General features: G+C 42.3%; 2 protein-coding genes and 1 non-coding gene across 3 annotated transcripts; 1 reads left to right on the top strand and 2 right to left on the bottom strand.

Moving 5' to 3' along the window:
• Positions 1-39504: 39504 nt before the first annotated feature.
• RELCH (RAB11 binding and LisH domain, coiled-coil and HEAT repeat containing) lies at positions 39505-146038 on the bottom strand. The gene is made up of 30 exons (XM_052660270.1): positions 145378-146038; positions 120674-120763; positions 115163-115234; positions 114997-115052; positions 114780-114893; positions 109752-109955; positions 109560-109651; positions 108654-108947; positions 103472-103547; positions 102371-102466; positions 102201-102224; positions 93324-93436; positions 88945-89035; positions 85803-85874; positions 81771-81911; positions 81180-81344; positions 78983-79130; positions 76525-76681; positions 75785-75908; positions 73724-73772; positions 71660-71739; positions 68182-68288; positions 65877-65976; positions 61654-61736; positions 60794-60857; positions 59261-59399; positions 55397-55513; positions 52081-52169; positions 48626-48696; positions 39505-39848 (listed from the first exon to the last, which is right to left on the bottom strand). Exons 1-30 carry the CDS (start codon positions 145889-145891, stop codon positions 39728-39730), a joined length of 3663 nt encoding a protein of 1220 aa, XP_052516230.1. The 5' UTR covers positions 145892-146038; the 3' UTR covers positions 39505-39727.
• LOC128067602 (small nucleolar RNA SNORD36) lies at positions 87593-87660 on the bottom strand. Its single transcript, XR_008201412.1, has one exon. It is a non-coding gene; the product is annotated as a small nucleolar RNA SNORD36 (small nucleolar RNA).
• A 365-nt stretch (positions 146039-146403) lies between the features above and the next one.
• On the top strand, positions 146404-246755 carry PIGN (phosphatidylinositol glycan anchor biosynthesis class N). The gene is made up of 30 exons (XM_052660290.1): positions 146404-146518; positions 149779-149932; positions 155086-155334; positions 158664-158785; positions 159260-159358; positions 162003-162109; positions 166180-166304; positions 167389-167519; positions 168666-168782; positions 170860-170900; positions 174300-174359; positions 175519-175611; positions 176270-176325; positions 186939-187017; positions 188375-188557; positions 192558-192697; positions 194797-194896; positions 195001-195093; positions 196684-196775; positions 198060-198168; positions 200528-200636; positions 202988-203090; positions 210547-210649; positions 212151-212237; positions 215131-215186; positions 215744-215819; positions 217565-217638; positions 223078-223120; positions 225445-225497; positions 245265-246755. The coding sequence occupies exons 3-30, from the start codon at positions 155114-155116 to the stop codon at positions 245386-245388; spliced, it is 2796 nt and encodes a 931-aa protein (XP_052516250.1). The 5' UTR covers positions 146404-146518; positions 149779-149932; positions 155086-155113; the 3' UTR covers positions 245389-246755.
• The last annotated feature ends 17916 nt before the right edge of the window (positions 246756-264671 follow it).

Here is a 264671-nt window from a genome sequence, read left to right as displayed (position 1 = left end):
CTGCGATGGTGATGACAAAGCAAGCCGGAGAAAGCTTCGGTTGGACTGTATTTCAGATGATCAAGGCCGATTGCTTCTGACCGGTAAGAAAACTGCATGCCTAAGACAGGCACGGGCTTTGTCTGGGTCATGTACACAGGTTCTTTTTAGGGGAATTTGCTAAAAGGGCTCCTCCTGAAACAGCGGCCGGAAGCTCTGTCACGTGCCACTGTGGGCTGGGCGCTGGGCTCCAAACCCTGGCCTCTGGTAAGCATCAGCGGCCCGAATATGTGGACAGTTTGTTTACACGTTTAGGCGCATGGCTGTGATTCATTCCGTCCATTCGCCCTCTAGCCCAAGAGTGTAACCCTGGCAAAAACAGGGAAGCTGTGATTCCAGAGGTGACCAGATGTCCTAACTCTTAAACAGATTCTCACAGATTATTCCTTAATATTTATCTCTGTCTCCTAAGCTAATTGTGACTTTACACCTGGACATGTCTTCTTTTTAAAGTACTGAGAGATAATTCACATACCATGAAATTTCCCCTTTCAAAGGTTATGATTCAGTGGGCTTTTTTTTTTTTTTTTGTATATTCAAAAAGTTATGCAACCAGCACTGCTGTCTAATTCCAGAATATCTTCATCACTGAGAACTGACATGTTTGTTTCACATGCTATAGGATTACCAATCTTTCAAGTTACATCAGTAATTCTGCTACTGGGAAAACTGACTGTGGTGAGGCAGACAATTTTGGTATTAATCTAATTTAAGGTAGAACTTAGACTGATCCCTACTTCATTCCTGAGTTACATTAGATACTTGGCAGTACACCTTCAAACTTTCAAAATGACAGTCAACATACAACTTATAAGGCAACATACGTACATAGATATGGTTAATGAAATACGTGTGTGTGTGAGTCTCTCTGTGATGTCTGAGTCTTTACGACCCCAAGGACTGTAGCCCACCAGGCTCTTCTGTCCATGAGGTTCTCCAGGCAAGAATACTGGAGTGGGTAGCCTATCCCTTCTCCAGGGGATCTTCCCGACCGAGGGATCAAACCCGGGTCTCCCACATTGCAGGCGGGTTCTTTACCATCTGAGCCACCAGGGAAGCCCCAAGGAAACGTGCTTTGAGGGCAAATAAAAAGAATCTAGAAACCTCTCCTGAGGAGGCCCGCACCTTCCGGAGAAGACCAGATATACGTTGTCATTGTTGTTTTTCCCTCCCTTGTTCTTTTTTCCCTCCCTTGCTAGTGGAGGTGACGGAATTCCAGCTGAGCTGTTTCTTATCCTAAAAGATGATGCTGTGAAAATGCTGCACTCAAGATGCCAGCAAACTTGGAACACTCAGCAGTGGCCACAGGACTGGAAAAGGTCAGTTTTCATTCTGATCCCAAAGAAAGGCAATGCCAAAGAATACTCAAACTACCGCACAATTGCACTCATCTCACTAGCAAAGTAAAGCTTAAAATTCTCCAAGCCAGGCTTTAACAGTACGTGAACTGTGAACTTCCAGATGTTCAAGCTGGATTTAGAAAAGGCAGAGGAACCAGAGATCAAATTGCCAACATCTGTTGCATCATCAAAAAAGCAAGAGAGTTCCAGAAAAACATCTACTTCTGTTTTATTGACTATGCCAAAGCCTTTGACTGTGTGGATCACAACAAACTGTGGAAAATTCTTCAAGACACGGGAATACCGGACCACCTGACCTGTCTCCTGAGAAATCTATAGCAGGTCCAGTTAGAACTGGACATGGAACAACAGACTGGTTCCAAATCGGGAAAGGAGCATGTCAACACTGCTTATTTAACTTCTATGCAGAGTACCTCATGAGAAATGCTGGGCTGGATGAAGAACAAGCTGGAATCAAGATTGCCAGGAGAAATATCAACAACCTCAGATATGCAGATGACACCACCCTTATGGCAGAAAGTGAAGAGGAACTAAAAATCCTCTTGATGAAAGTGAAAGAGGAGAGTGAAAAAGTTGGCTTAAAGCTCAACATTCAGAAAACGAAGATCATGGCATCTGGTCCCATCACTTCATGGGAAATAGACGGGAAACAATGGAAACAGTGACAGACTTTATTTTCTTGGGCTCCAAAATCACTGCAGATGGTGACTGCAGCCTTGAAATTAAAAGACGCTTGCTCCTTGAAAGAAAAGGTATGACCAACCTAGAAAGCATATTACAAAGCAGAGACATTACTTTGCCAAAAAAGGTCTGTCTAGTCAAGGCTATGGTTTCTCCAGTGGTCATGTGTGGATGTGAGAGTTGGCCTGTGAAGAAAGCTGAGCACTGAAGAATTGATGCTTTTGAATTTTGGTGTTGTGCCGGAAGCCAGTGTGAGGAATCCCGCCCGTGACAAGGTCATGAGGAAGGAAGCTGACATACGCAAGGTCGTGATCAGACTTCAGGGGTCCCCCTGGAATTTCCTGACCATCCACCCCCCCAAAAAATAAGAATCTGCCTGCTTTTCCACTCTTCTAATATTCTCTGGAAAAAGTCAACTCAGGGCTTTAGCCTTCTGCATTTGAAAGGGATGTTTCAGTTAAACCCCCTCTGAAAACTCTCTAGCTTACCTAACAGGTTCCCCCGGACCTCTTACAGCTTGTGAATTGCTTACAGCCCCCCAACTGCGAGAGGCACAAAGCTTAAAAGCATCTTAAAGATACAGAGCCTTTTCGAAAGAGTTAAAAATTATATTGGTAGAGGGTTTTCACTGTTGACTCAATGACTGCTGCCAGGTCTCCATATTCTTTATCTTTTAGGCACCTGGGAGGATGTTAATCAATGTAAACGGGATATGGAAAAAGATATATAGAAGTTTTGATGTTAGCAACACTAGACTTTTGAGTTAAGTACTTTTCTCTTTGTTATATATCACTGCACTCCTCTTGTGTCCTTGCTATGTGAGAATGTAACTTTATTTAGTGCTTTCTGAGAGTGGCACCAGACCTTGGGAAGATCAACACAAATAAGTCTTCTGGTTGACAAACCCTTATCAGAAAAAAGGCTGTAAAATGTTAATTGGCCCTTTTTGGCCAGAAGATGATGTAAATCACCTAAGACTTGCGTATACAATTAGGTATACAGAGAGAAAAGCCTGGTTTTGATAAGAGTCTGGACTGCTAACGCTGCATAACTTTGTGTTACCCATTGATCTCCATGTTTTATCAAAAGTATAAAAGGCCTTCTGAACAATAGAGGACGGAGCCAGTCGCTGGACTGGTTTCCCCCGTGTCTCTCTCTCCTTTTCTCCCTTTCCCTCCCTCTCCTCTTTACTTTAATTTCAGGCTGAATTCCTATCTGGGGTGCGGAGGCTCGCCAAGTCTACTTACTTGCCCTGGCTGTTAAGACCCGCGCGAAAGGGAGCCTAAGGCGAGGCACCCTTAGATATTCAAGCGAGCGCTGGTGGCCCAACGTAGATGGTGCAAATTCCTTGTCTGGAATTTTATCGGTCTTCCACGTAATCCAAGTTATTCAGCCCTCTTTCTCCACTTAATTTTCCTACTACACTATTTCTTCCTAATCTAATCTAATCTTATATTAATAAAGAAATAAGTTTTTTCCTCGCCGACTCCATCCACCCTTCGAATTCCCTGGATCCACCGGGGCTGGACCCCGGCAGTGTTGGAGAAGACTCTTGAGAGTCCCTTGGACTGCAAGGAGATCCAACCAGTCCATTCTGAAGGAGATCAGTCCTGAATATTCATTGGAAGGACTGATGCTGAAACTGAAACTCCAATACTTGGGCCACCTGATGGAAGAACTGACTCATTGGAAAAGACCCTAATGCTGGGAAAGATTGAGGGCTGGAGAAGGGGACGACAGAGGATGAGATGGTTGGATGACATCACTGCCTCGATGGACATGGGTTTGGGTAAGCTCCAGGAGTTGGAGATGGACAGGCAGGCCTGGGGTGCTGCCGTCCACGGGGACGCACTGAGTCGGACACGACTGAGCCACTGAACTGACTTGACCCTTGCTCTTTGCTCCTTGCCTCCAAGAAGCTCTGCTTCTTTTCCTCCACTTGCAGCTCTAGGATGCACCTTCTTAGTTGAGGATTTGCGGCTCCCTGGGGCTCGCACAGCACGTAAAACTCGCTTCATTTTGTGCGGGCCTCACTCCGATCCCGCGCTCCATGTCCGGGACCCCTTGGCTCTCCCTCTGCCCTGCAGTCCCCGCGTTTGTAACCAGTGGGGAATCTAGACCTTGGACGCCCTGGCCTGTCGCTCTCGCTGACCCCCTGGGGACCTGTCCCTTGATGCTGCAGGCCAGGCCAGCTCTGCCTCTGGCCTCCCTGCTCCCACGTCCCCAAACCCCACCTTCTTCGGCTTGGTTTCCGGTGAGCCAGAGCTGGATCTTTTGGATACCAGCCTCTGTCCTGATGGCCCACATCCACAGAAGGGCATTTCTGGTGTGAATGAGTGGATGCTCTCAGCCCCTCCCAGTCCAACCCCTCCTTTTTCCTTTGGGTTCTAGTTCTGACATCCCTCATCTCACCAGCGCTGGGAGAGCCCTCAGGCCTCTCAAGCTCCTTCTGGTCCTTGGGCCCTTTCCTCCCGCTGCTCAGAATGTGGGCCTGATGCTGAAGCTCCAGTACTTTGGCCACCTGATTGGAGTGGACTCAGTGGGAAAGACCCTGATGCTGGGAAAGAATGAAGGCAGAAGGAGAAGGAAGCAGCAAGGGATGACATGGTTAGACAGCACCACCAACTCAACGGACGTGAGTTTGAGCAAGCTCAGGGAGACAGGGAAGGACAGGGGAGCCTGGTGTGCTGCAGTCCACGGGGTCACAAAGAGTCAGACACAGCGACTAGAAAACAATCTTCCCCTGGAACCAAAGATGGCATCATTGGTAGCAGTCCTCGGAAGGCAGGAATTAGATGAAAACACGCTCCTGGTTAAGTATTTCAGAAGCAGTCTCCCAAGGAATGTGGGGGGGGGGGGGGTGGGGGCGGGTGGCAAGCAGTGGGAGCCGGGATTCAGCATAAGGCTGCAGGTTTTCAGTAAATGGGGTGATTTTCTCAACCACCTCCAGTCTCGTCTCTTTGCCCAAAACGGAGTGACAGGAGGCCTTTGGTAACTTGAGCAGTACAGACGTCTAGTTATCTACATTTTATCTCATTTGCCTTCAGAATCGACTTGTTTCCCTCTAAAACAACAGGGCTTTTGACCCCTCCTTGTTTTCATTAAACAAATAAAGCAGAGCGACTTCTAAACTATTTATGGAATAAAAGGTGTGGTCACATAAATCCAGCCTCAGGTCTGGTGCAGCACTTGTGTTTTGGGAAATACGCTTTGATTCAGGGTACTTAGAAGTCTTGTAAAAACCACTCATGTGCTGACAGGGCCCTACTACAGGTTTTGATAAATAAACTACAGAAGTAACATCTGGCCCGCAGAGTTTACATCGACTAACTTTTGGTTTCTAACAGACAGCTCCTGAGCGCAGAAGGAGCGCTGCTGCTGCTGCGTCGCATCAGTCGTGTCCGACTCTGTGCGACCCCAGAGACGGCAGCCCACCAGGCTCCGCCGTCCCTGGGAATCTCCAGCCAAGAACACTGGAGTGGGTGGCCATTTCCTTCCCCAGTGCACGAAAGTGAAGTGAAAGGAAGTCACTCAGTCGAATCTGACTCTTAGCGCCCCCATGGACTGTAGCCCACCAGGCTCCTCCGTCCATGGGATTTTCCAGACAAGAGGACTGGAGTGGGGCGCCATCGCCTTCTCCGAGAAGGAACCCTAGGGTCTGTTTACAGCAAATACCTTTTCTGTTTCCCCCTTTCTTCTCCCCTGCCCATATATATTCCTTGGACAGTCTTAAAAAAAAGAAGTTAAAATTAAAATTAAAAAAGAAGTTAAGACAAACACCTAACGTATTGGCCATCTGCTGCCTCACTTTCTTCTGTGTTTTGTGTCATGTCGATTTTTGTTTCAGGGCATACAAGCTGGTATTTAATTTTAATGGCTGACAGACTCTTCTGGAATAAGCATGTCTACAGTCTATGCAAGGCTTTGGGAGATAATAAATTATAAATCAAAATTGTCTTTAAAAGCTCTGTGGAGTTATTGGATTTGTTTCCCAATGCAATGCCATGTTGGGTCTAATCCTGAAAAACTCCAAGCTGAAGAAACAAAACATTTCTCTGAGCAGAGTGGCAGAGATTGGAGGATCTGTATTTGGAATCCTGCAGGGAAGATTGACTTAAATATTTATTTTTTGTGCAGTTAAATCAACCCAATTGTACCAAAAGGCATTATGAATCCTAAAATTACTTTTCTGCTCTACTAAAAATTCATGCTGACATGTAACAAAACAGAAAGAAGCTCGGCTCCTTCTGTCAAGTCAAGAAGAAAAGCACTCAACCTAGAAGAACAAATGAGGGATTTTCCACAGGTTTTATTTTATAAAATCTCGTCCATGACTGTACTCGAGAATCTGGCTGTAAATTAAGCAAAGATCGTATCACATTTCTGATTGTTACAGTCGAACTGAAAGAGGTGGTTTTTCTTGAGAGGGAACTACTGAATGTGAACAGCCCTTGAGAAAAATATGCTTAAAGAAAGTCAAAATTGAAAGTGCTCTCACCCAGAAATCAACTACTAGAGAGCCCTGTTCCCCAGAACATCAAGAAAATGGCTTTACTATGAGGATTTCACGCCAGGGAATTTTTTTCCTCTGAAGCCTTTAGGAGAGAAGCTTTTCGTTTTCAGAGACCAATAAACAGCCAACACAGAAGAGGCTCAGCCACAGACCTGCAGACAAAGGCGCCTTCTTGTCCACTTCTTCGCTCCACTGGTTGGGAAGTCAGGCCAGAGACAAGGCCTAAGTCTTCCCCTCTAAACATTTCAATTGGTGAGTCCAAACACAGACCCTTGAAACTGAGATGTTCTGGGGGACCTCTTCAGTTTGGCCCCTTTCTTATCCCTTTTTCTCTAGAAGCTTCCAGCCCCCCTCTCTTTGATCCAGCTTTATCTTCTCGAATTTGGCCCAGTTATATGCCTGTTACCGGAAAGAAAGCATCCAGCATCAGACTTCTTGGTGGCCACTTCAGACCTGGGAGTGGATGCACAGAGGAGTCATTTTAAGCTTGCCAGTCAGATAAGGCAGGTTTCCCTAGAAAAATGAAACACTAGCTGAAGTCGAGTCTGAGGAGCCAGAATGTAAGGATTTAGCAGAGCAGAGGCTCGGGCGGGGAGAGCCCCTGAGACGGAAGGGCAGTGGTACCAGGGCGCCGGTGAGGACAGGGGCGCCGCCTGGCCAGGTGGCTGCGCCGGCCAGGAAGGGCGGGGCGGGCTTCCCCTTCCGGCTCTTCCCTCCAGGGCAGCTCTCAGAACTGAACGTCCAGGCGGGTCTACATTTCTTTAATAAGGCTGTCTGCTTTTCTACAACCTGAGGACAAGTGGGGATAGGCCACTTCTGAGTCGCTGTCTCCTCGCCTGTAAAACGGGGCGAATCGCAGTGAAGACGCGATGGGGCAGCTTGTGCACAGTGAGGGCGCGGTGGGGCAGCTTGTGCACAGTGAGGGCGCGATGGGGCAGCTTGTGCACAGTGAGGGCGCGGTGGGGCAGCTTGTGCAAGTGAGGGCGCGATGGGGCAGCTTGTGCAAGTGAGGGCGCGGTGGGGCAGCTTGTGCACAGTGAGGTAGCTGTGTGCTGGTTCAGTTGCTCAGTCGTGTCCGGCTCTTTGCAACCCCGCGGACTGTAGCCTGCCAGGCTCCTCTGTCCCTGGGACTTCCCCAGGCCAGCATGCTGGAGTGGGTGGCCATTTCCTTCTCCGGGGGGTCTTCCAGACTCAGGGATTGAACTCAGGTCTCCTATGTTGCAGGCAGATTCTTTACCAACTGAGCCACCAGGGAAGCCTGGCAAGGCAGCAATGGCAAGTGAGAACGAAGCCTGTGCTTCTTCCCGCTGAGGCCAAGGACCTTTCCAGCCAGTCACTGGGGGACTGAGGTGGGGCAGTTACTGTCAGTGACTGCGCACCCTGGCTGGCGGCCGCTGGAGGGAGGGTTAACCGCGCCCCTGGGCGGAATCAGGGAGCCTGGGTTCCTTCTATCAGATCATGCCCTGATGGGGGAACGGAGGGGAAGGAGTGTTGGCAGGAAAAGGAAAGAGGGTGCAGAAGGGTAGGGATTTGCAGGAACATCCAGAAGCCCTGCCAGCTTCTGGACGCACCTTTCTGTTTAGTTTTAACCTGCCTGTGATCACAAAAGCTGACATCAGAGTGTTTCTGGTGACTGGGAAACGGGGGGGGGGGGGGGGGGGGGGGGAGGGGGGGGTTGTTTGGCCTTTTTGCAAGACATGCAGGACCTTAGTTCCCTCACTAGGACTCGAACTTGCGCCCCCTGCAGTGGGAGGTGCAGAGACCTAACCACTGGACAGCCAGGGAATTCCCAGAAAAAAACATGTTTTTAATTGAAAAGGTTCATTTTTTAAAAGCCTGTTTGACTTCACATAAAGCAGTGCTTTCTCGTGGGCCTGAGATCGTGGCAGGAGGCCAGAGTCACCGCTGTGGTTTCTGTCTGGGGCTTCAGTCGGTGACGGCGGTGGAAGCTGGGTGCAGGGTGAGCTGACTCCAAGCTTCTGCTGAGAAAGGGGCTGCGAGATCCTGCAGGGATTGCTGTCAACCAGGACAGAATCGAGGGATGTCCAAACGCCCTGCTAGACGTTTCCACTTTAAAAAACTTAACAGACAGCACTTCAGGCTCACGGTTTACAGAGGAAAACTCACACTTTTTCTTTGCACAAACCCAAGCTTCACATTTCATACTTCAGAACATTACACAGGAACCTATGAAGATGGTATGTTACCGATGAAAGAGACGAAGAAAATAAACAGGCAGCCTTTGGGGATCTCCTGGGCACCCCAGTGCTTTGGCCACCTGATGTGAAGAGCTGACTCATTTGAAAAGACCCTGATGCTGGGAAAGATTGAAGGCGGGAGAGAAGGGGACGACAGAGGATGAGATGGTTGGATGGCATCACTGACTCGATGGATGTGAGTTTGAGTAAACTCAGGGAGTTGGTGATGGACAGGGAAGCCTGGCGTGCTGCAGTCCATGAGGTTGCAAAGAGTCGGACACAACTGAACTGAGCGACTGAACTGAACCGTGCACCCCAACAGATCACCCTAAGCACTCCCTGGAAGACCACTGAATTGTGTGAAGACCCCGCGCTGTACAAGCCAGGTGCATGGTCCAAGTTGTGAAGCAACGCAGAGAATCAGGGGGTTCAAGCAGAAAGCTCCCTGACGTCTAGAATACTCCAGTTCCCTTTGCTGTTGTCGTTTAATGGCTAAGTGGTGTCCGACTCTTTGAGACCCTGTGCCCTCCAGGCTCCTCTGTCCAGGGGATTTCCCAGGCAAGAAGATGGGGGTGTGTAGTCACTCCCTTCTCCAAGGGATATTCCCAGCTTGGGGACTGAACCCACGTCTCCTGCATTGGCAGGTGGATTCTTTACCGAAGGGTCACCAGGGAGGCCACAGTTGCCTTTACAGAAACATATTTTACATACGACTCTTGAAAAAAAAAAATTCTGCTGCTAAAATTGAGGCTCAACTATTCTCTGATTGGTACAACATGAAAAGATGTGTCTAGTTTGAAAAGAAGGTGAAGAAAAGGATGATATCGTGACTACCATTGATAATGTATTAATAACTGAGCTGCTACTGAGGGATTTAGGACATTCTAAAATGTGTTTTATGAATGTGTTTCCAGCGGTAAAGAGTATTCAAAACTCCAGCTTGAAAGCATTCATCAGGGCTGGTCAACTACTAGGCTCACTGAAAACCACTAATAGGAATCCACCCCCTCCCGATACAGACCACTCCCCATAAACGGGTTGGGAGCTGACCTCTTCACTTGCAGACAGCAGAGCAAGGCCAGTCACTTCTCTGCCTGAGTCATCTGCCTTACCTTGTAAAGTGACTTTTCATGTGGTATGACCAGAAGGCGAATTTCAGCTTGGTCCAGGGTTTAATGACAGAAAGCACCCATCTCTTAAAAAGCACTGCTATCATCACACCTTCAAGGACACCTTTCCTGAGCTCTCACATGCCCGAGCAAGGGACAGGCTTGTGTAGGACAAGGCCGTGGGCCCATCCCACCGTCTCAAAGCATGTAGCGCCAGACCCCACAGGCACCAAGGAGAGAACACTAGCAGGTGGGGACCCTGCAATGGCGCAGGGCCTGGTCTGCCGAAGATCAAGTTCCAGGAAGTGCCTGGACACAGCCCTCACTGGTCACAGGAACAGGAAGGGGAGGGCACCCGGCCTGGGATACAGGGAAAGGGATCTCAGCAGGAGGACCCCAAGGCTGGGGGGCAGGGGCGAGGGGCAGAGGAGCCAAGGATGTTTGGGCAGGAGGAGGAGAGGAGGAGGGAGACCCTAAGGGGTGCGGGCCCCGGGGCTGGGGGGCCAGGGAGTGGACCGGGAGGACGTAGCAGCTGTGGAAGCAAGGGGGCCTTTTTAGCAGCACCCTGGGGCTTCCCTGGTGGCTCAGATGGTAAAGAATCTGCCTGCCAGTGCAAGAGACAAGGGTTTGATCCCTGGTCGGGAAGATCCCCTGGAGGAGGAAGAGGCAACCCACTCCAGTATTCTGGCCTGGAGAATCTCATGGACGGAGGAGCCTGGTGGGCTGCCATCCACGGGGGCACAAAGAGTCAGACACGCCTGAGCAGCTCACACTTGGAGCACACTGCAGAGAGTGGTGGCGTGAGAAAGGCCGAGAAGAAGGCACACGCTCCTTCTGACGATGCACAGTGTCCGATGGGGGGATGACCAGCGTCTCAGGGACAGAACGGCCAGGCCAAGAGCGGTGTGAGCGCATGAGGCAGGGACTCTCAGTCGTGGAGGGGGGCAAAGAAAGAGGCTCTTTTTAGGGAGGGGAGAAAGGGCTGTCTCCATCTGGAAACACTGAATTTGGCTCTTTCACGTCAGCCCTTTGAAAAGTAAAAATTTTATGTATATGTTTTAAAAAGCATGTATATATACACATAATTTGCCATCTGAGCCGTTTCTTAGTGTATACGGTTAGTGGCATTCATTAGACTCATGATGTCGTACAGCCATCACTACGGCCTCACCAGAACATTCTTATCACCCCAGACAGAAACTCTCTTAAGCACTACACAGTAACTCTTTCTCGGCGCTGTCTGGGAACCCTGGAGTTACAGAACAGTGCCGTGCTTCCTCCAGCACCTGGCAGCCTCTTTCTGCCTCCTGTCTCTGTGAGCCTGACTATTCTAGGCGCCCCGAGAAGGTGGGGTCATACAGGGCTTGTCTCTGCGTCTGGCTTATCTCACTTGGCATGGTCTTAAGGTTCGTCCATGTTGTTGCGCACGTGGGGACTTCGTTCCTCCTGACGGCAGAATGACGCCCGGCTGTATGAGCGCGTCAGTTCGCTCAGCCGTCCGTCTGTGGGTGGACGTGTGGGTTGCTTCCGCCGTCCCCCTGCTGGGAACCGGGCTGCTGTGAGCGGCAGTGAATACTGGCGCACAAGAAGCTGCTGAGGCTCCTGTTCCCAGTTCTCCGGAGTCCACACCTGAGTCACGCAGTCACTCTGTGTTCAGCTCTTGGAGGAGCCACCAGACATTCCCCCGTGGTTGCTGCACCACCTTAATCCACTCCCACCGGAAACGCACCAGAGCTTCCCTGGTGGCTCAGCTGGTAGAGAATCTGCCTGCAGCGCAGGAAACACAGGGTTCGATCCCTGGGTCGGGGAGACCCCCGGAGAAGGGAGTGGACCCACTGCAGTATCCTTGCCTGGAGAGCTCCTTGGACGGAGGGGCCTGCTGGGCTACAGTCCATGGGGTCAAAACGGAGATGGACTCCACTGAGCGACTAGCACTCTCACCGGAAACGCATGAGGCTTCCAGTTTCTCCCTGTCTTTGCCAACACTTGTTATTTTTCCTTTCTTTTGGTAATAGTGATCCTAACAAGTGTGGCTTTTTATAATTAATTAACTTGGGTATCTGCAGCACCAGCTGTCAGTAGCGGCATGCGGGATCTAGTTCCCTGACCAGGGACCGAACCTGGAACCCCAGCATCGGGAGCACCGAGCCTTAGCCACCGGCCACTCCGCATGCCTGTGGCTGCATTTCCCTAACGACGAGTGACGCTGAATCTCTACTTTATGCGCCTATCGGCCACTTTTAGAGAAATGTCTGCCCAAGTCCTTTATCCATTCTTACGGGGTGATTTCATTTTGCCCAGACTTGTGCACAGGACTAGACTTAGCTGTCAACAGCACTGACTCTTTATATAGGACCAGGATGGTTACCAGAGGGCTGTAGGACCCTTGGATTCATTTTCTCCATCTTGAAAGAAATCCTTGATTTTCCTATTGTAGAAAAACTTTCCCAATCTCAACAGTATCACTGCATGGTTCTCCAGAAAATAATCAAGGAGGTTTAGCATTTAAGTAAGACGTGCTTGGCCAGTTTACAACCTAAAAGTGGAACGAATTAAAATTGCATTCATTTACTCCCCAAATGTTAAGTGAACACACCCTATGTGCCAGAGACAATTTTAAGTTTTGTGGACACGGTAGATGTTAGCCAGAGAGTCCTTGCTGACAGTCCTTGGGAGGAGAATGACAGGAAGCAAACATGTAATGGAATCTGGCTGGAATGATCACGATGAAAAAAATAAAACAGGATAAGGTGATGGAATTATGAGGGGAGCCTCACTGATAAGGTGACTTTTGAGTGGAGACCTGCATGAAGTGAGGGAACAAGTCAGGCTAACGGGAAGTCTAAACTCACACAACTGGTGGCGTAATTTATCCACATCCTGAGTTAAGAAGTCCCTGCAGCTTCAGGGCTCTGTGACACTGACTGTAGGTTTACAGTGGACGCAACACTTTAAATAATTAGCACTTCATGCTGTTTTTATCATCAGGGAGGAAATAATTTGTCATAAGATTTTTTTAATTTTAAAGTTTAAACGAGATAAAGTACTCATAACAAAATTTACTATCTTAACCATTTTGCTATGAGATTTTTAAAAAATAGATACTGCACACAGAAACAAAAATCTGACTCAGGTCAAATTTAATTGGGGAAAAAAAACCCCGGAAAAATGTAGAGTAACTGTGGCCTTTCAGAAGTCTTGGCATAGTCACCACTGCGACCTAGCAGACAGCACAGGCAACTTCATGAGCTGTCTTGAAACTTGGCTTTTATGGCCTCATCAGCATTTCTTTCCCCCTGATCACCTTGATTCCAGATAAGCTCATTAGAAAAAAAGTCTTATTCAGACAAGAGCATATCAAAGGCCTATTGATTTCTGCTCATCTCTCTTACTCTGCTCACAATGCATGTATTATCTCTGCTCCTAGAAAACATATGGCCCAAGGGAAAATGAAGAAATAACCTTGCGTTTCAAAACTTTAATTGCAAGTGTCTTTGTCTTCTGGGAGATGAGGGGTGAAGCAAGTCTGCAGCTGTGCGCTACCTGAAACAGCGGGAAGGGCTGTTTCCTAAACAGCGCGACTAGGACCGTGACTTGTCCTCACGCCCAGGCTCCTGTGAATGCCCCCTTTATCCTCCCAGTGTGGAGGGGTTTTTTTTTCTTTGCCATTCTTGAATTTTTTGTTTTAACTTTTATTCATTTGAGAGGAGAGCTCCTTTCCCCTCTTCCCTGCAGTAGCCGTTACTGACCCCTGTGCTGCTCAGCGCTGCTCTGCTCTGCTGGGCGCCCAGGGCCGGGCGCGGCTCCACCCTGCTCTTCGAGGGAAGTGATGTGTCGGTCCTCAGTCACGTCTGACTCTTTGTGACCGCGTGGACTGCAGCCTCTGTCCATGGGATTCTCCCAGAAGGAGCACTGGAGTGGTAGCCATTCCCTTCTCCAGGGGATCTTCCTGAACCAGGGGTCGAACCTGGGCCTCCCACATTGCAGGCGGATTCTTTACCAGCTGAGCCGCCAGGGAAGCCCATGGTGGGAGTGCACCTGGCTAATAGGGCCTTTAGCTCCCAAAGGGGCCAGGGAAGGGGCCAGACTGCCCAGGCCTGCTTCCTTTTCAAAAAAAAATTCCTGGTTTACATTTTTTTTTTTTTTGATGTGGACAGATTTTAAAGTGTTTTTTGAGCTTGTTGCAATGTGGTTTCTGCCTTCCGTTTTGGGTTTTCCACCACAGGGTGCAGGATCTTAGCCCCCTGACCAGGGGTCAGCCTGCACCCCCTGCACGGGGAGGTGAAGTCCCCACTGGACCGCCAGGGAAGCTCCCCGGCCTGCTGCTTAAATGTGCACAGCATCACCTGGAAAATGGATTCAAAGGCGCCCCTCAGTGGGTGGGTCTGGGGTGGGGTCTGCACTTCTAACAGGCTCTTGGGTGATGCCAACACTGCTGGGTGTCGACCGGCAAGGTCAGAGATGGGTCGGACCGAGATGAAGGCCCCTCAGGGCTCCCCAGGCCCCCACACCTGCCCCAGCCCGCCCGCATCCACTCCTGCCATCTCCCCAGCGGCCCTGCCCAGGACCAAGGCCAGAAGCGCACCGCGGCCCCTCGCCCCGGCCCTTCCAGCCTCGCGATCCAGCTCCACCCTCAGCCCGGGTCAGCGGGGCTGATCAGTGAACTGCCCACTCGGGCCACTGTCCTTTAAGCGAAGGTCTCACACCTGGACTCCTCAGCCCCCGTGCTGGAAGCTCTTAGCCACCTGGACTGTCTCCTCCTGCAATCCCGCTGAGGATCACTGGCGGTTTTGCTTTTTTCAACTTTCTCTTTTGTAGTGGGGTACAGCCGATGACCAAACAATGGTGTGAGAGTCTGGGGTGAACAGTGAACTCAGCCATACACGCACCAGCCTCCCGCGCCCCGTTCTCCCCCAGGTCTAGGGTGGGCTTCCGTGTTCCTCCTCTTCCCAGTCGACCGCACGCTCCCCACCTCCCCCACTTGCCTGCCCCCCCACGTCACTTTCGGGGTCACGCCCTGCTCAGGACCTTCAGTGAGTGCACTGCTTGTCTTTGCGACCCCCGGGGGTCGCGGACCCCCCATGCCACTCTGGCGAGCCCGCCCGCCCCTGGGTCAACCCTGACCCCCAGCTTTGCTGCGCCCTCCCTGCCCCGGCCGACCGTCCATCGCCAGCCGTACACCCTGCCGGGCGCACGGCCCGCCTCTCCTGGAGAGCCTGTCCGGGGCCGCTGAGCCACGAGGCCCTAACACCCCCCCCCCCCCCCCCCCCCCCCCCCGGCTCATCTCACAGCCTCCGGCGACCTTGTGGGCTCACATCCTAGGACTTTGGCTCGATTTCAGGTTCAAGGAAGGACGAAGCCTGCGCCGGACCCCGGGCCCTGGGAGCCGCCGAGGGGAGATTCTCCCCGTCTCAGCGGCTGGGAGGGGAGCACCACGGCCCCCCTCTGGTACAGTCACTGCCACGCTCGACAGCATTCATCTGCCTCGCTTTTCAAGACTCAAAGCCCATGTCCAGGGCCATTCCTGGACTCGGCTGAACTCGTCCCTCTTCCTTTCTTTCCTGAACACAGTTGAGCTCCACCTTCTCTAGTCTCAGCCACAACTGAGCTACACTTAAAAAAAAAAAAAACAGACGAACTCAACCACCCAGGATTACTCAATACCTCTGAGCTCTGCACGGTGCCAGGTAAGAGAATCTGACTCGCCTACACTGTTCAGAGACCAGCGCTTCTCAGCCCTCACTGCGCAAGCGAGCCACCTGGACCTCTCGTAAAGATGCGGGTTTTCTAACAAGTCCCAAGTGATGCTGACACTGCTGGTCTTGGAGGAGCAAGGTCAGAGATGGCATCAAGGCCCGAGAGCCAGAGGAAGCGCCCGAGGGCCCTGCCAGGCTCTGCACCGTCATCTCCATCCGCAGGAGGGACCCCGAGCCCCGCGCCGCCCACCGCCGTGCGCACGCCGCGCGGTGCGAGGGGGCGAGAGCGGGCGAGAGGGCAGAGCTGGTCCTTGCGGGACGTGTCCCGCTTGCCGGGCACCGCGCTCGAGGCTCTCCTTTCCTTATCTTCCCTATCTCCCTTCTTCCTCACCAAGAGACAAGGTGGCCCACTCGGACCATGCGTGATAAGCAGAGTGGCACAGTGCCAGGCACGCAGCAAATGCTCAAATTCTCGGTAAATTATGAATAATATTTCCTGAAGGGCTGATTGCGATCTTACAACTTCCCCTTACAGAAACTGTAATGGTTTCCTACGAGTTCTGAATCAGATTCACGCTCCCCAGCACGGGCTCGGAAGGGCTCCGCCAACCAGGGGCAGCGTTAGAGACACCCTGGGGGGAACGGGAGGCCAGACCAAGATCGGAAATCCTTTCCTGGGCTCGGATTCGCTCTCGAACGTGGACGGCAGGCAGGCCCGCCTGGCCCACACGCGGCCGCTCGCGCTGCCGGCGGGAGAGGGGCTCTCACACGGAGGCCCCCCGGGACGCCCTGGGCGCACCGCGCGGGCGCAGAGCAGCGGGCGCCCATCACTCCCGCATCCCGCGTCCCGAGGGCCGCCCCACGCAGTTACGACGACGAGCCGCCCATTCTGGGGTGCTGGCTGTCGTTCCGCGTCCCGAGGGCCGCCCCACGCAGTTACGACGAGCCGCCCATTCTGGGGTGCTGGCTGTCGTCCAGTCGCTCAGTTGTGTCCGACTCTTTGCGACCCCATGGCCTGCAGCGCGCCAGGCATCCCCGTCCCTCACGAGCTCCCGGAGTTTGCCTAAGTTCATGTCCATGGAGTCGGCGATGCCATCCCACCATCTGGTGCCGTGGTCATTTGTAACCAGACACATAAATAGGACCTCGGTGACCTGGGCACAGGGACCCCGACTGGAACAAGGAAAACCTAAGCTCCTCAGAAGGGGCCCCCCCAGCCCCCAACACGGAGGACAGAGTCTGGGGGGCAGCAGAAGGGGATGAACACGCCCGGGACGTCCTGACAAAGGCAGGGCAGAGCTGGAGCGCCTGGCCCAGCGGGGGGCGGGGGGGGGGGCGGACAGGACAGCTTCTTCCCGGCGCCTGAGGACTGCCCACAGTCAGAGATGCCCTCGCGTCGGGAAGTGGCAGCAGTGACTCAGCCTGTCACATTTTTTTTCCTCCTGAGTCAGGGAGCGACCCGCACATGGGCCCTGAGCTGAGGCTGCCCAGGGTGCCCGCCTAAACCCAGCCTTAAAGTCATAGCCTTTCCCCTTCTGCTTGGTGACGGTCGACAACAGAGCGCCCTCCGCAGACGAACCTCCTTGAGCGAGTCCCACAGATGCAGACCGGCTGTGCTGCATCCCCAAGCCCTGAGGAGCCTGCTTCTCTCTCTGCACGCCCCAGGCCTGGAGCGCTCCCTGTCTGCACTCTTCCTGTCACGCAGCGACTGCAGAAGCGGCTTCCCTGCGGGGTGAGGGCCACGCCCCAGGACGGTCACGGGGCCCCAGGCGTGAGTCCTGTCTTCCCAGCGAGCTGGAGTGGGGATTAGACGTCTGCAGCACCTAACACATGCCGGGCACGTGGGAGGGCTTCGACAGGTGGCAGGTGCGTTTAAGACAGTCATCAGGCAATACTCGTTTAGCTCTGAGCTCAAAATCGTTCCGTGGACTCCGACATCTAAAGCAGCAGGTCTGGAACTCCAGCGTGCTTCAGAATCCCCTGCGGAGGGGGTGACACCGATGGAGGGTCCCACCCGCAGGGCATCTGATGTCGGGGCCTGGGGACGTGCATTCCTCAGCTCCCAGGGCCCATGCCGCGCCCTCCCCGGGGCTGAGGCCTGCCCGCCCCCACCTGGCCGGCTCCGGGCTCAGACACCAGCCAGGCCTTGGTTTTCTCCCGCTTGGCTCTGCCCTCGGCATCACGTCCATCCAGGCCCAGAGGCTTCCTTGGCCCCTGTCCTGCCCTGCACATCCGAGGCTCCTGGCTCGACCCTCCGGGCAGCTGTTGACCCACTTAACTGCGAGGGACGCAGGCGGGCAGTCTCAGCCTCCCTACGAGGCAGGGGCGTCCTGGGGCTCAGGTGCGCAGGGGAGGTCTGTTTTCCAGAGCACCTCCTGGAACTGCAAAGCCAGGATCCCGAGAATTGAAAGGAAAGAAGCTGACAGAGAGCTTAAAGGAAGTCGCATGAATAACTTGAGGAAGAGGAAGTAGTGGCTGACGGTTTTCAAAGAGAGAGACGGGAACACAGAGACAGTGGCCAGCGGCGCTTCACCCCCAGACAGCAAGTGCGAGGAGCCGGGTGGAGCGGTGAGGCAGCAATGGACTCAGGGCCACAGGGACCTTCCGGCCACTGAGAACTGTTGAAGGGTGTGCGGCCGAGCCAGGGCAGATGTGGTCCGTCCCCACGAGGCTTGAAACAGGGACCAGGGGCTCCGTTAACACGAACGTTTCAGACATGATGCTGCTTTTCTACCCTGGGTGCAAAACCGAGAGCCCGACAGTTTTTCAACTGGACAGGCACTTGGCAGCTGTCTGTGCTACTTAAGAACACAGTTTTCAGTGCGGTGGTGCCAGTGGTCAAGAGCCTGCCTGCCAACGCGGGAGACCTAACAGGCTCGGGTTCAGTCCCGGGACCAGGAAGATCCCCTGGGGGAGGGCATGGAAACCCACTCCAGTGTTCCTGCCTGGAGAATCCCACGGAGAGAGGAGCCTGGCGGGCTACAATCCACGCGGTCGCAAAGCGCAGGACACGACTAACGGACTGAGCGTGCACGCATGCACACTGCAGAGAGGAGCAAGTGTTTTTAGAGTCAGAACCTCAGAAAAAAGGTTCACTTCCTATTTGGGGGAAGTAAGGAGAACGGAGCTGGCAGAGGCCGCGGCGCAGACAGGACTTGTATGACAGAACCCGTGTTCTCTTCCCGCCTCCCAGGTTTAACCATCACGTTCACAACATGTTAAAAAGTTTTTCTTCCTCATTTTTCATGGAAAGTCTTCAAATTTCTGGTGGCTGGAGGAAGTGGCTCTTGTACTCTGAACACTGAACAGGAAATGTCATGAGTTATTATTATTCCAATGAACCCAAAGGGTCGTTTTTTTTGCCGATGGTTCTTCCTGCCACTTGGGGACCTGGCAGCTCTCTGCCTTTGCCTGTGCCAGGAGGGCCTCTGTGTCACCTGTGAGGCCAGGGCTTTTGGGGGTAGAGGCGCAGAGGGGGCAGGCAGAGCGGAAGGGAAACACTCAGCTGAGGCACTGACATCCATCAGGAAAAGGGGCCTCCTGCAGGAGAAAGAGCTCTGCCCAGCTGCTGTCCAGGGTAAACACGGCTTGGGCTGGGGGCAGGTGCGCTGAGGGCACGGTGGGAAGACCACGGGGTAGGTCACGCCAGCCCTGATGATGGACTCGGGGGACCAACGGCCGCTTATCTCTCGAGTCCTGAGTTTTCAAACTCTGCCTACATCCTGACCCTCTGATTCAAAGACACCTTTAGGCCAGGAAATGGCTCTGAATTCCAAGGCACACAAATTTCCTGCAGTGCCTTGGGGCTCTCAGCTTGTTTTTACCTCTAAGGGCTCTAAGGAATTTTGCTTCCCAGTATGACAATCCAAAGCAAATGGGATTCCATATCCTACACTGCGTTCTTCTTTATTGTTTAGGGGAAAAAAATCCTTTACTTGAAACTGAAACTGATTTGATTTGGATTTGGACTAAGCAGTTTCCTTAATAAACTGTGCAAAAGTATCACGAAAATGGTCAGCTGTGTTGTCCTGACATCTATCATTTTTTTTAATAATAGGTCCAACCACATCCTCTGCCCCGTGTCTTCGGCACCTGGCACAGCTCGGGGCACCCTGCACTTGCCTCCTTTCTCTCCCCACCTTTCTGACCCCATTCAAGCTTCTCCAAGCTCCTCCCCAGAGCAGCGGCTGGGGCCTCCTTCCTGCCCCCTGGGGACCCACCCCCTTCCCCATGGCGCTGCTCCCCACAACCTGCAGATCTGACCGCGGATCCCTCCCCAGCACACCCCACCGGGGGTAAAACCTAGACTACTTGCACATAAAGCCCTTCTCGGCCTCCCTTTCGCCACCTGCCCTCGCAGCTCGGGAACATGGCCCTCTGTAGTCATCCCAAACACTGGACTCCGTCCACCCCTGCTATCCCCCCAGGCCATCCCACCGCCAGGCAGGGCGCCCACCAGCCTCGCATCCCCGCCCAGGCCGCCCCCTTGCCCTCTTTCTGCGCCTTAGACGTGCACAGGCGCATGGCAAGAAAGTGAGGCCATTCCCCCGACACTTCCAAGCCCGTGAAGGCCCTCTTGCCCTGGGCGCGCACCGCACTCTGAGCGCGCTCCGGGGACGCACGGGTCCCATCTGCTCGACTGAGGGGTGCCGGGAGACCAGGGCTGGGCCTGCTCTCCCTGGCGTCCCACCGGGAGGAGGCACTCCTTTTGTTGAGCTAAATGAACATGTTCAACACAAACACAGTCTTCTTTCTTACCCTGAACATGGCAGCCCACGGAAACCTGAGGCTGGAGGTCACCACTGGCCCACAGGACAAGGACACATGGGTCGTGAGCACACATCCACGCAGGAGAGCGCCTAAATGCTGACGGGGCTGCCTTGGCTCAGCAGGGCCAGGGAGGGGGAGGGCTGGGGAGCCGGCAGGCCGGGATCCCGCCAGGAAACAGACCGACAGCGCCCGCGGATGGAGGGCAGAGATGCCGGTGGGCCGGGCCGCCCGCTCAGCGCCAAACCGCACGAGCTCGCTGAGAAATCAGACCCAGCAGCTCTTCTGTTCTGCCTAAGTCCACCGTCTCACTCTGGGTTTTTTCAGGCTCAGAGGTTGGGTTTGGGGCGGAAGGAGCTGAGTTTAATCTGTTTCTAGCAGTGGGTCCCACGAGGCAGCTCGGTGCTTGGAGCTTCCCAGGTGGCGCTAGTGGTCAAGAATCCACCTGCCAGTGCAGGACACAGGAGACGTGGTTCCAGCCCCTGGGTGGGGAAGATCCCCTGCAGGAGGGCAAGGCAACCCACTCCAGTGTAGGAGACAGGAGACGCGGGTTCCATTCCTGGGCGGGGAAGTGGCACCCCACTCCAGTGCTCTTGCCTGGAGAATCCCATCGACAGAGGAGCCTGGCGGGCTACAGCCCATGGGGTCACAAAGACTCTGACATGACTGAAAGTCTAAGCTCCCAGATGGCAGCCGGAGGGACACATAAGTTTGGGAAGGAATGGGTGGTGGGAAGGAAAATCAGCTGTCGGGGGGATCCCACCCACCACGGCGGGGGGTGACTGAGGTGGGGTCGGGTGTTGTTTCTCCTTCGGGGTCCGGACTCTGCAGGCAGACAGCAGACAGGCCATGGCTGTCCGCCAGCCTCCCTGGCCCAAGGGTGGGTGCCCTGGGGCGTGAGTCACTTGGAGAGCTGAGGACCGTCCAGGCAGGATGCGGACCCACATCCACAGCAAGACGGGCCCGCCAGCCTCCTCTGGACACACATGCGGAAAACGCACCACCTTCTTTTCCCATGCACTTCGAAAATAGGAAAACAGCATGGGGGGAATTTTAATACTGAGCTGGCAGAGAAAGTTCACGTGGCTCCTTCTTCAAACAGCACTCTCTGCAAAGGAGGCCCTGACTTGGAACTCCCCTTTTCATGGCCTCATAAAACACTGATTTACTGACCTTCAAAGATACACCTTTATTGTTTCAGTTTTCCTGGCATAAGAATTTCTGGTAGATAACTGCAAAAGCAAAGTCGTATTTCCTTATCAACACAGAGAATACGTTCAGACTACAGATGTGCCATTTTCGGGGGAAGTGGTGGGAAGGAAATAACGGGGCGGGGGTGGGGGGACATTTGAAATATCTGTGATCAACAAAACCAGTGAAAAGGACGCTGATCCCGGAGTCTGTGACTCTCTAAACAAAGTAGGAACACACGGCCAGGTCTTCCCGCTAGGATGGGCTGGCGGGGTGGGGAGACTGTTGGGCCAGGGCGGGCACCCACGAGCCCTGCAGCCCCACCCAGGGGATTTCCTCTTCGGGGTCTCCCCACGGGCCTTCCAGGGCCCGCGACCTCTCTGTTCCTGATTAGACTACCTGCCACCTCAACGAGGGCCACACAAGTGTTATCTCAAACACTGTTTACTGCCCTGTCTGTCTCGGGCTTCCTTGAGTTCAGCCGGCTTTACAGAGCGCTATTTGGTATCCATAAAGTCATAAAGGCATGTGGGTTTTCTTTTCTTGGCAAGATTGCTTTAGGCCTAAACCATTCGAGCCAACTTCTCCAACAGAGAGCTTTCTTCCCCAACTGCCTCAGACCCCTGATTTCCCAGCCGTCCTTCAACGATGGCCTCGGGAGTGTCCTCCTCCAAAGCCCTTCCTGGCTCCTCCAGCTGTATCCCTGCCCCCTTCCCTGCACCGCCTCGTGTACAGACGGTGTTACCCTTCACCCACCTTGTCCTCTGGACTGGACAGTGAAGACCCAGCTGTGTCTTGGCCGTGCACCTCCCCAGCACAAGGTTTTACATCGCAAATACCAAACACACTTGCTGGCCCAGGTTTGAGCGACTCTGCCCTTAGGTCTTGGATTACTAGGGATAAACACGGCTGTGTGATCAATGACCTCAATGAACACAGTCTGCTCCTATAATTTCTCAACTCCAACAGCAGAACGATCAACATAAAAGTTTTCAGTGTTTTTCTTCCTGTAGACAAACACTCTTCTGTCTGAACTCAAATGCCCTCACTGACACAGGCGCAGAGATACGATCGCAGAGATGTTTTAAAAGGCCAACCTTATAGCCTTCCAGGTACGTTTAAATCGATTTAATATAATGTTCATGGAACGAAATACAATGCTTGCAGATAGGCACTTTCTGGAAGCTGTTTTTGCCAACTATTTCACACAAGCGATGCCTCCCCCACACCCCACACTAACAGTTCTTTAGGCCTTGCCTAGTGGGTGAAAACTAACCACCAAGGCAATTCCTTTCTTTGAACAGAACCGGTGGCCAAAAGCAGCTGCAACTGCAGGGTGGCGCCTGGAACCACAGTTTCTGCAGGGGGGACACGGCCACGCCGGCTCAGAATCAAGGCGTCTCCACTGGGGAGACTGGGCACACACACACAGCATTTGATTAGAGCTACTCCAGCATCATTCCACTGCTTCCTGTTGGCGTTGTTTTGTCGCTGAGCTGTGTCCAACTCTTCGCGACCCCATGGACTGTAGCCTGCCAGTTTCTCTCTCCATGGAAGTCTCCAAACAGGAATATTGGAGTGGGTTGCCATTTCCTTCTCCAGGGGATCTTCCCGACCCAGGGATTGAACCCGAAGTCTCCTTCAATGGCAGGCAGATTCTTTACCACTGAGCCACCTGGGAAGCCCCGTTTCCTGTTTAGGTATGATTTAAAAATGCACATAATTCATGCAGCTCAAAGGGAAAGGGCGGGGGTGGTGGGGGAAAGTAGATAGTACTTGCTGAAAGATAGCTCTGAGAAATAAATGGGTATTTTGGCTTTTTTTGGCTGCACCGTGAGGCGTGTGGGATCTTAGTTCCCCTACCCGGGATCCAACCTGTGTCACCCACACTGGAAGCATGGAGTCTTAACCACTGAACTGCCAGGGAAGTCCCGAGAAAGAAACGTTTTGATAGCCACTGCTGTCAATGTCAGAACCGACAGCCCCACATGTACTCATATATGCACGTATGAAGTTTTTGCAATTAACACTGTGAGGTGCTTTTTTTTTTTTAAAGCTGTGTAGTGAGCAGGGTTTTCTCAGGTGGCTAGCTATTTCCTGGAGCCCTCATCCTGTGGTTCAAATAAGGCAGCACACCTGTCCAACCTGCTGAACACTCCATTGGGCAACACCTGAAGTGCTTACACTGAGAAAATGCCTTCAGGCTTTCCCAGCAACCCTGCCCTCAGCCATTCCCAGAGGCTCCCGGAGGCAGAAAGGGAACAGGCCACCTCTTCCAGAGAACCATCTGCTCCAGCCCACAGCCTGTACTTCGGTCCAGGCTCTAGTCCCAGGCTGGTTTGCCATCTCTCCTCACTCCAAACACAGCCCTAGAAGTGCTGTTCGCTCTGGAAGCTGTCAGCAAGAGCCGCAGCCAGTCTTAACAGAGCAGGGGAATCTGAAGCTGCTGAAAGCTGAAAACCACCAGCATTTGCCCTTCCCTCTGAGGGACTCCAAGGGGCAGGCTTTCAGAGGACTGTGGGGCTGGCTTTCCCGCACTATAGCTCTCCTCCAGGGGACAGAAAACCATAACTGCTTTTATTCACCTGGCAACTGGACCAAGTGGTCCGATGGAGAAATTTCTTCCCAGAGGGCTTGGGATGGGGAGGGAACCCGGATCGGGGAGACATGGTTTCCCGGCCCCCGCCCTTGAGTTTTGAACAGCCCCCGGGACTCGAGGGGAAAGGCCGCAGAGAGGAGTCCCGGGCTGCTCCCGGGCTGGAGCCCCCGCGAGGCCGGCCGCGGTGAGGCCGCCCACTGCCCCGCCTGCCCGCCCGCTCAGCACCCGGAGAGCAGTTCCCTACAGACCAGCTCCCCGACTGACTTCAAGCGCCCCAGGTGCGTTGGTTTTTCCAACTGTGAATACTATTTTGTCCCAATATCATCACAGGGGTTCTGAGAAGTGATTCTATGTCATTCTGGTCCGGAACCTGAGCCGGTGGTTCTTAAACTGTTTGCAGGTTCGTGGGAGTGGGGCGGCGGTGGGTGTGTGTGTGTGTGCGGTGGAACTGGAGGGGAGAAGGGAGACTTACGAAAAGAAGGGAACGTAAGAAAATAATCTGATTTTCTTCCTTTCTGATTTCCATTTTCAGAAAAATATCTCCTCTGTCCGTGGGATTCTCCAGGCAAGAATGCTGGAGCGGGTTGCCATGCCCTTCTCCAGGAGATCTTCCCGACCCGGGGATGGAACTCTGGAAGGAGAACCCAGGGTCTTCTGCACTGCCGACGGATTCTTTACCAGCTGAGCCACTAAACTACCAAACCCTGTCTCAGCGCGCGCTCTGGATGGACACCCCCGCGGGGCAAGCATCAGCCAGCCCAGCTTCCCACAGCTGCCAAGCGGAGGTGGGGAGACGGTGCGAGGCGCAGGGCGAGTTGAGGACCGGGGCTCAGAATGGCCCGAAAGGAGAATCCTACTTAGGACGGTCGCTTAACTTGGGCACTGCCTGCGGTTCTGAAGTTTTCTCTCGACTCCGTCCGCAGGGGAAGGGGCCGTGTCTAAGCCGCCGTCTCCGCGGCAGCGATCGTGAGGGGGCCCCTCCAGACGCCCCATCACCGACGCCTGCCCCTACGTGGGGCTTTTGGAGGCCTCCGCGTTCGGGTGCCGGGGTCCCGCCGCTCCCTGTTCTGCACCCCGCATCCCTGAGGCTCCCAGTTCGCTCCTCCCACCGTCCGACCGCACCCCCCGTCGCGCTCCCCCCAAATCCTCAGCCCCCCGGCTCCGTGCGGGTCTCGGAGCGCTCGGCCCCGCGGAGGCACCCCGCGCGGCAGGGCGCGCAGGGAGCCGGGGCGCGCGGCGCGGGCGGCGGGCGGCCTCCTTACCTGCAGCCGGCCGAGCAGCGCCAGCAGCGCCAGCGGCGCGGGCAGCGGGCGGCGCCGCCGGGCGCGCAGGGCCATGGCGCGGAGGCCGGGGGACGGCGGCCCGCTCTGCGGCCTCTGCTGCCCGCTCGGCGGCCCGGGGCCTCGGGTCCGCCCGCCCCGCCCCGCCCCGCCCCCGGACACCTTCCCCGCCCGCACTGCGCCCTCCTCCGGCCGCGCCCGGCGCAGGGCCCGGGCCAGGGGGCGGCGCCCGAGTCCAGGGCGCTGGGGGTGCTGGGGGTGATCCGGGGCTCTCGGCGCGCCCCCGCTGAGCTCCTGTCTTCGGGAGGCTCCCCGCAGGCACTGCGGGTCCGCATCCCGGGACAGTCGGGGGCACAGTCCCCGAAAAGAAGGTAGCCCGGTGGCCCCGGCCCGCCCCGCGCCCGCCCCCAGCCCGCGCTCAGCCTTCCAGGCCAGGACCTCCCGAAGCGAATGCCCCGCGACCAAGGGTCACGCGGAGAACGCCTCGCGATCTCTGCCGAGGGCGCGGGTTCAGTTCCCGGGGGCGGAACTCAGCTCAGTTCAGTCCAGTCCAGTCGGTCAGTCCTGTCCTTCTCTGCGACCCCATGGACTGCAGCCCGTCAGGCTCCCTTGTCCATCACCAGCTCCCAGAGCTTGCTCAGGCTCGGTCCATCGAGTGGGTGATGCTATCCAACCATCTCATCCTCTGTCGTCCCCTTTTCCTCCCGCCTTCAGTCTTTCCCAGCATCAGGGTCTTTTCAAATGAGTCGGCTAAGACCAACCTAGATAGCATATTCAAAAGCAGAGACATTACTTCGCCGACTAAGGTCCGTCTAGTCAAGGCTATGGTTTTTCCTGTGGTCATGTATGGATGTGAGAGTTGGACTGTGAAGAAGGCTGAGCGCCGGAGAATTGATGCTTTTGAACTGTGGTGTTGAAGATTCTTGCGAGTTCCTTGGACTGCAAGGAGATCCAACAGGTCCATCCTGAAGGAGATCAGCCCTGAATATTGATTGGAAGGACTGATGCTGAAGCTGAAACTCCAATGCTTTGGCCACCTGATGGGAAGAGTTGGACTCATTGGAAAAGACTCTGATGCTGGGAGGGATTGGGGGCAGGAGGAGAAGGGGACGATCGAGGATGAGATGGCTGGATGGCATCACCGACTCGATGGATATGAGTCTGAGTGAACTCCAGGAGATGGTGGTGGACAGGGAGGCCTGGCGTGCTGCGGTTCATGGGGTCGCAAAGAGTCGGACACGACTGAGCGACTGAACTGAAGACCCCACAAGCAGTGCGCCTCGGCCAAAGAAGAAGAGAAAGAGCAGCCTGTGGCCGACAGCGGCGCAGGGCAAGCTCTCGGAGCGTCAGAGACACTTGTGTCCGAAGCGTCGGAGACGCCCCTCCAAGCCCTCCCCACTTGGGTGCTTGTGCTAAGTCGCTTCAGTCGTGTCCAGTCTTTGCGACCCCACGGACTGTAGCCCGCCAGCCCCCTCTGTCGGTGGAATTCTGCAGGCAAGAATACTTGAGCGGGTTGGCTTGAGGCTTCAACAATCTAATGAATGGGAGAAAATATTTGCAAATCACGTAGCCGATAAGGGGGTTAGATGGTAAAGAATTGCCTGCAATACAGGAGACCCAGGTTCGAACTCTGGGTGGGGAAGATCCCCTGTAGGAGGGCATGACTACCCGCTCCAGTATTCTTACCTGGAGAATCCCATGGATAGAGGAGCCTGGCGGGCTACAGTCCATGGGGTCGCGAAGAGTCGGACACGATTGAGCAACTAACACTTCACTTCGATGTGGTTATAAATATGGTGAAATTTAAGTCTGGCTATTTGTTTTCTATTTGTTCCACCTTTGCTCATTTTTTTCTTACCTTCTTCTGGATGATTTGGGTATTTTTACGGTTATGTTTTTTTCTCCGTTGGTAGCTTATTTTATATGCCTCTCATTTGTTTTGTTGTTTTAGTTCTGGGTTTACAACATGACCGTATGACATCACAGCCTACCTCCAGATGAAGTTCTGCGGCTCTAGGTATAGGGTAAGGACCGCACAACAACACACTGCCATTGCCCCTCCTGCCTTGGGCTGCGGCAGGCACGCAGGCTCCTTTACTTTGTGACTCTCTCCTGGGCAGCCTGAGGAGTACACTGCCCAGTTACTTTTCTGCTTTTTGGAAAGCAATCTGTAGTGTTGCTTAAAAAAAATTAAAAGTGCAAATATCCTTTGGCAAAGCAATTCCATATCATAGTAGAAAAAGCTAGTTACAGAGAAATATCATCCCATGTCTGTAAAAAATAATTTAAAAACATGATTTTACTTATCTAAGCAAAGGAAGTTTCTGGAGAGACAACAATAGCAAATACTAATAGCATACTTACACTTACAAATTCTTTTAATCCTTGCAACAGCTTTGCAAGGAATACTATATCCTTCCTACAGATGAGGAAACTGAGGCATAGAGGTCAATAACTTACCTGGGGTCACCTGGAGTAAGTGACAGAGCTGGAATTCAAACCTTGGCTGTCTGGCTCTGGAGTGTATCTTATTACTAAGCACCAACTTTTTCCCAGGTTTTAAAAAATTGAACTATAGTTGATTTACAACACTGTGTTAGTTTATATAGTAATACTGTGTTAGATATAAAGTGATTCCGTTATATTTATTCTTTTTTCAGACTTTTTTCAGTTATAGGTTATTATAAGATACTGATAGAGCTATACGTAAATCCTTGTTGTTTGCCTTTTTTAAATACAGTGGGTGTATATCTGTTGATCTCATACTCCAGATTTATCCCTCCTCCCCTTTTCCCTTTGGTAACCGTAAGTTTGTTTTCTGTGCCTGTAAGTTGGTTTCTCTTTTCTAAATAAGTTCATTTGCTTCTTTTTTTTTTTTAGATTCCTCATATTAAGCTGACTTACTTCACTTAGTATGATAGTATCTAGCTCCATCCACGTTGTTGCAAATGACATTTCATCCTTTTATTGGCTGAGTATTATTCCATGGTATGCGTATCACTTCTTCTTTATCCACTTATCTGTTGATGGACATTTAGGTTAAAGCACCAAATATTAGCATTAGGTGAGTCATAAAAGAAAAAGTAGAAACTACTCATTTTAACTTTTGATGTTCCTAAGCTGTTTACACTGAGGAAAAAGTACTTTTGTACTTTAACTGACAGGTATGGACATTTGGTAAAGAGAGGTTAAAACTCCAGATGAAGTTAAGTATACGAATTGTACTAAATTACAGATTAAAAAATATATTTATCTGGCCTTTTGTTGTCTTGAATGTGGAGACAGACTTTCTGGAAATGGCTGTGTGTGAGATTTTGATTTTGATAAAAGGAACTGACTTGTGGGAGAGGGTATATTCACTGTGGCACTTCACGAGAAATACCAAGGCCTACTCCTGGCGTATTTCCAACATCAACCCCTTCTTTTTTCAAAAACAGATTAGGGGACTTAAAACTTCTGCTTGGAAAGTCCCAGAGGTGAATGTGCTGGTTTTGGAAGCACTCTCAACAACAGAATGCCCAGGTTACCATATTAAATCTACTGAAACAAGTTTAACTGAAAAAACAATTACCTTTAAAGACTTTATTTCTATATTTACAGATCACTCAAATAATTCAAATACGTTGTAGAGATTAATGTAGAATACATTTGTTATTAACAAGATCCATTAAAATGAGCTTGAGGACATCATCTTTCCTATATAAATGGCGTTATTATGAGAAACGTGGAAGATAAATAGTAGTTTTTCCTATTAAATGAAGAATGCTTGCACTATAAAGAGATTTCTCATCATTTACAGAAAGTGTTATTTACTATTTTTAAAAGTCCATTTACAAGCACACGTATAATTAAATTTTGGTTATATGTAATAAATGCAAAATTCATTTTAAACAACAGATGTTTTAACATTTATTAAATATTTCCAATTTTTACAGAGTAATCATCCAATGGTGAATTGTTTTATTTGTACTGGGGAGAAAAATAAAGGAATCATAGCATTAGTTGAAAACTATTTTGCATGGCTAATGTGCAACTAACCCTGAAAATCCTCACTACTCCCCACTTCTGCAAGAACTTTTTGAGTTTCCAGAATCGAAAAGGTAAATTAAAATATGGCTGTCATTTTTGTTTCAGGTGAATGGTTTGTAAGTATTATGTCAATAGTATTATATTTTAATGGTCTGTACTAGGCACCAGAAAATAGATACAATCTTGTTAATAACATGCTTATAAATGTCCACAAGAATGAGAATTAATCAGCTTATGTAATTTTTTTTCATGTGGTGACAGAAAATACTTACTGGGCACAGAGCTAAAGCAAATACATAAAAAGTGACGTTATTGAGTAAACATAAGGCTTCCCAAGCCTCCAGTGAAGCTCAGGAAACACAGACGTTTCCACTATTCACTCTCTCTGCTCGTGCTGACGTCTCACCGACAAAACACGTTTCCAACCAAAGTGAACCTTGAGAAATCGGTGTTCACTCACAGATAAATCAAGGGGCAATACTATCCCACAACGACAGGAAGAAATTTCACATCCAGGTTTGTGAGCGAGATTGGCCTGTCATGCCCTTCCTGAATTGGGTCAAGTTTTGGTGTCAGGGTTTTGCTGGACAAGACTGAGGAGTATGGAAGACCTTCGAAAAGGTGTATGATACGGTGTTATTTTTTCCTTAAATATTTGGTAGAATTCACCCATAAAACCATCTAGGCATTGAGGTTTCTTTATGGCATGGTTTTAAATGACAGTTTCGCTGTATTTGATAGATAGAGAGCTTCAGAGAGTTTGTTTCCTTTTGTGTTGGTTTTGGTAAGAAGTGGTGTGTGTGTGTTTAAATAGAAGTGTGTTCATTCCATCTCATCTTATAACTTTGCTGGTGTACAGTCATTTATAAAGTCTCATTATATTTTAAATGTAGTGTTTGCAAGGATTTCTTCTTTTTAGTTTCCAATACTGGTAATGGCAGAAAGAGAAGAGGAACTAAAGAGCCTCTTGATGAAGGTGAAAGAGGAGAGTTGAAAAAGTTGGCTTAAAACTCAACATTCAGAAAACTAAGATCATGGCATCTAGTCCCATCACTTCATGGCAAATAGGTGGGGAAACAGTGGAAACAGTGAGAGATTTTATATTCTTGGGCTCCAAAATCACTGCAGATGGTGACTGCAGCCATGAAATTAAAAGAGACTTGCTCCTTGGAAGAAAAGCTATGACCAACCTAGACAGTGTATTAAAAAGCAGAGACATTACCTTGCTGACAAAGTCCATCTAGTCAAAGCTAAGGTTTTTCCAGTAGTCATGTATGGATTTGAGAGGTGGACCATAAAGAAGCCCGACTGCCGAAGAATTGATGCTTTTTTTTTTTTTTTTAATTGATGCTTTTGAGCTGTGGTGTTGGAAAAATTCCTGAGAGTCCGTTGGTCTGCAAGGAGAGCCAACCAGTCCATCCTAAAGGAGGTCAGTCCTGAATATTCATTGGAAGGACTGAAGCTCAAACTCCAGTACTTTGGTCACCTGATGCAAAGAGCTGACTCATTGGAAAAGACCCTGATGCTGGGAAAGATTGAGGGCAGGAGGAGAAGGGGACGACAGAGGATGAGAGGTTGGATGGCATCATCAACTCGATGGACATGAGTTTGGGTAAACTCCGGGAGTTGGTGATGGCCAGGGAGGCCTGGTGTGCTGACACGCCTGAGCGACTGAACACCACCTGGGAATTTATTTATGCCTTCTCCTTTTCTTGGTAATCTTTCTGGGGTGTAACCAGATTTTATTAGTTCAATTAATTAGAATCAAATTGTCTTTCTTCATCTTCCTTATTGTATGTTTTTCTGTTTAATTTCTGATCTTTATTGATTCTTCTGCCTCATGGTTCTTTTCAAACTTCTTAAAATGAATGTTAATTGACCTTAAACCTTCTTTCCTCATTTATGTATTTAAAGCTGTATGTACAGCTCCCTGTAAGAATGGCTTTAATCTCACAAGTTTCATATTTCCCATTATTTAATAAAAATGTTTTCTAATTTTGTCATAGCTTCCTTAACATATGGTTTCTTTTAAAAGCACATTGCTTACATCTCTAACATTTGATATTTTCCAGTTTCCTTTAAAAAATAAACTTGGCTGTCCTGGGTCTTGGTTGGGGCATGTGGGGTCTAGTCCCCTGAGCAGGGCTCGAATCCAGGTCCCTGCATTGGGAGCACAGAGTCCTGGCTGCTGGACTGCCAGGGAAGTCCCTGTGTATCCTTTTTTTGCTCCGTATTCCTTTTTGCATCTGTAAGATGCTACCTGGGATCATTTTCCTTTTGCTTGAATAGCTTTCTCGGCTTTTCCTTTGGTGTGAGTCTGCTGCTAACAAATTCTGTTTTGGGTTTTGTTTTTTTTTTTCTAGGGGAAGAGTGTCTAAAAATACCTTAACTTGCCTTCTTTTGAAGTTGTAGGGTGGCAGTTATTTTCCTTCAGCATTTAAAAAACATAATTGCTTTTGTTTTCTGTTGATATGCCAACTATCAGTCTTAAAGTTGCTGCTTTTAAGATTTTCTGTTTGTATTTGGTTTCCAGCAGGTTTACTCTAACATGGGGAGGCTTAGTTTTCTTTGAATTGATCCTGTTTGTAATTCATTGCCTTTCTTGATGTTTTTTGTCAGCTTAAAGATTTTTGTGTCCATTCTCTCTTCAAATAACATTTCTGCCCAGTCTCTCTCTTCCCTTCTGGCCCCAATGACTTTTACCCTCTTTTCTGAGTTTTGCGTTAAAAAAAAAAAATCTGTGCTGCTTCCTGTTTCCAGTTCCACATGGAGGGAGCTTGAAGTCGCCACTCTGCCCTGAGGAGTAAAAAGCTGAACGATCAACGGTTTAGTCGTTAAGTCGTGTCTGACTCTCGCGGCTCCATGGACTGTAGCCGGCCAGGCTCCTCCGTCCACGGGATTTCCCAGGCAAGAATACTGGAGTGGGTTGCCTGTTCTTTCTCCAAGGGATCTTCCTGACTGAGAGATCAAACCCTAGTCTCCTGCACTGCAGGCTGATTCTTTACCAACTGAGCCACCAGGAAATCAGTTCAGTTCAGTACAGTCGCTCAGTCGTGTCCGACTCTTTGCGACCCCATGAATCGCAGCGCGCCAGGCCTCCCTGTCCATCACCATCTCCCGGAGTTCACTCAGACTCGCGTCCATCGAGTCAGTGATGCCATCCAGCCATCTCATCCTCGGTCGTCCCCTTCTCCTCCTGCCCCCAATCCCTCCCAGCATCAGAGTCTTTTCCAATGAGTCAACTCTACCCATGAGGTGGCCAAAGTACTGGAGTTTCAGCTTCAGCATCATTTCTTCCAAAGAAATCCCAGGGCTGATCTCCTTCAGAATGGACTCTTCCTAAATCCATTTAAGAGAAGGGAGGTCCCAGGGCATACCACTGCCCCCCAAACTGGAGAGACTGACAGGCGAATACGAGAATCACAAATTGTCAGAGCAGAATGCTCACAAGCTATAATCTTTGTGGGAACTGAGGCAGGGGTGGAAAAACTAGAACTGTTATTGATCAACTGCTGGAGCCCCAGGAGGACAAGTCCAGGAGCCACAGACCCCAGGGAGCCCAGCCAGAGAGCGGCCCCGGCTCTTTGTTCGTTCTTACCTCCAGGAGCTTGACCAGGTTCACACAGATGTCAGCGAGAAAGCTCCTCAATCTCTAACCCTTCCCGCTGGGCACATGGCAACTCAAGGTCTGTCTTCAGGTTTCTCACCTTCATTCTCAGCCTCTTCTCTTGGACTCATCTTATGCTAATTGAATCCTGACTACCCCTTGGTAAAGACACCGCCTGCAATGCAGGAGACCTGGGTTCGATCCCTGGGTTGGGAAGACCCTCTGGAGGAGGAAATGGACACCCACTCCAGTATTCTTGCCTGGAAAACCCCATGGACAGAGGAGCCTGGCGGGCTACAGTCCGTGGGGTTGCCAGAGTCAGATGCGACTTAGGGACTAAACCACCATCACCCCTAAAACATCACCTTCATTGCTATTCTTCAGAGTGCAGGCTTTTCCATTTTGTTTCCACAAACCTCTGTACCTTAAAGGCTGGACGTAGAACAGGTATAGTATTTGCTTTTCACTTCTACTCTCGAAGGAAGCTCTTTCCAGCTCACTTACATATTGTTGACCCTATCCATCCGGTTGTTTCCCCTCTTTCCCAGTTCGATTCTGTAGGTCCATCTTGGTAATACTTTCTTTGCAAGAGGTTTAATATTCTTGTCTTTTCTCCTCATCTTATGCATCTGGAAAAACCGGGACTTGGTTCTACTTTATTGTATGTATACTTTACGTCTGTTCTGAACAGCTAATTTTGTCTGGAAGAAAACAATAACAGCAACAAACCACAATTGTGTTAACTGCCTGTCTTTAAATTTGTAATTACTATTCTTAAATCAGCTTTCACAATTGCTTGGCAATTTAACAGTTGTATCCATAATACTCTGCTATTCTTGGAGACAAGCATTTCTACCTTCCTTTTCCTCAAACCTCCAAAACTTTCCACATGCCGGCCACACTAGTATCTTTGCTTCATACTTTACTGAGAAGAGATGGAAAACCCCAAACCTTCCCACCACTGAATCTACCAAATCGCCTCCAGTGCACCTAGTCTCTGCAGTCACGGAGGAGGTCTGGATGTGCCTGTGTTCTGAACCGCACCCCTCCTGCCTGCTCAAGGACTGCACTGTCTCACAGCCCTTGCCTACTCTCGCTGCTCCATCACCGTTCTCCCAGTTTACCGACTTGCTCTCAGCAGGGTATGTACAGACCTAATTTCTCCTGTTACAAAACTTCCCTCCACGCCTCTCCTGGACCTCACGTTCCTTTCTAGATGCCTTTATAGCAATGTTTCCTGAAAGAGCCGGCACCCCACCTGTCTCTCTTCACCGCCTGCAGTCAGGCCTCTATTTCCCCAGACCCACTGAGCTCACTATTGACGTCATCAGTGACTTTAATCTTCCGCCAATCTTAGACCCACCTTCCTACTGACTGCCAAGGGGCCACCACTGCTCCTTGGGGTGTTCTTTGCTTCCAAGAAGCCACCCTTTCTTGGTTTTTCTCCAGCCTCACTTCCCTGAGTCTTTGAGTAGCTCCTCCTGCTCTACTGAACTTCCAGATACGGGAGTGTCTCAGGGCTGAGTCGGGTCTCTTCACGGTCACTCTCTCACCAGGCCATCTCATTTAGTTTCATGGCTTTAGTCAAACAGCAATGACTCCACAATCTGTGTTTTCAACCTTGACCTCTGTTGAGACCCACACTTGGATAGTTGACTTCTCACCTGACCTCGAGACAGGCACCTCTCAGGCATCTCAATTCTGGCACATCTCAAAGCAAAATGTAGATTCACTCCTAAGATTTCCTGACTGCTGTTGTCACTCATTATTGATTCAGTTAATCCAGCCCAGAATCCCAGTGACATCTTTGACTCTTCTTTCTCTCTCACTCTTCATACCCAACCTGTCATGCCCGTATTACGTCCTGAATTTACATCAGGTCTGCCCTTTCCCTCCATTTTTGTCCAGGCTGCCACCATCTCTTGCTTAGACATTGCCTTAGCTTCTGCCTGCTTGCTTCTTGCCTCTGCACGCTTGCTAAGTTGCTTCCCTCTGTCTGACTCTTTGCAACCCCATGGGCTGTAGCCTGCCAGGCTCCTCTGTCCATGGAATTCTCCAGGCAAGGATACCGGAGTGGGTTGCCATGCCCTCCTCCAGGGCATCTTCTTAACCCAGGGACCGAACCGTTCTCTCGTTTCCTGCATTGGCAGGTGGGTTCTTGACCACTAGTGCCACCGGGGAAGCCCCTGCAGCCTCTATTCCTGCCTTTTTCCAAAGCGTTCTTCCAAAGCCTGTCTAACCATCGTGTAAACTGGATCAAGCCAGTGTACTACTTCAACCATGTGAGAAGAAAGTCAAGTTGCTCAGTCAGGCCCAGCTCTTTGCGACCCCACGGACTATAGCCCACCAGGCTTCTCCATCCATGGAATTTTCCAGGCAAGAATACTGGAATGGGTTGCCATTTCCTACTTCAGGGGATCTTCCCGACCCAGGGATCGAAACTGTGTGATCTGGCTATACCCCTCTCCAGTTTAATCTATTGATACCCCATCACATTTAAAATGCTGGAGTCACGTTGATATTCTTTTTCCAGTTCCCTAAACCCTCCAAGGCCTATGCACATATTGCTCTTTTTTCTCTTCCTGTTTTCACATGGGTAAAGCCAGTCTTCCTAATTTTCAGGTACAATGTCACCTTACAGAGGCCTTCCAAAGTACTCATCCTAATTACAGTAAGGCTTCCTCAGTCCTTCCCTCTCAACCTGTTTGGTTCCCTGCCTGGCTGCAAGCTCTGTTCTATGTTGGCCTTATCCATTGCCTCCTGTGCCTAGCACAGTATGGGTACTCCATAAACAATACAAATGTTGAGTAGTGAACGACTTTATAATCTTTAGAAAGGCGTGGTTTTACTACATTTACAAATGGCTTAGAAAACGTGGTAAGGTTTGCTAATAAATGGGGCTGCCCAGAGCCAGCGATAAGGAGACAAGCTCTGCTGAGCTTTTTAGGCCATGGGCACCCAGCACAGTGCTTTATTTGTGCTTTTATTTACCCATATTTTTTACCTTGGAAATAAGTAAGGACGTTAAGACAATCAGTCAGATACTTTGCTGAGTTCAAAATGTATAAGACTACACAATTCTGATCAACATATAATGGCTCTATGAAAAGAACATTAGGTTAGGGCTAGATGAAAGGTAAACAGAGCATTCTTATGTAGCATGAAAATAGTCTAAAATCCAATTATTTCGCTGATATGCAGATACCACATACATTTATTATTCTTATTAGTAACATATATCTTTAACCTATTATTTTTTAAATATACTGAAATAAAATAGTAACCAAATGGGGTACACTGTAAAGTTTTCAAACATGTCTACTCATATGAAAGGCTAAATTTATTTCAGTTTGCTTGTAAGAGTTAACAACTAAGATAAAGTTGGAATATAGTTACCTGGGCAATCTGAAGAATTTGAGGAATCGGAGTAGCCAGTTACAAACTTCTTAAAATAAATATACATTATTTAGACAAAAAATAGTTAAGAACTTGTAATCAGCATAAAATGTTAGCTGCGGTTGGCTATCACTGTTCAAAGATCCACAAGGTGGGTCTAGACAAAGTTATGTTCTTAAAGGTCAAATAAGGCTATGGTTTTTCCAGTGGTCATGTATGCATGTGAGAGTTGGACTGTGAAGAAAGCTGAGCACTGAAGAATTGATGCTTTTGAACTGTGGTGTTGAAGAAGACTCTTGAGAGTCCCTTGGACTGCAAGGAGATCCCACCAGTCCATCCTAAAGGAGACCAGTCATGGGTGTTCTTTGGAAGGAATGATGCTGAAGCTGAAACTCCAATACTTTGGCCACCTCATGCAAAGAGGTGACTCATTGGAAAAGACTCTGATGCTGGAAGGGATTGGGGCAGGAGAAGGGGATGACAGAGGATGAGATGGTTGGATGGCATCACCGACTCGATGGATGTGAGTTTGAGTAGATTCTGGGAGTTGGTGACGGACAGGGAGGCCTGGTGTGTTGCAATTCATGGGGTCACAAAGAGTCGGACACGACTTAGCGACTGAACTGAACTGAATGGCCTAAAATAGTTTATCTTAAAAAGCAGGTTCGTGAAAAGACAACTCAATACACACTGATTTCATGTCCCCAAACTTTAGTTTAGTTCAGAGATTATTTATTTGAACCATTTTTTCTTTTCTTATAAGGAAAGGAAGCTTGATAGCACCTGAATTGGTACCCCATTAAAGTTACTTAAATTATTCACAATTTCATTCAGGTTGTCAGTTAATCTGATGTTTAGCAAGTAATCTCTCAAAAGGGGTGCTGACTGCCGACAGATGAAGGTCGAGGATGCTGAGCACAGAGGTGCACACACACAGTGCTGCGGCTACTCACGCGGCACTCTCGGGTTAGTACAGAGAAGTCGGCAACTACAACCCTTGTAGGTTTCTGGAAAACTTCAGTCTCTGGCTTGCTTTGGAACATAATTTCGAATGAACTTTTCATTACTTTGCAAACTTTGCTTTTATTTGTATCATTTTTACCTCTGTTTAAAAAGAGCAAGGATGGGAGTTTTCCAGCTTGTTTTGGAAGAACACACCCAGTTTCATATTAGTGTCTGTCTTGTCATTAAAGAATCTATATTTTACAATAGAAAGCCATGGGAAAATAAATGTAAAGTCTTACTGACATTAAGATGTTTAATAGCATAATAAGAGGGACTCGAAACACACTGCATATCTTGCTGGATGGCGCCTTTCATGAAAACCTGTTAGCATTTGGATAAATGGATTCACAAATTAATAAAACATATCACATTAAAAATACATTATATTTATTCATCAGGTAACAAACATACTAGTGTTGCTATAGTTCAAAGCAAATGAGAATTCAAACATTTTTTTCTTTAAATCATCTCAGAAATGTTTTCATTTTATACAACATAATGCTTTTTAAATAAAAGTAAACTAAACGAGGTAACTTATAGAGATTATATTCCTAAATTAAAATATATTTAAGTGAATATACAGTTTCTCATTTCTCTTTTGCTTGGCTGGAGGATATAGTGTTTCAAAATGAAAATAAATACACATAGCCAAAATCAAAACCAAAATAAGTATGCAAAAACATTTTATTTATAATCGATCAACATTTTTGACATGAAAGGAAGCCACTTTTAATTTCTCAGGAATGCCTAGAATCCAACAGTTTCCATAAATACTAACTAACAATTATTTCACTGTAGGTTAAAGAAATAATTTCAGAATAAACTTTTTAAATGGCTCTGCCTATGGCAACTTATTTTTTATAAGCTTCAATGTGTGGTAAGCTAGCTTTGCCCATGAATGTAATCCAACTATATTCCAAGCGCATTAAAACCAGTTTATACAACAAACATGACAATCACCCATATGTGCTCAAAAGAGAATTCTCTTTACCAAAATACGCATTTTTCAGAAAGGCCTCACATTAAACCCTTAAACCAGCCGCCTCCCTCCCATGTCCAGGATCACTCTTTTCTACTGCAAGTTGCCTTACTTGACAGACAACTGTCAGATTCCAGGGGAACTGTACACTGACTTAAGACTCTATGCGATATATGTCAAACACAAGAACAGTCACTGACTTTAAGGGACAAGCTGATGACTAGGAACCAACAGTAAGGAAGCCAATGTCTTTTTTTGTCTAGAGGGAAAAAAGCAGCCCCAAACGTCCTGAACTTTTCTGTACCTCTCTGTACTACATAGGATGAAAAGATAATCTCTGAAATTAAAATTCATCCGAAAATATATCACCTTAAATAGAATGTTTTATGCAAATAAGCATTAACTTTTAGATCCGAGCCATACTTTCTTCTGTATTTCCACTTGGGAAAAAAAAATGTCACAATTATTAGCTCTTCTTACTTAAATTTTGTTTGGTATTTAAATCTACTACACACCAGCTGGTAAAATTCACCTTCGTTACCACTCCCCACGCGACACATGCTCTCCTCCCTCAGGTAAGCCCATTATATTCATATAAGTGATGGGGAGATTTAAATAGCACTTAAAGAATATTCATGAGAGCGCAGAAATGTTGAAAGTTACATTATTATCTACTGACTGTAGGGTTTGTAATTCAGATTCATTACAGTATTATAAATACTGTGTGAATGGAATGCACACAACTCCTACAGACACACAAACTGAAGTCCAAAAGGCACAGAGTAATGCTGGTGGCTCTTTCTAGTCAGTTAAGAAACAATAAAAAGTCTGCATCATCCTTTCATAATTTAAATACTTAAGTAATCTCCATTTTTATTACTTTATAACAATGACTTCAAATTTACATTATTTTAAGTACCATTGTAATAGCTTAGTGTATCATACAAGTATTTGCTAATATCCCATCCAAAAATTAAAAAAAAAACTATTCACTATATATATATATTATATATAAAAAAAATATTCTGAAAGACAAGAACATAGAGGGGGGACTTGGTACAGACTATCAACTCAGCTTTTTTATCACCACAGTTGGAACTCCAAAATTAACAGATATACAGCAATAATCAAAAGCAGTGCAAGTGTCTTTGGAGGTTAAGATAAAATTATGATGCAAGAACAAAAAACAGAGAAATAAAAAAGGCAAGTACTTCAAGTACAAGGAACCAGTCTGCTTGAGGTCCAGCTCAGTGTTCGCTGGGGCCTCCTTCCCGCTCTTACTTCTTCCTCTGAAACACGTTGGCCAGCATGGCGCCCGATGTTGTCAACTGGCCCATTTTGTTCAAGAATTTGGTCTTCGCATCTTCACTCACTAGGCTTGCAGCAATTGACATTGAGCTAGGAAAAAGATTTTGAAATTTGTGTAAAGCGATTAGAAAATGAAAATTATCTACTTTTTTTTCCCAAGTCTTTAGTAACAGAACATTAAGAAATACATTCTGAACTGGTATCACAAAAGGGAAATGAACACTTAGGGAGTAGAGCTTTTTAGTAGGTTAGTGGTTTTTGTGTTAATCATTTCTTGAAAGGAAGCAGTGTGGTGTAGTGATTAGGCGCAAGTCTGGAATGAGACTGAAGCTCAATTCTGTCATTCACGAGCTGTGTGACTTTGGGCAAGTTATTTAATCTCTGTTTCCTCATCTATGAAAATGAACGTAATTCTAGTACCTACCTCATAGGGCTATTCAAGGATTAAAAAGGCTTCCCTGGTGGCTCAGCGGGTAAACAATCTGCCTGCAATGCAGGAGACCGGGGTTCCATCCCTGGGTCAGGGAGATCCCCTGGAGAAGGGAGGGGGAACCCACTGAAGTATTCCTGCCTGGAAACTTCCATGGACAGAAGAGCCTGGTGGGCTACAGTTCATGGGATTGCAAAGAGTTGGACGTGACTGAGCGAGGGACACTCGGTTCCCTGATGAGTATACAGTGCTCATTAGCAGTGTCAGGCATGTAATAGCAGGTCTAAGTGTTAGTTATTCTTCTTATTATTAGCATTACTTCCTCTAATGCTTACAGCAACCCTGGAAGACAGATATTATTTCTATTTGCACGAATGGGTAAACAAAGCCACACTGAGGTCTTCTACTGTGCGGGTAACAGTCCTGTGACATATGCCTGTGTGCGGGGGGCGTGGGAAGAAGAAACGTCACCAATCGCCATCTGCACTCGTGTCAATCAGCAACGTCAAATCTTCGTTTCTCTTTAGCCAACCTTCTGTGTAGGGAGTAAGCACAACCTAAATGGCCACTAAAGACTGCTGACACATCATGCTACTGAACAAAGTATCGACCAGGGACGCTTTCCAGTGATTCAACAATCGTGCTGTGACAAGTAGTTTCAGGAGACCAGCTTTCTGGATTTGCGACTTTGGCCAAGATACTTTAAATCACTGATTCAGTTTCCTCCTCTGTAAAATGCAGTTTGCAACTGTTACTGCAAAATATCTTGAGGTCTAAGTAAGAGAATATGTCTGGCCCTGTCAGAGCCGAGCGCGCGGCGAGCCAGGTACAGGAGCGCAGCAGGCGTCTGCTCCATCTGTGCATGGAGGAATGCTGCCAGCGAGCACTGCTGGTTCTGTGTGGCCTTTAAAGGTGCGCGGCGAGCCACCAGTTCCGCGCTGGCCACGACACCCACCGTGAGCACCTCTTCTTCCTTTTGCTCTTCCACCAGTGCCTCCACCTGCGGTGTCCCCGTGTCTCTTGAGCACTCCTCTCTTGCTGGTTTCCCTCTTCCCACAAGTAGTCCTCCACCAGGCTCAGTATCTGACTCTAGTTCTTCAATTACAAAATACACTCATTCTCTATGTTTCAAATAAATTCCCATAGGATGCCTACAAAATAGTTACTGAAACACAACACTTTGCTGAGGGCCAGAATCATCAACTGTTGTATACTAGATAAAGCCAATGTCCCAAGCATTTTTCTCAGACCCTAACTTTAGAAATAACTCCCCAGAGCTCTAATACTTTGGCCACCTGATGCGAAGAACTGATTCACTGGAAAACACCATGATGTTGGTAAAGACTGAGGGCAGGAGAAGGGGGGAACAGAGGATGAGATGGTTGGATGGCATCACCGACTCAATGGACATGAGTCTGAGCAAACTCAGGGAGATGGTAAAGGATGGGAGAGCCCAGTGTGCTGCAGTCCATGGGGCTGCAGAGAGTCAGACACGATGCAGTGACTCAGCAGCAACCCCACTGGTGTGTCTCTCCTTGCCGGTGCTCCTGTCATTTCCCCTCTTCCTAGCAGTGGATATGATGGCTCTCAAACTGTCATCAAATCGTGAGCCTTTACGACGTCTCTATGGTTTACTTTTATTTCTAATGTCAAGACTTTCCAACTGGATTATCCCAATAATCTTGGATCTGGTCTTCTTGCATTAGTCACTCACCACTTAAAATAATCACTTCTTTACATCACACCCCTTCTCAGAATCCTCAGTGGCCACTTACTACCTCCAAGATAAAATATGCATGGGATTCAAGAAACAGCAATCTAACTCTTGTGTGGGTGTGTGTTTTAAACCAACCATCACTGATTAACTCCTTGACTCCCTTGAGTCATGTTTGCCTAGTCTAACTGTTTGAACTATTCTCAACTTAAATATCTCTTCTTTGGTGTCTAGCCAAGTTTTAAATTCCATGATGCCTTTCCTTAACACTGTAGGTTGATGGTACTGTTTTCTTTCTGTAGGAAACAGTGTTAAGTCAGAAGATAAGTATTATTTTAGTCTGCATCTAGAAAAACAGGAGACATGGGTCAGATAATATCTGAGACACCATCAAGTCAATGACTCTAAGAGGAGTACAATATGCTAAAGGAGCCTGGAAACCAGGACACAGAAGGGAAAGCAGTGGCCAGTGTTTAGCTTGGAGGAGAGTTAGGAGGCTTACGATACCTTCCTATGAAGAATGAAACATATAACATACATCTGCACAGCTGTGTATATCTATAGAGACCTATTGAGGTGCAGCACAATTATCTGGGGAACTTCTTGATGTGGATACCTAGACCTGACCCCAGTGATTCTGATTTTTTCTTTCCAGGATAGAAGACCCAGGTAGGTATTTTACAAAGCTTTCTAGTATAGAATCACTGCATTATAGCATTTTTTTGTTTGTTTGTTTTTCTGACAAGTTCACATTTTTTATTACTTTGACAAGAGGGTCCTCTGCCAAAACTTTAGAGAGTAGATGTTACAGGAAGGGAGACTTTAACTCAGAATATGAAAGGAGTTTTTTTTTAAAAAAACAAGTGGTTAGAAATGAAATGGACTGCTCTGTAAAGCACTGTCTTCTTACTGCAGGCTTTCAAGGAAATCTCAGACCTTTCCATTGCAACTCATAGCCAACCACTTCCCATTTCCTGTTGATTCTGCATCTATAGAACCTCTTGCTGCTGGTAAGTCACTTCAGTCGTGTCCGACTCTGTGTGACCCCACAGACGGCAGCCCACCAGGCTCCCTTGTCCCTGGGATTCTCCAGGCAAGAACACTGGAGTGGGTGGCCACTTCCTTCTCCAATGCATGAAAGTGAAAAGTGGAAGGGAAGTCGCTCAGTCGTGTCTGACTCTTCACGACCCCATGGACTGCAGCCCACCAGGCTCCTCCGTCCACAGGATTTTCTAGGCAAGAGCACTGGAGTGGGGTGCCATCGCCTTCTCTAATACTTCTGGCCTATTTTAAAATTATTTATATCCTAGAATATTTCTCTCCCTCTCCACATCACTCTGTCTTACAAATGGAAGACCACTGCTCCTTCTCTTTCAAATTCCTGTTTGAGTTTTTGACACCACTCTGAATTGCCTCCTACTTCTCAGTGAAGCTTCTCTTGAAGTGAAGTATTAGTTGCTCAGTCATGTCTGACTCTTTGCGACCCTTTGGACTGTAGTCTGCCAGGCTCCTCTGTCCATGGTATTCTGCAGGCAAGAAGACTGGAGTGGACTGCCATGCCCACTTCCAGGCAAACGTCCTGACCCAGGGACTGAACCCGAGTCTCCTGCACTGGCAGGCGGATTCTTTACCACTGAGCCACCTGGAAAGCCCAAGCTTCTCCTAGATGCTGCATTTTAAACACTGGTCTAATTTTATGTCTGAGCCCTCTTTCCAAGTGAGATCCGTCCACCTCCACCCCTCTAATTACCACCACTATTTTACTAGTTCCTAAATCTCAGTAACTGCTTACAGTGGTTTCCTAACTGTGAATAAACACTTCTCTTCAGAATAGCTCCCCTGGGTTGTACTGTGCCATCACCCAACCTGGGAACCCTGAGATTCTAGTTCTCTCTTAGTCTAACCTGTTGCCAAGTTAAACTGAACTCACATTTGATTATATCCTGAATCCACCTTATTTCTCATACTCACTGTTATATATAAGCTAAGCAGTGAATACGTGAGGATTCATTATGTCATGTTTATTTTTGTGTCTATTTGAAATTCTGTGGATTAAGAATTAAAAAAAATGACAATACAGGAGATGTGAATAACACAGGGGACGATGATTTTATCAAAGTGAACTTTTCTTTCTAAATGGAAGGTCACATAACCAAAGGCGGCTCAGGACGGTACAGAGACTTCTTTCTTGTAAGCTCCTGCATGCTAATTTATGAAATGTCATTTAGAAGGTATTTCACATATAATTTCTCTCAATTTTAGTCCCAAACCTTTTTACATTTTACACTAATAAGGCATCAAAAATGTTCATATTAAATGTATAAAAACAAACAGAATCATATGCTTTAATGTTAACTTTACGGATTTTATGTTCAGAGTAGAAACCTATCAAAGTATTTCTATTTTATAACTTTCCATGACTAAAATGAGAGAAGAGCTCCCACCATTCCAGGAGACTAAGGCGACAGTTCTGAGCTGTGCTAAGGGGCAAAAGATTGTGTGTGTGTGCGTATTGGGGCTGGGACTGTGGAGGAGTGTCTGTATGGGCACCTGGTCTGACAAGATGAAACACTTATTCCTGGGAGTCACTTTTATAAAAGAAACACCTTTGAGTTTTTCATGCCTAAACAGATTCCACTTAAGATTAACTGTTCAAGGTTATTTTAGAAAGAGTAAACAGACTATTTATAAATTACTTCCTATCCTGAAATGACCAACTTTATTCTTCCACAGCTATGTTCACACTTTAATTTCACTAAATCTCTGAGCTCTAGTTAGTTTGGTCAGAAGCACGTGACTAGGACACCCACATGCTGGCAGCCCTTTGTGCAGTGAATCCGTTAACTGCCCCAACTCTTGTCACACATTTATAGAAACTATTTTCACCAGTGATTCCCAAATCCAACTACCTATCAGAATCTCTTTGGAGCTTTTATTTTCTTTTCAATATTTTATTGAAGTATAGCTTATAAAGGCATCCCTGATAGCTCAGTTGGTAAAGAATCCACCTGCAATGCAGGAGACCCTGGTTTGATTGCTGGGTAGGGAAGATTCCCTGGAGAAAGGATAGGCTGCCCACTCCAGTATTCTTGGGCTTCCCTTGCAGCTCAGCTGGTAAAGAATCTGCCTGCAATGCAGGAGACCTGACCTGGAAAAGGTCAGTTTTCATTCCATTCCCAAAGAAAGACAATGCCAAAGAATGCTCAAACTACCGCACAATTGCACTCATCTCACACACTAGCAAAGGAATGCTCAAAATTCTCCAAGTCAGGCTTCAACAGTATGTGAACCATGAACTTCCAGATGGTCAAGCTGGATTTAGAAAAGGAAGAGGAACCAGAGATCAAATTGCCAACATTCATCAGATTACCAAAAAAACAATAAAGTTCCAGAAAAACATTTATTTCTGCTTTATTGACTACGCCAAAGCCTTTAACTGTGTGGATCACAACAAACTATGGAAAATTCTTCAAGAGATGGCAATACCAGACCACCTAACCTGCCTCTTGAGAAATTTGTATGCAGGTCAAGAAGCAACAGTTAGAACTGGACATGGAACAACAGACTGGCTCCAAATCAGGAAAGGAGTACATCAAGGCTGTATATTGTCACCCTGCTTATTTAACTTATTAGCAGAGTACATCAAGAGAAACACTGGGCTGCATGAAGCAACAAGCTGGAATCAAGATTGCCGGGAGAATTATCAATAACCTCAGATATGCAGATGACACCACCCTTATGGCAGAAAAGTGAAGAGGAACTAAACAGCCTCTTGATGAAACTAAAAGAGGAGAGTGAAAAAGTTGGCTTAAAGCTCAACATTCAGAAAACTAAGATCATGGCATCTGGTCCCATCCCTTCATGGCAAATAGATGGGGAAACAATGGAAACAGTGTCAGACTTTATTTTCTTGGGCTCCAAAATCATGGCAGATGGTGACTGCAGCCATGAAATTAAAAGACACTCGCTCCTTGGAAGAAAAGCTATGACCAACCTAGCCAGCATATTAAAAAGCAGAGACATTACTTTCCCAACAAAGGTCTGTCTAGCCAAAGCTATGGTTTTTCCAGTAGTCATGTATGGATGTGAGAGTTGGACAATAAAGAAAGAAAGCTGAGTACCGAAGAACTGATGCTTTTGAACTGTGGTGTTGGAGAAGACTCTTGAGAGTCCCTTGGACTGCAAGGAGATCCAACCAGTCCATCTTAAAGATCAGTCCTGAATATTCATTGGAAGGGCTGATGCTGAAGCTGAAACTCCAATACTTTGGTCACCTGATGCGAAGAACCAACTCATTGGAAAAGACCCTGATGCTGGTAAAGATTGAAGGCAGGAGGAGAAGGGGACAACAGAGGATGAGATGGTTGGATGGCATCACTGACTCGATGGACATGGGTTTGAGTGAACTCCGAGAGTTGGTGATGGTCAGGGAGGCCTGGTGTGCTGTAGTCCATGGGGTCGCAATGAGTCGGACATGACTGAGCGACTGAACTGAACTGAACTGATAGATGATATACAATATTATGTAAGTTAAAGGTGTACAATATAATGATTCACAATTTTTAAAGGCTATATTCCATTTATAGTTATTATAAAATATTGGCTATATTCCTTGTATTGTACAATATATCCTTGTAATTTATATATAATAGTTTGTTTCTCTTAATCTTCTACCCCTATATTGCCCCTCCCCCTTTCCTCCACCCTTCTCAGTCGGTTCAGTCGCTCAGTCGTGTCCGACTCTTTGCGACCCCATGGATCGCAGCACGCCAGGCCTCCCTGTCCGTCACCAACTCCTGGAGCCCACCCAGACTCACGTCCATCGAGTCAGTGATGCCATCCAGCCATCTCATCCTCTGTCGTCCCCTTCTCCTCCTGCCCCCAATCCCTCCCAGCATCAGAGTCTTTTCCAATGAGTCAACTCTTCGCATGAGGTGGCCACGGTACTGGAGTTTCAGCTTTAGCATCATTCCTTCCAAAGAAATCCCAGGGCTGATCTCCTTCAGAATGGACTGGTTGGATCTCCTTGCAGTCCAAGGGGCTCTCAAGAGTCTTCTCCAACACCACAGTTCAAAAGCATCAATTCTTCGGCGTTCAGTCTTCTTCACAGTCCAACTCTCACATCCATACATGACCACAGGAAAAACCATAGCCTCGACTAGACGGACCTTAGTCGGCAAAGTAATGTCTCTGCTTTTGAATATGCTATCTAGGCTAGTAGTAACTTTTCTTCCTAGGAGTAAGCGTCTTTTAATTTCATGGCTGCAGTCACCATCTGCAGTGATTTTGGAGCCCAAAAAAATAAAGTCTGACACTGTTTCCACTGTTTCCCCATCTATTTGCCATGAAGTGATGGGGCCAGATGCCATGATCTTAGTTTTCTGAATGTTGAGCTTTAAGCCAACTTTTTCACTCTCCTCTTTCACTTTCATCAAGAGGATTTTATTTCCTCTTCACTTTCTGCCATAAGGGTGGTGTCATCTGTGTATCTGAGGTTATTGACATTTCTCCCGGCAATCTTGATTCCAGCTTGTGCTTCTTCCAGCCCAGCGTTTCTCTTGATGTACTCAGCATATAAGGTAAGTAAGCAGAGTGACAATATACAGCCTTGACGTACTCCTTTTCCTATTTGGAACCAGTCTGTTGTTCCATGTCCAGTTCTAACTGTTGCTTCCTGACCTGCATACAGGTTTCTCAGGAGGCAGGTCAGGTGGTCTGGTGTTGCCATCTCTTGAAGAATTTTCCACAGTTTATTGTGATCCACACAGTCAAAGGGTTTGGCATAGTCAATAAAGCAGAAATAGATGTTTTTCTGGAACCCTCTTGCTTTCTCCATGATCCAGTGGATGTTCGCAATTTGATCTCTGGTTCCTCTGCCTTTTCTAAAACCAGCTTGAACATCTGCAAGTTCATAGCTCACATATTGCTGAAGCCTGGCTTGTAGAATTTTGAGCATTACTTTGCTAGTGTGTGAGATGAGTGCAATTGTGCGGTAGTTTGAGCATTCTTTGGCATTGCCTTTCTTCGGGATTGGAATGAAAACTGACGTTTTCCAGTCCTGTGGCCACTGCTGAGTGTTCCAAGTTTGCTGGCATATTGAGTGCAGCACTTTCACAGCATCGTCTTCCAGGACTTGCAGCAGCTTACCCTTCTGGTAACCACTAGTTTGTTTTCTGTATCCGAGTCTGTTTCTTGTTATATCCATAATCCTGTTGTATTTTTCAGATTCTACATAAATGATATGATACAGTATTTGTCTTGCCCTGACTAATTTCAGTTCGTAGAATACGCTCTTCTTTATGGTGTAGTAGTATTGCATTCTGTGTGTGTATACATACAGACACACACACACATCTTTATCCATTCATCTGTTCATAGACACTTAGTCTGCCTTCCATATCTTGTCAATTGTAAATAATGCTTCTATGAACATTGGGGTGTAAGTCTCTTTGAATTGGTGTTTGGCTGGAAGCTTTTAAATATACAAATCTCTAGGCCGACTCAGAAAGATGAGGGCACAAAGAATGAGGCAGAGATCTGAATTTTAAATTCCCTAGATGGTTTATGGATTAGTATTGTGAACTGCCCATTTAAAGGCTTTTCTTGCCTTCTAAATTAATTACCACAAAACAACACAATATAAAACACTTGACCCACTGACAAAAATTTTATGTAGAGAAGTTAAGGTTAACAGAAAGCCATAAAAAAGAATTAAGGTTTTACCCTTGAGGCTCTTGGACGGTCTTGTTCTCTACTTTTTGTTCACATTCTTTTATCATGGAAGTTAAAATAACCTGATTAAAAAAAAATTGACTTTAGTGAAATATAGGTAGCACAGTAAAATTAAAGTTTTTAATTGAGTATTTAATATTGCCATAAGCTAATATGTTAATTAAAAGAGGAAACTTTTGGCAGTTACTTTGTTAAAGGCTTGCCTCATGTTTGTTCTATTCTACAGATAGCCTTCATCTTCAATGCAAAAATCCTGAACAAAATATTAGCAAGTTGAATCTACCTTCATCTATTAATAAAAGGAATTATGCATCATAACTAAGTGGGATTTTTACAGGGTTCAGAGGTTGCTTTAGCATAAAAACCCATTAATAGCAAACATTGTGAGAGAATAAAAAACCATAATTATGTAATCATCTCAACTGACTCAGAAAGAGACATTTAACAATATCCAACCACCCCTCATGATAAAAATACTCAACCAACCAGCAATAAAAACAAATTCCCTCAGGTTGGTAAAGGGCAGCTATAAAATGTACAAAGCACAACAGGGAAAAAGCTAAAAAAGAGGGAAAGAAAGCAATTCCCAATCATGATTTTAACTTGTCTTTCATAGCTGATAGAACCAGATCACAAAAAGTTAATACAAATATAAGAGAACCGGCTCATAAAATTACCTACCTTTACCTCATGAAGCAAAAATCCACGGATCAATAAAGAAATAATGGATATGAGAATCTAATTTGAACCAAATGATAACAAAGCTACAATGGAGCAAAAGGGATGTGGCTAAAGGAACACTGACAGGCTTGTGTTTATGTATCAGAAAAGAAGAAAAGTTAACAAGTGAAAAACCCAAGCTTCCTCCTTAAGGAGTTAGAAAAACAGGAAAAAAAAAATCAAACCTAAAGAAAGCAGAAGGAAATAAAGATGAAAACAGCAGTCAAACTAAAAAACAGAGAAAAATCAACAGTCAAAAGTTCAATATTTGAAAAGGTTAATAAAATTCATAACCCCTAACAAAACTACTTTAAAAAGAAAGCAAAAAGCAAATTAATATCAGAAGTAAAAAGGTATAGCAATATAGAGCCTACACTAAGGAAAAGGAAAAAAATACAGTAAAAGTATTAGAAAATAATATATTATTTACTATTATAATGGTGACTTTCCTGCATTTGAAACTTACTTAAAAAATTCAGAGACATTTTATTATTGGAATTAATAATAAAGTTTCTCAGGTTAGTCAGACATAAATTTAACACATAAAAGTTATATACATTTCTATACACCAATAACAAAGTGTTAAAAAACATATAATCCTAAAGAAAGTTAGCATTATAGCATTATAAATGTAAGGTGACAGTTTTTTTCAAACAAAATTATAAAACTTTATTGAAAGACATTAAAGGAGACATAAACAAATGTAAGGTACAGTCTGTTCTGCATGCTCAGTTTGTGTGCTCAGTTGCTAAGGCATGTCTGACTATTTTCGACCCCATGGACTGTCCATGGGATTTTCTAGACGAGAATACTGGAGCGGACTGCCATTTCCTCCTCCAGGGTACCTTCCTGGCCCAGGGACGGAACCTGCGTCTCTTGCACCTTCTGCATTGGCAGGTGGATTTTTTTTTTACCACTGAGCCATCCGGGAAGCCCCATGTTCTAGATAGACGACTCGAAATTATGAAGTTGATGTCTCTCCCAATTAATTTATAGAATCAATTAAACTTCATCAGAATCTGAACAAGATCATTCTAGGAACCTTGTTTAATGCTAAAATTTACATAAAAATGATAAGGGTTATGAAAAGTTCTAAAAAAATGACAGGATGCTGAATCTGCCCTGTTAGATTTCAGGACTTTTTAACAAGCAACTGTAATAAAGACAGTTCGTTACAATGATACAGTTCATATCAATGTTATAATAAACAAGGAGATCAGCAGGAAAGAATGTTCCTGAGTAAGAGATGCAGGAATACAAGGAAACTAAGACAGAAGTGGCACTGCCAATCAGTACAGACATAATGAACTGTTCCATAAACAGTAACGGGACAGCTGGTCATCTGTACAGAAAAAAGCATAATTTACGCACTGCCTCATACCATACATAAAAACTAATTTCAGATGGATTATGAATTTTATTGTAAAAATACAATTTTAAACATTTTAAGAAAGTATAGGAGATCATGTCTTAGAAAGATTTAATCAATCTATTAAAATTAAAAATCAGTGTTCAAATAGACCAAAAATATGAAAAAAATTGGGAAAAGATATTCATAAAATACAAAATGAATAGAATACTGGTATTCCAATTATACAACAAACATCAAAGAAATAATAGGAAAAAATATCATCCAAAGTGAGAAAAATGGGCAAAAAAACTAAAAAGGCTTTGATGTTAGTAAGCACATAAAGAATTCCAACTTTCAAAACAATCAAGGAAATGCAATGAAAACCGTCACGAGATACCACTTTGTATCTACCGAATTCAAAGAAGTCCAAAAACATCGAGCACTGACAAAGACGTGGAGGAAAAGGTTACAACTCCGGCGTGTCCGCTCAGGGCAGCACCGATCACCGGTGAGCTCAGAGACAGAAGCTTTGCTGGCGGCGTATTGTGTGAGAGCTGAGAGTGAGCGTGGACTACTGGGAGGAAACAGAGGTGTGGTGCAGGGATAACGGGCAGATTTTGGTTTTGTTTTGTTTAGGACAGGAGAGTCAAACATGGTAATAGGCTAAAGAAAAGCTGATAGAAAAACAGACTGATGACATAGAATAGGAAATAAATGATACAACAGGGACAGAACCTGTGTCTTCTGTCCTGAGGACATAGGAAGATAAACAGAATGAGAAGTGTTATGAGGAAATGGAGACAGAAAATAGAAACTCTGCCTCTAAGAAAGCTGATGGTCTGAGATAATACTGCACAGCATTTTGCAGATAAAAAGCATTTCACATACATTCCTTGCTAAATTCTAGACAGCTCGTTGTGCCTACTTTAGAGAATTGAACAGAGAGATGCAAAAGAAGCTGCTTAAGATCTCATCACTAGTTAACAAATCCGTAAAATGACACTGAACTTGATTTGAAAAAATTAAGCACAGCCTGCCATCATCAGGCCTCACACGAAGAGGAATGAGTCTGAATAGGAGATAATGAACCTCCCAGGTGGTGCTAGTGGTCAAGAAACCGCCTGCCAATGCAGCAGACATGGAGACAAGGTTGGATCCTGGGGTCGGGAAGATCCCCTGGAGGCGGGCACGGCAACCCACTCCAGTGTTCTTGCCTGGAGAATCCCATGGACAGGGGAGCCTGGAGGCCTACAGTCCACGGGGTTGCAAAGAGTCAGATACGACTGAAGCGACTTAGCACGCACACGTAGGAGATATTAAAACACATGAGCATGGTGCTGATGGTCACAATGGCTTAATCATGACAGCAGCTTACTTCGTGCTCTGGAGAAAGATGTTCCATGTCGATGCGTAAACATCTGAGACCAGGTAAAAAATGATTAACCATTAAATCCTCTGAAATGACTTGAGAGAAAGTAGTTAAGGACATTTACAAAAACCAAACTGGTACGTCCAACAGAACAACAGAAGCAGATTTCTTAAATGATGACTGTGGTATGCTGATCACTCAGGGCCAACAGGCTTCCCTCAAGCATCATTCTTATCTGTTGAGTTAGTTACTTAACTGTGTTTATTGCCACAAATCTCTTCATGTCAGAAGCATTCATTATTGTTACAGCACATAGTTTAATAACTTGGTATGTAAACATATGAAATAATAAGGGTGAAAATGAAATCATGAAATTTAACTGGATGTTTAAATGAGGATAAAAAGAAAATTAATGTTTCCATGACAATTAAGTTGAAAGTCCAGTTGCTTAAAACATTGCTGTTTAAAATATATGCATATTAAAATATAAAGAAAAATACAAAAATCTAGAAAAATTCAGTATCCATTATCAGAAATGTTTCTGGATTCTCTTTAAACACTTAAGTTGAAATTCATAGACAATTATATTACAAACGTGATTATTCTAAGAAGGCTGATGTTTAAAACTCTAATCAGCAGACTGACAAAAGAAATGCCTTAACTTTACATCAAAAGACTGGTAAAATAAGTTATATTTATGTGTTTTAAGTTAAAAGACGCTACCTTAGATATATATTATTTTCTAGATTTCTTACTTCAACCATTCTGTTAAACTGACCCATACTGGTCCTGATTGAATTGGGCGAGAGAGGTTTTGCTGTAATACCTTTAGTACTACCTATATTTCTCAGTCATATGAGTTTTAGTTGATTATATGACATTGAAAGGAGTCAGGAAAGCAGATGCATTTCTCAGGAAAACAGTTCACCCTGTTCATTCACATTACTTAACAACACTTTCTCACCTATCATAGTTGTGAGCCCTTTAAAAATAGTTCTTATTTAATATTATACCATATTAATATTAAAGTGAAAAATGCCAGTAAATGACTTCCCCTATAAAGATGAGCTGATTTTTCTGAAGCAAATTAGAATAAACTTTATTAAGTAAAAAAATCCATATAACTACTGCCTTGAAAATACAGTTATTTTCAAGAGAGGGAGGAATAAAGCCTCCTCTCTCCCTACTCACTGTTTGGTCCTCTTCCCCATGAAATCCCACAGTCTTTCTTAGGAGCTGGAAACTTATAGGTCATTTAGTCCTATCTGATGTTAGAAACCACCTCTACCTCATCCATGAGTGATGGTCATAAGGCCTCTGACTGCAAAACAGTGACAGGACATTCAGTTTCACAGAAGAGGTCACTGTACTTTTAGATAACTCAGAAAGCTCTTCTCAGACCACAGGCCTCCCTGCTCGTCAGCGTTTACACAAATGGGCCTAAGTTTTTTTCATAACCACCTTTAAAATAATTTTCAAATTATCTTTTCATCGCTAAACCATTCTAAGTCAAATATTTCTAGACTCCTTCAAATTTTATATTAAATGTCACTTCTTGACGCAACACCTTGCCCAAACCTATTGAAACACGATGCTGTGTCCCATCAGCTCAGGATGCCGTGGAACACAGTGCAGACACAGGCAGCGTGATTCTCCCAGTGGCCATAACGTCCCTGTAGACACAAGTATAAGTCCTGACTCAGGCAGAAGTGCTCGCACAGGGCCTACTGTTGGGAGGCTGCTTCCCCTTGCTATGCTGGTGCGGAGGCTTCTTCCTGTGTGTCCTCTGCAGTGACAGTCTGTGCGTGCCTAACCATGCAGTGACGCCCCTTCCATACGGACGCCTCTGCTGTCAGAAACCACCGCACAGAGCTGAAAGTTTTGACCTTTCTTTTTGTGACTTTCTCATTTTCTTTGAGGCATATTCTTTTTGAAACTCTAAGAAAATTTAAGATTACACATAACTTTTCACTGAAGTTTGTAAACATTTACTTCTGCAAAGTTTAGGGAACAGGTATAAACATATCTGTGTTTTCTTTCTTTGACATGCCACACTCTGAAATGCCATTATTACTTTCTTGTAAGGGTCTTGTCACTTCTCCATTACTAAAGAGTCCTTCCTTGAGAATTCACAATTATTACTTCCTCTTCTTGCTTCCTCTATCTTCTCTAAGTTGAAAATGCCAACAAGATAAACTAGGAATGATAGTAAGTTCTGCTTTTACCAGAATTAAACTTATAGAAAATATGTGGTTAGTTGAGGCAAAATGATCAAACTACGGTATCTCTGCCCATTTTATAATCTATATGATAAAAAGTAGCTAACATCAGCCATGTGACTAGGCAATTCGCAGTAGGTCCCAAAATGAAGTGCTCTCAGCCATGTATCGAGCTTCAAGCTTTACACTCTGGAAAGGACCAGCAGCTCCTTAACACCCAGTTCTACATTTCTACTTTCCCTCCCACCATTTCTTTCTGTCCCAACCATAATTCTCCAGTTATATTGCGTGGCGTGAGCCTCCACAGTCTGTGCAAGTGTTTAGAGCTCACTCCTTCTTCCACCTCTTATTTCCCCTTTCTAGGGCTATTCTGCTTTTAATGGGAAAGCCTGAAAGCTGGAGCTTGTTCTGCCCATCATTATCTTTACTTCCTTCTTAGTTTTACTTCATTTTTATTTCTTAGTTTTATTTTACTAGGTCTAGGATAGTAGAGAGAACATTTAACAGGACAGCTAAAGTTCACTGTTGTAGTCACAATTTTGCTTTTAACTATTAAAAAACAGAAGTCACTAATGGCTTCAGGTTTTAGTTTAATCATTTATAGAAAGCAGTGAGTGACACGGCTTAGGTGAGCTCTGAGGCTTCCTCCAGTTCTGCTATCAATGTCAATGATTAGCCTGGGTGGCCCTGTATTTTTTTTTTCAATGAGTGATATGTCTCCAAGAGATATTCATAGGATCATAAAGGTGGTTAAACATTCATTAAAAGTGAATGCCAGGACATAGATAAGGCTTCCTTTTGATTAACAGAGAAGCCTCAGCTGTGGTTCATTTGTGGCTTAAGTCATACAGCCGATTAACAGACAAAATTTTAGTCAGTGTTTTCAAAACTATAGGACATATAAAGATAGAAGACTCAAAGCTGTCTTTTAGAATTAGGGGACGGCTAGAGTGAAGAGTGGGGCAAGTCAACTCAAATGTTTAAACTTCTACTCTGCTTCTTATTTGAGCTGAAGAAAAAATTCTACTTCTCAACATTTGACAATTGAGGTTCATAGCAAAGCTGATCCTTAAATACAGATGCACGAAATAAGGCAAGGATACAACAGCAGGAAAGTGCACTGTAGGCTTCAAAGAGATGGGTAGCGATGTCCAGTCGTTTAGAATCCACAATCTGTAAGTTGTTCACCAAGGCTAACTTATGCAGATGCGGTATAACAACTGAAAAGAGAAAAAGAAATGATTAATTTTAACCTAAAATGTCCTTTTATCCATTTGAAAAATAATATTTCATTTTATAAAATTTTATTTTAATTTTGGATGATTTCAAAAGATCACCCACATCCTATACTTGCTTTTTCTTACTAGGGAAGAAAGCATGTTTTTTCAGAATAAAGAGTGATCCAGAATTTGGGAGAAATAGATTATAGCATGCCATTATAACCTAATTGTAAGGATGTATACAGGTCATTTGGCTTCACTGCAATTCAGTTTCCCAATCTGAAAAATGAAAACCAAATAAATAAATGTAAACAACCTACCTCTTGTGTTATTATTATAAAGTTTGTATAAATCAGGTATTATTGTTGCTATTAAAAGATAAATACAGTATACTTATTCTCTTTCAATATCAAATTATTTCACTACTTCATGAAAATATTACTGACTTTAGTTTCTCAACTTCATAGCAAAGACCAGTGTCCAACAGCACAAGGTGGCTGAGTTTTCAAGTCACTCAATGGGCTCAATATCTGGTATCTCAATGAACAGAGTAAAATTTCAAAAGTACAGACAACACACTACTAAAATAAAAGCAGCGGCCCAAGAAACAATAGCCACTCCAGTAATGCTGAGTGCTCCTACTGCCAAAGACCATGACCCCTAAACACCACTTCCCACTAAAACCAGGGCTCCTTGGAGAAACGGCTCCAGTGTAAGGGACTATCAAGTTGTTGATCTCAGGGCCCCTTTCTAGTCCCTGCTTGGGTGAGGGACTCCAAACCGGGTTCATGAGCTCATATTCTGACCACTTGCAGTGACTCCTTTCACGTTTACACTGAATTTGCATATATTAAAGCCACAATCTCCTTATTGAAAAATCTTCTTTCTCAATAGATCAGCACTATAATTACAATCTTTAAGCTTACCTTAGTAAATGTTAAAAAAAAAAAACAAAACTCACAAAAACTTAGGACAACAACGGCCATTTTTAGGGGACTTTTTGACTTGTCAAAATTAGTAACAGTATACTTAAGAGGTATTCTAAAACCATAAGACAAAAACTTCAACTCTTCATTGAATTTCTAATGAATTCACTGAAACTTTGATTCATTAACTGGCATGCTGAGGCCTCAACAAAACGGTGGCTCTGAGACAGTCTCTCAAAGAGTCTTTATTTCATTTTTGCCCAAACTTACCTTCCTTGCGCTTGTTTATCTATAAAAGCGTGGCCTCTCTATTCATTCTGCTCATTCTCTGTTATTTCTTATTCAAGCAATCCTTTCCTCAATGTTTTTCTCAGAAACTCAACAACCACACTACACAATATCCCCTTAAAACTGCTTAACTAGAAAACAAACCTAAACAAGTTTCTTTAAATTCTAGTCTACTGACAGTTAAAGGCAATCATTTAGGATCTTCCTAAATCTCTGAAGATAGACACTTATTACAGAATTCAACATTTCATTATATAAGTACTGTCCTGTAACAACTAATTCACTCAACTGTTAACCCCTCAGATGGAGATAAATGGTTAAAAGATTTAAGAACCTAAATGTGAGTATTCTACAAATGACCTTCAGTGGGCAAGGAAAACAGGAAACACACAATATAAGGCCACTTCTGGAGCCTTTCACCTAAAGATTCAAAACTGCAAACGGAGTAACGATGAATCAATAGGAAACTTTCTAAAAACAGATTTTAGTAAAGTTCCAAAATATATTCTGGGGTAGATCCAGTAGCAAAAATGAAGGGAATCATGTCTTCTCTTTTTATAAACGGGCTGAGATCTAAAATAAGGAACTTAAAAAAAAACCCCACTGATTTGAAATGTAAAACTGCCATGTTAGAAAATCTCTGAAGTATGACTGAACGTTTTCAGATAAAGTTAAAAAAGTGGAAAACAAACAAAATTGTATCATATTCTGAAAAATATTCCCCGGTGGCTCAGACAGTAAACAGTCTGCCTGCAATGTGGGACACCTGAGTTCAATCCCTGGGTCTGGAAGGTCCCCTGGAGAAGGAAATGGCAACCCACTCCAGTATTCTTGCCTGGAAAATCCTATGGACGGAGGAGCTGGCAGGCTACAGCCCACTGGGCTGCAAAGAGTTGGACACGACTGAGCGGCTTCACTCTCACTGGAAAAACCAAATGGCCCCTGGGATAAAAATGAAAACCGAAAGGGCCTGTGTTCACTAAGAGTGGGGAAGAAAAAGGGCCGCTGGATGAGCCGGTGTCGTCTATTCTCTGAGAAATAGAGGGGAAAAGAGATAGAAAAGCTCAAAAATACCACTCCAAGAAACAGCAGTCACCACCCTGCAATTCTCTGACCTTTCTTTAGTTCCTAACAGTAACTGTCTGTAGACACAGACAGATGGCAATATAGCGTCCTTGTCAGTGTGCGTTCTACTTTGTATACCATTCATCTCATTAATAACAGGACGTTAAGTTCCTTGGGGTGAAGTTTTAAGCAAAAGAGAAACCAACTGACTGAGTAGTAAATATAGAAGTGGAAAAAATTTTTTCGGTCTTAAAACATACTTGTCAATACACAGTTAACTTGCAGAAGGCTTCAGGGATAATAGTTTACTACACCTCTTCAAGCACCGGAAACTTCTATTCTCAATCCTTTCTCTAGCCAAACCTTGTTATTTTGGGATTATTATGAAAAGAAAATTTCTTTTTTCTATGCAATGTGTCAACCTTTCTCTTGAATGTACACACAAAGGTTCGATTGTGTTCTCAACCATGTGGCGCCCACCAAAGGTCCACTGACTATTTAGACTGTCCCTTGATTCAATAGCCAAGACCTGCTTCAGGACAATTACAGCCACAATAAAGTTAGTCTAAGCTCCTGCAGAGGGCCATCTGTAAATCTGATGTTACTATGATGAGGAACTAACCCTACTGCTCACTAAAACACTAAACCTTTTTCTGTTAACTAATTGTGAAACATGTGAAATATTATTTCCTCCTCATGTTACCAACACTATTACCCATCGAGAAATAATCTTGTGATTGTGTTTTTGTAGCTCCATAAGTGTTCATGCCCTTTTGGACACTGCAGTCCAAATCCTGACAATATTCTTGGTGATAATTCTTATAAACTGACTTAGGAAACCAAGCCTGTGATCCTTTCAAGAGCATGTCAAATGGCTAAAAATAAAAGGACTAAGATGTAGCAGTGCTAATTGTCATGCTTTCGGCATAATAATTATTGGATGCTTTGATACCACTCAGAAACGGCTGTCACGAACGTTGAGGCTCACTGTAGAAGGGACATATAGAAACCGGAGAAAATGCTTTAGCAGATCATCACGCAGGTTATTTAGCAGATTGACAAGCTGCGACTTGAAACTGTTGAATGGCAGGCTAAGTGGAAGAAATGTACACGTTTCATAGCATGTCTAAAAACACACATACATTTCCTTAGAAATAACAATTAAATAATAATCTCTGAATATAAGGAGCACAGTTATTTTGAAATTAAGTTATCAAGAACTGTTCTAAAAATAACTTGAAATTATTTATGAGTTACTTTTCATATGTCTACAGGATATAGTATAAGAAACCACTGAGTAACAGCAATAATGATCAATCCTCAATAAGAAACTTGTTTCACTTGTAGCTTTCAGTGTATGAAAGACAAAGTGCAGAAAAGGCTTTAACACATGACATATCCTCAGAGAAACTTATGGTTTTGCTCTTACATGTCAATTCAGGAAAAAGAGTAAAAAAATGCAACTTACACTCATCTCGGAACCTTGGCTCTGCATTAGGCCCAACTCTACCAAATGTTTTTATGATCTCTGTATGCAGAGAATATTGGTCTTGATATTGAGGGTCTTCCAGGAAAGAAGCCAACTGCATTTTCACTCTTTCCAGCAACTTAAAATTGAATATCATACAGTCAGATTGAGGGAAAGACACACACTAAACATGGCTTGCATCACTGGATTCAAATGACTTGTATCAACATGAGTTGAAGTTTGAAATTAAAAAGTACTTCTCTAGTTTTTCAGCTCAGAAAAGAGCCTACATTTTTATGTTTGCCAACTCATTTTATTTTTTTAACACAAATATTCCCTGACAAACTGTAGAAAGATCCCATAATATTTAGGGAAAAAGATAAACGTATGATGATTTTGTGTCTAAGTTAGAATTCTTAAAACAGATAACAGTGTAAGTTACCCACTTATTCACCTTCTGAAAGCAATGAGTCATTAGTGACTTATATATTACTCATATTTCCCTAAAAGAAGTTTTTATTTTGGGATTTAAGAACATGTTGAAATTCTGCCAAGACTGCAAGCTTTGCAGAATAGTGTATTTTTTTTTATTTTGCTCCACCAGGGAAATATATATATATGTAAGTAAAAAAACAAAAACCACTTTTTCCCACAACTAACAAAGTTGTTTGTTATTAAAAAACTCTATGACAAAAATTTTACAAAACAGTCTATATATATATAATTTGTGTGTGTGTGTGTGAAATGTCTATGAGATGGAAAATCTTGGTTTCCATTTAAGTGGCTAATACGTCCACAAATAATTGATATTCTACTGTACAGCATTTTTCATTGTGCAAGGACATGTCCAATCTCATAATAGAGAATAACATTCTGATACTGATTTTGATCAGTGTCTAATAGTTAATTTGCAGACAGAACCGAACAAACTTCAGATCATACAGGTTTCCGAATCAGAATGAACTCTGAGGGCGGAAGACTGGTAGCCTCCTGAAGCAGGCACGACGGAAGGCTGTCACAGCGACGTGGACTGCCAGAAGGCGACACCAGTCTACAGCATGACTTGCAGCTCGACATGAGCGACAGTTACAAGAACATCGGCCCCTCTCGCCTCCATTCCCGAAACTGAGGAAGGCTGTTCTCTTCAAATCTGCACACACTGACAATTGGGAATTTATGCAGACTATCCAGAAGTCTACTGAATAAGAGAAGTCTCTGAACCTAGATCTGCTGTGAAGGATTATTCAGTACTGCAATATCCAGACACGCTTAGAATAGAACATCTGAGAGCTGGCTTATATTGAAGTTTCTAATTGAGAAGAAAGACTAGAGATTGTCTTAGCATACGAAAAGATACTTTTGGAAGGCTGGCTATCGTATTCTCACACACTGAGGTCCCTCTGGCCCATAATTAGCTGAGAAATAAAATGGATGCGTGTGCTCCTTGCCCCCAGTCACAGGGCGTGGGTATGGCCATGCGCTCCCATCCCCTCAGCAGCACATGAGATGAAAGAAACTTCACTCATTTCCTACCTCTCTTTGAATAACTGTTTCCATAATCGTGCCAAAGGCTGGAATCGTAGCAATCCTGACAGAGCTGTTAGAATTAAAGAAGAAAAAAACTGACATTTTCTTTGAGACGAAAAACTGGTTATTATTAAAGTATATATCAAGGTAAGTACAAGGTAAACATACTGTATTAGTCGCTAGCAATGACAAATTAAATTAAAAAAAGCAGACCAAGAAGAATGCTCAAAAGGACAGACAGTATAACTTAAGGTCGCAGTCTGTGGAACTCACAATTCAGGATCACTGGACAAGGTAACAAGGGCCGGAGCAACCCGCTTGTCAACTAACGCTTCACTCATGCCTCGAAGAGTCAGCTGTAAACCAGTCAACATGCAATAAAAAATGGTTTGGTAAACTGGAATGAGAACTGGGTTAGCTGTGACTGAGGATGGGCAGGCAGACTCATTGGCCTTTCTTGGTTTAGTCACCCACATGAGACATTAAAACGTTAAGCCTCTGGTTCATGCCACTGTACTTACTGGTAACAGCGTGTTAGTGAGATTAGCAGAGCACCCCTTCTTGGCTTGGAAGAAATAGTCCATCAGCGTGTTTCAAGTTTTGGAGCTGTTTACTGAGGAACACTACTACTAATAACCCCTTCAATACATGGCCTTGTCATTAGGCTTACTGCGAAGGCGGACTTGAAAACACAAAACCCACACATGAATAGTAGTATAATAGTTTAAAACCAAGTAAGCACGATCCCATTTTATTATTTGAAAGAGTTAAACCTACTCTTCAATGAATTTAAAAGCTGATGGTTATTTCTTGACAGGCACGTTTTGAAAGGGATGCTGAAGGTAAAAGGCAAGGACGACACTTACATTTCAGGGTCACTGGAGAGAGTTATGAGAGCAGGAACAACCCTCTGAGCTACCAGAGTTTCATTCACCCCCTTCACCAACAGCTGATTGGTCAGCGCAGGGGGTATTCACAGGTGATGCATGGAAAGAACAAACAACAATGCCACGGGAAGAAGAAAGGAACAATCAAGAGAAAGAGAAAACACAAAAGCAAAACCAAAATTAGAAGCTAAGCCAATATTACTACTGGAGTGCTTAAAAAAGGCAGAGAACGCTTAGGAGGAGAATAAAGCTTCCACAGCCTAGCAGTCCCCGAAAACAGCTTGTCACCAACTCAATAGCAATTTGTACTTTTGGTCACAGAGTCTACACAATTTCCAAATTCAATTAAAAGGCAATTTAAAATAAAGCTTTATTCTTTATTATTATTATTTTTTAAAAGAAGCCAGAAAGACGACATACTGGGTTCTATGGTTAAATTCTTTAAATAAATCTGGTATAATTTTGTTTTGACCAACAAGGTACAAACTGGACTGTCTTTAAACCAAACTCAAATGGCTAGCAGCCACCACTAAATTGCTTTCGACTGTTCTAAAGCACGTAAATTTTAAAATCACATACAAAAATTCCCAGTCTTTCACATCACAGAGCTTGCTTTCTTGAGGTACAGAGACCCAAGACAGCCTAGTGCAAAGCAGTTACTTCATGTGGACCTCAGACCTGGGTTCAGACTGCAGCTCTCCACTTATTAGGCATGTGGCCTCACATATATTACACCATCCCTTGAAACTCAGTTTTCTCATCTGAAAATGGTGACTGTCATCTGCCTCCAAGGATCCCTGCACTAGTGACTGCACACAATACACTGGAACACTGTGTCTGACAGAGACTAGGCGTTCAAGAAATGCACGTGGAATTACGACGCTGACTCAAAGGATACAAGATTCGTGATCTATTCAGAAAAAGAAATTAAAAAAAAAAATGCTTCTGGTTGGTCCAAGGAGTTAATGCTTACAAATGGTTCATTTCTCTAAAAGCTCAAATTAAAAAAATATGATAACCACAATTAGACCTATTTCTATAATCTAATTATAAAACAATTTTTTTAGCAGCCAACCCTAAATTGTAGAACAAGAGGACAATATTGAGCTATATGCATTTTGTTTTTATAGAAATCACAGCATTTTATGAACTTCAACAGAGAAGGGTAACACCTTAATCCTATAATCTCAAGTTTAGAATGTAAATACAAATTATTAATCTTAAATGCTAACCTTGTAAGGGAACTAGTCCTCCAAGAAGTTGGAAGATGTCATGGAATTTTTAGTAACAAAAACCCAGCAGGTACTTTTGAGTCTGCTTCAGTATTCTGAAATAATTTTTATTTCAACAGAACCATGGATAATTTAGACAGGAATAAAATGACAAGGAATTTCTGTTACTACTTTAAAAGCATTACAGCTGTCAGGTAGAAAGCAACAGGGGGAAGAAATTAAAATATTGTTAAATAAAACTTTCTTCTCTGTATCATTTTATAAATAAAAGGGCATCCCTGGTGGCTCAGATAGTAAAGAATCTGCCTACAATACAGGAGACCGGGGTTCAATCCCTGGGTCAGGAAGATCCCCTAGACAAGGGAATGGCAACCCACTCTAGCTACTCTTGGCTGGGAAATCCCATGGACAGAGAAGCCTGGCAGGCTACAATTCACAAGGTCACAAAGAGTTGGACTGTTAAATAAAACTCTCTTCTCTGTATCATTTTATAAACAAAATAGCTTAGATTTGAATCAGTAAAATACATTTTGAAAGGTTTATATTGTGCCAGCCAAAAAGCCTTAAAATGGACTCATTCACTGGTCTTAAAAGCCCATGCCTTCTTTGAGTTGTGGTCTTAATATCATGTGCTTTATTTCCTTATGACTGATATAAGAAATCATTATATGAAACTAATTTTCTGCATCTTTTGGGAAATCCACTGTGTCACACTAGAAGACACATGAGACAGTCTCTTTCATAAATCAATTTCAATACTAATTTGTTACATCAAGAATATACTTTCTCTTATTTAACAATGACTAGAGTTCCCCTTTTTGTCCTGCTGTCTGAAAACTCAGAGCTAAATTTAGTGTTCAATTTCACTAAGTATCCAATATCAAATTCCTGATATATCCATTTCTCACTTTCTTATCAACAGTTTCTATTCTGACATTAAAAACTTAAAAAATGTTAAGTCCCCTGCTTTTTACATTTTTATTTTGAATTAAGTCATTTTTGGGTGGCAGGGGAAGCAAGCATAATTGTAAATTATAATGTATTAGTATCAAAAGAAATCTTATGAAATAATTAATCTTTTAATACAATACTGTTAAGCCTCATTGACAAAAATAATTTTAATATTTCCTGACAACTTTTACTGGCATGCTCAATAAAACTACTTTTATCATAAATGAATTTGAAAAAATATTGAAATAAGTCTCTCAAATTAGACTCAGAAATTCATAATCAACCTGAGAACATTGAAAACTGCTTAAGCATAGGTATAGTTTCCAACCAGGACTGACAGCAGACATAGAAACCAAAACCAGACAAAAGTCACATGTAAGAAATAAGGCAGAAAAAATACAAAAACAAGTAAAAAGGGAAGAGACCTCATTTTCTTTAAACTATTTTCCTTTATATGGTATGCTTCATCAGTATATATAGACACATTAGAAATAAATGTTTTAAGACAAAGAAATAGCTCTTATGGTCTTAGAATACAATTCTATGAAGACAGTATATTACAGAAATACGATGCTCTTTTCCTTTGGGGGAAAGAGGGGGCTGAAGAAAGACTTTCTTCTTCTATGGTAATAACTTTTCAGCATACTGAATAATCAAAAACTATTTGTACCTGAAAGGAACTTATTATGCTAGGCATCTAATTAAATTTTTAATTTGGCATTTGTCTTGACAAAGAACACGTGATTGGTTTTTTGGATCAAATTTGTATAACTGTGGAATAACATAGACAGAAGATTTTCAATCTTCTGATAAGAATGGAATTTTCTTTAGATACCACAAAAACTTAAAAGTTTTAGATGGTATATGTTTTAAAATCTATCAGTGCTCTAACCCTTTGATTGCAATTTACCTTAAATTATCTAAAAATTCTGAAATGTAGGAAGACATGAATTATCTCCTTCTTCTTATGAAAAAATAAATGCTTTAAGAGATCTTAAGAATGACATACACAATAGGGACAGTTTTAGCCTGACCAAACATACTTTTCTTAAACTATTATATTATCTTGTGAAGTAATGGCATAGATTTAAAAAACAACAATCATAATAATAGTTAACATTTATTAAGTTCTTCTAATTATGTGTCAGACACTGTCTTAAGGCTTTTACAAGTATTAACTCATTTAATATTAACAAAAAACCCTTTGAGATGGATACTTATTATTATCTTCACTTTATAGATGAGAAAACCAAGGCCAGAGAAGTCTGAACCCGGCAATAAGTGGCAGAGACAGACGCTGAACCCAGGCAGGACGGCTCTGTGATAAGACTCAAGAACAGGAAAACATTCAAAGCCAACTTTAGTGCTCACATTCAAGTTCTAAAAACATATATACATGAACTAGGCTGACACAATTTCTTTTGTGAAGAATAAAAAAGATAGGTATTCCAATTTTCATACTAAACTTCGGTAGGTGGCAATTTAAGAAAATCTAGTTAAATTATATGAAGTGTCTTCTCTCTTGGGCATTTAAAGTCTAGAGATGCCGTTATTCTAGATATGATATGCGAGGAAATAAAGTAGGAGCAATCAATAAATATTTCTGTAATTGCAATGATTGAATCAAAGTATATTTTACTCATGAATCCAACTATATTTTACAACTTTATAAATACCCTCTACTATTTTACTTTGTTTTAATAGCCATTTGCCTCATTAAATAGAAAAGTATAGCCAAGAAGATTTACATAGGATGGAAATAAGTAAGATTTAAAAGAAATTTGAGAAGAGGAAATGATAATATAATAACATTCAAGGAACCAATAAGGCTAAAAAACAATCCGAAATATTCCAAAACTAGATTTCTGCCCCATCCCACAGGACACAACTAGATACTACCCAATGCCACAGAATGGACGTCAATGTAACACAGTGTGAAAAGCTCCCTCCCTTCAAAAAAATAGTCCCTCTCCCTCTCCCAAAGAAAATCATTACGATCTGAAACTTCTGTTTACATACCTCAAACATTCTAGCAGCAGTACACCTCACGAGTGCTGACGTGTGGACAACACCATACCACAGAACAGTCAGCAGGAGCTCATGGTAAGCTGGATTCGCACTGCAAGGGAGAAAATCAGTGCTAAAAGTGAGCGCCACAGTGTCTTACTGGGGTACTGAAAAACTCTACCTTTCTGAGGAATACCAGTGACAAAAATATTGGCAAAACATATAGAATTACTGTCTATGGTTTAATAGGCTATGTCTAAGATTCTTTAAAAAAAGGAAGTCACTTTATACAACTACAAACTTTTAGCACACTCAGGAACTAAGTTTCTCTAAGCATGCGCAAAGAGAATAGACATTTCAACTCTTTAATAGCATAAAAGTTAAAATTATAAAAAAATAGAGTAAAATAAAATGTACTACTTATGAGAAGAAACACTGGACTAAGAGATGGGTAAGTTGTAACCTTTGTGAGTCTCAATTTCTGACATCTATAAACACTGGAGAAACAGTATTGCCCTATATATGCCATATGGGTGGTATAGGATCAGTGAGGATAACCCAAATCAAGGAGAACTCAAACCACCATATATGGAAGGGTTAAGTTGGGTGTGACACTTATCCAAATGTGGGACAGTGTTATTAATAAATACATAAACCTGTTTTTAGTAAAGAATGAGAAGAAACTACTTAAGCAGCTAGATGATGTGATTATGAGTTCAGTTCAGTTCGGTCCCTAAGTCGTGTCCGACTCTTTGCAACCCCATGGACTGCAGCACGCCAGGCCTCCCTGTCCATCACTGACTCCTGGAGTTTACTAAAACTCATGTCTATTAAGTCGGTCCAACCATCTTATCCTCTGTTGTCCCCTTCTCCTCTCGCCTTCAATCTTTTCCCAGCATCAGGGTCTTTTCAAATGAGTAAGTTCTTCACATCAGGTGGCCAAAGTATTGGAGTTTCAGCCTCAACATCAGTCCTTCCAATGAATATTCAAGGCTGATTTCCTTTAGGATGGACTGGTTGGATCTCCTTGCAGTCCAAGGGACTCTCAAGAGTCTTCTCCAACACCACAGTTCAAAAGCATCAGTTCTTCAGCGCTCAGCTTTCTTTATGGTCCAACTCTCACATTCATACATGACAACTGGAAAAACCATAGCTTTGACTAGGCGGGTCTTTGTTGGCAAAGTAATGTCTCTGCTTTTTAATATGCTGTCTAGCTCGGTCATAACTTTTCTTCCAAGGAGCAAGTGTCTTTTAATTTCATGGCTGCAGTCACCATCTGCCATGATTTTGGAGCCCCCCCCAAATAGTCTGTCACTGTTTCCACTGTTTCCCCATCTATTTGCCATGAAGTGATGGGACCAGATGCCATGATCTTACTTTTCTGAATGCTGAGTTTTAAGCCAACTTTTTCACTCTCCTCTTTCACTTTCATCAAGAGGCTCTTTAGTTCTTCTTCCCTTTCTGCCATAAGGGTGGTGTCATCTGCATATCTGAGGTTATTGATATTTCTCCCAGCAATCTTGATTCCAGCTTGTGCTTCATCCAGCCCAGCGTTTCTCATGGTGTACTCTGCATATAAGTTAAATAGGCAGGGTGACAATATACAGCCTTGATGTACTCCTTTTCCTATTTGGAACCAGTCTGTTGTTCCATGTCCAGTTCTAACTGTTGCTTCCTGACCTGCATACAGATTTCTTAGGAGGAAGGTCAGGTGTCTGGGATTCCCATCTCTTTCAGGATTTTCCACAGTTTGCTGTGATCCACACAGTCAAAGGCTTTGGCATAGCCAATAAAGCAGAAATAGATGTTTTTCTGGAACTTTCTTGCTTTTTTGATGATTCAGTGGATGTTGGCAATTTGATCTCTGGTTCCTCTGCCTTTTCTAAATCCAGATTGAACATCTGGAAGTTCATGGTTTACATACTGTTGAAGCCCGGCTTGGAGAATTTTGAGCATTACTTTGCCAGTGAGATGAGTGCAACTGTGTGGTAAACCCCGCAAATCAAACAGAATGGAAAAGGGAGCCCAGTGGGACTCCTTTCCCAGTTTGGGGCCACTGAATTTTCTTCAAATCTGTACTTGATTTTATGCCTCCAGCTGCTTCAAAGAAGACATATCTATATCCTTTACCTCATTCTTTTATTACAATGTATTGATTATAAAATATTAAAATATACAAAAAAAGAACAAGAAGATCTTAAGAAATCAAGAAGTTTGGCATGTATAGTAATCTTTATTTAGACTAAAACTATGTAGTCTATAAAATCAATTTTAAGACTTGCTATAGCTTTTAAAAACTATCAGCTATTATTTTTACCCCAGTTCCACAAAAGCAGCTTTCAGGCTATCAAGAGGAGCATGAGATAATGAAAGCAAGGTCATTACATCCTCTAAGAATCCAATCAACAGCTTTCGGTCTTCTTCCTATGGAGGAAAAAGACTGATAATGAATTTCCAAGCAATCAAGTAGAACTTAAAAACCATCATTTCATATCTACAATTAGAAAATTTTATCAAATAAGGGGAAAATATCCTAATTTGTAAGCATTTTAATTAAAGATATTTATAAAGCATATCTACAATCACAATGGTATGAGGACAAGTACTATTCTGATTCACTGATTTAGACCTGAGCTGTGCAATACAGTAGTCACTCACCACATGTGGTAACTTATACGCAAACTAAAGAGAAGTAAAATAAAAGATTCAGTTCCTGAATTGCACTAATTACAATTCAAGATGTTTAACATCTATGTATGGTTACCTCAATGGACAACTCAGATACAGATTACTTGTATCACTGCAGAGTTTGATAAGATAGTTCTGGTTTGAAAATAAAAAGGTATACTTTTTTATTAAAATTCATTTTAACAGTTTTACTTCCCATTAACTTTGGCTCTAAATACTTAAATACAAGCCACTAAAACAGTTATCCTCCTAAGAGAAGAAACTGATATCTGAGAGATTACACTTGCTGAGACCACTGTGTCCTTAAAAAAAATAGTCACACCTTTGATTAATAAATTACCTTTATTTTTAAACTTTCTTTAACAAACCATTATTTTAATAATCAGAAAATATTCTTCTTTCTTTTTTTACATAGCACACTATTAAGAAATTTGTTAGAAAAAGCAAGTTTGGTCAATAGAAAAGTTAAAAAAGATAACTGTATGTTAAATTAGCCAGAATCTATAAGGGAAAGAATCTGACATTCTATCAGGAAATAAATATATAATAAATTCGAGTCAAATATTTTATCTTTAGGGCTATATTATGTCAACAATAAATGGCTTCTATATATATCAGTATCAATGCCTCCTGGTGGCTCAGTGGTAAAGAATCCACCTGCCAATGCAGGAGACATAGGTTCGATCCCTGGATCAGGAAGACCCCTGGTGAAGGAAACGGCAGCCCACTCCAGGATTCTTGCCTGGAGAGTCCCATGGACAGAGGAGCCTTGGTGGGCTACAGTCCACGCGGTCACAAAGAGCTGGACACAGCTGAGTGACTAAAAAGGCACATACGTCACTAGGCCCACGAGGAAGACCGGACTGCCATCTAACCTTTCCTACACGGCCAGGCTAACTTAGAGTGAGGCAGGCACAAAGGACTGACAGTAGTGACGCTCCGCAGGAATGGAGGACGGACACAGCAGCTTTCTAACACGCTGCTCTGCTCAGTGGAGAACGGAAACGCTGACAAGCCACCGTCAGAGCTAAGGTGGAACAGAGATCTCACTCATTTTTAGTTGCTTACGGTACCAGAGGATCCATAAAATTGGAAAATAAACTGTAAATCTGAAAAAACTTAACTGTGAAGTAACAGCTACAAAATATACTGCTAAATGAGCATGAATTCTTTGATTTGAAAAGTTACTACAACACAATTTCTCAACTTTGAAATTTCAAAACAAGTAATACTGCTTACGTACCTGATTCAAAATAGGCTTTGTTTATCAAAGCAACAAGGACAGTTAATTTATCTTAATAGAAAATTTTGTTTAGTAAGAAAAACACTGGCATGTGCTTCCTTAAGCACTGACAACCTATGATAGCCACTCAATTCTCATTTTGTAAATAGTAGCAAAGCTCTTATCTCTTTAGATATTTGGATTTCACCCAGTGACTCAAAAAATGTGTCTATGTTGATTTATTCAATAAATCTATTCTGAGGGACTACTATGAAACAAATCTTGTATTTCATACTTTATCAAACCTTAAAATATGTATTTCATATTTATTATGCCTTAAAATACTATTTATGGTCAAAATCAACATACTTAACATACTTACTGCCCAAGCTTAAAAATGAGAGAGGAAAATACTGACATTACGTTTGTTATTCTGCTGGAAGAGCTTCTAGAATTAGAGAGGAAAGGGTACTCGTGCTGTTGTGCCTGATAACGTGCTAGGACTCAATCTTCACAAATTAAGGACAACAATGGATGCAATCTGTTAAGGTTACATGACTTAAAATATTTAAACACAGATCCTGTGTGCATTTGTATTATGAGGCAGGCTGAGAAACTAGGGTAGAAAAGTTAAGAGAATACCGTACTACTCTAACTGAGCTGGAGCTTCTACTGCAAGATATCTTATGATATTGGAGAACCACAGTTTAATATTATAAGATGGTTCAAGTCTGTTTTGGAAGAAGAGTGCAATAAATATGAATGGCTAGCCCACATACTTTGAATTTAAATGCAAAAAAAGTTAGGAATTATTATGGAAAATTTGGGGAAAAAAAGATCTTCCTCTTTGGTTTTCCCATTCTAATTCCTTTTTAAAAGTTAATTTGGATTTATTTTATTGTTTTCCTATGATTACATTCAGATTAATTGGGGGGAGTGGTCAGAAATACTACATAGGAATTATTGTGTCATAATTTCTACAAATGCTTTATCTTGAGTCCATATTTTCAACTCACAGGTGGGACTGCCTCACACTTAAAAATTACTGATATTAATACACAACATGTTTATTTAAAACAATGCTAAGTAGAGGGAGGTGGTCTGCTGTACTGGTGACCACCAATGAACCCACCTCCTGGGTCAAGCTCTCACTGAGTTTCCTCTTTTTTGAGTCTGGGTTGGACCTGTGACTTGCTTTAACCAACAGAATACAGTAGTGGCGATGTGCTGATTCCAAAGCCTAGGCTGCAGCCTAGCAGATTCCGTTTCTTACAATTTTGGGAGCCCTAAGCTAGCACAGAATGAGTCTGGCTCTGCCGCTGCACAGGACCTGTGGACAGAGAGAGGCCCTAAGACTCCACGGGGACTAAAGCTCAGTCATCCTGCCAGGATCCCCACCAACCAACCAGGTGAACGCAGCCACACAGCGACTATCAGCAAGAACAGCGGAAGAGACGCCCAGCAGAGCAAAGACCACGAGCAACCCTTCTGTTTCGGGATTACAGAATACTTTGCTAAAAATGACGAAACAGTGTGTCACGGCAGTCTGCAGTTTGCTTCACCTAACAGATGTGCTTTGTTTATTAATGAAAAAATTATCATGAAACACAAAGAAATTGGTATGTAAGTACAATCTAACACTTTTAAACAAAATATCAAGAAGCGCACAATCTCTAATTTTATTTAACAGAGATAGTCCTCAAGAGACTATTATTAAAATATGCTTTCTACTATATATTATTTATTGAATAAGAAGAATAAATAAATTTGTTTCTCACTTATGGGTATTATTTTCACTTATAAACACATTAAAAGATATAACATTAGCTATCTTTCTAAACTGGAAGTGCTTTTACCTTTTCCAGCCAAAGAATTTTTCTCTTACCTGAATATAACACGTAAGGACTCCTGTTGCATAAATGGGGACAGTAGCTTTAGTGAGGACCCCATTTCCTGCTGAGGAATCTAAAAATCACAAAAATAATTTTAAATATCTGAGTACACTTTAAATGTAAAGCAAAAGGTCACAGTACAAATTATATTTTAAATTAAAATTGGTTACAAGGCTTACAAATAAATGTTATCATTACTTTAAAAATACTTTGATCAAAACATACATATCCACTGGTGGTTGTGAAAATGTAACTTAATACTTTCCAGAGCCATTAGCATACACAATTTTGATAGATGGGAAAAACTTTAATGACTAACCTGAGATGCTACGCTGTTATTTGCATAGTCATCAATCAGAGCTTTCTTTGACACTTTCCCAAGTGGCCATATAAGCATGTTCTATAAATTTTCAGGCTTTTAATTTGCAGTATTCAATAAAACATAAAGGCACTCAGCTGAAAGGAGACACCTAGATATGTATTTAACCTGCTTCTAGACAGGAGACACTACCCAGTTTCTAGTACTCGCCTAGTTCCAGAGCTCTTCCTGTCCCCTGTACAGGGGTTTTTCAGAAGCCAGACAGAACCCTGACTATTTTCATGGAGTAGGGAGGCTAAATACAGCTTGGGGAGACGGGAAAGTATCCAGTCACAGCTGAGTGTTCCTGTGACGACTTTAACACATCAGATGTTCTTATGCAGCATGTGTAGACGATTTTTTTTTTACAGTCCAGAGATGATATGGCAGTTGCTATTTATAGCACCAAAAGCTCTCACTTACTGACGTCAGGCATTATTTGAAGCGCTTCACATTTGCTTTTATGTACTCAAACTTTTAAAAATTATTTTTTTCTATTCTTATATGGTTTTAAATTCTTTTCAGAAAGTAGTACATACAGAATTCAGTTGAAAGCATGTATTTAACTGTCTTGAAAGTATTTTCACCCAAAATGAATCTATTTTCATATCAATTAGTATTTGAGGTTTTTTATTCTCTTGGCAAGAATAATTTTATCTTTTGGGGAGTACTGATGTTGGCTGAGTGTGACTATGGTAGTTGAGAAATAAATTTGAGGCTACAAACATAAGCTTAAGTTGAATTCATACATATAGACTGTATATAATCACCTCCTAACTAACAATTCTGAAAGCTATCATCATCAGAATGAATAATTAACTAAACAGATAATACCAATTTTTAATTCTAAGTAATTAAACCATTAGAAACCTATTAAATATAAACTTTAGGAAGCATTTGTCAAAAAAAAAAAAAACCTCACTGACATTTTCAAACTTAAAAGGAATCATTTATTCACTCTCTAATTACCTCTGATGACAGACAAAAATGGAGTCCAGATGACTCAAATCAAATCACTAAGGCAAGACTGCGTTAAGAATTCCCTATACATCCAAAACAGCCAAGGTAAGATACAGATCACAGGGACTACACGTTTTTGTCCTTAATATTTTTTTACAATTCATTCCTAGAAATTAGAAAAATACACAGGGACATAAGATCCAAACATAAAGGAGTTCTTGGTGCTATAACCAGACTTCTTAAGACAGGTAAGTAAAAACTACGAACAGAGGGGCTGGAGCTGCCCATTAAAACCAGTAGCTGCATAAAAATCTCATGTTTCATTAAAAAAAAATGTATATCTTACATTCTATTCAGTTATACTTGTTTTAATTTTTAAAAGTTCTAAGTAATTATGACTTACACACGCTGTATTTTTTCCTTTTTAGTATTTCAGTTGCACAATTTCAAACCTCCAAGGGTACAGTAAGTACACAGTCTGAGAAGGTCAGGCTCAGGTCAATCTGATTACAGCGAAGGCAGCTATTTACGATAACACTGATGGAGAGTAACCTTATTACTGCTCCATGGAAAGGGTATTAGGCGCAGCAGTGCTGTGAACCCAAGAGCTCCACAGTATGGATTTCCCTTTTCAGCTGCACTTGTTAGTTTCTTTATAAAATTTGCATATAATGAATGAAGTATTTTTCTGGAGTAAAGAGATTTAACTGTTTTTATAAATTATAATGCACAGACTTACCAATATTTTCTTCAGACAGCCTTAAAATCTCCTGGAACTGAGGTTTTACCTAAGCAACCCGAAGAAAAGATCCAGAAAGTCTCAGGTTCAACAGGCCAATCAGTGGTTAAATAGAATGCTTCCTACCATTGCTACTCCTGCTTATTTTTAGAGATTCAAGTAGTCAAAACCCAACAGTTCTTAAAGCCATAGGAAAAGAGAAGTGTCAAGTTTCTGAAAACAACACCTTTTTAGAGATAAAATATTTAAAAAATCAATCTAGGTCAGCAAGTTTTCTGAAGGGCCTTTAGATTCCGTCACTAAATTAAAATAATTTCCAAAGTGACTCTAAGTGTTTGAAATTACTACCTCCCAAAACTGAACTTGATGATAGAAAGGGTATTTAGGCAGATATTATATGATTAAAATTGTTGAAAAAAAAATGTTGTGTATAAAAGGAATGAAAATGAAATTCCATTCATTTAGGATATTCAGTAAGTAACATACTCATTATGTTATATCCACTGGCTTAGATTAGTCTTTAACTTTTTTAAAATTTAATTTTAAACATGAAAGACAGAATTTAACATTAAAGTTTTAAGTTAGAGGAAATGCTTGTTTCAATTTTTATTTTTAACATCACAGATTTCAGGCCTCTGAAGTCAACCACTTAAGTGTTAAAGTGAATTCGTAATTGCTTCTGTAAGAAAAAGTAAAATTAATGACAGTTACTTCTTCTGGAGATGTCAAACAGTTTTTGCCAATAGTGATTCCCAGTAAAATCCAATTATACTTAATAATTAGATGTTAATGAATGATTTGTTTTCTCCTACAGTAACATTAAGCTCTGGTTTTTGCCCTCCTACCATGAAAAGATTAACCTTCAGCACCAGATGTACAGGATTAGATTTCATACCACACATGAAAAGATTAAGTACAGATCCGTTAAATGATTTACTCGAGGACACACAGAGTCATAACCCACTTTCTGAAGTTTGTCAGTCCACTATACCAAACTGTTATGCTCCAAATGTTTCAAAAACTAGAGGCTTAGTAAAGAGGTACCACAAAATTTTTACCTTTTAAATGTCTCAACGTATAGCAACTACATCTTTATAAGGTTTTGTTAATGCTCTAAAGAACTGGCTCAACAATCTGTTATGAACACAAATGGATTAACAGGATTAAAGAAGAAAGTAGGACCTAAGGACTTTACAATTTTAATATTTAAACAACAGAATAACCTGGTTAGGCAAATGTGACAGTGATTGAGATATGTAGCGATAATCTCCCGAGTCCATTCTGTTTCAAGAGCTCCTGCCTCGTAGCAAGCATTCTACATAAGCTGCTTTGTTTCTATAATCACCTGAGTGAAAGTGAAAGTCGCTCAGCCGTGTCCGACTCTTTGCGACCTCGTAGACTATACAGTCCATGGAATTCTCCAGGCCAGAATACTGGAGTGGGTAGCCTTCCCTTTCTCCAGGAGATCTTCCCAATCCAGGGATCGAACCCATATCTGCTGCATTGCAGGCGGATTCTTTGCCAGCTGAGCCACAGGCGAAGCCCGAGAATACTGGAGTGGGTAGCCCATCCCTTCTCCAGCAGATCTTCCTGACCCAGGAATTGAACCGGGGTCTCCTGCATTGCAGGTGGATTCTTTACCAGCTGAGCTATCAGGGGAGCCCATAATCGCCTGAAGTGTTGACCAAAGCATAGAGAGGAAATGGCGGCTTCCTGAATCTGTGGTCGATTCAGTATAAGAAGCAAATTCAAAGAATTGCAGTGGAGTCCCCCAGCTGATACTTTCTATGCTGGAAAGCTCTGAGACATCCACAGTGAGTAGACCTTATATTTAAATGTGGATACAGACTAAATTTTGGCTCAGTCATTTTTTGGAAAATCAATAAAGGTAAGAATATTACAGACCAGAATTTTCTTTTTTATCATTGTTTTCTAAGATATTAAAAGATAATTAGAATAAAGGAAGGGCTCCTGCTTTTACTTACTCTGCCATAGCATTAGTTAACACATTACATTTTTATATGTCTTGCATATAAGAAAATATGAAATACAAGTTTTTACCTTAGTGTTTGTAAAAATTTTGCCAAATGTCCGGCAAAGGCGCCAGAAAAATCTGGAGAATTCATGGACACAGGCAGTTGAAGTAACGTTAATTTTGCCAACTATTTCTATAAGCTGTGGCAACCTGAATAAGAAAGAAAGGAAAACAGGCAGGGAACACAAGTAAATGGCTGTTTCTCGCCAATTTCTGAGCCCATCCAAATCGAACAAGCGCTTCTGCTTTTCACAGCCAGCAAAACCAGAATGTGAAGGAGTTGTTTGGGACCCTTTGAAAAAGTCTTAACTTTATATTCTGTAAACTTCTCAAATGTTAACAGGTTGTCATGAAATATATGGAGACTTAATGGCAGAGTTCTAAGGGTGGTGTTAATAAGACTCCAGTCAGTGGAGGCGACACTCCCTACAGAAGCCTGGCTAGCGTGGCTCCATGCATTTCAGCCTCAAAAATGAGAAGTGTGGCTGCAGCTTACAGTCCACCACCACTTTCAGGTAATAAGGTAGCAGGCAGGTCTTTCTGCAATAACACACACGCACCGTTTTCACAGATAAGCAGCTACATATCTACAGGTGTAACTCTTCTCTCCCAAAGAAAGTTACCACAGATGACGCCGTTATGTTTTGTTATTTAAAAAAAAATATTTTACTATATTTTGTCCCTCAGTTCCCAGGCTAAATATAGTGAGCTATCTTCCATTCAAGTAGCTGAGATGTACCAAATGAACACGGGAGTGGTAACTTACAGCTGATTGACAACCCACAGCAAGCTCTCCCAGCCGGTTGTGCCCGCGTGCTCCAGCTGGTAGTCATAGAGCTGCAGGAGCACCGCCAGTTGCTCACGGCTTCCAATAATAGTGGACACGTCTTGAAGAGGGGACATAGGCCGAGGGAACCTAGTCACTGTAGAAAAGAGCAACGGAATAAATCATGTACAAAATGGCAGTTTGGAAAGTTAACTATCTTATCAGAAGAAAACTAAGGTTCTGCCTCCTAGTATCTATTTAGCATATTATAGACTTTAAATATAAAACTAAAATACATTAAATTACTTTTAGAAAAAAAATGAAATGTAGCTGATCCCTGCACAATCAGGGGTTAAACTGTCTAACTTATCGTCAGCCCTTTGTGTCAGAGATTCCTTCACACCCACAAATTCAACCAACCATGGACCAGGCAGTACTACAATATTAACTACGGAAAACTACACATATATAAGCGGGTGGTACACCTCAAACTCCTGTTGTTTAAGGGTCGACTGTAAATTTCTCTTGCGTGTGAACAAATTTAACAAATCTCAAAAATTAAGATTTTATGAGACTAAATATCTAGTAAGCAAAAACTGAAATGAAAGAGTTTGCCAGTAAAAAGCAAAACTTTATTTATTTCAATTTAAAATTTGCTCCAGAACAAGATCTCAGTTAAAATATGGATTTGAATTTGGTTTAAAAAAAAAGATAGCTGTAAATCCACCAGACTGTTTATGTCAATAAATAATAATTATAATAAGATATTTCCTTCATGGAGTAAAAAACTAATAGGTTGACAGCAGGAAAAAGTTGTTTAATATCAGAGAATAACCTAAAGTACATTAGAGCTTGAGCTGAACAGGACTCTTAAGTATTTAATCTCCAATAGTAAACGCTTTATTTAGAAAAGTCTTCCATAATTTGATAAACATTAAGTTAATATAAAGTGTTAAAAGCAGTGGCCAGTAAGATAAAGCTATATGTAATAATAATAAAAAATTATTATAAATATTATAACCAGGGTCTCAAATACAAACTTTAAAAGTTTTAGGGGAAAACTGAAAAAATCACTTTCAAAATTGTGTAAATAAATAACGAATATACATTAGTATATTTTCAAATTTGAACATATCAATAAAATCTATGATCCTACAGATCACAATTAGATTCCAGCTCTTAGCTGGCTCTTAAGTAAAGAATGCTACCAACAGTTTCTTTACTGTTGAAGAGAAATTCCTAGTGGCCCAACAGCTTCTGCGTAGAGGTTAACACCCTGAAAAGACACAGTGAAGGGTGCAGCGTTTTCTCAAAGCACATGAACGGCTTAATGATAATCAGTAAGCTTAAGAAAACATGAAATAACTTTTAAAATGCCGAAAGACAAAATTAAGATGGTATTGTCTTCCCTATGCTTCCTAACGTATTTAACAATATCTTAAGTACAGATAAGGGTTGTCCCTTGTTAGTTCAAGTCTCTATTTGCTATCGTAATACACAAACAAGTAAATGAATTTAGCTAAAATGGTACCCCATAATACTCTCTGAGATTTCTGCATGAATTGTCATTATCTCAACCTAGGAATCAAACAGATTTGGACATACTGTTTCATATCCCAGAGACTACAGGTGGCCCAGTTTACTTTATACGGAAATTGTAACACTAAAAACACTTGATTTTATACTCCTGTTTATTACAAGCCCATAAGAGATATGGGTAATTTCACAAATCTGAAAATCTCATACATACTAACAGCTTGTCTATAGCCATTTATCCTGGGGGTTGGGTGCTGTGGGGCTACCACATGCCGTGGATCAAAGGTCACTTACTGGTTAGCGGGACTTTGAGCTTAGAGAAGAATGGCTTTTGCTATCAATTTCATATAGCAGGAAATAGTAATTACACTTTCTTTCCCCTACTGAAAATAAGACAAAATAGCTGAGGAAGAAAAAAAATACAAAGAAAATGAAAATGAAAAGCTTCACAAACTGGCCCTAGTAACTATTAATTCAGCTCTGTTATGAAAGAAAACACTTCTGACTTACCACACTGAAAAAAGGAAGGTTATAAAAAGGCTCTGGATTAAGAATGGAGAGAAAGAATAAATACTGTAAAATAACACCATGAGGCTCATCCATAAATGACGACGCCATGTAGTTCACCTTAGGTATCATACGATCTCTGACCATGCGGTTCCACACGTATAGTACGTTTTAGTAATTATGACGTCATAAAGTGACTTTTGGAGAAGGAAATGGCAACCCACTCCAGTAATCTTGCCCAGGAAATCCCAGGGACAGAAGAGCCTGATGGGCTACAGTCCTTGGGGTTACAAAGAGCTGGACATGATTTAGCAACTAAAACAAAGTGACCTTTACAATTTTAATCAGTAACAATTCTGTGCGAAGCTAAGCTGTTAATGTTCTACATCTTCCTTCCATAATTTAAGTTCAATACCTTCTATCTGTGGCACGTCACCATGAAGCTTGGCTTTGCTGGAGAAGGGTGCGTTCTGTAGCACTAATGCGAAGAGAGATGGGATCAAGGACTGCAAGGCAGACAGATACATGTGGAGCTTATGCTCATCCAGCCCGTGCTCGCCTTCCTGAAACATAAGCAGGTGGAAGCTAATTTAGTCTCCTGAAAGTATGCATTTATGATGCTCTTCCTTTCAGTGACAAACAATGAAACACTGAAGGACATGTATGTTAGCCTCACAGTAAACCTAATGCAGATGACCAAGAATCTTTTCTGAACTGCTCTGAGTATGTGAAAATATAGGCACTGTGGGGGCTTCCCTGGTTGCTGAGAAGGGAAAGAATCCGCCTGCAATGAAGGAGATCCTGTTTCGATCCCTGGATCAGGAAGATCCCCTGGAGGAGGAAAAGGCAACCCACTCCAGTATTCTTGCCTGGAGAATTCCATGGACAAAGGAGCCTGGTTGGCTGCAGTCCATGGGGTCGCAGAGAGTCAGACACTACTGGTTAGCGAACATTCTAACTTTCACAAGGCACTGTGGATGTAATAGAATCTTCTGTATGGAAAACTTCAGGGTGAACGTAAGTCATTTCATTTGTATAGAACTTCTTTCAGAGCTTTTTTCCTTTAAGAGGGTCTTAACTTTTGAAATTTTAGACATCAGGTGAAAGATATTAAAGTGATCAAAGGAATCATTTTAAATGCTCAACTGTTAAACCAGCAGTAGCACTTATTATTTTCTCTCTACTTCCAAACTCCTTTCATAGACTTGATGACAACTGCATTTGCCAGTATTTAATGAACTTTAAAATAATTCAAGGTATAGGTAAAATGCAGAAGAAATTTCAAAAGGGAACAAAAGAAAGAGATAACAGAAACAGCCAACAAGAGTGAAAGATCACTGTGGTCACAGAAGCCCAGCATCACAGTGAAGAGCAGAGTCACCAGAGACAGAAGCACTAAAGGCTGCTCAAGTCCGCTTGGGACGCCGTTATATTACAAGTGACAACTGTGTCAGAAACACCAGATATGTCAGGTTTTTTTTCACTATCAGGCTCTAAACTAGTTAACTTCTTTATGGAACAGTACCTGTGCTGAATATTGCAGCTGTGTTTAGTGGCAACGTGGAATTAGCCGTGTTACGGAATGGAACAAAGAAAACGATGGATAATTCTCAGATAGAAGGGATGCAAATATTAAAGAAAAATAAAATACTTGAGAAAAATCCCCTAGGTTTCATGAAAAGAGGTACTCCAGTCTAGCTGTCTATTTATAGTCTTCAACATGCATTTTGAAATTTACAGGAAAAAAAAGTCCAATTTTTAAATTAAATAAATACACATATATACATGTAAGACTATACACAGAGTAGTATATATATATGTTAAAATACTTTATGTTAAGAGTCTTATAAAGATTCTTAAAATTTGGGGGTAGAAAGGGCAACAGTGTAGTTTCAGAGGCTGATATCTGATCCTGGTCCTGTCATTTGACAGCTGTGGTAAGTTAAACAGTTTCCACACCAAAAAACCAAAATATAATTCAAAGAGTTCTAAGGATGAAATAATAGATTTTATTTATAAAATATGGTACATAATGTGTACATAATACACATGAAAGAAATGTTAGTTTTTCTCATAGACACTGAGACTTTTAGTACAAAAATTAGTTTCATTGTATCAACTTTTCTTCTGTTCTTAGGAAGAATGGAAAATTCATTTTAAAGAAAAGAAGATTCATTTTAAAGAGTGAGGGCATGAATGAATGCAGCGAAATAAAGTTAAAACATTTTGACATTGTGTAAATAAGAAAGCTTTGAAGACTCATATTTTAAGTCATCTCTGCAGTTCTGGGGACTGAAGCTGACACTTTATCTAAAGTATTTAAATATTCAGAAGAGGTTAGGAAGAGGCAGCATTGGGAACAGTGTCAGAGTAGGCGCCACAAAGGTGCTATTTTAGCTAACAAAGTCAGATCGTGCCCTTTCTCCTTAGCTTCAGTCAAGCAAAACTTCCTCAAATCTCTCTTGGCTCCAGACCAACAGAATCTTTAAAGGGTAATTAATTAGAATGTTCAGCGAAGTGGTACTTTCTATCTTTGTTTCCCCAACATTCTTTCAAGATGCCTTAAACCACACTTGTATAATTTCTGTTGTATAAATAAAGGAAGCATTTACCCTGAGAAGTTTTTCAATCTTGTTCAGCAATGTGGGTATAAGGTGAGACTGTAAATTTCCAAGTTCTGTAGTCCAGGCAGCATAGGCTGGTAAAAATACTTGATGTGTGGCACTAACGACTCTTTCTGAGGGATCACCCAAGGCTGACAGCAACAGTTCAAAACCCTGCCACAAGGAAACAGACAGACATAACGCAGATTTAAAGCAAAACAGAAGCCTCGGAAACACAACAGAATGTAACATACATTCCAGTACATTTAGAAGACATTTTAAGCGAGAAAGAAGCCATTCATAAGCCTACCTTCCCCAAGTTCTTTAAAGAAAAATGTCATGTATCCACTGATGGGGAAACCAGAGAGAAAACACTGCCAATTTCCTGCCACAAAGCTGTGGCAGATACTATAAATGAATCAAAGCATTTCCTCCTTGAAATTGCAGAATTGAAACCAGGCAGCCAACTTTACCTTGTTCAGGTTGACACATTTGCCATCCCTACTATGGATTATGTGGTATCTGAATCAGAGATTTGGGATATTACACCATTCGGAATTTTATAATGGAATAGATGGGATTTATTCTGAAAAAGCATACCTGCTGATATTTGTCTGGGTCATCAATGTATCCCATAATGATACCAAGGCTTTTGATCACAGCTTCTCTTACCAAATCTGCCTTATCTTCCATTAACATTTGTTGCAACATTGAAAGAACCAAGGAGCTACGGATCTCTTTCTGAAATGAACAAGAACATGTTTTACTTTTTTTTTATACTAGTAGCAGAAAAGAATAGAAAAAAATGACAGATATCCATGTAGTCACAATCCAGATTAAATATATATTAACACGTTGCTATATTTGCTTCAAGTCATTTCTGAAACACAGACAACGTTACAGAAGCCCCCCCCCCCCCGCCCCCAATTCTCCTCTCTAAAGAGAACATTTGCCCTGAACTTACAAATGATTGTCTCCCAGCACACTTTTGTGTTTTTGCTATGGAAGTGCCAACCCCTGAAACCTCCACTTTCGGCAAACCAACAGTCACCACTCTGCCATAAACAGACTCTTCTGTGTAAAAGGACTACTCTTCCTATCACTACCTATGGAACCCAGAAAAGCACTGACAGACAGGAGGGATTACAAAAATCACTCTGGTAATCAAAACATTTGCCTGGGGTAGGAGCATGGAAACTAAAATCCTGGTGTTGCTATTTTTTTGAAGAATTGAGGGGGAAAAAAAACAGAATGATAAAATACGAGAGTAAACTTTAAAAGTGCTTACAAAACTGCACGGCTATTTTCAGATGCTACTATTAAATATAATGTCAACTACTATTGCATCTTAAATTTCATACAACTTTTCCCCCATGGATTCAGCCTAATTAATGTCTGAAGTTAGAATAAAGTGTCATTGTTTTCATATTCTTGCCCTTCCTTCCCTTTTTTGTACCATTATTGTAACTTGATCAACTCATAAAATTCTTTAAACCTAAACTTGTTTAGGTCACTTTTACATTTAACAGTTACAATAAAAGGAAATGACCACTTCTGTAAATCTCCAGTCAGTGTGATCTGGGATGCAGAGCAAGGTCTGAAAGACGTTTTTAAATCATCTAGTTTTTGTTTTGATTTTTAAAAACAAAAATGTATGTAATTATAGAAACGTTTGGTCACATTTAGGGTGGTGAATATACTTTTTGGTACAGCCTTGTTTATTTATCGTTTAGGTTACATACTGCTTCCCAAGGTTTCTCTAAAAGTGAATTAAAAGGGCTTTTGGGGTGATGTCTACACAGGCAACAGGACAGAGATCAGTAAACCTCAGCTGGGTATCTGCTTTGCAGCGATCGAGGCTGTGGTCAACTGTGGCAGTTTCCATATGCTAAGGAAACCCACGGGACAAGTTAGGAGGCTTCACGCCAGCTGAGCTATGACTACACTGAGGTTCTACTGCTACCAGTTACTGAGGGGAAATGAGGCACGCGGAGATTCATGCAGGAAACATTAAGTCCGTTGCTAACGCTGCTTCGCATTCGAGCGCTAGGAGCAGTGTGGAACAGTTTCTTCCTTCTTTGAGAGCATGTGATGTTCAGCTCGCTCTTGGAACAATAAGTAATAGGGTGCTCAGACTCACTCATGGATATCTACCTACACAATTTATCACAATAAGATACTTTTCTCTGAAAAGATAGGAAAACACTAGAAAAAAAGTTTATGCCCAGTTCCTGGTGGAAGTATGGGAAATTAAGAACTCTGATGCACAGCTGATGGGAGAGCAATCTGTGCTGTCTTGGTTGGGGGAGATTTAAACTGTCAAAAAAAAAAAAATGGACATGTCAAGAGAAGCAAGATACAGAGGTTTCAACAATATGTGAAAATTTAAAATGCATAGATTCCCAGACAAGGGATATATAGATCACTGTACAGTGTAATTCATTCTGAGTAAGAAAAATTTAAAAGATATAACTTTGTAAGCTTGCATATGCATGAATTTTTATTTTCTCTAAGTATTCATTAAAAACCATTAACTGCAGATGTCTTTGGAGAGAATGACTAGGGCCAGGGAAGGCTTTGATTTTCATGTTATTCTTTTCTGTACTGTCTGAAAATTTATTTTCAACAACAACGTTTCTGGGAGTGGAGACCATGAATTGTTCTTGGATTATTCTTTGTATTTTTCTGTATAAAAAGAAAAGATAAATTTTATTTTTTAAAAAGATGATCGTCTGACTCTTGGGGTTCTCAGTCTTCACTCACCCTCACACTACAGAATGGGAGCCAACGGTAAATGTAACATAAACAGCTCCTGTGCTGCTGCTGCTGCTGCTGCTGCGCCGCTCCAGTCGTGTCTGCCTCGGCACGACCCCAAAGGCGGCAGCCCACCAGGCTCCTCTGTCCATGGGATTTTCCAGGCAAGAGTACTGGAGTGAGTTGCCTTGCCTTCTCCTATGTACTGTTGCACAATTCCAATTTTTGTACTCCCTTTAAAGAGCTGTCTTATAGAAATGACCCTTCAGGGCAGGGGTCAGCAAGCTGGGCCGAAAAGTCTCTGCTGCAGCCGCTCAACTCTGCTGCTGCCGCATGAAAGCAGACAGACCATACACGAGAAAAGCGTGTGGCTGCGTGCCAATAAAGCTTTATTAAAACACAGGCTGCGGACTCCATCTGGTCTCCAGACTGTACTTTGTCAAGCTTTGCTTTAAGCGACCGTTGTTCACAGTGAAGCAATTCTTGATGTCGCCTCCTGCTTCCATCCCCTGCAAGCCCTGGACCCATCGGGAGACGCCTGAGAGAGCACAGCAGGCCAGCGTGCTCAGTCTTCTTCCTGGCGGGGGCCCTCGGTCATTTAGGAACCAACAAGCACCTCAAACAGCTTTTGTTTGGCTGGGGAATATCATCCTGACACTTATCATATCAGAAATTAAAAATGAGAAATTTCAAATTATTAACTCATTAAAAACTAAACTTCTTAAAGGTTAACATGACTAATGAAATTACAATTTGAATGGAAATAACTATAATCAAAAAAACTAGTGAGGAATAGTGTTGCAAATCTCAGTGATGTCTGACTCAAAAGAAGACAGGTAGGATCCTCTTATCTGCTCTGCACTCAACTGTGTTCTGTTGCTTGGGTGGGAGGACTTAAGAAAACCGGGCCTCACAGAAACGTGTAACTGAGAAAGGGAGAAGTATCTTCATAGCCTCTTCTGGTAAGAATAGAAGCTGTCAAGCTCTGAATGGTGAATACAAGTTTTCTAAAATTCTTGTTCTCATTAGAAGTTCTAATATTATCACTGGCAATGAAAACTGTACTTGTTTACCTTGAAGCAAGGCTCCATGCCACTTATCTTCACGAAAATGTCTGCCACATACCCAAGTTCGAATAACCACAGCTTGTTTTTCAGTGATCTATTGAGGAAAATTGGTGTCCACAAGCAAAGCAGGTGGTTCAGCTCACAACTCAAACTACCTGAGTGCTTTCTCTCTGCAAGAGCCTCCATAGTTCAGAATGCAGCAAAAGGGCTTAATATCAGGATCTTCCAGCTGATTATACAGACTATTAGAGAAGAGGCACACTCAGGGTCAAAGTTCAGCAGAATTAATAATTTCACTGATTCACCAAGTGCATGTCTGAGTGCAGCTGCCTCCCTGTGGGCGCACTGTGGCCAAGAGTACGGCCACTGCCCATCTATCTGGGGGCCCCTGCTCTGATCAGCGCTGACGCACAGGCGCTGCTGCCCATTACAACTTGTGCTTGCACCAACAGTGTAACTGTCAACACAGAGAAAAAGACAGAAACGTTTTAATATTATTATGAGTAATTTTCATCTCATGGACCTCTTCGAAAGGATCAAGGAACTCCCCAGGGTCCTCAGACCAAACTTTGAGAATTCCTGATGAGGTTTAATATATTTATACTCATGTAAAATCAATGGCTAATGTTCCCCTCTGTCTGCCATGTCACATGGTATCAATGTGAGCTTTCTTTATTCAGCTCATCTTCTTCCTTTGTTAGGACACAATGTGGATTAAAATGTGTAATAAGACACCTGAAAAAAAGGTTTCTCTATTGCTAAAAAAAAGAAGGAAAAGGTTTTTTTTTTAAGAAAAAATTACAATTCTTACAGGAAGGTAAGGTGCCAGCGCTCCACAAGATTCTGCCACAAGCAATCTTCTTTCTGGGTATTTGTGATTAATCTAGAGTAAAAAATAAATAAACATAAACAACATACCCTCCCTTCCTCCAAAAGAGAATTATTTTCACCACAAATCTTGTTAGGAATGCAATAAAGCTTCTTTCTTTCCACCTCTGGGGATCCCTATACCTGGATCAGGATTAAGGGACTCAGAGAGAGCCTAAAAAATGAGATCACAGGGGTCATCTGTTGAAGAGAAAGAGGATAAAGCAAAGATGAAAATATGGCAAGGTGTCTAGAGATTGTGGGCTTGCCCAAGAAAGCTTTCCTCAGGATGTCAGGAGCAACCTTTTCCTTCCCTAGGAACATTATTATATTTTCAAATTTGGAAAATCCAGCATCTAGATATTTACTGATATGGCCTACAATTTGGAAAATCCAGCGTCTAGGTATTTACTGATATGGCCTACAATTTGGAAAATCCAGCGTCTAGGTATTTACTGATATGGGCTACAATATGGAAAATCCAGCGTCTAGGTATTTACTGGTATGGCCTACAATATGGAAAATCCAGCGTCTAGGTATTTACTGGTATGGCCTACAATTTGGAAAATCCAGCGTCTAGGTATTTACTGATATGGCCTCCAATATGGAAAATCCGGCATCTAGGTATTTACTGATATGACCTACAATATGGAAAATCCAGCGTCTAGGTATTTACTGATATGGCCTACAATTTGGAAAATACAGCGTCTAGGCATTTACTGACATGGCCTACAATATGGAAAATCCAGCCTCTAGGTATTTACTGATATGGCCTACAATATGTACCAGGAATGATCCATCATTCCTCGTTTTTACCTCAAGGATTAAGTTGCAAATCATCAATGATTTAACCAGAGCTCCTGACCAGTGTTATGACTTTGTTTTTAAAGTAAGCAGATGTCAATTCATTCCTGCTTGCATATGCAAGATGATGGGGTTTTACTATTGTAATAACTACACTGAATCATAACAAAAAATAACAAAAACAAAAAAAAGGACACATACTGGGTTTAATTCCCTATGTCTTCTTCATAGAATATCAATCTTTCTTTGACTGGAAAAGAAGTATATCTGATCTCATACTCCCATATGAAAAGGTGACATAATTCATTAAAGTATTGGATGCCTAAAATTAAGAAAAGGAATTATGCAGCAATCTACTGGGCAACAAACTGGAGGCAGGCAGCTGACAGATCCCTGATGTCCATGTTTATTCGGGTTACAGAAGAAAGAGGTGGCGGGGGAGTCGTTGGTAACTGAGATCTCCGAGTTAGGCTTAACCCAAGAACAATAACCTCAAGACAAAATGGTCTGAATGTCATAATATGTTACCCATAAACTTACACGTCTCTTTAGTCCAGCAGGATGAGTCTCAGAATTAAATGTGTGCACAACAGTCAACTGTGCTCCTGCCTGCTTTCAATCAACAACCAGAAAAATACAGAAAACTCTATTGATGCAAGAGTATTAAAAAGGATACAATGCTCAGGAATAAACTTTATGTAAATTATATTCTGAAGACTATAAAACATTACTGAAAGGAAATTTAAAAGACCTAAATAAACGGAGAAGTAAGGTGAAAGTCGCTCAGTTGTGTCCGACTCTTTGCGACTCCATGGACTGGAACTCTCCAGGCCAGAATACTAGAGTGGGTAGCCTTTACCTTGTCTTCCCAACAGGGGGTCTTCCCAACCCAGGGATCGCGCCCAGGTCTCCCTCATTACTTCTTTACCAGTGGAGTAAAAAGCTCGGATTTTACTCTTCATGGTGATTACAGTGAAGACATTCATGCATCATTGCCAGAATAAATGGAAAGACATCTTAAATTCATGGATTGAAAGCTTCACCATTGGAATGGCAACACTCTCCAGATTGATCTACAGATTCAAGGCAATCCTTACAATTTCAGCTGGCTTCTTTGCAGAAATTGACCTGTTGTTGATCTTACAATTTATACAGAAATTGAAGGGACTCAGACTAGCGAAAACAACCTTGAAATGTAAGAACCACTTTAGGAGGTTGGGGCTTCTTTTGCGGGTGATAAAACTGTTCTAAAGTTGACTGTAGTGATGGCTGTGTATCTCTGTGACTACTAAAACCCACTGAACTGTAGACTTTAAACAGGTGAGCTGTATGCTGTCTGAATTACAATCTCAATAAAGCTTAAAAGAAGATGGAAAAACAATGTAAAAAGACATGTACATATACAGAACTGTAGAGAACTGTAAATTCAAAGTTGTGTATATTGTTTTCAGCTCAACTTCATTTTCAGTGATTAGAGTCTCACCCTAGATTATTGCGCACTAGAATCGACAGGAGACAAAGGGACTGTCAGAGACGATGTGAGCACATTTAATGTTCCCTTTCAAACAACGTCTCTAGGTTACTAAATTAGGAGATGACTCTACTAAATTTTAAAGAAAAAAATGAATATCTGAAGAAAGTGGGAAGAGAATTCTCAAAGACCATATACTTTAGCAATATTCCAGAGAGTAATATTTTTTCTTAAGAACAAGTGACAGAGCTGGTATAAATAAGGCCAAGAAATCTGTCTTCCTAAGTAAGAAATTCATCTTTTGAGGATGGAACAGTGAGTTACTTAATGACCTAAATGTCAAGTGTACAAAGTCAAAGATCCTGAGTTTTAGAGAAGACAGGAATATTCAATATAAAACCGAAAGTGTTATTAGTAAATAGTGAGCTGAATTATAAATATACAGACTTCTTACATCAAAGGTTTACACTTTACATTCTGTATGTATGTGTAACATATACAAGTATACGGTATATACAGATACAACGTCTATTATTCACCTCCTTACTTATACATACACAGAGCCTCTTGCTTTCCCTGAACTCATTAGTTTTTTAATATATTTTTTTGTATTTTGTAGCTCACTTGATTCAGAATAAAGCAAAATATCCCAGACGTTTCTTAAGCACTGTTAAATCACCGGGCTGGGCAACAGAAATACTAGCATAATTTATATCCCACATATTTCCTAGTAGCATTTTAAAAAGATAATATGAGCATTTACAATAACCTAGAATACAACAGCTAGAGAAAACCCAATACAGCTACTTACCTGTTCCCAACACTGTGGTAAAAGCTCAGCTTCAACACGCGTGGGTCCAACATGACGCGCAAATGCCACACAGCCCGTCAGTATCATCTGCCTGAAAGACAAAATGCACGAGCGCAGACTAGCATCGCGTTAGGAAGCACAGCTAGGCCTGGGGGTCAAGAAGAGCCAGCTCTAATCACCATCGAGTACCATTATTTCTGTATGATCAAATTTGACTTTTCCCAACAGATAGGCTGCCCCAAGGGAGTGAGTTTCTTAAGACTAGTCCTTCCAGCAACGGCAACACCATTTGAGAGATGTTGTGAAGAGATTCTCTACAGCTGTAAAGCTGAATTCCTAAATTAACTTCCCACATATAAATACATTGTGAGATTATGTTTAATGCTTCCATTTCTAATGAACTTCAGCTTCCAGTCACTAAATCAATCTATGACCATTTTCCCAGCACTCCTATAGCCCAGTTTCCCCGGTGGAGCAGCGGTGAAGAGTCCACCTGCCCATGCAGCAGACCCCAATGACACGGGCTCGATCCCTGAGTTGGGAACGTCCCCTGGAGGAGGAAATGGCAACCCAGCCCAATATTCCTGCCTGGAAAATTCCATGGACAGAGGAGCCTGGCAGGCTACAGGCCATGGGGTCACAAAGAGTCAGACACGACTGAGCAGACAGATTTCTGTAACTAATAACTATGATACTGTATTAGTGAGATGATGCTTAAGTGAGAATTTTTGGTACTGAACCCAAGATAACTGTGGTAGGTGGGCAGCTTCTGACATGACTCCTAATGAGGTCTGTCTCCTGATATTCATGCCTGTGTGTAATCCCGTCTTGTGGAGTGTAGACTGGACCCGAGGATTTGCTCCTAATGAACAGAATAATGGCCACAGTGATGGGATGTCACTTATGAGATCAGGTTACAAAGGCCTGTGACAGCCACCTCGAGAGACAGTCTTTTCTGCCTTCTCAGCTGGCATGCTCTGAAGACACTACCACGCTGGAACGGTTTCAGGTGGTGAGAGGATGAATCCTGCCAATGACCAACCACGTGAATGAGTTCAGAAGCAAATCCTTCCCCCATGGGCCCTGAGGTGACTCCAGCCACAGACAACACCTTGACCACAGCTTTATAAGAGACCCGGATGGACTGACTCACATAAATCATAATATAAGTGTTACTTTAAACCACTTTCTTTTAGGGTAATTTGTTATAAAACAATATATAAATAATTAATATGATAGTTTCATTTTATGATAGATTTATAATACAAAATTTTGAAAGATTTTTCACTTTTCAGAATGAAGATACATTTAAAATGACTCTGAAAGTCAGAATGTTAAATTTTCATTTTTTTTTTACTTCTGATTATCTACGACTTCAAAACCAGTAAAGCTTGATGGAAAAAAAAGCATGTTTTCCACAGATGTTTCAATGTAGCCAACTTTAAGGTAAACCAAAACAGAAAGTTTAATTCATATCAACTATAAAAGCAATTCCTCATTGCTGTTTCTTAAAATATGTCAATTTAACTGAAAACTGAAGCATGACTTTAGGTTTCTCCTTAGACTGCCCAAGTCAGCGACAACGGCTCTCTCAGGCTGGGGGGATCAGTGACACACAGTAAGCCTGTGGGCGGCAGGACAATGCTGAGCCGTGTGTCTTCACGGCATGCGGCAGCAGCCTCTCCCCGTTCCTTGTAACTTTTACCTACATGATTCCCCTTTATACTTATGTCATTGTCTTCTCTGACGGTTTCTCAGCTTTTCTATTTGCTCCTACTTTAGGAAGCCAAAGAAAGTGAATAAAAGAAAAATGGAAAAGGAAATTCCTAGGCTTTAAGACAGACATTTGGCTTCCCACTAAAAATTTCTTCATTTCTGATCATTTCAACCCCTACTAGTCTGTTAAAATAATGAGAAGTCACACACATAGGTTTCAGAAATATTTGATAATTATAATAAATGAACTGTTGAAATTTAAGCATTTCGAACAAATGTAAGAAGTATACACTTGTATAAGACATTCATGTGAAATAACTTTAAATTGTGAGTCACCATCACTGTATTAAACATGTACAAATTTGTTAAAAAAATGTTAAGGCCCTCAAAATAAACTTCTAGCAGAATCGAGTCACAATTCTAAAAAGTAGGTCAGTTTTGAAATATACTTGAAAACAGAAAAGATCAGATGGCTACAGATTATTAATAGCATTCGAATCAGACTCCTGTGATAGTAAAAATACTGTTTCTACTTGCGGGAAATCAAATACTGTTCCTACTTGTGAAATTATTTGATTGTTATTTGACACAATGGGCTTCCCTTGTGGCTCAGCTGGTAAAGAATCCGCCTGCAATGCAGGAGACCTGGGTTCGATCTTTGGGTTGGGAAGATCCCCTGGAGAAGGGAAAGGCTACCCATTCCAGTATTCTGGCCTGGAGAAATTCCACAGACTATAGTTCCAATACTTTGGCCACCTGATGGAAAGAACTGACTCACTGGAAAAGACCTTCATGCTGGGAAAGATTGAAGATGGGAGAATGGGACGACAGAAGATGAGATGGTTGGATGGCATCACCGACTCGATGGACATGAGTTTTGGTAAACTCCAGGAGTTGGTGATGGACAGGGAGGCCTGGTGCGCTGCAGTCCATGGGGTCGCAAAGAGTTGGACAAGACTGAGCAACTGAACTGACACAACAGGTGGAAATATGGGGTTAGTTATGGCTGCTAGCAAAGAGTTACCAAAAATGCAATATAGCTGAGCATAAAACTGGACAGTCCTTGTGATTCAGTAAGTAAAGAAAATGAAAAGTAATAACTGATTATATGTCAAACTTATGCTAATTTAAAAATTTTGCTTTTTTTATTCATATCAAATATAGTCAACAGTTTAGCTTATTTAAATAAATAACTTTATTTCCAAAAAGTGGAAGATCAGCTGTGAACACACGTGTTTAAATCCTGATGTGTCTTGACCTGAAGTCAGGCTGATAGGCACTTTTGGCCACCAGGTGGCAGCTGCTAGCTTTACATGCAGAGTCTGTAAAAACAGGCTAGGTAAATTGAGAGATTTTTGCCTTGCATTCTAAAAATGACAATGTAATAAGTAGTATTTAATTATTAATTAAGTTTCCAAGATAGGGAATAGTATTTTCAAGGAGAAGATAAAATATTAATTTTCCTATATGCTGCTGCTGCTGCTGCTAAGTCACTTCAGTCGTGTCCGACTCTGTGCAACCCCATAGACAGCACCATCAACTTGTCCTTGGAAAATTTCAGTTTGCAATGAATGGAACCTGATTGAATTTCCTTTCATGTAGATTAATCTTGACTAGATCCTGAAAAAAACATGTCTCTCTGCTTGCTCAGGTATATTTTAATAAGGGTAGGAAAGACATGTTCACAGTTTAAAAGTCTACATGACTTTTTATTCTCACGGTGGAGAGATTCCTTGTGTTTAAAATTTCGGGCTTGATTCGTCATATGGTTCACTTTATGATTTCCCACCATTCTCAGAAGAGGTAAAAACTGTAATAGTCAGTAAAACAAGAGCTAAAATGATATCAAGTTGCCTAATCTTAATGTACAATTCTGTTTTGTCAAAGTATAAGCAAAAATTGCCTGCTTATTAAGCTGGAAAATCACAACGTGGAGACATTTCAGCAGCTCAGTCCTGTCCAGCTGGTGCTTAGTCTGCCTACCCTCCCCCAGGGTACTCTGCTCACGCTCACACTTGCACAGCTTCTCCTAGTATTTTAAAGTCTACTTTCTGGGGAGACACCTATCACGGTTGCCTGAGCAAAAAACCCACTCCCCTTTCTTCCAGAAGTCTCTCGGGTATGTGTCTTGTCCCCCTGCCCCACCTTCTCATGCCTCTCACCACCCCCAAGTACGACTCATTTCTCCACTCAGGCATTTGATTGCGGGTGTTTGAATCAGGACTAACCGAAACACTACATCCCTCTAGCCACACAGAAACTGCTTTATAGACAGCTTGGTGATGCAGACATCCCTATGTTAGATATTTCATTTCTGGTAAAGCATAGCTATTAAGAGGCCATGCTGTATCTAGTTCATCTGTGGGGGGGAAAGGGAAACATTTAGGAGTTCTTGGAAATCAAATGTGAAAGATAAAAGCAAAGACTTATGGAACAATCAGCAGTCCAGAGATGACTAACACGGAAGCGCAGCAGTGCAACGTGAGTGCTGGACTGGCAAGGAGAGCACGGTTGGGCGCTGTGAGCAAGGCCAGTGCTTCCCTTAGTAAGAGAGACCTTAGAGAGGAGAGATGGCATTTAGGTTAGAAAGGCAATCCTGACGCCAAAGCAATAGAGAGCAAGGCAGCACTGTGTCGATTTCCCAGAGAAGCAGCCATAGTCACCTCTGCTCGTCGTCGGGCCTCTTGATCAGATTGAAGAGTATGTGGAGAAGCTGGTCCCTCTCCTTGGGCTCGGGGTGCAGACAGGCTGTGCACAAGATGAGGGGGATCAGCTCCTAGACAGACACGGAGGCGGAAAAGGCCAGAGTAAAAACGCACTGCAGAGTATTCTTTTCCCCCCAAAGTATTCATAAATGGAAGTTTTGAATGAAATAAACCTCAACACAGAGAGGAGCACAGTTTTATTTTGTAAGGCTGATAATTCAAGAGAAAAACACCATTATGGAGTGATGGTGCACATCACGATGGAATGAGTAACTTGCGACTGAACCAACCTTGTTCGCTCATCCCATACTTCCCAAGGGTCTACTACCTCTTACACTAAGCAACATGTTATCTTACTAGAAGCTGATGTCGTAGTTTAAACTTTGAAAGTGCTTTTAAATAAAAACTTGCAGAAGTTAACTACATTTTAAAACCTAAATGAAAAACAGAAAATAAAGATGACCCTTCATACTTCCACAGGCACAGCAGGACCAGAAATAATCAGCAACTTTATGCCCTTAGCACCTGACCTAGTGGCTGATTAAAAAGACCATCTTCACAGGTGTTGAATGCTCTCCGTAAAAGCATCTGTGGAAATGTTCTATTTTGAAATGAAAATTTTAAATAATATTTTGTTCCACTTTCAACATACAGAAGTAAATTTAGTATTTTCAAGGAAACAGATAAAAGTTTGTTTCTCTTTTACAAAGTATTTGAAAATTAAAGTTTTTTCACATTTTAATTAAACTGAGGTAAAATTCTAAAATACATTTAAAAGATATTAATGTTTTTCACTTTTGAAGTAGATTTGAAAATCTAATGAAATAAAAGTTCAAAAGTGATAAAGTATTTTTGGAGAGAAATCCTCTAAGTTATTTTGCAGATATTTTAAATAAATCACTATGATATAATAAAAAAGGGTAGAATGATTATTCTCATTTATTTTTCCCATCTACCTCCCTACCCACCAAAAACTATTGGCAGATTTAAAATAGGAATTAATCACTATGTACTCATGCACGGCTGGATGGCATCACTGACTCGATGGACGTGAGTCTGAGTGAACTCCGGGAGTTGGTGATGGACAGGGAGGCCTGGTGTGCTGTGATTCATGGGGTCACAAAGAGTCGGACACGACTGAGCGACTGAACTGAACTGAACTGAATGCATGACACTTTAAAGAAGAGTCTACGTTATTCTGAAGATGGTCCCTTAGAAACGGATGATATGCTTTTAGAGGAGTTGAGTCTGAAACTAAGGCGTGACTAGAAGTCCTTTCCATTATTTCTAATGTCTTACATATATTGTGTTAAAATTATAATTACTCGGTATAAATCTAAATTCAAAGCACAAAGATGTAGATAAGAGGAAAAACAAATCTGAGAAGCAAAAACAAATTTAAATGTAAAACATGTATTCTGCCATCTTTCTATTCAGGTGCCTCTGAAGGTTTTAGCTGAGTGAGTGACTGAAAAGTGGGGAAATGGTTATGCACTGGGGATGGACCAGTATATGCATGGGTCGCTGTATTTTGATGTTTTCCAAATATGCTTACTATGAGGCTTGATGGGTGAGGACCAATAGTACCAAGGATCCTTAGAGACTCCCACTGAGATTGCTAAGGGCCAGTGATACTAATGAGAGGATCAGGATGACACTTAAGCATATTCCACTGAGAGTAAAAGTTTAAGGATGAAAAGGTAGTTATTCTAGAAAGTACTAACAAAAAGAGAAAATATTTTAATGCCTGAAAAATCAAAAAGGCCCTAAATATTTAACTTTATACTTTTCCCTCATGTCCCATGGGTTTTCTTTCTCTCCCATGGGTTTTCTTGCTTTCTCCTAACCCTTCTTCCTACTTCCCAATTATCTCCAAATATTCACTCTTAAACTATCTCACTCTACTCTCTTCCTATTGCGTTACTCTTTAAAGAAATAAAGTTATGAAGTGTAGATAAGATATCTGCTCTAACTGCAAGTACATGCATACACCCACATGTTTAAAGTACAGAGTAATAGTTTCTTTATCTCAAAAACAGGCATACCAAAATAACTGTGTTACTGTTTACTTTTTGTGCCTTACATTTTCTTTTTCTTTTTTCTTTTTTTTAAACCATGAGGCTTAGTGATTCTTAATCAAAGAGGAATTTTATGTTATAGGTTACTCTAATGAATCTTTTAACTGGAATGTAGCTACGAATGTGCCAAACCAAGAACGCTAAACTCAAGAGTTTGAAGAGCTCCTGTCTCAAAACTCCTAAGTACCAAAGAACCCAATGAAACCTGTAAACCTCTCTGAGTTTTTGTTTCCTCAACGGAAACATACAGGAATTAAGCTGAGTACAGAAATAAAAAATACATATATTTTGTCATTTTCTTATCTATTGCTAATGAGATGGTTAATTTTCCTTTCTGAGATCAAAGCTGGCCTCAAAACCCTTCTCAACACAGCAGCCATTACCGACCAATCCAAACGGGCACATAGGAAAGGAAAAAAACAATTTGTCAATCCTTGTCTCCTTGAACTCTAAAATTTTGTGAATTTAGGACTTTAGAGAAACATTCGTTCACTTTTCTCAATCACAGTTAGTAATAATTTACTGCCACCTGTTTTTATTTCTTGCTGGCTAACATAGCAAACGTGGGAAGTCAGTGCCAATACACTTTGGTTGATACTCTAAGCCACGGAGAACTGGTTACATCCTGGCACCTTGATGGCAACGGCAGTTATAAAGTGTGCCAGATGGCTTCCTCTTCCTGAGCATTGCTGAGCTGAGAAGAGGTCCAGAAGGTGACGGCAGGAAAAAGTGGAAGCTGTAGTCTGTTTGTGACACAGCCATCAGGACTTTTATTGCTAAGTTATGACCAGCTTCAAATGCCCTAATTTCCTCTTCCTCTATCGTTCATTGAATCACAACTTCTATTCATACCACTTTTCAAATAATGAATTCTGTAAGTACATTATCTGCTGTGCTGCATATCTTACTTCTTGTAAATTCACCTTTTTCAAGCCTCTGATGTACTAGTCTATCCACAAGACTCCTTAGGATTTTCACACTACAGCTGACCCTTAAACAACACAGGTCTGAACTGTGCTGTGGGCTCACTTACATGAAGTGTGTGTGTGCTTAGTAGCTCAGTTGTGTCCGACTCTTTGCAACCCCATAGGCTATAGCCCGCCAGGCTCCCTTGTCCATGGGAATTCTCCAGGTAAGAATACTGGAGTGAGTTGCCATGCTCTCCTCCAAGGGATCTTCCCAACCCAGGGATCAAACCCAGGTCTCCTGCATTGCAGGCGGATTCTTCTCTGTCTGAGCCACCAGGAAATACTGGAGTGCATAGCCTATCCCTTCTTCAGGGGACCTTCCCAATCCAGGAATTGAACCAGGGTCTCCTTCACTGCAGGCGGATTCTTTACCAGCTGAGCTACCAGGGAAGCCCACTTACGTGCAGGTTTTACCCCTTAAACATGTACTACATGACTACACGCATCTGTGGTCGGCTGAATGTCAAGTTATACTTGGATAGTGACCTGTGCAGCAGTCAGCACACAAAATCTGTGCACTGTTCAAGGAAGGGTCAAGGGTGCGCATAAATGTATAGATTTAAATCAATATTTTCCCACTGGTATCATCATCTCCAACTGAAGAAATCTAGTGTTTAAAATAGTTTCCTTATAATTCTAAATAAAATATTTAAAAACTGGTGTCTGGATTTTCAGAAGAAAATGTGACAGTGGGTTTAAAAATGTCTTTGAATAATAACCATGGCAAAATAATAAAGCTTTGATAAACATGATATATAAAAGGAATCCCTTGCCTACCCCGCCTAAAAACGTTACTGGGTCCATATTTCAAGGCAACAGACATTTTAAATATTTTCAAACATGCTTTATCAGTGTACTGAAGTGAAATATAAAACTGACCTTCTACTGATCATTAGAGAGGAAATCAGTGTAGTAATCCTATTACAGAAGGTATTCCCGTAGTTTCTTACCACGGACACTAGGAAAGATATTTCTAAGGCCTTTAGAATTCATTAATCTAAAAGACTCAGTAATCTGCACTTTACTCAAGTAAATGAGTTTTGCTTCAACTGGTTTGACTTCTGCCATTTTGACAACACTAGTTCTTTCCATATGAAGGACCTCCCACCCTTCCTATGAAATTTTGTACATAATTAAACAACAAAGGTTTCTAGTATTTTTCTTTCAGTTTTATAAGTAAAACAAAATAAATTCTAATGATAATAAAGAAATCATTTTCAAGGTAGTAAATGTCTTCAGAGATGATTACATTTGATTTAATGAATACTTTTACTTGACTTTCTTCGTCTTTAAAGATTAGTATGTGTTCAGACTACAAAAACAGTAGAAAAAATAGTACCTGAACAGGATGTAAAACAATGTGAGTGATCAGATGTTAAAGGGAAAAGAAATGAAGTAGGAAATGAGATCAGGCACAATTTAAAATTTAAAAAAGTACGGGAATGTTGATATGATAATGACTCCGAGATCTGAAAGGACTCTAAAACACAAAAGGAAGCATTGCGCTTGGATCAGATACCAATGAGGGAATGCTTGAGTACTTCAGGTCAGGAAGCAAAACTCTACAATTCTAGAAAGGTGATATCAGTCCAATTAATTATAGGTCACCACTTGTCTTTACTATTCCACTGAAAATATTTCCTATAATCTAAGCTTTGAAAAAATTTGATGGCTGTTACTAAATTTTTTTCATCTAGTCTTTTGCCTAGGAATTAAGCAATAATGAATTACAATTTAAATTCAAATACTGATAAGTATACACCCTTTGATTTGGATTTTCAGTTGAAATTTGTCATGATGTTGGTAGTAACACATAGAGGAAAAAAAACATTACAAAGACTTATATAAGGAAAAGACAAGATTACTCACCTCTGGAAAAGTTTTATACTTCAAGGGCTGCTAAAATACCTATTCTTAGAATTATTAACACCTACAATTCCCAGGTCTCAGCCTTTAGGAAGCTTAACTGAAATACTTGAGTGACTTTTAAACTCTGATACTGCTAAAGAACATGTGATTTACTCTGAAAATTACAAGACACACACACACAAACATAGCATGCGTGCAGAAGGTGGACCCAACCTGTGCAACTTACGGTTCACTTTCCTCTGCTTGTACCGCTCCACTACACTCACACAATCATGAATTATGTCGTTGCTCTTCAGTTAAAAGTTTACCATAGCGCAACCACAAATCGTAATATAAAAGAGTAAAGTTTGGTTTCTTAGAAAATGAACAAGCCTTCAGAGGTACTAGCTAATTTTTAAGGCTTTTAGGGAATTGGTGCTCTCCTTTATCTTTGTTCTTTTTATAGCTTTAATGATATCCATTTCACACAACACACTCTAAAACAACCAATGGGTCAAAGAAATCACTAAGAAAATTAACATACTTTGAGATAAATGAAAAACAGAACATACCAAAGCATGTGAGACGCAGCATAAGCAGAACACAGAGGGAGACCTATAGCCACAATCACCTGCATTAACAAAACGAGATTCCAATTCAACAGCCTTGCCACAAAAAGGAAACTAAACTCAAGGCCAGCAGAAAGAAGAAAATAATAAAGATTACAGCAGGGGTAAGTGAAATATGGAACCAAAAAAACCAGAATCAACAACATCAGAAGTTGGCTCTTTGAAAAGATCAATACAATTGACAATTTTTACCTTGACTGACTAAGAGAAAAATAGAGAAGATGCAAATAACTGGAATCAGAAATAAAGGAAAGGCCATTAGTAACAAACTTAAAAAATTCAAAAGGATTATAAGTGAATACCATAAACAATGGTCCACCAACAAGTTAGATAATCAATAAATGAACTAACTCCTAGAATCACATAATGACCAAAACTGATACAAGAAGAAACAGAAAATCAAAACAGACCTATAACAGGCAAATAGACTGAATCAATAATTAAAAAACCTCTAGGATCAGATGACTTTGCTTGTGAATTCTAAAACACATTTAAAGAATTATTAATACTGATCGTACTCAACTCTTTGAAAGAACAGAAAAGGAGGAACAATTCTTAACAGATTCTGTGTGCAAATACTCTGAAGAATTTCCTGTTCATAAAATACAAGAGTTAATACTGTTTGAATGTCAATATTCCTCAAAGTGATCCACAGATTCAGTGCAATTCCTATCAAAATTGAAATGACTTTTATGGCAGAGACCAAAACTGAGCATCCCATTATGTGGAACCAAGAGGGACCCTAAATGGCTGACCGATACTGTCAAGAGAACAAATCTGGAAGACTCATGCTTTCTAACTTCAAAACTTACTGTAGAGCTACAGTAATCAGAACAGAGCGGAACAGGCACACAGATAAACAGAAAGACCCATGGGACAGAACTGAAAGTGTAGAAATGAATCCAGCATCCACATCAAACTGATTTTTGACAAAGGTGCCGTGACCATTCAATAAAGAAACAACTGTCTCTTCAACAAACGGTGCTGGGACACCTGGGTAACTTCATGAACAGAATACAGTTCTGAACTCCTGCCTCACTCCATGTATTAACAAAAAACAAAACAAAGACATGGATCAATCACCTAAATAAGAGCTAAAGGTATAGAACTATTAGAAGAAAACATAGGGGTAAATCTTTCTGACTTCAGCTTTGGCAATGGATTCTTAGACGGATACCAAAAACATGAGCAACAAAAGAAAAAAATAGAGAAATCAGATTTCACAGAAATGAAAAACATCTGTCCATTTAAGGACAACATCAACTACAGGACGGAAAAAATACTTGCAAATCATATATGAGGTCAGAGTTTAATATCCAGAATTGTTAAGAACTCTTACAATTCAAAAAACAAACAATCCACTTAAAAAATGGGCAAAGGATTTACTAAAATTTACTGCATGTGAGATGACAGCTCAGGGACAGGGGAGTAAAAGCTCTTATTGTACATCTTTTCATATTCAAAAGATGTTAAACCATGAATATACATTATTTAGTCAAACCTTATACTCTGTTTTTAATGCTTTATTTTTAAAATTATCTAGGATATTGCTATGATCAATCATACAAATGGACATTTTAATTGTAGTCACATATCAATGAAAAGGCTTACACTGATAAAAGAACACAAAAAACTTGAGAAATAAGAAAAAACAAAAATATTAATTCTTAAAGCATAAGACTTTTTAAAAAATATAAATTTATGGAACTAGGGTAAAATATTAAATACAAGTAATCCAATATCAAAGGATAAAATCAAATAAAAGTTTTGTGCTTTTATGCCCTGGGATTAGTTTCAAAGAAAGGCAAGATAAACCTCATTATTTACCAATTTAATTTTGAAGGAATACAACTCTGGTATATTAAAAATGGTAAATTTTCCAGTAAAACAAAATATGATACAAATAAGTAAACAAAGATAAATGATCAATTCTTCATGAAATTATAAGTATAAAAATATTTTTATATATAAAAAACTTAAAATCAGCCAGAAAAGTAAACATCATACCATAAATAAAATATACATGTATATATAAATATATGCTTACATATATATTTATATATATATCTGATTACTGATGATGCAAATTTATAAAAACTTCATGCAGTACAATCAGATTTTAGTGGCAGAGTTTTTTATGATTAAAAAAGGGAAAATAAAAATTAAAGCTTAAACTGCATCTCATGACGATTAGGCTTCTGTGCCATTTTAAAGACTGCCTCAAGGAAACACAGTGAGAGGGATGCAGACGTTGATGCACTGCACAGATCACGCTGCAAGCTGGGAAGGAGAGAAGCTCAGACACCATCCCGCCAGGCAGAGCTGCCAAACCGTCTGAAATTGGACACTGATCCTTCAAGACAGAGAATTTTCATACTTCTTCATATCTCACAACTATTCTTAAATGTCAGGTAGAATAAAACCATCAGTAAGAAAAGTCATGCTTATTTTTAAATTAAAAATACCTATAGGTATAAAAATTATTAAAGCTCTACATATGTTTTCTTGAGGATCAGTACAAATTTCTTGTGCTAAACAGATAATTAAGGATAAGCTCTTATATGGGTTTTGCCAATGCATTGTGTACCTATCATACTGTAGGTCCCATGAATTATGATTGAAACCAGTGGTAAAGATTAAGAGGATAACAAAAGAAAACTTGTAGGACACGTTTGATAATATTCTTAACCTATTTAAAAAATTTGTGAATTGCAAATTGATTTCATAAATTGAATAATTCAAGTAAATAAACTTGTTTGCAAATAAATCATTCACTATTTAAATGAGATTACAGATAATTTTTCCTTAATCTTTTAATGGCGAAATATAACTCTAAAAATACTTTCTGTAGTATTTATGGCTTATAACATAGGCAATGTGTACCAAAATAAATCTGCTACTCTATTTTAGACATTTAAAGCATCTGTCAATAACAGGTTAGCTACAAGAAAAATAAAAAAGATACTCTCAAAAGTTATTGCAGGCAATATTATAACTATCCTAAGACAAGTCTACTGCCAAACAAATACAATAAAACTAACATTAATAAGAAGTAACTACAAGTACATTTAAGAAAAGAGTTATATTATTAGTCCCTATTAATGTTCAACCCCAAGACTGTCTATTTCTGTAGGCAAGTCACACATATCATATCAAGAGAGAGATCAAATAAATTAGTTAACTGGTAATGTATAGAACGGACAGTGTTCATGGCGCATAAATGGACCTACAGTAATAGTTAGTGTTGCAGAAGCTAATGATGCTTTAAGCAAAACTGGAAACATGAACACCATGCAGCTTCACTGAACTCACCTGGCAGAGGTGTAAAACCATTCTCTAGGAGCAGAGATGCGTGCACAAAAGTAAGACCATGATTGCAAGTAACAGACTTTAACAAAATGAAAATATGACACTAAGCTTCAAAACGACGGAAAATGGACGACAGGACGGTCTAGGGGTGACAGGGCTTCTCTGGGCCTCACCTCCCTCTTGGCCAGCAGCACGTTAGGCACGATGTGCGGCAGGCAGCGCCCCAGCATCAGCATGACGCTCGCCTCACTGTCTGCAATCCGAGACACCTGGAAGACCACAGGGTTAGTCAAGGCCGGCACGGGAGGGCTGCTGGGCGCGACGCGGCAGCAAGGCTATGCTTTGGACCCTGTCTCAAACACTTCTGTTTCACACACACATTCAAAAAGATGATCTATGAGGAGGAGGGAAAAAACCAAGAACCACCTGAGATTCCGAACAGGACGATCATTTCTGTAGACCAGAAACGGATTTAAAACACGAGCAGAGCAGGGAGCAGACAGGGAGGCTTACTAGGCTTCCGTTCCGGGAACAAACAGTGGTGACACAGGACTGGGGCAGCCTCGATGGCTTTTACTCTTTGTTTTGGGGGAAAGGTACCCACAAAGTCACGGTCTTTGGCTGAGGTGAAAGAGTAGTTTGTATGATGAAGACAAAGGGGGAGCCCATGGGGGCTGCCCCAGTCTCACAGCGGGAGCTGCCAGACTGCACCCAAACCACTCTCTAGCTCTGCCACATTCTTAGCGACACTGTGGGACAGAGCCCAGAAGAGGTGACGTAGAATCAACCACAAGAAAGGTATTAATAGAAAGGGAGAAGTACGAAGAAAGGAGGAAAAAAATACCCTTTCAAGGTAAGCCTGCAACAACAGTTACAAAGGACTTGATGAAAAGAAATGTGAGAGCCAATTTACTCTGCAATCAAAGACAATCAATCCTAGAGAAATTAAAAATGAAGTAATCTAAAAATAACTGAAGTTATAAATAATATATACATCTGACTTGGTTTTCTAAATTACACCATAAAGAGGCATATAATTGTAGTCTGATAGACATAAAAAATTAAAACTAGACTGTCAAGAGTCACTTTCATACTAAACAGAGCTTTAATCCAAAGATAAAAATAATCAACTACTTTTCTTGAAAGTGGAAAACTGGATTTATTTCTTAGATTTTTACTTGAAACAGAGTTGTATTACAATTATTTTTTGGGTAAAATGCTAAGAAGAAAAATGGAATGTTTTAAGAAAGTTGCAGGAATCTGGTATAACTTACCTCTGATCCTAAACGACTATCTGCTGACATTCGACAGAAAGAGAGTAGTGCTTGATGGAAAGCAGGAGACAGCTTCCTAGGAGAAGACATCGGATGAAGATGGGACGATGCCCAACATTAAACCGGCGTCCAAGCAGAAAGTAAGTTGCAGGTTGTAATTCCCATCATTACATGAATCCTACCCCACACATGCTTGAATTTCTTAGCCACAAAAGATTTAAGGTCACTTCACTGGAGAATCATACAGGGAAAAAGGAATAGCAATAGCTGCTGAGCTTAAAAGAGCTTGATATTATGTGAATGAATGTCTTATAAATGTTAATAGATTAAAACTGAAGTTGTATGGCAGGTCAATGACTATAGAAAGTGTTTGCAACACCTGAAATGAGGATTTTTTTCTCCCCTTCCCTAATTCTCTAAGGTCCCAGAAAGGTAATGAGTGGCTGCAAAGGATAACCTGGTATGTTGCTAAGAAGTTCTGCAGATCTATATCATGGTAACGATAACCCTTAATGTTAGAAACCCACATAAAAGAGCAAAAAATTAAAACTAAATGAAGGAGAGGCTCATTCAACATTCACATATATTTCAAACGAAGGATTTTTTTGTAATTGAAAATATTAGCCTATTTCTGTTTAATAAAGAAGGTTAAAACATTTACATTTGTGAAATAACACTGGTCTCTATGTAATAGTATTCATAATATTGTAACTAGGAGTTGTATTTTATGTGCTCAATCTACGAAGAAAAGTGGAAACATCTAAGGTTACATAACAGAGGTTATTTAGTATACACCACAGAGCGGCCCCCAGGAGCACCTGATTTGGAGTTAGTGTGCCAAAGCTGAAGCCTGTTTGCTCATTATGTCCCCCCTCCCCTATTCTTTCTGTGGAGGGAGCTACAACACACCTAATTGCCCGAGCCAGAAAGCGTTCATCCTTCCCTTAGTTTTAACCTCCTAATCCAATCAATTTTTTTTAACCTTCTAACTATCTTACAAACCTATCTGTCTTTCCAATACAGGAAATCCCACCATCTCCTTCTTGGACTCTTCCAACAGGTATCCTGAGAGTCTCCGTTCTTGCTGCCCTCTAATTACCACTACACTCTAGAGGACTCTTTCTAAAACTTCAGTTCAGTTGCTCAGTCGTGCCCAACTCTTTGCGACCCCATGGACTGCAGCACGCCAGGCCTCCTTGTCCATCACCAACACCCAGAGTTTGCTCAAACTCATGTCCATTGACTTGGTGATGCCATCCAACCATCTCATCCTCTGTCGTCCCCTCTCTTCCAGCCTTCAAACTTTCCCAGCATCAGGGTCTTTTCAAATGAGTCAGCTCTTCGCATCAGGAGGCCAAAGTATTGCAGTTTCAGCTTCAACACCAGTCCTTCCACTGAACACTCAGGACTCATCTCCTTTAGGATGGACTGGTTGGATCTCCTTGCTGTCCAAGGAACTCTCAAGAGTCTTCTCCAACACCACAGTTTAAAAGCAGCAATTCTTTGGGGCTCAGCTTTCTTCATAGTCCAACTCTCACTTCCATCCATGACTACTGGAAAAACCATAGCCTTGGCTAGACGGACCTTTGTTGGCAAAGCAATGTCTCTGCTTTCTAATATGCTGTCTAGGTTGGTCATAACTTCCCTTCCAAGGAGTAAGCGTCTTTTAATTTCATGGCTGCAGTCACCATCTGCAGTGATTTTGGAGCCCTCCCAAAATAAAGTTTGCCACTGTTTCCACATCTATTTGCCATGAAGTGATGGGACCAGATGCCATAATCTTCATTTTCTGAATGTTGAGCTTTAAGCCAACTTTTTCACTCTCTTCTTTTACTTTCATCAAGAGGTTCTTTAGTTCTTCTTCACTTTCTGCCATAAGGGTGGTATCATCTGCTTATCTGAGGTTATTGATATTTCTACCGGCAATCTTGATTCCAGATTGTGCTTCATCCAGCCCACTGTTTCTCATGATGTACTCTGCATGTAAGTTAAATAAGCAGGGTGACAATATACAGCCTTGACGTACTCCTTTTCCTATTTGGAACCAGTTTGTTGTTCCATGTCCAGTTCTAACTGTTGCTTCCTGACCTGCATACAGGTTTCTCAAGAGGCAGGTCAGGTGGTCTGGTATTCCCATCTCTTTCAGAATTTTCCAGTTTATTGTGATCCACACAGTCAAAGGCTTTGGCATAGTCAATAAAGCAGAAATAGATGTTTTTCTGGAACTCTCTTGCTTTTTCCTTGATCCAGAGGATATTGGCAATTTGATCTCTGGTTCCTCTGCCTTTTCTAACACCAGCTTGAACATCTGAAGTTCACAGTTCACGTATTGCTGAAGCCTGGCTTGGAGAATTTTGAGCATTACTTTATTAGCGTGTGAGATGAGTGCAATTGTGCGGTAGTTTGAACATTCTTAGGCATTGCCTTTCTTTGGGATTGGAATGAAAACTGACCTTTTCCAGTCCTGTGGCCACTGCTGAGTTTTCCAAATTTGCTGGTATACTGAGTACAGCCCTTTCATAGCATCATCTTTCAGGATTTGAAATAGCTCAGCTGGAATTCCATCACCTCCACTAGCTTTGTTCATAGTGATGCTTCCTAAGGCCCACTTGACTTCACATTCCAGGATGTCTGGCTCTAAGTGAGTGATCACACCATCATGATCATCTGGGTCATGAAGATCTTTTTTGTACAGTTCTTCTTTGTATTCTTGCCACCTCTTCTTAATATCTTCTGCTTCTGTTAGGTCCATACCATTTCTGTCCTTTATCGAGCCCATCTTTACATGAAATGTTCCCTTGGCAGCTCCAATTTTCTTGAAGAGATCTCTAGTCTTTCCCATTCTGTTGTTTTCCTCTATTTTTTTGCACTGATTCATTGAGGAAGGCTTTCTTATCTCTCCTTGCTATTCTTTGGAACTGTGCATTCAAATGGGTATATCTTTCCTTTTCTCCTTTGTTTCCACAGCTATTCGTAAGGCCTCCTCAGAGAGCCATTTTGCATTTCTTTTTCTTAGGGATGGTCTTGCTCCCTGTCTCCTGTACAATGTCAGGAACCTCTGTCCATAGTTCATCAGAAACTCTTTCAGATCTAGTTCCTTAAACCTATTTCCCACTTCCACTGTCTATCATAAGGGATTTGATTTAGGTCATACTTGAATGGTCTAGTGGTTTTCCCTTCCTTCTTTTAAAACTTAGGTACCATTGTGTTCCAAGCCTCTAAAATGAGTTAACACAGTTTATATGACTTAGTCTCAGCTTCCTTCTCCAGCTTCCCCTCCTGTTGTCTTCTCATCTGCATGCTTTGCTTCCGTCTTCATAAACCGTTCTAGCTCCCAAGTGCAGTGTTCTTCCCGCTCCTATTAGTCCCTCTTAGTGGGAAGACTTCCTCTTATCTCTTGGCCTGGTTCACTGCTACTTACTCATTAGGTATAAAGTTAGAAAATACCTCTTCCCTGAAACCTTTCCTACTCTGATGACTAGGTTAGGTACCCTGATTGTGTGTTTCCAAGCAAGCTGAACTTCTCTTATATTCCTGCCTTTTACAATATTATAATTGCCTGACAGTCTCTCTCACACTGTAAAGTCTGTAACCGAAGGGCACCATATGCTTGATTACCATTGTTATACTCTTCATTTGGGCTTCCCTAGTGGCTCAGAGGGTAAAGAATCCACCTGCAATGCAGGAGACCCAGGCTGGATCCCTGGGTTGGGAAGATCCCCTGGAGAAGGGACTGGCTACCCACTCCAGTGCTCTTGCCTAGAAAATGCTATGGATGGAGGAGCCTGGTGGGCTGCAGTCCATGGTGTTGTGAAGAGTCGGACACGACTGAGCGACTTCACTTTCACTTTTCACTTTCATGCATTGGAGAAGGAAATGGCAACCCACTCCAGTGTTCTTGCCTGGAGAATCCCAGGGACTGGGGAGCCTGGTGGGCTGCTGTCTACAGGGTCGCACAGAGTCAGACACGACTGAAGCGACTCAGCAGCAGCAGCAGCGAGAGGATTGGCAGGCTGCAGCGCGTGGGGTCCTGAAGAGTGAGCAGCTAACACTTCCACTCTTCTTTTAAACTGGAAACTCCTCGCTAACACTGCCTGACACACAGTTAAGAGCTAAAAGTCAGCTGGACAAGTTGAAGAGTCATCTTTCTCCTGAGAGTGGCTCTGGGGTCTGGAGGAGATGCATGGAGCTACTGCAGACGTCACTGCATCACTCTTAGGCCTGTGTCTTGACCATGTGAGATCAGACGCACTTTGAAGACTGGCCCATGTCTGTTTCAATCCTGTGACCCCCTCATGATACACATACACACACACAACCACACACAGAGTTGTGGCATATGAGTCAAAAAGTTTGCTTTGGAAAAAATAAAATAAAATACTTCTCACTAATAATGAGTACCTTTAAGTCTAAAACAAATTAGTCATGCTTTCCTATTACATCCCAACGCTTGCTATAATACTCCTCCATTTATGAGGAGGAGGAAGTATGACTGGCTCAGAATGCATCACAGGGTATGTGTGAGGGTCGACTAAGCTGGCATATGTAGAGCGCTTAGCACTGTGTCTGATGTATAAAAAGAACTCAGTAAATATTCCTCTCTCAAGAGAATATTCTTTTTCCACATTATAATGTAAATACTTTTTGTCTCCTCTACTAGGAAACATAATCATGAGAGGCAAGGGACCCTGCTTTGGTCATCTAAGTTCAATCATCGCAATTCAATAAAAATTAAATGAATGAAGATAATATTAATGACACAATGTTACTAATGGAAGCAGAAACAGGAAAAAGGACTAAGACCAAGAACTAATCACCTTTTTAGTAAAGGCTACTATTCAACATCAAAACTTTCTACTGGGTCTGGTAATGGGGTGGAACACAGAGAGGGTAGCAGCACTGGGCGGACGCAGCGCAGAGAGCACACATTCTGTTCACGGGCTTACGCACTGAGCTAACACAGGGCCCAGCTCGTGCACGGTCTGCTCCTCTGCACCACAATCCAGCTCAGCAATTACTTGCGATTTTTCGCAGCGATGTGGACTCTGCTAAGTGTTAAGTTCATGCTAGACACATAAAAATTCATGTATCTGATCTGCAAAATAAGAACTGAAACTCTTCTAGTTTGACAATGTACTAAATAGCTGAAAGATGCATTTCAAAACACAGGACACATACTGACCTATTGGGTTTATCAAAATGGACTGTGCTTTTACTTGATGGAGAAGAAGACGGCATTCCTTCTCTTTCTCTTCTGGGGAAAGACTGTGGGAAATTCTCTTTAGGAACAGTAGAATCAACTTCATCTGATTTTGAAAGATGGACATCCTTGTTTTCTCTCTTGTCCAAACTATTTATAACTGAATTCTGTCTACTGTCTTCAGAGTCTTTGTGGGGAGACTGATCCAAAGAAGGCTGAACAGAGTCACAAACGACAGGGCTGGCAAAGTGCTCACTTCTGAGGAAGTCCATTTCACTGTAAAAGAGAGAGAGATTCTTAGAGAAGAATTGTATTTTTTAAGACTTTGGCAACAGCATAAACCTCATACTGGGTTTAATGATTTAAAAGTATAACATATTAATAGAAAGTGGTTTGGCAACTAATCTTTCCTGTACCATATATATTGATGCTTCATAGAGAAATGTAGCCACACACTCTTACAAAACATAAAAATATTTTTATAATCTATGCTTTGGATTATCACTTAGCCTTCTTCATGTGCAAAATGTGGAAAATCCCATCTAACCCACATCATAAGAATTAAATGAAATAATGAATGGAAAATATGTATAACATTAGCACGAAGAAGTTCCTTTATTACTACGGATACAACCCGAAGAAAGTAAAAAATGCCTTGCTCCTTGGTTCTAAGACAGATATGATTTTATGATTATTACAGTGATTAACAACTTTTGGGGGGAGAAGAACACATTAAGTATATAAGCAATTATAAGATTTGTTTCCCCCAGAAGTATTAGGATATGAAAAATTATGCCTTACAACTGAAATATTATCTTATACGTTTATATAATTTGTCAATTTCTTTAATAATTTTAAGAGGTTTTATAGAAATGATTAAGTACTAACCTTTCAAGCCTTCTGATTTGCTCCATCAAAGACCATTTCTCACTATTTAATAAACTAATTTTATCTTCTAATTTCTGTACTAGCAAGGAGTTCTAAAATCAAAATGGGAGAAAAACAGAAACTCAGCATCTCAGAGTGTGCTTTTACATGGCTTAAACACTTTCTGTGGACTTGATTATTAACACCTCTCACCTCTACAGTCTGAGGAGTTTCAAGGGTTGAAGGAAGGTTGCCTAAACCTGGCGTCAGAGCCTCTAATTCGTCTTCTTCTACACCGCTGGCCACGTCCACAAGGTCTTTTCCAGTTACTTGATGATTTCCAAAATCTCGGTAGAGCTGCAGTAAGTCTGGAGGTTTTGGAATATTTAATCCTACATCATCCCATAGTTCAAAATCCTAAAAGATAAAAAACAGTAACATAAAAAAAATCTATGTGGCAGTTTGATCTTGCATTTTTGAGATGTTATCTTTTCCTTATTGCTAATATCTTGAAAACTCAACATAATTGTGTGATAACGTCAAAGTGTACGTGCCCGGTGAATCCCACCCTGGGAGTCAGGAAGTGTGTAGGATTAGTGTGCGCGATGCACCCCCACCTCATAGTTGGAAAACAAGGGAAACAGGGCCCTCAGTGGAGAGACAAGTTTTCTTTACAGCAAAAAGGATATTCTGGACTTCCCTAGTAGCACAGTGGATGAGGGCCTGCCTGACAAAGTAGGAGCCCTGGGTTTCGTCCCTGGTCCGGGAAGATTCCACCTGCCCTGGAACTACTGAGGGCAAGCTCTAGAATTCGAGGGCTGCAATGACTGGGCCTGCAGCCTGCAACCACAGAGACGCATGCACCTCAACAAGAGAGACCAAGGGGTGAGGAGCCCAGGGGCCCCAAAAGGAAGAGTGACCCCGGCTCACCACAACTAAAGAAGGCCCGCGCGCAACAACAGAGACCCATCACAACCAGAGAAGTAAAAAATAATAAATTCCTAAAATAAAAAAAAAAAAAAAAAGGATACTCAGAGAGAAGTTGAAAATAAAGACTGTTCATTTACAATAAGAAAATTTCACATAGCACCACAGAAAGGAAAGAGAGGAAGTAAAGGAAAGAACTGGCAAGAGGGAACCCGAAATCAGCAAGACAACGATTATATGCAGATAAAAATATAAGAAAACTATCAATAAGTAAGTATTGAGTGCAACTATACATGCAGATACAGAGATTTGTTTAGCCTCAAGAAGATTATAGGCTAGTCAAGGGAGGTAAGAGATAATCTTAGGTAATCTTAGAGCCATTAAGATTAAATCAGGCCACTAAGATAAATGATCAAAAATAAAATCAGGTAAAAAGTCTTACACTTTCGCCAGAGGCTCAACATGAAAGACAGCCACTGGCACCCACTCCAGTGCTCTTGCCTGGAGAACCCCATGGACAGAGCGGCATGCTGGGCTACAGTCATGGGGTCGCAGAGAGTCGGACACGACGGAGCGGCTCCACTTTCACTCTTGAAACACGAAAGCAGCGAGGGCCCTGGGTCAGAGCTGCGTTAAGGGCAGGCGGGATCACCATTAAACACCATTTAGTGGTTAAAGGGTGAGTAATTGATAAGCGCTTACACTGCTCTTTATAAAATACTTTCATTGGGGTATATAATTAATAAAAAACAAACTGCACAATTTAAATCTGACTCTCTGCGACCCCATGGATTGTAGCCCGCCAGGCTCCTCTGTCCATGGGATTCTCCAGGCAAGAATACTGGAGTTGGTTGCCACTCCCTTCTCCAGGAGATATTCCCGACCCAGGGGTCAAACCTGGGTCTTCCGCATTGTAGGCAGATGCTTTTACCGTCTGCGCCACCAGGGAAGTCTTAAATCCACAAGCTAATTTAAGATGTGCAGTCTGCTGAGTCCTGACACCTGAGTGCACACCTGAAGAGGTCACTGCAGTCAAGATGGACCTGGGGGCGTCCCTGGTGGCTCAGTGGTCAAGAACCTGCCACCAGTGCAGGAGACACAGGTTCAATCCCTGATCTGGGAAGATCCCACCTGTCGTGGAGCAACTGAGCCTGTGCGCCACAGCTACTGAGCCTGTTTCGTCTCGGGCCTGCGGGCTGCAATTATGGAGCCCATGTTCTGCGACTACTGAAGCCCACAACCCTGGAGTCCGAGTTTTGCAACTACAGAGTAGTCCCCACTTGCTGCAACTAGGGAAAAGTCAGAGCAGCAATGAAGACCCGGCACAGCCAAAAATAAACAAACAAAGCAGAGGGAAAAAAAAAGATTAAACACCAAAGCTATGAAAAAAAAGATGAACTTGTTCACTCCCAAGTGTTCCTGGCCGCTTGCGACGCTTCCCCCTTTTTCCTCACATACGCCCTGTTCCTAGGCAAATACTGCGCTGTTTTCCGTCACTGTTACAGGTTTACATTTCTTAGAATTTTATAAGTGGAAGCATACAGCAAGTACTCTATTTGCCTGGTTTCTTTCATCCAGATTATTGATTTTCAGAGTAATCTTTGTTGGTGTATCTGTCAGAGGTTCTTTTTTTTTTTTTTTTTTTTACTGCTGAGTTAGCATTTCACTGTAACGATACATCAGAATTTTTTATTCAACTGCCTCCTTTTGGATACTTGGGTTGTCTCCCTAATGTCAGCTATTATAAATAAAGTTGGTGTGAACAGTGCGTAGGAGTCTTGGTATGAATATCTCCCTTCGCTTCTCTTGGACTGTAATATCTAGGAACGGAATGATCAAGTCATACAGGTAGTGAAGGTTTTAATTCTTTTAAAATAGCCTGCTAAAAAATGTTCCAAAGTGACTGTACCATTTTGGATTCCCATGAGCAATGATGATACTTCTACTTACTCCACATCTTTGCCAAGACTTGGTACAGTCTCAGTTAAACATTTTAACAAGTGTGCTATGGGATTTCACTGTGACTTAATTTTTACCCACCTAATGACTACAGATGTAGAACATCTTTCTCCATGTGCTAATTCGATACCCATATAGGTTCTTTGTTATAAATCATATATACATGTTTGTTATAAAATCATCTATATAAATTTTTTGTCCATTCTTTTAAAAACTGGGTCTTTTTTTATTATTCATTTTATAGAGTTCTTTAAATATTCTGGATAGAAAGTCTTTATCAGATATGTTACTTGAAATATTTTACCGAATCTATGGCTCATCTTTTCATTTGTTTAGAGTTGCTTTCAAAGAGTAGAAGCTACTGACTTTGATGAGAACAAATATTTGATGAAGAACACCATACTTTCGGTGTCATATACAAGAAATCTTGGCCTCCCTTCCAGGGTTGCAATGAATTTTTCCATGGTTTCTTCTAGGAGCCTTATGGCTTTAGAATTTACATTTAAATCCATGATTCATTTGAATTACTTTTTGTATATGGTGTGAGGTATGGTTCAAAGTTCATTTTTGGAGGTATATAGATATCAGAATGTTACAGTACTAATTGTAAAAAAGACTGTGCTTTCTGAATGGAATTTACTTTGTGCTCTGTTAGCATCAAAAGGTCATTTCTGTGCAAGTTAATCTCGTGACTATCCACTAAGTTCCAATGATTTGCCTGCGTTTATGCCAGTAGGATACTGCCTGAACTAGAATATCTTAAAGTCAGCCAGTTGAAGTCCCCTAATTTTGTGCTTCTTTATTAAAGTTGTTTTGGCTATACTACGTTATTTCCATTTCCACAGAAATTTTAGAATAAGCTAACCTCTACAAAAAGGCTGGCGAGATCATTAGGATTGTATTAAAAGTACAAATCAATTTACAGAAATTGACACTTTGACAATCCTGAATCCTATCTATTAGTACAGTGTATCTCTTCTTTATGTCTTCTTTATTTTCTTTCAGCATGTATAATAGTTTCCAGTGCATAATCCTTCATCATATTTATCCCTAAGTATTTCCTATTTTTTGATACTTTTATAAATGGTATCTTTAAAACTTGAATGTTTATTTGTTGCTAGCATACAGAAATACAATTCATTTTTGTTTACTGACCTTGAATCCTACAGCTTGTCTATCATCACTTATTATAGTGTTCAACACTATAAGCAGTCTATAGGATTTTCGATATATATAATCATATTACCAGTGAAAGTTTTCTTTCTTCTTTTCCAAAATATGTCTTTTGTTTTTTTTTTCTTGCCTTGTACTGGCTAGATTGCTCAGTATGATGTTCAACAGAAGTAGTGAGAGCAGATATTCCTGTTTTATTCCTCATCTATTCCTTATCATTCATCATTAAGTATCATGTTAGTGATAGTTTTTCTATAAATGTCTTCTATGAATCTAAGGAAATTCCTCACAATTCCTAATTTCTTTAAAGTTTTTACGGGAAAGACATGTTTGATTGTGTCAAATGTTTTTTTTTTGAGCTGACCATATGATTTCTCTTTTGAAAAGTTTCTTAAAACGGTGAATTACAATGGTTGATTTTTGGACTAATCAATCTTATGTTCCTCAGATGAACCATTTGGTCATTGTGTATTAGCACTTTTACACATTGTTGGATTTAATATATTAAAATGTTAAATAGAATTTCTATATCCATGCTCATGAGGAAAATGAGCCTGCAATTTTCTTTGTTAGCCAGGTCTGTATCTGGTTTTGAAATCAGAATTATGCTGGTCTCATAGAATGAGTTTTGGACAATTCCCTTCTCTTCAATTTCTAGAGGAGTTTGTGGAGAAGTGGTGTTACTTCTTCCTTAAATGGTAGGGATCTACAGTGATATAACCTTACTCATTTACTTTACTTCTTCCTTAAAAGTCTAGTAGATATCTACAGCGATATAACTTTGCTCATTCCAGATTCTGATAATTTGCTTCTTGTCTCTTTTTCTCAGTAAGTCCGGCTAGAGGTTTACCAATTTCATTAACCTCAAAAACCCAGTTTTTTGTTGTTATTAATTTTTCTCTGTTGTTCTCTGTTACCTATATCACTAATACATTCTCATTTTTAATATTTCCTTCCTTTCAATTTCTTTGGACTTCAGTTAGTTTTCTTTTTCTAGTTTCTTAAAATAGAAACCAATCTTCATCAACTTGAAATGTTCTTTCTTTTCTATTCAGTATTTTGGTGTTATGGAATTTTACTGTAGGTATAACTTTAAAAAAATTAAAGCTAGATAAAAGAGGAAATAAGTACATTATAAGTTAGAAAGGAAACAAATTATTGTAAAAAAAAAGGAAACTGTACCTGATCATCATTTTCATCTGAAAACGTTATTGATGTCAGCTTGTAGTTATTCTTCAATAAAAATTCATTGACTAAGAAGTTTAGAGCTCTCTTTTCAAGAGGTTTGATTGGCTCCTAGAGGTGGACACAAGATGGGTAGAGTACTGTGAGTCTCCACTTTCAACACCTGTGCTTCCATCTCATACGGAAGATACTTTTAGATCTGTCATTCACCCACCTGAATTTCAGGACTTGATTTGTAATTTTTTCGTTCCTGTAAAGGAACTTCATGTTCTGGTGGAAGAAAATACAAATAATAGTTTACTCCTTTACATTTCACACCATCTCAGCTACCTCTACATTGTCAAAGCAGAAAAGTCTCAGAAAAGTTGCATGTACACCACCTGCAGCCTCCGTCAGGTTGGCTCGGAGGGCCTGAATGGTCTCCTTGGCTTTCCGTAGTTCAAACTCCAGGACTGGACAGGGATTTGGAATAAACACACACAGGCATCCAACCAAGAAAAGGGAAACAGAAATAAAAAATAAAAAGCAAGGATGGGTATGAAAAAAAAATACAATTTGTATTGAAAACAGAAAGCATGCAATCTTTATGAAACTTGTGAACGCATGCAGCAGAGTTGATTTGCAAGCAAACTGGTGAATGTTTTCCATAGTTTTAGAATACAGGGGACTATTGATCAAGTGTTCCAGCTGTCTGACAAGGAATAGCTCTATTTAAAAATAAAATCTATGGCATACTCTCATTAAGGCAAATAAAAACCTTAGGTGTTGTACTTCACTCGGTCTAGGTAAGAAATGTAATGGAATGTTTCCAGGTGACATCATTTTAGGGGAAAAGACAAAACTTAGATGAAGTTCAGCAAATACAGTTAAAGAAAATCTTAGGATTAAAAAAAAATATTTATCTAGAATAATGTTTTAAATCAACATACAGGAACAGTGAATATATTCTTTCATTAAGATGTTGAAGAAGTATGTTTTAAGTATCTTACAAATGTGGGATGTCTATCAATTTTTCTACAAACAAGTATATATGTTCTGTAAACAGGCACAGATATGTTAAACACATATCTAAAAAAAGTTCCAAGGGATTTATTTTAGGTTTCATTTAAAGCCAAAGAATAGACATACGTTTGTTTTTTAAGTTACAATTAAAATCATTCTAAAGCAAATGATTGTGTACAATTCTAATAAGAGTGTAGTTATCTAAGGATATTGAATAAAATTAAGCAGAATTTCAAAGTTTCTGACAACTCTTCAAATAGATGTTTGTTCACATTAAGAGGTACTAACGAAACTTAAAGATTTCTCCTGTTACTGCAGAGTCTAATACAATAAACACGAATAACTGAGGAAACATTTTAATGAGCTTTTTGAAATGTTTCATCATGAGCAAGATTTAACTATGTCTTTACTTGGAATTTTCTTTAAAATATATAAATATTGCTACGAAGGAAAAAGCATTGGACGGAAAAGTCATTTCTGTGAAGTAAAGCTCTGAGAAAATTAAGTGATCTTTGTCACAACTGGATATTTAAAAAATTATTATTTAAATAGTTCTTCATAAAGATGAGTAAATTTAAAACTTTAGAGATGCAACTTTTTCCTGATTTACTAATAAACAGAAAAAAGAAGATGGCAAATGAAACGCTATCAGAGACAACAGAGCTATAAAATATACGGGAAAAACAGAATTCACTCAGTTTGCACACTTTCATTAAAAACTTAAGATGTAACTGAATCACACCTAGTACATGAAGGCCAATTATTTTGATGCACAGAATTTCAGTGCAGCAACACGAAAGCACAGCTAAAAATCAGAAGATGTGTATATGACTATTTTTTGGTCGTCAGCAATGCTGATCTGCAAACATTTCTGTGCAACAAAGTAGAAACATTTTCTCTAAAAATTACACTTCTGGAAACTCTCAGAGTTTGTATTTAAAGTCAGACTGCACAGATTCGATGTGTAAGCTAAGTACAGAATAGATTTACTTTTCTTCTATTTCAAAACTCTAGGTTTTGATTTAAAAGCACTTCACTATACCATAAGCAAAGTAAGTATACATATCATACTTTCAGTGTAACTTACAATTTACTAAGAGATATTATAGAACAATTGCAGATCAGAAATGCCCTGTACCAGAATGATAGAATATGGAAAAAAAAAAACACAAAAACTGGTTAAAACACAAACTGTGGGAAAAAAAACAACTCAATTCAACTGGTGAAGTTTAGGTGACCGAGAACAAAACAATGCATGATCCAGGCACAGAAAGCCAGAAAAACCCATGTCAGACGGCGAGAGTTTGTGTTTTTGCGCCCACCTCCACGCACATTGCCAAATGCCACCAGAAGCTAGCACTGCTTTTAGAGCCAGTGCTCATCGAAATGGACTCACTCTGCTGCATGTGTCTCACTGCATAATACAGACTTTAAAAGACAAAGGCATATCTTTGAAGCTACAGCACATCTCTATAAAGGCACAGTATGATCAGATAATTGAACTTATGTGAAAAGTTTTCCACGAAAGGTCTGAACAGATATATTTATACACATATGAATTTGTCACTTCTTTATTAAAAGATATTGAATTATAACTCAAGACTTATTACTCTGTAAAGTGATACATTATACCAAGCAACCTCCAAGTCGTTTTCAAACACTATGATTCTTCATAAGAATGTTTGAAGAAGTGAATGCTTTTAAAAAACACGGTAGGAACCAGCTACCAGCCTGCTCACTCCACTACCCCACCCTCTACTAGCCCAACACTGCTGAATGCAGCTTTAGTGGGACCAAAGTAACAACTGCAAAGATACAGGTATATTGTAACACTGCACATTATAATCTTACCAAAATAATTAATGACTAAGTCAGCATCAGCCACTATAGATTGGCTGAAACAGTTATTTTTCCATCAAAGTTGGATAATACTGGTACTGTATCGGGGTACTACTAGATCAGGCACTAATGACTTGGGATATATGCAAGTGTGTATCACTACTATCTTAAAATATTTGTTAAGTCTTAGTTCTTTTGGCACAAAACTCAAAATAATGGTGCCCTATAAACATCTGTTCATTTAGAGATCTTCTCCTCATTAAAGGAACACCTGCACAGACTTATAACCAGATTTTTAAATTTAGGAAAATGATGATGAAAATCATCACATACATATTTATATATCACACACACACACGCACACACACGCACACACACACGTCAGATAAACAGTTTATTAATGGTTGGAGCAGACTCTACATTTGCATCATGGGGCAACGGACTCAAAACCTGTTATCTATAAACCCCTGCCCAAGACTGGTACAGGAACATCAAAAAGAGATTTTTGCTCTTTCTCAGTAAGGTTTACGTGTAAGCCAATGACAGATGACATGGTAACTATCTCTTCTCAATTACTGGTCTTTCAATTAGTTTCTAAGTTACTATCAATGGTTATAAAGAGACAAAAATCTCTTCGGAAATGGGAATTGTGATTAGTTTAAACTTTCAGCCACATATCACACACTTGATTCAACAACAGGCTATGGTACAAGAGCCCTAAGAGTTTAAAGATTAGTTTCTTGGAATAACATGTATTTTCTTCCTTTTCCCAGTGAAGATCAAAGACTGCATCCATTCATTCATTTATCCTGAAGTATCACTGACACATAATATTGTGTTAGTTTTCAGGTGTATAGCATAGCCATTCCATTTTTTTGTAGCCTATATTTCATTACAGGTTATTACAGGACATTAGATATAGACTTCTGTGCTATGAAGTAAACCCTTGTTGCTTATCCATTTTACGTTTAGCAGTTCGTATCTATTACTCCTGTACTCCTAACCGGTCCCATCCTCCCCTCTCTCTCCGCTTTGGGGAACCACGGGCTTGCTTCCTATGTCTGTAAGTCTATTTCGGTTTTAGACATAGATTCACTGGTATTATTTTTAGATTCCACATATAAGTGATATCACATACTATTTGTCTTTCTCAAGACTGGATGTATTTATATAATAAATACATATATAATTAAATATAACATAATGCCACTTAACAAATGATGTAATTAGGAGGATAAGTCCTAAAATTATTGAAATAATTCCCATTTGATTTGGTAATTTTCAGATATCACTGATGTGATTTGCTCTTTTGACACAGCTCTTTACTAACCATTGGTAGTAACTTAGAAGCTAATTGAAAGGCCAGTAATTGAGAAGAGATAATTACCGTGTCATCTGTCAGCTAACAATGTTTACAACTAAATCATGACAATTGAGGAGGCAGCTGCACTGAAGTCTCCCAATGACTTCCCCCTTCAGCTGACACTAATATTGTTCTCACTGCCGAGTCCTCTCTGAGCCTCTGCTGAACTAAAAATGATTCATCATTTTTTCCCTTAAATCATGTAATACTGTTTGAGATTTTTAAACTCTTTTATCAAGCAATAAATGAAAAGCACATACTGGAATGTCATTTTACATAGGTCAAACTTAATCCTTCACCCTAAGAGGTGGCATATGGTATGATCAGTCGTGGGCTCTGCTGCTGACCTGTCTACATTTGAGTCTTAGCTCTGCCACTAAAGTCTTAAGACTCTCTGAGTGCCTCAGTTTCTTGGGGAGTGGAAGATGAGGATAATTCTATAACTTAATGAGTTAAGATACATTTACAAAGTGTTCAGAAAAGAGCAAGTGCTATATAAAAATTAGCGCTCAATAGCACTCATCTTTATTCATGATGACTAGAACAGGCAAATGTATGGTAGGTTTTAACAACCTTGTTCCAGTAAAGGGAAAAAAAAACTCCACAGGGCTGATGAAGAGAGCAAGCCAGCGTGTGGATGCCCCCTGGCCCCAGGGCCCTCACAGGCTCCACCTGTCCCATGTGGCATCTTCCCTACGCCAGGAGTGCCCACCATCCCAGCGGGGTAAAATGCCTCACTGAAGGTGGCTTCCCGTCTATCTCAGAGTCAACATCCCGTGAAAACCACAATTCCTATAAAGACATTCAGGAACTACTTCAGTAACTGACAGTCACAGCCTGAAGCACCAGAAAGGCACCAGTCACTTGACATCTGAGGAGCCAGAGCTTCTGCACTGGTAGATTCAGGGTGGACCCCAGGAGAACCCCACTGGCCTCATCTGATGAGGGCAGGGTACAGAGGGTACAAACTGGTCTTCTGAAGTCCCCACAGACCCAATGGTGATGCCAGAAAGGCAAAACTGGTGGGAGAGTGGAGAAGGGACTCAGACTGGGGTGAGGAACCAAGCAACGAAAAAGGATGCTGCTCTTCTTTCTGGAATGGGCGAAGTCCAGGAAGCCCTGAGTGGACCAAGCATTAACAACCTTTACTTTCAGGATCACAGGAAAGTCAAATGAAGTTTCTAGAGGGATGCAGTGGCGGCCAGGGAGAATCCAAGGAATGAAGACTAAGTTCTGATCACCAATCAGCATGGAAGTATTTAAGCCAACTTTTAACCATCAGCAGAGTTGCATTGGTATATACCATGTAAATATTACTTAGCCCCGGTCTGGAGGATAAAAGGAATGAGGAGAGCAAGGTCCAAGTAACTTTGCACTAAACCATGGCTGACTGACACCTGCTTTACACCAGTTTTATAACTGCATGGCTGTAAACTGTTAGATGTAAGCAGGACTCGGTAGTTGCAGGCACACATAACCAAAAACTCAGAGCATCACTGGAAAGAGCAGTTGGGGGTTGGTGAACACTCAGGAATGCTCCCTGAAGCCAATACTTGAGTAACGTAACTTTGTATAGTAACTATCTAATTCTATTCACATACTGAACTGTACAAAGAAGAGAATTTTTCAAGTCATTTCATTATTTCTGGAATGTGAAAAACATCCAAATCTGTCTTTAGAATCTTACCTGCCACTCTCTCATCTGTTTCCCTGTTACCATCATCTGAATATCTTGCAAAGTCTAAAGAATCAAGGGTACTGATGCTCCCAGCTCGATCTGTAATAAATCAAAAACAGGAAAAAAAAAAAAGAAGAATTAAACAGCTTTTTATTTAACTGCCAAAATAAGGGACTGGAAATCAATTAATTATCTATGATTTTTTTTTCCAGTTAATAAACTATGACTCTAAGGTATAGGAATTCTATTACAACTATAAGGTAAAAATACTCGTACTAATTAAAGTACTTTGAAGTAAAGCAAGTTTCCCTGCCCAGATCTCTAACTCCCGAACAAGACACACACAGGGTATAATGCAACCAGCCTAGCAAAGGACAACAGAACTGCAAACAATTTGGATTTTACTCCAAGTCCAGTGGAAAAACAACAGAAACACATTTTTAGAAACTGGCTGCTGTAAGGAAAGTGGTTTTCAGAGAGACCAACCCAGAGGCTATTATGTAAATCAACTATACTCCACTAAAAAATAAAAATTAAAAAAGAGAGGCGACTACAGTCATGTAAGGGCTTCCCAGGTGGCATCAGTGGTAAAAACAACGAGAAACACAGCCGACGGCGAGTGCAGGAGACATTAAGGGACGTGGGTTTGGCCCCTGAGTCAGGAATATCCCCTGATGGGGCATGGCAGCCCAGGACAGTACTCTTGCCTGGAGAATCCCATGGACAGAGGAACCTGTGGGCTACAGTCCACGGGGTCACAAAGAGTCGGACACGACTGAACTGACTTAGCACAGCACACAGCACAAAGGCGTGTAGGTGAGGGATGATCAGATCTGGCCTAGAATAGAGGTACTAGAAATGGAAGAAGTGGTCAGATTTGCGTTATTTGTTGGTGTAAAACATGTCCTGGTAGTGAAATGAATGTAGGTTTAAGTAAAAGAGAGAAAACGAGGTGATTCCTGAAGACTCCATTTATTGAATTTGTAATATGAGATGCAAAAGATGAATGCAGGGGCTTCAGAAGGTCTGTGTTTTAAGTGTACAGGCGTGGTATGGAGTGTTCTTAGCTTTAGGCAGATTTTTAAGTGTCTCTAAACAGAAAAATACACTGTACAAATTCTCAGTTGAAGGAAGAAATCAAAGCTGGCACTTATTAAGGGAGGTGTACCTAGCTAGTACGAAGAAGGGGCAACAGGTCAACTCTCCATGAAGCCATGCTACTCAGAGTGCTTACTGTTTCCATGTTGCTGTAAGGAACAGATTATCTGTTTAGAAAGCACATTTGGGCAAATAAATTCAGATTACAGAAATATAGATTTGAAATCCACATATGGCTCCCCAACCTCCTTTTAAAACAATTAGTATATGCCAATAATTGAAATGGTTGACTTTTCAAATAGAGTTATGCTATTATTAATGTACCTCTTATCTTTTTAAATTCCTATTAAGGTGAACCAAGTGAAATTCTATATATAGTACTCTTCTGAGAACACAGTGTTTGTATTCAGAGAAGCATTTAATTTCTCTGCACTTTAATTACATCTGATAAAAAACAACTTACTATGAACTTTTGTTGTAAGATGGTATAAACAAATTACAGGGAATCAAGTACACATCAAATCATTAGAGCATAATTTATTTAAGCATAAACCAAGAAATATCAAATAACAATATTTACTATACAAATCTCAAAAGTTCATATTAAAATGGGTTGAAATTAGAAATAATACTCAGCAATAAAAAAACTACTGATATATGCCACATGACTGAATTTCAGTGCCTTATGATGAATGAAAATCTTTATACAGAATACACACTGTGTAATTTCATTTACATGAAGTTTTAGAACAGACAGTAGTAATTTACGGTAGAAAAAAATCACTATAGTGGATCTTGGAGTGGGGGGAGTGGGGGGCTGCAAGGACTGGGGGCTGCTGACTGGGAAGAGGCTGGAGGGGCCTTTCAGGGGCAAAGCTAGTTGGCAGGAGACTGGGTCACCACAGGGCATTCATTTCTTACAATTCATCAAACAGTACACTTGAGACGTGTATTTTACTGTTTGTAAATTTGCCTCAAAGGAAAACAAGGTGAATTCTAAACACTGAGCCCGAGTCTGTGGTGTGCATGCTGAAACATTTAGAGGGAAGGACACCGGCACTGAGAAGCTTCTCTGGTAGCTCAGTTGGTAAAGAATCTGCCCGCAGTGCAGGAAACCTGGGTTCGATTCCTGGGTCGGAAAGATCCCCTGAAGGAAATGGCAACCCACTCCAGTGTTCTTGCCTGGAGAGTCCCGTGGACGGAGGGGCCTGGCAGGTGACAGCCAATGAATGAGGTTGCAAGAGTCAGACACGACTCAGCAACTAAACCACCACCAACACTGACATCTGCAACTTAATCTGGAATGCACAGAAAAATAAGATGAACTTTCAGATGAGCAGAGGATCAAAGAGTTGTATAAATCGGAGATAAAGCAATCCTAGTAAAAATTTAATCGCATAATTGAGGTGGTAGATAAAGCAATCACAGTGAAAATTTTCTCGCATAATCAAGGTGGTAGATATCAGCTGTAAAAATTCTTTTCCACCTTTCTTAAGTTTTGAAATTTTCAAAAAAAAGTTGGAAAAAAACCTGGATGTACAAAGGGGACCAAAAAAAAAACCCACAAAAAAATGCATTTAAGTTAAGTCCAGGATCCACCGACTCCTAGAATTTAATAACTGAAGTTGTAATACTGGGAAATAGCTATGATTTCTTATTGTCTTAAATGATAAAATAAATAAATTTGTTTTACTTCTACTGTTTGAAATGGAACCAAAGTTAGACAATGTGTCACAAAAAGAAAGGAAATAAATTTCAAAATAGATCAACTTCATAAGGCTTTTTACTTATACATCTTTTAAACAAGTAAAAATACAAAATGCTTGACTGGAATAGACCACTGACCTATGAATACATCTGCCTGGTAAATAACTAATATATATTATAAAATGGGGTTTTCAGGTCACTATATGTAACTACCTAAAATTTCCTGTTGTTTCTTTTTAATAATGACTTTTCTCCAATGATTTGTACCATACTGAAAATAGGAGCTCTTTCCTCCAATTATATAAATACACATACTAGACATAACTATAAAAACAGAGGTACACAGAAAAGTAGATAAACCATTCCAATCTTACTAAGATTGGAAACATGATCAGAGATTATTAATTATCCCCCCAGAATTTCTAGATATTCTTTTCTGAACTCTCTTCCCCATGTGTAAGTATACATATATATTTCTGCAAAAACAGAATGGATACTTGCATCTTTGTAACTTGCTTTTTAAAAGTGAAGATCATGTAGTGAGACTTTGCCATATTGATAAGGCGATGGATACATATTGCTTAGACTGCTTTCTAAATTAAGCACAGCAACTTGAGTTCCATCCACAGTATACAACAGCAGTTGTCAATGTCTGGTATTATTATTTTTAATCTCACCAATTTAACATACTATAACACTGTCTTTTTAATTATGCATCTCTTTGATTCCTGGTGAACCTGAACGTTCTTTTAAAGATATAACGGCCATCTACCTTTTTCGGTGTGTGTGTGGAGATTTTCTATTCCCTTTCTTTGACCATGTAACTAACATCCAGATTTTCCCGGTAAGTTATTTTGCCATTACTGCCCTAATCAGAAATTCCTCTTGAGTACTAGGCCCTCTGCTCACACTCACAAGCATGTTTTGGCTCCTCACTAGCTAGTCTTGTGTCTCCAACCTGTGTATTAAAACATGTACACCCAGTAGGATAAATCTTTATCAACCAATATTCTGGTGGCGGTGTAGCAGACCTCACTGTTTTATTCCTGAGTTTCATGAATGGTGAAGTATGATGCTGGTGAAGTATGATGTTGATTTCATATATATTTTTTTCCATGTTAAGTATCTAATGTTAGTTTTCTAAGTTCTTTCTCTTTCTGGTATTTTCAATCAGATATACAGGCCTACTAGGTTAGAGCCTATTTGATCATCATACATTATCCCTCCATCATACTATTTATCCAGAAGTTTGTAATAGGAAAGAGTCTTTGGGGAAAGCAAACGCAGTTAATTTCTGTCTTGGTATTATTATGACCATTGAAAAATATATTTTTTCTTTTTTTTCAGTTCCAAGCCAACAATTTTATATTCTCCAAGGAAAAAAAGCTTTAATATCTTTTAAACTATAATAACATTAATCTTATAAAAGTAAAAGCAATCTCCCGATGTACTAAAATATATGCCATGTCAGAAAATAATTATTTATGGAAGAAAGTAATTTCAACTTTGATGGAGTTAACCTGTAACAGTTTGTATATAAAATATACTTGGGAATTTAAGACTAAAAGGTAAGATTTTTCAGTTTTTGCAGTAGTCATGTATGGATGTGAGAGTTGGACTATAAAGAAAGCTGAGCACCGAAGAATTGATGCTTTTGAACTGTGGTCTTGGAGAAGATTCTTGAGAGTCCCTTGGACAGCAAGGAGATCCAACCAGTCCATCCTAAAGGAAATCAGTCCTGAATATTCACTGGAAGGACTGATGCTGAAGCTGAAGCTCCAATACTTTGGCCACCTGATGTGAAGAACTGACTCACTGGCAAAGACCCTGATGCTGGGAAAGATTGAGGGCAGAAGGAGAAGGGGACAACGGAGGACGAGATGGTTGGATGGCAACAGCGACTCGATGGACATGAGTTTGAGCAAGTTCTGGGAGTTGGTGATGGACAGGGAAGCCTGGCGTGTTGCAGTCCATGGGGTTGCAAAGAGTCAGACACGACGGAGCAACTGAACTGAACTGAGGTAAGATTATAGCTTTTAGATAAATAAGCTTCTTTGGATTCAGCCAGAATTCTTTTCCAGGACAAGCACATACCTTTCCAAATACTCTGATATAAAAGAGGAAGAGTTTGGAAAAACTAGCCTCTTTTCTTTGGAGAAGGAAATGGCAACCCACTCCTCCCAGGGATGGAGGAGCGTGGTGGGCTTCTGTCTATGGACACGACTGAAGCGACTTAGCAGCAGCAGCAGCCTCTTTTCTTAAGAAAGAAGCTGTTACCACTTTCTAATATAAAGTATACCACAAAGCATTTCTTCAAATTCCAAGATTGTGTAACTTCTCAGTAATTCACTTTGTAACTCAGAAACTGAATGATCAGGGACTTTCATCATAGCTGACAAACCAGTAAAACCTGTATGCAAGTTTTAGTAGGCCTGAAAACGAAAACCATTAGACAGAGTGTAACTATAAGGCATGCAGACCGATTTTATAAATTACTGTGTGAGAGGAGCCTTATTTATATACATTTAATCTTTAGGCACTGATGACAGAATGTACTTCTATAATAGCTAAAAAAGTTAGTTTCAGACTCTTGAAAAGTCATCTTTTATAGAAATTAGATACCAATAGCACTGTAAAAGAAAAATGTATCAGAGAAATTGATCAGCTCCTGACTGGGAAAGAGCATTGGTTAATTCAGTGAACATTCAGTGAACAGCTACTGTGCACCAGGTTAACAACAGGAAAATACAACAAAGAATTAAAGAATAATTTTTAAAGACTACAGATATAACTGATTCTGAAGAACAGACTTAAATTTTCTGAATACTTCTCTCTATACTGTTTAATTTTTTACAATTAATACTTTTTGTAATATGGGCATTTTATAATTAAAAAGTCATTAAAGTACCCAATTTATAATTAATGGACTTAAAGAAAAATAATGTCAACCAATTAGCTTTAAATTTCAATTTGCTTAGTAAAGATCATTTACTGAACTACACCTGTGCCATGGGTTAGGGTTAAAGCAAAGAAAGAAGTATATAGTTTATAAATTCAGTAAACAGATAACAAATTTACCTTAAAATTAATTATATCCAAATTTGAGGTCATGCATAAACACTCTAGTGTATTATCCACTTAAATTAAAAAACGGATCTCAGAAATCTGTCAGTGGCAAAATTTGCCTTTAGATTTCCTGATCTTCAGTTCTTCTCTAACATGGGGACTCATTTCACTGGCCCCTATGTTTGCGAGCTAGAGGGAAGCTTAGAGATAGCCCAACCTCTCATCTTGACTAGTAAGGAAACAGAGCTGCATATTCACTCAGTGCATATTTACTAATCCATGGTGTGGAGTAGAAAGATAAAAATTCAGTAAGACTTGGCTCTAGCTTTAAGTAAGCTTATAAACCACTGGAATTAAGTCATGTACACAGATATAACAATACAATTAGACTACATTAAACGTTAAGCAAATTAACCTTTGTAAGAAGCTCGGGGTATAATTTAAGTCTCCCAGTTTCCAGTTCACTGTCTTTTCTTTATCACAAGATTCCACTGAGTTAAACATCAAATTAAAAGACTTACACTTAGGAACAGGCGAACGAAACTTTACTGACAAACCTGTTCATTAGAGGTAAGATTTCTATAACGCCAGATGACTTGACCATACGAACAGCTGTCAGGTGGAGAGGAGGGTTATTATTAATAGCATTAGCTATTATTATATTTAACTTTCTGACCACTTATTTTGTGCCAGATATTTTTCACAGATAAACAGGAGCTGTTACCTTCTGTATTTTGCAATAAAGGATAAAGAGACTATCCCAGACTCATGCAACTGGGAAGGAGCAGAGTAGAAATATGAACTCAAGCCCGCTGGCGCCAAAGCCTGTGCTCTAAACCATTCGTTTCCTTGAGCAACATGTGAAAGCATGCAGGTTCTCATCTCCTAGACACCAGCCAAGCGGGCTTGATACTGTGAATGACCTCAGTAAGGTCAACCTGGACTCAACTTTCCTCAGGCGACAGAGGGAAAAGCTAACTTGACAAGGAATATTCCAAACTCACGTATCTAAAAGATCCCAATACCTAAAGATCGTCTCTTTAACATACCATCAACATTTACTCAAAGGCTTATTTGTCTGGCACAGTATTAGGCACTGGTGACAAAACATAAATAAAATACGGTCTCTTTTCTATATTCATGCTAAATAAATATTTCTGAACTGCCTACTTTAGGCAGCTGTGCCAGGTGTGAGAGAAGACAAAGATACATGAGACAGGAACTCCAACAAACACCTTAAAAAAAACCCTAGTCAGCTGAAACATCGACATGCAAAAATAAGAGCAACAGTATCCCAGTCACAAGTTTTGTATAATTAATTTCCATGAGAGAGAGACAAACACAAGTTCAGAGGAGTTAGAGACCACTTTGAGGAAGGACATTAACTGGACCTTGCCTTGAAGGTAAACAGAATCTGGGAAGCAGGAAAGAACCTGACGAGAAGGAAACCGATACGGACAAGAGCACTGAGACAAGAACATAGGAAGCAAGTCCAAGAAACACTAAGTGAGCAACGTGAGTACAACACAGGCCTGTACACGACAGTGCGGATGAAAACGCAGGAAGAAACAAGACCACAGGGAGAAATTCACGAGGCATATTTACAATAAAATATTTCAAAGTCATTTTTATCGTATACTGTGCAAAAATGGGGAAAATTAAATTCCTAAACAGATTTATAAATTTTTTTTCTGCAATGTATAATTCTGCTAATAAAAAAGAGTTAAAAAAAAACTGTCTTGGATGAGAGCAATTTTAAAAGGTTTTAGCTAGACTGACATGAACAAAGTGCTTTTAAAATCAATTAAGGATGGAGGAACTGATTAAAGGCACAGGAACCAGCGATAAGGCTGAGACGCAGGGTCCAGATGTGAGCTGCAGGCCTGAGCTGAGGCAGCGCACAGCACAGAGCTGAGGATGGTCAGAAAGAGCACAGGAAACAGGGCGGCACAGCCTTGAGCAACATTAGCCACCTAATCAGGATCGGCTGGTTTCAAAACCAAATGAGCATGATTTCTGCCTGCTGAGGAAATCTGGAAGAAGGTTACACCCACAATGGCAACCGTGGTCCCCCTCCTAGAGGCTTAGTCATCTTCCAGGACTAGACCAGAACCTGAGATGTAACCCTGCAGCAAAGCTTCGGGACTGAAAAAAAGGAGGACGTACTGATCCAACCTTCATGGATTTCCATAGCTGATTCCATTCAGCAAATGATCATTCTCCTTTGTCTTGGCCTGGTGCTACAGCTTATCATTTTACTTGTTAAATGATCAATATTACTCTACCTGACCTGCCCTCTGCATTAAAATGACTGGCTACTCTCAGTCAGTCAGTAAGATATACTCTGAATGGGTCACTAAGATACTTTGCCTGATCACAGACTAAAATGACTCAAGAACATTTGCTTAACTGTGCTTTAAAATTGACAAAACAGTAGTTGTATTGCAATGGAAAGAATGAAAACTCGGAAGCTGACGATCTGGTTTGGAATCCCAGTCTTGCCACTTAAGATATGACACGCAGAAAAATACGAAAGGGCACACAAATAAAACGTAAGCCCATCTTCAACCAGTCCTCATCACTCTATGGATCACCAATCATTGCTTAGACTCTTTTGTACGTATCCTTTCAGAAATACGCTACGCGTAGACCAGTTTCTCCCTTTTTGCAGCTCAATGGAAACAGTTCACAAATACTGCCTGCACCCTAACTTGCTCACTTCGCAATGCATCCTCTCATTCCACGTGAGGGGATACAGATCACTCTGCTTTAATTAGCTGATCGCCCCTGTTGGACATTCAGGTAGTTTTCAACTTTTGATACCTTTACTCTAACGTAGAAGATATGAAAAAAATCTAGGTTCAATAATTTTGATGCAAACAGGCTTGTCTTTAATAAAATATGGACTGGAACTGGATACTAAGGAACATGCATTTTTAAAATGTGCTTGATACCACCAAATTACTCTCAAAAGAGTGTCCTACCAAGAGTATATAAGTATACATCTTACTTTCCAACCTTTGTATCATACGTATTTTGATCAAAACTACACTCAGAAGACAATATTGTTTACAGGGAAAAAAAAACCAAACTTGTTAGAAGAGTTCAGTGAGCCTGTAGACTCGAAACCCACCAATACAAGCTCCCTGTCTGGCACAGACACCTTATTAGAAAGCTTAGGCCAATACAAGCTCCCTGTCTGGTGCAGTCATCTTATTAGAAAGTTTAGGAGGCAACGATCAATATTCTCACTACTGTAGCTTACCACAATGCAGATACTAAACATTAAGAACATGACAAAATATGACTGAGAGATTTTTGGTGATACATTCGTTACTCTCATCATCTCATACTCTTGGACATTTCTCCTTACTCATACATTCATTCTCCACGCCCCCTATCCCCCAACACACACACACACACACACACACACACACACAAGCTTTATTCCTTACAATGACTGTAAAGAATGCCTATAATCAGGAACTACTCTTGAATAAAAAAATTAGAAGCTTTTAGGGCCACTGCTACATACCTCTCCAATGGTGATACTATTTCTGCGCATACATACAGAATATTTACAAGGCTCCCCACACAGTGCCATGTGCACTGCAACGCTCTGTAATACTTCTTACTACTGAGCAATAAGAAGCTACTGGTATAATTCTGACTGCTTGAAACATGTCAAATGTATCCTAAAAGAGATCTTTGTCAACATTATAGTAAGAATTATCAACTGAGTCTCAAAATTTCCCTTCCAAATAAAACTGACCTTCAAGTTAAAACACCAATAGGTGACTGAGAACAGAGAAACTGGTGCATAGGCACCAATAATTTGTGAGCAAAGAATGACATTTTTTGCTACTGTCTTGCACAGGAGACAGGGATCAAGACCATCCCCATGGAAAAGAAATGCAAAAAAGCAAAATGGCTGTCTGGGTAGGGCTTACAAATACTTGTGAAAAGAAGAGAAGCAAAAAGCAGAGGAGAAAAGGTAAGATATTCCCATCTGAATTCAGAGTTCCAAAGAATAGCAAGGAGAGATAAGAAAGCCTTCCTCAGCGATCAATGCAAACAAATAGAGGAAAACAACACAATGGGAAAGACTAGAGATCTCTTCAAGAAAATTAGAGATACCAAGGGAACATTTCGTGCAAAGATGGGCTCGATAAAGGACAGAAATGGTATGGACCTAACAGAAGCAGAAGATATTAAGAAGAGGTGGCAAGAATACACAGAAGAACTGTACAAAAAAGATCTTCATGACCCAGATAATCATGATGATGTGATCACTCACCTAGAGCCAGACATCCTGGAATGTGAAGTCAAGTGGGCCTTAGGAAGCATCACTACGATCAAAGCGAGTGGAGGTGATGGAATTCCAGTTGAGCTGTTTCAAATCCTGAAAGATGATGCTGTGAAAGTGCTGCACTCAGTATGCCAGCAAATTGGGAAAACTCAGCAGTGGCCACAGGACTGGAAAAGGTCAGTTTTCATTCCAATCCCAAAGAAAGGCAATGCCAAAGAAAGCTCAAACTACCGCACAATTGCCCTCATCTCACACACTAGTAAATTCATGCTCAAAATTCTCCAAGCCAGGCTTCAGCAATACGTGAACCGTGAACTTCCAGACGTTCAAGCTGGTTTTAGAAAAGGCAGAGAAACCAGAGATCAAATTGCCAACATCCACTGGATCATTGAAAAAGCAAGAGAGTTCCAGAAAAACATCTATTTCTGCTTTATTGACTATGCCAAAGCCTTTGACTCTGTGGATCACAATAAAACTGTGGAAAATTATTCAAGAGATGGGAATACCAGACCACCTGACCTGCCTCCTGAGAAACCTATATGCAGGTCAGGAAGCAACAGTTAGAACTGGACATCGAACAACAGACTGGTTCCAAATAGGAAAAGGAGTACATCAAGGCTGTATATTGTCACTCTGCTTATTTAACTTACATGCAGAGTACATCATGAGAAACGCTGGGCTGGAAGAAGCACAAGCTGGAATCAAGATTGCCGGTAGAAATATCAATAACCTCCAATATGCAGATGACACCACCCTTATGGCAGAAAGTGAAGAGGAGCTAAAAAGCCTCTTGATGAAAGTGAAGGGGGAGAGTGAAAAAGTTGGCTTAAAGCTCAACATTCAAAAAACGAAGATCATGGCATCTGGTCCCATCACTTCATGGCAAATAGATGGGGAAACAGTGGAAACAGTGTCAGACTTTATTTTTTTGGGCTCCAAAACCACTGCAGATGGTGACTGCAGCCATGAAATTAAAAGACGCTTACTCCTTGGAAGGAAAGTTATGATCAATCTACATAGCATATTAAAAAGTGGAGACATTACTTTGCCAACAAAGGTCCATCTAGTCAAGGCTATGGTTTTTCCTGTGGTCATGTATGGATGTGAGATTTGGACTGTGAAGAAAGCTGAGCGCCGAAGAATTGATGGTTTTGAACTGTGGTGTTGGAGAAGACTCTTGAGAGTCCCTTGGACTGCAAGGAGATCCAACCAGTCCATCTTAAAGGAGATCAGTCCTGGGTGTTCTTTGGAAGGAATGATGCTAAAGTTGAAATTCCAATACTCTGGCCACTTCATGTGAAGAGCTGACTCATTGGAAAAGACTCTGATGCTGGGAGGGATTGGTGGCAGGAGGAGAAGGGGACGACAGAAGATGAGATGGCTGGATGGCATCACCGACTCGATGGTCATGAATTTGGGTGAACTCCGGGATTTGGTAATGGACAGGGAGGCCTGGCGTGTTGCAACCCATGGGGTCACAAAGAGTTGGACATGATTGAGAGACTGAACTGAACTGTCCAAATCTAATTAATAGATGATACAAGACAGATATTCAATATGAGCCAACAAAAAAGGCAGACATGTACCAAACACATATGCAGAAATAACTTAACAATGCAGAATATATTCTTTCTGTTCATATACCAGAGTAAAGATGGTATTCGCATTTCACATCACTAGAAACACCAAACTTGGTTTACACTGCATAGTTATAGGATTTGGTGTCAATTAATGGCAGAACACTGGAGCTGTTAATACCCATGACAAATGTTCCTTGCTTTGCTAGAATTTATTACATGCAAAATTTGACAAAATACCTTATATTGACTCAAAAGAGAAAAGTGCAAAGTACACCATCACATAGCCACCACCTGATATGAACAACTGCTAACATTTTACAAAATTTAAAAAGAAATACCTTTAAGTTCATGTCCCTAATGTTTCCCTCCTCAAAGGCAATCACAGTAATGGATTCAGTGTGACTCTAGTTGATGTTTTTTAAACCTATAGCACATATCAGTTCAGTTCAGTTGCTCAGTCGTGTCCGACTCTTTGAGACCCCATGAACCGCAGCACACCAGGCCTCCCTGTCCATCACCAACTCCCGGAGTCTAAGTACCCACAAATAATATATTGTTTTATGCATTTGAAAATGTACATAATGGCACAGAACTGTGTGTGATGCTTCACAACAGATGTGAGATCTGATTGAGGATGCTAAGATCTTCATTCTATGAATATACCGTAATTAATGTTTCCATTACGTATGGCCAAAAGCACTGCTTCCAGCGTTGTACACAGCTCGTTCCGCACCCTTGTAAGCTCTGGATAAACAGTTCTGTGTGGAAATGCGGGGTTAACCGGTGTGCACCACCTCCAGTTCTACTGCATCTTATCACAGATCGTCCACAGGAGCTGTACGGACAGTTCTACTGGTGGCACAGACGGCCTGCCTCCTCCGTATCAGGAACACGAAGTGTCAGACCTCTTCATATGTTGCCAAAAGATCAGGTATAGGTATCACAATATGCATTTCCCTAATTACTAGTGAACTTGAGCGACTTTTCATTGGTTTGCTTCTGCCTATTTTTCATTAGGTTATTTTTCTTTTCCTTACTTTGCAGGGATTCTATACAGATTCTATATCTGAAATGCTTTTTGACTACTATATATATATGTGCCAAATATGTACTCCTAGTCTATGGCTTGTCTTTTACTTTATGTTATCTTTTCACATACAGGAATTTTAACTGTGACACAAATATATCAATCTCTTCAAAGTCTACAATTTTTATGTGTAAGAAATCTTACCTCAAGGTCATAAATGTTTTAATATTTCCTTCAAAAAGTCTTCAAGTTTCATTTTCCACATTTAGTATTTCAATTCGTTTGGAAACTTTGCTTTGATGTGCGTATGTATGTGGTAGGAAAGAACGGAACAACTTCCCTCTAGAAGGAGAGAAATGTATCCAACAGTCTTCCCTTTCCTCCTTTATCTGACTCTGTTTCTTATACAAAAGATTCACTGAGCTTGTTTCTGGCCTATAATCTTTTCCTTACTTCAATCTGTCTACCTCTGCTTGCCTTTGCTTTTAAAATATTTGTTCTGTAGACAGCAACATACATTGGTTTCAAAAAAATTTTAGTAAGCTTCAAAAAGACAAATCCCATTTTCTCGCCATGTGTTGGTTATAAAATCAAATAACTAACCATTGCCTAAGAGGAACACAAAAAGAAATATTTAAAAATAACTTATATGAATGTAATTTAAAATATCTACAAAAATGGAGGTACAATGCCTTTACAGATATAAAACACAATGCATTAACTGTATGGAGGCAGATTTTAATGAACCATTACAAAATCTTAAATCCAATGTTTGCCTTTTAATATCAATAATCTATTTTACACTTATATAGACTTACTGCAAATGATAATAAATATTAATTCAGCTGACTCTCATAACAGCTCTTATCAGGTAGGTGCTGTTATCCTCAGTTCTCATTTTTACATGAAGAAATTGAGGGACTGAGAGATTAAGAAACAAGAAAAAAAAAGTGGCAGAAACAGGATCAAAGCCAGGACTCCAAACTTTGTGCTCTTAACTCTCTATGCTGTACAGTTTTACTTCTTTAATTTATGGTGGCTACTCAAATAGAAATGTTTTAAATTTTCAAGTGATTTTCAAGTACAGATGTTCCCAGTATGTTTTTTAAACAATTATTTTAATTAGGATGTCACATACCCATTCAGTTCAGTTCAGTCGCTCAGGCATGTCCGACTCTTTGCGACTCCATGGACTGCAGCACGCCAGGCCTCCTTGTCCATCACCAACTCCCGGAGTTCACCCAAACTCATGTCCATTGAGTTGGTGATGCCATCCAACCATCTCATCTTCTGTCGTCCCCTTCTCCTCCTGCATTCCTTCAATCTGTCCCAGCATCAGGGTCTTTTCAAATGAGTCAGTTCTTCACATCAGGTGGCCAAAGTATTGCAGTTTCAGCTTCAACACCAGTCCTTCCACTGAACACTCAGGACTGATCTCCTTTAGGATGGACTGGTTGGATCTCCTTGCTGTCCATGGAACTCTCAACAGAATTCTCCAACACCACAGTTTAAAAGCATCAGTTCTTTGGTGCTCAGCTTTCTTTATAGTCCAACTCTCACATCCATACATATCTACTGGAAAAACCATAGCTTTTACTAGACGGACCTTTGTTGGCAAAGTAAAGTCTCTGCTTTTGAATGTGCTGTCTAGGTTGGTCATAACTTCCCTTCCAAGGAGTAGGCGTCTTTTAGTTTCATGGCTGCAGTGTCACCATCTGCAGGTTGAAGCCCAAGAAAATAAAGTCTCTCCCTGTTTCCACTGTTTCCCCATCTGTTTGCCGTGAAGTGATGGGACTAGATGACATGATCTTTATTTTCTGAATGTTGAGTTTTAAGCCAGCTTTTTCATTCTCCTCTTTCACTTTCATCAAGAGGCTCTTTAGTTCCTCTTCACTTTCTGCCATAAGGGTGGTATCACCTGTGTTATCTGAGGTGATTGCTATTTCTCCTGGCAATCTTGATTCCAGCTTGTGCTTCACCCGGCATTTTGCATGATGTACTCGGCACACAAGTTAAATAAGCAAGGTGACAATATATAGCCTTGACATACTCCTTTTCCTTTACTCGTTTCCAATCCGTTATTCCATGCCGGTTCTAACTATTGCTTCTTGACCTGCATACAGATTTCTCAGGAAGCAGGTAAGGTGGTCCAGTATTCCCATCTCTTGAAGAATTTTCCAGTTTGTTGTGATCCACTCAGTCAAAGGCTTTGGCATAGTCAATAAAGCAGAAGTAGATGTTTTTCTGTAATTCTCTTGCTTTTCTAGGATTCAACAGATATCCACTACTCCTGCTTAATCCTATAAATTAGTATTGTCAGATATCATCTATCTTTTTCAGTCATTTATCATCAGCAAATAGATCTAGTCTCCCCTGTTTCATATATATTTTCTTACAAAACAAGTTACTATCAAATGAGTTTTTGAAGTCTTCTCACATATATACCTTCACGTGAACTTCATTAAAACTTGGTAACCAGCAGTGGACAGAAATGATTACTATGCTTTACACAGAATAAGAAAGCTCTGAAAGTCTAAGGAATTAACCCAAGGTAATAGAGCTGTAGGTGGAAGAGCAGAACTGAAGATCAGATATTAGTATTGCAAGTTCAGCTCAGTTCAGTTCAGTCACCCAGTCGTGTCTGACTCTTTGCGACCCCACGAATCGCAGCACGCCAGGCCTCCCTATCTATCACCAACTCCCGGAGTTCACCCAAACTCATGTCCGTCAAGTCAGTGATGCCATCCAGCCATCTCATCCTCTGTCATCCCCTTCTCCTCCTGCCCCCAATCCCTCCCAGCATCAGGGTCTTTTCCAATGAGTCAACTCTTCGCGTGAGGTGGCCAAAGTACTGGAGTTTCAGCATCAGTCCTTCCAATGAACAACCAGGACTGATCTCCTTTAGGATGGACTGGTTGGATCTCCTTGCAGTCCAAGGGACTCTCAAGAGTCTTCTCCAACACCACAGTTCAAACGTATCAATTCTTTGGCGGTCTTCAGAAAATAGGCCAAGTTCACTTTCACTTTCAAAAGTATAGGTGGTACACACAGACCTACTACTGTTTTATCAGCCACACATTTTTCCAGTTACTCTGCTACCAAGCTCACATTTCTCTATTTTATTCACACCAATGTGAGAGATCTATCACATAGCTTGCTATAATACAAACACATCAGCTCTAAGACATTCTTCTTGATCCTGTTATAGTTACCTTTTGCTGAATCTTAGTAAATACCATTGCTGTATTCAATTATATCAAGTATTCCCTTCTCAGAAATCTGAAGGATCTATTTTTAAAGTAAATTAGGCACTTTACATCCAACTTGTTCAGATTTTCTGTGCAGATTTCCCTAGTTAGTAGAAACTATATGCACACATGGAACTGGAGAGTTATCAGTCTCCCATGCTCCAGTGAAATGGGCCAGACCACTTTAAAAAGTTAACCACAGGTACAAACTTCCAACAAGATAGACAAGTCTTGGGGATGAAGTGTACAGCATGGTGGCCATAGTTAACAATATTATTTTATGTATTTCAAAGCTGCTCAGAGAATAGATCACAGAAGTTCTCATCAAAGGAAAAAAACAAACAAACTCTAACTGTGTGGTGATGGGTGGAAACAACTTACTGTGGTGATCATTTCAAAATACAGACATGTATCAAATCATTTTGCTGGACACCTAAAACTAGTGAAATGTCATGATGATTAGATCTCAAAAAAAAGTTAATGGTAATACCTCCACAAACATTCATATAAGGGAGTTGAAGCAGATCAATCCTCAACTAATGCAAATCCCCCGAAAGTCAACCAAAGAGGCATCATGTTCAAAATATGGCCAAACAGCAGAACACAATTTATTTAAGTATCAACAAGTATGTTTTTAGTATAAATAATTCAGAAACCACATTTTATCATCAACTCGTACAGTACAGACGTGTGTGTTGTGTGTGTTCAGTTAGTTACAGTACACATACATAGAAGCCAACAAAAACAACTATCTGAAGGGAGAAAATAGGTTATTAATATTTAAGGCCCTTCTCAATCGATATTTACAATTTAGATATAAGCAGACTTTAGACCAAAGTAAGTGCTCTTTTCCAGTTAATCATCCTAAAACCATGGGAATTAAGGCAGCAGGCACAGTTAAAAGCCGCCATTCAAAAAAAATAATAATAATAACAAAATTTAGTTTTTGCCCTAAATAGATTAAACAAAATGAAAACTGAGCCAATCCTGAATGGTTTTTTCCAACAAAGGTGCTTAAAAAACAAGCAAAGAAACAAAAAAACATACAGTAAGATCATCTCTAAAGTAGAAAGTGTAAATTTAGTTTTTAACATAAAAGGCCTGTTCGCTGGTTAATACCCTTATCCTGTTTCCTTTTAAACCATGTACCACAATGGCTTGAAGTGTCACACTGCATTTTTATAACTACCCAAATGGAATCACTTTATTAATTGTGAGCCAGATAATGGAAAGCATGTTCCCAGATGATGTTTTAAACAAGGCAAAATATAAAATAAATATTATCTTCTCTTTACCCTCACTTCCTTTTCCTCTTCCTCACTCAGGATGAGACTCTAAATATGGCCAAATAAGAAAGTTACTGTTTATACTGAAATTTCACTCATACTTGAGCATCACATTAAAATTTTACTTTCTCCACAATTATCACAATCAACAATGATGTTTCTATATCTGAATGCTTACACTATTACCTGTGCCATGGAAAACTATTCTACAGACTTTCAGGCGCTAGTCTTGGCTCTTCATTAAGAACATGACATGCTCAAGGGTATGCACTAACCCTCCTATACTTAGCTGATCACTTAACTCTATAAATTTACTGGTCCATGTAAAATACTGAATACCAACTATACCCAAGTCACTGTTCTAGGCCATGAAAATATCTGACTTTCCACAAGAATTAAAAAGTCTGAAGCTGATGAAAGACATGGGTAAAAAATGAGTCATATGAGAGAGAAATTTAGGAATCTATATCAATCACCTCAGATGTGCAGACAGCACCCCCCTTATGGCAGAAAGTGAGAACAACTAAAGAGCCTCTTGATGAAAGTGAAGAGGAGAGCGAAAAAGTGGGCTTAAAGCTCAACACTCAAAAAACCAAGATCATGGCATCCGGTCCCATCATTTCATGGCAAATAGATGGGAAAACAGTGGCTGACTTTATTTTGGGGGGCTCCAAAATCACTGCAGAGGGTGACTGCAGCCATGAAATTAAAAGATGCTTACTCCTTGGAAGGAAAGTTATGACCAACCTGCTAAGTCGCTTCAGTCATGTCCGACTCTGTGCAACCCCACAGACGGCAGCCCAACAGGCTCTGCCATCCCTGGGATTCTTCAGGCAAGAATACTGGAGTGGGCTGCCATTTCCTTCTCCAACCTGGATAGCATATTAAAAAGCAGAGACATTATTTTGTCAACAAAGTCCGTCTAGTCAAGGCTATGGTTTTTCCAGTAGTCATGTATGGATGTGAAAGTTGGACTATAAAGAAAGCTAAGTGCAGAAGAACTGATGCTTTTGAACTGCGGTGTTGGAAAAGACTCTTGAGAGTCCCTTGGACTGCAAGAAGATCCAACCAGTCTATCCTAAAGGAAATCAGTCCTGGGTGTTCATTGGAAGGACTGATGTTGAAGCTGAAACTACCAATATTTTGGCTATCTGATGCGCAGAGCTGACTCATTTGAAAAGACTCTGATGCTGGGAAAGATTGAAGGCAGGAGGAAAAGGGGACGACAGAGGATGAGATGGTTGGATGGCATCACCGACTCAACAGACATGAGTTTGAGTGAGCTCCAGGAGTTGGTGATGGACAGGGAGGCCTGGCGTGCTGCAATTCATGGGGTCGCAAAGAGTCGGACAAGACTGAGCGACTGAACTGAACTGAACTGAATATGGTCCAGACAACAATAGCAAGTCTCACTCAGCTAAAAGCAGTGAACTTAATACATTTTAGAAATATTCTCTTGATATTTTGTTAGAAGCCAGAGGAAGCACTAAACCCAACTCCAACCTAACGGGGAGGAACTACTTTGTTAAGTGGAAGTGATGGGCACTTTTGGAAGATGGGAGTCACAGCACAGGGGATACGAAGAAGGGGACAGAGCAGTGAGGTGAGCGCTCTTTCAGAGCTCTGAGAAAAGACAGGCAGGACAGTGAAAGAGCACTTCAAAAGGAGAGAGGGGACTCAAGAAGTCTGCAGGCTCATAAGTTAAATTATTAAAGTCAGTCATAAATAAGCTGATAAGCTGCCTTAAGAACATCTGGAAGCATAACTACAGAATAAAAGAAATTCATCACTGAAAGGCATGTTATTTGACCACTTACTGTCTCTACAGAGCTGACTCATTCTAGGCAATTTTTCTGATTTTGATTAAACCTTGAAGGCTCATAGTAGAACAGCATTCGTCTAGATAAAATACTGTAATTTGTAATTAAGTTGTGCCAAAGGCATTGGCATAACTTTTACCTTGCAATCTAACTGGAAACCAAACTGGTTCAACTGGCAAAAAATACAGGGGACAATATATAATTAATGTCTGTCTATATTCAAGCAAGTAATATTACATGCAAAAGATCAAATTAGTTTATCAAGTGGGCCTAGCAGGACTGTCACAAGGAATCAAACCCTGAGACTCCATGAGAGCACATTTTACATTCTTCCACTGAAAACATCAAATTTAAAAAGCTATAGTTCTTTTATATGTTTTATAAATTTGACTTACTCTTTTAGTCAAGAAAAAAAAGATAGTATGAAGACTTCTTAAAGTATTTTAGAATTACCACTATACTATTATCTAGGTCAGCAGACTTTTGGGCAAACAATTTAGTAAATCTTACAAAATTAAACTGCTTTTGTGTCTGCTTAGTCGCTCAGTCCTGTCTCTGCGATCCCACGGACTGTAGCCCGCCAGGCTCCTCTGTCCATGGGGATTCTCCAGGCAAAAATACTGGAGTGGATTGCCATGCCCTCCTCCAAGGAATCTTCCTAACCCAGGGATCGAACCCAGGTCTCCCACATTGCAGGTGGATTCTTTACCATCTAAGCCACCAGATAAGCCTTTTAGAAATCTTTAAACAAAGAAAACCACTGTTGATTATACATTTATTACTCTGAAGTTTTACGAATTTTCAGATCAGACACACATTAATCAAAAATACATAAAAACAAATAAAAATAATTTAATGTTTTAGATAATCTACACTATCAATGTTTATACTGTTCATAATCAACCAAAAAGTACTCATTGAGTATTATAAAGTAATAATCCAACTAGCAGCAATTAACATGGTAGAGTGAATACAGAGGACCTTTATAACTGGCAGTAGTCTGGTCCTAAAGAAAGATTCATCCTCAGAGTTTCTAAAATACAATTTGTATGATCCAAATCTTTATCAAAATCTTCAAAACACGGTACTAACCATAGATTTACAGACTTATTTTAGCATGTATCTACTTCCTGACTGTATTAAGACATTTAAATATATTAATATTTTGATATACAATGCATTTGGATTTAAATTATACTAAAGCTTGTGCTATAAGTGTCTGCATAATTATAGGAGGAATATTTCAGAAATATTTCTTCTTTTTATGATGCCATCATAGGCCTAAATTTAGAAACAGAAAACTATAAAACTTCTAGAAGAAAATACACAAGAAAATTTTTGCAACTTTAGGATACGCAAATATTTATTTAGGAAACAAAGACCAAGAATCATTAAGGAAAAACACAATTAACTGAACTTGATGAAATGAAAATCTTTTGTTCATAAGACACATTGTTAAAAAATGAAAAGGCAAATCATGCTGGGAGAAAAAACTTGGAAAACACATATTTGATGGAGGACTTGGGTTCAGAATATATAAAAGAACTACAACTCAATAAAAAGCTGTTAACAGACATTGCACAAAAGATATGTAATAGCAGTAGACACACCCCCCAATGGCCAAAAGCTCAAAGGAGCTCAGCATTACTAGCCCTCGAGAAATAAAAATTAAAACCACGATGATATACCACCGTACTCTCACTAGAATGAGTTAAGTAAAAAGCCTGAAAATACCAAGGGTTTCGGGGATGTATAGAAACAAACTTTCATACACTGGTGATGGAAATTTTAAATGATACAACCACTTTGGAAAACCTGTTTGACAGCTTCTTACAAAGTTAAATGTATACTAACTATGAACCAGCAATTCTATTCCTAGGTTTTATCCAAAAGAAATGAAAACATATGTCTCTGCAAAACTTACACACACATGTTCATGGTAGCTTTGTTCATATAGGCCAAAAATGGGGAAAAAAATAAATGTCTAATAACAGATGAATGGTAAAACCAAAACAGGAATGAACTACTATGACACATAAAAACATTATTTGGATGAATTTCAAAAACATTATACTGAGGAAAGAAAGCCATACAGAAAAGACTATATGCTCCCAACTGCATTTGTATGAAATTTTAAAACAGGCAAAACTTATCTAGGAAGTGGTTCTCACTTGGGGCATTTTGCCCTCCCCTTCCTTGGACGGTGCTGGCAACATTTTTTGACTGTCACAACTTGAGGAATGGGGGCTGGGTGGTTGCTTCTGTTATGCAGTGGACAAGAGGCCAGCAACGCTGTTAAACAGTCTAGAATGTACAGGACACTAACACAACAAAGAATTATCAGGCCCCAAATTCCAATAGTGCCTAGACCCAGGTTGGAAAATTGTTTTCTACTGTGGTCAGTGATGGGCTTGAGATACTGAATGCAAATGAAAATGAAGGCGTTCTGGGGACAATAAAAATGTCCCCAGACATTTATTTGTGGTAGTAATTTGTTTTCCAAAATTCACCATGCTGTACACTTCAAATGGGCACATTTTATTGTGTGCAATTTCCCCTCAAGGTTGATGGTAAAAATTATAGCCTATCAAGTAATATAAAGGTACAAAGACACTTTAATCCAATTTTTGGTTTTAAACATATATGCACAGAAAAAAACGGAAAAGGCAAGTACTATTGGTTAGATTATGGATAACTCTGATTTTTTCCCCCTACTGCTCATCTGTTTTGTATTCACTTGAAAATATATTATATTATGTAATAATGTACTTTTGAGTTATACCCAAAACAGGTCCAGATCAACTATGGAAGAGCACAACTGCACATGAATATTTGATTATAGCTAAATCCTGATTTATGATCACAGGACTGAAGTTATTTCAAGAAACTATAAAAACGTATAATGCAAAGGCATTTACAAGTCAACTTTTACTTTAAAACACAGCTATATTTAGAGCCTGAATTATAAATATAACTTCCTGTACAAAAAAGTTTTTAACAAATTTTCACTAGTGATTCCACACAATAAGGTAGGCTGAAAAGATTAATAAATTCTTTTAAATTAAATAATGTTATAAAGGAATAACTTATTTCATTATATGTATGCTGCGATTCATGGGGTCGCAAAGAGTCGGACACGACTGAGCGACTGAACTGAACTGAACTGATACAGTAGAAAAACATATCAGATACAACTCAGTTATGTTCAACAACAGGCCAGGGACTATACAAACTGTGAGTAATAAAAAGATGTCCCTCAAGAAGCTGACTATCTAATGGAGAGAAATGATACTGTTAATAAATCCAAATAAAAAGTTAAAGGCTATGGTTGAGGTTTGAAAGTAGCACAATGAAAAGAATCAAACAACTAAGCCTTGGTAGTGTCGGAAGCATTTACAAAGATGACAGTTGAGCTGGGTCTTGAGGAAGCATTAAGAGCTTATCAGGTGAAAACCATTATTAGACACTTCAAAAATCTTAAACAAACAAAAGCCAGCTGCCTAACAACTTTGTTACACTGCTCTTTTGTTACATTTTATGGTCTTAAAGGTCAGCAACAGAAAAACCAGCTCAGGGAAAAGGAAGATAATCCTACAATACTGAGCAAGGAAGTTACAACTGCTGAGAAAATTCCATATTCAAGAGAGAAGACTGCTTTGGATCTACCTTGATGGAAAAAGGCACTCTTTGCAGTTTAACTACATCTAACTAAGTTACATGTAAGTTAGGGAACTGTGGTGTTGGAGAAGATTCTTGAGAGTCCATCTCAACCAGATCCAACCAGTCCAACCAGTCCATCCTAAAGGAAATCAGTGCTGAATATTCACTGGAAGGACTGATGTTGAAGCTGAAACTGCAATACTTTGGCCACCTGATGAGAAGAACTGACTCAGAAAAGCCCCTGATGCTGGTAAAGATTGAAGGCGGGAGGAGAAGGGGATGACAGAAGATGAGATGGTTGGATGGCATCACCAACTCAATGGACATAAGTTTGAGCAAGCTCCGGGAGTTGGTGATGGACAGGGAGGCCTGGCGTGCTGCCATCCATGGGGTCACAAAGAATCAGACATGACTGAGAGACTGAACTGAAGTGAAGTTAGGTGATCTCAGTCTCTCGAACTACTTAAAAGTACTGACAAAAAACCATCAGTTTGGCTACAATTTTAAATGTATTTTAACATCTGTGAGCAAATTTCAGTTGGCCTCACATAACACGTTGAAAACCTCATACCGCCAGTAAGGGAAAATCTAAGATGCCTCTTAAGGATAGGTACTGGGACTCCAATATGCATCCTTGGCAGAACATTTTAAAGACATAAATGCTTATAAACACATGATGAATGAGGTAAATGACCACTCTATACAGTTAATGATTACAACGAGGCAGAAAAGTTAATTCCTAAACTTCTGAAAAGAAAAAAGCCTACAAGGCACTGAGACCAGGAGGCAACACCGCAGGGAGAGCCTGCCTGCTCCTCAGTTCAGCTCAGCGCAGGCGCTCAGGAGTGTCCGACTCTTTGCGACCCCATGGACTGCAGCACGCCAGGCCTCCCTGTCCATCACCAACTCCCGGAGTTCACGCAGACTCACCATCGAGTCGGTGATGCCATCCAGCCATCTCATCCTCTGTTGTCCCCTTCTCCTCCTGCCCCCAATCCCTCCCAGCATCAGAGTCTTTTCCAATGAGTCAACTCTTCGCATGAGGTGGCCAAAGTACTGGAGTTTCAGCTTTAGCATCATTCCTTTCAAAGAACACCCAGGGCTGATCTCCTTTAGAATGGACTGGTTGGATCTCCTTGCAGTCCAAGGGACTCTCAAGAGTCTTCTCCAACACCACAGTTCAAAAGCATCAATTCTTCCGCGCTCAGCTTTCTTCATAGTCCAACTCTCACAGCCATACATGACCACTGGAAAAACCATAGCTCTGCTCCTTAGACTTTCTATAATTCTGGACACCCACTGAAATTAAGGAACCGAAAGTGAATGAAACTGAGTTTATTTAAACTGAACAAATTTTATGCAGCAGAAGATGCAACTTTTGAGTAGTCAACTCAACCCAGAGACAAAGGTTCTTCAAGTGGATCTGGCTTTGGGGAGAGAGCAACACCATTTCCTATTTTCTCTCTTGACTTGGAGTCAAATAATTACTGCGAACAACATAAGGAACACTGTTTCCGGGTAGTGGCGATTCAGGAGATGGGAGAGAATGGAAAAACGATTAAAGCGATAAACCAAGGTTGCAAGGGAGTCTTCTGGAGTCATGTAGTGGCCAGTGAACTAGAAACTGGATATTTAACAGATATCGACACCAATAGTGGGACCAGGAGGTGGTGCAAGTCCAGCCAAGGGCTGGAGGCAAGCGGGGAGAGAACAGTCGCTGCCAGATACTTTGGCCTCCACCGTACGAGATCACCACCCCCCGCCCCGCCCCCCCCCCCCACCCCCGGCAGCTCCAACCCTCTAGCTGAAACGCTCCCAGTACTCAGCACCAGCCCACAAGCACTCCCTCCCCACAATAACCCGCCACAACCCCAACAGCCCAGCCGGAGCGACAGCGCCGTCGTTCACTTACTGAGCTGTCCCCCACCCGACGTTGTACTCGGCTCCCGACCTCCTGCGCCTCCAAGGCCGGCTGCCCCGGGGATCCCCGGCGCCCCCGTCCCCGGCGGGGTTCCGCTCTGCCTCTCGAAGTTGCCAGGGTTGGAGAAGTAGTCGCGCAGCCGAGGGAGCTCCCGGCCGCTCTCTAACAGCTCGGTGTGCAGCTCCAAGGCGGTCAGCAGGTACTGATCGCGCAGCAGCTGGGCCGCGATCGCATCAATTGACAGGCGGGCCGGGGTCTCCCCAGGGCCCCCCAGGGCCGCCGCCGCCGCCTCCCCGGGGAGCCCCGCTCGGGCACTGCTCCCCAAGGCCACGGGGTCCTGGGGCGACAGCGAGTCCGCAGAGCCCGGGTCTAGGCCGCCTCCGGCACCCAGCCGAAGTCCTGCCCGCCGCTCGTCGGTCGCCGAGACCTCGTCCTCGTCCTCGTCCGAATCGCTGAGGAAAGGGTTCACGCCGCCGCCGCCACCTCCAGGCGCCATCGCCGCCATCTTACACTGTCAGGAGTGTGGGCGCCTCCCTGTCTGGCTCTGACAGGCCGCGGCCTGAGGCTCCGCTCAGCCTCAGCGGGCACCGCTCGCTTCCGCAGCCCCGGCCTTGCCACGTCCCGCCTCCTCACCCGGAGACCAGGCGCAGGCTCGGAGGCGAACCGTCAGGAGGCTGCAGCGGCAGCAGCAGCCACTGCCTCAGCCGCAGCTGCACCAGCAGCCCGGCTCTGCGGGCGTCTTCCTGGTCCCCGGTCTCGCGAGAAATGGCGCGTGCCCCGCCCCTCGCCCCGCCCCGCCCCGCCCCGCCCCGCCTGCTCCCCAACGCCTGTGACCAGAGACTGAGGGGCCCCGCGCCCTAATCAAAGGCAAAGCCCCGCCCCACTCCTTTTTGATTGGCCGCAGGGGTAGGGGCGGGGATTGGAGTCACGGACGACTAACCCGGGAATTAACGCGAGAGTAGCTTCTGGCCAGGTAAGCGTCAGGCGCGTTTCGTAGTTGGGGGGCGGTTGTGACGGTGGCTTAGGAACCTTTTCTTCTGTGCCGGAGGGGCGCTCTGACTCGCAGCCGGGCCCTGCCTTCGCGCTGACGAGGGCTCGTTCCCGAGGTCAGGCCTGACCTGCTCAAGCCGAGGTAGAGTCCGGGAGAAGTGGGGGCACGGGCCGGGCCCCGACACTGGCGCTCGCCGGGGTGCGCTGCCCCCTCTTCCTTCCGGCTGCTGCTGTTTTCCCCCCAGGGGTGGCCGGTGGCCCGTGCAAGGCAGGGCCGGTGGTCAGAAGGGGGCTTGCTTCGTCTTCCTCGCCGTCCCAGCCTCGTGCAGGCGGGCCCCGGGGGCTTGGGTGCGGCACAGGGACAGAGCCAATGGAAAATGCACCGGGGACGTTGGGATCTGCTTGAATCTGGGAATATCCCGATACTCTTGACTTCGGTAACGAACTATTAGGAGCGCAGCAAGCACTTGTGATTTAATACACAGCTTGCACAATGGGGACGCTTCAAAACGTCAAATGCTGTCTCTCAGAGGGTCCCTTGCAGAGCAAGGAGATCCAACCAGTCCATCCTAAAGGAAATCAGTCCTGAATATTCATTGGAGGGACTGATGCTGAAGCTGAAACTCCAATACTTTGGCCACCTGATGCGAAGAACTGACTCATTGGAAAAGCCCCTGATGCTGAGAAAGATTGAAGGAGGGAGGAGAAGGGGACGACAGAGGATGAGATGGTTGGATGGCATCACCGACTCAATGGACATGAGTTTGAGCAAGCTCCGGGAGTTGGTGATGGACAGGGAAGCCTGGCATGCTGCAGTACATGGTGTCTCAAACAGTCAGACACAACCGAACTTGGGGATTTTGTTTTGTTTTCGGTAGAAGTTTTTTTGATGCTTTTAATACTAAGAATTGGAAGCTTTTTTTTTTTTTTTACAGAGCATTAGCTCCTAGTGTTTAATTCTAAATTTATGTGTGTGTGCCTGCATGCCATGTATTGAAGAAAAGCATGGAAAAAAATCCCAGATCTTAGGAAAATAGTATCAAAAGAGCCACCGGTGTTGTTTCATCAGTTCAGTTCAGTTGCTAAGTCCTGTCCAACTCTTTGCGACCCGGTGAGTGACAGCACGCCAGGCCTCCCTGTCCATCACCAACTCCCTGAGTTCACTCAAACTCATGTCCATCGAGTTGGTGATGCCATCCAGCCATCTCATCCTCTGTCATCCCCTTCTCCTCCTGCCCCCAACCCCTCCTAGCATCACGGTCTTTCCCAGTGAGTCAACTCTTCGCATGAGGTGGCCAAGGTATTGGAGTTTCAGCTTCAGCATCAGTCCTTCCAAAGAACACCCAGGACTGATCTCCTTTAGGATGGACTGGTTGGATCTCCTTGCAGTCCAAGGGACTCTCAAGAGTCTTCTCCAACACCACAGTTCAAAACCATCAATTCTTTGGCGCTCAGCTTTCTTCACAGTCCAACTCTCATATCCATACATGACCACTGGAAAAACCATAGCCTTGACTAGATGGACCTTTGTTGGCAAAGTAATGTCTCTGCTTTTGAATATTCTATCTAGGTTGGTCATAACTTTCCTTCCAAGGAGTAAGCGTCTTTTAATATCATGGCTGCAATCACCATCTGCAGTGATTTTGGAGCCCCCCAAAATAAAGTCTGTCACTGTTTCCATTGTTTCCGCATCTATTTGCCATGAAGTGATGGGACCAGATGCCATGATCTTCGTTTTCTGAATGTTGAGCTTTAAGCCAACTTTTTCACTCTCTTGTTTTACTTTCATCAAGAGGCTTTTTAGCTCCTCTTCACTTTCTGCCATAAGGGTGGTGTCATCTGCATATCAGAGGTTATTGATATTTCTACCGGCAATCTTGCTTGATTCCAGCTTGTGCTTCTTCCAGCCTAGCGTTTCTCATGATGTACTCTGCATATAAGTTAAATAAGCAGGGTGACAATATACAGCCTTGACATACTCCTTTTCCTATTTGGAACCAGTCTATTGTTCCATGTCCAGTTCTAACTGTTGCTTCCTGACCTGCATGTAGGTTTCTCAAGAGGCAGGTCAGGTGGTCTGGTATTCCTATCTCTTTCAGAATTTTCCACAGTTTATTGTGATCCACACAGTCAAAGGCTTTGGCATAGTCAATACAACAGAAATAGATGTTTTTCTGGAACTCTCTTGCTTTTTCGATGATCCAGTGGATGTTGGCAATTTGATCTCTGGTTCCTCTGCCTTTTCTAAAACCAGCTTGAACATCTGGAAGTTCATGGTTCACGTATTGCTGAAGGTGGTTTGAAGAATTTTGAGCATTACTTTACTAGCATGTGAGATGACTGCAATTGCATGGTAGTTTGAGCATTTTTTGGCATTGCCTTTCTTAGGGATTGGAATGAAAACTGACCTTTTCCAATCCTGTGGCCACTGCTGAGTTTTCCAAATGTGCTGGCATATTGAGTGCAGCGCTTTCACAGCATCATCTTTCAGTATTTGAAACAGCTCAACTGGAATTCCATCACCTCCACTAGCTTTGTTCATAGTGATGCTTTCTATGGCCCACTTGACTTTGCATTCCAGGATGCCTGGCTCTAGGTGAGTGATCACACCATCATGATCATCTGGGTCGTGAAGGTCTGTTTTGTACAATTCTTCTGTGTATTCTTGTTGTTTCATAGTCCTTAGCTAAAGGATTGCTGATCTTTATTGTAATTGAGTTGCCAGAGAGATTGAAAATGGAAACAATGTCTGGCATGGAGAATGGGAAGGGTTAGGGAGTGGCATGGAAAGGGCATGTTTAGAGATGGGTCATTTACATGCAATGTTTCTGCCTGTGTGTTGGGAATTCTACACATCTGTTGTACTTAAGGTCCCCACATTTAGGGGCTTCCTGTCAAGGATTGTGCTTATTAGGTTCATATCTCCATCCTGCCAATTATTTGCCATGAGACTTTTAAAAAGTTACTTGACTTCTCTCAGCCTCCTCTGTCAAGGAGATACTTAAAGTACACAGAATTAGGTATGTGCTTGTCACAGTACCTGGTACTTAGCACACAACAAATGTTATAATCATTTATCAGTTAATGTACTCCTAGTGGAGAGGGAAACGGCAGCCCGTGCCAGCGTCCTCGCCTGGAGAGTCCCCGGGACGGGGGAGCCTGGCGGGCTGCTGCCCATGGGGCGCTAAGGGCCGGACACGACTGAGCGACTTAGTAGTAGTAGTAGTAGTGCATATTGAGAATATTTGACAGATTTTTAAAAGTAAAGCAAAACAAACCTGATGTCAGTCATTTAGTAGCATTAGCCAGAAAAAGCAATAAAGGTAGTAGGCTCCAAAGGGAATATCTTTAGGGTCTGATTTCTAAATTGAAAATTGAAAGATTTAAAATATGTTTCCTCAGAGAGCTGTAAGAAGTTGCATGTGGGAGTTCTTCCTCGATCAGCAGCTTCCTGTGGCACAGCTGTGATCTCCTGGCTCTGCCTCACATCCTGTAATCATGGACCTGGGAATGTGACCTTCCAAGCCCCTAGCAAATCACCTGGCCAGTCGTCTCAGTAAGTACTTTTCTCTTCCACTAGTGCAGAGAAATTTGCTTATCAATTAAAAATGTCAAAGAAATATTAACAGTGCATACTAGGATATTATTAACAATTGCTGATTTCTATTTAATAATAATTTACGATTAACATTGTTGAGGAATTTTCTTTCTACTTACCAAAATTTGCATTAATCTGGGTCTTTACAGCCAATGTTTCACTGAATAATCTGGATAGTCATTGATGCTTGTATGTTAGTGATAAAAATATAAAAGATTGCTCTTTTCCAAGCACTTCAATTGTTTTCTTGATTAAAAAATTATGTTTTTTGTTTTAGTACTCTCAACCACAAGCAATATTTTCAGTGCAAGTTTTTCATTGATGTAAACCTTTATAAATATCTAATTTTTTATACATTTTTACATATTGTAATTTTTGACATTGTTTTTCAGTGTGTGGTAAACATCCCAGCGGTATAAGCTAAATGACTTTTATTGATACATGGTTATGTGTATTTTAAAAAGTTTAGTAGTTATTCATTTGTTTAGGTGATTTCCAAATGATTCATCCATGAAAATGTTTTCTTTTTCACTGCTGCTGCTACTGCTGCTAAGTCGCTTCAGTTGTGTCCAACTCTGGGCGACCCCATAGATGGCAGCCCACCAGGCTCCCCCATCCCTGGGATTCTCCAGGCACTAAATATGAATAAAAAGTGATTTAAAAAAAAGAGAAAGATTAAATGATAATAGTGCTTATTTACATGTGCTTAGGTATAATAAAGTAAGTAATATGTGAAGGATGATATTTGGAATCACTGAAATTTTGTGTATAGTAAATGACAAGTATGAAAGTTACTGTGGTTGTATTTATCCTCAGTCTTCACAGCTCTTGTTTCTGTTCTGGAGAAATAAACAGAGAAGCAAGGTAGCCTCTAGTGGCTACAGTGCGTATTACACATCCGTTGAAAGGATAATCCTAGGTAATTTAATAGACCACAATGGCACCCCACTCCAGCACTCTTGCCTGGAAAATCCCATGGACGGAGGAGCCTGGTGGGCCGCAGTCCATAGGGTCGCTAAGAGTCGGACATGACTGATCGACTTCACTTTCACTTTTCACTTTCATGCATTGGAGAAGGAAATGGCACCCCACCCCAGTGTTCTTGCCTGGAGAATCCCAGGGACGGGGGAGCCTGGTGGGCTGCTGTCTATGGGGTCGCACAGAGTCGGACACGACTGAAGCGACTTGGCAGCAGTCGTAGTAAGAGCCCAGGACTGGGCTGAGTGCTGGAGAAAGCCTGTCTTGCTGTTCTGGAATTAGCATGAGGTTATAGAGGCAGACATTACTACAGTCAGAGTTGTACTGTGCACTTTTAAACGGAAGGAAAGGCCTGAGCTTCTGATCTGGACTGAGTGGTCCATGAAGGAGTGATGCTGGAAGGTGCCCAGGAGGGACCTAAATCCCACTGTTACTATACGAGAGAGCTAGGTTTTTATGTTAGCTATTACAGCTTCAGGGTCAAAGTTCTCAAATAAAATGCTTGTTTTACTACTTCAGTAAGCCTTAGGGTAGGGGAGGATTTGTATTATCCTCTAACACAGACACTTTGATGCTTTTTACAGAAAAGTTGTGTAACAACAGTGGGGAAAAGAAAGAACGTAAGTCCAGGGAGTTGTTTGTAAATGCAAAAGAAAGTGAGAAACGATAGAGATGTTTCCTTATTAGTGAGCATGATAAGGAGAGTACTCAGGTTCCATGGTTGAGCATTTCAGTCAATGGGAGCTTCTCTGCATCTAGGTAGACACCATATGTACTTCAGTTGTGAATAGAGTTAAAGATCTTACAGAAATGAATTAAAATGAGTTGAAAAATGAGTTACTTTGCATAACTAACTATGATACCTGATAGAAGAGTTCTGAGCTAAAGGACAGAAGAAAGAGCGGGAGACCAGAATATTAGGGACAGTTTTGGGGATAATAAATTTGACAATTTGGATGAAATGGACAAATGGACAAAAGATACAACTACCAAAACTTACTCAGCAAGTAGTAAAAAATCTTAGTATCTCTCTGGATATGAAGAAATTGAATTTATAGTTAAAAACTTTCCAACAAAGGAAACTCTGAGCCATTGATATCCTGTTACACAATAAAGGAAGAAATAGTACTAATTCTACACAAACTCTTCCAAAATATAAAATGTAATAACACTTCCCATTGCATTGTCTGACACCAAAACCAGAGAAAGATATTACAAAAAAAATTATAGTCTAATATTGCTAATAAATATTAATTTAAAATGCTAAATATTTTAGCAAATAAAATCCAAGAGTATATAGGAAGGATAATACTTAATGATTAAGTTCAGTTTATTCTGGGAACCCTAGCTAGGTTTAACATTTGAAACGCCATCACTGTAGTTCACCACACTAGGAGACCCCACTCCGGGGGAGACCCCACACCTGAAGAGAGAGACACCACACCAGGAGAGACCCCACACTCCGGGGGAGACCCCACACCAGGGGAGACCCCACACCGGGAGAGACCCCACTCCGGGAGAGATAGACCCCACAGCAGGGGAGACCCCACACCAGGGGAGAGAGACCCCACACCAGGGGAGAGACCCCACAGCAGGGGAGACCCCACACCAGGGGAGAGAGACCCCACACCGGGAGAGACCCCACTCCGGGAGAGATAGACCCCACAGCAGGGGAGACCCCACACCAGGGGAGAGAGACCCCACACTGGGAGAGACCCCACTCCGGGAGAGATAGACCCCACAGCAGGGGAGACCCCACACCAGGGGTGAGAGACACCACACCAGGAGAGAGAGACCCCACACCAGGGGAGAGACCCCACACTGGGGGAGACCCCACACCAGGGGAGACACCACACCAGGAGAGAGAGACACCACACCAGGAGAGAAAGACACCACACCGGGAGAGAGACCCCACACCAGGAGAGAGACCCCACACTGGGGGAGACCCCACACCAGGGGAGACCCTACACCAGGGGAGAGAGACCCCACAGCAGGAGAGACCCTACACCAGGGGAGACCCCACACCGGGGGAGACCCCACTCTGGGAGAAACCAAAAGAGCAAAACCAGATGGTCTCGGTCCCTCAAGCAAGAGGATCTCATGTGATCCTCCCCTCTCACTTTTGCTTTTGTCAAAAGCACTTGACAAAATCCAGCATTTTTCATTCACAACTTTAAAACTGCATATTGAGAGTAAAAGAGAACTTCTTTAAAGCAACAAAAGGAATCTGTGAAGAAAACCTGAAAACCTGACAGCTTTCACCCTAAGACTGGAAACAAGGCGGGGCCTCTGTTGTGCCCAACGTCACGCTAGTCCTAGACCGCGCAAGGTTGAGACACAAGAGAAAGTGTGCAGGGAAGACCGAAAGGCGCCTGCATAGAATGTACCAGAACAAACAGGTTTCTAGTGTTTCAGAATACAAGGTGAATAATAAAAATCAGCAGTGATTTAAAAGCTAATGAGGGGAAACTGAAATTGAAAATACCGTTTACAATAACATTAAAAAGTGAAATATATAGGGATGAACCACAGGGGCATGAGGAAAGTTTTGAGGGTTATGAGTATGTTCTCTCCTGTGATTATTATACACTTTAAATATGTACACAGCTTATTATAGGCCAGTTATACCTCAATAAAGCTATAAAAATGCTGTGAAGAATATTACTGGGACACTTCAAAAAGTTGAAGTATAGATGGTAGATTAGGTAAAATACTGACATTGAGTTTACTGAAGTCGGTAACCACCGTAGGTACCTAAGGGAGTATCATTATTGTCAGAAAATAAGCACCGAAGTATACACCCCCCCCCCCCCCCACACACACACACACGAGAGAAGTAAGTTAAAGAGACGAGGCAAGGACGAGAGAAAAAGGATAACGTTAGAGATATATGGCTAAGGGGTGTATGGGTGTTTGTACCATTATTGCGGCTTTTCTCTGAACTTGAAATTGTTTTAAAATAAAAATAGTAAAAGTCTATACTAAAGAAAGTGTTGTCATCTACAAAAATTCCCTAGGTGGAACACAAAATACAATCGCCAAAAGAACAGTTAATTCAGAACTTTCAGAATTCATAAGTACTGACTGCTCTTTGAAAAACACGGTTAAAAAAATGAAAAGGGGATGAAAGAGGATTTTAAAATGTCCATTACATGCAAGTAAAGTAGCTCAACATCATTGACCACCAGGGAGACGTAAATTAGAACCACAGTAAGGTAACAGACGGGACAAAACCAAACGGGTCACAGTACAAGTCCTGGCCAGTGTCATGGTTACGCACTGAGGACACAATGCTCAGCGAAGCAGGTCGGCCCAGAAGGATGAGCGTGCGCACTTCTGCGGGTCTGAGACAGTCCAAGAGAGTCACACTCATGGCGGGTGAGTGGGGGGTGGGGCGCGGAAAGAAAGTGCTTGTTCAGTGGCTGTGAAATCTCACTTATGCAAAGTGAATAAGCTGTCGAGATCTAATGTATAACAGTTTTACACATAAAAATTTAAGAGGGTAGATCTTATGTTAAGAGCTCTCTTTTTTTTTTAAGTTGCTCAGTCGTGTCCAACTCTTCACGACCCCGTGCACTAGAGCCCCCCAGGCTCCTCTGTCCATAGAATTCTCCAGGCCAGAATGCTGGAGTGGGTTGCCATCCCACATCTCCAGGGGATCTTCCCAACCCAGGGATCGAACCCAGGTCTCCCACATTGCCAGCAAATTGTTTACCGTTTGAGCCACCAGGGAAGCCCTCTTACCACAGCTTGAAAACAGTTACCAGTGTAGATAGGGAAGGAGCCGCAGAGCAATGACGCTAATTGAAAGATGGAGGAAATAAAAAGTGTCCACCAAACTAAGAAGTTTTTTGAGACTGAAAAATGAGGCTGCTGCTGCTGCTGCTGCTAAGTCACTTCAGTCGTGTCCGACTCTGTGTGACCCCACAGACGGCAGCCCGCCAGGCTCCCGCGTCCCTGGGATTCTCCAGGCAAGAACACTGGAGTGGGTGGCCATTTCCTTCTCCAGTGCACGAAAGTGAAAAGGGGAAGTGAAGTCGCTCAGTGCAGGCAGCTCTAGTCATCAAATAAGTTGGAAACATACTTGCTTGCACTAAGGCTTACCCAGATTTGGTCTTGTTCCCTCTCTCCAGTTTGCCTTGGAGATTAGTTCCTCTGGACATGCTGCTGTACATCACTTTGGGATTGCTCGTGCACTTCGTGTTCTTCGCCTCCATCTTCGACATTTATTTCACCTCTCCTTTGGTTCATGGAATGACTCCTCGGTTTACGCCCCTGCCTCCCCCAGCAAGAAGATTGATGCTGTTTGTTGCTGACGGCCTGCGAGCAGATAAGCTTTATGAATTAGATGAAGATGGGAATTCTAGGGCGCCATTTGTTAGGTAAGCGTGTCAACTGGTACAAGGACATCTCTGGAATTGTTAGACTGAGACTGTTTATCTCACATTGGGTAGAGGGGTGATGATGAAAAAGAGAGTAGGGCACGTATGCCTCTGCCTTTGTCTTAGAAATTAGCAAGTGTGCTTCCTTCCACAGTTACTTCTGTTATTGTGGAAGTTGATACCAGGTGGTCAAAATGCATGACCTTAGCTGCCTGGCCTCGCTTGTCCTAATTCTGAATGCTGGCTTACAACTCAGTATATTATCTTTCTTTCTTTTTTTGTAAAGTAAGACTGTTCAATTTTCAAGTAATGACAAGCATAAATTTCAGTGAATTGCCAATTACAAAGGTATTTATCTAAAAAATATAAATTTTAATTCAAAATACGTTTTCTATAAAATAAAGCCTTCCAAATTTATATCACTATGTAATATGATAATTTTGGATTCTGTCCATTCCGGAGATCAGCCCTGGGATTTCTTTGGAAGGAATGATGCTAAAGCTGAAATTCTAGTACTTTGGCCACCTCATGCGAAGAGTTGACTCATTGGAAGAGACCCTGATGCTGGGAGGGATTGAGGGCAGGAGGAGAAGGGGACAACAGAGGATGAGATGGCTGGATGGCATCACTGACTTGATGGACGTGAGTCTGAGTGAACTCTGGGAGTTGGTGATGGACAGGGAGGCCTGGCGTGCTGCGATTCATGGGGTCACAAAGAGTCGGACACGACTGAGCGACTGAACTGAACTGAAGCGGCTTTGAAAAGAAATATTTAATTTTTTGGACCTGTGGGGTTCTTGCAATCAACTATTCTTTTTTTTTTTTTTCATTCATAGCAAGCCTCTCAAAAGCCCTTCCTAATGCTACTGCGGAGAGATTAAAACTCCAGTTCAAGGGAAATTTGTCTAAAATTGTCTCTTTCCCCTGTCCCTACCTGTCATCATTGCTTCTTATCCCTCTACCCTATTTTGATTTTCTTTATAGTACTACTCAGCATGTACAACTTCCACTAAGGCAGGGACTTGGTTTTATACACGACGTTATTTCTGGTTCCTAGAACATAGTTCAATTCAGTTCAGTCGCTCAGTCGTGTCTGACTTTTTACGATCACATGAATCGCAGCACGCCAGGCTTCCCTGTCCATCACCAACTCCCGGAGTTGACTCAAACTCATGTCTATCGAGTCGGTGATGCCATCCAGCCATCTCATCCTCTGTCGTCCCCTTCTCCTCCTGCCCCTAATCCCTCCCAGCATCAGGGTCTTTTCCAATGAGTCAACTCTTCGCATGAGGTGGCCAAAGTATTGGAGTTTCAGCTTCAGCATCAGTCCTTCCAGTGAACACTCAGGACTGATCTCCTTTAGGATGGACTGATTGGACCTCCTTGCAGTCCAAGGGACTCTCAAGAGTCTTCTCCAACACCACAGTTGGAGCATTAATTCTTCGGTGCTCAGCTTTCTTCACAGTCCAACTCTCACATCCATATATGACCACTGGAAAAACCATAGCCTTGACTAGACTGACCTTTGTTGGCAAAGCAATATCTTTGCTTTTTAATATACTGTCTAGGTTGGTCATAACTTTCCTTCCAAGAAGTAAATGTCTTTTAATTTCATGGGTGCAATCACCATATGCAGTGATTTTGGACCCCCCCCCCCCAAAAAAAAATAAAGCCTGACACTGTTTCCACTGTTTCCCCATCTATTTCCCATAAAGTGATGGGACCAGATGCCATAGTAGGCAGTTAATAAATATTTGTTGACTGCTAGAAGAGTGAATGAACCTGAATTCTATGTCAGATTTCCAGGAATAAATTTATGGTGCATCAAAGAAATGCATAATATATTAAAGGATACAAAGAAACAAGCAACTCAGGGCAATAGGAAAATACAAGTAGGAAAATAAGGTTGTGAGGGTTAGGTTCAGTGCACAGAAATATGTAACATGAATTCCTATGACTGGTTTAAAAATCGGGGTGATATACTTGATTGAATTTCTTAGTTGTCATAGAGAGGAGAGAAATGTAGTTCATTGCAAAGTTAATGACTGTAAACTCTACTGGTTGTTGAGACGAAGATGAGCTTTTCCAACAGTGCCTGCTTCTCCCTGGGGTGTTCAGTGGGGACCAGGGGCTCCCAGGGGCTGTGCTGCGTGCTGCCTGCCTTTCCAGCTGCTTCTGAAGCCTTTTTGACAGGTTTTCTTTGTTTCTCACTTCGTTTTTTTAAAAATACGATCTGATCAAAATGTTTCTCATGAGAGGTATCCACATTGCTTTATACCTCCCTGTTTTTGCTTGAGTTCAGTTTCCATTATAGAACTGAAGAAGTTAAAAAACATTTCTCCCTTAGCATGTGGTTTAATGGTTTTTCAAGCCTTTTACTTTTTATATATGTATTTTACCAAAGTCTATTTGGTTATAAGTCAATTAAAAGTATCTAAATCAGCACTTTAGTTTAGCTTGAAAACTGTTACAAATGAATTTGTGTTTCATAACTTGTTGCTCTGCTGGCCTTTTACCTGTTGGCATTACTGTTCATTTTGCATTTTTCTCCAGATTTTGCAAATCACCCTTAGACAGCTTAAAGAATGGTGATACATTTAGCAAAAGAAACTTTTGACTTGTTTTAATCTCAAATTTAGAAAGATAATTTAACTCCTAATTGAGAGTATAGCTGTTTCCTCTCTTAATTTTTTATTTTGAAAAACTTTTAACTACAGAAATGTTGAAAGGGATTATATCATGAATATTCATCTGTATATCCTTAATCTAGATATGACCATTTTAAACATTTTTCATATTTGCATTGTCTGTCTCAGTACACACACACACACACACACATACACACTTAAACTTTAATTATTTTTTCCTGAATAATTTGAAAGCAAAATATTTTCACACTTTACCCCTAAACACTTCAGTGTGTATCTCCTAAGAACAAGGACTTCAACGTGATCACAACACCATCATCACACCTAACAAAATTTAACATTGACAAAGTAATACTTTGTGTATCAGTGATTTCTTATGTAACACAGCGTTTTGATACTTTGTGACTTAGAGCTCTAGCGTGTATTTCATTTTGTGATTCTGTACGGTGCTTGGGAGGTTCCTTGTCTTACCTGGGCTTTCTTATGCTACGGAATCCGTCTGGTGGAATCCGTCTGGTGGGAGGAACTCGACCAAGCCCAGTTGGGATCAGAAAGATTCCTTCTTAAATTTTGACTCCTTCTCTTGATTGGATTTCTTCTGTGGTGATCTTGTTTTTCTAAAACCTTAACAGAGCCCGTGATCATAGTGTATGCTGACTCTTTGTCTGTGACACCTTTCAGGAATGTCATAATGAATGAAGGCAGCTGGGGGATCTCTCATACGCATGTGCCTACCGAGTCTCGGCCCGGGCATGTGGCCATGATTGCAGGGTTTTATGAAGATGTCAGCGCAGTTGCCAAAGGTACTGTCTCTTTAGATGATTTTATCACATGAAGAGACTGCTTGCACAGATACTGCTTCTTTAATACTGCACCGTGACACAAAGCGAAGGATGTTCTGAGATGCTTTTGACAAGTCGTTTAGCCTCACTCACTCACACACACACTGGGACTGACTCAGGAGTAAACCTTTAATCTTGTATCATCATGTCCTGTTGATAGAATATGATTGGATGGATTGCTGATTTTCCTAGATGTTAACTCTCAAAAGTTCAAAAGTGATTCTGTATTTTAGTAAGAAGTCAGTTAACTGTTGTAAGCTTTTTAAAAAAAGATTTGTACTATAATACAGGTAACAAAATCTGTTGTTAGTTTTGCATTTGTTCTGCAGTTAATCCTCTTTGTTATTATTTGAAAAAAACTTCTTCAGGAGCCATACCAATACATCACCATCTAAATATTACTATTGTCATTGTTTTTTTCTCAATTACCTGAAGGATGGAAGGAAAATCCTGTAGAATTTGATTCTCTTCTTAATGAAACCAGGTACACATGGTCCTGGGGAAGCCCAGACATCCTGGCTATGTTTGCCAAAGGTAGGAGTCACTGATTATATTTCCCCAAATACTAAGTAGGCAATGAATCAATCTGGTAATTTAAAATATATACTACATTTTACTGATTAATGAGATACATGTTTTGACATATTTAACATCTCTGAAATGAGTGTATATTATAATAGATGTGTGAGTTTGATTTTTTTTCATCTTAGTTGTACTTAAAATGTTGGATTATACAGTTTAAATACCTTGGATTCAGTGAAATGGTATATGATTCTAACATCTAACAGCTTTTTAATCTTGGGTAAGTTAGATAACTTCTCTAAATTTTAGTTTTCCTTTTTGTAAAATGTGATAATAATAATTTCTATCTTATAGGTTTGTTTTGGGTGTTAAAAAAATTAATTCATGTGAAATATTGACCAAAAGGCTTATTACAGTGATCTCATTATGTTGTTGATGGTCACTTACTTTGACTATTAAGAAGTTAGTACATAATCACATAAAGATTTAAATGGTAAAATTTATATTTATAGCTTCTGTTTTCATGTGTTCAAGATCATGCCATCGAGATTTGTTGTATTTGTGGTGTTTCTGTGCCTGAATCTGCAAGTGTGAGAACATCTCTTAATGAGAAAATTCATTTGCATCATTTTCTAGAATCAGCTGGATTCCACTTAAATTTTATGCTATTAAGTGCTTTTTAGTGGGAACATTGAGGTCATTTCACCCAATGAAAAGATTTGGACCTTTAGTCATGGGTATAATTATACTATAAATTATAACAATCGGAATTATTAAAGATTGTTCTATATCTCAAAAGCAAATCAGATATTCAGAGTTTTCTGTGTGATAGTCACAGAGCGTTATTATGTAGAGCAGGTCCACAAACTCATACTGCTTGAGGCTCAGTTCAGTCGCTCAGTTGTGTCTGACTCTTTGCAACCCCATGGACTGCAGTACGCCGGGCCTCCCTGTCTACCACCAATTTCCGGAGTTTGCTCAAACTCGTGTCTGTTGAGTCGGTGATGCCATCCAATCATATTATCCTCTGTCATCCCCTTCTCCTCCCGCCTTCAGTCTTTCCCAGCATCAGGGTCTTTTCTAATGAGTCAGTTCTTTGCATCAGGTGGCCAAAGTACTGGTGCTTCAGCTTCAGCATCAGTCCTTCCAATGAATATTCAGGACTGATTTCCTTTAAGATGGACTGGTTGGATCTCCTTGCAGTCCAAGGGACTCTTAAGAATCTTCTGCAACACCACAGTTCAAAAGCATCAGTTCTTCGGTGCTCAGTTTTCTTTATAGTCCAACTCTCATATCCACACATGACTCCTGGAAAAAACATAGCTTTGACTAGATTGAGCTTAGTTAGCAAAGTAATGTCTCTGCTTTTTAATATTCTGTCTAGGTTGGTCATAGCTTTTCTTCCAAGGAGCAAGGAGTTAAGCTTTTTTGGGGACTGGTAGTGGTGAGGATGAAGTTGCTATGGTTTACCAAACTCACCTCCCTGCTTCTGACTTCAGTTCGTAGGACAGGATCAGTGCCTTAACTGGAGACAATCCAATGGGACTGTTCCATTTCTTACAGTAATTTACAGCCCCACTCGGATCTTTACTTGGGATTTGAAGAATAGGATGGTTGAGGAGTGGAACCAGTATCATTAGAGCTTAGCTTGTCACTATTATAAGAGATTGTCATTATTTTGTTATCTCTCTTCCTTATGACCTTTAAGAGGCTATCTAACTCAGAAATTCACTAAGTTGATTAGATCCTTAATAAAATCTTATAAGTGATTAATGTATTTGTTGACCCTTTCAAACTGTTTGGCAATTATCAATATTTTTTCTCATATATTGAGAAGAATGCATGTATTTTATGAATGAAAGAATTGAAATATTTGAATTTTCTTCTTGGTTAGGGAATTTTGTAAAACAGGTGATTTAATCTGATTGTACCATCCCTAGATGCCCAAATTCTTTGAGTAGTTTCATCCTTACTTGAAGGCAAACTCCGTTGTTTACTTTTATGCTATTGTATACTAACTAGCGCTGTGATTTTTTTTCTTAGCATTTTAAATTACAGCTTATTTGTATCTGCCAACAAAGGTCTGTCTAGTCAATGCTATGGTTTTTCCAGTGGTCATGTATGGATGTGAGAGTTGGACTGTGAAGAAAACTGAGCGCCGAAGAATTGATGCTTTTGAACTGTTATTGGATAAGACTCTTGAGAGTCCCTTGGACTGCAAAGAGATCAACCAGTCCATTCTAAAGGACATCAGTCCTGAGTGTTCATTGGAAGGACTGATGCTAAAGCTGAAACTCCAATACTTTGGCCACCTCATGCGAAGAGTTGACTCATTGGAAGAGACCCTGATGCTGGGAGGGATTGGGGGCAGGAGGAGAAGGGGACGACCGAGGATGAGATGGCTGGATGGCATCACCGACTCGATGGACATGAGTTTGAGTAAATTCTGGGAGTTGGTGATGGCCAGGGAGGCCTGGCGTGCTGCGATTCATGGGGTTGCAAAGAGTCAGACACGACTGAGCGACTGAACTGAACTGACCTGTATCTATAAAACTGGAAAATGTTATTGGGAGAACAGAAGCAACAGCATACGTTCAAGCATACACCATGGTCCATGGCAGATCATTAAAATTTTTCCCTAAAATTTCCTCTTCAGGTGACTCTGGAAACCATATTTTTACAGACAGTTACGATGCATCCAGTGAGGATTTTGGTGCCCACGATGTAACAAAACTGGACACGTGGGTTTTTGATCATGTGAAGGTATGTGCTGTTGGTGGCTGGCCTGCCACACACTAGATGTAGGTATTTGCCTCATGCAGTTGTCTAGTAGCTATACCTAATGTGCTGGAAACTGATTTGTTAATACATGCATCTATAGTTTTTTCTGCTTGGATGAATTTGAAAGTTCCTTATTGTAGCATACAATTTTGAAAAGACTGGATTCTAAGGAATTGCACATTCTACAATAACCATACAGATTTTTAAAAAATAATTTGAAAAAGTAAACCCTTTTCAATTCCACGCTTCTACAGTGAAGTGGGCCCTGGATGGGATTCAGGAACCCCACATTTCCTTCCTCATTTGCTGAATCACCCCAGAATAACCTTGCTGGTCTTTCGTTAACTACAGAGTCAGTCTCTGACAAGCAGTGATGTATGTGGAAGTCTTCTGAAGTTTCAAATCTAAGGCATTTCTTATAGAATACGGTAGATGTTTCGAATATTTGCAAAGAAAAATTAGATAAGCAAAAACCAAGTTCATAAGTTAATCCTAGTAAAACATTTGAGTCTCTTTAAGAAATAGAGGGTTTTTTGGACTATTTTTTAGTGACAATCCTCAGAGTTTCACCAGGAATCCAATAGAATTTATGTTTTCAAAAATTGTGACAAAATCTAAACTCTGGATATTGGCTGACTCCTATCTATCATTCTCTTCTTTCTCATCTCCAAATTGGAACTCATAATTCATCTATTGTAGGAGGCATTCACTGACTGACCTTTAGTGATTCTTATTTTTACCAGTAGTGTCTCTGGACTGACACTGTGGGCTTCTCCATAACACAGTCATTTTTTATTGTTTGTTTGTAAATAGGCAGTAGGTGTCTGCATATTTATCAGGAATTAAGTGCTCAATATGTTTTGATAAACCATATTTCTTTCCTTAGAATTTTTTTCCTTAAGATTTTGTTTTCTTACTTAAAGTGAAAGTGAAAATCTTCAAGTTAAATAAAATCTCTTTACAAAAATAGCAAATGATTTTGCTAAGTATCACTTCTTAATATAATCAATTTACATTAGTATTTGTTTCAACGCCCTTGCCTTCTAACTTCATAAACATAGCCAAAGATGTCCAGCATCATGAGTTTGATTCCTTGTGGACAGGCAGATATAGTTAGTGGCTATAGCTTTGTATAACTAGGCAGATATGGTTAGTGGCTATAGCTTTGAATAACTAGGCAGATGTAGTTAGTGGCTATAGCTTTGTATAACTAGGCAGATATAGTTAGTGGTTATAGCTTTGTATAACTAGGCAGATATGGTTAGTGGTTATAGCTTTGTATAACTAGGCAGATATGGTTAGTGGCTATAGCTTTGTGTAACTAGGCAGATATAGTTAGTGGCTATAGCTTTGTGTAACTAGGCAGATATGGTTAGTGGCTATAGCTTTGAATAACTAGGCAGATGTAGTTAGTGGCTATAGCTTTGTATAACTAGGCAGATGTAGTTAGTGGCTATAGCTTTGTGTAACTAGGCAGATATAGTTAGTGGCTATAGCTTTGTATAACTAGGCAGATATGGTTAGTGGCTATAGCTTTGTGTAACTAGGCAGATATGGTTAGTGGCTATAGCTTTGAATAACTAGGCAGATGTAGTTAGTGGCTATAGCTTTGAATAACTAGGCAGATGTAGTTAGTGGCTATAGCTTTGTATAACTAGGCAGATATGGTTGGGCAGTTACAGCTTTGTATAATTAGGCAGATGTAGTTAGGCAGTTATAGCTTTGTATAACTAGGCAGATATAGTTAGTGGCTATAGCTTTGTATAACTAGGCAGATATAGTTAGGGGCTGGCTTGATTCTATGCCTTTTTTTACCTTATTTCAACACTGCTATTGACCAGAAAAAAAAAATTCCCTATAATTTCATAAGATATGATAGAGGTATGTACATGAATCAGGTAACAACAAAAATATAAAATCATCCACAATAAAGAGTGGTGTGGAGGAGACATATAGGGACTGAGAAGACGTCTTTAGAAAAGTCCAATCTGAGCCGAACGGTTAGAGGAAGACTTTCCTGGAAAAGCCTAGGAAACATAGAAATGGTTGGGCCTGGATTGCACATAGAGCAGGGTGTCTCAGGCCAACAGCGTAATGATAGCTTGGGCTCCGAAGGAACCCTGTAATAGAGTGAAAATACTGCTTTAAAGCTAGCTTGTCTCTCAGTGAATGATAACGCCAGTAGGCAGCCCGGGACTGAGGCAGCCCAGGACTGAGGCAGCCCAGGATTGGCATGGTGGCTCCCCAGTGCCATTAAGACCCGGCCTCTGAAGTGTCTCTTCAGTCCTCAGAGTGTGGCCTTAGCTTCTGAGTCGTCTTACGACAGGAGATGCTGGAGTTCCAGCCATTATTTCAGTGTTTTAGGTCAACAGTACACAGAATTGAAAAGGACTTTGTCTTCTACTAAACTAAATTTATTTCAAAAAGACCTTAATAAATAGTTAAATTTATTTCAAAAGACACATTGTCTTTTGACTGAAGTGTTTGATTTCTGTCTCATTGGCCATAACCAAACAGGTACCGTGGGAGAGAATAAGAAACACGTAGGTTTTAAGTTTGGCGCACTAACATGGTCCCATAAAATCAGAAGCTTTACTTAGAGAACAAGGGAGAATGCATGCACTCTCCCCCAGTGCATAATAAATATTTAAATACAAAAAGGAACAAGTGCCTTTGAGCTAAGAACAAAATGGAGTTGGTGGGCGTAATTATACTAAATATTGGGAGTGGGGAAGAAGTTAAGAGTGTATTTCACATCTTGTGTGCAAAAGACCAATTTTTTAAAAGGCAATGGGAATCTTATCAGGTTGAGCTCTGCAAGATTAGTATTTCATGGTTTCCCAGATCGTGTGTCCACTTTTGAATGAACCGCACTTTTTACAAAGCTGAATAATATCAGTCATGAAACAGATTGTAAATTCGACTCCAATTCAATTGCTAAGTTTTGTTGTTTCTCGTCAGCTTTTCAATTACATCTTTAGAATATAAGTCCTTTCTCTTGAAAAACTTCCTGTTTCCATCTAGATTTAAAGTTTCTTAGGGGCTAATTAGAATGTATATGAAAGCTAGGGGGCCATTTAATGCTTTTAAGGATGATTATGTTTATTTATATTTATGTTTATTTATGTTTAATTTCATTTGTATTCCTTTTTTTTTCTTATTTGGAAATTGGTAGTTTCTCTAATGGCACCACTTATATTTTTTAATGTTTGTAATAATGAAGAGTTAGTCGAAGGAATACTTCAGGCTTTTATTGGAAAGTTAAATACCTTGTTAAAATTAACATCTTATATAGTTAAAGACTATGGGGTCTTTCATGGGGTCGCAAAGAGTCAGACACGACTGAGCGACTGAACTGAACTGATAGTTAAAGACATTTATGTGAATAATAATTATATATCTTGGCAGTCAGTTGACTTATTCAAAATAATTTAAAAGTACTTTCCATAGGTACTTGCTTACACATTCATGTGTATGTAAGTTCAGGATGAACCCTTTTCTTAGAGGGCTTTATGAATCCAGTTTATCATTGTGAAATTAATCATTTTTGAACTGTATTTCCATTCATTATGTGGCCATTTTTCCATCATACCTTGTGAAGCACAGATTCGAGTCTTGGGACAGTAGAAATAAGCTATTTGCAATGTTCCAAGTGAGAGATTATGGTTGAACTAGGGCACCAACACAGGACAAGAAGCAGGAAAACGTTTAACACTCATAAAGCGTTCCTAAATTGCTGCCATGAGTGCTGTTTTATTGTTGGCTCATGTCAAAATAGTTCTCCAGTATTATTAGAACTTCATGAAACTGAGATCCTGTTTCTATAATCTTTTCAGCCTAATTATAACACGGAAAATAGCTCACTTGTGTTTTGAATGTAGATGTCTGAACTGACAACTACTTTGTGTTGGTAGGTCCTGAGGGCAAATTTAAATAAAACAGGACAATTTAATTTTTTAGTTCTGTATAAGTTTAATTAAATGTTTTCATCAGAATTACTTTTTAAATAAAATTAATGAACTAAAAATTTTTAACTGATTTGTTACATATAGGAGTTCTTTCACGCTGCCAGAAACAACCAATCTTTGCTTTCTAAAGTAAACGAAGACAAAATAGTTTTTTTCTTGCATTTATTAGGAATAGACACAAATGGACATGCTCATCGACCAACATCAAGGTAATTTTAATGCTGTGTTTAATTTCATGGTTTTGAGGGAAATACCTGTTCCGTTTGAACTTTTAAAGTACTATAATGTACTTTCTTTGTAATGATCACAACAGAACTTATATTTTAAATAACTCTAAATTAGAATATATTCTAATTTATATGATATGTAGTATGATATTGTGGCTAAAATCACATGTGCTGTGACCACACTACACATTAATATAAGTAAAATATGTTCTGTACGTGTGTTCCATATTACTCACTTATCAAAGCAGAGAGAAAAAGATTATATTTTAGAAGGATTTTAATAAATTTTAAAACGAAAAGCATTTTTATTATGTTAATGTTTGTATCACAAAAAGATGTAACTAGCTGTTCCTTACGTTCCATTTAATCGGTGCTGTATCGAGCAGATAACAGTATGAAGTTTTGTACACCGTATTTCAGCAGCAGTCCTTATAGAAAACAGCAACTGTCTTTCTCACTTTGGCAGAGCATAAGATAGGAAGAATTCATATTATGCTTTTATTTTTCATTTTGGATTAGATTTAGATTAGTCTTAACTTCCAGTAATGAATACCTCATGCTTCTCATCTGTAACACAATGCATTGTCTTAAGTAATAAAACTTATACTAAACCACCCCTTGTGCAACTGCATGGAAAGCTTAAATATAGTTTGTCCAAAATGTGTTCTATCGTATCATAAACACACTAAAGAATGAAATTCTATAGTTGAAACAGTGATACTTAACCTGTTTGATAAATGTGTCAAAAGCAACATAGACATTATTAGAGACATGAGTTTAAAAGTCATCATTGTTGCATTTGAGACTTAGAAAGCGCTCATGGAGACCTATTTGCTAATCGATGCTTTAAAAAAATTTTTCTGAAAATGATTTCAGATTGTTTTACTTCTTTAAGAGAGGAAAAAGTTTTTAACAATCTACAGAGCTCTGATTTAAAAACATTAAGGTTGAAATCTAGAAGTATTTTAGCAGTTATTGACTTTATCATAAATTCGTGTTGAATAAATTTGATTTTGCCAAATTAATGTAATTAATATAATTTGCTCTTCTTTTTCTTTTTAAACAGGGAATATTCAGACAATATTAAATTAGTTGATAAAGAATTGAAAGAAATTGAGTCTACTGTTAAAGACTTTTATGGAAATGATGGGAAAACAGCATTTATCTTTACCGCTGACCATGGGATGACAGACTGGGGTTAGTCTGTCTCTAAGTGATGTATACTTTATGATTAAAGTCGTGGTGAATGTAGCTTGTAGATATTTTAGGGTATTGCAGAGGATTAGATGTCTTAGTATATACGAAGTGTCTAGCATATAATAGTATGCATAAAATGTTAGTGTAAAAAAGACTAATCTTACACAGTCTTTCTTTTAACTATGAAAGGAATATATTCTCATTTGACTTCCCAGGTGGCACAGTTGATAAAGAATCCCCCTGCCAGTGCAGGAGACAAGAGACACGGGTTCGATCCCTGGCTTGAGAAGATCCCCTGGGGTAGGAAATGGCAACCCACTCCAGCATACTTGCCAGAAAAGTTCCATGGGCAGAGCCTGGAGGGCTACGGTCCACAGGGTTGCAGAGTCGGACACAACTGAGTGTGTGCACACGTGCACACACAACACACAGAGGAACCCCCCTCCAAACTCACGTTTATCTCCCTAGAAGTAACTCTATGTGATGGCATAGGGCTGAGTTTAAGGTGGTGTCACTGGGGCACCTAGGGCTACTGACCTTGTCCACTAGAGGAGGCTGTCCAGTCTGCCAGACTCCAAAGGCAGACACAGTGTGCCCAGAGAGCAAGTCAAGGCAAAGCGGAGACTTGAGTCCCCGAATCACAGTGTAGAGTTCTGATGAGCGGGTCCCACTTTATAAGGGGGTTTGGGCTACACCAGCTAGGGTGGCCGGGAGGAAAAGCAGACCAAGACTGCTGCCCTCTTCAGAGCAGACCTGGCCTCGACCGCCCGCCCCAAACCTGGGCGCTTCCTCCCCAGAGGAGCCTCGCCTGCGGTTGCTGCCTTCGCGGCCACTCTGGTGGCGTCTCCTCCAAGCCTCCTCCAAGCCTTAGTCGTTGTTATCCTTAATCTTCTTTCAACCAGAGCCACTCCACGGATGTTCTGGTTTTTCTTTCTGCCTGTTTGTTGTTGATGCTCTGATTTGCCTGGAGAGTATTTTAAAACTAATTGTTAAATAGAGATGCAAACTTTTGGGAGTGTGGTGGTGGAAATTAGCTCTTTATGGGTCAACTCTTTACAACGAAATATTAAAAGATTTTCAGGGATAGGTTAATCAGGTATAAGTTCGTCTTTGTTACTCACATTGCTCGTTGTGTCTTATTTGTAGGCTCCCATGGAGCCGGTCATCCTTTAGAGACTTGTACTCCTTTTATCGCTTGGGGAGCTGGAATCAGGCTTCCCCAAAAAGTGTCGGCTCAGAAATTTGATGACTCATATTTGCAAGGTAGGAATGCTTACCTTTATTGTTTTTATGAATGTGACATTTTAAAATCAAAGTTTAATTTTTAAAAATGACTTCAAATTATAGCTTTCATTTTGTTATTTGTGACATTGCTATTTCTGTGTATTACTTTTGTATAGTTTATATTATTTCATTTATGATATTCAGTTTAAAATACACATTATTTGCCTTATGAAAGTTCAAATGTGCTATTCTTTTTTCACAAACCTTATTACTCTAGGACTCAGATTAAACCCTTGGCTTAGATCTTACCTACAAAGACTATCAATCAGATAAGCCACACATATGTCACAATTTATGTTTCAAAACTGGGCAGACTTTGCCCTGTCTCTAGTATTTTTGAAGGCCTTCTCTTACGCAAGCCTCCTCGTTTCTCAATCCATGATAAAAAGGAATTTCTTTTTCCTTGGAGTTCTGGTTATCTTGTAAGGTGAGGGTCTTTTTAGAATTTGAGAGCTTTTACTAATTGGACAAAATAAATTCCTCCCAAATGTCCTTCTCTGGATTAGTTGTGTCAACTCATTCAAAGTACTTGCTAAGAATACAGATTTTTTAAAATTTACAGATTTCTAGACCTTGTCATTAGATATTTCGATTCCATGAGTCTGGGTGAGGCCTGGAAATTTTCTTTTTAAAACCTTCTCCAGTGATGTGAACTCACAGCTGTATTAGGTATTTCTACTAGAAGACTTTTGGGTTTGTATAATAAAGTTTTCTTACATGTTCTGTCTTTTTTTGAATTTTTTGGAGATATAATTCTCATACTATAAAATTCATGTTTTAAAAGTGTGTAATTGAATTTCTTTTTAGCATTTTCACAGAGTTTTGCCTCTGCTATGCAATTTCATTGCTCTCCCCACCCCACAAAAACCCTTGTCTATTAGCAGTTGCTCCTCCCTCCCCTCTCCCTTGTATGTGTATAAACCGTATTCTGTTCAGTCAGCTTATGGGCGTTCGGGTTGTTTCCACATCTGGGCTATTTTACAGTGACGCAGCGAACCTTTCTATATGAGTGTGTCCTTTTATTTCTCTTGGATGGATTCCTAGGTGAGTAGTAGCAGGTCATGTGTTCCTTATGTTTTTTTTTTGCAAACTGCCAAACTGGTTTCCTAGGCAGCTGCGTCATTCTGTGTCCCTACACTCTGTGCTAAATAGGCTGTTTCTGTTGTTTAGTCGCCCAGGCGTGCCTAACTCTTTTGTGACCCCGTGGACTGTAGCCCGCCAGACTCCTCTGTCCATGGGATTTCCCAGACAAGAATATTGGAGTGGGTTGCCATTTCCTTCTCCAGGGGATCTTCGTGACCCAGGTGTCAAACCCGCATCTCCTGCTTGGCAGGCGGATTCTCTGCCATTGAGCCACCTGGGAAGCCTTTTAAATGGATTAGACTGGGTCCAACTAGAAGCTAGGTTAAACGGTATGTTTGTACTTAGGAAACAGAACTTTATTTTGGCAGTTGATTTCAACCCACTCCAGTATTCTTGCCTGGAGAATCCCCATGGACAGAGAACCCTGGCGGACTGCGATCCATGGGGTCACAAAGAGTCGGACACAGCTGAGCTGCTAAGCACATTCACAATTGGAATTAGTGGTGGTAGGAGCATCAGAGCTAAAAAATTTCACGTATTTTGCAAGCAGCTGCCATTACACAAAAAGAGAACAGCTTCGATTGACTACTGGCCGGCGGGCTGCCTAGTAATCTGGAGCGAGAGTGTCGCTGCGGCCGTGTGACAGTCGTCATCATTCTGCCCTTTGCTTCCATCTTCCTTCCTTAGCCTTTCGATGTTTTGAAGCAGTTATCCCCTAATGAGCATTTTGGAAGTTTAATAAACTATTACAGAAAATATCAAATAAATTTTATTGAGTTACTCTTTTAAAATTCTAGTTTAAAAAAGTTTGCAGCTCTGCCTTTTTAGTACCCTTGTGGTTCATACTTGGCTTAAAATCGACTGTCCCAATACTTTCTTTTTCCATTAACCACCTGTAATAATAAAATAACTTCTCTTGTTTTTTTTTTTTAAATTTTTAACATCAGCACTTATGTTTATTTGTATCTTTCAGAATGGAAGTTGGAGAACTGGAAGAGACAAGATATTAATCAGGTATTCATTATATTTAATCATGTTCAAATTTAATTTTCTGTCTATAAGAAGTTTAGAACAAAAAAATCTGGGAAACAAAATTGTATTAAAGATGATAAAAGATTTTTCTAAAACATTTCAGTTACTAAGAGAACTCCTGCTAGTGTGAATATTTTCACCCCGAGTAATCTTTTTTGGGGCTTCCCTGGTGGTGCAGAAGGTGAAGCGTCTGCCTGCAATGCAGGAGACCTGGGTTCAGTCCCTGGGTCAGGAAGCTCCCCTGGAGAAGGAAATGGCAGCCCACTCCAGTACTCTTGCCTGGAGAATCCCGTGGACAGAGAAGCCTGGTAGACTACAGTTCATGGGATCACAAAGAGTGTTTCTTTGGGCAAAATAAAGCAGCCTCAAATAAAACTGAAAGGCGAAGACTTCCTCCAAGTAACACTGGCTAATTACAGAATTATTATGCAAACTGGAGTGTGCGTGCCTGTCACATTTGTGTGACTTTTGTGTGACTTTTGTGTCGCAGCTGCCTTGCTCAGTTGCTTCCGGCACAGATCTGATGGAACCCTGTGGTGCGCGTCTTTCCTCTTGCTATGTCAGTTGCTGTTTCCTTTTTATTAACACAAGTTTTCTCTTTAATTCTATCCCAAAATTTTTACAAATGCAGTGGGAAAAAAGTGACAGGAGTATACAGATTAGAAACCTGACATTATAGGGATCCTTACACTGTAGGGGACCGTACATAACGGGAAAATGCCCGCCAATCTAATGGTTAGACCAGCAGCGTCACCTGTAGATAGGAAGCACAGAATTTTCTTGTTGAGGATATGCTATGCAGATAGCTGTCTGCAAGTGAAAGGCATGGTATCGTCGGTGTGTGTCCTCCAGAATGGCAGGAATATCTTATACCTCCTCCAGATCACCTCACACGTTCACCTCAGAAGCTGGCTTTCCTTACTGTGGAGGATAAACCAAGGCCTGGGGTCTCATTTTCAGCTGTGTGCTTACAGAAGCCTTTTCTCTCTCAGCATATTAACAATGGTCTTATCTCTCCAGATGAATGCTTATTACCCAAGCTAATGAAAATGTATAGAATTGGATAGCAGTCTATTAATTTGCAATAAAAACCACTGTCAGAGGGATAGGAATATCTTGAAGTTCATAAAATAAGAGCATGTATTATTTATAACCAGACTGGATCATAATCAAAAGCTGAATGCTCTTACTCTCTGAACACTGCTTCAGACCTGCATTAGATGAGGGTCTGTACTCATCCCTTCTGCCTCTGTCGTCGTGTGTCTGCAGCATGTTTAAACACTGTGCAAACGTTAACACTAACACTCAGCATTGAAGTATTAACTTTAAACTTCGTGTGACAGCTATCATGGTGAATAAAAGGAGACACAGTCCCTCTCCTAGGAAGCTCATAGTTTAGGAATAAGATAAATTTTACATTTATCTTTACTTATCATACAAATAAATGCGGTGATGAGTACAGCAGAAGAGGTCTGGGAAGCGATGAAGGCGCAGAGCAGATCTGTCTGGTGGGCTGTGTGGTCAGCAAAGGCTTCCTGAGAAACTGCGGCCTGAGCCGAGACTGAGCCAGGGCAGGAGGCGGGAGCTTCTCAGGCCAAGGGGCAGCGTGTGCCCAGAGGTCTGGGAGGGGGCACATGGCATCTCAAAGGACCCTGAAGACGGTGGTGTACAGAGCATAGCACTGTGGTTCAGTGGGAGGCGGAAGGCAGACACCGGACCGTGCAGGGCCTCGTGGGCCTCTGGAGTTCATCCTTAAGTTGGGGGAAGCCCTCCTAGTGTTTGCAGCCTGGGGAGGTGCGTGATCTGAGCTTTTACCACAGGGTCGTCTCTCTGTTGGAGGACAGTTCAGAGGCCAGCAGTGGAGGCTGGGGAAGGAGAGGGTGCACTCAGGCGACCAGGAGTGTTGTCGGTTTTCTGTGAGATGGGGCTTGGTAAAGAGGACATAGATCGTGAAAGTGAGACAGACTGAGAGCCTAGGACGAAACTCCAACTTTAAATGAGGGCTTGAGAAATCAGCTCTGAATGTTCATTGGAAGGACTGATGCTGAAGCTGAACCTCCAATACTTTGGCCACCTGAAGCGAAGAGCTGAGTCATTGGAAAAGACCCTGATGCTGGGAAAGATTGAGGGCAGGAGGAGAAGGGGACAACAGAGGATGAGAGGTTGGATGGCATCATCAACTCGATGGACATGAGGTTGGGTGGACTCTGGGAGTTGGTGATGGACAGGGAGCCTGGTGTGCTGCAGTTCATGGGGTCACAAAGAGTTGGACTGAGCGGCTGAATGAACTGAACTGAGAAAGTAGAGACTGGAGACTCTAATGGTGGGGTTACAGAGACCCAGAGCGGGTGGTCTGCACAGTGCCGCGTGGTCGCATCATTATAATCACAGCAGCATCTGCGGCTGCTGGTTAGTGTGGGATTATTACACACTAGTACTTTATAAATTGTCTCATTGGATTGTGCCATAATTCTGTAAGGGAGAAACTTTTAATTATTTTCTAACTGACAGGGAAAACTGAAGCATTGGAGAGTTGAAATAACCTGCCCAAGGTCTCAGAGATCACAAGCAAAGTGTTTGAAATTGGGCATTCTGACAGCCAAGCACTTGACTGCCTGAAACATTATCGGTACTAATACCAAAGCAGTCAGTTAGATAGAAAATGGAGGCTATTAGTTCTGTAGTGAGTGCAGTCTAGAGGATGATAAAGAGTGAAAACAAGTTAGAGCAGCCCGAGGACGGATGGGGAGGTGAGGCCATGCAGACTGGAAGCATGGACCGCTCCTCTGGACACTTGGACCTGGAGGGGGCTCTCCAAAGCTGTGCTCGAGGACTTGTGTCAAAAGAGGCTCTTATCCTGCTTCATGTCTTTTTCTAGACGTCACTGACCGGCCAGCCAGCCTCCTTCTGCTGTATTCTTTCTTTAATTAATATATAATATATGTGTATATGTATCTGGCGGGCTGCTGTCTGGGGGGTCACACAGAGTCAGACACGACTGAAGTGACTCAGCAGCAGCAGCAGTTGAAGTCTACTTTCGCTGGCTATTTCCTGTCTAGTAAGCGTCCTTGTCATAATACCCCAGAACTGTTACATTAGATGGTCAAGCTTTTAGCTTGTAGAATAAGTAACTTTTTTGTTTTATATATTTTACTTTGGGGGCTCCTAGTGATTTCAAATTTAGGTGTTCATACGTTCATGTACCTCTAGCAAGTGACATTTTTTAGAGATCAGTATCTACTGTGTATGGAATAAGTATTTGATGATAATGGATTAAAATGGATATCATGGTTATCTTTCAAAATACAGGCACAGCAATTAAACTACTCGATGTCCTTGTTGGTCTGTCGCCGTCTTAGATTTAACTTCTTCTGTTTGCAGGCTGATGTTGCACCGTTGATGGCAGCTCTTATTGGAGTTCCCTTCCCTCTTAACTCAGTGGTAAAGAGTACAATTTTCTTATCAACTCTCAGAATAACAGAAAAATTATCGTACAGTAAAGTTTACTTTTTACGTGTTTCTGAATCCATTTAAGGAAGATTTATTGCACAGATATTGCTGGTTTGCTAGGTCAGTGCCCCAGAGACTCGGGATGAAGAAACTCACTGCAGTTCCGTGGCAGAGCCTGTTTGCAGGGTCACCAGTCCTCACCGTGCCTGTTGCACCGTCTGTTCCGTGACCCTAAAGCAGCAAATTCCAGTGTTTGTTAGCATTTGAGTGGTCCAGCCGGGAATACTTGTCTACCTTCAGTGTGGGAAGGCAGGGGACCTCATTAGACCCACTGTGCTCCATCTAATTTCTCAGCTTCCAATGGAAATGTTTTTAAGATGGGAACTGGATGCTGAAAAACTAAAAGACAGAGTCCATTCCCATCAGCCATTCTTTCTAGCCCTTCAACTCAAAGTTAAAAAAAATAATATCCTCTGCCTCAGAGCTCTGCGTCATTTGCCCCCTGTAGTCATAAACGTGTGGTATGTCTATAACTGAAACCAGAGTTTCGGAAACGAAACTTTATGTGTAGTGTAACCATGTGGAGCTTCCCTGGTCACTCCGTCGGTGAGGAACCTGCCTGCAGTGCAGGAGAACCGGGTTCCATCCCTGGGTCGAGAAGATCTGGAGAAGGAAATGGCAAACCACTTCAGTATTGCCTGGAAAATCCCATAGACAGAGGAGCCTGGTGGGCTACAGTCCATGGGGTCACAAGAGTTGGACAGCTTTAGCAACTAAACCCTGGTAGCATACTCCTATTTTCCTTCTATCTTTTCTTTTGAGTGTGCTGGCTGTGGCCCACCATAGTAGCTTTTTGTGTGTGCAGAGCATTTATTTCACTGCCTGCCATATAGCAATCTTTTGATAAATGTTAGGTTTTATTGGACTTAATTCATCTCTTTTGCTTTATTTATTTTATTATATCTATTTTGTGAGAGAAGTAATAGAATATTTTTCAGTTACGATTTTAAAAAAATATTTTTAATTATTCCAAGAATTTATTTGTCCATATGTCTTATCTCTCTTGCTTCCCTTGTAAGTCTGTTTTGTTTTATCAGAATAACCTGAGCTTTGTTAGCACTAATATTAAACCAGTGTGTATTATTTACAGGGAATCATTCCTGTGGATATGCTTAATACCTCTGATCTCTTCAAAGCAGAGAGCATGTTTACAAATGCAGTACAGATTCTTGAACAGTTCAAGGTAAAACAAGACCACACACAAATACGGACATGATTCTGATTTTAAAACTGAATATATCTTGTGAAAATATTTGATTTTGCATTTTAAGAAATGATTTTCATAATTTATTATCTTTAAATTGTTTGTATTTGACTAGTGTCCTAAGTTTCACATTTCTGAGATGCGCTTTCCTTGAATCAGTTTGAGGGTGTAGAATTAGCTCTGAGGAGCGTCCCGAACTGTTAGAGCACCACAGACGCTTATAAAGACTACAGACCAAGTCTCTGTCAGTGGGATTTGCCTTGTGCAGCATTGCATGGCCCTCTGGGTATATTATTATTTGCATTAACAACTTAAAGAAATGACCGTTTAACTGAAACTTTCTGTTATTCATAATAGTGTTAATGCAGCATGGCTTATTGTGTTTCCTAAGGGTTAAAAAGTATAGCTTAATTATATGACATTTTGCAGGCTTGATGTACTTCGTTCTCAGCTTGTTGGAATGGTAATATATAGCATTAACATTTTCTTTAAATATTTATGAAGTAGGATAGTAACACAAAATTCCATTTATTTCTATTGCTGAAGAACCATTTTAATGGATATTTGTATTTCAAAATGAAATTAGTTCATTTTTTTCTCTTATCTAATATAAAATATTTTCACGCTTGGTTCCCAGGTAAAAATGACTCAGAAAAAAGAAGCTACTTTGTCGTTTTTGTTTACACCATTTAAGTAAGTCTCTTATGTTTTTTATTAACTTGTAGGAAAGAAGTTTTCATTGAGTTTGAATGCTTGACAATAGAGTAGGTTCTTAGAAAAGCTGTCTTTTTTGTGTACATTAGTGTCATTTACCAAATGAAAGCCTCTTTTGTTGTTTTACAAGTAATGAACCAGGTGCTGTATGCCTTTGAGTGGCTCGTAGAGGGGATACAGGGGTGTAGAAAGACAGGGCTTGGCTGGGGAGGGGTGTGGCTCTTAGCCTGGCCGAGGAGCGAGATGCTCATGCCGTTCTGGCTTATAGAAAGAGAGGAGAGCTGGCGTGAGAGGTGAGGCTGAAGGCTACTGAGCTCAACTTGTGTTTGAAGATGCATGAATTAGTTAGAAATAGGGATTTGGATCTCAAGGTAGAGGTCAGAGTTGGTTAGGAGGATATCGGCGCCATCAGCATAAAGATGGTGGCGGAAAGCCTCGCGCATGCAGGAGGCTCTCGGGTGGCTGCATGAAGTGACAAGGCCGGTGATCTGCTTCTGGGAAACACGGACAGCTGCTTGGCAAAGAGAAGAGCAGGTTTTGGTGGGCAGCAGATTTTGTCCCATCCCAGAAAGATGTGCTTTCCTTGAATTGGGAACGGGGTTATTTGAGAAAAAACCTGGCTGACTGACTCGGGTGGGTGCCTCCTGGGACATCATGTGCAGTTAGCAAGAATTCCCATTTTCAGGAAGGATTTTTCTCGTGACCAAAATAAATAAAATTTGTTTGAAATATGGGTAGTAGGGATGTGATTGAGTGACTTCACTGGAGTTGTTTTTGACAACTTATATAGCATGCTAAGTTGCTTCAGGCGTGTCCGACTCTTTGCGACCCCATGGACTGTGGCCCACCAGGCTCCTCTGTCCATGGGATTCTCTAGGCAGAAATACTGCAGTGGGTTGCCATGTCCTCCTCCAGGAGATCTTCCCAACCCAGGGATCGAGCCCATACCTCCTGCATCTCCCGTATCAGCAGGCAGGTTCTTTCCCACCAGCACCACCTGGGAAGCCGATCTTACATAGCACTAGTGTGTGCCTGGTCGCTTCAGTCGTGTCCGACTCTGCAACCCATGGAGTTTAACCTGCCAGGCTCTTCTGTCCATGGGATTCTTCAGGCAAAAATACTGGAGTAGGTTGCCATTTCCTTCTCCATATAGCATGGGTGATCAATCCGAAAGGAAATCAACGCTGAATATTCATTGGAAAGACTGATGCTAAAACTGAAACTCCAGTACTTTGGCCACATGATGCGAAGAGCTGACTCATTGGAAAAGACCCTGATGCTTGGAAAGATCAGGTCAGGAGGGGAAGCGGACAGTACGAATGAGATGGTTGGATGGCATCACTGACTCAATGAACATGAATTTGAACAAACTCAGGGAGATAGTGAAGGACAGAGAAGCCTGGCGTGTATAGTTCAAGGGGCTATAAAGAGTCAGGCACGGCTTAGCGACTGAACAACAAGAGCATAGCCCTGGCGTAATGTTCACAGACTAGAAGCTTATAGCCTCTGGATCATGTAATATGAGTCAGTATGGCAGCTTGCTTCTGTGTGTGTGTGTGTGTGTGTGTAGGAGAGCAAATACCAAGTGAAATTAGGATTTTGCAAGTCAAAATTGATTATATAGTATAATGATATATATAATAATGTTAGTGAAATATTATATTAATTATATATGTCAAAGGTAGAATTATCATTTGAAGAGTGTCCCTAGTTGTAAGGTCATCACATATGCTTATAGACTATAAACCAAGTCTTTATCAATTAGAAGTAGAGTTAGAATTCTAATCCTCCAATTAGAATGTATCCTATAGTATATCATATAGATATCATATGGATCTGTTTATTGATAACATAGTAGTATAGTCAGACCATAACAAAATAACTAAATAAATATTCTATCAATTCTTGGTATGAAGAAAATACACAGGACATTGGAAATCACAGTTACCTTAGATCAGCAACCTTAGGAAGACTTATCAGGGTGATGCTCTTCTGCGGGAGGTTCAAGTGCATGTTGCCTGTCTTCTTCCCCTCGGGCCCAGAAGCTGACCGTGACCTTGCCCTGCTCTGAAGCTCAGCACCTGCCTGGCAGCCGCTGCTAGCTTTGTGTCAGCTGGGGGCCTGACAGAAGGGCTGATTCTCATCCTTTGGCTCACTCATCCTGCCTGCAAGCTTGTCTGGCTGAAAAGCACCATTTGTTTAAAGCCTGCATCATGACCAAAAAAGCCCAAGATAAAATAAAAAATTAACTTATGAGGAAATGGATAGTTGAAGGAATAGCAAAGGACTAAAAATATTAAAATCTTGAAATCCTCATAAGTATCTGAGAAGCTGTTTTATCCATAAGACAAAAAGTGGCGCAAACTTTACAAAAGGAGGAGTATAGGGTGCATTGTTTAAAAATGGGAAATGTGTCTAAAACCTCATGGAAAGATAAACTGTACAGGAATGAGCCAAAGGGGAGGCCAGTCCTCCAGATTAGAACAGCAAGTAGACCTCAACTGAAGTGAAATGGATTTTCAATAATTTGTGGACTGATGAGGAGCTAGAGGAAACCCTAGAAGTCATCATTTCTTCATCCCTCTTGCGGTGGAAACTTTAGGAAAAGGAAACATTTCAAACTGTACAAGAAAGCACGCTTGCAGTGTGCAGCAACCGAAGACGTGACATGGTTTGGAACGGCTGAGGGAGACGGCTTGGTCCAAGCAGACATAGGAAGGGGTGCATTTCTGTACTGGGAAGCTGAGAGTTGAGAATGATGGGGCAGAGATTGATTGGTTGTCATTATGCCCCTCGGTACTGTTTATTATTATTAAAAATCACATCTGTGTGTGTGTGTGTGTGTGTGTGTGTGTGTGTGTGCATGTGTGTGTGTGCATGTGTGTAAGGCACTTTCAGTTCGGTCTGTCAGTCGTGTCTGACTCTGCGACCCCACGGACTGCAGCGCGCCAGGCCTCCCTGTCCATCACCAACTCCCGGAGCTTGCTCAAACTCATGTCCATTGAGTTGGTGATGCCATCCAGCCATCTCATCCTCTGTCTTCCCCTTCTCCTCCTGCCCTCAATCTTTCCCAGCATCGGGGTCTTTTCAAATGAGTCAGTTCTTTGCATCACATGGCCAAAGTATTGCAGTTTTAGCTTCAGCATCCGTTCTTCCAATGAATATTCAGGACTGATCTCCTTTAGGATGGACTGGTTGGATCTCCTTGCAGTCCAAGGGACTCTGAAGAGTCTTCTCCAACACCACAGTTCAAAAGCATCAATTCTTCGGTGCTCAGCTTTCTTTATAGTCCAACTCTCACATCCATACGTGACTACTGGAAAAACCATAGCTTTGACTAGATGGATGTTGGTTGGCAAAGTGATGTCTCTGCTTTTTAATATGCTGTCTAGATTTGTCGTAGCTTTTCTTCCAAGGAGCAAGTGTAATTTAATTTCATGGCTGCAGTCACCATCTGCAGTGATTTTGGAGCCCCCCAAAATAAAGTCTGTCACTGTTTCCATTGTTTCCCCATCTATTTGCCATGAAGTGATGGGACCAGATGCCATGATCTTAGTTTTCGGTATGTTGAGTTTTAAGCCAACTTTTTCACTTTCCTCTTTCCCTTTCATCAAGAGGCTCTTTAGTTCTTCCCTTTCTGCCATGAGGGTGGTGTCATCTGCATATCTGAGGTTATTGCTATTTCTCCTGGTAATGTTGATTTCAGCTTGTGCTTCATCCAGCCTGGCGTTTCTCATGCTGTACTCTGCATATAAGTTAAATAAGCAGCATGACCCGTATATAACCTTGACGAACTCCTTTCCGGATTTGTAACTAGTCTGATATTCCATGTGCAGTTCTAACTGTTGCTTCTTGACCTGCATCCAGATTTCTCAGGAAGCAGGTCAGCTAGTCTGGTTTTCCATCTCTTTCAGAATTTTCTTTAGTCCTGTTCAACTCTTTGCTACCCTGTGGACTACAGCCCGCCAGGCTCCTCTGTCCATAGGATTCTCCAGGCAAGAATACTGGAGTGGGTCGCCATTTCCTTCTCCAAAGGATCTTCCCCACCCAGGGACTGAGCCCGTGTCTCTTATGTCTTCCGCACTGACTGTTGGCTTCTTTACCACTAATGCCACCTGGGAAGCCCAAATATACATTAATATGTATAGCTTTTATAAAATATAATTTAAAAAGAAATAAAAAATAGAAAATTCCCTGGTGGTACAGTGGTTGGGACCTGGTGCTTTCACTGATGTGGGCCTAGGTTCCATCCCTGGTTGGGGAACTAAAAGTGTACAAGCTGTGCAATGCAGCAAAAAATAAATAAAAAATAAAATAAAAATTTTAAATATTAAAATAATTTAAAAGATATTTTAATCATTGGCATGAATCGTAAAATCATGCAGTCTGTGGGCACAGATAAAAAAGAAATTTATTCTTTCATATAAATTTTAGAATCATGTTGAGTTATATATAAAATCTTCAGTTATTTTAATATATTTAGGAAGCAGTTGGAGAGAATTGACATTTCTTACAGTATTGAATATTATTTATTTATATCTTGTTATATCCCTAAGTAAAATTTTATCATTCTTCACCCAATATACATTTCTCATTATTTTATTCCTAGATATTGTATTTCTAAATATTATGAGTAGTATCCTACTGCTCAGTACACCAGGAAAAACAGTTATCATCATTTATCATTTGAGTACAATGGGTTCTTTAATTTTCTCTATTCCAATGAGTTTTTTTCATTTCTACACATCTCTTTCAGTCACCTTTATATATTCACCTAATGTCAACATTGTCCACTTTGAAACTACAGTATAATTATTGGCACATAGACATTATAAAAGATGAAAGTATACTGTGGTTACATATTCTTTTTGTACAACAGAGCTTCCTTGGTGACTCCCTGCAATGTAGGAGACCTGGGTTCAGTCCCTGGATTGGGAAGATCCCCTGGAGAAGGAAGTAGCAACCCACTCCAGTACTCTTGCCTGGAGAATTCCATGGATGGAGGAGCCTGATAGGCTACAGTCCATGGGGTCGCAAAGAGTCAGACAGATTGACTATCACTCACTCAGGTTCTTGTTACAAGTAATTGTTCAATGAAGTCCTTCCTTCTTGAATAAGTACTGTATTTTTTTCTTCTTATAAATACATTGTTCACTCATTGGTGAGTGTGAGGAAATTTATCTCTGAGGTATTGAGAACTGAAAATTCAGTCTTGAGATTTTGCTCAGGTGATCAGTTGCACCAGCATCACTAAGTTTTGGTTTACTGATGTCTCTTTACCATTCTTCCACTGTCTTATTTAGTCTTTTTTAGCATGAGTAATGGATGAATAATGTCATAGTTCTTAGGGTGATGGAATAGTAAATGTGTCATCAAGATACAGAAAAACAAGATTGCTAGAATCTTACATCTGAAACTTGTTAAAGGGTCCAGTGGGTCCATATGCTCCCTGGTGGCTGAGTGGTAAAGACTCTGCCTGCAGTGCAGGAGACCCGGGTTTGATCCCTGGGCCGGGAAGATCCCCTGGAGGAGGGAATAGCAACCTACTCCAGTCTTCTCTCATCTGGAGAATCCCATGGACAGAGGAGCCTGGAGGGCTGCAGTCCATAGGGTCACACAGAGTCGGACACGACTGAAGCGACTAACCAGCATTTTATTCTGTTATTTAAAAGTAAGTAAATTTTATTTTTTGATATTTTAAAGACCTGCAAGGAAGAATGAAAATCATGGATAGAACCGCTCAAAAAAACCCCCCTCAGAAGTAAAATTGGGTCTAATGGACTCTGAGGCTATGCCTAGAAGTGACCAGCAGGTGGGGCTGCATGACTAGAAAAAGTAGCTCGGCTGCCTGCGAAGGTGACTTAAAAGGGAGGAAAAACATACCCTATTTGAAAATTGTGTACTAGAGAGGCCAGAGTAAAATTTAAAAAAAATTTTTTTTTAATTGCATGAAATCAGAAAGGCCTCTTGAGAGAGAGTTTAGGAAACATGAAGGGGGGAGGAGACATTATGTTGCGCTGTGTGCGTTTGTCGCTTCCGTCTCTGTGACCCCACGGGCTGCAGCCCGCCAGGCTCCTCTGTCCGTGGGATGCTGGAAGCGGTGGCCATGCGCACCTCCTGGGGGATCTTCCCACCCCAGGAATTGAACCCAGGTCTCTTTAAGTCTCCTGCATTGGCAGGTGGGTTATCCACCTGGGATAGTATATTAATATCTTGCCATTTGAAGCCAAAACATTTTGTTATATATTTTACTTAAAATCACCATATAAATTCAGGGAGCTGAAATAAATGTTGACAAAACATTTCAATGTGTTTTCCTACTAAAATGATAAAAGATACTTTTTTTTACATTTCTTTCAGTCTGATACAGATTAAAGGTTCTCCCTTAGACCCTTTTTTTTAACCAGCAAAAGGAGTTTATCTTGGAATAGCAGAGAACTGCAATTTGGGACAAGCAGACAATGGTGAACCAGAGGCGCACCTGTAGAGCGGAGGAGAGGGCGTGCCTTAACTGGAAGGGAGGGCTCGGGGAGCGCTGCGGGGCGCCTCGTTGGCTGCGGGGGCGGCAGCGCGCTCTTGCTGGGCCGGGAGGACACCTTTCTTTCTGCCCGGCTCGGCGGGCTGCGGCCAGTGATCGGGGCTTCCTTCACTTTCGATGCTATTCCGGTTCATGCTGCTCTCAGAAGTACCTCAGTTTAGTTGAAAAAAATGATAAGGATCATAAGGGACAGCTGTTCACCTTCGGGCATTTCAGTCCTGAGGCTTCAGTCGTTCCTGTTTGCATTGTTCCTTGGCTGCCGCTGCGAAGTCGCGTCAGGCGTGTCTGACTCTGTGCGACCCCATGGACGGCAGCCCACCAGGCTCCCCCGTCCCCGGGATTCTCCAGGCCAGGACGCTGGAGTGGGGTGCCGTCGCCTTCTCCGTTCCCTAGTGTAGAGACGGATGCTCAAAAGGTCACAGTCTCTGTAGGATGTTGGTTTGCTTCTGTGTGGTTTTCTTCTCCCTAGGCTCCCAACTCCTCAATTCTTGGTGGTCTGCTAGCTCTCCAGCGCCTTTAAATTTATTTTAAAAAATTTTATTTAAAGCACGCAATCGGAGGATACTTACAATACTATGTTGGTTTCTGCCGTGCAAGGGCATCAGTCAGCCGTAGCTGCACGGATGTCCCCTTCCTGTGGAACCTTCCTCCCGCGTCCCACCCATCCCATCCCTCTAGGTTGTCACAGGGCCCCGGATTCGAGCTCCGGGCGTCAGACGGCAGATCCCCACTGGCTGTCTAACTTCCACGCGGTATATACACGTTGCCATCTGCTCTCTCCGCGGGCCCCACCCTCTTTTGTTTTGTCAGGCTTTCTGATTGTTCCTGGTGGGAGCGTTGGCATGCCCAAGTTTTTCCATCAAGCTGTGGTTAAATTTTAATGTTTTAATTATTTTATTTACAAAATCTGGCTCGTCAAATATGAATGGAAAGTAATGCATCTTCACAATAAAAAACCACGCAGGTGATAATGAAAAGTCCCCATGCCTGTGTTCATCCTTCCCAGTCTTTGCTCCTGCAGGCAAAGTTGCAGTTTCTCGTGTATCTGTGTAGGTGTATCTTGAGTGCACATGTATGTCTATGTACATATCCCTTTTGCTAACATATTTTCTATTTTAATTATGAAACTGTTCACACTGAGAAGAATAAAGACTGTAATAAAAATCTTTGTACCTACAATCCAGGCTTTAGAAATGTCAACATTTTACCATATTTCTGTAGATCTTCTTTCTCTTAAGAAATAAAATGATGTAACATTGAATCCCCATTTTTAAAGTCAGTTCATTTTTTTTACAGTTCTCCTTTTCCTGTTCAGCTTGATTTTCAAGATCTACCCGTACTGAGGCACACGGGCCCCTTCTTCACTCCAGTGCATACGTGGTGCCCCTTTGACCCCTTCCTTGCCAACCCCCCACTTAGTTTGTTGTTATTTGTTTTGTCTTTTTTTCCAGGATGTTAAAATATGGTCCCTTCATTCTGGACTTTCCATTTTTCATAAAGTTTCTTTATATTTAAAATATGTGATACTAAGACTATTTTGTACCCTTCTCAACTTACAGAAAACTGAAAAAAAAATTTCATGGGGAATAAGAGTCTTTAATGTCGTATTGCTCCAGTGAGGTTTGTTTAGAACATTTTAATGAACATTTTGATGTCCAGGAATTAATTTCTGGACAAGCTTTTTTCCCTCTTTTTAGCAAATTGTGAGGTGCTTTCGGAATAGCAATGTATACGCTTCCGTTTTTCTTCCTTTTTAGGTCTGCAATATTTTGATAGCACTTTAATCAATTAAGATATATTGATTGATGTGCTTTGCACTTTCCTGAGCATTATTGATATTAATGAAAATAATCAGTGGCCCGCATGGAGGTTAAAATTTAGTTGGAGAGAAATGAGTTGGTGATTAGACCACACTAAAGTGCTGATGGTGTGCGGTGAGATTGGAGTGGATCATAAAGGGTGATGCAGATTTGATTTTGGAAAGCAGAGACAAGAGGATCTTTATGAATAATAACTCAGACATGAATGCGAGATAGGTAACGACAAAAAGCTTAACCATTTTATAAAGCTGAGAGTTTATATTTGAGGTAATGGGAAATTAAATAGAAGAGAAGGGGATGGTCATCAGTAGTCCAGGAAGTTTAGAACTGATGAAGTAGACAATAAGATGCCCGTCTCAATTTCCAGTACGTTAGAAGATTTTAGGATGTGGAGTGGATTAGAGCAAGGAGAAGGGAGATCGTCTTAGGAGGTTTCTATAGAACTTTGGAATTTCCTCTTAGATGTAGCCTTCAATGAGCGCCTGTGTCCTTTGGCCGAGTAACTCCATTTCAAAGACTTCTAGGAAGATATTCCAAACTGTGAGGTGTCTGAAAGACAGAGAACTGGATCATGGCAACATTTTGAAGGAATTCAGTTTTTGTCATGAATTCCTGCTTCCTGGTGCCTTTTCCCTCCACATTGCAGTGAGTCCAGGGGGTCTCCTCCAGTCTGACACCAGGGGGTCTCCTCCAGTCTGACACAGTGTTTAGTGGTAGTGTTAGTCCTACAGTCGTGTCCGACTCTGCTACCCCACGGACTGTAGCCCCCAGGCTCCTCTGTCCACGGGTTCTCCAGGAAGATTACTGGGGTGGGTTGCCATCCCCTTCTCCAGAGGATCTCCCCGAGCCAGGGGTCGAACCCGGGCCTCCTGCACGGCAGGCAGATGTGTTACCGTATGAGCTACAGGGAAGTCCTGACGGAGTGTGCCGGTCCCCACGAGTGGGAGGATCTGGGACTCCTCGGAGTGGGCCCGGATTCTTCTTAGTCAGGGTCTCTACAGAACTCGAGGGAGCTCACAGATGAGTTTCTATGGGTCTTGAACTTTCTTAAAATCTTACGTAAGAGTTTGAATTATGTTTATTGAAAACTCTGGAGTGAGTTTCAGATCCTGAAAGATGTCTGTGACCCACCCAAATTAATAACAATGCTTAAAGATGACTTTCTGAAACCAAGTAGAAAAAAGACAAGTGATTATATGTTGAGCTATATGAAATTGTCAAAAAATTTTTAGTAGTTATTGATGTACAGAAACATCAGTGTCATATGATCTGACCTCATATATTCTTCAATAACATTTTTACCCTTTGATAATGTAAAGGTATGCACTTTAGGAATGTAGATTCTAGTTAAACAGTTTGTGTTCAATTTTGTGTTAACTATACTTATTTAAAGATTACTTATGCAGTATTAGGAGTATTGTTCCTGTGTCTTTAAGGTTTTTACTGTGGTAAAACAAGGGTAAGGAAATGGTAGAAAGAGAAATGAAAGATAGGGAAACCAAAAAAGTATATGGTGTAGTACCAAAATTGCAAATTGATTCCGATTTTTGACTGACTCCTTGCTGGTTAAGCTCTGCCCGGCTCTCTTTGATAATGAAAACTGTCAGGCCCTGTCTGGCTCGGGGACAACCGAACCCAGGCCTCCCTCATTGCAGGCGGATTCTTTACCAGCTGAGCCACAAGGGAAGCCCAAGAATTCTGGAGTGGGTAGCTCATCCCTTCTCTAGAAGGTCTTCCCGACCCAGGAGTCGAGCTGGGGTCTCCTGCACTGCAGGTGGGTTCTTTCCCAGCTGAGCCACCGGGAAACCCCCAGGGACACAAGACAGGGTAATAAGTCCGTCCTGTCTGTTACATCTGCCACGAGCGTGAGAGGGCTGAGTGTTGTAACGCACATCACTCATTTGCTGTTTCACTAATTCTGTTGATCTAATCATACTTTTCTTTGTTAGCCAGAGCATTCCATTTCTTCCAGTGACGTATTGTATGACTGTTTTAAGTGGAGTTTGGCAGTTGCAACTTTGAGTCAAGAAAACCAAATTTAACTATAAACTATTTCTTGGGAGAGTTCAGATAACCAACATACAGTTTGGCTCAGAGTTTGTTTCTTTCCTTTTTCTCAATTTTCACTATTCTATTCTTTTATTTTCAATCAAGCAAAAAAAAAAAAAAAACGCAAAAATATAATTGAAATGAGAAAACATTTTAAACCTAAGCCTTTTTATTTTCTTTTATAGGTCGCTATCTGACACTAAACAGGCCAACATTTTAAGAAAAGCAAGATACTATATAAAACAGAAAAAGTATGATGAAGCAGTAAGTACGCAGGCCTTATGTGTATAAATAGCTGATCGTTCAGGTATGGAAAGGGGCAGATATGGTGGGAGCACAATGAGCCAGCCGGGGAGCTGTCCTGACCCTGCGTGCAAGGGCTGAGTTTCCGAAGCAGCTGCTTTGACCCCATGGATAGACTTCTCTAATTTCAGATAATGTTACAGGTGAGCTTTCTTAGGTTAGTGTTGTCGATGAACAGTTGCTGTTTTCTGTCGTGAGAAAGGATCTTCCAAGCTCCTGTCATCCTGCCTTTGCTACTATTTTAGAGCGTGGCACGTTTGTACATTTAGAATTAGCTTCACGCTATTATAAATTTACTAGTTTATTCTGAAGCTTTGACTTTTCCCAGTTCCTGCCCCATTGTCTTTTCCATAAATTTTCCTCTTTGTTAAATGGTCATATAAGTGTAAAGTAAAAGAGAATTCTGTTTTCATTTCCAAAGTTGCCTAAGTAGTATGATGGCATTTCTAATGCTTATTTTTATTATAGTTTCACAATGGCAAGCTACACTCCTCTAAAGTAATAAGCTATTTTAATAATGTTTTATAACTGATTGGATTGGGAAGATCCCCTGGTGAAGGGAAAGGCTACCCACTCCAGTATTCTGCCCTGGAGAGTTCCATGGGGTCACAAAGAGTTGGACACGACTGAGTGACTTTCATTTTCACTTTATAACTGATTTGGGAAATCTAATAATAAGAAAGTAAAAATGTGAATATGAGCCTTTCTATTAGGGACATATAGAGCCATTTTAAAAAATGTATTTTTATTGTGTATTAGGGTGTAGCCGAGGAACGCTGTTGGGATGGTTTCAGGTGAACAGTGAAGGGACCCAGCCGCACATGTACATGGACCCCTTCTCCCCCAGACGCCCTTCCCAGCCAGGCGGCCACGTGACGCTGGGCAGAGCTTCCTGTGCCGTATCGGAGGCCCTCGTTGGTTATCCATTTTAAGCACAGCAGTGTGTACGGGTCCATCCCAGACTCCCTGACGGTCCCTCCCCTCCTCCCCCAGCAACCGTACGCCCACCCTGTCAGTCTGTGAGTTAAAGAGACATTTCTCTCACGTCCTCGGAGGATAATTTCCACGAAATGAATCATTTAAAGTCACTACACATCGAATCGATAGTTTGCACTTAAAAATATCCTGTCTCATCAAGATTTTAAAATTTCTTTTATTCGGGGTTTTTTATTTACCCCTTTTGCAAGAAGGTCCTGGAACAACCAGAATCTGTTTCTGCTGCACCGTCTGCAGCCACGTTGCGTGTGAGGACTCCCCTCCCTCTGACGGTCAGTTCCCTTCCTCTGTCCGCGTGGCCGTCGTGTCCCGCTCTCCCCAGGTCTCGCTCTGTCGGGAGCTGATCAACCTCGCCCTGAGAGGCCTGGCCTACTACCACACCTACGACAGGTTCTTCCTGGCCTTCAACGTCGTCCTCGGCTTTGTGGGGTGGATCTCTTACGCGTCTCTGTTGATCATCAAGTCTCACTGCAACCTTACGAGAGGCGTTAGCACAGAGGCCAAGGTATGTTCAGAAAAACTGGAGATTCAGACGATGCTGCCAGACCAAAGGGCTGAGGAAGGAAATGGAGTCTGACCGACTGTAGTGCGCCCACACAGGGCCCCCGTTGCTCTAAGCCAGCTCTGTCTTCCGCCTTTGTCGAGGTGCCTTTTCTCAGAAATCTCTAGTGGGGAAAAGAGCGTATCAGTAATAATAGTCCTGTAACAGAAGAGGGCTATAAAGACAGCTGTGCAGTTTACATTCACCTATGGCGTTAACTGTGTGGACTTTCTGTTTATTTTTATATTTATTTAGCGTGTTATAAGTATTCCATATCTTTCTACAGTATAGGTAAATCAGAAGACAATTTCAGAGCGATACATTTAACTTCATCTGTTATTAAGTTTAGGAGCTGGAAAGAGATAAAATCACTTATTCAAAATGTTCCTTTTAAGACAATATATATATTTTTTGGAACTGTTCTTCCCTTTTTCATCTTTCCAAAATTCTTAAACATGAATTTCAAACTTCCTCTATATCCTCATTTTAAGAATTAGTCCCTCATTTATTGTACTTTCAACACCAAACAAAAAAACCCTGTTCTTTAGTAATACTTTATACAACTGAGAAAATATAACAGTACATATATGGTTTATATTAAAATACTTTACTCTTAAAATTTATCGCTGTCATTTACCAGGGATAGTATGCCACTTGCATTTTCTTTACTTCGTTCTCTAATGATTATTACCTTGTCCAAATCCTCTAAAAAGTAATATATCCAGATGGTGTATTATTGATAAGAATAGTCGGTACATATTTCCAACAGTAAGTTTTTTCAACTTCATATTTTATTTTTCTATAACGGAAGGAAGAACAGTAGTGTTTATTCCATTTTTACAGTGCTTTAATGCATCTTAAGTAATTTAACCCAAGTAATTTTCATTATTTGAATGTATGTGAAATGGGCTAAAATAAAAATAATTTCTTACATGACAGGAAAAGAGACAAAGATGTTTTAGTGAAGGCTATATCTAGGCACTCAGCTCGCTATTGGAAGTTCATTTTGCCCCTTTAAGCTTGTGACTGCTGGAAGTAGGCTGTACAAAGGAGGAGACTGGAGTTGTTTAAGTAACTTGCACAAGGCCGTTCAGCTAAGATGGGGAGGAAGGGAGGTTTGAGTGCTGAGTAGTAATGCCAAGTGCCTTTGTTGTCCACTTGAAACTATCACAGCATTGTTAATTGTCTATTCTCCAATATAAAATAAACAGTATTTAAAAAATCGCCCCAAACTGACCACTACAGTTGAGTTCATTAAAAATATTTTGAACCCTTTGGTTCTGTTTGCAAAAACATTCTGATTCTTCTTCAGTGAGAGTTTATATAGTGACGTGACAGCATGTAAGCAGTTCGGGAGGAAGAATGCGTTGCCAGAAGCCGGAAGCACTGACGAAGGTGGGGCATGGAGAGCAGTTGGGGGTGAGGGGCTGCAGCCGCAGAGCCTGGCGCCTGCAGGTGGGGAGTGTGGAGGCCCCAGCAGCGCGCGGCACCCTGCCCCCTGGAATGGCCGCATGCCACCGAGAAGGGGGCTGGTCGACGGCTGGGAGGGGGAAAGAGTGGCTCGCAGCAAACACTGCCCTCCTCTCCAGACGTGGGGGCAGATGTGAGACAAGCTAAGCGGTTTAGCCGGTGAGAGAGTGAGAGTGAGTCGGTGGCTTAGCCAAGCTGACAGCAAATAGAACAGCAGCGCTGGATCACCTTTTGGTCTGACTCCAGAGATGCCTGGGGAAATCGAGAGCCAGAGGATGAGGTGGTCGGATGGCATCCCCGACTCAGTCTGAGCAAACTCTGGGAGTTAGACTCCGGGAGATGGTGAAGGACAGGGAGCCTGGCGTGCTGCAGTCCATGGGGTCGCACGTGGGGACACGACTGAGCGACGGAACAACAACCTCCAGAGGCGATGTTGCGTCTGCCTGACAGCGTCCCTCAGACGATACAGGTTGTTTCTGATGTGTCACCGTTACAGACAGGTCTGCAGCGAGCATTCTCTTTAGAGCTAATTTGCCACAGCTCCTCCCAGATGAACTCTGCATTTAACTTGCATCTGTTCTCTGCTTGCTAGTTCAGATGTCTTTTGCTTTAGAAGTAAATATCCTTATTTATCTTCATGCTTTCCTGTTCTCTCATTACTTGGGGAAATCTCAAAAGGTTAACCCCTTAAACCAGTCCCGTGATTCCATCTCTGTGGGGATTGAATTCCTTCTTGGTCAGCACCTTGTCCAGAGCGTGGCATAGAGGTGTGACTTAAGAACTGTTGGCTGGAGGGGTAGCCTCAGTTAGGTGCTTTTTGGAGGATCTGGGAAGGCAGGGAGTTAATTGTGACGAGGGAGAAAACGTCTCCCATTCCTGTATTTAAAGTTCTTTCCATTTTTACTTTAGCGGAACCGACTTCTCTTTGATTTGGTTTCCTACAAGTAGATGTCTGTCTGTGATGTCTGTTGCTTTATGTATCAAAGGTTTGGATAATTATACGATACTGTGCTGACCCTGGAAGATCCCTCGAGGATCTTTTTACATACTTGTTTACATTTATTTTCATATGATTCTACTCTTGTCAGAGTGATGTGAAACCAGTCTCAATCCCTACAGTGCTTGCCTGCCTTGGGCACCTTCCACGTTAGAGGCCCTCCCTGTCCATCTCTGAGTTCTGCCCCTTCTCCTCCTGCCCCCTTGCTCGGGGTCCTCCATCCTGTCTGGCCTGTATCTCCATTTCCAGGGCTAGTCACTGGGTAGGTTTCTCCACTGACTGCTGGGACTAATGCAGAGAAGGAGAGGAGGAGAGAAGGAAAATAGAGGCAATAATAGGAACCGTTATTTCTTAAGCAGTAGTAATATTCTGGGCATTTTGGTAAGCTCTTTTCATAACCTCATTAAAGCATGACTAGCCTTGAGAAATAAATATGGATATTATTATTCCCATTTTATAGATGGGATGAAATTAAGTCTCAGAATCTTAGTTTCTTTTGTTTTGTTTTTTTTTTTTCCTCCAGCTCATGGTCGTACAGTGAGCCATTGACAGAAGCAGGATTTGAATCCTGATCTGTGTAGCTCCAAGCTCTTGATCACAGTGCTATGCTTCACCTTCCTTTTTACAGCCCTGCTCTAGTTTATCCTTGCTTCCTTGCTCCCTTTCTGGTGACATTTTAGAGCAGAAGGGAGGAATTATAAAGGGGAGAAAAACACTTGCTTTTCCTCCCTAACCTCACCTGCTCCAGAAGATAATTCGTAATTCTCCCCTTACTCAGCTTGGGCAGCAAGGCAAGGGGAAACAGAAAGAGCAAACAAGGAGCAGAGGCAAGAGGGCGCCAGCGGGCCGTGCAGTCCTGTTCCTTCCCGCGCGCTGTTCTTAGCGCGGCTTCCGTCAGTCAGCGCGTCTGGTCCTCATCGCTGGCCTTACTGCCCCAGACGTGGGCCCCATTGCTCCCGGCCCAGAGCGCCCGCAGGCTCCCCATCCACGCGCCGCCACTGAGCGGCTCCCCTCCTGCTTGGCGGGCGGCGGGAGCGGAGATGCGCCCGAGCGATCCTCCTGTGGTTAACTGGTGGGAGGGTGGCGTGCGCGGCCGGTCAAGGTGAAGCTGGAACAGACAGAGGCGTTGTTCCCGGTGGAGATGAAGTCCCACGTTTACTGAAGATCCAGTGGGCGTTTGTGCGCTAGGCAGTGAGCTCAGTCAACATCTATAAAATTGTTACTAAGGAGAACTATGCTCAGAGGTCCAGACACGTCATTTGACAGCAAACTGTAGCAACGTAGTCTTAAATGGGGACTTGCCTAACGGCTGCAGCCCCAGGCTTCCTGCTCTTATCCAGTGACAAGTTTCTTTTAAAACGCAGTTCTTAGATCGACCGCCTAGTTGTGGAACCACTGAAAGAAAGTAATGTGTTTCCTTTACTCCAAAAACGTCTTTTAAGAGTCTGTCAGTGAGCATGAGTTTGGAGTGTTTTCAATGTTCTCTTTGACTTTCAGAACCCAAGCCGTCTCCTGCCATGTACTTTTGTAGCCATTGGCCTTTTTGTCGCGTTTTTACTGCTGATTCAAGCCTGTCCCTGGACTTACTACGTCTATTGTTTGTTGCCGTTGCCAATTTGGTACGCGGTTCTCAGAGAGTGAGTAACATGTCTCATGGTCTTGTTTTTCACTTCACTGACAGTTAAATCTGTAATTATAAGGTGTTAAGTTAGCATAAGTAGATTTCTGTAGCGTGTCATGAAAGAGACGTACAGTACTGTCAAATCTCCCAACCCTCTGATTTCACGGATAATAGCATAAATGGTGCATATAACCATCCTCTTTTTTTCCTTGGCTGCCCCTTACAGCTTGCAGGGTCTTCGTTTCTATGTCAGGAGTGGCTTACATTTTGAAATCTCATCGTCCCAGTTTCCAGTGTATCTTTATCTTTCACGAGGCAGTTTGCATGCTATTGTTCCATACATTTTTGGCCCTCCTTTCCCAGCTATCATGTAAACCTAGATGAATGAAAGTTTGTAATTAAATTCAATCTAGTAATGTGTACCTGCGAGGATTAGGGGAGATTATTCCCGTATGCTGTGGTTCCATCTTTAAGAACTTCCTCACAGGTTGAACTTGAAATGAACTCTTATCATCATAGAAAACATGAAGGCTGAGCTCTCATGCTCTTAAAACAAAATTGCTGTAACACTGGGCTGGTTCATGTTCACAGGCAGTGAGGATCATGGTGGGGACTGTGTTAATCTCTGCATCTGCACTGGTCGTCTGGAATGTAAACTTAATCTTGGGCACCCTTTGGGCAAGCCAGACCCGGGAGTGGCGGTGCAGAATAAGGGTGCTGTCGGGGTTGGCAAGCACGCTCGAAAGGACACAGTGTATGTTTCTATTCTGATTTTTGCTAACTCCAGCTTTGATCCCCTCTTCTTAATATCAAAATAAAAATTAATATTAAAATATTTTAAATGTTAACTTTTTCAAATACAAGGTAAAAAGACACTGACAAAAGAACAGACTGTTACTTTTCCATTTGAAAGGAATATAGTTGCTGGATACACATATTTAAATCCGAATTTTTTCTAATGTCATTTTTTCTGATTTAAAGCTTCTTAGAATGAGAAGTTTTATCTAAAATTCTCTCCTAAATTATTAAGCACATGCATGCTTAAATTTTAAGGGACACTGCGATTTTGAAAATATGTTGTTTTCTGTATTTATCTTTTTGATAGATTAGATAAAGAAAATAAAACATGAAATTTCACTTTTCTTCTAGAAAAAAACTCAGTGACTTTATTGAATCATCACTGCTGAGAACAAAAGAAACATTCTCCTTTTGACTGGTGTTAGCTTTTCTTCCCTGCATGGTACTTTAATTGTTTTGATGACAATGTGTAACCATTGTTTTTAATTAGAAAAAGGTTATAAACCAAATTATACTGACAGTTTATAATTTCCTACTTAAGAATGCACTACAAATGCTAAAGAAATTTTTCTTGTGATAAAATGTAAAACGTACTCAAGTATGTAATGCATTTTAAATGGTTGTGAAGTCACATTTAATTATAATTAGTGTACGATTAGTGACATCTTAAATTGAGTTTGGAAAAGGTTATTTTGCCCAATGAAAAAGTGCAATTAAGATTTTCTCTACCTAGATTAAGTTGAAGACAGTTGAGATTTCAATATAAAATTAATTTTAGTGAATTTTTAAAATGTTCTCAGTTTTTATTCATTTGGGTTCATTTATTTTATTTCTGATGTTGTATCTGTAATTGCATGTGCCCATGTTTAAACTCTAGAGAAGGAAATGGCAACCCACTCCAGTATTCCTGCCTGGGAAATCATGGACAGGGGAGCCTGACAGGCTACAGTCCATGGGGTGGCAGAAAGTTGGACACAACTTAGCGACTAAACAACAAAATGTTTAAACTCAGATCAAGTAAGACTCATTTATTGTCATTAATGCTTATAAAAAACCAAGCAAATTATTGTGATCCTTATCAAGTTAATTCAGAAGTTACATTTTTCCTAATATATTTCCAGATTTCAAAAAAGATGTAGGTAAGTTAAGGCATTGAAACAAATCTGTTAGAAATTATCTTAGTTTTTGAAAGATCTATGAATCAAAAATTTCCTGATTTCTGTGCACAAGATTTTAATGTTTTGCCATATGAGAACTAACTTTTTATACTCAACATAGGTTATAAATCATCTTTTTATAAATAATCCTGTTACACAGAATCCCAGTTATTCAAGGCTTTGTCGCCTTACTGTTGACCTTCCGTCCACGATGCTTCCTTGGATACCTCTTGCTCTTTATCCTGGGAGTTGAAGTATTGGTAAGTGATTTGCCTCTTACCCGGTTTCGGGTCTCTTTCATACACGTGCGTATCGCGTTCGCAGTGACCTCCTTTCCCCCGTCTTCTCTGCATTGCATTCGCAGGTGCTCAGCTTTTTCTACCGCTACATGCTCACAGCTGGACTCGTTGCATTCGCCGCTTGGCCGTTGATCACTCCGCTGTGGACTCGAGCAAAGGTATAAGTACTACTCACTTCAACTCTGGGCAGATTCATAGTGACTTTTTCGGATATGTGTTTTAACTCTGGGAATTGTCCTTTTTTTAAGAGACGCATAGAATGTGTCCTTACATAAAGATCCTGATCCTTTTGACAGGAGGACTGAGGTTGACTTAAAGGTGTCAGTGATTCGTGTAAATTTTCATATCAAAGTGAACTCCTCTTCTGGTGATTGAAATACTCAAGAAGCGCAGCTGATACATCCTTCTCTGAAAGGGTTCCTAGGTTCCTTTAGCCTCAAATGTCTATGCCACCGAGGAGCTGCCCAGAGCAGAGCGCTGGCAGGAGGGGCCACGTTCTGGGCTCAGATCCGAGGGGTCACCTCCCCTGGTCCAGGGCCCCGTCGTGCTTTCTCTGGAGAAGTATGTGTTCATGATAGATGATTTTAAAATAGAATTACTCCTGACTTTTGTTTTTGTTGTTGTTGTTTGTTTTGTGTATGTTTTGCAGAGCTTATTTTTCATGCGTTACATGTATCCCTGAAGACAAATTAGAATACACAAATAAGCAAAGATTTAGGGAAAAAAACACCCACAGTCCCATCACCCAGACATTGCATGTTGTTAACCCTTCTGAATGTTTTTCCTATACATTCATTCTTAAAGAGGAAGAAAGGAATCATCCTATACTTCATATTTCACAACTTTTTTTTTTTTTACTGAATTATTATTGTAATTACTCCTGATTTTCTGCCTTTAACTACATAGGTAATTACAATGTGCTACAAAAAATATTCTCATGTTTCCACTTTGATGCTTTTTGGTGGAGGTAGCACGAGGATAGACATTTCTTCTTTCTGTTCTATGAGAACCTACAAGATGTTCCAGTTAGTGGAATTATTGATAATTTTTTTGTCTTAATCTAACTACAAAAATGGTTTTACTTTTATCCCTCCTGGGCGCAATCATTTAATAGTAGGCCAGCTCTCTCGAAGCCGTCACCAGCGTATGTTGGGCCATAAATTGAATGAGGCTTCCTAGTTGGTAGCGAATCCGCCCGCCAGTGCAGGGGCCCCAGGAGATGTGAGTTTGATCCCTGGGTCGGGAAGATCCCCTGGAGGAGGAAAGGGCAACCCACTCCAGTATTCTTTGTTGGGATAATCCCATGGACGGAGGAGCCTGGCGGGCTATAGTATGGGATCCCAAAGAGTCAGACACGACTGAGCATGCACAAAGGACTGAATGAAGGGCTTGCTTTGAAAGAGTTCAAGTCCAGGTTTAAGTCCTGGCTCTTTGATTTACTAGTCATAGATCTGGTGCTACACGCTTCGACGTCTCTGAGCTCAGTACCATAATCTGAAATGCTGTGAATAATATAGCCTACCTCTTGAGATTATTGTGAGAATTAAAGGAGATAATACCTAAATCATACTTAACAGAGTGCCTCCAACCTAACAGATCCTTCACAGATAGCAGCTGTATTACTTTCAGAGTAAACAAATGTAAGGCTTTGAATTTTCCTTTTAGTTTCACAGCCATGTAGTCTGTGAAACAATGAAGACAGCTGTTTGCACCGTAATATCTAAAGGTGACTTTTCTCTTTATTTTAGTGCATCTCGCTGAGTTGGATTCTCTTCTGTTTGCTGCTGGCCGTGTTCCCGCTTTTGCCTGTCGTAGGACGAGAGCCAGATATCTTCCTAGTGTATGGACACTACTTTAACTTACTTTCTTTTGAATACAGTTGTTTTTCTCAATCAACACTATATGAACCACATCTTGGCCATGAGTTTAAAATCATGTGAACAACCTGGAAGTTAAAATATTAATATTAAACCATGAGTCATCGTTTTGGCCCGGCTCTGAGAGGCATTGAAACTCCCTGAAGATGCTTCTGAGCCTTCATAAAAAATGAAATTGTGCCAGTGGTAACTTAAATTTCCAACAATTTAAAAAATGTCTGGAAGCTCTTGTATTTGGGGGGAATCAGTGCATGATTTGACATGAAAAGCATGTTCGGTTGCTGAAATTAACAGGTCCAAGAAGCTGCTGATGACTAATATCATCTCTGTCTTCGCCTTTGGGCAAGTCCACACTTTTAATGTCGTAGAAAGATGAAATTCTCTTCTACTTTGAACATAAAGATATCCACTGGGGAGGGGGGAATCTCTGTGCACCTTGACAGCTTTAATCACATATGCTGTTAGAAAATTCTTTATGCCTCACTTGAATTCTCCTTGCTGCCCTTATGCTTATTTCCCCTTGATGTATCCCAACAAATCTGTAAAATAACTGGTTACTTGTGTTTTTAATTTTAAATTATTATCATATTATCTATTGGCTGTGTGTGTATGTGCTTGGGAAGCTAAATGATCATTATTTCATTTAACCTTTTACTCTCTTATTTTCTAATCATGTAATCATCTTCATTACTTTCTTTTGGACTCTGTGTAAGGAAATTTTTTTAGCAGTCTAACTCAGTCTTTAATAGATGAGGGTATTCTTTTTAACTGAAAGAAACCACAACATTTTAAAAGTATATCTTAATTTTAAAGTATGTGTTATCTATAAAGTAATACATTTATTCTCATTTCTGTGAGAATAATAATTATGGACTAGATTAGAAATTATTCTGTGAAGTCAATTTATTTGCAGAGCTCAAAAAATAGTATTGAATTCTAGGACTATTCCCTGTCAGCCATACCTTACTGGTCACTAAGTGGAAGCACTTGGCAGTTGCTTTGAACTGTAAACAGCACGTGCAGAGATGAACTCAGACATTCTGCTGCGTTCACTACTCCCATTGCTCTGATGCTCTTGAGTCTGTGAAGACCCCCCCCTCCTTTCACTAGCCTCTCCCTGTCTGTCCTGTTCAAGCACTGTGGACACAGTTGAACAGGACTTAGGCTGAGAGGAAATGAAGCTATATAGACAGTCTCCACATAGATTTGCCACTCACCTGTTCTGTTGTGAATTGTGTTTTAAACAGAGTAGGTGCAGGCTTGCTGGTTCTTCTGCTATCCCTGTTTGTTGTGACATCTGTCATAAAAAGAAGCGATAGTTTTATAAATGAAGAGCTGGTGTTACATCTATTACAGGTGGGTTACAGATTTTCAGTAGTATACTACATATGTGATATGCTAAAATGGACCTTATGGTTGTATTTAATTATTTCATTCTTAAGATGCCATCATGCTTTTATGACGCAATAAAAAGAGCTGAGAAGAGAGTTTTCTGTTTAAGATATTAAATGGAAATACATTCTCTAGAAGGAATAAAGGAAATACATTCTCTAAAATAGCTACAAGGTCAACAGGAGCCGCCCCCTGCCCCTATCGCGAGGGCAGAGATTACGGAGGTATAAGTCTAGTCTACTTTGGCCACCTGATGTGAAAAGCTGACTCACTGGAAAAGCCCCTGGTGCTGGGAAAGATTGAGGGCTGAGGGAGAAGGGGATGACAGAGGATGAGATGGCTGGATGGCATCACCGACTCAATGGACGTGGGTTTGGGTAAACTCTGGAAGTTGGTGATGGACAGGGAGGCCTGGTGTGCTGTGGTCAATGGGGTCGCAAAGAGCTGGACATGACTGAGCGACTGAACTGAACTGAACTGAAGAGGTATTGATCAAGAGGTTGAACTGAAAAGGGCTTCTTCTGGTCTGAGATTCTGTGTTGTCCTCTTTGGGGTCAGGAAAGAATAAGTTCTTTGAAGTGAAAGCACCTGCTGAGTATGTGAAGATTAGCCACATTAAGACTGCAGATGACATGCTAGGAGAAAATGAACTTCGCCTTGCTTGGTGGCTTTGGAGTGGTGAAAAGAACTTTGAACTTGATGTTTCCAAATTGAGTTAATTCCCAGCTACTCTTTGTACTATATGTGTGATTTTCAATAATAAAGCTTCAGTCTGTTTATTTTTAATCAGTAGAGACAATATTCAGTAGGGTGGTAAGAGGTTATATGATGTCATATTCTGTAAAATGATAGCTTTACTGTAGAGAAGAGTGGAAGTCACTTTTTTTTCCTTTTAAACAGTAAAAAATAAGCCACATCTAGAACATTGATTAAAAAGAAAACATATCTGAGTCTTCTCAAAAAATTTACTCAGAGTCAAGCTGGGATAATAGTAGTTCCAAGAACACTCAAAACTTAAAGTATACAACACATGAAAGATGTTAGCTCATTCTTGGAGAACAACAGAGAACATATGAAAAAGAGAAATATTTTCACTAAAGATCCTATCAAGCCATTGAAACATATCTTTTCATTTTGTTTGGTCACTGATTGGCTTTACACTAACCCATAGTAGCTTTGACAAAATTCACCTGTAATAATGAGTATTTTGACAAAAGTGAGTGTTCATGCATTTCACTCTTAGGAACAAATACCATGTTAAAATTCTTATGGACTTTGTTAGAAATGCTCCTAAATATAAGGTAAATCTGATTTTTAAAAAAATTCCCTCTTACATTAACCTTACTAATTTGCACTCACTCCTCTATTGTGTACTATATATATATATATATGTTTGATTTGAAGATTTGTGTCTTTTCACATTTTAACGTATCTGAAATGAGAATGTGGCTTACAATTGAAAGGATCCTAGGGTTGTGTCCTAGATATATTGACAGCATTTCTCCTTAATTCGCTGCAAACAGGAGTAGATTAAATGTGTCTCTAGGATTTGGTGATCAGGTTGCTAATCTGAACTTTAAGAGAGTTTCTTGATTCACAACCATAGTTTAGCTCATTTCTTCAGCTGGCTGTTAAGCCACTCACTCAGGGGTCAGCACACATGTTTCTGAAGAGCTAGATTGCACATGTTTTAGGCTTGTGGGCCGTATGGAGCCTGTTGTCAGTTTTCAGCTCTGCCGTTGCAGGGCAAAGGGAGCTATCAACAATAGGTGAATCCAACAGCGAAGAGAACAGTGCTTCAGTAAAGCAGCATTCTAAAAGCAAGCACCAGCCCACAAGCCACAGTTTACCAGCTCCAGCAGTTTATGTGTGCTCTCTGAAGAGTCCTACACTCCGTGTATTCTCAGCACCAGCGACCCCTCAGGCCACAGCCACGGACTGAGTGTGTGAACAGACCTGCCGTGAGTGAGGCCAGAGGGGGGAGACGTTCAGGCACACAGGCTGTGTGCATCCATCCTCTGCATGCCCATGGCTTAGGAAACCTTCAGGACTGAGAACATCTTCCTAAGCAGGCACAGCGTGGTGACGCGTGCCACAGTACTCTTGAAAGTGTAGAACGCCCCGTTTGTGCTTGTAAAGGAAGGCCCTTCGCTCAGTACAGGAATTCCGACTCTTGGTCTTGGCCACAGGAAGGTGAGCGGGTCCAATTTCAGTAGCGTTTTGGCCAGATCCCAGCTGTTGAAGCGGTTTTCTAAGTATCTTTCTGATACATACCTGGCCACTCACCACCATCTCTTCTCACGTCTTCTGGGTCTGTTTTCAGATGCTGAGCATCGTGCTTTCCGTGTGCGTTGTATATGGGACCCATAAGAGTCTACTCAAGAAACAAGGACTGCCGCTTCTCAATCAGATTGTTAGCTGGACAATATTAGGTAAGAGGGCAGTGAAGTCGAATGAGATGACTTCCCATCAGGGTGCATCTTAAAATTATCCATTTACATCTGTATTATTGTTACTGAAACAAGTTTGTTGTGAGAAAATAATAACAAGTACCTATTATTTCTGTCTCTTGCTAGAATTTGATAAAGAAAATTAGAACTCTTGTGAGCATTCATGTGTTAATAAGAATTCCTGAGAGAACATTTATGACTTGATAATAAGGCTGCATATTTATTCACACCTAATAAAAAGTGATTCCAGGAGGGAAGAAGATTTTGTGAAGAGATTCCTATGCTGAGGTTTCACGTCAGTTCATAAATTCTCAGTTCTTACACAGGGAACAGGGACTAGGAAGCAGTTTAATTTTATCTGTGTTTCCCTCGCTGAAAATAGCATTGCTTAGTCATCTCCCAACACATCACACATTTATAAAGCCAGTTGTGTGTTTCAAAGCATTCTCCTCTGTAGTTCTCTGTAGAATGTGCTTGAGGAGCAAACATGCCATTTAAAGGCAGCCTTTGCCTTCCAGCTGGAAGGCAGAAGCAAACTGGAAGTCCAGATTTTTCATGAAAAAAAAAGGAGAAGACGACAGTTTGTAACGCCTATGGATGATGTGATGTGCAGTTTAACCTTTATTTGTTTAAAAACGCTTTTTGTTCATCATTTTAATAAAAAAGATCATTGGGTGGAACTTTGCCTTACAAAGAGCATTAAGGGATAGGAGTGTTTTACCTTGGATTACCCTTAAACTCCAAGCAGATGTGTAAAAATACAACAGGAAACTGACATGTATCTCTCAAAGTTTTGATTTGCACCTTTTCCAAACACCATGGTCATTGTGTAAGTGGAACTGGACAAGAAGTATCTCTTGTAAATGTAACTCTGTTTTCACTGTATGAGCTTTATTTCATTATGGGCTTTATGTAGACCGTTCCTTTTAAATTATCTTGATTCCTAGAGTTACTATTTAAATTTATTGTGCATGACAATAGAGAGACTTCTCTTTCATTTTTTTAAAAAATGTGTTCAGATCGTACCATGTTCTGGTGCTATTCTGTTCCCTGAGAAAAATAAAAGATTGCTTAAATGGATTGACAGACTTGCCCCATGGTTAAACAGTTATAAGCCTTTCATCCAGGATGCCCTCCCGAGGGATCTGTCTTCATTCTCTGAAACATTTAATTCTAAAGGTGGCACTAATGGTAAAGAATCTGCCTGCCATTGCAGGAGCTGTAAGAGAGGCAGGTTTGATCCCTGGGGCGGGAAGATCCCCTGGAAGAGGGCCTGGAAACCCACTTCAGTGTTCTTGCCTGGAGAACTGAGTGGACAGAGGAGCCTGGTGGGTTACAGCCCTTAGGGTTGCAGAGAGTTGATGCAACTTAGCAGAGCGTGGCACATATTGCCGCCTTAACCAGGAGGGGCAGGAAATCGTGCACGCTTTCTTTCCAGAATGGAGACTGGGCTTATGCTTAGCTGTGCTCAGCTGCTCAGTCGTGTCCGACTCTGCGACGCCATGGACTGCAGCCCGGCAGAATCCATGGGATTCTCCAAGCAAGAATTCTGGAGTGAGTTACCACGCCCTCCTCCAGGAGGTCTTCCTGACCCGAGGATCGAACCCAGGTCTCCCACATTGCAGGCGGATGCTTTACCGTCTGACCCACAGGGAAGCCCAAGAATACTGGAGTGGGTAGCCCATCCCTTCTTCAGGGGATCTTCCTGACCCAGAAGTCAAGCCAGTGTCTCCTGCCCCGCAGGTGGATTCTTTACTAGCTGAGCCGTAGCTGCCCCTGCCCCGGGTCGTTTGCTCCCCCAGTGACGTGACTGCTTCCTGACCTGAGAGGGAAGAGGACCTCCCTTGCTCGGATCACTCCTGTCACGGCCTCTTGTGTGGCGGGCTCCTCCTCCTTTCTCCTTTTCTAACTGGCATGCTATAACTCTTCAGTGCAATACTTCGCAGGGGAACTTGGAGAAGAGCAGGGGGGCCGGGTTTAGGGAAAATCAACTTCTATCTTTGAATTAAATGTCTAATTAAGAGAAAAGTTGCTGAATCTTGAGTAATATTTTTTATTTTTATTATATACATTATTCTCTTAGGAGTTATTACAGTGAGCAAGAGCGAGGATATACACTGAAAAAATCTGAACTAAAATACGGTTAAAGTGAGGGAATGTCATTAAACGTATGGAGTTTTAAGTGTCTTACAAAAATGAGTAGGGCAAATGTAGTTTCCTTTGAAGTGTCACACAAGCAATAAATGCTGTAAGTGATAACAGATTACTCGGTGCTTTAGACTCTGCACTCTGTGTGCCTCGTCCTGACTCCACCCAAATCTGTCTCATTGCAGCCTCCTCCTTCGTCACGCCTCTCCTGAGCCCTCCCATCCTCTTCGATCGATTGTTCAGCATTCTTCTTTCCTCGATGTCGACCTACCTACTTCTAAGTACAGGGTATAAAGTGTTTTAAGATTTTAATCTTTAGTAGCAAGTTTTAAATGATATACTGACCGTTCTCTAAGTATTTGACCTCTGGAAATGAAAAACATGTGAATCTTGAGGAATACATTGCAAGCATTTTTACTCTGGAAGAACTGTCTGTGCCTTTATCTGTTCTCTGCAGTTTTCTGTGTCATGCCGTTTTCAGAGTATTACCTGTTGTCTTGTGTTTCTGTTTATTTCCTGAAGTTGCTAAAATGTTGCTTACATACAATGTTAGAAAGTTCTGATAGATTGTAGAGGAATTTTAAATCTCAATGACTTATAAAGATTTAAGTTTTTGTTGCTTTCCTTTCATGCACTGTAAATTATGTTTTGATTTGTTCATTCTTTTTTAAATACATTTTCTTCTATATTTACCCTTAAATATGTCATAGTCCAAATATTCCTTTTGATTCAGAAACCTTTTAGAATATTTTCTTAAAAGTTAGAGAATACATTTTCATTGAAGATTGAAGTTTTCTTATAAAACCAAAAAAGAACAGCTTGATTTGGGTTAGTCTGAAGCATTCTCTAGAAATCAGTGAGAACAATGATTTTCTCCGTGTCTGCTTTGAAGAAAAGAGTTCTTCATTTGCTTTCAAATTTTATTTCATCTTTACTTAAATCCTTATGGGTGCAAAAAATATGCACATTACTCAGTTTCAAAATTCAGTCCAAATATAGGATCTTGGTCTCAATTAGAATAAACCTAGGGATTCACCATTGTGCTATCAACAGATTATCATCTATCGATAATTTATATAAGATTTTTGTAAAGCCATTATGTGTCCAAGACTTGGGTTCATTTTGTGGGAAGCCTAATATCTCCTGTTTCAGGATTAGAAGGGTGTCCTCAACATCTTTTCCTAGTAGACCCTAATGTCCTAAGTGATCTGGAACCCAGGAGTTCTTGTAACCTCCTTCTCTTAACAAGGTTCCCCACACCTGTTTCTTCATTTCTCCCCCAGAACCTGATCTGGGGTGTATCTGTGAAGATGTTATATGAACAACATGGACATGTTCACCAGTCACCTTGACTTGAGGCTTAGAATTTTCAGTTTTCAAAGAAAACTTGAAGTCTATCAGCATATAAACATAATGAGACTTAATGCTATTGACTCTTTTCTCCTTTATTGGTGAAATTTCAGGATAAATAGTTCAATTATAATCAGAATCCATTAAAGTGCATATGAATTAGAATATGCACAGGTTTTAGTCTAGATTAAAAAAGTAGAAGATAAGATCATTTCTAACCCTCCTTTTGGGACAACATACAAGTTTCATTACAATCACACCCGGAGGCTGTCTTTAGGAGGTGGATGTTTGAGTGTTCAGAATATGTGCCAGCCCCTACATAGTCACTTAAAGATCAATAAGCCCTTTTCTTTTTTGAGCCTTTAAATTCTAAAGCAATGTAAATCTTTTAATCTAAATATTTAAAGAAATGTATTATAGATTCAAAAATACAAACAAATCTAGAAATAGATTTAGTTTCCTGGATTAGAAATGAAGGAAGGAAGAGTAATTAAAGTTGAATTTTAAGTCAAAAATATTTCACAGTGTAGAGTGAGCTAATCATACGACTGATATTAGGGAAAATATTAGTGTTTTATCTTCTATTTAAAAAATTTTTAGTATTATAGTATTTTAAATTATCGATTTCATTGTCAAAAGATACCAAAGCAGATTATCATAAGCATGTTTAATTTAAAAAAATCTAAAAAGTGAAAAATCACATCTGAAATCAGAATACTAATGATGTGTGACCTTGTTAATGAATGTATTAAGAAATATATTTTGCAACATCAGAAAGTATTTACCTTTGGAAAAAAAATTAAAACAGAGATAGCTGAAACAGGAGTCTAATAATTTCAGTTAGTACATTTTTCAATGGCAAGTCAGTTTTGCAAAACATAGTCCACCTGTTACTGTTCCCATCACTGTTTTGGACAAGCTAGAGGGTTCTGTACCCACTTCAGTGTCCTTGCCTGGAGAATCCCAGGGGAGCCCGATGGGCTGCCGTCTTTGGGGTCGCACAAAGTCGGACATGATGGACGTGACTTAGCAGCAGCAGCAGAGGGTTCTCTATGTAAATAGTGTGAATAGTCAGAATTATAGGATATTTAAAAGAAATGCAGTTTTATTACTTTACAAAAGTACAGTAATAGAAATTCTAAATTCTAACAATGCATCCTTGATTAAGTGAATAAAGAAGATTCATTTTTAATCAGCATTTGATTATTTTTATGCAAATGGAAGCTATTGTAATACTTGAAAATAGTTTTCTTAAGTTGGTTAAACATGTTCTTCTAAAATTTTGATTATCCCTTTGCTTAACAAAGTGTAATATAAACTGAATGTCTTTTCAGCCCTGTTCAGTTGTCACAGAGCCCAAACTAAACAGATCCTAACTTAGTCTAACTTAGTAAGTACACTGTGAGCCCATAATGACATTTTATTGGTATTTCAGTTTATTAATTCAGATATAGAGACTTTAATGCGATATTGGCTTTCTGAAGAAATTATTTCTAAAGAAATATACTCTCATAAGAAGATTGTCTTTATCAGATTTATTCACCTACATTTTAAAAATTGTATTTAATAGTTGTAAAAAGAAGTAAATCTGTAGCGCTATTTGTTGAACTATGGAATTTCTGTTTTTATGTATTCAGTTTAGTTCAGTTCAGTTGCTCAGTCGTGTCCGACTCTTTCGACCCCATGAATTGCAGCACTCCAGGCCTCCCTGTCCATCACCAGCTCCCGGAGTTCACGCAGACTCATGTCCATCGAGTGCATGATGCCATCCAGCCATCTCATCCTCGGTCGTCCCCTTCTCCTCCTGCCCCCAGTCCCTCGCAGCATCAGAGTGTTTTCCAATGAGTCAACTCTTCGCATGAGGTGGCCAAAGTACTGGAGTTTCAGCTTTAGCATCATTCCTTCCAAAGAAATCCCAGGGCTGATCTCCTTCAGAATGGACTGGTTGGATCTCCTTGCAGTCCAAGGGACTCTCAAGAGTCTTCTCCAACACCACAGTTCAGAAGCATCAATTCTTCGGCGCTCAGCCTTCTTCACAGTCCAACTCTCACATCCATACATGACCACAGGAAAAACCATAGCCTTGACTAGACAGACCTTAGTCGACAAAGTAATGTCTCTGCTTTTGAATATGCTGTCTAGGTTGGTCATAACTTTTCTTCCAAGGAGTAAGTGTGTTTTAATTTCATGGCTGCAGTCACCATCTGCAGTGATTTTGGAGCCCCAAAAATAAAATCTGACACTGTTTCCACTGTTTCCCCATCTATTTCCCATGAAGTGATGGGACCGGATGCCATGATCTTCGTTTTCTGAATGTTGAGCTTTAAGCCAACTTTTTTGCTCTCCTCTTTCACTCTCATCAAGAGGCTTTTTAGTTCCTCTTCACTTTCTGCCATAAGGGTGGTGTCATCTGCATATCTGAGGTTATGGATATTTCTCCCGGCAATCTTGATTCCAGCTTGTGTTTCTTCCAGTCCAGCGTTTCTCATGATGTACTCTGCATAGAAGTTAAATAAGCAGGGTGACAATATACAGCCTTGACGTACTCCTTTTCCTATTTGGAACCAGTCTGTTGTTCCATGTCCAGTTCTAACTGTTGCTTCCTGACCTGCATACAGATTTCTCAAGAGGCAGGTGAGGTGGTCTGGTATTCCCATCTCTCTCAGAATTTTCCACAGTTTATTGTGATCCAGACAGTCAAAGGCTTTGGCATAGTCAATAAAGCAGAAATAGATGTTTTTCTGGAACTCTCTTGCTTTTTCCTTGATCCAGAGGATGTTGGCAATTTGATCTCTGGTTCCTCTGCCTTTTCTGAAACCAGCTTGAACATCAGGAAGTTCATGGTTCACGTATTGCTGAAAGGAAAGAGTAATTTCACATATAAGTACAAATATTTTTTAAGATCATGTTTTTTTTATCCTCAAACTACACCTTGATTCAATTAGCAGCTATTTTTCTTCACATTTCTAGTATCCTGAACACTAGACAGACGTACGGATAGAGTAATTAGAATACCCCAGGTCTGTAACAGTTGTAAAGTTCTGTAAAATGTGGACTCTATTTTACAATGTTAGGCAATTATAAAATGCAGCAATTCAGTTCAGTTCAGTCATTCAGGCGTGTCCGACTCTTTGCAACCCCATGAATCGCAGCACGTCAGGTCTCCCTGTCCATCACCAACTCCCTGAGTTTACTCAAACTCATGTCCATTGAGTCAGTGATGCCATCCAACCATCTCATCCTCTGTTGTCCCCTTCTCCTCCCGCCTTCAATCTTTCCCAGCATCAGGGTCTTTTCAAGTGAGTCAGCCCTTCGCATCAGGTGGCCCAAAGTATTGGAGTTTTAGCTTCAACATCAGTCCTTCCAATGAACATTCAGGACTGATATATCCTTTAGGATGGACTGGTTGGATCTCCTTGCAGTCCAAGGGACTCTCAAGAGTCTTCTCCAACACCACAGCTCAAAAGCATCAATTCTTCAGCGCTCAGCCTTCTTCACAGTCCAACTCTCACATCCATACATGACCACAGGAAAAACCATAGCCTTGACTAGACAGACCTTAGTCGACAAAGTAATGTCTCTGCTTTTGAATATGCTACCTAGGTTGGTCATAACTTTTCTTCCAAGGAGTAAGCGTCTTTTAATTTGATGGCTGCAATCACCATCTGCAGTGATTTTGGAGCCCCCCCAAATAAAGTCTGACACTATTTTCACTGTTTCCCCATCTATTTCCCATGAAGTGATGGGACTGGATGCCATGATCTTTGTTTTCTGAATGTTGAGCTTTAAGCCAACTTTTTACTCTCCTCTTTCACTTTCATCAAGAGGCTTTTTAGCTCCTCTTCACTTTCTGCCATAAGGGTGGTGTCGTCTGTATATCTGAGGTTATTGATATTTCTCCTGGCAATCTTGATTCCAGCTTGTGCTTCGTCCAGCCCAGCATTTCTCATGCTGTACTCCGCAATTAAATTATCATAAGTTTATTGTGAATAATATGATACAAAGAATGACTAGAGAAGTGGATTGAATTGTGCCATCAGGGACTTAGGTGACAATTGAACTATATATTCAAGAATGGCTAGGATGCAGGCATTCTAAATCTTTCCTTTTCAATTTTTTTTGTAATCGCTGTAAACATCGTACAGTCACATTTTGCAAAGTAGAGATAAGGAAGAAAATCATATACTAACCCTACCCCTCCTCTTGATGTTCTGGCTTATTTCTTTCCAGTCTTAGCTCTGTACTTATCTTTTTAATACAGTATTAATGATAGTCCATGTACTATTTAGTATCTTTATTTTCTACTTAATTTTAGAAGCATTTTCCCAGGTAGTTCACAGGCTTCCTAAGAATCATTTTAATAGATTTTTAATATTAGGTAATATGGCTATTCCTTGATGCTTTTATTATTCCCCTATTTTTGGTCACTTTATTTCTAATTCTTAGTATCATAAATAATATTTTGAGTTATATATTTTTCATAAGCTTTTTATATAGTTATTAATAGACTATTTTCTTTGCTCACTTCTCAGCTGTATTATAAGTGGGCCATAGAATATGAACTTTTTTTTTTTACTTTTGTCTTAAGAACAGCACCAGTTTATAATATTACCAACAACCTGTGAGGGGACGCACTTCATCATATCTCTCACAGTATTTCTACTTTAATTTGTAAATAAGAATATTGGAGAAGGCATTGGCACCCCGCTCCAGTACTCTTGCCTGGAAAATCCCATGGATGGAGGAGCCTGGTGGGCTGCAGTCCATGGGGTCGCTAAGAGTCGGATACGACTGAGCGACTTCACTTTCACTTTTCACTTTCATGCATTGGAGACGGAAATGGCAACCCACTCCAGTGTTGTTGCCTGGAGAATCCCAGGGACGGGGGAGCCTGGTGGGCTGCCGTCTATGGGGTCGCACAGAGTCGGACACGACTGAAGTGACTTAGCAGCAGTAGCAGCAAGAATATCAAAAGCTATTTTAGCAGGCCGAAACCGCATAGCTCTGCGTGTTCTCTGCACCTGTTTTACCAGTAGTGTTTTCTCACATACGTACTGTCTGCTCGTATCCTTGGATGTTCTAAACCTTATATACCGAGTGATTTATATATGCTTTCTCAAAGCTGAATGTTTTCATCTGCCCAGTTTTCAGGGTTTTGTCTTACGATTGGTGGTCAGATTTAAAGGGTTTTTGTTTTCTTGCTTTCCCTTGTTTAGGAAATAGTACCATATGGATTAGAGTTCGGTAGTTGAAAAAGTTGAATGAGAAATACAGGTTGTTGTTTTGTTTCTGTTTGGTTTGCTTAATTTTGTGTTGTAACTTCCACCCAGTTAAGTAGCTCATCAACAAGTGCTTCTGAGCTGGACCTGTACGGTGAGAAGACCGGCACAGGCAGAGACTTTGCAGACCGGTGGGGAAGGCGTTAGTCAGCGTGAGATGTATGAGCGTCTATGTATCAGATGTATCAGAGCAGTATGATAACTGCCGTCAGGTGTAGAGTATCTGGGGGATTACAGAAATGAAACACGCCTTAAACTAGGGCAGAAAAGGACTAGAAAAAGCGTCTGACACTGTGTTATCTCATGAACATCTCTCCTTTGTCCACATTATAATTGCCACATACATTATTTAATCAAACTCCCCTGTGAATATTAGCTTGTTTTTTTTTTTCCCCCCGTAAACATATTACAACAAATGTCTTCATATGGGAATCATGGTGCATATGTGTGATTATTTTCTCAGGGTAAACTCCTAGAAGGAACATTATTAGGTTACACTATGTGAATAGCTTTGAGGCTCTTGATGCATAGCACTAGATTGCCTTACAGGAAGTATTTATTATACTTTTATAATTATTCTTTGATTATACTTTTATCTGGATTATTTTTTTAACATGAGTAAATATTTTAAGTGGCGGTGGCATCTATTTTTTAATTTCTATATCAGTTATCAGTAAAGTCAAACGTATTTTAATGTATTTATAGGCTCTTTTTTTCTTTTGAGAGGTTTGTATTCCTATTTTATACCCATTTTTAAAAAAAATTTGAAATGTTTATCTTGCTGTTCTCTTTATATTAATGATTTTTACCTTTGTCTTATGTTTTCTTGTTTTGTGTACTTCTGTCATTTACCTTATGAATGACTTAAATATCTCTACTATTTTAAACATGTAATGGTCTCAAGTTTTGATAAATTTCAAAAAAAGATGGTGTTGGAGTTGATATTTAAATGTAGCTTTCTTTTCCTATTTCTTCCTCTGGAAAACCTAAAAAAATTAAATTTTGTGATAATGTAACTTAGAAGTATTATCAAAATTGTTTTAACTTGCTTTTGTATTTAATTTTTTCTTTTCATTCCCACCCTCTCACTTCCGCCCCCACCCCCAACCCCTTAGGTATGAAGCTCTCTTTCCGTTAGTATTGTCATGTTTGATGTTTGTCTGGATACACATGGAACAAGAAACCCTGCAGCAATCTGTTGTTTCCTGTAAACAGAAGGTAGCTTGTCAAAACTGTTCTTGCATTTGAAAATACTAAGGTGTTCCCTATTCTAACCCCATGAGGAAGCTGCAATGTTGTTTCGTCAGAAATTCTGCCTGAGGCTGCCGTGGCTGCCCAGTGGCGAGGCTGCGCTTCCAGCACAGGCCATGGATCGGGTCCCTGGGTGGGGAGCTAAGATTTCCACACGCCACACAGCACAGCCAGGACAGAAAATTCTACTTAAAAATGTGTACTACTTCACATATTAATAATTAAGTTAATAATTAAGTCAAGCAGTTTGTAAGGAAAGTTTCATTTAGAAAAGCATGATTTTATTGTTTTATGAACATATGGGTTGGGCTTTACTTAAAGATTGTTTGTGACTCTCTGATGTAAAAAGCCTTTAATATAAGTGAAAGAATAGAGGGCAAAGAATGTTATTTATCTTGTTTCCCTTCGTTTTCACATTGAGTCTTTCTTTCCTTCAATTTATTTTTGTTGGAAGAATATTCATGTTGCCACACATCAGTTTATGAGTCTGATCATGAAGTGAGATATGTGTTCCCAGGGTTATTTTTCTCTTTCTCGTTATTCTAATCCAAAATGCTTATTCTATCACCTTAGTGATTCGGCCTCAGTCCAAATCTTAGACTGTTTATTCAACATAATGTCCTTTGAATTGGCTAAAAGCCAACCAAATATTAAGGGTACCTTTATCATGCTGAGCTGAAGAGTTGATTGATATCCCTTGCCCTTATTTCAAAACTGAAGATAATTATAAGAAACTGATGATAGAATATTTACAGTTTTACTGAGGCCAGATGAAGTGAACGCGGCAGGAAAATGCCTTCACAGTTGAGCCACTGATTCACCTTAGCTGGCTCTGATTGAGTTCGCAAAGAGTGCTTGAGTATTTAGGATAAATAATTTCAGTAAAGAAACTTTATTGAGCCACTGATTCACCTTGACTGGCTCTGCTTGAGTTCGCAAAGAGTGCTTGAGGATTTAGGATAAATAATTTCAGTAAAGAAACTTTATAGAAATATTATTGAGTAATTGCTGGTTTTAAACTTTCAGTCTGGAATATTAAAACAATACGTAAAAAGTAATTTTGATTAGAGTCAAGTAAATGATCAGACTGTCTTTAGTATTAAATATTCAATGTTTAATAACTAAATATTATTAAATTAAACATGAGGCTCATTGTGTTATGTTTTAAATTCTATATTTTAACTGAAAGATACGTCTTTTTCTAAAGAAGAGGATTAAAGCATCTTCCGAACTTAGTAGGAAATTACATGGGAAGTGGGAGATAGGGAAAGTCTCCGTTTAAACTAACAGTGTGTTTTACCTTGGCAGATTTTATTAAGTGAAATTCAGCTGTAGGAAAATATTTCTTATTTTTTGTGTGTCAATGCAAGCTGTCTTCCTGGCTGCTGTAACTGAGACGGTGAGCTTGCCCTGGCGGGTGGAGGGAAGCCGCCTGTGATTGTGCATTCTCTCTCTTCTCATCCCACAGGTCTCCACCATCCAGCTTGCCTGTAACACTGACGTGACCCAGTGTCGAGACCTCTACCTGGATGACATCCGCAGGGCCTTTTTCCTTGTATCCTTTCTGTGGGGTTCTGTCTTAAGGCGCTGCAGCCTCCCGTTTGATGGAACAAGAAAGGCGCTGGGGAGCGGGGGTACAGTTTCCACCCATCGCTTGGTAGTGGACTCAGCCTTGGAGGCTGTTTCACCGCCCTCCCAAACATGGTTTTCTGATACAGATTGCACTTCCAAACACTTATGAAACTGTACAAAAGCATAAAGAATGATACAACAGACCAATGTGTTAGGTTTGTGTGTTTTTATGTGTACTTTATACGGTACTCATATAACATGTCTTAAGAGGTTGCTGGATCACCTTGTGTGACAGCTGTTAGCATTAGAAGTTTGAAAGATGATGTAACGGGATACCGTCTGGCTTTGGAAAGGCGAGCTCGCCGGCTTCAAGGTGTCCATCGGGAGGTATCTCCTTTGAATGGACACAGTGGAGTCTGGACCATTGAGGTCCAGGAGGTCAGTGCTCCTCTGCCTCTTGCCTTCACTCTCAATTTGGCTTTCTGTCTTTGCCGACACCTTCCACTCAGCCTGTGCTAATAAGATGCTTCTTCCCCTGAGCCCTGCCTCCTCCTCAGTTATCCTTCATCTGTCCCTTGTGTTTACAGCCTAGCTCCCTGCTGCTACCGTTTCCTCCCCGTTTGTGTGCCATCTCCTCAGCCTAGATGGGTGCCTGTGAACGCTTGTCCTTGCTGTGCTGGCGTCCTCTCCTGGCCTGCACAGCCTCGTGTGTGTGGCCTGCAGACAGGAGAGGGCGCCGCACAGCCTCGTGGTCTGGTTCCACTGGACTGCTCTCACAGTGCTCACCTCAACTGGTTTCTTCATTTTCCTTTGTCCTCCAGAACACGATCCAGGCTCTCTTCTCGGATTCTACACCACCTCTGCTCTCCTTCACGAAAACTCGCTCTTCCTTTGCTCCTGAACAACACGTGCTTTTCCTCTGAGCTCTGCCATTAACCTTCTCCTCTAAACGTGCCTGGGTGGCGTCACCCTCTCCTACAGCTCTGGCTGACGCCTCTGTACAGGCACCTCTGAGACCTACCTCTCCCGCCCCGACCTCTAGAGTCACGTGACTGCCGTGCCTGCCGCCTGCGTGCCTGCCAAGTCGCTTCAGTCATGTCCCGCTCCTTGCGACCGCGTGGTCTGTAGCCCACCAGGCTCCTCTGTCCAGGGCATCCTCCAGGCAGAACACTGGACTGGTTTGCCATGCTGTCTTACTGCCCCGGGAATCGAACCCACGTCTCTTATGTCTCCGGCACTGGCAGGCGGTTCTTTACCACCAGCTCCACCACATCCTGCTGGGCGTCACCAAATACACGTCCACACTGACTGACGACTGCCCACCCTTCTCCAAAGTCAGTCTCTGCCTGACCTCATCTCGTTTAATGTCACTGCTGCGCTCCCAGCCTCCCAGGCCGTGAAACTTGTTGCCATATTTAACTAGCCCCTGACCGAGCTCCCACGGTTTCTCTCCTCCGTTTCCTCTCTGACCACACCAGTTCCGACTTTCCTGGTCCCCAACGTATGCACTATTAAAAGAGCTTCAGAACTGAATTTCCTGCCTCTAATTATTAGTCTCCCTGATCAAATATCTCACTGTTGTTGATATTTCTTGTTTGTATCACTCACTGAAAATGCTTGCTAACTCTTCAACGTCTCCACAAGATAAAGTTCAAGGCTTTTTATTAATATGCCACCAATCTGTATTTCTTGCTTCATCTCTCTGTACCCTTCATTAATGTCCTTATTTTCCCATTGTTTACCTTTAATGAATCTTACCTATTCTACCTATCATCAAAATTTTAGTTACCATATGAGCACTTTATACTGTTTTATTTATAATTATATTCTTAGGGCCTAGCTCTGCCTCTGACATACTAGGTGATAAATACTGGTTGGTTAGTTAATTGGTTGAATGCATTGAACCGTGAATATATTTAAGGCTCAAGTCACCAGCTCAAATACCGCTTCTTCAGTGAAATTTGTCGTGATTCATACTTCCTCTTCACTGTTTCTATACCACTTTTGTGTATGTGTCTATAATAATAAAGTAACTAACATTTATCGAGCACTTTCACTATTTTAAATGCTTTATTAGCAGTAAGTTCTTAGACGCTGATAAAACTAATATCTACTTTATATTACTGCACTATTACAAATATAAGTTGAAGAAATGTCAAAAAGATGTTTAACACTTTATCATCTTCTAATTGAATTCTTTTAAAACATGGCATCTCATTTCTTCCTGAGCCTCCCAAAGAACCTGGCACATTTTGTGCATAGTGGGCCCAGCGAGCATATGTGAACTGAAACTGTGTTTCAGCTGGAAACGTCTATCACTTCTTTCTTTAATGTTTAGCTGCCAGCCTCAGATAACACTGGGGCTTCCCTGGTGGCTCAGAGGGCAAAGCATCTGCCTGGAATGCGGGAGACCCGGGTTCGATCCCTGGGTCAGGAAGATCCCCTGGAGAAGGAAATGGCACCCCACTCCAGTACTCTTGCCTGGAGAATCCCATGGAGGGAGGAGCCTGGTAGGCTACAGTCCATGGGGTCGCAAAGGGTCGGACACGACTGAGCGAGTTCACTTTCACTTTCAGATAACCCCAATCCAGTGCTTATGTGAGCGGGGAGGAAACAGCAACCTTCCCGAGGTGACGGTGGCAAGTGAGAGTGACTCTCGGGCCTTGCTGTCCTTCGTACGTTGCTTGTTCAGCCTGGTTCTCTCCAAATGCATTCACGACGAAATATGGTGGAACACTCATTTTCAGCAATGTACCTCCAAATGTACAAGTAGAGAAAGCAAATTACCCTCATGGTAGAATATATATATCTTCTCTAAATGAAAAGGAACTTTTATGGATTCTGACTTGTTTGGCATTTCCTTTAACTCTATTTAGGTTTTCTTCTTAGTGACAGCCTTTTTTGGAACTGGAAATATAGCTTCTGTTAACAGGTAATTTTAAATCAAAACTATATATATCCATATATATATAAAACCAGAAAATATACAAATTAGGGATTTTGTTCTTGCTTTTTATCCTGAAGGATGTATGTTGGAAATTGGTGCATATTGGCACATACGAGTCTGTCTCATTCATTTTACTGACTTTGTAATCATTCTTTTACGACAACATTCACTCTCTTTATTTTGGGCTGCGCTGCGTCTCTGTCGCTGCATGTGGGCCTTCTCAGGTTGCGAAGAGTGGGGCTCCTCTCTGGGAGGTGCGGCTCGTGGGCGCAGTGCTGCTCCCAGGCTCCACCGCGCACGCGGTTGCTCCGCCACCGGTGGGATCTTTCAGACCAGGGATCAAGCCTGCATCTCCTGCATTGGCAGGTGGATTCTTCGCTACTGAGCCACCAGAAAAGCCCCCATGATAATTCTTGATACACTGTAGACTTGTGTTATAGTAAGAATAGCTTTCAGAAAATTAGCTTAAACACCCTTTTCAGAAGAACATTCAAGTTGCAAGAATGTGAATTCTAAAGTCCCTTTTCTTGTTGATCCCTCAGCTTTGACCCTTCCTCCGTCTACTGCTTCCTGACCGTGTTCAGTCCTTTCAAGATGGGAGCCCTGATAATGTGGAAGGTTGGTTTTCTTCTTTTCTTAAGATACTGATTAGTTAAGACTATGAACTCATTGTCCCATGAAATCATGTGACATGTGACATGAAGATTATGAAGTGGCAGAGTTAAGTAGCTGGAAAGTAGATGCCTTCTCAGACACTGCTGAATGGGAGTGGGGGACGCTTTAGCCTTTGCTCCAAAATAGAGTTAATCTTCTTGGTTTAAAGCCCATTTAACTTCAAAAAAGTAGAGAATCTCTGTTAGTCCCAGAAGTCCTATCAAAGGTGATTAAAGCCTGGGAAGTGAAGGGTGGATCAAAACTGCCTTGCTCCTCAAGATCAAAGGCTCCCCGCAGCCGTGTTCCCCACCCACGAGACTGCCAACACGTTATCATCTTTTCTCATAATCCTTGTACCTAGAATTGATTTATTCATTCAATAAATATGACATTGAAGGCTTATCAGCACCAGCTGGGTCTTGAGGATTCTAAGATAATCACAAATTATCAGCTTTCCAGGGGTTCGGACTCGCCAGTGGAATGTGATTCACTTTCTTCCCCTTTCTCTCTAGGATCATTAAGCTTGTCTCATTCCCTCTACCGTAGTGCCTGGCACGTTCTGTGTACTTAGTATGTACTTGTTTAAATACAAGAACTAATATCTGCCTAACATCTGATTTCTTCTTATTCAGATCACATAAGTAATAATTGTTGAAGGTATGTGTGTCTTAATAGGATTAACATCCTGTTTTGTTACTGCACAAATGCAAAAGTGATTTTAAGAAATGTTAAAAAGATATTCGTTTTCTCACATCACATTCTCTGTTATTTTGAAATGTGTATTGATAGTTTCTTTAGTCTTTATGTACATTTTTCTTGATGGTGGTAGTTCTTTTCTCAGTATGTTAAAGATCATGAGCCTTTAATTAAAAGCAAGAAAAAAAGAAAGGAAAACTAAAGTTTACATTAAATGCTCAATCTGTAATCTCCAGCTTAATCCAGTAAGCTTTACTGATGAAATGTAGTTGGTCATTTTTATTGACTGATGTCGCTGTAAGTGAAAGTCCTCTTAGAGCTCTGTTTCACTCATGTAGCCTTCACTTGGACAGGAATCTTATGTAGTTGTGAACATCATCTCTTTTCCATATCTTCTGCCTCCACTCTTTGTTTAAGCATCGTGTGTGTGTATTTTTAACTGGTCATTGGAAAACAGTATCTCAAAATATTAATGGTGTTATTTCTGGCTTATAGATTTTTTTCAACAAATAAAATTTTATTATACCTTTCTCCATTTTTTTCTTACAGAGTATGAATTTTATAATCAGGAAAAAATTAGTACTGAAATAAAACCACAGAAAGCAATGGTTAGGCAGCTAAATCATGTTAACAGAGTTGTAGTGACAAATAACCAGATGAGTTCAAGGATCTGTGAGTCAGGTCTTCAGACTTCATAATTAATTTGATTTGGGCCTTGTGTGCTTCTCACACCCTCTTGGGATCATTTGAACATGGTCATTAATTATTACAACGAGTTCAGGAGAACGAAAATTGGGAGCAGGCTCCATCTGAAATATGTGTCACTCTCTTTTCACTACTGGTGCTGTTGATGTGGATCCCTGAATCCATCTGGTCACTATTCTGTGTGTCACTGGTATCGTGACTTTATTTCAGCATTTGCTTTCCACTAATACAGATGAATTTTGAGAAATTGAAATATTTCTTCAAATGCTACAGGCACCCACGGCATCATCTGTTTTTCTTTCAAACAGATTTTAATCCCCTTTGTTCTTGTGATGTGTGCTTTTGAAGCTGTTCAGTTAACTACTCAGTTATCTTCAAAAAGGTAAGATGAATGCTTTGAATTTGTTCATTTTTAGGAAACGAAAGTAAACATTTGATGGTATTTTCTGTGATTGCTATTAAGATACTGTAACATAGATTATTTATTATAAAAATGAGGGAAAAAATGTTCCGCCCTTTTAGCCAGAATTTTGTAGTCATTAGAGGAAATAGTTGATTAGAGCCTATAACATAAAAATATGCCTTTTCAACTATAAAATATTGTTAGAATGCTGTCCCAGCTAGAGAGTAACCTCCTCTAGAAAACTGTAAAATGTAAATATCGAATTCTTGTAGTTAGTAACTTGCTCACTGTAGATATAGCTGTACCTACGACTCCAGGTGACCCCACCCTGTTTTCCTTTGGGTTCTCTCATGAATGTGTATTAGATGCATGTGTTATCACATTATGTCATTTTATATGGGTTGAAATTAGCTTCTAGATGTCCCTAATTTATGTGGTTTCTCAGTCTTGATTACTACACTTTTGACAAATGGAATAGGAAGTATTGTTTCTGAGTTTCTGGGAATTTGTGGAACAGTCAATGTGTTAAGTAATCAAAGACTGGAAGAGAAGCTGTCAACCCAACTGTTTGCTCTTTTGAAACAGTCAGATTGTTTCATCTGCACAGGACTGATCAGCCTTTCTGAAAGACACTTGAGATAAATACGTAGTTTCCTAGCAGTTTTATTATTCTTTAATCAAACTGGAATATTCAGTACTGAAAGAAATAATGAATATTAGAATAAATTTGCATGTTCTTCTTGATAATTTAGGCTAGAAATGAGTATAGCATATTATTATGTGTATGCCATAATAATTTTTTTTTAAAAGGTTTTCTTCCATGGTTTAAAAATAGTAGAAATCTTATTTCTAGTCTAATTTAGTATATTTTTGCAGGATTTTTACTTGAATTTAACATTGAAAGCACTTATACCTTGTCAATACCACATAGAAAATAGCGACTTAAATGCAATTAAAGGAAAAAAAAAACTAATAAAGTGACAGACATGTGCTTTCCTGCATCTCTGTTAGTGAATGCAATTTTTTAAGAAGGACTTTTAATTAAAGTCTAAATAAGAATAGCTTGTGGAGAAGGAAATGGCAACCACTCCAGTATTCTTGCCTGGAGAATCCCATGGACGGAGGAGTCTGGTAGGCTACAGTCCATGGGGTCGAAAAGAGTCAGACACAACTGAGTGACTTCACTTTCACTTTCTTTCAAGAAGTGCTCGGCACATGTGGGACAAGAAATAGAAGACTCATCAAAATGTGTGTGCGTGTGTGTGTGTGTGTATGTAGTAATTTTAACTTGAGACTCAGTTCACTTCAGTTCAGTTCAGTTGCTCAGTCGTGTCTGACTCTTTGCGACCCCATGAACTGCAGCACGCCAGGCCTCCCTGTCCATCACCAGCTCCTGGAGTTTACCCAAACTCATGTCCATTGAGTCAGTGATGCCATCCAACCATCTCATCCTCTGTCATCCCTTTCTCCTCCCACCTTCAATCTTTCCCAGCATCAGGGTCTTTTCAAATGAGTCAGCTCTTTGAATCAGGTGGACAAAGTACTGGAGTTTCAGCTTCAGGATCAGTCCTTCCAGTGAATATTCAGGACTGATCTCCTTTAGGATGGGCTAGTGGATCTCCTTGCAGTCCAAGGGACTCTCAAGAGTCTTCTCCAACACCACAGTTCAATACGGTGCTCAGCTTTCTTTATAGTCCAACTCTCACATCCATACATGACCATTGGAAAAACCATAGCCTTGACTAGATGGACCTTTGTTGACAAAGTAACGTCTCTGCTTTTGAATATGCTTTGTAGGTTGGTCAAAACTTTCAATCCAAGGAGTAAGCGTCTTAATTTCATGGCTGCAGTCACCATCTGCAGTGATTTTGGAGCCCCCCAAAAATAAAGTCTGACACTGTTTCCACTGTTTCCCCATCTATTTCCCATGAAGTGATGGGACCGGATGCCATGATCTTAGTTTTCTGAATGTTGAGTTTTAAGCCAACTTTTTCACTCTCCTCTTTCACTTTCATCAAGAGGCTCTTTAGTTCTTCTTCACTTTCTGCCATAAGGGTGGTATCATCTGCATATCTGAGGTTATTGATATTTCTCCTGGCAATCTTGATTCCAGCTTGTGCTTCCTCCAGCCCAGCGTTTCTCATGATGTACTCTGCATATGAGTTAAATAAGCAGGGTGACAATATACAGCCTTGACGGACTCCTTTTCCTATTTGGAACCAGTCTGTTGTTCCATGTCCAGTTCTAACTGTTGCTTCCTGATCTGCATACAGGTTTCTCAAGAGGCAGGTCAGGTGGTCTGTTATTCCTATCTCTCTCAGAATTTTCCACAGTTTATTGTGATCCACAGAGTCAAAGGCTTTGGCATAGTCAATAAAGCAGAAGTAAATGTTTTTCTGAAACTCTCTTGCTTTTTCCTTGATCCAGAGGATGTTGGCAATTTGATCTCTGGTTCCTCTGCCTTTTCTAAAACCAGCTTGAACATCAGGAAGTTCATGGTTCATGTATTGCTGAAGCCTGGCTTGGAGAATTGTGTGCATTACTCTACTAGCGTGTGAGATGAGTGCAATTGTGCGGTAGTTTGAGCATTCTTTGGCATTGCCTTTCTTAGGGATTGGAATGAAAACTGACCTTTTCCAATCCTGTGGCCACTGCTGAGTTTTCCAAATTTGCTGACATTTTGAGTGCAGCACTTTCATAGCATCTTCTTTCAGGATTTGAAATAGCTCAGCTGGAATTCCATCACCTCCACTAGCTTTGTTCGTAGTGATTCTTTCTAAGGCCCACTTGACTTCACATTCCAGGATGTCTGGCTCTAGGTGAGTAATCACACCATCATGATTATCTGGGTTGTGAAGATCTTTTTTGTACAGTTCTTCTGTGTATTCTTGCCACCTCTTCTTAATATCTTCTGCTTCTGTTAGGTCCATACCATTTCTATCCTTTATTGAGCCCATCTTTGCATGAAATGTTCTCTTGGTATCTCTAATTTTCATGAAGAGATCTCTAGTCTTTCCCATTCTATTGTTTTCCTCTATTTATTTGCATTTATCACTGAGGAAGGCTTTCTCATCTCTTCTTGCTATTCTTTAGAACTCTGCATTCAGATGCTTATATCTTTCCTTTTCTCCTTTGCTTTTCGCTTCTCTTCTTTTCACAGCTATTTGTAAGGCCTCCCCAGACAGCCATTCTGCTTTTTTGCTTGTCTTTTTTTTTGGTAGATGGTCTTGCTCCGTCTCCTGTACAGTGTCATGAACCTCCGTCCTTAATTCTTCAGGCAGTCTGTCTATCAGATCTAGTCCCTTAAATCTATTTAGAACAGCAGAAAACTAAACACACAGTTTTAGGATTTAAGTATTTAATACAAGCAAATACAAAGGGAGAGAACGGAGGCAAAGAAGGCAAAGTGCGACCTTATAAGTGTCTTCTCTTTTGACTTTAGACCTTTATAAGTCACTGACATCTCCCTGTAATGTTATACTGACCCATTCAGACTTAACTTGCTTACGTTGAGCTCAGCACATCCCTTTCCTCCTGGTGACCTCTAGCTGCTCCCCCTGTTTTTTTGTCTAACCCATTGCAGAAGCTCTAGTCCGCCCGTCCTTCACTGCCGTTTCCACTTGCCTAATGTCACCGGTGTCATCGTTCTGTCCACGTTTCAATCACCGCCAGAGCCCACTGTTATCATTCATCTTCAGTGGTCCCTTAGCTGACCTCGCTTAGCTGACTCCTGTCCTCCAAGAATTGTTATCGACGCAACAGACAGTGCAGCCTTTAGATCTTCCAGGGGCTTCTTGTCCCAGCGAGGACCAGTTCTGCAGCCCTGACTGTGGCACAGGCGACCCTGTGGTCCGCCCTGCACCTCTTGTCCTTGTTTCCCCGCAACCCTCGGCGCGCGCACTCTGCTTCCAGCGGCGCGCGCACTCTTCCTCAGGCACCACGCACGGTTCCTCCGCACGCCCTTTGTAGGTCCACGCCCAGTGCCATGGCAGGCCCTTTGTAGGTCCATGCACGGTTCCTCCGCACGCCCTTTGTAGGTCCACGCCGGGTGCCACGGCACGCCCTTTGTAGGTCCACGCACGGTTCCTCCGCACGCCTTTTGTAGGTCCACGCAGGGTTCTGCCTGCAGTGCTCCCGCTCATTTGGTTTCATGGTCCGCTCCACTCGTCCAGGTCTCTGCTTAAATGTCTTCTCCTCATAGATATTTGCCCAGTCAATCTACTTTTCTTCCTAACAGTTAACACCATTGGACCTTGTATTGTTATTGCAAACATTCTATTTATTGTCTCCCTGAGTTAGATGGTAAGCTCTGGTCACCTGATGTATAACCAGCAGTAAGCACCCTGGCTGGCATGCCATAGAAACTGAAAACTTATCTGCTAAATTAGTGGTAGAAGTTACTAGCATAAGATAAGATTGGAAATGGCTACTACTGCACATTGTAACATTTCTTTTAGACACAAGGCTGACTTAAGGTCTTCAACCTTCCCATTCGCTAGAGCACTAAAAAAATGTGGCCCAGGAAAAATTAAACTTGCTAGAAAGAACACCAGATAACACTGTAAAAAGCTAAAACCGCCCAGAGTACACTCTGTAACGCAAGGATCATAAGGGCTCCTTGTAACGATGGAAAGACTGTGTGTGTTGCCAGCATCGGTGGCAGTGTCCGGGTTGTGAAACTGTCCCGGAGCTTTGAAGAACTCACCAGCAGGGAAACCGGGCAGAGAGTGCATCACCTCAGTTCAGTTCAGTTGCTCAGTCGTGTCCGACTTTGCAATCCCATGAACCGCAGCACGCCAGGCTTCCCTGTCCATCACCAACTCCCGGAGTCCACCCAAACCCATGTCCATTGAGTCGGTGGTGCCATCCAACCATCTCATCCTCTGTCGTCCCCTTCTACTCCCATCCTCAATCTTTCTCAGCATCAGGGCCTTTTCAAATGAGTCAGCCATTCTTATCAGGTGGCCAAAGTACTGGAATTTCAGCATCAGTCCTTGCAATGAATATTCAGGACTGATCTCCTTTAGGATGGACTGGTTGGATCTCCTTGCAGTCCAAGGGACTCTCAAGAGTGTTGGAGAAGAAGGTACATGGGCTCCCTCTATATCATTTCTGCAGTTACATGTATATCTGTAATAATCTGAAATAAAAAGCTTAATTAAAAAAGCATAATTCATGTCCCTTTCATATACTTAAAATAAATATTCAAAATGTTAAGTAACATTTTTGAAGTCCAGCCCATCACTGTGGGACAGGAGTCCATGGTAATGTGAGTCAAGAGCTTTTGTCAAATGTATTTTCAGAAGCAGAAATACTAAGACCAGAATGTTAGGTCATTTGATTATTCTAATTTTGATTTTAATATGCTTTTAAAATGTGCCCGCTGTGTTACATGTTTGTTTATTTATTTTTTTCCAGTCTTTTCCTCATGGTTATCAACATATCAGACATCATGGCTTTGGTAAGAGATTACTGGATATTCAATATAAATAAGATTGAGAAGCTAAACAACAAGTTAATTTAATCAAATGAAATATGAGTGCATTTCTGTATATGAACTCTTTAGATACTGAGTTATAAGTGCTGGCATAAGCTACACATAAATTACTTTCTTCTTTTTTTATTTTGACTTTCAATGCAGTAAAAATGCTCTTCTTAGGGTGTCAAAAATCATCTAACTTGATTTATTAGAACCTGTATTTTATACATAGTCTTCTATGGTGCATTGTATTAACTTCCATAGGAAGATAACATAAAGAGCTATCTTTAGATTCAGGTGATACATCATTTTCCTACTTGAAATGTTGATTTTTAACGTTTTAGTCAGATTGAAAAAGATAGGAAACAAGAGTGGGGAGAAGGAAGGGAAATAGGAAAAAGGAAATAGGATAATATTATCAAGACCACAGCTCTAATAATGAGTTCTAGAGAGGGACTGGTAGCTGGGCCTCTTATATGTAGTGTATGAACAGATAGACCCTGTTTTACACCTACAGGTTCAGGAGGTTCCCCTCACTACCCTCAGATTTGATCATTCACTGAATGGACTCAGAGCATTCACTGAAGACTTAGTTTTCACAAGTGTGACTTGTTACAGGGAGAAGTGTTAGTCGCTCAGTCGTGTCTGACTTTTTGCAACCCCATGGACTGTAGCCCACCAGGCTTCTCTGTCCATGGGAATTCTTCAGGCAAGAGTACTGGAGTGGGTAGTCATTCCCTTCTCCAGGGGATCTTCCCGACCCGGGGATAGAACCTGGGTCTTCTGCGCTGCAGGCAGATTCTTTACTGTCTGAGCCAGCAGGGAAGGCCATTAGAGCGGAAGGAGCAGCTGCAGATGAGCGCAGGGAAGGTGTGCTGAGGGCAGAGTCCGACAGGGCCCCGTGGTGGAGCACTGGCCGCCCGCCCCGTGGAGCACGGACAGCCCGGCTCCCCCGCGTCGACAGCCCCATGGTGGAGCACTGGCCACCTGCCCGGCTGCCCGTGCTCCCCCGTGTCGACAGCCCGCGTCGACAGCAACAGCGCTCGGCAGAGCCGCGACGGCGACTTTTTACTCGGGCTCAGTCGCCTTCCCACAGCTGTCTCTAATCTCCAGCCCTTTAGGAGGTGGAACTGATAACACACGACCCAGAGCCCTGAACATAATTGACAGGATGAGACGGTCCGGTGGCTGAGGTCCCCGAGGCAAAAGGCTCCTGTCAGGCAGGACCTGCTAACGCCGGTGGTAGCTGATGGCCAAGGCCGGCCCTTTCTTTAGAGAAGAGCCCCTCCTCACTAGTCACCTTCCTGTGCTGGAGGTGACGAGGCTGTTAGGACAGCTTCCCAATCAGAGCCCTAGTCACTTGGTTCAGAGGAGAGCATTTTTATGCTGTATTGAACTGGATGTCTTCCTGACGGGGACCACAGATAACGTCAGGACAAATGGGCTTTCAGGTGTGCTCACAGAGCGGCAGAAAGGCAAAGACGTGTTAACAGGAGGGAATTTAAATGCTCTGGTTAACTTTGTGTGAAGAATCAGACTGCTGAGTTTAGCATGGAGAGCCGCGTGCGGGCCAGCCGCTGCTCGTGCCGGCGCCGAGCCTCACCCCTGCCCTTGTTTCCTGGACTCCGCCTGGCCGTGGGCTCCGATGCTCATGCAGTTGCCCCCTCTGTCAGATCAGCTTCTCCTTGGGCCTCCCCAGAGTCCAACAGGGCCCCGTGGTGGAGCACTGGCCACCCTTCACCTCTTACTTGTCGCTTAGACATGTAGAGTTCTTGTTGGGACAGCCTTCCCTTGCACCCTAGTTGGGGTCTGCGCCCTTCCTCTGAGCTCCCGTCCTCACCTGTACTTCCAGTGACAACACTCATCTCACACACACACACACCCAGCGCACACGCCCGATCATTTGATTGAATCAGCACTAGATTATAAAGCTCCTGAAAGAGTTTGTCTTCAGGATAAACTTTTGTTGGGAAACGTCTGTTGATGATTAGACAATATGGCTTCTGTTCACTGCGATCCTTGGTATCATTTAGTCATTTTATTACCGTTGGCTGGGTTTTCTTTCTGGTTATTCACAGATGTCACTTTTGTGTTTATGTGATTAAATGGAGATGCTGTTTCTGGCTTTTAGGCTATTGGTCATTTTAGTCCAAGCAAAAATTTCGATAAAAGGCGAATTCTTATTGATTCCAGTCAGATAGCAGTTCTGAGGGAAATCTGAAAGACACAATTCTAAAGCGACGTTTTTAGCCTGGCTCTGTATAGCCTTTGTTTTTAATGGGGCCCTATCTTGTTCTGTTTTACAGCATTTTTTCTTCTTGATCAAAGATTATGGCAGCTGGCTTGATATTGGAACAAGGTATAGTATACATTCACTGTGTATAGTATAGAATATCTGTCTATGGTGTGGAATTCTTAAGACTGTAGTTAAAGAAGAAGTAACTTGTGTCTCAGTCTCAGTCAAGAAGTAACTTGATTTTTGAAGCAGGCGAGCATGGCAGGCAGCAGTGACCTCAGAGGTGAGACCCGTCCCTCCAGTTCTTACCAGATGCTCTCCTGGGATCCTGTGGAGGCAGGCGGGGTCTGAGGGCAACACAGGGCAGCAGGCAGATGCGAGGAAAGCTGCTTGACCCTGGGCTTGCAGGGGGCTCACTCCAGGGCCTGCATCCTCCTCATCTCTCAGTCTGTCTGGACAACAGTGAAGCTCTTCAGGTTGCAGTGTGAATTTTCTACTGCAGTTTACGTCTCAGGTGGTCATCATACGCCTCCTGGAATCTTCTGTGTGGGGACATTTGAACACGGGATCCCTGTAGCATCGTTACTTGAAGTATAATCTGAACAAAGTCAGTCTCCTTCTTATTGTGGTTTGAACATCAAGGATGGCCACAGTCTGTTAAATTTCTTTTCTTTGAGGGGAAGAAAGTGAGGTTGATTGTTTTGCCAGTCTGTTTTCAAATGCAGTCAGAGACAGAATACGTTTCTGTAGGCGAATTGTGTTTCTTTAGTCAGTACTTATTCAGCCAGGAATCGTGTGGCCTGGACGAGCCCCCGGCTCCCGTCCTCCCCTCGGTCCCTCCCTCTGAGGCCACTCGGGCGTGTCCGCCCTGGTGTCTACGGACGGTCTGCCTCCCTCCGCAGTCAGCCGCTGGGAGTCTCTCCCTCCCGGCGTGCTCGGCACATACAGGGTGCGCTGTAGGCTGTTTGTTTGGCCTCATGAGTCTCTTAAACCTGCAGTTTTGGGAAGTCTGAATGTGTCCTCCTCACCACCCTCTGACCCCAGACTGGCCAGGCAGGTAGTGGTCAGAGCAGGGGCTTTAAACCAGACCTCCTGGGGTTGATCTGTTTCTCCCACTCTTCAGCTGTGAGCCTGTCAGCAACTGGCCTGACGCATCTAATCTTCCTGTCTCTTGTAGTCGTTTTGAATGAATTAACCCATGTAAAGCATTTAGCACAGTGCCTGGCATCAAGTAGGTCCGATAAGTGGAAACTACTATTACTGATATCACTCTGCGGTTCTGTTTCTTTATCTTTCAGAGTGTTTTTTGTGTTTGACATAACTCTCCTTACTCTCTTCATGATTTAAGTTTAGATACAGATCAGAATTTTGTTTGGAAAAGATCCTGACAAAAGGTAACATTTTTACTTGTGAGACTTTATATATTGTTTTTAATTGTAGCCAGATATACATAATATTGGAGAAGGAAATGGCAGCCCACTCCAGTATTCTTGCCTGGGAAATCCCATGGACGGAGGAGCCTGGTGGGCTACAGCCCATGGGGTCACAAAGAGTTGGACACAACTCAGTGACAACACGCACATACGTAATATAAAGTTTACCATCTTAACGCTTGTTAAGTGTAGACGCCAGTAGCACCAGGTACATTCACGCTGTTATCCAGCTATCATTAACATCCACCTCCATAACTGTTTCCTCTTGCAAACAACTCACTTCTCCACCTCCACCAGCCCCAGCAGCCACCCCCCTTTTTTTTGGCTGGAGGGACCTATACTGGTTTTGGCCCTTAGGAAGTGCCAGAGAATGAAGAGGACCTACTTCTCACGTGAAGACGGCCATCGTTAACTTCTTCACAGCATCATGAATTTATGTTACACAAACTAAAGATCTGGTTTTCTCTGATTAGCTTGAGGTTTATCTTTACATGGCAGTTTTTTTTCTTCAAAGTACACATTTCACTGTTATTATCAGTAATAACAAGCATAAAACACAAAGCATTTTTAAATATCCATGGTCTCAGTTCAATCAGGAGGCACCAGGCGAATTGCTGGGGATGAGAAGCACGTTCTGGAGCTCTTGAGGAGCCTAAGGGTGGAGGAACCAGGTGAGAGCAGAGCTGTGGGATCCAAAGAACATTCAGGAAAAAGGGTCACCGAGATGCTACAGAGAGCGTGAGTAGGGAAAGACATGAAGACACGCGTTGGGCTAAACAGCAGTCATCAATGAGCTTGGCCAGGGACTGTTCAGGGCTAAGATTTAATACTTGATATCTGCACTGAATCAAATTCATTGATGTCTAGGTGTGGACTACAAGCCAGAGATAATCATTTTTCTCCCTTCTACCAACTCTTCAATAAAATAACAAACCCAGCCAAAGTGAAAGAGAATAGAGAAACGATCATCAGCAAATGCAAGTTCAACAGATTTCTGGAAGGTGGAGAATCCGAGAGAGGCGGCAGCAGCCCAGAATCCCTCACAGCTCTGCCAAAGGCAGGGCACCCTGACGGCTCAGACGCAGTTGGGCGGTGACGGGGCACATAGGAAGGAGGAGGGGGGCCGGGGGTGACCTGACCATCTCTGTGTCCAGTGATGGAGCCAGCAGTCTCCCCACGCCTCTCCTTCCCCCATCCCCGTGCAGAAAGGCTTTCACTCCCGGGGAAAACCTGGAAACAGCTGTAAAGAGACAGAGGCAACCGCCGTGTGCAGGTGCCTCTCACTCTTAGGGAAGCTGCCTCCACTCAAGCGTTTGCAGCTCCCTTCCATCCCGGCCCAAAGGGTGGAGACAGGCCCCTCTCCTGCTTGTCCCAAAACACGACCTAGCGATTTTTATTACACACCCACAACTTACTGGCAACTGTCCTATTTGGGAGGTAGACTTAGAGGAAAACAAGACTTTCTTAAAAACCTAAGTAAACGCCACCCTCTGACTGATAGTTTGAATTGTACAGCAATTCTATTCCTAGCCATCTACCCAAGAGAAGGGAAAAATAGGTCCACAGAAAGGCTTGTATGGGAATTTTCATAGTAGCTTTGTGACTCAGATGGTAAAGAATCTACCTGCAATGCAGGAGACCCTAGTTTGATCCCTGGGTCAGGAAGATCCCCTAGAGAAGGGAATGGCAACCAACTCCAGTATTATTGCCTGGAGAATCCCATGGACAGAGAAGCTTGGTGGGCCACATAGTTCATGGGGTTGCAAAGAGTTGGACATGACTGAGTGGCTAATACTTTCTTTATTAATAATCAAAATCTGGAAACCACCCAGCTGTTTATCAGCACTTGAATGGTAAACAAATTATGCTATATGCATAAAATAAAAACTTCTTATTCATAAAAAGAAAAGAATGACTGATGAACTCAACTATATGGATGAATTTCAGATATTTTATGATGAGTGAAGGAAACCTGGTGCCTTAAAAGTACATGTTGCATTATTCCATTTATTTAAATTCTAGGACAGATGGAATTAGTCTACAGTCAGAGAAAGCCGGTCAGTGGTTGCCTGGGCCTGGGAATTACGGTGCTGCTGCTGCTGCTAAGTCGCGTCAGTCGTGTCCGACTCTGTGTGACCCCGTAGACGGCAGCCCAGCAGGCTCCTCCGTCCCCGGGATTCTCCAGGCAAGAACACGGGAGTGGGGTGCCACTTCCTTCTCCAATGCGTGAAGGTGAAAAGGGGGAGTGAAGCACCAGCAGGTCTCAAACAGGAGGAGGTTAAGGCAGTTGCTTGGGAGGTGAGTAAGCAGGAGCGAGGCTGTCGCTTTCCAGTGGCTCCTTCTGCTTATTTTGCTGTTTCAGTGCTGCGTGTATGACTCATAAAAATGAAGGGAAGAGGCGTAAGTGCAGTGGGAGGTCAGGAGGCAGTTCTCAGTCTCCACTCTGGAGCTTGCTTGGATAGGGGAGGAGGGGGGCGGTAACCACCTGGGAAAAGCCAGCCTCCTTTTGAGATTTTGTTGCCATTTCATGTCACGCGGGAGCAGCGTGAGGGGTGATATCTTAGTGGAGGCATGGATGCCCGAAGACCTGACTGAAGGAGCAAGTGGGAGTGCTGGTCTCTCAGCCACGCCTGGCTCTCTGAGGCCCCATGGACCCTAAGCCACCAGGCTCCTCTCTCCACGGGGTTTCCCAGGGAAGAACGCTGGCGTGGGCAGCCACTCCTTCTCCAAGGGATCTTCCCGACCCAGGGATTGAACCCAAGTCTCCCGCATTGCAGGCGGGTTCTTTACCACCTGAGCCCCCAGGGAAGCCTCCGTCTAAGTTGGAGCCCGGCACGCAGGCCCAAATGGAGCAAGCTCGTTCCTAGAGCAGGGTAGTGACCCGTCTGGACCAGTCAGAACCAGGCTGCGTGTTGCAGCAGAATCACACCAGCCATTGGGTATTCGAGCTGTGGGCTCAGAGACAGACAGGCAGCTCAGAGAGGGGTCCGTCTGTGCTCCGGAAAAGGCTCACGCTTGGGGGGAGGCTCAGGACACCGGGCACAGGCTCCCTGTCACAGCTCTGCCGACACTGGTATCCCCACCGTGTTTACAGGGTCCCCCGGCGTGTTCGTTCACGTGATCTTTCTCTCAGCGCTGTGACGTAGACGTTGTTTCCACAGCAGGATGTGCTCACTGCCTCCTTTTACCCCGAGGACCCTGAGAGCCTCCGACTCGCTCACGTCACGGAGCCTGGCAAGAGCTGAGCAGGTCAGGAGCAGCTCTCGGGTCTCAGGGCTGTGTATCCCCACTGTCCTTCACTGCGTCTCCCTGGAGAGAATTGCCCCAAGTCCTTGTTTTGTAATTCTGGTAACCTATTTGGAAAAGTGGCTTTGTGTCTAATCCTATATTTGTGACGTTGGAAACTTTTGAATAATATAAATCTAGGATCTACAGGAGAAAGAGATGCTGATTAGAAGGGAGTGAGCGAAGAGTTAGGGCGTCTTTGGCCAGAAAAGAACTATTCGGGGCCAGGGGCCTTTGTTAAAGGTACAGAGCAGAGTCATTTCCTCGAAGAGAAAACGCTGAGACACAAGGAATGAAGCAGGAGGCAGCTTTCTGCTAGGAGAGGCTGTCGTGGGGCAGACAGGGTGCCAACAGGTGCCGCATCCCCGGGCACACACTGCCAACTGCACGGCTGGCACAGTGGCTTCTTGTTTATGTCACAAGAGGCAGCAGATAGTGAGTCTTGTGTCCATGTTTGAGAGAAAACCTTCTACATAGAGAAGGCTCTCTCTAGGGGAGTTGAAAGGGTTGCAGACGCGCCGCGGTGTCCTGGTGACGCTGAAGTTCTGAGGCTTTGCGTATGCTCTAGAGGGACTTCTGCTGGGGGCCCAGAGTCAAGAGCAAATTCAGGGACACTGTGATGAAGCGAGGCACCGCCAAGCAAGGCCCTGAACAGGAAGGCTCCTCAGCTGCATCACCTTTGCCGACCTTGGTTACCTTGTACTCAATATTCCACTTGAGATTTCTTTTCAGCATTGGATCCCAGAATTCAGGACCTTTCCCCCACTTACCGACTTACTCAGTCTTCCCTGCTTTCATTCGACGAGTACTTCCTGAGCAAGGACTCTGCGCCTGCCTGTCCAGTTACAGGCGGCCCAGCCTCCTGCTCACGTCCACCTCCTGGCGGTCCCTCGGGGAGCCTGTTCCTTTCAACACTGTTCCCTTCTCCTTCCTGTCACCCACAGTCTTTCATCTAAGACTTAATTGGCAGAATGTTCCCCTCAACATACACCCCTCAAATTACCTTTCTTTTCTTCCTCTTTAATAATATACTGTTCATCCAAAAAAAGAAGAAGGAAGAAAAGGTGAGGGCTATGGAGGAGGCAGGAAAGAAGGGAGGGAGGGACAGAGAGAGGGGAAGGGACAGAGAGAGGGGAGGGAAAGAGAGAGGGGAAGGGAAAGAGAGGGGAGGGACAGAGAAGGAGAGGGACAGAAGCCCCACTTGAGCGTCCTGTTTTCCGCCTTCAGCAGCAGTGTTGGCCCCCTATCCACTCTGGAAGTTCTGTGTTCTTTGTCCCAAGACTACTTTCTCTCTTTCCCAGACTTTCATGTTGCTTATTTAAAGATAGCCACCATTTTTCCCTGGAAAATTCTGGAGTATCTTTCTTTAGAAATGTTCAGCACAGCTGGTTTAAGGAATTTAATGCAATCGTGTTTATCTCTCCTGCCTCCTGGGGTCCCTGAAACTTGCCATAAACCATTTAGAGGATTGCATTGTTTTGCCATAGAAAAAAACTTATACCCAAACCCAGGGGAAAGCCAGATTAAATTAAGTAGCAAATGAGGAAAGTGATTATTGAGAAAGGTATTAAATTGATATAATGTGTATATTAGTAGCTCAGTCATGTCTGACTCTTTGCAACCCCCATGGGCTGTAGCCCTCCAGGCTCCTCTTTCCATGGGGTTCTCCAGGCAAGAATACTGGAGTGGGTTGCCATTCCCTTCTCCAGGGGATCTTCCTGACCCAGGGATCAATCCCAGGTCCCTGCATTGCGGGCAGACTGTTTACCACTGAGCATTTAAATGTCGCTCACTGTTCACAGTGTGTTCGGAGCTGCACATGTTATTTCATTACTGTCATGGCAATGGTATGAGGAAAATATAATTATTTCTGTCTTACAGAGGAGGAAACTAGCTCTGAAAGACTTTAGCAATAACATGGCCTACCTAGGTGTCGTTTTTTTTGTATGTGTATACATTTAATATGCAGATCATTTCTTGAGAAGAAATTATATAGTGAGCACTCTCACCATCCATAAAGCATTCCCAGAGGTTATCAAGGACCCAAGACAAATGGCATTGCCTCTTCCAGACCTGGTGATGCCCACCCCCCCCCCCCCCCCCCCCCGAGACGGATGGCTCTGCATCAGAGTGTTTTGTAGCGAATTCACGTACTGAGTGTGAGATTCTAATGTATAACTTATAACGGATATTCCAGCCCTGGAAGGATCTGGCTCTGACAGATGGCCCCTGCTGTCAGGTTGTAAGACAAAATAACTGTAATACGAGGCAGCGTGTGGTTAAGGGCTTTGAGAATACAGAGCAGAGGCCGCTTCACTTCCAGCTTCAGTGACCGAGAACACTTTGTGCAAGGTCAGCATGTGGTCTGAACCTTGAAGGAAGAGTATAATTTCCACTGAGAAACGCAGAGGTTGGGGAAGAGTATTTCGGGCAGATAGAAGGGATATGGGCAAAGCAGAGAGGTAAAAAAGCCCAATGCCCTCATATCTGGAGTGTGATAAATAATCAGAATTTCAGAAACCGTTGGTTTTGGATAAAGAAATTTCTAGCAAATAGCTTTTGGGAACCTTAATTTGGAAAACTTTGAATACAGAACTACTGTTGGCAAATAAGTGAGGGGCCATGGACTTTGCTGCTGCTGGAGCTGTGATATTCCAGATGCCACTCACACAAGTGAGTTCCTAAGCGCTAGGAACCTCGGCTGCCTCTTTTATGCAAGTGCATCCGTGGGGTGAACGGTGAGGCAGAATGTGTGTCTGGAGACGAGGCACTGCACACCCGCACCACGGGGTGATGACCGCATTGTCCCCGGGGCTTCCTGGTGTCAGACCCCTACCGTTCAGGCGTCAGCTCACTTTGACCCTCTGCAGGTCTTCTGTGCTCCCAGGCACAGTTTTTTCCCGCTTCCTCTAAGGTCCGTCTTCCCAGGCTGCCGTGATGTTGCAGGGCCCCTCATCACGTCACAGTACTTTGCAAAAATCCACCTGTCAGCTTCTACTATCCTTTCCCTTGATAATTTTAAATTTTTCTTTGAAAAAAAAATTATAGTTATATATATATATATATAACATAAAAATCCCACCTTAATCATTTTAAAGTGTACAGTTCAGCTCAGTTCAATTGCTCAGTCATGTCCAACTCTTTGCAACCCCATGGACTGCAGCACGCCAGGCCTCCCTGTCCATCACCAACTCCTGGAATTTACTCAAACTCATGTCCATTAGGTCGGTGATGCCATCCAACCATCTCATCCTCTGTCATCCCCTTCTCCCCCTACCCTCAATCTTTCCCAGCATCAGGGTCTTTTCCAATGAGTCAGTTCTTCACATCAGGTGGCCAAAGTATTGGAGTTTCAACTTCAGCATCAGCACTTCCAGTGAATATTCAGGACTGATTTCCTTTAGGATGGACTGGTTGGATTGACTTGCAGTCCACGAGACTCTCAAGAGTCTTCTCCAACACCACAGTTCAAAAGCATCAGTTCTTCAGCGCTCAGCTTTATGGACCAACTCTCACATCCATACATGACTGCTGGAAAAACCATAGCTTTGAGTAGACAGACCATTGTTGGCAAGTAATGTTTCTGCTTTTTAATATGATGTCTAGGTTAGTGGTAACTTTTCTTCGAAGGAGTAAGCGTCTTTTAATTTCATGGCTGCAGTCACCATCTGCAGTGACTTTGGAGCTCCCAAAAATAAAGTCTGACACTGTTTCCACTGTTTCCCCATCTATTTGCCATGAAGTGATGGGACGGATGCCATGATCTTAGTTTTCTCAATGTTGAGTTTTAAGCCAACTTTTTCACTCTCCTCTTTCACTTTCATCCGGAGGCTCTTTAGTTCTTCACTTTCTGCCTTAGGGTGATGTCATCTGCATATCTGCTGCTGCTAAGTCACTTCAGTCGTGTCCTACTCTGTGTGACTCCATAGACGGCAGCCCACCAGGCTCTTCCATCCCTGGGATTCTCCAGGCAAGAATACTGGAGTGGGTTGCCATTTCCTTCTCCAATGCATGCAGGCATGCACACTGAGTCACTTCAGTCATGTCTGACTCTATGCGATCCTATGGACAGCAGCCCACCAGGCTCCTCTGTCCACAGGATTCTCTAGGAAAGAATACTGGAGTGGGTTGCCATTGCCTTCTGCATATCTGAGGTTATTGGTATTTCTCTTGGCAATCTTGATTCCAGGTTGTGCTTCATCCAGCCCAGCATTTCTCATGATGTACTCTGCATATAAGTTAAATAGGCAGGGTGACAATATACAGCCTTGATGTACTCCTTTCCCGATTTGGAACCAGTCTGTTGTTCCATGTCCAGTTCTAAGTGTTGCTTCCTGACCTGCATACAGATTTCTCATGAGGTGGATCAGGTGGTCTGGTATTCCCATCTCTTTCAGAATTTTCCAGTTTGTTGTGATCTGCACAAAGGCTTTGGCATAGTCAATAAAGCAGAAGTAAATGTTTTTCTGAAACTCTCTTGCTTTTTCCTTGATCCAGAGGATGTTGGCAATTTGACCTCTGGTTCCTCTGCCTTTTCTAAATCCAACTTGAACACCTGGAAGTTCACAGTTCACATACTATTAAAGCCTAACCTGGAGAATTTTGAGCGTTACTTTGCTAGCATGTGAGATGAGTCCAGTTGTACGGTAGTTTGAGCATTCTTTGGCATTGCCTTTCTTTGGGATTGGGATGAAAAGTGACCTTTTCCAGTCCTGTGGCCACTGCTGAGTTTTCCAAATTTGCTGGCATATTGAGTGCAGCACTTTCACAGCATCATCTTTCAGGATTTGAAATAGCTCAACTGGAATTCCATCACCTCCACTAGCTTTGTTCATAGTGATGCTTCCTAAGGCCCACTTGACTTCACATTCCAGGATGTCAGGCTCTAGGTGGGTAATCACACCATCATGATTATCTGGGTCGTGAAGATCTTTTTTGTACAGTTCTTCTGTGTATTCTTGCCACCTCTTCTTAATATCTTCTGCTTCTGTTAGGTCCATACCATTTCTGTCCTTTATCGAGCCCATCTTTGCATGAAATGTTCCCTTGGTATCTCTAATTTTCTTGAAGAGTTTTCCAGTCTTTCCCATTCTGTTGTTTTCCTCTATTTGTTTGCATTGATCACTGAGGAAGGCTTTCTTATCTCTCCTTGCTCTTCTTTGGAACTCTGCATTCAGATGCTTATATCTTTCCTTTTCTCCTTTGCCTTTGCTTCTCTTCTATTCACAGCTATTTGTAAGGCCTCCTCAGACAACCATTTTGCCTTGCATTTCCTTTTCTTGAGGATGGTCTTGATCCCTGCCTCCGGTACAATGTCAGGAACCTCCATCTATAGTTCTTCAGGCACTCTGTCTATCAGATCTAGTCCCTTGAATCTATTTCTCACTTCCATTGTATAATTGTAAGGGATTTTGTTTAGGTCGTATCTGAATGGTCTAGTGGTTTTCCCTACTTTCTTCAATTTAAGTCTGAATTTGGCAAATAAGGAGTTCATAATCTGAGCCACTGTCAGCTCCCGGTCTTGTTTTTGCTGACTGTATAGAGCTTCTCCATCTTTGGCTGTAAAGACTATAATCAGTCTGATTTCGGTGTTGACCATCTGGTGATGTCCATGTGTAGAGTCTTCTCTTGTGTTGTTGGAAGAAGGTGTTTGCTATGACCAGTGTGTTCTCTTGGCAAAACTCTGTTAGCCTTTGCCCTGCTTCATTCTGTATTCCAAAGGCAAATTTGCCTGTTACTCCAGATATTTCTTGACTTCCTACTTTTGCATTCCAGTCCCCTATAATGAAAAGAACATCTTTTTTGGGTGTTAGTTCTAAAAGGTCTTGTAGGTCTTTATAAAACCATTCAACTTCAGCATCTTCAGTGTTACTGGTTGAGGCATAGACTTGGATTACTGTGATATTGAATGGTTTGCCTTGGAAACAAACAGAGATCATTCTGTCATTTTTGAGATTGCATCCAAATACTGCATTTCAGACTCTTTTTTTGACCATGTTGGCTACTCCATTTCTTCTGAGGGATTCCTGCCCAACAGTAGTAGATATAATGGTCATCTGAGTTAAATTCACCCATTCCAGTCCATCTTAGTTCGCTGATTCCTAGAATGTCTAAGTTCACTCTTGCCATCTCCTGTTTGACCACTTCCAATTTGCCTTGATTCATGGACCTGACATTCCAGGTTCTTATGCAATATTGCTCTTTACAGCAATGGACCTTGCTTCCATCACCAGTCACATCCACAACTGGGTGTTGTTTTTGCTTTGGCTTCATCCCTTCATTTTTTCTTGAGTTATTTGTCCACTGATCGCCAGTAGCATTTTGGGCACCTACCAACCTGGGGAGTTCCTCTTTCAGTGTCCTATCATTTTGCCTTTTCACACTGTTCATTGCGTTCTCAAGGCAAGAACACTGAAGTGGTTTGCCGTTCCCTCCTCCAGTGGACCATGTTTTGTCAGAACTCTCCACCATGACTCGTCCATGGCATGGCTTAGTTTCACTGGGTTAGACAAGGCTGTGGTGCCTGTGATCAGATTGGCTAGTTTTCCGTGATTGTGGTTTTCAGTTTGTCTGTCCTCTGATGGAGAAGGGTAAGAGGCTCTTGGAAGCTTCCTGATGGGAGAGACTGACTGATGGGGAAACTGGGTCTTGCTCTGATGGGTGGGGCCATGCTCAGTATATCTTTAATCCAACTTTCTGTTGAAGGGTGGGGCTGTGTTCCCTCCCTGTTATTTGACCTGGGGCCAAACTAAGGTACCTCATGTAAGTGAAATCACACAATATTTGTCCTTCTGTAACTGGCTAATTTCACTTAGCATAATGTCCTCAAGGTTCATCCATGTTGAAGCATAGATCAGAATTCCCTTCCTTTTGAAGGCTGAATAGTATTCCATTGAATGTCTATATCGCATGTTGTCTGTCCATTCATCCCTCTGTGGGCACTTAGCTTGTCCCACCTTTGGCCACTGTACATAAGGTTGCTACAAGATGGGTGTTCATTTTACCCATTCGAGTCTGTTTTCAGCTCTTTGAGGTACATGCCCAGAAATGAGATTGCTAGATCAAGCGGTGGGTATGCTGAGAAACTGCTGAAGTGATTTTCATAGCAGTTGTACCAGTTTATTCCTATTGATGGCACAGAAGATTCACCAACTCTTTTCTTTTTTTTGATAGTAGCCAGCCCGGTGGATGTGAAGTGTATCTTACTGTTTTGATTTGCTTTTCCTTCATCGTTACTGATGCTGAGCGTTTTTCATGTGCTTGTTGGCTGTTTGTATGTCTTTTTTAAGGAAATGTCTGGTCAAGTCCTTTGCCCATTTTTAAATAGTGTTATTTTTGTTGTTGTTGAGTAGCGGAGTTCGTTATGTATGTTAGACTTTAACCTCTTATCAGATAAGATGATTTGCAGATATTTTCTGGCATTCTGTAACTTGCTTTTTGACTTTGTTGATTATGTCCTTTGCACAGAAGTTTTAAATTTTTATGTAGTCTTGTTTAATCTGTTTATTTTTGTTACCTATGCTTGCTTGATTGTTTTTAAAACAGGCTTTGAGCCATTGCAAAACTCAAATTTAATATCTAGCATGATGTTCTTCTTGGCATGTGTGTGGTACCTCTGGGCCTATTCCTTGCATTCCTTTACACAACCATCATGGGAATAAAGTGTTCATCAGAGCACAAAATAATAGCAAAAAAGAGACTGCAAGGCATAAAACACACAGTGAGCATCATTCAGACCAAGGGGAACAGAACGGTGATTAGCACTCCTAGCCTGCGATGCACTAACAACCCCTCGCTGCAGCGCTACCCACAGGAAAAGGATGCTAATGCCACGTGCCAGTCTTATACTTCACTTACGATAAATATGGGAAAATATGTAGTTAACTGATGCTATATAGGGTACAAACTGCGCTGTAGAAATATTTTGTGGTGATAGCATTTTTTCTGAAGGCAGCTGCCCCGCACATAGAGTAGCCCCGGTTTACCTGGAGCAGTCCTGGCTGGTGCCTTCTGTTCCAGTGTGATCATCACATCCTCATCTACACAACATTAAAACCTAGAGTGCATGGGAGAGGTTAAAGGCATGGCCAGGTAACAAGCCTGCTAAACCTCAGTTTATGTCAGTCTCAGCGCTTCATCCTCACTGGTCTAACTCCTCTAGGTTAAATGGGATGCTTGCTCTGAGAGACTTACAATTTCAGAGCTCAGTCTGTCCATCAGACTGAGGGCACTGAACTGACCTACGTGAATTCCCCGAATCCTCTGCCGGTCATTCCTGCTGAAACACCTCCTTGCTCTGCTCTGTCTTTCTTGTCTATTGTTGTATTGTACAAAAGACTCCCACTTAAGAAAGGAAGACGGTAGGGAGATGGAAGAGGTTGGGATGGAGAAACACAATGCACTCGGAGTTAGTGGAATTGGGCTTCCTAAACGGAATTGCCCAGTTGATGCTGCACAGTGAGGTTTTTGTTGCTGCTGCTGCTTGCTTCTGTTGGTGAGTTAGGACTCTAAACTCTTCCTTTCGCATCTTGTAGGGCGGTAATGGTATACAGAGCTGCAGGGAACCACGTGACACAGGCCTAAGGGGCAGAAGCAGTTCATATGTCTTCATATGCATCTGATTGCTTGCCAGGAAAGGACTTGGATAGTGGGGGGAAAATACACTCTAAGACTTAAAAGTTAAGCACCATAGAACAAGGTTCATATATCAAGACTTCATTATGCTACTTTTTCCTGCATTTTTTCCCTGCATTTTATTTGTGAGAATGTTGTTCTTAGTTTTGGCTTTCTAATTATTCCTCTGTGAATATACATTTAAAAAGCCGAGCTGTTCCGTGTCATGTTGCAGATATTATTAAACTTACTGGCAGAGTTTCCTTAATGGGAGCCTGGGTTGTTTGAACTGTGCCCCTGTAGTGGTTTGCCTTGGTGACAAATTTTATTTCTAAACCCCTTTGTATCAGTAATACAGCTAATAACTCCAGCCATTCCCTGCCTGTTATTCACAGGAATGGAATATTGTCCTTTTGTCCTCTCTATTTTACCGCTCTTTAAGTATATAAATGGTGAGAATCTGTCCCAGAATTTGAGAGAGGACTCAAGTGCAATACGCAAGTGCAGCCTGAGTATCTGCAGTGTCTGTAGGGTTGTTTGGGGACTGCAGCAGGTTTTCAGAATGTGCTGGAGAGAGTCTTCAGGTGTTAGTTCCAGCTTACTAATGGTTTCTTTAAAAATAAAAATTCAATTGCTAGGGCATGAGACAGGATATCTGTTTATAAGTGTAGTTCAATATGTTCGAAATGCATCTTTTGGATTGAGACTCTTAAAGGAATACACTCTAGTCAGTATGACCAACTAAAACAGTGGGTGTAAATTCAGTGGTTTTCTGGAGAACCTTCTCGCATTGGGTGTTCTTTTTTTTTTTTCAACAGCCATATGAGAAATATCCTACCCAGGCTGTGAAACTGACTTGGGCCAACCGAGCTATAATTTCGTATTTTCTTGTTTTAATCTTTTACACTGTTTTTTCAGTTATAGCAGGCCATAAACTTTACAGAGTATTGCCTTTAGTTTGCATTCAGAGAGAAGTGATTTTTTTTGAACTAGAGAAAGAATGCTATTGAGGTAGCTTTCATAACTATAGAAGCATATTTAAATTTACGTTCTAAACGCGCTTGACTTGAGGTGAATAGTCGTCCTCATCAGCAGGAGCTTTCAGTTCGACAGCAGGAGTCATTTGGACTCTGTCTCCTGCACGCTACATCACTGCAGTATAAACGACAGCTACAGTATCATTTCTCTTTGTAGTGAAAACTTATCATTAAGTTCAGTGATATTTTAATATCCTCCTAAACGTAATTAATAAGCACCATAAAATCTCTTTACTCTTGACAGTGAACATTAAGCTTTATTAAAATTAGTGATTCTCCACCTGTGTCTTCCCAGTACATCTGACAGATAGGACCGGCTTTGATTGCGCATTATCCTAATTGAGAAGTATCATCAGCCTTTTATCACCCATTGTGGGGGTTGAACAGACCCGCCTGGTGAGTCTATGTCCACACAATCAGTATCTGTATCCGCCTTATCCCTCTACCGTCTCATATGATGTGCACCTTGAGAACTGCTGATTTAAATGACAGAACAGTCAGGAGGAGGGAGTGGGAACAGCTGAATCGTTTCAGATAGAAATCTGATGCTCCTTTGACTCTGCTACGCGACTTGATGGGAGCTATCACAGACTGAGTGCCCTGGACTCAGCCGCATGGAGACTGTGAGACAACAAGCTTCACAGCTGGTCCCTGCCGACTGTGTTAGCTTAAACGAGCCAGGAGTCCATGGTTTCAGGCCATTTCAGGTCGAGGAGATAGGTGATGTGTGGAATACCCTTTAGAGATAGATTGGCACTCAAATTGAGGTGGGGTCACCTGCCTTCTGGTTTCACAAAACTTACTTTGTTCAGAGATCAAGTCATTTAATATTTTAAAGTTTTTTAAAAATATTAGAAGTGATAAAAGGCCTAAAAGTGATAGCAAAATCTAATGGGAAAAAAAAATCATCTGCTATAATATAATCTTTTTGTTTTTATGCCTTTCTTGAGGTATAATTTATATATCATAAATTCCATCCATTTTGAAGTTTTAAATGATTTAAATTACTTCAGTGACTTTCAGCAGATTGATGGATTTGTGCAGCCATCACTGCCAGCAAGTTTCTTCATATTTCCGTCACCCAGAAAACTCCCCCATGCCTGATTCCGGTCTATCCAGTCTCCATGCCGAGCCCCAGGAAACCGCCAGCCTGCTCTCTGTCTCCACAGATTCGCCTGCTCCGGACATGTTGAGAAACGGCGTCGCGCGATGTGCAGTCTTTCACGTCTGGCCTCTTTCAGGCAGTGTGGCGTTTCTGATCCCTCTGTTGTAGCGTGTCAGGATTTTTTTCCCTTTCACCGCTGAGCAGTGTTCCACCATGTGGACGGGCCGCAGCCGGTGCACACTTTGTGCAGTGTACTCTTGCAGCCTCATGGCGTTCCTTTCATCCACCTGCCTCCTGACCTCCTTGCCTGCTCTCCCCATGGAACACGGCCTCCCCAGGGATCCAGGTCGGTCTGGGCTGCCTGGAGTTGGTCCGTGAGGCTGTAACCGGGGCACTTTGCACTCCGTCCCTCCCCCCTCTCACCTCTGACTCCAAATTCCAGTCCCTGGGTCAGGGAGTGAGCCTTCTTACATGACATGAAGAAGTCATGACCATTCTATCGAGCTTATTGGGCGAGGGTTTTGATCTCAGGAAGCACTGCAGACTCTGAAATGTCCTGTGGGGAACAGAGATGTGGGGTAGAGGAGCTGTGTGCGGGAGCCGCGAGCTCAGCCTCAGAGTGCTGTGCCTAAGCCCACCGTGATTTGCAGTCGTCTCATAAAGGAAATGTATCATAAGCTCATTGTAGAAAATCCTGAAAGCACGTAGGAAAAATAAGTCACCTGGAATTCAGCCCCAGAGTCCAACAGATTGATATATATCGTTTTAGACTTAATGTATATGCAAATGTATTCAGGGTTGGGTTTTGTTTTTTTAAGTTGACTTGCTATGAAAGCCGTGTTTCCCGATGTCATCAAGTAGTTTTGAAAATTTGAATGTTATGATGAGAAGGATACAAGGAGAAAGATGGTAGGGAGTGAGTTCAGAAAGACAGGCGATGTCACTCACGGTTTTGACTGAGGTTACTGTAAGGAATTAGGAATTTATTCTAAGTGTGAGGCAAAGCATTAGACTCTTTGCAGGGATGTATTTGATATGCTTACATTTTAAAGCAACACTCTGGCCACAGGATGGAGAACCCATTGAGGGGTCAAGAAAGGGAAGAGGTCGATTGCTTAAGAGGCTCAGCTAGAGATGATGCCCTTGAACTAGGGCAGCGATTCAGAACGGCGGCAAGAAGCTACATTGATGAAGAACCCTGAAAGAGGCGAGTGGAATCTGCTAACGGACTGGATATGCTGGAAGAAGACGAGGAGAGTCAGGAGTGGCTCCTGCCCCATCCCAGCCGCCCGTGCAGACCCCTGTGCCCCGACTCGGCCTCTGCAGAGGAGGCGGGAGCAGAGCTGCCGCCTTCTGTGCCGTCTGGCTGAAGTGGAGCAGCTAGTGTCTGAAAGTTTTCCATCTTCGGGGGCCGCCCCTTTCCTTATCTGTTCTGTGACTGGAGAGAGTAGGCTTTTGTTACCATGTTGGGTTGTTTGGGGTTCTTAGTCTATGTCCATTGGCATTTCTGGTTGGCCAGTTTCTGCCAGCAAGAAGAAAACCCAGCAAATTCAACCACCGTGTCATTCCTTGGGTCTCAAGGTTCCTAACCCACCTATTGTCTTTCCACCGTTCTGTCTCCTTAGGTTTATTTTATATACAGCGTCCAGAGGTTTTAGTTGTGCTTGGCAGGAGGAATAGGGGGAAATACACCTACTCCATCTCCTGGAAAAGGAAAGTTTTCTGATTTTTTTTGTTTGTTTGAAAGTTTCTAGTGTTCTAATACCATGTTTTCCCGGCACCTCTGTGCTGTGATGAGCTTGAATTGCTCCCCTTTGGAAGACATTTGAAAGTAAGATCAGTCAACCCGTTACCAACGTCTGTGTGATAAAATGTCAGCATAACTCACATAATTTTAGTAACATAATATTGTCTATTTTGGCATGAGGTTTTTAAGAGTATTCTGTTAAAATGAATATCTAGATCATTTTCTTCCCAGAAGGGCTTTATAGAATGAGAAATGTCATTTTCATTTTTAAATAGATAATTATCAGTGATTTATGTCCACTGTGGCTACTAAAGTTGGAAAATGGCTTTGTGAAATCTGCATAATTAAGGGGCAGATAAGATCTATATCATATCCATTCTGTGTTAAAAAACATACCAACACACACGTATGCAAACACAGACACACATAAATTCAAGCAGGAAAGAAGTCCAGGTCCAATATCTGTTCCATTACTTTTACAGGGAAAACAAACATTTCAAAAGTCTTTCCTTAATGATAGTATTTGTCTAGCAATTAAATATCCAATTGTATTGCTTTCTTTTTAGGTCAGAAGCCTACCCTAGTCCAGAACCAGATTTCTAACATAACTAGTTCTCATTCTTATTTTTTAATTAGCCAGTTCTTTTTTTCTATTTCAAATTTACTTTGGAAGATTAACCAGTTAATCTAGAGAAAGATTCTATATAAGAATGCCCTAACCAGTGCCATTCCAAAGAAAACATTATCAAACTATAAATCTTCATAATTGGAGATTCTTACTTAAAAGCTTATAATACCAAAAATAAATGAATTAAATCTGCTTAGAGTAGAGGCTCTTCTTTTCTGGCCTGAGGGCCTAACCCATTATGGGTAAGCACCCTGAAGCTTTGCCTCAGTTGGTATAGGGCCAGCAACTTGACGTTTGGGGGGCTGTCCGCCGGTTGGACCAGAGTTATTGGGGGAGTAGGAGGGTGGACTGCAAGCTTCTTTTCCCATTTTCCTTATTAGTCTCCACATCCCTCTAGGTGATTGCGCTATTGTACATTCACCCAGCAGTCACTTTCCCAGATATTCTTAAGACAAGTTTCCTGGGGCCTGCCCTGGGGGCCATCCTTGCGAAGCAGCTTGTTGAAGGGTGTAAGTCCCAGTTCAGTTCAGTCGCTCAGTTGTGTCCAACTCTTTGTGGCCCCATGGACTGCAGCACGCCAGGCCTCTGTCCATCACCAACTCCCGGAGTCCACACAAACTCATGTCCATCAAGTCAGTGATGCCATCCAACCATCTCATCCCCTTCTCCTCCTGCCCTCAATTTTTCTGAGCATCAGGGTCTTTTCCAGTGAGTCAGTTCTTCGCATCAGGTGGCCAAAGTATTGGAGTTTCAGCATCAGTCCTTCCAATGAACGATCAGGACTGATTTCCTTTAGGATGGACTGTTGAGGAATCTTCTCCAACACCACAGTTCAAAGCATCAATTCTTCGGTGCTCAGCTTTCTTTATGGTCCAACTCTGGTCCAACCCTGGTCCAACCCAGGGATTGAACCCAGGTTTCCCACATTGCAGGTGGATTCTTTACCAGCTGAGCCACCAGGGAAGCTGGGTATGTTTATTATGAAGTAAGATTCTTAAATGTAACTCTGATAGGCCTAGTAAATAAGTAACTTGCCAGTGTCATCTGAAGCTTAGCTTGGCATTTGCTGTGGGAAACCCCTGCTTTACTGCACATTTGTCAGACCTATATCCTCAATTTCTTTCCATATTTGCAAATTTATTATCAAGCCATGGACAATGTAGTATGGTGCTTAAAAAGAAAAACTGAACATTTACTATTGCTGATAGATGGGAGCTGGGATTGAGTAATTTTAATAGTGTTCTTTTTCCAAAAGTCTGGCACGTAGTGGTTTTGACTCAGATTAGTAGAGAGATGTGTCCTTTTTGTTTTGTTTAGACTCTTTGACTAAAACTTTCACTTCACTGAATTTGAGTTTGAGTAACATCTTTCTTTCTTTCTCTGTGGCCTGTATTTTTGTCAGAGTATGGAATGCCGTGCTCTAAAATGCCATATTACTGAATCTGGGGACACCTTGGGGAGTCTGTGGCTGTGATTCAGAGGATATGGAAATTATAAGGGGAAAGTTACATTTATTTTTGTAGAAGCTAGCTGTTTAAACTCAGCTTCTAATGGTGACAAAGACACAGGCACTGCTGATACAGTTTCCTGTCAGATTATGGTTGGAGCTGTCTCGAAATATTCCTTACTTTCATTGCTACTTCTGCAACAAATTCACTCTTTTTAGCATTTTGATATCAATTTAAAAAGCATTAGTATGCTTTGTAATTTATGTATTTTGTATATGCAGTTGGCCCTTGAACAGCACGGATCTGAACTGCATGGGTCCGCTTGTCTGTGGGTATTTTAGAGAGTGACTGCTTCAGTACTGCACGATCTGTGGTTGGCTGAGGGCAGAGACCAAACCACAGATGCTTAGGAACTTAGGATGCTCAGGGCCAACTCTAAAGTTATAAATCGACTTTCAACTGCTCGGAAGCTTGGCACGCCGAATCCCTGAGTTGTTCAGGGATCACCTGCACACTTAGAAATGTTAGAGGAGCCTTATGCTCTTCCTCCTGAGTGTTGTGTCCGCCTGTAACGTGTTCCTTTTTCTTCTGTAGCATCAGCCACTACGTGATCGTCATGTCCATGACCATCTTCATGGTGTTTCTCAACTGCCTAGCTCAGATGCTCACCACAAAGAAGCTCAGCCTGTGCGGCAGACCCAAAAGCCACGTCACATAAAGTTGCCAAAGCCATCTCTCAGCATCCAGGGGCTCTTTCTCATTCTCCTTTTCAACGGAAATCTTGTCAAGGATTCATTAAGAAGATGGAAATCAACGTGTTACACATTCTGCGCATATAAGGAAATTGCATGTGGAATTCTGAATTTACAGGTTATCTGGAATAAAAGAGCTTCCATTTTCTTAAGGTTTGGTGTGCGTGAAACAGTGGTTACACCTGTGGGAAAGCCTCGTAAGGCATTCTCCGTTTTCATTTTTCCCTCTGGTTGGAAACTCTTCTTCTCACTGATGTTTCAGAGCAGCCATAACAATCTCCAGCCCCCCCGCCGTACAGCTTCCTGCGTAACATGCTCCTGAGGGGGCGGTGCCGATCACCTCTGCAGTCAATGCACTGGCTGAACTTGAAGGAAGTCACCAGGTGGCCCCATAAATATTGATCAGCTCTCAGCACTGGTTTTGCAAGTGGTTCTAACGACTGAGCAGCACTAGAGAAACAGTCGGGATGTGGAGAAAAATGTTTGCAGGTGTTTTTAATTGTAAGACTTAATAACTGTTAATTTCCATAGCCTTTATCATGCATTGTTCCAACAGAAATCTTTAATTGATTAATTTGTTTTGGGGGCAGACCGCACAGCGCGCGGGATCTCCCCCAACCAGGGGTTGAACCTGGGCCCCACGCGCTAGAAGCGTGGAGTCTTAACCTCTGGGCCTCCAGGGAAAAGTCCCTGACGGAATTTTTTTAAGCAGTGGTTAGACTTGCTGGCACTGTCTTAAGAATCCACGTTGAAACTGCTTTTCTTTCAGGCTGTGTGACTTTAGCCCACAGGCCCAGAGTCTTCTCATTAAATTTTGATTTCTGTTTATAAACTAACTGTAATGGACAGAACATCTTCAGAGTAATTTTTATTTGGGTTTTCCATGAAGTGACCTTTACATATCACTGTAGAGTTGGACGTTTGCCCATGATGTGCCAGGGGAGTTTGGCTGATGCTAGGCTTTCTTGGTCTGAATCCCATTAAAAAAAAATAATAATTGATTTTAAATTAAGTTATAGCATCACCAGTTCACATTAATGATGAGAAAAAGCTCTCTACAGATTAGTAGATTTTTCAAATTGGCAGGTGAGTGAAGAAATATAATCTAGGAGATTCACAAATCAGCTTGGCAAAATGTGCTTTCTTAATGCCTATTTATGATGAAGTATAAATAGTATTGTGATAGTATTTCATGGTGTAACAGCAAAAGCATACAAGAGTACAAAAAAAAAAAGACGTACCGATGTCAATAGAAGATACCGTGTCATCTGTGGCACAGAGTCGAGGGGGACAGCGAGGACGCTGCGGTGGCTGGAACCGTGTTGGCAGCTGGAGGGCCCGTGACCCTCCACAGCAGCTCAAAGGGTGTTTGATCAGTCTTTTCACAAGTCAGAGAAAACTGACTTTATAAACATGTTGTTATTTTTCCTTTTATATCTAGTTTTGCCTTTCATCTTTTTCCAGAGTTTCACACAGAGGAATTACTGAATATTTTATTACAACAGGGTAAAAGGTGCTCTGTACTTTATTTTGAGTTTTGAACATGTCTCTTTAATATTATTTCAAGTCAGTGTGAATTTACCCTACAGAGGTCGCCCCTGCGGCCGCGGGCCGGCCTTGCAGTACTGAGACGGGACCACTCGGACTCACCTGGGGACAGAGTTTGCAGGCTGGGCCTTTTCTGTTGCACGGCTTATCACAATATCTTGAGGTATTTTGAAATGCGTATTTTTATACCGAGTGACAGAAAAATAAAGTGTGAGTGAAAAGTATTTCTCCTGCCGTTTCGCTGTGGCCTCCCCTTTGTCCCTGGGCGTGGGGCACGCTTTTCGGGTCGGCTCAGTGTTTTCCTGCCAATAGCTGTTCAACAGCTGGTTGTGATTTTGGTGCTCTGGCAGGAGAAGATGAGGACTTGTCTTTCTCCTCTGCCCTGGGCTTTTAATTTAGTAAATTGTATTTCTGTTTGAGATATTTAATTACTTTTTCATCCTAACTATGAATACCAGATTTTCAAGTCAAGACTTAAGGCATTAGCTGATTAGCATGTGTTTAAATTAGGAATGCTGTAAGAATTAAGGTGGGGCTATCAGGTTGGGAAAATATTGAGCAACAACAATGACCGAAAACCACTGTCTCATGGAGCATGAATAAATCTTGGACGAAACTCTAAGGATTTAGGAAACTGCAGCCTGTCTGTAACTTACTAACGCCTTGATTCTCTGCACCATTTTATTTAATGTGCTGTATTCACAACACAAAGTGCTTTTTAAAATTTTCTAGGGAAATAATAAGCGGTAGTTTGAAAGTGTTAGTCACTCAGTCGTGTCTGACTCTGCAACCCCATGGCCCGCCAGGCTCCTCTGTCCATGGGATTCTCCAGGCAGGAACACTGGAGTGCGTTGCCATGCCCTCCTCCAGGGGACCTTCCCAACCAGACATATTCTCACAATAATCCCCTCAGATGATTGAACCATTAAAGCTCAACATTCAGAAAACGAAGATCATGGCATCCAGTCCCATCACTTCATGGGAAATAGATGGGGAAACAGTGGAAATAGTGTCAGACTTTATTTTTCTGGGCTCCAAAATCACTGCAGATGGTGACTGCAGCCATGAAATTAAAACACGCTTACTCCTTGGAAGAAAAGTTATGACCAACCTAGATAGCATATTCAAAAGCAGAGATATTACTTTGCTGACTAAGGTCCGTCTAGTCAAGGCTATGGTTTTTCCAGTGGTCATGTATGGATGTGAGAGTTGGACTGTGAAGAAGGCTGAGCATTGAAGAATTGATGCTTTTGAACTGTGGTGTTGGAGAAGACTCTTGAAAGTCCCTTGGACTGCAAGGAGATCCAACCAGTCCATTCTGAAGGAGATCAACCCTGGGATTTCTTTGGAAGGAATGATGCTAAAGCTGAAACTCCAGTACTTTGGCCACCTCATGCAAAGAGTTGACTCCTTGGAAAATACTTTGATGCTGGGAGGGATTGGGGGCAGGAGGAGAAGGGGACGACCGAGGATGAGATGGCTGGGTGGCATCACAGACTCGATGGACATGAGTCTGAGTGAACTCCGGGACTTGGTGATGGACAGGGAGGCCTGGCGTGCTGTGATTCATGGGGTCACAAAGAGTCAGACACGACTGAGCGACTGAACTGAACTGAGAGCTGAACTATACACCTAGAAAATCCACCCACCACTCACTGCTTCTCATGACAAACTGGCCCCGAGTTTCTCCAGCCCAGGTGTGAGGATGCGCACCTCCGCCGCCTGCACCCCACCTCCACACCTTCTGATCCACCACTTGGCCATCAAAGATGTCATTCTGATGGAGCGGGCCGAGGTGAATGGAGGGGTGCTTTGCGTGGGGCTTGTCTCGAGATGGCGCCGAGCTGTGGGCTCCTGGTGCTCTCCTGGGGAGAACCAGGTGAGCTCCGGACACGCATTGGATGCCCTTTGGTAGGAGGGCTGACCACCCCCCCCAGAGGAGGGTGAGCCAACCCGGCTCATCCGTTCAGAGAGGGTCCCCTTCAAGCAGTTCTGAGAGCCACTTTAAGGGACTGGAGATGGCTTGGTAACTTCTCAGCCTTTCAGAGTTCTTTTTATATCTACATTCTCTCCATCTGCAGAATGGTACAGAATGGGATTGTTAGAGTGGGTGCTTTCAACACTGAGGTAGTGTTAATATCTTGCAGTGTTTTCCTGTTTCTGCATCAGCGTGGTTTGTTCAAAAAAAAGGTGGGCAGGATTTCTGCTCTTAATACTCATTCTATATAAAGAATGTTTCAGCACTAATGTGTCACGTATTAATTTCCTTAGAGACACTAATACAGATCGTTAATTGTCAAGTCACCACCCTGAGCATTGGAGTATTTGCCACACAGCAGCGTTTCTCAAAGTATATCCCTTGGAACATGAGTTTCTGAGGATCCAAATAGATGTCATAATAAAAAAACATTCCCTGATCAAATATATTTGGAAATAAGTCAAATGCTGGCTGGACCAAAGGCAAGAAGCCCATGGATTTGATCTACAGATAAAATGTCAGACAATTAAAAATGAAGATATTAGTTATCTACTGCTGCATAGCAAACTACCTGAAACTTACCAGCTTAAAACACACATTTCACAGTTGCTATGGGTCCAAAACTGGGGAATTTAACTTGATGAATGCATTGTGAGGGGAAAAGATAGCAGTATGCCTCAAGTTTCCACTTGCTTGACTGTGCACCCAACCTCTGAGTTCCCCTTCAGCCTAGTACACATACTCCAGAAATGTTCAGCCTAGTACACATACTTCAGAAATGCCCCTATATACTTTTATGTTTAAAAAACCTCAATTTATCACACTGTTTCAAAAAATAGTGTCATATACTTAATCGAATCTTTGTTTTTTCTGAGAGCTTGAAAAAACATTTTCATTTTATTGTGGGAAAACTTTAAAAAGTACTGGCAATTTTACCTGCCTCTGCATGAGTCATGTAACCTTGGACTGGTAACCTTCAGTAGTAAGGGATGGACATCCAGTCAACTAGAAATTGAACCAGGTCTTTATACATCCTAGGTTAGGTCCTTTACCAGAAAAATAAATTCATAACAAGTACTGACACGTTTTCTTGTGACTTGCCGCTAGAGAAGGTGATTACTAGTTAAATTTTTATGCGTTCCCTGGCTTTTTATTCTACTTACTCCTCTCTCCCCAGGTCACCCCTCTCCCCTCCCTTGGTTACGTTAGAACACAGTGCTTTTCTTTATGAATTAGTTTCCATCAGTTCTTTTTAAAAACTTTTTATTCTACAGTTGATTATAATTCCCATCGGTTCTTAAATTCATTATGTGGTGTGAGCGTGTGGCGCTCAGCTGGGCCATCTCCGTGGCATTCTCTTTCTTCTGCAGTTACTGCCTCCATTGCTAACCACGTGTCTCTAGCAGGTGACATGGTTTTTAATGACTTCCCTCACCACAGCTGACTAGGGGTACACATCTGACCCAAGCCAGGCCAATCTGAGTTCTGGGCAAGATTTTCAAGCTAGAACAAAGAGACAGATTCAAACTTCAGGCGTCATTGATGGCTAAGTGGGATCCTCCAGTAACCTTACAATGAGTAACTTTCCACCACATCTTTATGCAATAAAAAGAGGGACTGATTTTATTGGTATTTCCGAGAGCACTGTGGGTAATGACAAGTCCAAAGTTCCACTTTCGTGCTGTGTGTGTGTGCGCGCGCGTGTGTGTGTGTGTGCGTGTGTGTGTGTGTGCATGTGCGCGCTCAGTCGTATATACTTGTATGTTTATTCGACGGGTCAGAACGGTCCAGCAGCGTCTTGCAGGCCCCTTTGGCTGTCTCCTTTGCCGCTCAGCTTCCCTTGGTTCCAGCCATTTTTTAACCCCTCCTAATTATTCTACAAGCCATTCGTTTCCTCAGAATTTTTATCTGCGTCTTTTACTTTCACACCCTTAGAACTTTAATTGATATGCATGCTTTGAATGTATTTGTGTCTCTTCAGTGCTTAGTGTGGCTTCTAATTACAGCTTTTTAAAATATTGTGATAAAACTTATATAGCCCTTATAATGTGCCAGACATTGTTTTAAATGCTTTACAAATACTGCCTTTTTGATACTCATAACAACCCTGTGAAGGAGGTATTATACTATTTTACAGATGGGAAAACCAAAGCACAGGATGGTTATAAATAACTTACCCAGGATTCTACAATTAGTATGAGGCCTTTTTTAAAAAAAAAAAAAACATTTTAAATGAGTCGTCTCCCCTCAACCACTCTGTCCTGAAATCTGCATAAGAGCGTTTGCAGCGTTTGTAGCATTTGCTTCTGTAAACACAGCTGCTGTACCGAAGCAGGTAACATAAAAGCTAGACTTTTTCAGCTGTGTTTGCTGCTGCTGCTGCTGAGTCGCTTCAGTCGTGTCCGACTCTGTGACCCCATAGATGGCAGCCCACCAGGCTTGTCCCTGGGGTTCGTTTGTCTAATCAACTATAATTAGGAAAACATGCTTTTGAAGTTGCCTGAACCTGTGCTGAGTCGCTTCAGTCATGTCTGACTCTTTGCAGCCCCATGGACTGTAGCCCGCCAGGATCCTCTGTTCCTGGGATTCTCCAGGCAAGAATACTGGAGTGGGTTGCTGTGCCCTCCTCCAGGGGATCTTCCCGACCCAGGGATCGAACCCCTGTCTCCTGCGTCTCCTGCATTCCAGGCGGACTCTACCACTGAGCCACCTGGGAAGCCTTTGAAGCTGCCCACGTGTGCACCGGGCACGGAGCACGCATGTACCCAGACGCTTGCTGTTCATCTTTGAGGCATAGGTCAGCTGTCTTCCTCCCTCTTCTTTTTAATCAGCATTAAAGGAAGGAAGGAAATACTGGAAGGAAGGGAATATTTTCAAGCACTTGGAGTTTGGTCAAGTCCTGGAAGACCAGAAGACGCTTAGTGTAATGGACTGAATTGTGGATCCCACTAAAGATATGTCCACATCCTAACCCCGGGGCCTGTGAATGTGACGTTAAAAAGGGTCACTGAGGGTGTAGCTAAGCCAAGACTCTTGAGATGGTGTCCTTCTGAATTACCGAGGTGGGCCATAAATCCGATGGCAGGAGTCTGTATAACGGGCAGAAAAGGAGGCCTCCCACGGTGGCCCAGTGGCTAGGAGTCCACTGCCAACGCGGGGGCGTGGGTTCAGTCCTTGGTCCGGGAAGATTCCACATGCAGCGGGGCCACTAGGCGCGTGTGCCCCGACTGCTGAGCCCCTGGGTTACGGCTCCTGCAAGCTGCCTCCCAGAGCCCCCGCGCCGTGAGAAGCCCCCGCCCCGGGAGAAGCCCCCGCCCCGGGAGAAGCCCCCGCCCCGGGAGAAGCCCCCTCTCCATGGAAGCCCCCGCCGTGAGAAGCCCCCACCCCGTAAGAAGCCCCCGCCCCGGGAGAAGCCCCCGCCCGGGGAGAAGCTCACACACTGAGACGCGGAGTGGCCCCCACTTGCTGCAACTGGAGAAAGCCTGGGTGCAGGAGTGAAGACCCAGCACAGCCATGAATAAATGAACAGATACCAAAAAAAGAGAGAGAGAGAAGAGAAGATAGGAGGAGCAGGCCTCGTAAGGACAGAGGCAGAGACTGAGGTGACGCGCCATCGCCCGAGGGTGTTCGGAGCCGCTGCAAGCTGGAAGCGGCGGGAAGGAGGGGGCAGGTGACCAGGGGCTTCTGGCCTCCAGAACTGGGAGAATAAATCCCCACTGCTGTAAAGTGCCCCCGTGTGTGACAGTGTGTTATGGAAGCCCGAGGAAGCTCACACACTTGGGGAGGTGACTTGCACAGACTCATCGGCCACTCTTCGGATGGAGACACAGCTCTTGCTTGGCTAAGCTGTGCTGCTCACCAGGTCATGAGTATGAGCCCCAGAGTTCAGCCTGAAGTGTGAACAGTAAAATAACACCAAGATTGCGGATGGCTTTCCTGGGACATTCTTGCCATATTTTTCTGGAAGTAGTCAAGAGAACCTGAGGCTTTTTCAGTTTTGGTATTTATATATCTGGATTCAGTTAAAGCCAGAAAGTCCTGCGTCTGGTTGTCCTTTAAACCATGGCCTCACCCAGCCTAACCCTGTGGCGTCCGTGACCTCATCCAGAAGATGAGGGCATTTTCCCACGGGATCCTCGCATGCGAGTCCCCTCAGCCTTTGGTCCAGACTCGGCATGAATCAGGGCCCGGTGGCGCATCATGAGCACACTCTCCGCACCGGAGAGGGAAGCCTTCCAGTGATGTGCCCTTTGTGAAGCCGTGAGTCTTGCGTGATGATGTTCCAGTTCGTGAGGTCTTATCCCATATGAGTCTGCAGGCTGGATGGAGCTGCTGCTTTTACTGCCCCTGGGGCCGCGGAGGTCTGAGGGTTGGGGGGGGACGTGGAGAGGCAGGCCCTTGAGCTGGCCCCTGGGCCTCTGCCCTAGTGTGGCACGGGGTGCTCTGCCTCCTTCGTTTGTCTGATGGACCAGCTCCTCCGGGAGGCCCACCGGCAGCGGGAAGCTGGCGGGGCCTGGATCAGGTTTGGTGGGTCTGGCCCAGGGAGTGCTTCGACATGCACTACAGATGCTCGTGACTGCTGTCCGTTCCTCAACGGCCTTTAATAACAGGCCTGTCGGGAGAACAGGCCTGCGCTGTTCTCTCTTCCCACCTGGTCACCTCTCCCCTCCCGTTTTCTTCCTGGCGGTTTGAAGTTACAGCCCTGCTCCTGAATGGGCCCTGGAGTGCGGCGGTCACCCCCTACTAAACTTCCCATTTCCTGCCTCAGCAAATTCAGCTTTGCCAATCCCACCAGTTCTGTTGGCTGCCAGCAGAGCAAATGTGACTTCTTTCAAGAAAGACAGTAGCTGAAACTCCAATACTTGGACCACCTCATGTGAAGAGCTGATTCTGGGAAAGTCCCTGATGCTGGAAAGATTGAAGGCAAAGGGAGAAGGGGGTGGCAGAGGGTGAGATGGTGGGATGGCATCACCGACTCAATAGACATAAATTTGAGCAGACTCTGGGAGATAGTAAGGGACAGGGGGGCCCGGTGTGCTGCTGTCCATGGGTCACAGAGTCAGTCAGTCACGACTTAGTAACTGAACAACAGTAAAGATCAAGAAGCAAAATGAATTTCTTTCTTTCGTTCACTCATCTACCCCATCGTCCTCCCTTCCCTTTCTCTCTCTCTCCCCCTTTAAAGAACTTTACTTGAGCCCCTGTATGTCAGCTAGGGGGCTTCCTTTGTAGCTCAGTTGGTAAAGATCTGCCTGCAGGGCAGGAGACCCAGGTTCGATCCCTGGATCAGGAAGATCCCCTGGAGAAGGAAATGGCTCCCACTCCAGTATTCTTGTCTGGAGAATCCCATGGATGGAGAAGCCTGGTGGACTGCGGTCCGTGGGGTTGCTAGGAGGTTGGATTAGGGAACTTGAAATGGTTAGAGATGCTGTGTGTTATGCTTAGCCACTCAGTTGTGTCCGACCCTCTGCGACCCCATGGACTGTAGCCCGCCAGGTGGCTCTGTCTGTGGAGTTCTCCAGACAAGTATACTGGAGTGGCTGACATGCCCTCTTCCAGGGGATCTTCCCAACCCAGGGATCGAACTGGGGTCTCCTGCACTGCAGAAAGAATCTTTACCAGCTGAGCCACACTGCAGGCAGGATTGGCAGTCACGGTTTCCTCAGGCTTTGTAGGTGGACAGAAAAGCTAGTGGGGGTAGGAGAAAAATAGAAGAGAGTAGCTGAGATCCAAAGGGTTCTCTGCATCAGTTTACCCAAAAGGGGCAGGAAAAATGGAAAGTGGCATAGAGCCGTCAGAAGGATGGAGCAGATTCTCGCCCCCCAGCAATGCTTCTCCCTGCCCCCACCCTATCTCAGCCAGAAATTGTGCTCCTGTGCCAGAGAACTCCAGGGAGAGAGACAAAGACGCCGAGGCTCCTGGACATGGCTCTCAGCGTGGTCCCAGCCTCCACGTGACTCGTGAGGGCCTTGTCCTGGTCTGCGGGATGCTGGGACGCTCCAAGTTCATGCTGCTTTTCACGAGGAGGCATGGTGGCCCTTGTCTGCTGAGCTGGAGACAAGCACACGGATCTGCTTTTTTGGGAATCAGGATACTGTTGCCGCCCGTGAAGACGCTCTTCCTTTCTTCCTCTGACGGTAACTTACTTACTTGGACAGCAAACCCCAAACCTTGACCTTGTTAACTTCGTATTCTAAGGAGCTGGGAAAACAGAACCAGGGAGCTGCTTTAAAAGGGGCGCCTCTTACCTAGGAAATTCCAGCAACTTTTAACCTACGTGTAGATCATTTTCAAAATGGCACTTTGTTCAGAATTGTTATCCTTTATTGCACAGGGCTTTTCAGTTTGAATCAGTAGAATCACAATAAGGAAAAGAAAGAGGAGAAAATTGTTTCTAAAAATTTTAAGCGGAAGATTCTGGAAGCTTTCTCAAGACGACTATTTTTTTTTGCCTGCTATGACCATCTAAATAATGGCATTTGCTTCAACTAAAATATTTGTAAAGCTTCTCAGTTTCTTCTGTTTCTTTTTAGAGCAGATGGTCTGAATGGCCTGAGTCTGTCCCAAGACGGTTTGATTTATTCTTCCAGAGTTGCTGAAACCTTAGAAGGATAAACAGCTCAGGACAATGCCGTCAGTGGACTCCGTCTGCTATGTAGAGTCTCTGCTGTCACACTGGCAGAGACCCCCAGGAGGGCCACTAGAGAAAGGCTGCAACGCCCTCCAGTGTTGGGCATCCTGAGCATCACAGGGCCGTCACCATCAAGGGCAAGGGGAAGGAGTTGGGAGCGAGTGTGTCAGCCACCCAGCGGGATCTCTCTGTGGATTGAAGAATGTGGGACCGTTACTGCACACAGTCTCTGTGCCTGATGCACAGTGAGGCCAAAGTATAGCAATGTCCGAGTTTGGAGCAGAGAAAGGTTTGTTTCCGGGCCAGGCAAGGAGACATGCTTTTTTAAAAGCCCAACTCCTTGAAAGCTTTCAGCAACGCCCTTGCCCTGGGAAGGTGAGGGAGTGGAATGGCTAGCTGTCACAAGCTTCTTGTGTGGGATTCTTTGTTCTTGCAGGTGTCCACGTAGGTCAGGCCACGATCCTCTTCGCATAAACCTCCATCAAAGCAAGTGTTATTCTCTGTTCTGACAAGAAAGGGAAAGGGAGGCATTAGATTGTCTCCAAGCCTTTGTGCAGCTTTTAACACTTAAACCCCATAGTAAGAAAAGCGGCTTCATCACCCCTCCTTTTGTTTGTTCAAGGTCCCGAGCTGGATGTTTGCCCTCTGAGATCCGGCCCCGGCCGAGAGGAGGGTCCCTATGCGGGCAGTCAGGCTCCCGGGAGCTCTCCTGCAGCCCCCCGGGCCCTCTCACAGCCCCCTGGGCCTGTCGCAGAAGCAGACCTCAGCCGGCACTGCCCCCTGAGCCAGGCCCCCGCACCCTACCAGCCGTCTTCACTGTGAGACCTGGGTGCCCGGGGCCCAGGAGGCCCACAGGCTCCTCTGGCCACCCCGACAGGGCAGACTGTGACCTGGGGACTGTGACCCAAGGTGACCGCCACAGCGGCACCCCTGTGATGCCAGTCATTGCCAGAGCGCCACTGGGAGCAGCCTCAAGCTAACGGTCATGGGCTCACGGTCACGCAGCCTGCTAATGGACACCTGCTAAGTCACATGCTAACTGCCACGTGCTAACAGATGCCTGATAAGTCACGTGCTAACAGACGCCTGCTAAGTCACGTGCTAACGGACGCCTGCTAAGTCACGTGCTAACTGCCACGTGCTAACGGATGCCTGCTAAGTCACGTGCTAACAGACACCTGCTAAGTAACGTGTTAACTGCCACATGGTAATGGACCCCTGCTAAGTCACGTGCTAACGGATACACGCTAAGGGACACACACTAACTGCCGCGTGCTAACGGTCACACTCAGACGGTCTCGCACTGACGGTTAAGGGCTGACCGCCAGGCACTGGCTGTGTGCCCGCCCCACCCCGTCACAGTGCCAGCAACAGCCTGGCTGCAGGAGGGCACAGATTAAGTGATGAGACTGGAATGTAATACCTGCTGCAGGGAAACAATGCCTGCTGCTTTCCCTACTTGAAGAGAAGGCAGTATTCAGCATCCGACTGTTTTTCTGAAGCTAGTGCCTCAGGGGAGGATGTCTTGGGCCACAGGGCTCTGCTCATTCGCAGTGGTTACGGCTCCACTTGGGTCTGTGAGGGCGACAGTGTCTCCTCTGTCCTTCATCTCTGGCCACTTCCAACGTGTCTGTCCAGTCTTCCCAGCAAGTTCGTGGAGGATTGCCCGTCTTTTGACAGGAGTCGCAGTAGCAGACCCAGAGTCATGAAGGCTGTTGTTCCTTCTCTGTAGGAAGAAAGCATTTTGAGTACATTTGAAGTATTAAAGGACATCAAACTTGATATAACTGTTAACCCAAGACATTTTAAAAGTAGATTATTCTCCGGCGGGAGACCTGGGTTCTTTCCCTGGGTTGGGAAGATCCCTGGGGAAAGGCATGGCAAGCCACTCCAGTATTCTTGCCTGCAGAATCCCATGGCACACTGAAGGGCTAAGCACGCACATAGTCTCCAGCTTGTAAGGTCTGGCTTTTTAAGAGGGCCGCTCCAGTGCTCTTGCCTAGAAAATCCCATGATGGAGGAGCTTGGTGGGCTGCAGTCCATGGGGTCGCTAAGAGTCGGACACGACTGAGTGACTTCACTTTCACTTTTCACTTTCATGCATTGGAGAAGGAAATGGCAACCCACTCCAGTGTTCTTGCCTGGAGAATCCCAGGGACGGGGGAGCCTGGTGGGCTGCCACCTCTGGGGTCGCACAGTCGGACATGACTGATGCGACTTAGCAGCAGCAGCAGCAGCTATTATCTTTGCTTTTGTGTCCCTATTGGTATCATTTGTTGCTGATTAATGCTTGGGGCCAGACACAGAATGAAACTTTCACTTGCTTTTGAAATTCAAAAAGGGCTACGATTGTTTCAATGTGTCTGTTTTTCAGACTTAATTGTCCTGAAAGAAAGAAAAGTGAAGTCACGACTCTTTACTACCCCGTGGATCCTCTGTCAATGGGATTCTCCAGGCAAGAGTACTGGAGTGGGTTGCCATTTCCTTCAACAAGGGATCTTCCTAACCCAGGTCTCCTGCATTGTAGGCAGATGCTTTACAGTCTGAGACACCAGAGAAGGCCATAATCATCCTGAGTCTTGTTCAAATTAGCTACCTGGAGGGTTTTTTGATTTTTGTTTTTGCCTACTTTTAAGTTATCTACTGAAAAAAGATACAATAGCGTTAACTAATCCTGTGAGTTAGTTCTCGATATTCCCATTTCTGAAACCTAGACTGGGTGGGTGCTAATTCGCTTCAGTTGTGTCCAACTCTTCAGGACCCCGTGGACTGTAGCCCTCCAGGCTCCTCTACTCAAAGGGTTCTCCAGGTAAGAACACCGGAGGGGCTGCCATGCTCTTCTCCAGAAGCCCAGCCTAACGATCCCCCTTAACTCTAAGTGTTCTTTGTGATTGTTTTGCTTGCTCCTTTCACAAAGATTTACCGCGTTCCTCTTGCGTGTCACTCATATTTCAGTGAAAGAGAGAGGTACATGTAAACGGATACTTGGTTTCTCATGATGTGTGTGGCATAACTTATATATGTTCCAAGCATTCTGGGCGCCCAGAAAGGAAGCTGATAGCTCCTGACAAGGAGGAGCGAGTGGGGGAGATTTCACAAATGTCATATTTGAAGTAGGCCTGTTAGGACAGTTATTAACTTGGAGGGGTTTGAGATGGATAGATAGCAATAATCTAGGTAATAATCTTGGTGGAACTTCAGTCTGACAGGGACAGGGACAAGAATTCTGTTTGGAATCTGCTGCAGGCTTGTTCCATGGACTTGACGCAGGGGGTGTGGGATGGAGCAGGCAGAGACAGATGGCGGGTCATTCTGCTCGGATGTTCAGTGGCTGAGTACCTTGGTTTAGGCTTTTAAAACTTAGAGGAAGAGGGCATTTAAAGGCAGAATGTTGACTTTTCTTTTTTAAAAACTTGATTAATTTTATTTTTGGCTATGCCAGGTCTCCATTGCTGCGTGCAGGTTTTCTGTGGCTGCAGCGAGCGGGGGCTCCTCCAGCTGCAGTTGCGCAGGGGCTCCTCCATCTGCAGTGTGTGAGCGTCTCTTGCGGCATGTCCCTGCGTGCAGAGCACGGGCTCCGAAGCGCAGGCTCAGTAGCTGCGTGCGCGGCCTTACTCACTCCTCGGCGTGTGGGGTCTTCCCGGACCAGGCGTTGAACCCATGCCCACTGCGTGGGTGGGCGGGTCCTTAACCCCTGGACCACCAGGGCAGTCCAAGGTGATGGGTTTTCTTCCTGTTCAGCGTGAGATGCCCAAATGCAATCCTGGGGGAGTCCCTCCCGGTTTGACTAATCAAGTGTTAGAAAAAAGTCCTGGGCCAAATGCAGGCACCTATGGGAGTTCATGGCACATAATTGTGAACTAGTCCCCAGCTGTTTCCTGTGTTATCTCTTGTAACTCATCGCACTCTATTTCCAGCCCTGCTCGACTACACGCAGCTGTCTCCTCTTTCACTCTGGTTTTTACCCTTCAAGGTGCCTAAAACACTCTTTTTCTGAAAATGGGGGGGAAAAAGCAAAACAAAGCAAATAAACGAAAAAGGAAACAAAATAACTGTCTCTTAGTAGGAAAATAATCAATACACTGGCCAACTCATATAGTGGAACTCAATTCAATAGTTAAAACTAATGGATAAGATCTACTTATATCAACATAAATAGGAACCTGCTGCTGCTGCTGCTGAGTCACTTCAGTCGTGTCTGACTCTGTGCGACCCCACAGACGGCAGCCCACCAGGCTTCCCCGTCCCTGGGATTCTCCAGGCAAGAACACTGGAGTGGGTTGCCATTTCCTTCTCCAGTGCATGAAAGTGAAAAGTGATAGTGAAGTCACTCAGTCGTGTCCAACTCTGTGCGACCTCATAGACGACAGCCCACCAGGCTCCTCCATCCATGGGATTTTCCAGGCAAGAGTACTGGAGTGGGGTGCCATTGCCTTCTCCGAAATAGGGACCTAATATTGACTAAAAATAGCCAAGTTAACTGAATATGGGGCTTCCCTTGTGGCTCAGCTGGTAAAGAGTCTGCCTGCAACGCGGGAGACCTGGGTTTGATCCCTGGGCTGGGAAGGTCCCCTGGAGCAGGGAAAGGCTGCCCACTCCAGTATTCTGGCCTGTATAGCCCATGGGGTCGCAAAGAGTCGGACGAGACTGAGCGACTTCCACTTCACTAACTGAATATGTACAGGTTCACAGCATTTTTATGTATCATGTATCGCATGTATGTAGTAAATACATTTATAAGCAAAAAATCTGACAACTTTATAACGTCGAATCTTCTCATCCAGAGACATGCCCTCTCTCTCCATTTATTCAGGCCATTCTTATGCCCATCAGTGGGGAGGCACTATTTTTGCATAGAAATCGGGTGCGATTTTATCAACATCCAGTCTCAGTCGTTCTTGTAGTCCATCCTAGACCTTCCTCCTGGAAGGCTTCTCCCACTTGTACCCATGAGGAAGGGTGAGGTTTTCCATACAGTCTTTAAGAATGGAGACGGTGTCTTACTTATTGTGGCGTTTCCAGCACTCAGTCAGGGTCTGGCACGTGGTCAGATCCTAGGCCACACTGGGTGAGAGGCTTAGGAGTGATAGCTGAAGCTAGGGAGGCATGTGGAGGTCATCATGAGGACAAATAACAGATGACAAGAAAGGGGCACAACCCCAGGGGGACGTCTGCGATAAGCCACAAAAAGTGAAACTCCTAGAGTGACGGGTGGTAAGCAAGCACCATATACTGGTTCCCGAGTATGGTGTTTCTACAAGTCCAGGCTGACAGCTGTGAGTAAGCCTGGTGCATATTAATCTTAAATGGGAAAAGAGTCATTCCAAGCACCTGAGAAGTGAAGGAAGCAATGGTTCCTACATATGAATGGGTCAAATGGAGGTGGTCCACTGAGGGTGCACAGACCATCCCCTTCAGGCCAGCAGGCACAGCCAGCAGCTGTTTCTGTTTCAGTCTTCGGCTCGCTCCCTCCCACTCCCAGCCTCCCCGCTCTGGCAGAGCAGCTGGAGGTCCTCCGGGTGCCTTCATCAAGCACCCTTCCTGGGGAAAGAGGAGCCGTCATGAAGCGTCCTTCCCGGGGACGGAGGAGCCGACATGAAGCGTCCTTCCCGGGGACGGAGGAGCCGGCTCTGCTTCCCCTGTTTGCTCTCAGGGGTCCCACTGACCTTGGCCTCATCATCCCCCAGCCCATTACTTCCCAGGTGGGTCTGCGTCGGTCCCTTGAGCTTTGAGCTATTCCCAGACCCTGTGACTGCTCTTCTCTCAGAGTGGAAAGGAATAAAAGGCGGACGTGGGTAAACTCTTATGGCAGACATGGCTGTTTGTGGAGCCAACATTAATTCTTAGACTTTTTCACGAACTGAATCTCAGTTTTGTTCCGCGCGGTCCTATTATGAAACTTTGACGTCAACCTCTGCAGTCACATGTGGCCGTCGTCTGGCCAAGGAGGTGTAAGAGCACGTTGCCTGGTGAGGCGTTTGGGAACCCTGTTTGTAAAGGGCCTGATTCGATAGGTCGTATTTTCGTGCTTTGCGAGAAAGCGGAGGCGGCGGCAGCAGGGGCACTGCCTGGGGCTGTAGGAGACTCCCTACCGACGGGGGCTCCAGGCCAGGCACCGTCGAAGACCTCCTCCCCCAGGCGCTCTTCCTCACCCAGGCACTGATCCCAGGGCTCCTGCACTGTAGGCAGATTCTTTACCGTCTGAGCACAAAGGAAGCCCGAGAAGGGGCAGACAGATAGACACGGGGTGGACTCTTTATATGAAAACCTTGCAACCTTGGTTTTTTAAGCCACTGGTTAGTTGGTTTTTCTGTTACTTTCAGTATAGTGCAAATGTAAGTGATACTACTTTAAGTGTGAAATTGTGATAAATATTTGTTTCTGTCCATAGGAGAAGTGATAAACTCTCCAGCATAATAGGTGGTATTTAAGCAAAGGCCAAAGGTGACACTAAGGGGTTCCTGAAGGAGAAGAGGGGTTGAATTTGGCAGAAAAACAGAAATGTTAATTTATAAAGAAAATCATTTGAGATAAAGGTGGCTTCAGGAACCTCAGAGTGAAGTTCTAATTACTACAAAGTAAGGTTTCCTTATTATTTTAGCACTTAAGGAGCTACCACTCTGTGTGTATGTGGGTAAAACATACACGTGTGTGTGTGTTGGCTGCTTGGTTGTGTCCGACTTTGTGACCCCGTGGACCGTAGGCCCCTGGGCTCCTCTGTCCATCGGATTCTTCAGGCAAGAATACTAGAGTGGGTTGCCATTCCCTTCTCCAGGGGATCTTCCTGACCCAGGGATCTAACCCAGGTCTCCACTTTGCAGGCAGATTCTTTACCTTCTGAACCAGTAAAACAAAGATGGCAGAGATGCTAAAGATAACTAACCTTTATTTAAGAGTTACCGAATGCCAGACTCTGGTCTAAGCACCTTTTCCTTTCATCATCACAGTAACTCACTAAAGTAGATGCTATCAGTTATCACCATTTTAAATGAGAGGAAACTGAGGCACAGATTTAAGAAACTTGCTCACGTCATAGAGCTGTTAAGTGGTACAAAATAGACCAGTACTTAACTCTATTGATCTCAAAATCTGCCATAAACTTTCTATAGGAGTAGTCCAATTAATCAAATTAACTCACAAAATATTAAGAATTTACATGGTGAAATGTAATGCTGTTCTTTAAGATTCTCAAGGAGGCAGAGTATATTCACAAAAAAATAATTGAAATTGTTCATATTAATAAGCAATCCATACTATAGTATATAAATTAGATACAATAATGTATTGCCTGAGTAGAAAAATACAGGCAAGTAATACCCTAAAAAATAACAGCATCATTTCCATTCAGTGGAATTATAGATGGTTCGATTTTCTTTTCATGTTTTCAACTTTTCCATAATGACTTAGTTACAAAATTGTTTCTGTTATAAGAAAAACAATTGAACAGTTGCGCATGCGAAGTCGCTTGTCCTGTCTGACTCTCCGCAACCCCATGGATCACAGCCCTCCAGGCTCCTGTGTCCGTGGGATTCTCCAGGCAAGATACTGGAGTGGGTTGCCACGGCCTCCTCCAGGGGACCTTTCTGATCCAGGGATGGAAGCTGTGTCTCTTACGTCTCCTGCTTTGGCAGGTGGGTTCTTTACCACCTGTGCCGCCTGGGAAGCCCAGAGAACAATTTTATACAGATGACAGCTGTCTTAGGTTCTGCTGAGTTTTTGTGACCCATTCGGCATCTCAGCTGTCCTGCAAAGCCGAATTTTGCGGTAAAAATTGTGTTTCCGGATGTCAGGGTCACCCCCACATTTAACCTGCTGCGGAAAGACTATAGATCTGATCCTCCATCTTTTGGGGTGTGAAATAACAAAACTACTTCTCCCTGTTGCCCTGTGGGGGCACCAAAGGCCAACTGGAGGCAGGTCAGGCAAGGAAGGCTGAAAGCACGCTCCTTGGCAGCACGTGGGAATGACAGGGAGACAGGCAGTAGGAACACACTGTTCAGTTGATGAGCGAAGTCTGCCTGAATGGATCTGGGGTGAGTGGCTGATGGCGGGAAACACACGGGGAGATGGGGCAGCACTGGCACGGTTCTCGTCAAGAAGGCAGGCTCTGGAGAAACGTCCCGAGGGCAGGGAGCGATGCTAGGGAAAACTAGGTTTCTGAGGGCAGTGGGAGGAGTCTGGATGGACGCAAGGGCAGCAAGGCGATCCAGCGTGCCCCTTCAAGGGCCTGGAGGTGGTGACGCCCCTGGCCCTGTACCAGAGAAGCACCCACTGCAGCTTAGTCCAGCAGGGAGGCCGTAAAGAGACTCTTGGCTGCAGCGTTTTGAACGGGCTCAGTTGCAGCTGGCTTGGAGTCGAGGCTGCCAGAAGGAAGAAGCCTGCAGTGGGCCGTGATGTGAGCTGCGGTTTTTCGTCGGACACGGGGTCTGGGGCGCTTGAGGCTTTCCCTCCCCCTGCCAGTGTGATGCTGGCAGATGCTGGCAAGGAGATGATCCTGGTCAAACAGAGGAACTAAGGTTACTGCTAACACATCCTTCCATCCACAAGCGCAGTCCTCCCCCTCAGCTCCTGCTGCCCCACAGTCCAAGGCAAGGCTCACACTGGCTCCCCTCCCCCCCCCCCCACCCCCAGGTTCTGCTGCTCTGAGACCTTGCTTATTCTTCTCCAAGTCTGTCTGGCTGTTAGTTTTAACCACGTTTTGCATTTCCTTGGAACAACTCTGACTTTGAAAAAAGAGTGCAAGGGATGGGACAGAGTTGAGAAACTGTGAAGGGAAAACGGTCAGAATTTGGCAAAAGCCAGAACTTGGTGAAAGACAGGTGAGTTGAAGGAGCTGGAGGTTTTCTGGTTGGAAGATGAGCAGCCAGGGCCCTGGGCGACTCCACGCATCATCCATGGTTCTGCTTCTTACCGTGTTTCGACCTTGGTGAGGAGCACACTGTTCATTCACAGGTCCAGGGAGTCCCTGAGGCATGGTCCATGGGCACAGGTGCTGGGAGATGACAAGGGGACTTTTCGTACAGAGGGATGCATTTCTTACACATGCACACACAAAGTGAAATACCTCAATTTTTCAGAAGGCGATATTTTAG

This window comes from Budorcas taxicolor, chromosome 22 (genome assembly GCF_023091745.1).
Source record: "Budorcas taxicolor isolate Tak-1 chromosome 22, Takin1.1, whole genome shotgun sequence".
NCBI classification, from domain to species: Eukaryota; Metazoa; Chordata; class Mammalia; order Artiodactyla; family Bovidae; genus Budorcas; species Budorcas taxicolor.
The sequence above is the reverse complement of the archived record's forward strand: the minus strand, read 5'-3'. Positions and strand labels throughout refer to the sequence as shown.

Excerpts from the sequence above, each read along its gene's own strand:
- RELCH (XM_052660270.1), bottom strand. The coding sequence starts at position 145,891 with ATGGCGGCGATGGCGCCTGGAGGTGGCGGCGGCGGCGTGAACCCTTTC. Across the intron at positions 109,956-114,779 it reads CAGATGAAAATGATGATCAG|GATTTTGAACTATGGGATGA; the intron begins GTACAGTTTCCT and ends TTTATCTTTTAG. Across the intron at positions 71,740-73,723 it reads GCTGTCTGAAGAAAATATTG|ATTCCTCAGCAGGAAATGGG; the intron begins GTAAGTCTGTGC and ends TGTGATTTTTAG.
- PIGN (XM_052660290.1), top strand. The coding sequence starts at position 155,114 with ATGCTGCTGTACATCACTTTGGGATTGCTCGTGCACTTCGTGTTCTTC. Across the intron at positions 174,360-175,518 it reads CCTTCCCTCTTAACTCAGTG|GGAATCATTCCTGTGGATAT; the intron begins GTAAAGAGTACA and ends TATTATTTACAG. Across the intron at positions 203,091-210,546 it reads TACCTACTTCTAAGTACAGG|GTATGAAGCTCTCTTTCCGT; the intron begins GTATAAAGTGTT and ends CCAACCCCTTAG.